At 55.8% G+C, this 235,094-nt stretch overlaps 13 protein-coding genes and 2 long non-coding RNA genes across 57 annotated transcripts; 9 read left to right on the top strand and 6 right to left on the bottom strand.

Annotated features, from left to right (window-relative positions):
* The first annotated feature begins 1,111 nt into the window (after positions 1-1,111).
* DPEP1 (dipeptidase 1) lies at positions 1,112-7,392 on the top strand. Its single transcript, XM_061172979.1, has 10 exons — positions 1,112-1,389; positions 4,936-5,068; positions 5,283-5,415; positions 5,566-5,716; positions 5,862-5,931; positions 6,250-6,426; positions 6,515-6,599; positions 6,673-6,748; positions 6,879-7,014; positions 7,092-7,392. Exons 1-10 carry the CDS (start codon positions 1,286-1,288, stop codon positions 7,257-7,259), a joined length of 1,233 nt encoding a protein of 410 aa, XP_061028962.1. The 5' UTR covers positions 1,112-1,285; the 3' UTR covers positions 7,260-7,392.
* Positions 7,393-11,214: 3,822 nt separating this feature from the next.
* CHMP1A (charged multivesicular body protein 1A) lies at positions 11,215-16,777 on the bottom strand. The gene is made up of 7 exons (XM_061173447.1): positions 16,628-16,777; positions 14,876-14,895; positions 13,098-13,175; positions 12,348-12,494; positions 11,967-12,095; positions 11,577-11,764; positions 11,215-11,328 (listed from the first exon to the last, which is right to left on the bottom strand). Exons 1-7 carry the CDS (start codon positions 16,632-16,634, stop codon positions 11,307-11,309), a joined length of 591 nt encoding a protein of 196 aa, XP_061029430.1. The 5' UTR covers positions 16,635-16,777; the 3' UTR covers positions 11,215-11,306.
* Positions 16,778-16,848: 71 nt separating this feature from the next.
* Positions 16,849-28,458, top strand: SPATA33 (spermatogenesis associated 33). Its single transcript, XM_061173683.1, is given in 4 exon segments — positions 16,849-16,968; positions 17,225-17,309; positions 17,311-17,393; positions 27,085-28,458. Coding segments are annotated over 4 exon segments (411 nt in total). The 5' UTR covers positions 16,849-16,931; the 3' UTR covers positions 27,291-28,458.
* An 832-nt stretch (positions 28,459-29,290) lies between these two features.
* Positions 29,291-38,113, top strand: CDK10 (cyclin dependent kinase 10). 6 transcript variants are annotated; one of them, XM_061173161.1, is made up of 14 exons: positions 29,322-29,413; positions 31,397-31,500; positions 31,630-31,702; positions 32,348-32,419; positions 33,859-33,961; positions 34,101-34,182; positions 34,283-34,350; positions 35,209-35,261; positions 35,430-35,499; positions 36,121-36,180; positions 36,568-36,691; positions 36,767-36,906; positions 37,145-37,197; positions 37,405-38,113. In XM_061173161.1, the coding sequence occupies exons 4-14, from the start codon at positions 32,401-32,403 to the stop codon at positions 37,509-37,511; spliced, it is 879 nt and encodes a 292-aa protein (XP_061029144.1). In that variant the 5' UTR covers positions 29,322-29,413; positions 31,397-31,500; positions 31,630-31,702; positions 32,348-32,400; the 3' UTR covers positions 37,512-38,113. The 6 variants fall into 6 exon arrangements, with proteins under 6 accessions (XP_061029141.1, XP_061029144.1, XP_061029146.1 ...); XM_061173162.1 differs by having other exon boundaries at positions 29,360-29,375; XM_061173160.1 differs by lacking the exon at positions 29,322-29,413 and adding an exon at positions 29,475-29,900.
* Positions 38,114-38,127: 14 nt separating this feature from the next.
* Positions 38,128-42,928, bottom strand: SPATA2L (spermatogenesis associated 2 like). The gene is made up of 3 exons (XM_061173157.1): positions 42,350-42,928; positions 41,822-42,125; positions 38,128-39,958 (listed from the first exon to the last, which is right to left on the bottom strand). The coding sequence occupies exons 2-3, from the start codon at positions 42,122-42,124 to the stop codon at positions 39,044-39,046; spliced, it is 1,218 nt and encodes a 405-aa protein (XP_061029140.1). The 5' UTR covers position 42,125; positions 42,350-42,928; the 3' UTR covers positions 38,128-39,043.
* LOC133078211 (uncharacterized) lies at positions 42,400-53,789 on the top strand. Its single transcript, XR_009697849.1, has 4 exons — positions 42,400-42,653; positions 44,374-44,604; positions 51,544-51,926; positions 53,164-53,789. It is a non-coding gene; the product is annotated as an uncharacterized LOC133078211 (long non-coding RNA).
* Positions 42,947-56,805, bottom strand: VPS9D1 (VPS9 domain containing 1). 5 transcript variants are annotated; one of them, XM_061173153.1, is made up of 18 exons: positions 56,617-56,805; positions 55,260-55,335; positions 53,782-53,874; positions 53,157-53,319; positions 51,720-51,831; positions 51,583-51,645; positions 51,151-51,203; positions 50,959-51,046; positions 50,762-50,847; positions 49,848-50,356; positions 48,639-48,768; positions 48,244-48,452; positions 47,894-47,978; positions 46,514-46,618; positions 45,115-46,227; positions 44,079-44,979; positions 43,510-43,659; positions 42,947-43,311 (listed from the first exon to the last, which is right to left on the bottom strand). In XM_061173153.1, exons 1-15 carry the CDS (start codon positions 56,713-56,715, stop codon positions 46,035-46,037), a joined length of 2,064 nt encoding a protein of 687 aa, XP_061029136.1. In that variant the 5' UTR covers positions 56,716-56,805; the 3' UTR covers positions 42,947-43,311; positions 43,510-43,659; positions 44,079-44,979; positions 45,115-46,034. The 5 variants fall into 5 exon arrangements, with proteins under 5 accessions (XP_061029136.1, XP_061029138.1, XP_061029135.1 ...); XM_061173155.1 differs by having other exon boundaries at positions 44,079-45,463; positions 45,709-46,227; XM_061173152.1 differs by having other exon boundaries at positions 44,079-46,227.
* A 713-nt stretch (positions 56,806-57,518) lies between these two features.
* Positions 57,519-74,939, top strand: ZNF276 (zinc finger protein 276). Of its 5 annotated transcripts, XR_009697854.1 has the most exons (13): positions 57,519-57,803; positions 62,291-62,594; positions 62,829-62,923; positions 63,016-63,462; positions 64,417-64,495; positions 65,680-65,763; positions 70,050-70,160; positions 70,241-70,316; positions 70,488-70,605; positions 70,767-70,823; positions 71,750-71,849; positions 71,918-73,093; positions 73,822-74,939. XR_009697854.1 is itself a non-coding variant. In XM_061173213.1 (12 exons), exons 1-12 carry the CDS (start codon positions 57,587-57,589, stop codon positions 72,156-72,158), a joined length of 1,881 nt encoding a protein of 626 aa, XP_061029196.1. In that variant the 5' UTR covers positions 57,519-57,586; the 3' UTR covers positions 72,159-74,939. The 5 variants fall into 5 exon arrangements, 4 of the variants coding, with proteins under 4 accessions (XP_061029196.1, XP_061029195.1, XP_061029198.1 ...); XM_061173213.1 differs by having other exon boundaries at positions 62,877-62,923; positions 71,918-74,939; XM_061173212.1 differs by having other exon boundaries at positions 71,918-74,939.
* Positions 71,027-124,162, bottom strand: FANCA (FA complementation group A). Of its 15 annotated transcripts, none has more exons than XM_061173203.1 (43): positions 123,984-124,119; positions 122,844-122,953; positions 122,391-122,484; positions 116,307-116,449; positions 116,121-116,216; positions 114,384-114,457; positions 109,157-109,269; positions 107,775-107,857; positions 107,391-107,424; positions 106,880-106,946; positions 105,389-105,501; positions 104,553-104,629; positions 104,143-104,284; positions 103,700-103,833; positions 102,340-102,450; positions 101,412-101,507; positions 101,259-101,318; positions 100,375-100,538; positions 99,550-99,750; positions 91,756-91,829; positions 90,332-90,445; positions 88,533-88,669; positions 88,126-88,196; positions 87,684-87,780; positions 87,152-87,339; positions 85,757-85,853; positions 84,666-84,842; positions 83,682-83,755; positions 82,195-82,323; positions 79,895-79,979; positions 78,468-78,631; positions 77,901-78,006; positions 76,981-77,037; positions 76,759-76,863; positions 75,980-76,092; positions 75,143-75,281; positions 74,164-74,226; positions 73,770-73,872; positions 73,305-73,380; positions 73,013-73,166; positions 72,784-72,876; positions 72,459-72,599; positions 71,027-72,322 (listed from the first exon to the last, which is right to left on the bottom strand). In XM_061173203.1, the coding sequence occupies exons 1-42, from the start codon at positions 124,117-124,119 to the stop codon at positions 72,492-72,494; spliced, it is 4,572 nt and encodes a 1,523-aa protein (XP_061029186.1). In that variant the 3' UTR covers positions 71,027-72,322; positions 72,459-72,491. The 15 variants fall into 15 exon arrangements, 14 of the variants coding, with proteins under 14 accessions (XP_061029186.1, XP_061029191.1, XP_061029185.1 ...); XM_061173208.1 differs by having other exon boundaries at positions 71,027-72,599; positions 99,550-99,599; positions 99,690-99,750; positions 100,375-100,463; XM_061173202.1 differs by having other exon boundaries at positions 71,027-72,599.
* Positions 124,163-136,884: 12,722 nt separating this feature from the next.
* On the top strand, positions 136,885-164,361 carry SPIRE2 (spire type actin nucleation factor 2). 9 transcript variants are annotated; one of them, XM_061174399.1, is made up of 16 exons: positions 136,886-137,298; positions 144,650-144,690; positions 149,034-149,393; positions 152,049-152,129; positions 152,216-152,380; positions 153,167-153,253; positions 153,427-153,529; positions 153,644-153,813; positions 154,590-154,767; positions 155,754-155,866; positions 156,594-156,815; positions 158,065-158,199; positions 158,291-158,358; positions 162,342-162,369; positions 162,978-163,124; positions 163,322-164,361. In XM_061174399.1, exons 1-16 carry the CDS (start codon positions 137,028-137,030, stop codon positions 163,595-163,597), a joined length of 2,445 nt encoding a protein of 814 aa, XP_061030382.1. In that variant the 5' UTR covers positions 136,886-137,027; the 3' UTR covers positions 163,598-164,361. The 9 variants fall into 9 exon arrangements, with proteins under 9 accessions (XP_061030379.1, XP_061030378.1, XP_061030385.1 ...); XM_061174398.1 differs by having other exon boundaries at positions 153,427-153,550; XM_061174403.1 differs by having other exon boundaries at positions 136,922-137,298; positions 153,427-153,550; positions 162,978-163,093.
* LOC133079100 (uncharacterized) lies at positions 156,567-166,709 on the bottom strand. 4 transcript variants are annotated; one of them, XR_009698043.1, is made up of 5 exons: positions 166,634-166,703; positions 165,410-165,485; positions 162,837-163,119; positions 162,233-162,356; positions 156,567-158,157 (listed from the first exon to the last, which is right to left on the bottom strand). It is a non-coding gene; the product is annotated as an uncharacterized LOC133079100 (long non-coding RNA). The 4 variants fall into 4 exon arrangements; XR_009698044.1 differs by lacking the exon at positions 166,634-166,703 and having other exon boundaries at positions 156,567-157,763; positions 157,870-158,157; positions 165,410-165,894; XR_009698045.1 differs by lacking the exon at positions 165,410-165,485 and having other exon boundaries at positions 166,634-166,709.
* Positions 166,710-166,838: 129 nt separating this feature from the next.
* TCF25 (transcription factor 25) lies at positions 166,839-190,659 on the top strand. Of its 3 annotated transcripts, none has more exons than XM_061174404.1 (18): positions 166,839-167,120; positions 176,136-176,300; positions 177,195-177,269; positions 177,706-177,824; positions 178,287-178,352; positions 181,574-181,656; positions 182,688-182,818; positions 182,929-183,028; positions 183,694-183,787; positions 184,978-185,070; positions 185,179-185,284; positions 186,272-186,431; positions 187,501-187,588; positions 188,118-188,276; positions 188,387-188,477; positions 188,965-189,044; positions 190,166-190,238; positions 190,361-190,659. In XM_061174404.1, the coding sequence occupies exons 1-18, from the start codon at positions 166,929-166,931 to the stop codon at positions 190,517-190,519; spliced, it is 2,034 nt and encodes a 677-aa protein (XP_061030387.1). In that variant the 5' UTR covers positions 166,839-166,928; the 3' UTR covers positions 190,520-190,659. The 3 variants fall into 3 exon arrangements, with proteins under 3 accessions (XP_061030387.1, XP_061030389.1, XP_061030388.1); XM_061174406.1 differs by having other exon boundaries at positions 166,846-167,120; positions 177,706-177,809; positions 188,965-189,083; XM_061174405.1 differs by having other exon boundaries at positions 166,846-167,120; positions 188,965-189,083.
* A 99-nt stretch (positions 190,660-190,758) lies between these two features.
* On the top strand, positions 190,759-206,570 carry LOC133079099 (tubulin beta-3 chain). The gene is made up of 7 exons (XM_061174407.1): positions 190,759-190,871; positions 191,143-195,238; positions 196,829-196,833; positions 198,236-198,363; positions 203,749-203,857; positions 204,396-204,506; positions 205,219-206,570. Exons 2-7 carry the CDS (start codon positions 194,289-194,291, stop codon positions 206,292-206,294), a joined length of 2,379 nt encoding a protein of 792 aa, XP_061030390.1. The 5' UTR covers positions 190,759-190,871; positions 191,143-194,288; the 3' UTR covers positions 206,295-206,570.
* Positions 206,571-212,410: 5,840 nt separating this feature from the next.
* Positions 212,411-229,255, top strand: DEF8 (differentially expressed in FDCP 8 homolog). Of its 3 annotated transcripts, XR_009697828.1 has the most exons (13): positions 212,411-212,487; positions 218,495-218,628; positions 219,267-219,364; positions 220,728-220,877; positions 221,819-221,960; positions 223,196-223,360; positions 223,947-224,074; positions 224,253-224,366; positions 225,219-225,299; positions 225,881-226,021; positions 226,124-226,233; positions 226,332-226,427; positions 227,336-227,380. XR_009697828.1 is itself a non-coding variant. In XM_061172850.1 (12 exons), the coding sequence occupies exons 2-12, from the start codon at positions 218,505-218,507 to the stop codon at positions 227,436-227,438; spliced, it is 1,305 nt and encodes a 434-aa protein (XP_061028833.1). In that variant the 5' UTR covers positions 212,411-212,487; positions 218,495-218,504; the 3' UTR covers positions 227,439-229,255. The 3 variants fall into 3 exon arrangements, 2 of the variants coding, with proteins under 2 accessions (XP_061028833.1, XP_061028832.1); XM_061172850.1 differs by lacking the exon at positions 226,332-226,427 and having other exon boundaries at positions 225,932-226,021; positions 227,336-229,255; XM_061172849.1 differs by lacking the exon at positions 226,332-226,427 and having other exon boundaries at positions 227,336-229,255.
* Positions 229,256-233,005: 3,750 nt separating this feature from the next.
* Positions 233,006-234,382, bottom strand: LOC133078872 (tigger transposable element-derived protein 1-like). The gene has a single exon (XM_061174031.1). It carries the CDS (start codon positions 234,380-234,382, stop codon positions 233,006-233,008), a length of 1,377 nt encoding a protein of 458 aa, XP_061030014.1.
* Positions 234,383-235,094: the final 712 nt, after the last annotated feature.

Below are 235,094 nucleotides of genomic sequence, written 5' to 3'. Positions count from 1 at the left end.
ACCCTTCAAGGGGGTCTTTTCTGCACAGAGTGGTGAAGAGGGTGGAATCCCAGGGCCTGGCACTGAGGATGCCCCGGTGGGGAGCAGGGGCAAGTCCTCGATGGGGCCTGGGGCCGGCGGCCTCGTCCCCGGGCATCTGGGTGGAGGACGCCCCGGAGCCTCTCCTCCTGGGGTGAGTGGTGGGTGGAGGGAGGGAAGGTAGACGGCCCCACCTCTGCTCAGTCTCCCCTGCAAGCTGCCGTTTCAACAGGAGGAAAACGGGGCTGGAGGCCCAGGCCCCGGGATGCACAGCTAATGACGGCAGAGCCAGGGTTGGGACGTGACCCCCTTCCCAGGCGGGAGAAAGGGCCTGGAGCTGGGCCCGTCCTGTCCTTGGGGCCGGGTCGGGGCTCAGGGAGGCCACCGGCCTGGGACCTGGGCTCCACAGGGCTGGTCTGCGTGAGAGTCCAACGCCATCCAGGGACAGAGGTGGCAGGGAGCCCAGCGAGGGGGTAGGGTCTCCATAGCTCAGCAGCCCTGAGGATCCAGGGTGGGCTGGGGTCACCCAGCTGCCCAGCAGAACCCTGGATGCTGGCCCAGCCCTGGCACCGGGATTCATGATTCACTGGGCCCAGCGCTGTCTGGGCATCCGGTTCTCAGAACCGTGCCCCCCACCCTCCAGCCCCTGCCTCCCCCAGGAGACCTGAGTGTGCGCCCCCCAGCAATAAGGAAATGCAAACGCTCCAGGCTTCCGACCCCAAGCCCCAGCATCCAACATGCTCGGTCAGAAGCCTGCAGCCGGAGCGTGGGTCACTGTGCAGACGCCCCCAGCACTGCGGTGGGGTGTGGTGGGAGTGCCCCTGCCCGGCTGTGCTCCACCTTCCAAGGAAAGTAACAAAAAACTACTTTACAGGCAAACAAAGGGGTACATTCAAGGACACAAAATTGAATCTTGTTTGCAGACCTCAGACACCCGGTCCTGGGGGCAGGACACAACAAACACTGGCGGCCCCTTTCCGTGCGCTAGCCCATCCTCTGCCCCACCTCTGGGCACCAGCCCCGCCCCTGGGCACCAGCCCCGCCCCTGGGGTTTTACTACACTTGGCCTGGCCCAGACAGCGACGCCCAGCCTCAGGGGCTAGGAACTCCCATCTATCCACCCTTGCGGGGAATGTGCTGATTACTGATAAACAGGGGAGGTCCTGGCAACAATCACCTGGCCCAAAGCCCTCTGTCTTCTGGCGCCCAGGACGGTCAGGACAGACGCACAGGAGCAGCAGGGGAGCGCGTCCCTGGGGAGCGTGGCATGTGGACCAGCTGGTGGTTCTGGCCCCTGGTGGCCGTCTGCACTGCAGACCAGTTCCGGGACACAGCGGTGAGGATCATGCAGGGCACGCCTGTCATTGACGGGTAAGCAGCCACCCATGTGACGGGTCCGGGGGTCCGGGCCGGGGGAGCTAGGGTCGAGGCTCACGTGCCCTTGACCTGAGACAGGAGCTGCCCTGTCTCCAATGGGACTCAGTTTCTCCAACTGCACTATGGCCTTTGCCCTTTGCTGGACTCAAGTTTTTTTGTGGGCTCTCTCAGGGCCCCAGAGACTTCAGTAAATGAGGGCCTGTGGGGAACGCGGCAGGAAGGAGGTGAATAGTGAGGCCCCCAAGGCCTCAGCAGCTCCCGGGACACCCCACAACCTGGACTCCTGGGGGCTGGATCCCAGCTCAGAGTGGGGCTGGGGCTGGGGGCCGTTGGGGCCTGGCCCAGGGTCCTGTGTCACAGGAAGTGCAGGTGAGTGTGGCGTCTGCTGTGGCCCTTGGGGGACCCTGTCGGCCCTCTTGACACTCCTTCCTGAGACCCTCTTGTCAAGCCCACCCCTCGCTCCATCCACCTGGGGTGACCCCATCAGGCCATGTGCCCTCGGCTTGACCTCACCGAGGCATCTCACGCTTCAGTGCCCCAGGCCAAGCTCCTGGGTGCCCACTCCCCCTGCCCCCCTTCCAGCCAAGACCCTGGTGACACCTTGTCACACTTTCCCTGATGTCACAGCCAACCTGGCCGCGCCTGTCCCCTTCACTTACCCTCCACCCCCACCCCTGTGCCTCTGACTGCCCCCTCCTGCCACTGGCCTGAGGTCAGGTCTCCTCTCCGCACGGCAGCCAGAGGAAGTCTTGGAGACACAAGTACCAGCCCCTGCCCTTCCAGCTCCGACTCCCACAGAGCTCAGAGCAGTAGCCGGAGTCCTCCCAGCGGCCCCCAGGGCCCCTTGACGCTGCAGGCAGGCCTGGCACTGCCCTTGCCGCCCTGCCCCCGCTCCCACCCCCGGCTCCTCGGGGCTCTCCCAGCCCTGGGAAGGACGCCACCTGTACACACACACTCCCGCCCCGCCTGCTGTTTCCCACCGGGTGCTGGGAAAGTTGGGGTACCCACTTGCCCAGGCTTTATGGGACAAAAGCTCTGCAAGAAAAGCAGAGAAAACGGGTGTCTCATCACATAAGACTGGCAGGGAAATGCAGGGCAGCCCTAGATAAGGAAGTGGCCATCAGGGGTCAGAGCGCACCCTTCCCTCCCTCCCTCCCTCCCTCAGTCCTCCCCTGGTCCCTCCCCTCCTCCTCCTTCCTGGACCTCCCATCCCCCTGCGTGCATCTGAGGGTCCTCACATGGCTGGGTCTCCTCACAGGGATAGGAAGTTTGCCGCAGAGGCTGCTGCCCTTTGCTCCCATCCCGGAGGCCCTGCTGTCTGGCAGGTCTGGGCTCAGGGACCAGGCATCCCAGGCCAGCAAGGGCAGGTAGAATATGCCAACAAAATGAATGTTCCTTCCTTCCGGAGGACTCAGGGCAGCTGGGCACAAGGAGAGGGGGTCCGAGTTTAGGTGCTGGGAGCTGTCCAGAGGTCCATGTGAGGGGTAAGATGGCTCAAAGAGCCCAGACGGCCAGGAGTACTCAGGAAGCTGGGATTTGAGGAGCTGGGATTATCCAAAGTCTTAGAAAGCCAAGACTAGGCTGACAGAATCTAAACCAGTTAGTATTAGCTACTCCTGTGGGTAAGAGAGACCCAAATAAGTAGCTTCAACAACAGAGAAGTCCAGACAGAGTCCTGGCACGGCATTCCATAATGGTGTGGCCACCATTCCCACAGTTACCTCATGGTTTAATATGGCTGCACCAGCTCCAGCCATCACATCTGTAAGCCATAGCTGGCCTAAGTGTGTGTTTGGCTGTCGTTTCTAGCACTTCCCAGCACTCGGAATCCTCCCCTCCCCTCTTTGGGTAGGATGGCAGGGTCCTCTATCAGAGCTGAGGATGCTACCCAGGCCACACAGATAAGGAGGGTAGATCCGTCAGGCTCCAGAACAGACTCCAGAATGTGGTATTGACCTTAGTGCCAATACCTACAAAGGGAGGACAGGCTGAGGCGAGGAGGGAAGAGCAAAGTGGAGGCAGCTGGAGCGTGGGGCTGGATTTCCTAGAGGAGCAAAGGAGTAAAGTCCTGCTCAGCGCTGCCTCGGAGACAGTGACCAGGGCCAGCCCCCCCCCCAACTCTGCATTGAGGCAGTGACCTCGCCTTGCTGGAGTTCATCCACCCCTCAGTCAGCAAAGGCGTCCTGACCACCAGCCCATGCCCAGCAGTCAAACCTCACAGCTGGGGCAGGAGCTCCCCAGGAGACCAGGGGCAACTTCCAGGATCTGGAGCCCTGTGTGGGGCCCAGGGAGCCCTCACTTCCCACCGGGAGCCATGGCCACCTTGCTGTGGAAGAGCCCACCCCAGCGGGCCGGACGACCTGGGCCGTCACGATGTTGACACTGTTAGTGACCCTCACAAGGCAGCCCCGTGTTACAGATGAAGAAACAGACACCGGGGAGGGAGCCAGGGCTGGGGGTGGGAACTAGGTGTGGGCGAGGGTCCTGGGGAGAGTGGGCATGGCTGCTGGGCTGGGGAGGAGGGGTGGATGGGAGGGCCCGCAGTGGGAACAAAGCCCCCTCCAGGCTGTCCTCACAGCCCCCTTGTCACCAGACTAGGGATCCGCTGGTTGGCTCCCTGGATGTCCCGTGCGTGTGTGCCCGTTGGCTGGTAAAAGCCAGATGCCGACTGGTGGGCCAGGGCTGGGCCTGAGACTCTGAAATTCTAACCAGCTCCCAGGGGCCGAGGCCCCTTCCGGCACCTGGAGCTTATGGCTCCCAGCGGTCTCTCCCCTGGGGGCTGCTCCTGGTCCCCCTGTGACAGTTCCTGGATCCAGGGAGGAATGTGCCCCATGGGTCCTGCCCTGGAAGACCCCCACCTGACAGCCCTCCTTGTCTATCCCCTCCTCTCCTCCACCCGCACCTCACCTCCTGCAATGCACTCACCGCCTACCGGCTCCTGGGAGAAATTCAGAGGGCCTGTCCTTTGGAAGCACAGAGGGATCTTCTTGGAAATGGTGCAGGACTGTCCCCAGGGACAGAGGCAGCAGAGGGCCTCTGGGGCCCCCAAATCCCGCACTGGTGCCCTGCTCCCGTGGCTGCCCCCCAGGGTAGGCCACGCCCCACACTTCCCCACCCTCTCCCTGCAGCAGAAGGATTTCATCTTTAATCTGTGAATCTCCCCCAGGCCTACACTCAGGAGCCCCATGTCAACCAGCCTTGTTCATGGAGATTGTTTCAACTCCAAACTCCCCTGACCTCCACGATTTTGAAGCCAAGCCGGCATCTGCCCTCCCTCTTCCCCAGTGAAAGGCTCCGGGAGGGAAGACCTGTCCACTTAGGGCTCAGCTCAGTGACCTGGCCTGGGGGTGTGGCCAGTTGAGAAGCTCACCTGTGCTCAGGTGTGTTCAGATAACAGCAATCACCCTGTGACCTTCCTAGTCCTCAGCCCACGAGAAGAGGAGCTGGAGAGGGGACAGCCTGCCCGGGAGGGAGCTCGGGGGGCCCGGGTCCAAGTGGCCATCCTGACCTGCCCCTGACCCCTCCTCCTGGCCCCTCCAGGCACAATGACCTGCCCTGGCAGCTGCTGAAACTGTTCAACAATCAGCTTCAGGACCCGAGGGCCAACCTGACCAGCCTGGCCCACACTCACACCAACATCCCCAAGCTGAAGGCTGGCTTTGTGGGTGCCCAGGTATGGTCCGGCCCGGAGCCTGAGGCACTGGAGCCCATCGCCTCCTCCCTTGCTGCCCTTTCCTGGTGGCGGCGTACCGCCCCGGGCTCTTAGAGGGGGCTCCGATAGCCACTCAGGCTGTGGGGAGGGCTTCCGTGGCCACAGGGAAGCCAGAGCCCGTGTGCCTGGGGCCCGGCTCCTCAGCTCCCAGCTCCTCCCCCCGTGACCCCCCCAGTTCTGGTCTGCGTACACGCCCTGCGACACCCAGAACAAGGATGCCGTGAAGAGGACGCTGGAGCAGATCGACGTCATCCACCGCATGTGCCAGTTGTACCCCGAGACCTTCCTGTGTGTCACCGACAGCACAGGTGGGTGCCAGCGCCCACCAGCCCTGGTCCTGAGCAGGGTCTCCTGCGCCGCTCTGCGGTTTGTTTCACGTGGAAGCCAGTCCCCACACCCGACACCCGGGCACACGTGTCGCCCGGTGCCCACCGCCCCTGGCCGGGCTCTCCTCGCAGGCATCCGGCAGGCCTTCCGGGAGGGAAAGGTGGCCAGTCTGGTCGGCGTGGAGGGCGGCCACTCCATCGACAGCAGCCTGGGCGTCCTGCGGGCGCTCTACCACCTGGGCATGCGGTACCTGACTCTCACCCACACCTGCAACACGCCCTGGTGAGCAGCCCCGGGGGGGCCGGCCGGGCGGGAGGGTTTCAGGGCAGGGACCGCCCCGGCACCTGTCTCTCCTCCTGCGGGTCCTGAGGTGGGTGGGCCCGGACAACCACGTTGCCTCTCGGGCGCCTGCTCTCTGCTCTCCCAGGGCCGACAACTGGTTGGTGGACACGGGAGAAGACAAGGCCCGCAGCCAAGGCCTGTCACTCTTTGGGCAGGTGAGTGGGGGGCGGGGCCTCGGTCACCCTCAGAGGACCCGGCGCGTCACCTGTTTCCTCGTCTGTGAGATGGGCCAGCAGGACGGGTCTTCCACTGGAACCCACAGGTCATTAGAGTGGCCTCCAGTCTTCCAGCCACTGAAGGGCTTGTTAACACCTGGCCAGTGCCCTTCCCCACACCTGGACTTCCCAGGCGGCCGCCAGAAACCCCAGAAGGTCGCGGGAACCCAAGTGTGCACGGCACAGCCTGCCTGGTCCCAGGGTGCTGGCTGAGACCCTCCAGGCTGTGTGGGTCCCCTGAGCCCCGTCCCCCCCCAGAGCGTCGTGAAGGAGATGAACCGACTGGGCGTCATCATCGACTTGGCCCACACGTCCACGGCCACCATGAGGGCCGTGCTGCAGCTGTCCAAGGCCCCCGTGGTCTTCAGCCACTCCTCGGCCTACAGCGTGTGCCAGCACCGGCGCAACGTGCCCGACGACGTGCTCCGGCTGGTGGTGAGAGGCTGGGCCGCGGCCGTCCGCTCCTGGGCTGGCCCTCGCGGCTGGCCGCCCCGCCCACAGTGCCACCCTCTCTCCCGAGCAGAAGCAGACGGGCAGCCTAGTGATGGTGAACTTCTACAATGACTACGTTTCCTGCAAAGCGGAGGCCAACTTGTCCCAAGTGGCAGGTGGGCGGGGGCGAGCGGCCGGGGCGCCGGGCCGGGGCCTCTCGCAGGGCCCTCACGTGCTGCCTCTCCGCAGACCACCTGGACCACATCAAGAAGGTGGCGGGGGCCGGAGCCGTGGGCTTGGGTGGGGACTACGACGGTGTGTCCAGGTGAGGCGAGACCCCCTCCACGTGCTGTGAGGGGCGGGGGGGGGGCGCCGAGGACTCCGGGGCTCGGGATGGGGGCCCCAGGCCCTGCCCCCTGGGATGCAGAGCCTGGCTCGCTCCACCCGCATCTCAGGCTCCCCTCGGGGCTTAAGGACGTGTCCAAGTATCCAGACCTGGCGGCGGAGCTGCTGAGGAGACAGTGGACCGAGGCAGAGGTCAAGGGCGCCCTGGCCAACAACCTGCTGAGGGTCTTCGAGGCGGTGGAGCAGGTGAGGGGCCCCGCACTCCCCGCGTCGCCGACCACCTCCTGCCCTCAGGCAGGCGGCCGACCTGTGTCTTTCCCCAGGCGAGCAGTCACACGCAGCCTCCCGGCGAGGAGCCCATCCCATTGGACCAACTGGAGGCCTCCTGCAGGACCAGCTACGGCTACTCAGGGGCCCCCAGCCTCCACCTCCAGCCGGGGGCCCTGCTGGCCTCCCTCGCGCTCCTCGTCCTCTGCCTGTGTCCCCTCTGACGCCCTGGCAGCTGGAACGGCAGCGACTCCCTGTGCGCTCAGACTGGCCTGTCCTGGGCAGGCACCTGCGCTCCCCTGGGCAGCGCAAAACACAGGCACGGAGGGACCCTCAATAAAGTCGCCGATCCTTCGAGTCTCGTGTCATCAGCACCCTGGCCCTGGAGGGGGCTCCTGGCTGGACACCAGACACAAGAGCGCCTGAGTCCTGAAGGTCAGGGCCAGAGAGCTCAGGGTCTGAGAGGCTTTGCGTGGACGTTGCTGGAGGGTCTTTAAAACAGTCCAGGCGCCAGCTGCCACCTCCCCACACACATCTGTACACAGGTGCGTGCACACACACAGCCACGCACACGTGTGCACACCTGCACCCCACATCCTCATACCGGTGCACACCCATGCACGCACATATACACACCCACACGCACTCACACACGTGTGTGCCCACGGCCCACCCCTGGGGCCAGCCTCTCTTGGCAAACAGGAAAGCAAGGACCGGAGCAGGGAGGACCCCAGCCCTGCAGGGTGTCCTCACATGCCATGAACAAGGCCCCTGCAGGGCAGGGCTTCACCCAAGGGGGGCTCGGTAGCGTTCCCCCTGCCACCGGTCATTCGGTGCATGTGTCTTGAGATGAATAACTTAGTGGGTGACAGACCCTGGACAAGACCCCCAACACATCCCTGCTGGCCTCTTTCCAGGCCAGAGTCCCTGAGGATGCCCCTCTGTGCCGTTACCCACCGGTGCCTGCCAGCCTGGGCCCTGGGAGCCAGCGAGGGCCTCTGGGCTGGGGCCCTGCCTCTCTCTCCCAGCAGGCACTCTCTCCAGAGAGACCTAAAGCCACTAGCAGGGACATTGTGGGTATTTGCTGATCACTTAGGATTAGTTTAACGTTAAAGGAGAAAAAAGCAAGTTGAGGGTTTCTGTCCTGAGTTGGCCGAATCCTGCCCAACACGCCAGCCTGCCACGGCTGGCTGATTTATTTGCCGGGGCTGTTGGCAGCTGGAGGGCCCCCTGGTGGGCTGCAGGTGGGCACGCCTAATTTTGCTAACTGGGAGGGATTTTCCCATAAGAAACGCTTTAATATTCGTCGGAAATAATCTTAACCACATTAGAATCACACCAGAGGCCACCCCTCAAGTGCCGTCCCCAGAATCTGGTTCTGGGGACCCTTCTCACCCCTCATTCACCCTGGGAGACACAGGCCTGCAGGCCTTTCCTGGGGGTCCTGGTGAGGGGCTCCAGGGAGGCAGGTGCCACACCCGGGCCCACCCAGCAGCGTGGAGTCTGCTCAGGAGCCCCTGGAGGGCTGTCTCCCCAGGCAGGGCCCACATCAGCGATTCTCCAACCAGGCAACAAGCAGCCCCAGGCCCTGTTCAAACCCAGACGTGCTCAGAGGGGACAAGGGGGGCCCAGAGCCACAGGTGGTCACTCTGGCAGGCGGGTTGGGCACAAGGGGCAGGGACCCCACTGTGGTTCTGATTCTACAACCCTGGCCACGGTTCACATGCACGAAAAACTGATCAAGACCAGCCAGGCTGCAAAGCACCGGCGTGAAACACAAGCCAAATAATCTAACAGACGCCAGCCACTTTGAAGAGGGCGTGGCTGAGAGCAGAGCCTTCTGACGACACATCGAGGGGCCCCGGCAAGGCCTGCGACAAACCCAGTCCTCTGGTGGGTAAGGGCGTCTCTCGGAGTGGGGTGGGGGGCAGCCAGCAGTGCCGAAACTAGAACTTTGCGCGGGGAGCAGGGGCTGAGAACCTGAAAACGGGGTTTTCACTGCCCAAGGAGTAACAAACCAGAGGGGGAGGCCTGACAAGTGCAAACTTGTGGTTCCCGTGCCCACGGGGTATGTGTGTGTGTATGTGTCTGTGTGTGTCTGGACGTAGTTTCTGGTGCACACAGTGGGGTGCCCGGACGTAGTTCCTGTGAGCACAGAGGGAGGCCCACAGACGTGCTTCGCGTGAGCGGTGGGTTGCGGGGAAGGTGCCCGGACGTAGTTTCTGGTGCACATAGGGCGGTGCACCAGCATGGTTCCGGCGCGCACAGAGGGGCGCACCGACGTGGTTTCCGGTGCGCACAGCAGGGTGACCAGACGCGGTTCCCGTGAGTACAGAGGGGCGCCCGGTGGTAGTTTCTGGGGGCACATAGGGGTGCGCACGGATGTAGTTTCTGGTGCACGCAGGAGGGCACAGGGACTTGGTTTCTGGTGCACACATAGGTTGCCCGGACGCGGTTTCTGGGGCACACGGGGTGGGGGGCGCCCGGACGCGGTTCCCGCGAGCACACCGGTGCAGACCCCCTGGCCTCGAGACCGTCCCGGTCACGTAGAGAAACGGGAGGGCCTGTGCCACATTCGGGGCTGGAGGGAACCACAGGGTAATAACGTGAGGGCGTTTCCTGATTTGGTCGGTTCTACGGTAACTAGAAGGTTGCCGTGAGGAAAGCTCCTACACAGGATACAGAAGTTGTGTACTTGGTGTGCAGCTGTTAACATAAGTTTAAAAGTATTTCAAGGTAAAATCGTAGAGGAACTGTGGATCTGATTCGGCCTCACCAAGCAGGGAATCCCACTCTTCACACCACCCCATCTGCCCTCCTTCAGGAACCCGTCAGCCTCCTACTGGCGGGCTGGACCGCAAGCCGGCTGTCCCGCTTAAGGCCCCCACCCCACCCCAGGCCATTAAAGCAAAGATGGAGACAGTTCTCAGGGATCAATCTCTTTATTCACAACAGCATTTCAGGAAAAGGCAAACTTCGCCTGCTGCCCTTTGATGCGGCGTGGCCTCTGCCCCCAGCAGGCGTCTCCGTGGAGCTCTGCACCCCCTGGGGACCTTCTCTGAACCCCCAGCACATGGGAGCCCCAAGGGATGATGGCCAGGGAGTAAGGCGAGGTCGGCATCACAGAAGAAACACCAGGTGGCTCTTGAACCCCATTCTCTCCGGCCTCACACCACAGTCCAGAGTGCCAGGCAGCCCACAGCACAACTTACTATACAGAACACCCAAGGGCTCCAAGTCCAGGAAGAATCAAACGCAGAGAGCCAGGGAAAGCTCTCCCACGTTTCTGTCCATGAGAGCCAGTGCTGTGAGGACGGACGGCCAGCCAGAGGCCTCTGGTCAGCACTGACGACCAGTGCTCTCCAGCTGACGCTGGGGCGGGGCTCATCCCAAAGGCTCCCGATCTACTTGCTCCTTCTCTTTTGGCAAAAAAAAAAAATCCCTGGAAGCTTCAGGAAAACGAAGTAAACTTCAGGAATTGGAGAAAACAGAAAAGTGCAGCCTGTCTGAAGCTCCCCTCAGGCCAGCCCAGCACGTCGTCAGAAGCACTGCCACTGCTGGCCCCACTGAGAGCGGCTCTCCCATTAGCCGCTCCAGCTTCAAGGTCAACAGCGTGAGCCCACAAGGCAGCAAGAGCCAGATGGGGGAGGCACCCCATCACTTATAGTGACAGGAGAAAAGCATCCCACCCAAGAGGGGGAGGCGCCTGCTCCTTGGCTGGGAGGGGCCTCAGCATAGACTCTGGCTTCCTAGAGGAGACCCCGCAGGGCAGTGAGGATGCAGACGCCCAGGGGGCCGCTGGACTGGGAGCTAGGCGCCTGACACTGGGGAGCCCGAGCGGGGCCCATCCCGCTGGCAGGACCAGGTTCTAAACGGAGTGGGGGGCCTCCAGGGGTGCCTAGCAACAGCCTGCAGCCCTGACCCCCACTGGCTGACCACTCCCAGCACATCTGCCATCACATGGAGTGCGAAAGCCCCCATATCCACGTGGCAGCCACCAGCCAGTCCCTGGGGGTTTCTCAGTGGTGGTGGATGGAGGGGAGCCTGCAGATCGCCCAGCTGGTGGCCCGGAGTCACAGGAATTACCCACAGAATTCAGAAGTTTGTGCCAACTCGCCCAGCCGGACACAGACCCACACCCGTGCTCAGAGAAGAGGCAGAGTCCCAGGCCTGGCAGGTGAGAGGGTGAGAGCAGTGGGGAGGGGGCAGAGGCGGCCTTCCCAGCCCTTCCCCTATGAGGCCGGGATGGGGCGTGCTGCCGCTGGGCTCCGCTAATTCCTCAGGGCGGCCAACCTGCAAACGACAACAGGATTCCCTGAGGCCCTGGCAGTGGCTCCACCCCGGCTTTCCAGGCCCTTTTCCAGGCCGTCCTAGTCCTGTTCCTCCCCTTCCAGGGGGAGCTATAGACGTGAGCAGGGTCTAAACAAGGCGCAGGGACTGAGCCGCTCCTGGGCCTGCAGGCCTCGAGGCCGGGGTTTCTGCATGCCTCCCGAGCTCCCGCCCAGCACGCTGCCCGCCCAGCACAGGTGCCCCTGGCCCACCTCCGAGACAGCTGGTCCTCCTGGCTGCGCACGGAGCTCTCGCCCACGGCAGAGGCGCCCTCGGGCAGCTGGCTGAGCTGGTCCAGGACCTCGAGGCCGTTCTCCTCGGCGATCTGCAGGATGAGGCTGTCCACCTGCTCCTGTGGTGTGGTCAGCGTGGTGGCCGAGCTCATGGAGTCCTCCATCACCTGGGGGTCGTGTGCCGGGCGGTCAGGGCTTCCTGGGGCACAGCTGCCTGCACGGGCACCCGCCCCCGGCCCCCGGCCCCCCTCTCCCCTGCTGGACCTCTGCGGGCCGGTCTGGCCTCCCCACGAGGAGCCGGGCTCCCGGGCGGGGAAGGGGGCGCAGGCCAGGCCGTCACCCGCACACCCGGGCCGCGGGCCGACGTACCGACGTGTGCACGTCCAGGCTCTGCACCTGCTGCTCGAATCTGTCCATCACCGCAGAGACCTTCTGCAGGTCCATGGTGCTGAGGGCCCGGTCCAGGGCTTTGGTCACCTGCGCCATGTTCTTGGTCACCTGGCAGAGGCGGGAGTGAGGAGGCAGGCGGGGCCCTCACGGCCCCCGCCCCCCCGCCCCCAGCATGGCACGTCCCCAGATGGTGCTGTCAACGGAAGGACGGACACTGGAGGGAGCCTTCGGGGTGCGTCTTCCGCTCTAGCACCGCCCTTACTGTAGGGAATCCCGGCCTGACCCCTTGCGCTGGGCCACCCCCTCGACTCTGCCAGCAGAAGCCGGCCCCGGGCACGTGGCCCCCGGCCCAGCACTCACCCCCTTCATGGTCACGGCCGTCTGCACCTTGGAGGCCACGGCATCCACGCGGGACGCCATGCGGAGCCAGTTCACGCCTTCGTTCTTCTTGCGAATGGCGTTCTCGGCGTACACCCGTGCACACTCCACGTTCTTCTGGTGAAGGGCCTGAAATGCAGGGGGAATGGCAGCTGCGGCCCGGCCCCGGCCAGTCCTGGGGTGCCGTCTGCTGCTGTGGGGCAGCCCCTTCTCAGCCTCTCCGCAGGGTTTCTCATCAGAAATGTCTCAGGAGTGAGGGTGTCCAGGGGCAGGGCCCCCGACCAGCCCTCAGAGAAAATCAGACAAGAAAGCCGGGCTCAGGAAAACATGGCCACCTTTCCAGGCCTCTCCACTCCCACTGACACACTCAGCTGCCCTCACACGACAGAGCTCCGCCTGGAAGAAGCAGAGCTTGAAAAACCAGCACAGGCGATGCTGATTCCAAAGGAATCACGACTATGGCGGTGACATGGCTTCAGACTGGGGAGTCGGCTGCGTTTCCTTTCTGCCCTGGGAGCCTCGGTCTGGGTGAGGAGTTATCCAAACCCAGCACCCCAGGAGCTACTCTAGCCGTTAGCCAGCTGTAGGAAAGCCCCCCCACGGAGAGCACGGCAACCCCAGGAGCCTCCAGCCCTGCCCCGCCCCACAGAGGGGTTTGGCCCCTGCCCAGGCCCGAGGAGCACAGGACCGACCGGAGGAAAGGCCCGGCCCGGCGGCAGCGCCCGCACTCACCTTCTTCACCTTGGCCTGCTCCGCCTTGGCGTCCTTCTCCGCCTTCTTGGCCAGCTTCTCCAGCTGCTTTGCCGTGAACTGACGGACAGGAGGCCGGGTCACCACCCCGGCCTACCCCCACCCCGCTCCCCGCCCTCCTGGGCTCTACGTTCGTGCCGAGGGTGGACGTCACTGATCCCTCACGACTGCTGCCTCTGCTGGACAGTCCGCTGCCCACTAGGACGTCAGTGCCCGTCCGCGCGCTTGTGCCCCTCAGCTGCTCCCTCCACACAGCCCAGCTCCCAGCGGCCTCAGCCCCTTCCTCCACCAGCCTGAAGCACGACGCACCGGCTCCCTGTTCCACTGATAGCAGCTGGGGGCACACTGAGAAACTGCCCACAGGCCTTGGCCAGCGTCACACAGATGCTGCCACCGTAAACCCCTCCCTCTTTGACCGCCTTGGTGTCCAGGCCTCAGGCTAACGTCTCCCCTGCTCCCGTGGTCCAGCCTCTGTGCAGATCAACACTTTCCTAACCTCAGGCTCACGGGCACAGGGCGCTCTCTGCAAAGTCATCCCCGATTCCCGGTCATCAGACTCAATTCTGAGGGGCCTTTAAATCAACGTCTGCAGCACCTGACTCTCTGACCATTTTTTCTTCCTGCACCGTCCCGTGCAGTAGCTACTAGACACATGTAGCTACTTAAACTTAAATTACCTAAAATTAAGTGAAAGTAAAAAATCAGTCCCGCAAGCCACATTCCCGGTGTCTGATGGGGCCGGTGTCAGGCATCGCCATGTCGGCTACCCTAGCCCGGCTCTGCGCCCAGAGCCCCACTCCTGCCCCACCCACACGGGGCCCCTCCTGTCAGGGGCTCTGTGGCCTGCTCTGCGTCCAGGCTTGCCCAGCCCCCGGCCCACTGCCCTCCACACACAGCCTGAAGTACACACCGGGCCACCATCTGCCACCTCTAAACAAAGTCCACCACTCTGGCCAGGTGCCCTGGGACCCGCTGGTCAGCTGCAGCAGGGACCACCTGGCATGACCTCGCACACCCCAGCCCTGGTCAGTGGCCCTCCACAGGCCTCAGCTGACCAGAAGCTGGCAGGGAGAAGGCTCAGATGACCCAAGGCAACAGCAGCCTTCCAGAGGCCAGTTTCCTAACTCTGGTCCTGTCAGCACTGTTCTCTCAGCCAACGTCACTCACCCACCTGGGAGGGTCCCCAGCCCTCGGGCCCCTCCCTCAGCCCTGGGTGCCCCCATGCACTTGGGACGTTTCGTTGTGGAAAAAAAGTTTCTTGTCTGTCCACCCCCACCAGCTACGTTCCTCAGGGAAAAGTCCAGATTTTCCTGACCTGGGAATCTGGCCTGGAGGCCCCACAGCAGAGCCAGTGCAGCTGCTACAGTCGGGGGCCGATGCACATCACTCCTCCTGTCCTTCAGAACCCACCGTGGATGGGCACCTAGGAGGGCCCCTACGGGAACTGGGGCAGGAGCCTGCCGACACCACCCCAGGCAGGACTGCTCAGCTGCCCAGAATGCCCTGCTGCACGTGCTTCTGAAGGACTTGAGGCAACCGTTTTAAACGCCTCGTGGAACATTAAGGGATGCACACACTCGCACTCTCATGAATGAGGCCAAATGACCTGCTTCCGCTCAGCCCGAGACAAGCTAGCAAGCCACCTCACTGACCCCTCAGTCATCAGTCTGGCTGAGCACTATCCTGAGTGTGACGCACACCATCTGTCCCCACTGACAACCACCAGGACAGGGCGGGGTGAAGGGCCATTCAGTACATACCTTCAGCTGGAACAGGGTATCTGCAAAGAGAGGAGATGATTTGAGGATTGTAATAAACGTGAGAAGCAACACTCCTAACCAGCTGGTGGGGCACTAAGACCCTCCTGGACGTGAAGAGCTGGCACAGAACTGGGGCCTTCAGGGAGGCCTACTCACACCAGCCCCGCCCCTCCTTAGCCTCCCTGACTCTCCAATTCAGGAAAACACCAGGATGGCACCAGCTGACCTTAAGGGTTAGCGTGCGGGGGAAGGTCATGGGTGCAGCATGTGGCCCATGGTGAAAACTCTAGATGGTTTGTAATCAGTGCAGCTTTACAAAGGACCCTTGGGAGTCCTCCCCAATTTAGTAAGGTTTAGTACTTGACAGTCTATTCTTTATGGATAAAAACAGCAGGGCGATGACTCTTACGCCATAAAAGAGCTGGCCCACAGAGACCACTCTCCATGGGAGCTGCCATTTCTGAGCCATCGAATCAGGCTCAGGTGCCCCCCTACCCTCAATGAGGAACTGGAGACCTGTGTGTGTTACTGGCTAAGTCCCTTGGTATCTGAACTTGCTACTCACTTACCCAAACTCAAGAGCTCGGTAGATTCAGCTTCATCTTAAAACTATCTCAGTGTATATCCCATTCCTAAATTTGGGGAATGATTTCTGAAAGGGTGTACCACACTAGCCCGGAATGAAGAAACGAAATCCTGCAACCAGAATCCAGAACCACAAAGGTATGTGAAGGCTCCCAGCTGAGAGCCCAGTGGAGCTCTGTGCAGCTCTCACCTGTCACTGCGGGCCCTGGTCAAGGCCAGAGCTGTCTGCATCTCTGGAGGAACAGGTGGCAGGCAGTGTGCTCACTGCAGGAAAAGCAAGGCTGGGCTGGGTGTGGCCCAGACTTGAGTGGGAAGGACAGACTCTGAAGGGCAAAACCTAACCCTGGAGAAAAGGGATACAGGCAAAACAGAATTCCCTGGGGAGCTGAAGCTGAGTGAGCTGTGAGGCAAAACCCAACGTGTGTGTGTGCGCATGGGGTGGGGTGTGCTGTTCATCTTCTCTCTGAGGCAATCTGCATAGGATTTCCTTCATGACAATAACATTGCACAGCCTCTCTATCACACTAGCACTTAAACATCCTGGCAAATGTAGGTATCTTCATTTTATCACTGATGCTTCCTGTTCTGGAGCAGAGCAGGGCAGAGGACCCTGAGGGGGTGCTGCAGGCAGTGGAGGACCAGGCCGCCTGGGGCCTGTGCCTGCACGGACTCCTCAACCTGTTTTCCCATCTCCACAATGGGCGCATACGGTTCCTATCTCAAGAGCTGTTGTGCCTGTACATAGTGAGGGCTTTTTGCCAGAGCTCTTCTTATTTCTCTTAGCGGTGTTCTGGGGGCAGTGGTGCAACCGTCTCCTTTTCGGGTGCCCTCTGACCCGGCATCCCAGGGCCCCAAAGGCCGATGTCCCTCACCAGTACCGCAGCTTGGCGGGGCAGGGGCAGACGGTCGTTGAGGAGGGCCGGGGAAGGGGGTCGGGGCTCAGGGAAGGGGATCGGAGTCCTGGGTCGAGGCCCCGGGGTCGAGGTCGGGGTCCTGGGTCCCGGGGTATGGTGTCGGGGATCGGGGTCCCGGGTGGAGGCCCCGGGATCCGGTACCGGGGATCGGGGCCCAGGGTCCGGGATCGAGGCCAGGGGCACCCCGCCTGAGCCCCGCCCACGGGAGAGGCGGTCCCGCCCCGCGCGGCCCCGGAGGGTGGCGGCCTCTCACCGTCCATGGCCGGTCCGGCAGCGGCAGCCCTGGCAGAGGCGGACTGACTGGATCTCCCGGCGGCGTCAACCGAACCGACCGGCGCGGGCTGGCGGGCTGGCGGGCTGGCGAGCGGGTACTGTCGGGTGGCCGCCGCTTCCGGCGGTTGGGAGCTCTCGCGAGAGGACGGGCTGGTCTCGCGGGCGGTGGCGTTGCCGTGGCGACCGCGCGGGCCAGGGAGGCGGTGGCCAGGCCTCTTGTGAGTCAGTGGGCTGGGCTCCCACCGAGGTGCAGGGGCCCCGGCTGCGTCGCGGGGAAGTCACCTATGGGACTTTCCAAAAGCAAACACAAACTCCGGAAAGGTAAAGGGCCGCCGCCCCACAGTATCCCCGGCGCGGCCCCGCCCCCACAAATCCTCCTGCGCCGGGTCCTCTCTGATGATCGTGCCTCGCGGACCTTTTCATCCGGGGAATATCCACGTGTAGGGAAATGGAGTGACCCAAGTCTTTCAAGCTATCTTATTTCATTCCGGACCAAAGCAGGCAATTGAAGAAGGATGGAATCCTTTGCCCTAGACTCAGTAAAATATAGGTCTAATTAATTACCCATATATTTCAGGTGAGGAGCCAAAGTCGGGGCGCACCTATTCAATCCCAAAGGCTACGGAAAGGCCGGTGGACAGGCCTTCACAAGAGTCCGAAGAAGCCTCCAGACACCAAGCCTGCAGAGAGCTTCCATGAGAAGAAAGGGGCAGCTAAGCGGCAGTGGCCTTCATCTGAAGTGGAAGGTAGGACACAGCCAGGAGGGGACAGAACCTGAGGTGCGTTTGGGGATGGGGCGGACAGGAGCCTGTGGTGGGATGCTAGTAGCAGGGCGCGTGCCCTAACGGTGGAGGGGATTTTAGGACCTTTAATATCAGAGTTCTAGTTGGAAGATATAATAAGTTTAGTAAAGGTTTAGGTGAGTTCCCAAGTGGTAGATGCGGAACACACAGTTGAGAGGGCTAAGCAGTGCGCAGATCCAAAGCAGGCCTGCTGTCCTCCTGAGGCCTGGACGCCTTTGGCCCCAGTGTCGTTCCTTCGGCATTCCACAGACTGGGACAGAGCCTGGGAAGCTGCTCCCCTGCGGAGCACGGTCCCGTGGGAGCCCTCTGCCTGGCCACAGAGATCACGGAGGGGATAGGATGTTGGTGAAACAGCTGGGCAGAGTTACTCACCATAACAGCCTTTGGGTGTGGGTCGGGGTTGAAGCCACAGAAGCAGCAGAATGTGAAGTCTTTCATCAGTTTTATCATGTGGGGCCCGGAAACGGAATTGTTAGGTAATTAAAGCAAGGGAGGAGCGATGGGGTTTGTGTCTCCAGAACGGAGGCCTCTCCCAGGCCCATTGCTGTAACTGGGTAGGAGCCAGTGAGGCTGCGGCAGCGGGAATTGCCGAGTGACAGGGTGTGAGGGCAAAGCAGGGAGCCATGCCCGTGGGCTCCGGTGACTGAGGACGCATGGCCGGTGGGTCGGACAAGGAAGGGCAGGATGCATGCCCGCCTGGCAGGGGAGAGGAGCTGGGCACAGACAGCTTCAGATCGAGGCCCCTGGGGGTCATCAAGGGCAGGAAACGTTTGAGATGAGGGCGCTTGCCTTGGGAGCAAGGCCTGGACTTCAAATCCCAATTTAGGAGCCCTTACTTGAGGGCTGAAGAGTGCAGGAAGGGCCAGAGTCCTAGGGGGGAGGTTTGGAAAACTGCTACCAGTCTGTCAGGAGGCTTTTGGCTGCCAGTCACAGAAAAGCCATCCAGACACGGCTTTAGTGCTGAGGGGCTCGGTATCCCCCAAATAAAGGAGAGGTCAGAGGTAGGGCCCTCGGCGTGGCAACATCAGGGTTGTGTGTTTACACTTTGCCATCCTCAGTGCCCACGGTCCGCAGAGGGCTGGACGGCTCTCGGTGTCACACACGTGGGACTGCGTCTAGTTTGTGAGAGGCGTTACTTCTTGCTTCGTATCAGCAAGGAGAATCTTCCCCCAGAAGCCTTGTGTGCCCGGTGTCTCCAGGATGGGCTGGACCTCTGCCAGCAAGGGAAGGTGTGGGCACGGGACTCCACCAACAGTGTCTGTCACACTCTCACTTCGGGGGTGGAGTAAGGATGGAGTTGCAAGAAAGCGAGTGAAGACTGCAGTCCCAAGGAACGTGCTGCCCTGCGTAGGACGCCTGAAAGCATGATGCGAGTGAGAGAAGCCAGATATAGATTCCTATTCTATTTACATGAAAAGTCCAGCAAAGGCAAATCCATATGGAGGGAAGCCTGGGCTAAGGGTGGGCACAGGGATCGGTCGCAAGAGGGCACAAGGGCCCTTTTGAGGGTGCTGGACGTAGTCTTAAAACTGAATCAATGGTTGCCCAACTTTGAAAGTTTACTGAATTCCATTTAATTGTATGCTTTAAACAGGTGAATTCTGTGGTATTTAAATTGTACTGAATAAAGCTGTTAAGAAAGGAGAACTAGTTGGCAGTGTTGAATGCTGCAGCGAGGTGGAGTAAACCCAGAGAAGACTGTCGAATGAGACCAGCAGCTGGTCTTGCTGGCCTTGCAGAGAGGGGCACTGGGAGTCGGAGTGAGGACAGGACCTGGTCTGCCAGGAGCGACACCTCGAGTAGGGCAAGAGCATCTTCTCTTCCACATTCTGGTTTTAAAGCTGAGGAATTCCCCTGTTAGATTTGGGAAAGTGAGAACTTTTGGAAGTCACGTTTCTTTAAGTCATCCTAATACCATAAAAGCCTCAAAGAAATAGAAAGCTCAACAAGTCAAAAATTCTGTGTATTATACAATTAAAAAAGTAGGTTTTACTACTGTTGGGTAGAAATCAGAAAATGATTGCTGGGCTGGGGCCGGGGCAGGCTAGCTGACTGGAACAGGGCCCGTGGGAGCTTTGTGGGGTGGAGGAAAGTTCTGCGTCTCATTTGGGTGATGACACGGGTGCGTACAGTTGTGGAAAACATGGAATACGCATGAGTCCTTGTCTCTTAGAGCCGCACCCGAAGTATTTTGAGGGCAAATGGACGCGCTGGGTGGGGATTTGCTGCCACGGGAAGGGGTGCACCTGTCTCTGCAGGTGCTACAGCCCCTCCCAGCCCACGGGTCCTGTGCTGTGACCTGGGGGTCTACGTCCCATCTCCAAATCTCTGCAGGCCTGACACTCTCCTGTAACCAGTGGAGTGGTGGAAGTGACTTGTGGGCTGGGTGGCCTGGCCGGGCTCACGGGGACGCTGGCTGTGCTGGGAGCCACCGTGCTGGGAAGTGCTCGGCCGCTAGGGAGGCCACAGGGGAGCCGCAGCCCGCGGCCCTGATCTCGCAGCCCGTCCAGCCCAGGTGCCGGACTTGTGACGAGCTTGTTGTGAGTCCAGCCCCAGGCTTGGAGTCTCCCCAGCCGAGCCACTGCACAGCACGCAGCAGCCTTGCGAGTGGACATCCACGTGTCCAGCCCAGCTGAGCCTTCAGACAGCATCTGACTGCAGCCCCTGGGAAACCACAGGTGGTAACTGCCGGTCGAAACTTTCCTGAATTCCTGAGCCATAAAACGGTAAGAAAATGGTTGTTTCAAGCTGCTAAGGTCTGGCGTGAGTCACTACTCAGCAGTAGTAGTAACCAGGACACAGGGTAAGAGCTGGAGTGGAGATCAGGTTTGGCTGGGGTTTATGAGGATTTGGGCAGCTGGGCGATGGGTTGTATTGTACTGTTCCCGCTGCTTCTGTCTGTGCTTCACATTTCACGTTACAGGATCCACAAACATACGTTGTACAGACCGAACACCACAAGCTGGCAGTCAGCCAATTCCAAAATGCCGCAGGTTCTTCTGAAAAAATAACTCTGATTTTTCTACAAATAAATGACTTGAAAAAAAGGTGGGGTCTTATAAGTCTGCTCAGGTGGCCATCACAAGTACCATGGGCTGGGGACTTCCCTGGCGGTCTCGTGGTTAAGACTCCACGCTTCCACTGCAGGGGGCGCGGGTTCCATCCCCGGTCAGGGAACTAGATCCCACGTGCCACGTGGTTCGGCCAAAAAAAAAAAAAAGAAAGAAAGAAAAAAAACCAAACAAATACCATGGGCTGGGGGCTTAAACAGCAGACTTTGTTTCTCATCATTCTGGAGGCTGGGGAGGCCCTCAATCTGGCTGTGTTCCTGCGAGGACCCCTCCCTGGCCCGTAGACAGCTGTCTGATTGCTGTGTCCTCACGTGGCCAGAGAAAGAGGGCTCTGGTCTCTTCCTCCTCCCAATCCCTTTCCGGGGGCTCCACCTTCATGGCCTCATCTAAACCTAATTAATTCCCAAAGGCCCCACTTCTAAATACCATCACACTGGGGATTAGGCCTTCAACATATGAATTTGGGGGATACAGACTTTCAGCCACAGCAGAGAGGACTGTTGGAAGGAGCCTTGAGAGTCCTATGGACACAAAGCGGTGCGTGGACCTGGGCTACATCATTCCTGAGATAATCCAATTGGGTATTAGGCGATAACAAAGGATCGATGATAATATCCTTAGATGTGACAGTGCTACTGTGGTTATGCTAAAAAATATCCTCATCTGATAGAAGTACTGCATTTTTGTTTGTTTTTTTTTTATACAGCAGGTTCTTATTAGTCATCAGTTTTATACACATCAGTGTATACATGTCAATACCAATCGCCCAATTCAGCACACCACCATCCCCACCCCACCGCAGTTTTCCCCCCTTGGTGTCCATACGTTTGTTCTCTACATCTGTGTCTCAACTTCTGCCCTGCAAACCGGTTCATCTGTACCATTTTTCTAGGTTCCACATACATGCGTTAATATACGATATTTGTTTTTCTCTTTCTGAAGAAGTACTGCATTCTTAACTGTCAAAAAGTATGCTGAAGAAAGCCAGTTTCAAAAGGTCATATGCTGTACGATTTTATTCATGTAACAGTCTCCAAATGACAAAACGATACAGATAAGAACAGACTAGGGACTGCCAGGGGTTAGGGATGGCGGGGGCCGGGGGTGTGACTGTCAAGTGTAGCACGAACGTGATCGTTGTGACGCTGGAGCAGCCCTGTGTCTGGATCGTGGTGGTGGTTACATGTGATCACGTGGCACAGCACACACACGGTGCCACACCGAGCCTTATTCTACTGCAGTCACCTAAGGTGCTGCCGCTGAGCGAGAATGGACGGAGGTACGGGCATCTCTCTGGACTACTTCTGCAACTTTCTGTGCATTTATAATATTAAAGTAAAATGTTTTAAAATACATCAGAAATTAATTAAAATAACATGATTCCCATATAAGAATAGCACGTCAATGAAATAGAAAACATGGACAAGAGTGTGTGTGTATGAACGTTATGTATGTTTATACATAATTAGAGTACAATAAAACTGGCACCAAAAGTAAGTGGGAAAAGGAAGGATTATATAATAAATTGTGCTAGAAAAACGGCTTAACGTTTTAAGAGAAAACGTAAGCTGGATTGTAACCTCCTGCTGTATGCTCTCATAAATTCCAGATGGTTTAAGAGTGGATATAAAAAGTGATTACATGTACATCAACTATACTTAAATTTTTTAAAAAGGTAGACTTACTATCAGCTGATACAGGTGACTCAAAGGGTAAAGGAAAAGAACGGCTAGAACCATCTTCCAGATGACAGTGTGTGGTCATCTAAAAAAAAAGTTCCTTGCTGGAAAAAAAAGGTGGCTGCAAAAAATAAGACGTAAATTTTATTCTGATTCCTCAAAGCAAAGATATTACAGAGCAATGTTGAAGGATTTGACTACATTAAAATGTAAAACATCTCCCTAAGCCCTCTATAAACAAATGTAAAACAAATGGTAAGCTCAAAAAGTATTTGCAACAAAAACGAGAGGCCAGAGAATAACACATGATAGATGGAGAGCCTGGACACACTGTTGGTGGAAGTCAGGCTCCTTCCTGAAGGCAGTGTGGTAGCGTGGAAGGCAGCATTCCAGAGCCCCATCACTGCCCTCTGAACAAGGCTGTAGGAGCCCCTGCCTTACATGGGGGCAGAGCCTGTGAGTAGGATGGGCTGGGCTCCTGGGATCAGGGTAGTAACCCGTTGGTTTTGACTTAATCAAAATGGAGCTTCTCCTGAGCAGGCCTGACCTCATCAGAGAAGCCGTTGAAAAAGGTGAAAGTGTCAGAGACATGGCTGTGAAGAAGTCAGCTCCCATGATGTGAGAGCCGCCAGCCAGCAAGGAAAGGGGCTTCGTCCTTGGCACACAAAGAAAGGAACTCTGCCTACAACCTGAGTGGCCGTGGAAGGTCCCCAGGTCCAGATGAGGATGCGGCCGGGCTGACAGCTGGATTGTAGCTTGGACTCCGGACACGTGGAGCCCGAGGTGATGTGTGCGCTGTTTTAAGTCGGCCACTAAAATGAGGTAACTTATTAGGCAGTAATTGAAAACTAGTACAGGTCCTGTGTATTAAGAACCCTAAAAGGATTCATGTTTCTTATTTTTACTTTTTATATTTATTTATTTATTTAATTTGTTTTTATTTTTTGCTGTGTCAGGTCTTAGTTGCGACACGTGGGATCTTCGTTGTGGCATGTGGCCTCTTTTGTTGCGGCACGCGGGCTTCTCTCTAGTTGTGGTGCACGGGCTCCAGGGCGCATGGGCTCTGTAGTTTGCGGCACACGGGCTTAGTTGCCGCGCGGCACGTGGGATCTTAGTTCCCCGACCAGGGATCAAACCTGCGTCCCCTGCGTTGGAAGGCGGATTCTTTTTTAAAAAAAATTTTTTTTTAATTTATTTATTTTATTTATTTAATTTTGGCTGTGTTGGGTCTTCGTTGCTGTGCACGGGCCGTCTCCAGTTGCGGCGAGCGGGGGCTACTCTTCGCCGAGGTGCGCAGGCCTCTCACTGTGGTGGCTTCTCATGTTGTGGAGCGCAGGCTCTAGTGGCGCTGGCTTCAGTAGTTGTGGCTCGTGGGCTTAGTAGTTGTGGCGCATGGGCTCAGCTGCTCTGCAGCATGTGGGATCTTCCCGGACCAGGGCTCGAACCCGTGTGCCCTGCACTGGCAGGCAGACCCCCAACCACTGCGCCACCAGGGAAGCCCAGAAGGCGGATTCTTTACCACTGGACCACCAGGGAAGTCCCAAAAGTTTCATGTTTCTAAATGAAGAAGCTTTAAACCTCTGAGGAAGATAAAAGGAGTCTTGTTTTGGATTAGAAAGTCTCAGTAACATAAAGTTGTTAATTCTCCCTTATTCTAGCAAATCAGTACGACCCCAAACAAAAGAGCACAGGTGGTTTTGGGAGCCAGACCAAATTATCCCAAAGGTCACCTAAGAGGATAAAAATGTAAGAATGGCAGGAAACATCTGGAAAAGCAGAGGGATTGAGTCCTCTGACATGGAAGCGTGTCGCACAGTGGTGAACACAGCACAGCATGCTCGCGTGGGGTCCCAGAGAAGTGCCATGTTGCAGACATGGGGGAAGGACGGATGTTCCCCGAGTGCTGGGGCAACTCAGTTGACAACTGAGAAAACAAACAGTTAAACATGGAAAATAAAACTATGAAAGTATGAAATGGAAATGAGTAAATGTTTTTATAAATTTGGAGCAGGGGATGCCTTTTCCAGTCTGACAAACTCTAAAAGCCATTAAAGAATAGATGGATGAATCTGTTGCAGAAAGCAACAAAGGAAGCTAAAAGGCAGGAGCTACTTGTAGTATAAATCACTAAAGGTGAATTTCCCAAATATAAAAAAGCTCACCAAAGAAAAAAAAAAAGTCAATGTAGAAAATGCAGAATGACATGCATTCACAGGAGGATACATGCCACGGGCCCATGAACGAGTGACAACGAGGTGAGATGCCCAGCCTCCCCATGGCGGGGGTGCCCAAAGCTCAGGGAAGCTGGCGGTGACCGGTGACCAGCGGGGGCGGAGTCAGCACTTCCACTGTCTCTGTAACCTGGGAAAAGGTTTAGAAAAGTGACAAGAAGCAGGAGAGTGTGGAGAAATGTTCTGCTGATAGCCTCCTAGAGGAAAGATAAATCTATATAATCTTTTGGCTGCACAGGGTCTTTTTTTAAATAAATGTATTTATTTTGTATATTTATTTTCGCTGTGTTGGGTCCTCGTTGCTGCATGCGGGCTTCCGTAGTTGTGGCACAGGGGCTCAGTAGTTGCGGCACGCGGGCTCTAGAGCACAGGCTCAGTAGTTGTGGCTCACGGGCTTAGTTGCTCTGCGGCATGTGGGATCTTCCCAGACCAGGACTCGAACCCGTGTCCCCTGCATTGGCAGGTGGATTCTCAACTACTGCGCCACCAGGGAAGTCCTGCACGGGGTCTTAGTTGAGGCACGTGGGATCTTTGTTGTAGCATGCGAACTCTTAGTTGCAGCATGTGGGATCTAGTTCCCTGACCAGGGATCAAACCCGGGCCCCCTGCATTGGGAGCGTGGAGTCTTAGCCACTGGACCACCAGGCAAGTCCCAAAATTGATATAATCATTACGGAAAACAGTTTGACAATATTTGCCAAAATTTTCCTAGTAACTTACCTGACAGATAAACCTCCACAAGTGTATAAATACATAAATGCAGGAATGTTCATTGCAGCATTGTTCAAAAAAAAAAAATTGGAAATAACCTAAATTATGTTCATCAAAGGGAGCTGGTTACGCACATGATGGGCCCCCGACAGTGAACTCCAGGCTGCCGTGGAGGAGGGGCCGCACCTGTGTGGATGTGGGGCTCAGCCGACTGCGTGGTCACTGCAACACTCAGCCTTGCACAGCGTGATGCCAGCTGCACACGTGCGTGTGCGTATGAAGTGTCCGCAAGGAGAAGCGTCATTCCATGTGCAGTCTCTAACCAACATGTATTATTTTTATTTTATTTTATTTTTAAATTATTTTTTTAATTTTATTTTTTTATACAGCAGGTTCTCATTAGTTATCTGTTTTATACATATTAGTGTCTACATGTCAGTCCCAGTCTCCTAATTCATCCCACCACCACCCCCCCATCACTTTCCCCCCTTTAACCAACATGTATTATTTTTAAATTAAATATTCATAACCTTTTAAGTAGTCTTAACATGTAAAAATGCTTGTGTAAATCAACATGAAAAAATGATCTCAATTTAAGTTAAATTCAAAAGGGACTTCTCTGGTGGCGCAGTGGTTAAGAATCCACCTGCCAATGCAGGAGACACGGGTTTGTGTCCTGGTCCGGGAAGATCCCACGCGCCGCAGAGCAACTAAGCCCGTGAGCCACAACTACTGAGCCTGTGCTCTAGAGCCCGCGTGCCACAACTGCTGAGCCCCTGTGCCACAACTACTGAAGCCTGCGCGCCTAGAGCCCGTGCTCCGCAACAAGAGAAGCCACCGCAATGAAAAGCCCATGCACCACAATGAAGAGTAGCCCCTGCTCACCACAACTAGAGAAAGCCCACGCGCAGCAACGAAGACCCAACACAGCAAAAAATAAATTAATTAATTAATTTAAAAAAATAAATCCAAAATACGATGAAATGCACATTTGGCTTAACGATAAAAATGAAAAGAAAGGATACTGTCAGTGCTCAGTGCAGGCCATGGGCCATCGGCAGCGGGTTAGAACGACTGAAGCCATGCTTGCAGCGCTGAAGGTCGAGGTGGCTCTGGACCCGACCGCCTGGGACCTGGCGTCTCCCTCTGCCACCAGCCCTGGGCAGATGACTGAACCAACCCTCTGTGCCTCAGTTCCTTCATCTGTAAAACGTAGTTCTTAAGAGGACCTACCTCAGAAACGTGCGGTTGTTATTCTAGGGCTCAGAGCAACGTCTAGCACAGGACGGGCACCTGTTCATCCCCCGTACAGCTGAGTTCCTGGGGCATTCAGTGTTCTAATTCTGTGCAGTACACGTGTGTGCACACGGGGACACACAGGCCTGAACGGACGGAGCAGGCCAGGAAGTGAGGCGGTGGAGGCAGCGAAGGGGCTTCTGCTTTTGTACTTTGTAACGTTTCACACGTCCCGTGCGTTCCTGGTAATCCTAACAAGTTTGAGAAAACGCTGTGGCGTCCATTTCTAGAGCGCCCTGCCTGATGCAGCTCTGTGCAGAGAGCTTCCACCAGGTTTAGAATCCTTTGCACGCTGTGTGTCTGAACCTTTACCTCTGGGGCAGACCCTGCTTTTCCCAGGTCTCGCTCCTGCGTTTGTCACCCGGGCTGCCCGGCAGCTCAGGCTTTCCACAGGGATGGTGCGGGTGCCTGTCCCGTTCCCCTCCTGGAAGGAGGCCTCCAGAGTCACCACTGCGTGGCTGCGTTGCCGGTTGGTGTAAGCTTTGGAATGTTCACTTATGGTTTTGACTGCTTTCAACCTCACCCATTTCTTTTCCTGAGCCACGAACCTAATTCCTTTGCTCTGGCCCTAACACAGACATTGTCTGTTTTACAGAAGAGTTTTTCCACAGACTTATGAAATACCTGGATGTTTTCTTCCTTCTAGAGAAACCTGATGTAAATTCAGAAAAGAAGAAATTTGCCATCCCCCAGATCGTCGTCACCACAGCCTCAAAAGAGACTCTGATCAGCTACGGTCCCACAGGAATGGAGGAGCAGAGGACCATTCGGGAAAGGGCTGAGCCGGGCCCGTTCTACCGACACAGGAACCCCAGTACGGTAGACGCCTATAATTCACAGACCAAAGAATAAACAGGCACCCCAGCAGCTGCAGTCACTCCCTGTGCTCCGAGTCTCAGAGGTGATGGCAAAGGGCTGCCCTATCCTGTGGAGAGCTGCAGGTGCCCCTTCAGTAAACAAGGCTCTCCCCAGCTTCTCCAAAGCCGCACCAGCTTGGCAGAGGGCAAGAGTGACTCTGGGGTAATTGGTCAAGAGATGACCCTGTTGGAGCTGTCTGGCTGTGCAGAGTGATGGACCGGTAGCAGGCAGCATCTCTTGCTGACTCTGGATGGGCATTAGAACCCTTCCCGTTCGCTTCTGAAGGAGCGTGGTGTAAGCACTCAGCAGTTACAGTGGAGGAGGTGTCCCCCACCCTTGAACAAAAGGTCGGACTCTGAGGACGAAACCTTAAGGTGTTAGGTCCCAGAACAGGGAAGTGCACAGTCACCTTGGAGGGTCCAAGGGCTCCTAGCTTGAGTATTAAGGATGCAAGGTATTATAGGATCCAGAAAAAGAATGCGGATGCAGGAGTGGTGGCAGCCATGGCACTTAGAACTGTGGAAGTAGCTTTGTCAGAGCTGCCCTGGGAGAAGGTGAGTTGAACTGACGACTTCCCCTCTTTCTGGCTGTGTTTGAGGGCTCCTGGTGGGGAGGGGCCGTTCAGGGGACCCCCAGCCTCAGCTGTCCATCCTCACCAGCAGCCCTTGGGTCAGAGTCCCCTCTCCTCCGGGGTGGCTGGAGAGAGTGCCCTGCCCACCCGAGCTCATACGTTTAGTCTGATGACAGTATACGTCAGCTTCCTTCGTTCCTGGAACGATCAGCAGGCCGTACACATGGTCTGTCTCTGTCTATTGATGAGGGTCATATTCTTTAGTAGTAAATAGTACAAGTGACTTCCAATCCATGAGTTTTGGTATAACCCAAGAAAAAAAAAATCTCATATTGACATTATTTACTAACATATTATCAACATCCTTATTTGTATTTATTTAGTATGTTTATTTATGCATCCTGACTGCCACGACTAAATATTTATACAGAAAAATCAAGCCCATACAAAGGTGAATTTGAACCCATTGGGTCAGCATGCCTCTCCTTCTCTATAAAGTTTCTAGTAGCTGTTGCATTTCTATTATTTGACCTAGAAATTGCCCTCCTCCTACCCCTGCCCTGAGCATCTCAAACAAATAATCCAAAAACTATACTTACCATGGCATTAATTCTAATCTCATTATTAGCCGTGAGCTTAGCTTATCAGAATTCTAAAAACCAGAATGAACTGAATGTGGTAATTAGGTTAAATTAAATCATTTTGACTCATGATTATTTAATTTCATAATTATCAAACGCCCTGAACTTACATTCGCATCATTTTAGCGTTTACAGTACAGTCCCCGTGACAGGAGAAGCTGCACCCCTCCTCCTACACGGGCCACTCACTGCCCTGCCTCGTTTTTCTCCTTAGCACGCCGTCTGCTTCACTTACCTTGTTTACCGCCTCCAGTTAGAATGTAAGGTCCGCCAGGACAGAGCCTGACAGGGCCGAGCACGTAGTGGGTGCTGAACACGGATGTGTTAGGTGACCCTTCGGTCCCACGGTCCCTCCGTCGCCGCGTCCTGTCAGTTCTTTCCACAGCTCTCGGACGCGCCCTCTGCTCTCGGTCCTCACCGGCCCTGCCCGAGCCTCCTCCCTCCCTGGCTCCAGGTCAGCCCTCCAGTGCTCCAAGGGAGAGCTCTACAGCACAACTCCCGCGGCCGCCACGGCCCCCGCAGCCACCCCCCAGCCCACTGCAGCGCCCCGGACTTCGGCCTCCTCCGCCGGCGGCCGTTACTCAGCGCCCCAGCGCGGTCACGTGCCCGCACTTTAAAGTAAAGCTAGAACCTTGCTAGTCCGAGTGCATCGTAGGAGTTGAGGTCCTCGTGGGCGGAGTGGGGTCTTCGGGAGGTTTCCTTGGTAACCGTTGTTGGGGAGGGGACGCCCCGGAAGTAGACCATGCGCTTGCTCCGAGGCACACCCGTCTGCGCCTGCGCACACGGGAAGTGGTGGTGGGGGGGGTGCTGAGCTCGGCATGGGGGAGCCGGAGCCGGAGCCGGAACAGATCCGTCTGAAGTGTATCCGTAAGGAAGGCTTCTTCACGGTGCCTCCAGAGCACAGGGTGCGACGAGGGGCTGCTCGGGGTAGTTGTGTCCTCGCCGGCGGCAGGGCGGAGCCGAAACGCACTGGGGCCCTCAGTGTCGCGCTAAAGCGCCAGGTTTCCGGCACGAGCGGGAACGACAGTCCCAGAGCTCCTCGCGACAGGCGCGGAAGCCAGCGGCGGCCGTCCGGGACTCCGGTCCCGGCCGGTGCGCAGACCCCGGGGCGTGTCACGCCTGCGCGAGGGAAGGGCCGGCTCTCTGGCCGCCGGCCGCCTCGGCCAGAGCGCGCTCTAGCGCGGGCGTTTCTTAGTTTTGCGCCGGGGACGGGCGCCTCGTGTCGGGAGACAGTAGCCATGGGAAGAGTTGGAGGCGTGTCTCCCACCGGGCAGTGGGTGCACCGGGCGCGGGGCCCCACCTGTGACCCAGCAGCTTCGTTTGTGCATTACTCCGTGCGGGGCCTCGGCGTGTGTAACTGTCACTTAGTCCTCTCGGGGACCCTTTGTAGAGGTGAGGAGGGTGAAGCTTAGGGGCGTTGGGTGGTTTCGCCAAGGTAGACGGCTCGTGCAGGGGTAGGTGTGAACCCTGGCGGCGGATTGTTTTAACCACTTGCTGGTGCTCTGAGAGGCCGCCTCAGCGTCCAGTAAGGATCCTAACAGACTGGCTGAGTGAGCGCAGGACCCCCCCTTGAGCCGTCCGCTGCCGTCGTTCATCACCGAGACTCGCAGCAGCTGCTCTCGGTGGGGAGTTAAGACATACCCGGACGAGGACAGTGCAGGATAGTAGGTGCTGCGAGACGAAGTGTCGGGATTTTTCAGAGAAAGAATGTTTTCAGCTGGGGGCCAGGAAGCAGTTTTGAAAAGCGATAGCATTTCTCCTGGGCGGGGAAGTGTGACTGCGTTTTGGACACGCAGAGATGAGGAGGGTTCTTGCCAGGCCTGGGGAGCAGCAGGGGCAAAGTCCCGCGAAATACAGAGTGTACGGGAAGCGCCAGGGGTGCAGCCGGGAGAGAGAGAGAGAGCACAGTTAGGTCGAGCCGAAACCGTGGAAGGGCTTCAGTACAGGCAGGTGACTCTGGCTTCGTTCCCCAGGATGGAGGGCAAGGTAAATAGAGGCAGGGAGTCCAGAGAAGGGCTGTTAGAACTTGGACCTTGCCGCACGTGCTTCTCCGACCCAAGGGGAGGTGCTCATTCAGTCTGCTACAGCTGAAGGTGTATTAGGGTACAGGCTCTCTGCTAGAACATGGAGACCCCAAAATACAGTGGCTTAAGTACAGGACTTTATTTCTGGCTCCCCTAACGTCTCACAGGTGGGCCAGGCACTCAGGTTGTCGCTTTGCTCCACCTGTGCCCCACCCAAATCCCAGCCTGCCTGGGCAGGAAGGAGTGAGCGGCAAGCAGCCTCCTTTGATCAGAAAGTTGCAATTGTCCCTTCTGCTCACATCCCATTGGCCAGGATTTAGTCACATGGTCACACCCAGCTGCAAGGGAGGCTGGGAACTATGGCCACCAGCTGGGTGGCTATGTGCCCCTGGGCAGTGTTTCATAACCCAAACGAGGAAAAAACATGTGGATGATTGAGACAGTTTTTGCCGCAGATGTGTTTCCACTGTGCTTGGTAGATGTTTCGTGAAGTTCTTCAAGCTTTTTCCACGTCCAGAGCTTGCTTGCTTCTTTCTTTATTTATTTATGGCCTCGCCCTGCAGCTTGTGGGATGTCAGTTCCCCCGGTCAGGGATTGAATCCAGGCCCTCGGCGCTGAGAGTGCGGAGTTCTAACCACTGGGCGGCCGGAGAAAACCCCAGAACGTAATGTAGAGTGGTGCTGCGCAGTGGACTTTCTGTGATGGTGGAAATGCTCTGTTTTCTGAATCGTCCAGGACGGTCACCACAAGCCGCATGGGGCCATCGAGCACTTCACATGGCTTGTGCAGCTGAAGAAATGGACTTTTAGTTTCATTTTAGTTAATTTTAACCAAATGTGGCTGGTGGTTCCTCTTTTTGGGCAGCACACATCGGGACCATGGAATTGAAAGGGAGTGGTTAGACCGTCTTTGATCTCACATTCAAAGTGGCCAGCAGCATCACCCCATTTTCTCACCTACAAACCCAGGTGTGTGGTCACCTTTCTGTTTGGTGAGCAGGACATGAGCTGGCTTTTTGGTACAAATTGAGTGTCCATATCCATCTCTGGTTCCATTAGCTGCCAGATCCCCTAACCGCCAGCACCTCTCTCTTTCAGCTGGGACGGTGCCGCAGCGTGAAGGAGTTTGAGAAGCTGAACTGCATTGGGGAAGGCACCTACGGCATTGTGTGTGAGTGGCCATGGTGGGAGGCCTGGGGGTCCAGGGACTGTCCCAGCAGCAGCTGTGGCAGGGCTGGAAGGAGGGGACAGGTGACCTCTAATCCCTGGTGTAGTTGCCGTAGATTTCACACCACTCCTGAATAAACGCAAGCATCAGATTGCTAACGTGCACGCGTGAGTAGAGGTAGCTCTTATAGCCGTAAAGCGTACGCCTCAGAGAGCAGCCAGAGCTGCATCCACAGCAGCTGGGACATTGGTGTGCGTCAGACTGCTGTGGGTTTGGAAGATGCACAATTTAGCACAGTGCTTTGGGGAGCCAACTTTGACAAAATAAGAATTCCTTTTTCAAGAAAAGCTACCTTATTTGCTGTTAGAACATAGTAACCACAGAGCACAAAGCAGTGATCTGCATACCAGCTCTAAGAAGGAAAACTTACAGGGAGCTTCTCACAACCAGGGGCCCTGTACCAGCTCAAGCCAGAGGATGCCCCAGGGAGCACATCTCGCAGGGTCGGGTTCTGCTTGCAAGGAGTGTGGACGGGCTGTCACAGGGTACCCAGCAGTCAAGGGGGAAGAGAAAGGGAGCCCCCGTGGGGCAGGAGGCCACACGGTGGGGTCGGGCTTGGATCCTATCCTGGAGGAGTTTCCATTCCAGATAGGGCCCGGGATACCCAAACGGATGAGATTGTCGCCCTGAAGAAAGTGCGGATGGACAAGGAGAAGGATGGTGAGCGCGGAGGGGCCGCGGACCGCTCTGAGCTCACGTGGGAGGGGGAGGAAGATGCGAGTTGCCTGAGGCCCCCCCCAGTCGCGCCTGCTTTCCCAAGGGTGTCTGCATGATGGTCAAAGGAGGCTGATCTCTGGGGGCTGCAGCCTGGCCCCTCCCACACACTCTAGGCCTCAGCCCCCCTGAGCCCTGTGCAGTTCATCCCCTTCACCCTCCCATTGGGTGACTCTGCCTCATCTTCTGTCTCAGCTCAGCGTCACCCCTCCACAGGGCTTTCCCACCCAAGACTGAGCCGGCAGCCCCTGTGTGCTCCATACCCCCCTGCCGACAGCCCCTTGGCTGCCTGTGCAGGCAGGGCTGTGCTGGGCTCACTGGGGGCCACCTGCCATGCATAGGGGTCAGTACAGAGTGCTGCTTGCATTTGATGAAGGAGGGAAGGGTTAAAGGTGCTGGTTAGGATGGCCTTGCTTCTCCCTGAGGTAGCAGGCAGAGCCCTGACAGCGGCGGGCATGGGGGTCCCTGAGAGCTGATGTGGACTGGGGTTGGGGGCTCACTGAGGTAGCTGGCTGTCAGGGGTCCCTGTCTGCAGGGCTGGGCATCACAGAGGCTGTCAGGGGTCCCTGTCTGCAGGGCTGGGCATCACAGAGGCTGTGAGGGGTCCCTGTCTGTCCGCAGGGGGGGTCACAGAGGCTGTCAGGGGTCCCTGTCTGCAGGGCTGGGCGTCACTGAGGCTGTCAGGGGGTCCTGACTGCAGGGGTGGGGCTCACTGAGGCCAGGCTGCGTTGCAGGGGTCCCTGTCTGCAGGGCTGGGCGTCACTGAGGCTGTCAGGGGGTCCTGACTGCAGGGGGGGGCTCGCTGAGGCTGGGCTGGGTTGCAGGGGTCCCTGTCTGCAGGGCTGGGCGTCACTGAGGCTGTCAGGGGGTCCTGACTGCAGGGGGGGGCTCGCTGAGGCCGGGCTGGGTTGCAGGGGTCCCTGTCTGCAGGGCTGGGCGTCACTGAGGCTGTCGGGGGTCCTGACTGCAGGGGTGGGGCTCGCTGAGGCCGGGCTGGGCTGCAGGGGGGGGGGGGCTCGCTGAGGCCGGGCTGGGCTGCAGGGGGGATGCTCACTGAGGCCGGGCTGGGCTGCAGGGGTGGGGCTCGCTGAGGCCGGGCTGGGCTGCAGAGGTGAGGCTCGCTGAGGCCGGGCTGGGCTGCAGGGGGGGGGGGCTCGCTGAGGCCGGGCTGGGCTGCAGGGGGGGGGCTCGCTGAGGCCGGGCTGGGCTGCAGGGGGGGGTGCTCACTGAGGCCGGGCTGGGCTGCAAGGGGGGGGCTCACTGAGGCCGGGCTGGGCTGCAGGGGGTGTGCTTACTGAGGCCGGGCTGGGCTGCAGGGGGGGGCGCTCACTGAGGCCAGGCTGGGTTGCAGAGGTGGGGCTCGCTGAGGCCAGGCTGGGTTGCAGGGGTCCCCATCAGCAGCCTTCGAGAGATCACGCTGCTCCTTCGCCTCCGCCATCCGAACATCGTGGAGCTGAAGGAGGTGGTGGTGGGGAACCACCTGGAGAGGTGAGTGGTCTGCTTGCTGCCCCCACATTGGGTCCTGCCCAGCCCCCTCCCTCTTGCCCTTCCTGCTGCCCCAGGAGGGTCCCTTGGCCCACTTGGGAGGAGGTGGGAGGTGGCCTGCTTTTCCCCCTCTTCTTTTCAGCATCTTCCTGGTGATGGGTTACTGTGAGCAGGACCTGGCCAGCCTTCTGGAGAACATGCCGACACCCTTCTCTGAGGCCCAGGTGTGAGGCTGGGGGCTCTGGTGGCGGGCTTCCCAAGTCCTTGTTCGGCACATTGTGGCAAACGCAGGCTGCTCTGACCCTGCGTCCTGGCCCTCTACAGGTCAAGTGCATCGTGCTGCAGGTGCTCCGGGGCCTCCAGTACTTGCACCGGAACTTCATCATCCACAGGTGGGCGGGGTCCACGGGCCTGGGTGGGGGCGGGGCCTCAGGAGACCTTTCTCCAGAGGAGTGCTGGCTTGTGACATGGGGGAAGTGTGACTGCCAGTACTGACCCAGTGCCAGTTGACGTTGCCCAGTATCCAGGAGAGCAGCAGGCGCAGCCTCGATGCAGTAGAGGTTCTGTAACTGCTCCGGGGGGATGGTCCAGGACCAGGTAATACCTGTTTTCTCCTCTGGGGGGCCGATGGTGTGAGCGAGTCAGGCTCTGAGAAGTGCTGCCGTGGAGAGAGCCTTACTGGAAGGCAGGCCAGGAAGGGCAGAGACTGGAGGGGCAGAGGGGAGGGTCTTGCAGGCCCGGGCAGGACCTTACAGGCAGCAGCTCCGTGTGCCCTCGGTGGCTCGCATGGCCTGGGTGGGGATCAGACACTGCGCTGGAAGTCAGACCTGGGCTCACGGCCTCCTCTGCCAGTTTCTCAGAAAATTACTGAGAGCTCTCTGGTGTTCCCAGCTGCCAAATCGCCTTGCACTGGCTGCCGTCCTCATTTTTAAGAAGTGCAGGGACTTCCGTGGCGGTCCAGTGGTTTAGACTTCGCCTTCCAACGCAGGGGGTGCGGGTTCGATCGCTGGTCGGGGAGCTAAGATCCCACACGCCTCGCGGCCAGAAAATCCAAAACATAAAACAGAAGCAATATTGTAACAAATTCAGTAAAGACTTTAAAAATGGTCCACATAAAAAAAATTAAAAAAAATAAAAGTGCAAACAGGAGGAGACGTATGGGGAAGTGTTCTAAGTATCACTGCGACGGTGACAGCCTCTTTACCCCATGCAGCTTCCTGGGAAGCACTGGTGTTCTCTTTCTGTCACAGGGATCTGAAGGTCTCCAACTTGCTCATGACGGATAAGGGCTGCGTGAAGACAGGTGGGTGCAGGTGCTGGCTCTGTGGTGGGGGCCTCCATGAGCGCCACCTCGACGGGGTGGCGGGCCGGTCCCGATAAGCACCCTGCACACGACAAGCTGGCTGCAAATGTGAGTGGGCAGCCTTCACTGGGTGACACTCTCCCTCCCGTCTGTCTGCCTCTGTCACAGCGGATTTCGGCCTGGCCCGGGCCTATGGCATCCCGGTGAAGCCAATGACCCCCAAGGTGGTCACCCTCTGGTGAGTCCCTGGGGACCATGGGAAGTGGGGGGGTCATGCTGAAGCTGCACAAGGACCTTGGAGGTTTTTAAGCTGTGGGGCTGCACACACTCGGAGGCTGGGTGTGGATGGCTCCTGAGGCAGAGCAGGGCTGTCACCGGGAAGGACCTGCGCCGTCCAGATGGGGCGCTGCTCTGCCCTGCGGCAGCCAGACCCCCAGCCTGGCTCTGAGCTGCTCGGAAGGGGCGGTGGCTTCACTGACGGGAGGACAGGAACAGTGTATGTCCTCTGTCGTTATTTCTCACTCGACATTTTGAAGAAGAACGGGGTTGTGGTTAAGGGCAGGATGCCTTCTGCCATGTGTCCCTCAGCCCCGACCTGTATAGAACGGGCCGGCACAGGACACTGCTGCACGTGGGAGCCGTCCAGTGACAGCAGCTGCCGCCTCGTGTGCTGTCGTGTGTGTCGGGTTTAATGCAAGGGACAGCCGAGCTGGGCTTCATGCTCCATCGTCCAGGCCGATTCTGGCTCTCAGGGAGGGTGGCGGCCGGTGGGTGGGCTGGTGCAGAGCCGCAGTGCCTCGCGGAGGCCGGGCTGGAGGAGAGGAACTGCCAGGCCCAAGGTGGGGTCTTCTGTTCGCAGGTACCGAGCCCCTGAACTGCTGCTGGGGACCACGACACAGACCACCAGCATCGACATGTGGTGAGGGGTGGATGCGCCCAGGGCCTTGGGAAGGGCAGGGTGGTCTTGTGGGAGCTGGCGGGGCAGGAGTGGGGCTGGGGTCTCGCCAGCCTCCCAGCTCCCAGGAAGGTGGGCCTACGCCTGGGGTCCCGAGAGGCAGTGTAAGACAGCTTCGGTGTTCACGGCCCCCGTCGCTGAGGACCCGCCCTCGTGGCCACTCAGAGAGGCCTGCTGGTGCCAGGTCACATGGCCCGGGGGGAGAACCCAGTGGTCACCTGCCCTTCCCGTCGTGACCTCCTCCCAGCTCTGCCCCCGTCCTCTGACCCCAGCACACGGGGGACGGGTCCCGGCGGAGTGGTGCTCTGCAGAGCCGGAGGAGCTGAGCTGAGGCCCCGTGCTCCTCTGCAGGGCCGTGGGCTGCATCCTGGCCGAGCTGCTGGCCCACAAGCCCCTTCTCCCCGGCACTTCCGAGATCCACCAGGTGGACCTGATCGTACAGCTGCTGGGGACGCCCAGTGAGAACATCTGGCCGGTGAGTGCCGGCCCTGCCCTCCCCTCTCCTGCCCCCTGCCGGCCACCAGCCTGCAGCTGCCACTCCCCCCCACAGGGCTTCTCCCAGCTGCCACTGGTCAGCCAGTACAGTCTGAGGAAGCAGCCCTACAACAACCTGAAGCACAAGTTCCCGTGGCTCTCGGAGGCCGGCCTGCGCCTGCTGAACCTTCTCTTCATGTACGACCCCAAGAAAAGGTGCTGACCGGGCCTGCGGGCGGGCAGGGGTGCCGTGACCGAGAGGGCCCCTCCCAGACGGGCCTGTGAGGCCCGGGCCTCTGCCCACCCAGGTCATGAAGCCCTTTCTGAGTCTCCTGTGGATTTCTGGGCACCCGGTCCCTATCTGCCACCCAGCTGTCTGCTGTGTGGGTCGGGTGTGAGGGAGATGGGCCTCGGCCAGGCCCGGGCCCCACGAACGGCAAGGCCTTCTCTCCAGGGCGACGGCCGGCGACTGCCTGGAGAGCTCCTACTTCAAGGAGAAGCCCCTGCGTGAGTCTCCCCCGCCCCCTGGCCGGCGCTTGGCTGGGGGCCCCTGTCCGGGGCCGGGGCCGGGGCCAGTGTTGGGCAGGTGGGTGGTGGGGCCCGGGCAGGCACGGGCTGCTCTTGCCGCAGGAACTGGGTGCAGGGTCAGGAGGGGAGCAGAGGGGGGTGTGGGGGGCCCTTCCCACCCGGCGCTGAGCAGCCCCCTCCCTGCAGCCTGCGAGCCGGAGCTCATGCCCACCTTCCCTCACCACCGCAACAAGCGTGCTGCCCCGGCCGCGTCCTCAGGCGCTGAGAGCCAGAGCCGGCGCTGCAAGCCCTGAGGGCGGGGGCCCCTGGGGCCCGGCCTGTCGCTCGGCCAGGACCGACCAGCTGCCCCAGCTGACTGCACCGCTTCCTGCACCTCCTCTGCCCACCGCTGCCCCAGAACGGCAGGGTGGGGACACGGGGGGATGCCAGTGGGTGCGCCCTGCAGGCCCAGACACCCTGAGGCTGGCCTGCCGGGCGCCACCTGGTGGCTCTGTCGTCTCGTGGCTCTGCCATCTGGTGGCTGGGCTGGGTCCACCTGTTGCCAAGCCCTCAGACACTCACTTCCCAGGAGGAAACTTGGCTGGGCCCATCTCAGGAGGTGTCTCTGGCTTGGGACAAGCCGACCCACATGGTCACTTTTGTCCCCACTTGATCCCCAGGGTCTGCCTGGGAAGGGAGAGGCTATGGTGACCCCCCGCTGGGGCTGCAGGACTCAGTGGGAAGGGGGGGTGGGGGGTGGGGTGCAGCCAGCTTGGTGGACTGGAGTGTGGGCAGCTCTGAGCCCACCAGAGGGACGGCCTTGGGTTGGGGGCTGTGCCCCGTCCCCACTCCCCACTGAGCCCCCTGGGGAGGGGCATGGTTGGGCCTCGGAGAGATAAACGCTTTCCTCACAGACGCAGCTGGATCCAGCGTCCTTTAATGTACTTTGAGGTTGTGATTCGTGTGACGGACAGGTGTGGGGAGGAGGGGCCACACACAAGACTGGCCCTGCCCCAGGCCCAGGTGGGCAGACCCACCCCCTCCAGCCCTGTGAGCGGGCTGGCGGCTGGCAGCTGGTGCATCTTTACCACTGGACCCAGGTGGGCTCTGGGGTGGGAGCCTTGGAGATCACCCATCCTGCCTTCCGGAGCCGGACAGCAGGAAGATGTAGCAGGGAAGCTGCTGGGGTACTGATTGCTCAGAAGCCCCCATGCTCCACCCGGAAGTGGGGTGACAGCCTCTCAGGCTCCGTGGCTCCCCATCTCCCGCCTGCTGTTCTCTGGAACTCGTGGGCACTCACTCTGGTTGGAGACTAGATCATTTCTCTTCTGTCCTTCGGTCCAGCTTCCCCACCCAGCTCTGACTGGAGCCCATGGGGCTGGTCTCAGGCTAGCACTCAGCTCATTCAGTACAGGTCTGTGACACCCATGGGGGGCCAGGTCCTCTTAGCCGGGTCAGCCATGCACGTGGCAGAGCCCCTAGAATGGTCTTAGCAAAGCTCGGGCTCATGAGGTCACCTGAGCCCCCAAGGACACTCCCCTGTGGAGCACCCTCTTGGGCACTTGCAGGGAGCAGGTCAGGAGCTGCGGCGCTGGGGCCAGTGGTGGGGCCGGGGAGGGGTGGGAGAGGAGGGGGAGGGTGCTCCCTGGGGGCGGGCCAGCAGCTTTCCCAGGAAGACTGGGCCCCCACCTCTCACGTAGCGGGGCTGAGACGCCATGACCCCCGACCCGCCGCTGTGCTCAGCACCCCTGGGGGGCAGGAGGGGCAGGGTGGCCAGTGGCCTGGGCCTGAGGAGGGATGAGGCCCAGAAAAGCACCGCGGAACATGTCTCCAGAAAGCCCTGGGCCTAGGGCCAGGCGGGCCTAGGGGCATCGTAGAGCAAGGCATCCACCTGGGCTCGCTGCAGCCACAGGCGCCGCTGGTGGTTTCCGTGCAGGGCGCGCAGCGGGTGGCCCGGGCGGCAGGTGGCCAGGGCGACACAGTGGGCAGTGTGCAGCTGGCGACACGTGTCACAGCAGAGGGCGGGGAGGGCGCCAGGGCCCAGGCAGCTGTGTGTCTGGTAGCCAGGGGGCTCGGGGACTCGGCGGGGGCTGGCCTGCTCAGGGGTTCCAGGGGCTTGGGGGGCGGCCATGTCTCCGGGCCGACTGAGCAGCTCTTGGCGCAGTGAGAGGAGGGAGAAGACCTCGGCCTCGGGCTCCTCCTCCGAGGCCGGGCTGCTGGCCTCAGCCTCCCAGGCCCCGCCCCCCACGCCCCACAGTCTGGCGCTCTGCTCCCAGAAGAGAGGCTGGCAGGCTAGCTCCGCGGGCGGTGAGTCGGGGCCTGGCGAGGGTGCCCCGTATAGGCTGGTCTCGTCTGAGCCCTCATCCTCCTGCAGGTCCCGGTACAGGTCCAGCCGGGCCTGGCACCGGGCCGGGGAGCCACGGGGGGGCACAGGTGGTGGCTCCTCTTCGCGGGCTAGTCGCTGCTGCAGCCAGGCCACGCAGGAGGCCACGTCCGCGCTGGCCCGCCGCGCCTGCAGCAGCTCCTCGGCCGGCAGCACGCTGGTGCCCAGCTGCGCCAGCACCTCGCCCAGGATCTCACACTCCAGCCGCAGGGCAAAGCAGCCCAGGGCCACCTGCACAAGCTGGCGGGCGGGGGGCGGGGCGGCCACCATGAGGCGGTGGTCGTCCCTGCGCACATAGCCCATCTTCTGGAAGCTCTGGATGAGGAGGTCCTCCGAGAGTGCGCCCTTCAGCACGTGCACGTAGCCCCCTGAGAAAGTCTGCAAGGGAGGGGGCCGGTCGGCGGTAGCCCACCGTCCCGCAGACCTGCCCCGCCCTCGGCTGCACTCCGGCCGTGGCCTGCTTTGGGGGCCACCATCCTCACCCCAGGGGGCGGCATGGCCCCAAGGCGGTCTGGGATGTGCTGACACTCCCTCCAGAGGAGCTGTTTAAAAACATACATGCTGGGAGTTCCCTGGTGGTCTAGTGGTTAGGATTCGGCGCTTTCACTGCTGGGGCCTGGGTTCAGTCCCCGGTCGGGGAACTGAGATCCCGCAAGCTGCGCGGCCAAAAACAAAAAACCCGTAGATGCTCAGGGCCACCCCCAGAGACTCTGATCTCACTGGCTGAGGTAGGCCCAGGCATCACAATTTTTTAATCTAACACATTTCACCTGGGTCATAGAACAAACTAAAGAGCCCCTACGTTGAGAAATCTTGCTGCCCTCTGGGTCCCCTCCACCTCCTCTCACCTGTGGGGGTTTGCTACTCTAGTTAGTTTCCTGTGTACCTGCTGAGTGGTCATGCAAACACATAAAGAATACAGGTGCTTATTTGCTCTGAGCAGGTAGCCTCCTGAACGCCTCATTCTGAACTCTGCTTTTCCAGTTTCCGAGAGCTTTCTCTATCGCGACAGAGGCCTAGCCATTCACTTCTCCAGCTGTGCAGCTTTCCACCACACGGATGGAACATCTGTAGTTTTTGGAGGCTCCAGGCTGCAAAGGAACTAGAACGGTTCCTAGGATGGTGATCACGTGTCTCTCACGTGTCTACAGTTCCTTGATTCTGGGACCCTGTGAGTGTCCCTCTGCTTACAGCTGATGACAGTACCTCCACAGATGGGGCACTGCTGTGTGTAAGATTGTTCTCAGGGCTGTGCCTTCACCCCTTACAATGGACCTTGAGCTGGACTGTTCTCATGTTTGCTTCATGCAGGAAGAAATGGATTCCAAAAGATTAGGTAACTTGCCCCAAGCCACAGAGCCGGCAGAAGCAGACCCCGTCCAGGTCTGCCCAGTGCTGAAGCCCGTGAGCATCTCAAGATCAGGCCTGTCTGTTCTGCTCTTGGCCCCCCATGGGGCTGCATCCTGCCCTCTGGTCTGAATGGATGAATGAAAGTCCTAGAACCTCAGACCAGCAGGTGTCCCAGTGGAGCAGTGGGCTCCAAGGCTCACCTCACTGAGAGAGGCTGCTGCTGCCATGGCAACCAGTGGAGGCAGCCGCCCACGTGCCCAGTGACATCATTACCTTCCCACTCTTCTGAATTAGCTCAGAGCACAAGGCAGCCTGCCCCCTCCTGCCAGCCTGCAGCTCACCTGGAGGGGCCTGGCCGGCCCTGGGCTCACCTCTACCCAGGCTGGAGGGTGAGCTAGGTTTTTGTTTAGCCCGGCTCCCCTAGGACATGCAGGGGCACCCCCAGCCCCTGCCTACTTCATAGGGGATAACCCATCTCATGTCCTCTTCCACAAATGGGATCAACCCACACCCTGGAGAGATTAGGGTGACCCTGGAATGTCCAGTCCTTCCCGTGTGCCTGTCCTAGGATTTCTATGGTAACTGGGGCCACAAGGCCACTTTGGGGAGGGCAGTGATGCAAGCTTTAAGAAGCAGGATCCCCCTCGGAAGGCAGGTATCCAAACAGGTGACCTCCACCCACCCCATGTTCTCAGCCTCGGAAGTACAAAGGGGAACCCCGGCCAAGAGATACTCCAACACGCCCAGGACCCCTCAGCACACTAAGCTCTCTGAAACCTATCAGCCTCTGAGGACATCTGAAATCCTTTATGCCCGACGGTAGCCACCGTCCCGATGGTAGCCAACCCCCAGTAGACTGGGCAGGGGCCCGAACTCGGCCCGGCGCCCTACCTTGATGGTGGTGAACTCTTTCCTCCAAGGCAACAGATACAGGTGCACGGCGGCCAACTCCAGCAGCTCGAAGGCGCGGGCTAGGCCACGCAACGCAGGGGCCAGGTCGGCGCGGCCCCACAGGCCATCGGTGAGTAGTGCCAGCGCGTCATCCTGCAGCGCCCCATGCAGGTCGAAGTCTTCCACCAGGATGTGCCAGAGCACGGCGCGCAGCGATGGGTCCCCGCACACGCCCGCGCGGCCGTGCCTAAGTTCGCGCTCCAGGCACAGACGGTAGTCCTCGGACAGCGAGCTGCTGCCCATGCTTGCGGGCGGGAATACGGTATATCAGGACCCAGAGGCCCCTCCCTGCCCGCTGCTCGCCTCCAGAGCCCCCGCCTGCATCCACAGGTCCCCCACCACCTGTGCGCCCCCGGTATCTACAGCACCCTCTTCCCTGGAGACGTGCGCCACCTGAGTCTCCCTTCCCGAGCAGAGACCCCCTTGCCCACCAGATCGTGCTGTGGGCCCGGAGGACGACAGCCCTACCTGTCTGTCACCAGCAGTCCCCGAGCGCCCGCTGCTCTGTTCGGGCCTCTCCAGCAGCAGCTCGCTTCCGCCGGGGCCGGCTCCGCCCTTCGGCCGTGACGTTAGGGGCGGGGTCTCTTCGGGCACCGCCCCCTCCGCCAACGCGGACAGGGCGGGGCCTGGTGAGGGCCCGGGAGCACAAACGCGACGCATCTCCACGGCCTGCGGAGCCGAGGACGGGGGGAACACCGCGGACGCTCCCACCAAGGAGGGCGCCGACCTCCCGAGCTGGACCCTCGGGAGCGCCAGGGTGCCAAGGAAGCAGGTACCGTGGCTCTTCGTGCGCCTTCCGGGAGCGGGGCCATCTCCGGGGGGCGGGGCTACCCAACAGAGGCGGGACCCTTCTCGTTGCCTGACGGGGATTGACCAGATACGGGAGGGAGGGAGGGGTCGAGCCGCCCTCTGGCGGAGCCAGCGCTCCAGGTAGAAGCCGGCCGGGCGTTTCAGCGTGATTTAAAACTGCAACCTCAGGGGACTTTCCTGGTGGTCCAGTCGTTTAAGACTCCGCGCTCCCACTGCTGGGGGCGCCGCACCCTCCCTCCTGCCCCCCCCCCAAAAAACAAATCAGCAACCCGGGCCTCTTTGAGGCGGCGTGAAGGCGCCTTTCTGCTTAGGTCAGAGTCGCTTCCAGGCACCGGATCCGATGTTCTGCTCTGTATCCAACCCTGCTTCTCCGCTCCTGTTCTGAGTGCTGTTTGCGTGGCCCCAGGTGTTCGCTGTTAACTGTTGTGTGCTACTCCAGGGAGCATGGCTCTGTCTCAGTGTGCCACTCGAACCTGGGCAGGTCTTTGCACCGTCCTCCCTTAGAGGAGTAGTCGCATAGACGACCCGTTGAATGGAAGTGACGTTGCGTGGCTTTCCAGGTTAAGTCATAAAACTGCCTTGTTGTCTTGAGACGCTCAATTTTGGGACCTAGCCACAGACTGGGAGGAAAGCAGCTGCATGAAGGGGCCGAATAATGAAGGCTGAATAATGTCCAAAATCCATGGAACCCGGGAATGTGAGCATATTTGGAAATAGGATCTTTGGAGATATAATCAGTTAAGATGAAGTCAGACTGGATTAGGGTGGACCCTAAACCCTGTCAGAATGATGTCTTTGTAAGGAGGAAGGTTACATACTTCGGGAGGAGGCATATGATGGATGCAGAGACTTGCAGCTACAGGCAGAGACTGCAGGAGCCCCCGGAGCTGGACGAGGCAGGAAAGGGTTCTGGTCTAGCACTCTGCTGGGCCACGGCCCTGTGGACGCCTTGACTTCAGACTTCAGGACTTTGAGAGTAAATTTTTGTTGTTTTAAGCTCCCCGGTGGCTAGTTACAGGAAATGAATGCAAGCCTCCCACGGCTGTTCCCACAACCCTGAGGCCCTCACTGATGGCAGATGTGTAGGCAAATCTCCAAATGACCCCAACCCCTTGACCTTGGGTCACCCCAACTTGGAAGGTAGCTGACCTAGCTGATGCTGCAGGTGGGGCAGAGACAAGATGTCCCCACTGAACCCTGCCGAGATGGGAGTTTCACAAGCAAAGCAAATGGCTGTCGCGTGTTTAAGCCAGTGAGTGGGCTGGTTTGTTACACAGCAGGGGGGTGGACGCCACACTGCCTCAGCAGCAGCTGCGTAGGGGTCCTCCTGTGACCCTGGGCTATAACCGGGAGGAGCAACTGGGTGGGAGGGTCAGTTAATACCTACCTCGGCCAGGACCGCAGCTCCCTGGACCACCGCCCAGCACGCTGCACACCGTGCGGCTGGGTCCAGTCTCCCAGGCAGCACCACTCTCATCATCCAGCTGTCTCATCTTCACCAGTTCAGTGCAAGGGAAGGTCTGTCTTGTGTTTTAATTTGCATTTCTTGATTTTTAAAATGACTTTAAACACCTCTTCTTACGCTGATGAGCTTTTTAAAGTTCTTCTTCTGAAGACAGCCTGTTCACAGCCTTTGCTATTTTCCTGACTGGGGCTCCTGCCTTTTTCTTGTTGATCTGCAGGATTTTCTGTGTGAAGAATCCATCACTCACCCGTCTTACGGAAGGCTGTAGGCTGGGAGAGGCTGAAGGACTGGCCCAGAGTCAGCAGCAGGAAGGCCGTCTGATCAGCGCCTCCAGAGAGCTCCCCAAAGCCAGCAGGAGCGCCCACGGTCAGGCTTCGCTCCATCGTCCACCTGCTCTATGAAAGGGGGCTTAAAATCCCATCCTTGAGACCACCAAGGCCTGGAGCAGGTGGGTCATCCTCCCCAGGCTTCATGACTGGCTGGGCCTCGTGTCCAGGGCTGGGGGGCTTCCTCTGGAGAGGGCAGGGACTCAGGGACTGAGAGCTTTGAGGGCAGGGCAGGGTGAGCAGGCGGGTGCCCGCCTGTCGTTCCTGGGGTGCTGGTGGGCAGGGGACCCCTGCCCACAAAGGCTCCCGAAAGAGGCAGCTGCCCCCGGAACTCGGGTTGGCCTGCCCTTGGGGTCACGTCCCCGGCCCCCTCTGGCCTCCGGAGTCAACCTGCTGGGCTCGAAGCGAGCTCTGCCACCGGGAGGTGTGGCCTGGAGAAGGCGTTTCCCCTTCCGTGCCTCACTTTCCTCACGAGGTTCCCACACAGCCTTGGGACACTGCGTGCACAGAACACACAGTCAGGTCCAGCTGAGCCTTCCCCAGGGACCCCCACGCTGCTCCCACACCACTTTCTGCCATGGTGGCAGGTGCTGCCCGAGGCTGGGGCCGGGCCACCTGCATGTGTTCCCCACCTGGAGAGCAACATGACTCCTGGGAACCCTTCGGGAGGAGTGGTCCGGGCTCAGGTCCTGCCCAGTGATGACCTCTGACCCTGCCAACCTGCTAGGCCCCCCAGAGTGTGTCCAGTGCTAGAAGGAGCAGCCCCACGGATTCCACTCCTGGGCAGAGGTCTGGGAGGCGGGCTGGGCTTGGCGATGTCCCCAGGGGCCTCTGGGACCATCTGGCTCTGGCTGGTTGGCTGGGAGTGGCTGTGCTGCCCAGGCCTCCGCCTGGCCAGTGGGATGGGGAGCAGGTGAGCCGCGCTGACGGAGACACCAGTGACCTCTTTATTTCCAGCTGGGTCAGTGGTTGCCCAGGGGCCTGTAACAGTCAGGGTGGGCAGGTGGTGGGGCTACAGGCAGGCGCCGACCCTTGGGTTCACACCGACCCCGAAGGGGCTGAGTGGGAGTGGGGATTCGCCAGGGGTCTCAGGATGTCCATGCCCATTGCCAAGGGTGGGAGTGTGGCTCAGAGCTCCCACACATGGGCAGGTGCCCTGGGGACACCTGGGTCTCCAGGACAGGGTGGTCACTGACCAATAAATAAACAGCACAGTCTAAACCCACCTGGGCCCCAGGCCTCTTGTGGGGTGACAGGCTCTCTTCTCGACTCAGACAAGAACCTGGCTCAGGGAGCTCCGCGTGTCACGGGGGATGGGAAGGGAGAGAAGCAGACCTGCCCTCGGTCAGGCCCACGGCCCCCCTGTCCTTGGGCTGGCGGGGCCTGCGGGGCATCAGCGGACTGAGCCGTCGGAGTGTGCAGGCCCCAGGGGAGCCCAGTTTCCCTGCACGGGGCCTCTCACAGGTGGGGACAGGAAAGAGAAGGGCCTGGTTCCTGGGAGCTGACTCGGGTCAGCCCCATCCTGTCAGGAGCAGAGGGGCCTCCTTGAGCCCTAGGGGCTGATGTCAGGCGGGGGCGAGAGCCCCACCTCGGCCAGCCCCCCGCCCCATGCAGGTGCCTCCGGGCCAGTCCTCGGCCAGCCCGTCCTCTGCTCCTTGCCCAGGGCCCGCCGGGGCAGCAGCTCCACGCAGCTCAGGGCGCTCTGCAGTGACGTCAGGCAGTAGCCCTCCTCTCCGATCAGGTACCTGCACGGAGGCGGCACAAGCACCTGTCACTGGAGGGATGCAAGGAGACCCCGACATTCTGGAAGGGGCACCTGCCCTTGCGGGGCAGAACCTGGATGCTGAGGTCCCATGGGCTGTCAGGGCGCTGGGCTGGGGGACGGCCCACTCCCCAGGCAGACGCTGCTCAGGGGATGGCCCCCTGGCTCCTCTGGGCGGCGTGCTGGGTGAGGGGCAGGGAGAGGGGCTGTGGGCCCCATGCATGGGTGGGAGCACGAGCTCAGCCCCCACGCTGGCCCGAGGCTCCCACCTCTCGTGGATGAACTCCTCCAGGGCTGCACACTCCGACACCAGCTGGGGGAGGCCACTCCTCAGCGCCACAAAGGACAGGATGGGCAGCAGGTCGTCGGCGCCACTGTTGGGGAGACGCAGAGCCGGCCAGGAGGCTCCAGGGACCGGGGGCGCTGCTCAATCCCCACAGCCCTGAAGCCTCCCAGCTTGGTCCCTGGAGCAGCCTTGGGCTTGCTGGATGCTGTCCCTGTGGCCCTCCTGCCCGCCGGCCTCATGGGGCTGGGGGTGGGCTCGGGTCAGCGTGACAAGAGACCACCTGGGAGCGCCGAGGCCATCCTGAACGGGACCCTGTGCCGCAGAGCCCAGGGCTGGACCAGGGAGGCCCCACAGTGAAGCTCTCCCGTGAGCTTGCCCGAGCCCGGGGACGGGATGACGGAGAGGACAGCCCATGTCCCAGGCAGCCTGGTCACTCCTGGGGTCAGGGTCACTCACGTGCCACTCCAGGTACCCCAGACCCTCCGCAAGAGGCACCTAAGTGAGCAAGGGAGGCCCTGGGGGACGCTCAAAACCCTGGCGAAGGGCCCACGGGCCAGTACTCTGAGCGAGGAGCACGGAGGCAGACTGGTTTGAACCTGATGACCAACCAGGGACTCCTGCCCCCACCTCCCTGGGTGCCACACACCTGCAGGGACACACAGCGCCCCCCCACTCCTCGGATGTCCTGAGGAGAGAGCTAGCGTGGGGTTGCAGCTGGGACTCGGAAACACTTTCAGTCCTGGGGCCCTTTCACCTGCTGCAACTTTTTCGGAGACCAGATGGTAAAATAGTGATGGTGGCCGGTGAGAGCCAGGTGGGTCCCCCGGCCTGACCCCGCAGCCCGCCCAGCCGGCTGCAAGGACAGGTGCTTTCAGGGTGACCCCGGTCTCTGGCACAGGGTGAGGGTTCGCCAGCCCCAGGTGGGCGCCAGGGCCAGGGAAGGAGGCTGCTGGCTACAGGCCGGTCCAGGTGAGATAAGGCAGGACCCAGGTGGGGAAGACCCCTGCCCACCTCAGGAGGCTGGGGCAGGGGCGGTGCAGGAACCCCAGGCTGGGGCTCAGCACAGGGGACGGGCTCTTCCCCAGGACAGGACCAGGGCGGCTTCCCCAAGTGTGCACCTGAGGGGGGCACACGCCACCGGGTTAGCAAGGGGCTGGACCGCGTCGTCAGCAGGGTTGGAGCCCGGGGTCTTTGGTGGAAATGGGCCGCACTCTCCTCAAGGAGAAGCAGGGCCAGGCGCCGGGCGGGAACCCGAGGTCCCAGTGCCGGGGCCTGGGTGGAAGGGTTCCCGCTCCCCTGGCCTCTGAAGGCAGCCCCTCCCGCGCCCAGTCCCCACCACAGGCTGCGGCCTCCTGGGACTCACATGGCGGCGATGCCCGGCTGGGGCGCAGCCTCGCGAGCCCGGTAGTAGTCCTCCGCGCAGGCACAGATGACCCGCAGGGCCCGCACTGCGTCGCAGAAGCCAGGCTTCGGGTGAGGGGGTGGGGATCGCGTCCCGGTACGGCCCCGGGCACTGCCCCACCCCCATCGCGTGCAGGGCTGGGCAGAGCCCGGACGATCACCACTCATGTCCCACGGGACACACCCCCACCGGACAGGAAAAGGGCCTGCCGCTGAGGGGTGAAGGCGCAGACTCCAGTCGCCCTCTGGGACGGGACTCTGTCTGATCTGACCCCCTTCTCCCTTTACTCCAACCAAACCGTCCCCCCTCACCAATGCACTCCAGCTTCTTCTGGGGGCAGCTCTCCAGGACCAGCAGCCCTAGCTCCTGGGCGGCGGCACAGTAGGGGTAGGCGCCGGCTGCCGTGGCCTCGGGGTCCCGGGGGAGGAGCTTGGTGGGGACGCCGACGGCCGCCGGGGGCGCGTTCCCGTACAGCTCCATGCTCCTGCTCAGGGCGGCCTCCCGCAGGCGGTGAACGCTCCTGGGGCAGAGAGGCCAGGCTCAGCGGCCCAGGGCCCCACCCGGGAGGGGACAGGGGCGGGGCTGGGGAAAGCTGGCCACGCCCCGAACCGTGGTAGGGTGGGCGTGGCACCGCCTGCACACGCGCAACACCTGAGGAGGCCTGGAAGGAAGGCGGCTCAGGGATGCACACGCGGCGGGGCCGTACCTGTACACGGCCAGCAGCAGGGGCCACAGCGGGGAGAAGAAGGGCTCCTCGATACAGGCCAGGCAGCGGTCTTTGGAGGCGGCCGTGTTCAGGCCTTCAAAAGCCAGGAGGGTCAGCGAGAGCAGCCTGTCTGCCGGGAGCAGAGCCGGTACAGCGGCACTGTGGGGACAGCTGGGACCTCCAGCCCCGCTGGCAGCCCCTGGAGGCCTCTCCCACCCGCAGCCAACCTGGGGTGCCCAGGAAGGGTCCCCACCTGCCTGCTCCTCCCCACCGCCCCAGAGCCAGCCTTGGGATGGGCAGAGCCACAGGTAGCTTCCTGGCTCAGCAGGAGGGGCTCTGCCTGGCCCTGCCTACCCCCACTTCAAACGCTGCGGCCCAGGTCGGTGCAGGGAGTCGGGGCCCTCATCCCTAGGGGTCACAGGGTCATATGCAGCTCCCCCAGGGGGCCAAGGAGACAAGCCTGGGAGGGAGGGCATAAGACAGCTTCTTTCTGAAAAGGGTCTGTACCCCAAACTGTGGCACCCAGAGGAACTTCAGAAGCATATCTGAAGACAAGAGATCTGAGGCCCAGGGAGATGAAGGAACCCGCCCCCCACCGGGGAGGAGGGGGTACTCACCCAGAGTCTCTCAGACAACACGGGCCCCTGACTGCTGGGCCTCTCTCGCTGGTTCTTAGGAAACCCTGACAGCCTTCCTCCTTGGAAGGGACGTGAAGTCCCCTGCCACCCTGGGCCCCTTACGGAACCCACACACTCTTCTCAAAATGGAAAAAGCTAAGAAGATGAGCCGCCACCAGGCCGCACACAGCTATAGCCCTGGGTTTGGAAGGGCAGGGGTCGGACCTAACGGGGCAGCTAGGACCACCTGGCAGCCAGAGGCTCTGACGGCAGACCCTCCCCCAAACACAAGACTGAAACGGACCTGGCTGTTCTCCCCGTGTGGCCCCGTGAGGAGACAGCCAGGGATGGAGGGAGACCCTGGCCACTGCCGGCCCCAGCAGCTCTCTGGGGCAGGGTGTGTGCCTCTCTGTTAAACTGGACGCGTGGCCCCAGGGGAGGGCTCTGCAGAGCAGGGCCGGCCTGGATGCCACCCAGAAGAAGGCTCCGCCGGACCGGGCCCATCCCTGGCCTGTGACAAGCATTCCAAGGGTGCGGGCTTCAGACAGAGCAGTTCCCCCACCGCCCACCCGGCCCGCGCCGCGGGCCTCACCGATGGCGTCGTGTATGTCCTGCACGGTGCCCTTCAGCTGCTCCAGCAACGGCTCCTTCCTTACCCCTGGGGGCTGGGGCTCAGGCCGCCCCCCAGGGCCCCGGCCCCTCCTCTCAGGAGTAGCCAAGAACTGTTCCAGGTCCCCGAAGGAGCTGTCCTTGCCCAGCAGGTCGGATGAAGTGTCCGCCAGGGGTGAGGGAGGCCCCGCGGGGCTGCCGTCTGCCCCTCTGTCCGGGTTGCCGGGGTGGGGTGGGGGGATGGGGGCGCTGGCGGAGGCGCCGTCTGTGGGCCTTGGGGCTGGGCTGGGCTCCGGGGGGGAGGGCATGCAGTAGAGGCTCTGAGAGGGCCGGAGCCGCCGGCTTCCAGGAGCCAGCAGCCCGTCGGCGTCGGGGGGCAGGGAACGGCAGCCCAGGGCCGAGGCGGCGCCCCTGCTCACGATGGGGTACAGCGCCCGGTACACCGCGCACTGGAGCTTCTTCAGGAGCTGCGAGATGGGGTGGTCGGGGACGCTGTGAGTGGGGGGAGAGGCAGCGTGTGAGGGCAGCCCCGTCGGGCTGGGGCTGCAATCCCCTCGCTGGGTGACCCGGGGGGCTGAGAAGGCCCGCCGGCCCTGCGAGGCCCTTACCCGACCCCCACCCAACGGCCACGTGGCCCCGCCGTGAGGGATTTCAGAGAAGGGACGCACGGATTATTCCTCGTGGCTGAATGTTGCAGGTAAGGCCTGTCCCACCCCTGTGAGAAGCCAAAAGGCTATCCGCGGACAGGCGGCCCCGGGGTCACAGGCGGGGGCCTCCGAGAGAGCCAGCGTGGCCTGCTGCCCGTGCGGTCACCCCAGACCGCCTCGCTCCTCTCTCCTTCTTAATCCTTTCCTCCGCCATCAGCCTGCAGCCGTGGGAGGGGCTGACGGCCGGTACCTGAGCAGGTGGGAGACCAGGCTGGTCACCAGGGACAGGTCGCCTGGGCTCCTCTTGAGCTTGGCCTTCCAGCGCTTTGGCCAGTCCTGCAGAACAGGAGACCTTGGGGGAGAGCCCGCGGGAAGCCCCTCTTCCCAAGCCAAGGCCACGCCCAGGGGCCCAGGCCTCCCTGCGGGCGCCCCGCCCCGCGCACTCACGTGGTCTTGCTCGTACTCGAGGATGGCGGCGTAGAGGGCCCGCTGCTGCCGGTCCTCGGGGGTCAGGGCAACCTGGCTGCAGAACCTCCTGGGAGAAAGGACAGGTCTGGGGGCCTCAGGGCTGGACAGGCGGGCGCAGGAGTCCCCATCTGGCCCCCCCCCGGAGTCCCGGGACCGAAGGCGGAGACGCACCTGTTGGCGGCCTCCTGGAGCCGCAGCCGGCGCTCCTCCATCTTCCTCTGCAGCTGGGGCGGCAGAGTCAAGGCCCTTCTGACGCGGCGTGCGCGAACCCCCCCGCGTCCCAGCGCCCTGCCGGACACGGGGCCCGTTGGGATGGGTGGGAGGAGGGGCTGGGCCAGAGGACAGGCCCGCTCAGGGAGGGAAGGCAAGTCCTAGTCGACCTGAGGGGTGGAGAGGAGTCTGTGGGTGCTGGGAGGGGCAGGGTGGCCTGTGTAAAGGCCGGGAGGCGAGAGGAAGCGGGGCTGGGCAGGAACCACCCCCTGAGGACACGTGTCTCCGAAACTGGAAGAACTCTGTTTCCACACCTGAACCGTGGCATCTTTACTTCCCTGCCCCCTCCCTCAGCTGAAGCCTCTGCACACCAAGGACGGACGGAAAGGATACTGTCTTCTCCCGGGCGTTAGCGATCACCAGGTTCTCCATCACCTGCCGCTGCAGGGACAGGGTCTAGGACGGGAAGGATGGAGTAAGGCCTGCTCCCCCCACCGCCCTCACTCCAGACCCTCCTGGGCTCCGCTCACCAGGGATGTCTTCTGCATGGCCTGGCTGGGGTCCAGACGGGCCATCCGGGCCTCATACGCAGCCTTCAGCTTCTGATTCTGCAGGGAGGCCTCCTCCAGGGGTGTCAGCTCCCTGGAATGGTGACAAGCTGCTGTCTAGGCTCCAGGAAGCCCAGGAACGCTCTGGTCACCTGAGGTCCCTTCCTGACCCTGCCCTGAGACCAGAAGGTGAGGAGGTGGTGATGGGGGCAGGCAGGAATGTAAAGGAGGGAGGAGGTCTGGGGTGGGCGCGAGACACCTGCCTCCCTGAAACATGGCCCTACTGCCTGGATTCCAGACCTTTATGCACACCAGTCACATGTGTTTCTTAACAGCATGAAACTCTTTGAAGGCACCATGTGAGCCAAACAGCGAGATTAGTTTGCAACCCATGAAAGCGGGGTGGGGGTGGGGGGGTGTCTCACAGCTACTCTGTAACAGCCACCAACAGCCCCCTCACCATCAAAACGTCTGGTCCCACGTCTTCCTGCTTTCATGGGTGGGAGGAGGTAAGTCATGGGGACACAAGACTATCCTGGGATGGAAGTCTGGTGCCTGGCCCTGCCCCAGAACTACACATGCAGAGACAGGGTGTAGCTGTGGCTCAAGGCCTGGCAGCAGCAGCAGCAGGAAGAGCCCATCCTCTTGCTTATCCTGCTGGGATTCTGGCATCTGTGTCTCAGTATCTTTCACCAGTTCTAGAAAATTGCTTTTATCTCTCCAAATAATGCTCCTCTCGCATTTTCTTTCTCATCTTTCTTTGGAATTCCAATAACCCGTTAGACCTTCTATGTCTTTGTGTGTGTGTGAGCCATTCAGGGTATTTTTTAATCTTTTATCCAACTCTCTAATTCTGTCTTCAGCTGTGTCTACTCTGCTCTTTTAAACTTGTCCCCTTCTTTTTGTGTGCATGTGTGTATGTTTACAGGAGAATATAATTTGTTGTCGTTGTTTCTGATTAGTGTTTAAAAATAATTTCAGTATTTTCAATTTTGTTTCTACTTGGTTCTTATTTGACCCCTATTATAAATTCTATTTGACCCCTATTGCAAGTCAGATTTTATAGCTTCTTGTTCCCTGCAGGTATTTTCAAACTTGCTTTTTATTTCTCTAAATACAGAAAGCGTGATTATATTATAATCTGTGTCCCATAACTCTATCTGAAGACTTTGCAAGTCTGTTTCTGCTACCTACCTCTCGTTTACAGTTTCTTGATTCTTTCTGTGCTTGGTTATCTTTGACTATGTACACTCATTTTATGAAAGTTGAAGGTGCTTTGCTCCAGAGACAATTCGCATTTGTTTCTGCCAGGCACCAGGTATTTCCATTCTGGGATCCCTTTTGACTAAATCCACCATGGTTAGCTCACTTTGCCTCCAAACCCAGGCTTAGCCCACCTTCTGTTCTGACCCATCTTACTTCTTAGAGCTTTGTGACTCTACAACCTGAAGCTTCTGGAAGATCTCAGGCGGCAGAAATGGAGAGAGCTTCCCTCCCTCATCTGAGTATACCCGGCGGTGTCGGCTGGTAGGAGAGGGGACGGGAGCAGCCACAGGCATGGCTGGCCTCAGGCATGTTTTCCCTGTAAGACATATGTAGCCAAGGGTCTGCACAAGGGCCTGACATTCCACAAAGGAGATACAGACTTGGGACTTCCCTGGTGGCTCAGTGGTTAAGAATCCGCCTGCCAATGCAGGGGACACGGGTTCGAGCCCTGGTCTGGGAAGATCCCACGTGCTGTGGAGCAACTAAACCCGTGTGCCACAACTACTGAGCCTGTGCTCTACAGCCCGCGAGCCACAACTACTGAGCCTGCGTGCCTAGAGTCTGTGCTCCGCAACAAAGAGAAGCCACTGCAATGAGAAGCCCGCGCACTGCAACAAAGAGTAGCCCCCGCTCACTGCAACTAGAGAAAGCCCGCGCACAGCAACGAAGACCCAACGCGGCCAAAAAATAAATTAATTAATTAATTTAAAAAAAAAAAAAGGAGATGCAGACTTGGGGGGGGGTGATGTCCTAAGAAAGCTTTCTGCCGGACACCCACCAAGTTTGGCAGCTGTTGACTGGGCCCTCTCCAGACACTGCTCAGCCAGCTTCAGCATCTTCGAGGTGTCAGGGGTCACAGTTTCCCCAGCTTCTGGGGAGCAAGCGACAAGAAGGGTGGTCACCATCACCTCTATCACTAATCAGATTCTTGCTGGGATAGAAACAAAGGTGAGCCCACTCCCTCCTCATCTCTGACCACCTGCTCTGGGTTTACCTCCTGGCCCTGTGTGTGGCTGTCCTGTCCTCTCACCTGGACCATCAGAGCCTTCTCTATAACTAACTGGGCCTTTTCTCCTCACTGATGGCTTCACTTTACTTACAGCTCCTCCTCCAGGTGGGCCCTGCAGTCAGCATGGCTGTTTCACAGAGACAGTTCCAAAACCCATCTCCCGCCCTCTGGCTGTGTCCAAGCTCACCCCTGGTGCAGCTGGAGGACTTCTGTTCTGCACTCCCTCTGGGAATCGCTCCTGTCAGCAAACTCATGGTGTAGGAGCTGCCACCTGACACTCTCCCCTGGACCCCAGCAGCCCCGGCTCCTGATCCACCCCTGCTCCCTTCACGGCCGGACCCTCACCACACCCTCGTTCAGCCACGTTACTCCCAGTGCAGTGGCCCTCACCCACTCAGTCCTGCCCTTCTCTCAGGTCTCTCCTCTAGGACGTCCCCTCGCGGCTGCTCCCACCGTGCCCTCCTCCCAGTGCCCGGGGCTCTGCTGAGCTCCCTGGCTCCCCAGGGTGGAGACTCCCACCTCTCCCTGACTGCTGTTGGGCTGCTGGACACCTCGAGCAGAATGTGCTCCTGACGGAGGCCTCAATTCTTCCCTCACGTCTGCTCCTGCCGCCTCCTGCACTGCCTCCTGTGCTCACTGGCCCTCCACCCCCAACTCCGGGCAGCTCACCGTCCCCTTGGAATGTCTGGTGAGGCCCATCTTTAGAGAACATGCCCCAAGCCCTTCACTCCTTCCACCTGAGGCAGTCCCACCACTGCTGTCCTCACTGTGGGAGCCTCCTGGAGGATCTGCTCCCATGCCGGCCTTTCCCCACAAAGCCTCCACGAGCTTCGCCTCGTGCCAGAACAACCCCAGGTCCATCCCAAGGACCTGCCGGCCCCAACTGCACCTTCCCCTCTCCAGCCTGCCTACCCTTCTTGTATCTGGCACCCACTCTCACCTCAGGGCCTTTGCAACGCCCTCTGCTGGGATGCTGCCCCCAGCCCTCCACCATCGTGCAGCTCACTCCTCCCTGGACTGGGGTTCAGTGTCCAGTCTTTGGTCATGTCCCAGCCCATCTCCATCCCCTCAGTCACAGCAGCCGTCCCTTCCTGCTCCCTGTCACGCTCATGCTTACTGAGTGCTCAGCTGCCCACCTTCTACTAATGGCCCGGCAGGTAAGACACAGGACACCCCCAGGCCTGGGGCCCTGGGACCCATCAAAGGCTAAGCTGTCCACAGTCTGCCCGGCTTGGGAGGAGCTGTACCTTTGGAGGTCTCCACTTCTTCTAGCAGCACCTGGGAGATGTAGTGGACACTCCTCAGGTATTCTGTATATGCCTCCTGTGCCCAGGGAAGAGAAATGGCAGCGGTCAGGCCAGTAGAGGCGCATAATTCCATCATGCCTGCTCGGTGCCCTTGTGGAAACACAGGAACAGTGGTGCCTGCTTATCTGTGAGATACACCTGCAGTGGCCGAGCGGGTTCACTGGTAACTGCTCTGCTGGGGCATGGAGAGTACCCCTCTTCTCTAGACTTGAAGCTGGCATCACGGCCTTTCTCTCCAGCACAGGAAGGAACGGAGGTTCTCTGTCAGTGGGCCAGGGTAAGGAGCCTTGGCAGGTGCTGCCATTCTCCACTCTATGCAACAAGTTCTCTTCCTGTGTAACTCAGGGGCCATTCACTCAGTGGCTTTAAAAAAAATATTTCCTGGGAGGTGAATCAGGGAGTGTGTTGTAAATCTCAGAATCACTTTCTGACTCGGATTCTGGGAAATCCTTTCCCGAACCCCAGAGTAAGTATTCCCTGGGCACGCAGCAGTCTGACACTAGAATGTCAGTATTTTCAAGAGGGTGACCCTACTGTCCTGTTCAGGGCTCCCTGACAGAGCTCAGGGCGTTTGGAACCATAGCATGGTGCTTTGCTTTTTGTTTGTTTTGCTGCATCCCAGTTCTCAAATTACCCACCTTTAAGTCTACACCTCAGATAAGGATAAAATGGGTTCCGGGAAGGATTTCTGACTTGTGGGGGCATTTGCTGCCCTAGGATCCCGACTTGGGGAAGGCAGCGGATGGAAGACTGGAATGCCTTTCGGAGGCACCCGCGGCCTCCTCCCCTCCTTGGGCGGCCCGGTGTGACTCAGCCGGCTTTTCCACGCGGTCGCCACCCTTAGGATTAACACTCGTTCTTGGAGACAAGCCACACCCCTCCCCCGCCGGCATTTCCTTCCAAACAAGCTCTGAAGGCGACTGGAAAGCCGCAGCTAACCTCTTATGGATACCGTCCCCTTCGGGAATCTGACTAAAGCTACAGGGCCCGCCCCCAAACTATACAAACACACGGGATTGTCTGCCAGATACACTTTGGAAGGCTGCTTCACGGACCCTCCTGAGTCCCCTTCACAAATGAAAACACCTCGGCTCATATTCCCGACTTGCTGCACAGACGGGAAAACTGAGGGCAGGAGCCGGCGGGAGCTGTCCAAGGTCACGGCCGAAGCCCGAGCCCGCGCCCCAGAGCCTTCGGAGAGGCCTGGAGGCGCCCACCCCGCAGCCCCGCCCTCGCCCACGCCCACCGGGCTGGCCGCGGGTCGGCGACCGCCCCCGCCTCGCCCCGCCCGCCTCACCCGGGGCCGGTTGCCGGTGTCCAGCTCGATGGCCCCGTTGGCCAGCTTCATGGCGCATTGAAGCGGTTTCACCGCGCCGTCCCCGACCGCAGCGGCCATGGCGCCGGCGGGGGAGGCGGTGGCGGCCGAGGGGCGGGGCGGTTGGCCCGGATACCGGAACGCGGCGTGCGCGGGCGCGGGTGCCGCCCGAGCCCCGGACCGCCGGAAAAGGCGGTACCGGCGTGGGGCCACTTCCGGCAGCCCCGCCCCCCGACGCGCGGCGCGCTCTGCTCCTGGAGCCGAAGGGGCGGAGGTGGGGGTGACGGAGCTCTCAAATAATCTCCTCCCGCAGTTGCCACGACAGTGTAACTGCAACTACTGATGCCATCACTCCTTGTCAGTGACAGGGCAACCGCGTACGCCCCGCCCCTTTCCCTCCTCATGCCGTGCTGCCCCGCCCTCCTCACTCCGCCCCTCCCCTCCTCAGACCGCTCCTTCCCTCATCGCCCCGCCCCTCTCGCTACGCTTCTCCCCTCCCCTCCTCCCTTTCCTCGCCACTCCCCTCCGGCTGTCAATCCGTCCAATCCCTGTTTCCTCACCCTCCTCGCCTCCATCACTCGCCCCGCCCCTCCCTCATCGCCCCGCCCTGCTTCCAGTGAGTCCAGCGGAGCTGAACGGCGGAGTCGAACTGAACGAGCGAGCACAGTCCAACCTAGCGGACGAGAGGCTCCGGGCGGAGCAACACCTAGCCCTGCCTCTTGGCCCGGCTAGCCGAGCAGGGCCGAGCGGGGCCGAGCGGGGCCGAGCGGGGCCGAGCGGGGCCGAGCGGGGCCGAGCGGGGCCGAGAGGGGCCGAGCGAGGAGGAACGGGGCGGAGCGCCGGGCCGAGCAGGGCCGGGCGGGGCCGGGCGGAGCCGAGCGGAGCCGAGCGGGGCCGAACGGAATCGGACGGGGCGGAGCGCCGGGGCCGAGCTCAAGCCGCCGCCACAGCGATGAAGCGGGACCGGCTCGGGCGCTTCCTGTCGCCCGGGGTGTCCGGGCAGCGCGGGAGCTCCGGTGGCGGCAGCTGTGGCCGTGGCCGGGCCCGGGGCCGCCCTTCCCGCAACGGTCACGACGTGGCCGAGGCGGCGGCTTTGGTGGCTGCGCGGCTGGGCTGGGGCCCGACGCGGGCCTGCGCGGACGCGGGCGAGGACGGCGCCGACGAGGCAGGTGGGTCCTGCCGTCCGGGCTCGAGGGGCGGCGGGCGGGGGCCCCCCGTGACCGCCGAGTGCCCCCGCGACCCCCCAGGCTCCCGGTGACTACCCAGCCCCCCGTGACCACCCGTCTCTCCGCGACCACCCGGCCCCCGGGGAGCACCGGCCCCCCGTGACTCCTCGGCCCCCCGCGACCACCCGCTCGCCCCCGCGCCCCGCGACAGCCCGGCCCAGGGTGCCTTGGCTCCTCAGAAAGCGGACTAGGCCTCCCCGCCTGGAGGGGGTGAGGCGGTCTCCGCGGCGGACGCCGCAGCTGCGCTGGGTGATATTTCGCAAGACAGCTGTCCTTTCGGCGCCCACTCTGAGCTCACTGAGTAATTAGTGCTCAAGTCCTGCCGTCTGTCGGGCAGGCCTGAGTTTCAGTCGTGGTTTTGCCCTGTGTTCTTCGGATAATGGCTTAATCTGGCATGGGCCTCAGCTTCCTCTTCGTTAAAACAGAACTAAGAGGGTTAAGTGTAGGAGTGCCGGGGCCCCCTCCTGGCAGGCGGTATGGGCGTTAATATGCACTTTGCCTTCGTGTAATGCTTTTGCCCCCTCGAGAAGGACTTCACGCTTCTCTCATGTAGTCCTCCCCCGAGGCAGAGAGGGAGGTGGCATCGTCTACACTTGCAGACAGGAGACCCCCAGAGAAGCAGAGCATGGGCGCGGCTTTTTCAGTTCTGGTCGCAGGAGGGTGATGTGAAGAGGAATGAAGTTTACAGCTTAGTTTATGAAGTTCCATAGCTGTGGAGGCATTTATTTATTTACTCAAACTTTCTTTTTTATTATTATTTTTTGGGGGGGGAATTTTTTGAGGTATAATTGGCACATAACATGATATTGGTTTCAGGTGTACTAGGTAACGTCCATCACCACTTGTAGTCAGAAGTTGTTTTCCCTTCTAAGTTCTCTAAGATGAGAACTTTTAGGATCTACTTTTAAGATCTCAGCAATTTTCAAATATACAATGTAGTATTATACTGAAGTATCTGTAGTTATCATACTGTATAGCACATTGCCAGGACTTATAACTGGAAGTTGGTACCTTCTGACCACTTCATGCATTTCACTCACCACCCAACTCCCCTTCTCTGGCAACCACTAATATGTTTTCTGTAACTATTAGTTCAGGATTTTTCTTTTTTTAGATTCCACATATTAGTAAGATCATATGGTATTCATCTTTCTCCATCTGACTTACTTCACTTAGTGTAATGCCATTAAGGTCCATCCATGTTGTTGGAAATGGCAGAATTTTCTCACTTTTTCGTGGCTGAGTAAATATTCCATTGTGTATATGTACCACAGTTTCTTTAAACATTCACCCATTAGTGGACACTTTGGTTGTTCCCATACCTTGGCTATTATAAATAATGCTGCAGTGAGTATAGGGGTGCATATATCTTTTCAAGTTAGTGTTTTCATTTCCTTAGGATAAACACCCGGCAGTGGAATTGCTGGACCATGTAGTAGTTCTGTTTTTAATTTTTTGAGGAACCTCTATACTGTTTCCAAAGTGGCTGCACCAATTTACATTCCCATCAACAGTGCGCAAGGGTTCCCTTTTCTCCACACCCTCTCCAACACTTGTTATTACTTGACATTTTGGTGATGGCCATTCTGACAGGTGGGAGTGATATCTCATTGTGGTTTTAATTTGCATTTCCCTGATGATTAGTGATGTTGAGCACCTTTCCACGCACCTGTTGGTTATCTGTATGCCTTCTTTGGAAAGAGGTCTCTTCAGATCCTTTGCTCATTTTTAAAATCAGATTATTTGTGCTTTTATTATAGTGTTGTATGAGTTCTTTACATATTTTGATTATTAACCCCTTATCAGATACATGATTGGCAAACTTTTTTTCCTATTCAGTAGGTTGCCTTTTCATTTTGTTGATGGTTTCCTTTGCTGTGCAGAAACTTTTTAGTTTGACGTAGTCCCATTTGTTTATTTTTGCTTTTGTTGCCTTTGCTTTTGGGGTCAATCCAAAAAATCATCTCCAAGACCCATGTCGAGGAGCTTACCTTTATGTTTTCTTCTATGAAGGAGTTTTATGCTTTCAGGTCTTTCAAATCTGTAATATATTTGAGTTTATTTTGAGTGTGGTATAAGGTGGTGGTCTAGTTTCTTTCTTTTGCATATGGCTGTCCAGTTTTCCCAACACCATTTTTGTTTTGAATTTTATTTTTTTATACAGCAGGTTATTAGTTATCCATTGTATACATATTAGTGTATATATGTCAATCCCAATCTCCCAATCCCAACACCATTTATTGAAGAGACTGTCCTTTCCCCATTGTATTTCTTGGCTCATTTGTTGTAAACTAATTGGCTCTATATGCATGAATTTATTTCTGGGCTCTCTATTCTGTTTTATTAGCTTACATGTCTATTTTTATGTTAACACTGTACTGTTTTGATTACTGTAGCTTTGTAGTATAGTTTGAAATCATGCCTCTGTGATCATGCCTCCATATAGTTTGAAATGATGCCTCCAGCTTTGTTCTTGTTTCTCAGGATTGCTTTGGCTATTCATGGTTTTTTTTTGGTTCCATATAAATTTTAAGATTGTTGTATTTTTGTGAAAAGTACCAGTGGGATTTTGATAGGGGTTGCTTTAAATTTGTAGATGGCTTTGGGGAGTGTAAACATTTTAGCAATATTAATTCTTCCAACTCACGAGTATGGACTATCTTTCTATTTATTTGTGTTTTCAGTTTCTTTCTTCAGTGTCTTATAGTTGTCAGTGTACAGGTCTTTCACCTCGTTGGTTAAATTTATTCCTAATGATTTTATTCTTTTTGACACAATTATAAATCTGGTTGTTTTAATTTTTAGTAGTTTGTTAGTATTTAGAAGTCAGCCAATTTTTGTATATTGATTTTGTATTCTACAACTTCACTGACTTTGTTTGTTCTAACAGTTTTTTTGGTGGAGTCTTACAGAGTTTTCTATATATAATATCATGTGCAAATAGAGGTTGTTTTACTTCTTTCTTTATGACTTGGGTGGTTTTTATTTTTCTTGCCTAATTGCTTTGGCCAGGACTTCCAGTACTATGTTGAATAAAAATGGTGAGAGTGGGCATCCTTGCTTTGTTCCTGGTCTTAGAGGAAAGCTTTTAGCTCTTCACCATTGAGTATGATGTTATTTCTGGGCTTGTCATATATGGTTTTTATTATGTTGTGGTACACTTTCTGTCTGTACACAATTTATTGAGGTTTTTATCGTGAATGGACGTTGAATTTTGTGAAACGTTTTTCTGCATTTATTGATATGATTGTATGATTTTTATTTTTTATTTTGTTAATGTGTGTCACATGGATTGATTTGGGGAGGTTGAGCCAGCCTTGCATCCCTGGAATAAATCCCAACTGATCATTGTGCATGATCTTTTATTTACTTATTTATTTATTTATTTATTTTATTTATATATTTTTTTGTTGCATTGGGCCTTGGTTGTGGCACACGGGATCTTTCGTTGCGGCGCACGGACTTCTCTCTAGTTGTGGCACGCAGGCTCCAGAGTGCATGGACTCTGTAGTTGTGGCGCGTGGGCTTCAGAGCGTGTGGGCTCTGTAGTTGTGGCGCCGGGCTCAGTAGTTGTGGTGCGTGGGCTTAGTTGCCCTGTGGCATGTGGGATCTTAGTTCCCCAACCAGGGATCGAACCCGTGTGCCCTGCATTGGAAGGCGGATTCTTTTTCTTTGGAAGGCGGATTCTTAACCACTGGACCAGCAGGGAAGTCTCCATGATCTTTTAAATTAATTGTTGAATTCAGTTTGCTATTATTTTGTTGAAGATTTTTACATCTACATTCATTAGGAATATTGGCCTGTAATTTTCTTTTCTTGTTGTGTCCTTGTCTGGTTTTAGTATCAGAGTAATACTGGCCTTGTTGGGCTTCCCTGGTAGCACAGTGGTTAAGAATCTGCCTGCCAATGCAGGGGACATGGGTTCGAGCCCTGGTCCGGGAAGATCCCACAAGCTGCGGAGCAACTCAGCCCGTGTGCCACAACTACTGAGCCTGTGCTCTAGAGCCTGCAAGCCACAACTACTAAGGCCACGTGCCACAATTTCCGAAGCCCGTGTGCCTAGAGCCCACGCACCGCAACGAAGAGCAGCCCCGGCTCGCTGCAACTAGAGAAAGCCCGTGCACAGCAACGAAGACCCAACGGAGCCAAAAAAAACCCAAAAAAACTGGCCTTGTTTTGGAGGCATTTAGAATTCTTTGAAAGGTTTTCTAGCCCAGAAGGCCCTCCACTGGCCATTCTCCCCAAAGGCTGTGTATTCGCCTGGGAGACCGGAGCCAGAGGCCTGCCTTTGGCCCAGACCTGCGCCTGTGTTTAAGGGGCATGTCTGGGTAGGCCCTGCTCCAGGAGCTGGGAGGCTGGCAGAGTGTGGGCCTCACCTCCCCTGGGAGCTGTCTTGCATGCCTGACTTCATGTTTCCTGTGCTTGCCCAGGAACGGCCCGGGCCCTGGCCATGGGGCACTGTCGCCTCTGTCACGGGAAGTTCTCCTCCCGGAGTCTCCGCAGCATCTCTGGCAGGGCGCCTGGGGAGAGCTCAGAAAGGCCGCCCCCTGGGGACCGTGTTTTTGTCCGGGACTTCCAGCGCCTCCTGGGGGTGGCCGTCCACCAGGACCCGGCTCTGTCCCAGTTTGTCTGCAAGAACTGCCACGCCCAGTTCTACCAGTGCCACGGCCTCCTCACGTCTTTCCTGCAGAGGGTCAACGTCCCCCCCACGGGCCGCCGGAAGCCTTGCGCAAAGTAGGCGCCCTCTCTTGTTCGCTGGGGGCGTGCAGGAGACCCCGCGAGCGGGGCCGCGTGGGCACAGGGCGGCCCGGGTGGGAGCCTCCGCACGGGGAGCCCATCGTGCCGGGTGAGGCAGACGCTCGTGAGCACCAGCGCGACGGGTGTGTGGGCAGGGGGGCCCGGCGGGCGTGGGCAGGGGGGCCCGGCGGGCGGCCTTGGAGGAGAGGGCTCAGACTGCCCGCGGAGCAGCCGCCGGGCCCACTCCTGCTCTCAGTGGGCGGCACTGCTCCTTTGCAGGGTCGGTGTGCAGCCTCGGACAGGGGCGGAGGAGGGAGCGTGTGTGGGTGAGTGCACCCCCGGGGTGGGGCGTGGGGTGGGCGGGGTGGGAGGTGCGCGTGCTGACCGGCCACAGCCTGGCGTCTCTGCCTCTCCTCAGTGGACCTGATCGCTTCGAGCCCCCAGGGCCTGCGCGGCTTGGTGGGGTGGGTGCACGGACACGCGGCCGGCTGCGGGGCCCTGCCCAGCCTCCAGAGGACCCTGTCCTCCGAGTACTGTGGCATCGTCCGGGCCGTGTGGGGCTGTGACCGAGGGCACGACTACACCATGGACGCCGACTCCAGCTGCGGGGCCCTCTTGCTGGACGGCGCCTTGGGCGTCAGGCGGACGTGGGACAAGGATTTGGCCCTGGGGCTCCCCCGGCATCGGGGGTCCAGCCCCAGCGGAGCTGCCCCTCAGAGCTCCCAGGGCAGAGCGACTGCGGCCGGGGCCGAGACCGAGACGCTGCCCAGCACGGACACAGCCCGGCCTCCTTCAGATGGCGACCCGGTGGGGCCTGGGCCGGGCCCCCCGCCTCAGCCAAGCCTCCCCCAAAGCGGGGCCCCAGGTAGGAGGCACCTCTGGGCTGTCTGACCAGGATTTCTAGTCCTGGGCCAGGCAGAGCCCTCGACAGGAAGTGTGTGTTGGGGCGGTGGCTGCGGTGTCGTGCGCGGAGGGGCCGGGGTGATGCCGGGGGCCGCCTCAGCGCCGCCTCACGGCCGTCTGACAGCAGGGAGGGGCCAAGGACCCTGTTCCAGCGCTTTCTGTGAAGGCACCCTCGTCTGCCCTCCAGGCTTCCTCTAAGCCTGCGTGGGCCCAGGGCACGGAGGGTGGAAGAGGATGGGGGCCTCGTGGGGCACGACGGCGGTTGGTGTCTGAGGCTGTTCTGAGCCAGCTGCAGGTCACTCCCTGGGCCTCAGCCAGCGCCCAGTGGGACCAGTGTGGACAGGCTGCTCTGGGCGGCCCCTTGTTTGGGGCCCGATCCCACGGCACTGTGGGTTGGGCGCCGCTGTTTGCAGACGTCGTGTTAGGAGGGCCAGGCTGGCTTCCGGCCCGCGTCTCTCGGCCTCCGTGTGGGCGCCTGTTGCCGTGTGGGCACCAGGCTGCCCCGTGTGCTGACCCTCCGCCACCGGACGGTTCAGGGTGAGGGCGACGCTGACGCTGGAGGGGAGAGACTTGTGCTGCACGCTTCTTACAACTGCTGGGGTTTCTGAACTGTGTGCCTGCAGTACTCGGCTAACTGATTTTTTTAAATGTCCCAAAACATCCACAAAGTACAAGTCATCCCATCCCAAAGCGGCTGGAGCCGAACCCCTGGGGAGGGGCTGGGCTTGCTGGTGTTGCTACTGTTGGCTGGACATGGGGGTGGCCCGGCGCTGGGGCCACCCCCATGTGGGGGATGGGTCGGGAGGTGAGTGACTTGGAGGCAGGGGGACCCCAGGCTCCCCGTCATCCTCAGGGGGAGCGCCACCTGGCCGTCTGGGGGTGACGGGTGACTGGAGTCTTGTTCTTTGTTTCTCAGGGCAGTTGGGTGAGAAGCAGGTTCCATCTCCAACCTCGGATGATCGGGTAAAAGACGAGTTCAGTGACCTTTCTGAGGGGTGAGAGAAGAGTGGGTTTACATAGCCTAAAATTCCTCCTTGGAAACCAAACGCCGCCATCCCAGGGGCCGGCAGCCTGGGTCTCGGCCGGCCTCCCCCCTTTCTCTGTTGGGAGGAGGGGAGCGGCGGGGGGTGCTTCTAGGCTTCCGTTCCTGATTGGGGGCTCCTGGGTCCCTGGGGCACCTCAGACCTGGTGGAGCTGCAGGGGGCCTGCCCAGGGTGGTGTGGGAGTTACTCTGCTCGGATGGGCCTCTGGCGGGTCCTTTGCTGCTGCCGCTTGTCTCGCCCTCCAAGGCCTGAGTTTTGAGCCAACCCCAGGCATGACTAGAACAGAAGCCAGCCTCTGGCCCTCTATCATGATGTGTTGGTGACATGGGGGTGGAGGCTCCCTACAGGAGGACAAACCTTCCTGGAAGGGGCACCTGTTTGCTCCTGGGGCCACCCCCGGGCTCCAAGACCAAACCCCTCGGGATGGAGACCGCACACCAGCCAGCCTTCCCACCCTGCCCTGCGAGCTCTGGCTGGACTGCAGATGCACTTTTGTCCAAACAAGTAGAAGGACAGCGTGATTTTGGTGCCAGTGACGGATGACCCAGGTGCTGGAGGAACCCCAACGTGTGTGCCACAAACTCCCCCGGGGTCAGGAGGCCGTGGCTGTTCCGTAGCCACCAGCCAGTCTTGGGCCTTTCTCCGTGGGGAGTGTGGCAGCTGGGCTCTGTCCGCTGCCCAGCAGAGCCTGTGTAGTGACTCACACTTCAGGGTAAAGGTTACAGACATACAGGTGTTTTTTTGGCCTTTGAGATGACTGACAGCTGACCTCTCATCTGGGCAGGTGCTCACAGTTACGGGGGTGAGGTGACATTCTAAAAGCCCACTTCCTGAGAAGCCCACCTCTTGTGAGGGTCTTCACACCCTGCCTCGGGCCCCGGTAGAGAGGCTCTTTGGGAGTTCGGGGTCCTGGTGTCATGATGAGAAGTGTGGCTTACAGGGGATCGTCAGCTTGTGACCCTGGCTGGCGTGCCCTTTCTGTTAGGAGATGGGATTGGAGACTTGGGAATTTTAGGCCTTTTGAGGAGAACTACGACGGGCAGTGTGGGGATCCACATGGTGTCTTTAGACAGGAAGGTTCACTGGTTCCGTCACCGGCCCCGGAGCTTTGCTAAAGGTTCTCTCTTCTTTCCTAGAGACTTCCTGAGTGAAGACGAAAATGACAAGAAGCAGAATACCCAGTCCTCAGACGAGTCCTTTGAGCCCTACCCGGAAAAGAAGTAAGGGGGACAGTGGTGCTGTAAGCTCGCGGGCTGTGGGAGGTGTCCCGTGGGTGACCTGGAGACGTGCGTGTGCCCGGGGGGGCGGCGGGGACTGGACGGAAGCTCGCCGCCCCCGTCTGCCTTGCTCAGCACCTGCTTTCTGCTTCTCTGATGGCCTGACCTCCCTGGCTCAGCACAGTGTGGCTTCTGGGTGGCCCGGGAGGACCTGCCCAGTTCAGCGCAGGGACCTGGCCTGGCATCACCCGGGGGGACAGCAGCCAGCTGTGCGAGGAGCCCTGTGGATGTGACCCCGCCACCCACTTGCGTCTGCTGTCGGCCCCACTTTCCCGGCTCATCATCTGCTCTCGGGTCCGCCTCTGGCACTGATTCCCGCGCCACTTCCTCGTTGAGGCAGCCTGCCCCCTGCAGGGCTTTGTGTTCTCTCTGCATTAGAACACTGGGTTGTGGCAGAGAAGGCCGATTTTCACTTGTGTGCCCAGGAACACCCCAAACACCTCCAGTTAGTAGATGCCCAGCCTGGGCCTCTGACATGGAACAAAATCACAGGAGCACCACACCATCAGCCAGGAAAGCACAAAACAAAACAGAGAAGCAAGCATGACTTCCTTTTCTCCTTTAAGTTCCCACATGGGCTGTGGGTAGAGAGACAGGAGAGGAGGTGGCTCAGGAGATCCCAGTCAGGGTGCGGGGCTGGCTGAGTCACGAGCCCTCGAGCAGGCCTGAGTGGACAGATGCTGCCTGGGGCCAAGAGGGGGCGTCAGGCGGGCTAGGTTGGGGAGACCACATCTGCTTCCACGGCGCTGCCCGGGGCTGTGGCAGGAGCCCCCACTCCCCACCCTGAACTCCATGAACCCACCTCTTATGTCCTGCTGCCCAGCAGGCCTGGGGCCACTGGTGTGGGGACGGGGACACCTGCGGTGTCCCTGGGTTTCCAGGAGGCCCCTGGGAGGGCACACAGACACATGCTGTAAGACAGGACACACAAGGTATGTGTTCAGAGGCCTGTGGGAGGTGGGACTGGGCGGCAGTGGGCTGGCGGAAGCTCTGGGCTCAGCCCTGATGGCCACTTGGTGCCTCAGGTGCCATGATGTGAGTGCCAGCTGACGTCCTAGGATGGGGCCTCTGAGCAGCCGTGGTCCATGTGACCTTGCAGCAGACGTGCCTGTCGGGGTCCGCAGCCGGGCGGCAGGGGCCAGGGCTCCAGCAGGGAGCGGGAGAGAAGGAGCCTGAGCGGCGATGGGAAGGAAGGGCACCGGCAGCCCCGAGCTGGGCGCTGTGAGCACGGTCCTCCTGCGTCTGCAGGGACCTCAACACCTCGTCCTTCAAGGACTCACCTGAGACACCCGTGGGCTCTCTGAAGCTTCCTGCTCTCAAGAAACGCGTAATCCTGTGCAAGCACTGGCTACGGTTCAGCTCTGACTGGGTGTCCAAGCCACACAGCAGAGGAGGAGGGTGGAGGCCAGTACCGTGGCCAGGCCGGAGGAGCAGTTATTAGACAAAAGGAGAAGCAGCCTGTACAGTTGTCGAGAAGGTTCTTGTTAATACACTGTTTAAAGAGGACAGCTGTTTGTTTTTAACTGTGGTAAAATATACGTAAGAAACTTTACTGTTTCACCAGTTTTTAAAGCGTACAACTCAGTAGCATTTAAGTGCTTTCACGATGTTGTGCAACTATCACCACTATTTCCAAACTTTTACTGTCCCAAACAGAAACTCTGTCCCCATGAAGCAACGACCTCCCCTCTCCTCCCCACAGGCCTTGGCAACTCCTAATCTAGGTATCCATTCTGGGGACTTCATACAAGTGCAATAACATGTTATGTGTCCTTTTGCTATGGGCTTCTTCCACTTAGAATAATGTTTTTGAAATTCATCCATGTTGTGATGTGTCAGTTTGATTCCTTTCTATGACTTGAGTAATATTCTATTGTAAAGGGACTTCCCTGGCAGTCTCGTGGTTAAGACTCCACTCTTCCACTGCAGTGGGCATGGGTTTGATCCCTGGCCAGGGAACTAAGATCCCGCATGCGGCACGGTGTGGCCAAAAAAAAAAAAATTCTATCGTATGGATGGACCACGTTTTGTTGATCCATTCATCTGTCAATTTTGGTTGTTTATACTTTTTTGGCTATTGTGAATCATGGTATAAAGGCTGTTGTAACAAGTATCTGTTTGAGACCCTGTTTTCAATTCTTTGGGTCATATGGTACTTCTTTAACTTTTTGGGGAACTGCCACAGTTTTCTACAGCAGCTGCACATTCTACATTTCCTACTAACAGTGTACAGGGGTTCCGATTTCTACACATCCTCACCAATATTTGTTATTTTCTGGGTGTGTGTGTTTTAATAGTCATCCTAATGGGTGTGAAGTGGTATCTCATTGTCATTTTGGTTGGCATTTCCCTAGTGATGAGTGATGTAGAGCATCTTTTCACGTGCTTGTATCTTCTTTGGAGAAATGTCTATTCAAGTCCTTTGCACACTTTTTAATTGTTTGCTTTTTTGCCATTGAGTTGTATATTTTCTTCCTTTTTTCACTCTCTTCATAGTGCCCTTTGGTGCACAAAAAATTATTTTGAAGTCCAATTTACCTGTTTTTACTTTTGTTGGCTGCGCTTTTGGTGTCATATTTAAGAGAAACCATTCCCAAATCTAAGGTCATAGAAGATTTACCCCTAAGAATTTTAGTTTTAGATCTTTGATCCATTTGAGTTAATTTCTGCGTAGGGTGTGGGGTAGGGATCCAGCTCCATTCTTTTGTATGTGGATATTCGGTTGTCCCAGCACCTTTTGTTGAAAAGACTGTCCTTTCCCCAGTGAGTGGTCTTGGCACCTTTGTCAAATCAGTTGATTGTACTTACAAGGGTTTATTTCTGGTCTCTCAGTTATTCAGTTGGTCTGTATGTCTGTCTTTTTGCCAGTACCACACAGTTTTGATTATTGTAGCTTTGTAGTAAATTTTGGAATCAGGAAGTTTGAACTCTCCAGCTTTGTTGTCTTTCAAAATTGTGTGGTTATTCAGTGTATCTTGAAATTCTATGTGAAAATTTGGGGATTTTTTTGTTTTTTTGGTAAAAAAACACCATTGGGATTTTGATAGGGATTGAACGTATAGATTGCTTTGGGGGATTACTGCCATCTTTACAATCCATGGGTATGAGATATCTACTTATTTAGGTCTTTAACTTCTTTCAGCAGCATTTTGCAGTTTTCAGTGTACAAGTCTTTCACCTTGGTTAAGTTTATTCCTAAGTGTCTTACTCCTTTTGATGCTATTAAAAATGAATTGTTTTCTTAATTTCCTTTTTGGACTGTTCATTGTTAGTGTATAGAGATAGAACTGGTTTTTGTGTGTTGATTTTCTACCCCGCAATGTTGCTGAATTTATTTTTCTGTGTGGGTTCTTTAGGGTTTTCTACATATAAGATCATGACATCGTGAAGAGGTAATTCTCTTTCCTTTCTAATTTAGATGCCTTTTCTTTTTCCCCCCCCCCCCCAATTGCTGTGGCTAGGACTTCCAGTGTTCTGTTGAAAAGTGGTGAAAATGAGCATCTTTGTCTTGTTCCTGATCTCAGAGGAAAAGCTTTCAGTCTTTGACCACCGAGCATGGTGTCAGCTGTGGGCTTGTCGCTATGGCCCTAGAAGTTTCCTTCTATTCCTGACAGATTTCCTTAAACTCCTGGATCTAGAAAGAGAAGTGTGCATGTATCTTTAAGTCTTTGAAGGACACCACAGTGGGGGAAGTTGCTGTCTGGCCTGGTCCTCTGGGGCCTGCGAGACTGGCTGAAATGCACGACCCCACACGTGTGGAGGACAAGGTTCTCACTGCCCAGGGGCTGCGGAGTGGGGGACGGCAGTGGGCGCAGAGCTCTCTCCTGGTTGCCGTGAGTCTCCCAGCAGGTTCCAGAAGAGTGGATCCTGACCTTTTTTCTAGCTTAACGATTGTTTTGTTGAGGGACTGACCCACGAGTCTCCCCTGCCCCACCATTTTCCATGCTGTCTCTAAAATTATGGTGTTGACGTTTCAGACAGGGAGTGAAAGCTGTCATGAAGGCCCACTGCTGTGTCCCGAGGGGGCAGTGCAGGGCCTCCACCTCCCCTAAGAGCTGTTCTAGCTTTGGTGGCCAAGGGTCAATTTGAGGGCCAGCCAGTCAGCACGGGGACTGAAGCAGGTTAGCCCTGGAGGCCCGAGGAGACCCACCTCCTGTTTGAAGAAAAACGAGCAGCACATATGCAAACAATCAGAAACATCACCGACTGGTGTCCTCTTTTTCCCCCAGGGTCTCTGGTAAGAAGAGTGAAAGCAAAGAAGCCAAGAAGTCAGAAGAACCAAAAATTCGAAAGAAACCTGGGCCCAAGCCGGGCTGGAAGGGCAAGCCGCGCTGTGAGAGGTGAGGGGCCGGGGCAGTGCAGCCCGTCGGGGCCGTGCAGCCCGTCGGGGCCGCGGCTCCACGTGTGCTCTGCGTTGCAGGGAGGAGCTGCCCACCATCTACAAGTGTCCTCACCAGGGCTGCACGGCCGTGTACCGTGGGGCTGACGGCATGAAGGTGAGGGCCCCGGCCCGTGGGGAAGTGGGGGAGGCCGGACAGGCCCGCAGTGCTGGGATCTGTTCCTCTGGGGAGAGGAGGGTGCTGAGCAGGGCCTGTGGGAGGAGGCGCGTGCTGTGACCAGGGGTGTCGGCCAGGCCGAGGCACTCAGGTCCCCGGCCCCTGCTGTAGAAGCACGTCAAGGAGCACCACGAGGAGGTGCGGGAGAGGCCCTGCCCGCACCCCGGCTGCAACAAGGTGTTCATGATCGACCGCTACCTGCAGCGCCACGTCAAGCTCATCCACACAGGTGCGTCCCCCCACCCACCCCCACGGACAGGGCTGCCTCCTGGGAAACTGGCGCCAAAGAATCCTGGCACCTCTCTGTGGGTTTGTCGTGTTTTTTTAAATCATTACTAAGAAAATGACGTGTGCGTTTTGGATTATAAAAGTGACCCGCATCCATTGTAGAAACTGGGGGAGGAAGCACAGTGAAGACAGTGCCCTGGTCATCACCGCCACCAGCACGTGAGGCCCACCGCCCCCTTCTCTCTCTGAACACGCGTTCATACCTAGGACTCGTTCGTGCCTGGTGCACGTCGTCGCTGCTTCTGCGCAGAAGGCAGCTCTCCCAAACCACACCCCCTTCTAGATAGATTTGTTACATCTGTGTCTATCCCTAAGAGAGAGTTTTTTCTTGTTTTGAACTTTGTAAAAATGATTTACTTCACTCAGATTTGACCATTTAATTGTTGGCGCGCATTTACTTGTTGGTTCCACAGCGAAACAGTTTTCCTGTGTTTTTTGCTCCAAGTGTTCTTGTCTGTGTCTCCTAACAAACACAGTCATTCTCTTGGGTTGGGTCAAGCTGTTCTCAGTCTGGATGCCAGTGGTCGTGACCACAAGCAGTTTTTGTTTTTGACACAGAAGAGGCCAGATCGGGTGCTGTCGGGACGGTTGCCCCCTGGTGAGGGAGGAGCCTGCCTGGGAGGCTGGTTCAGGTGCTGGTAGATGAGCAGTGGGACGTGCAGTGACGCGGGGCGGGAAGCGCGTGGCAGCTGCCCCACTGGCACGGCCCGCAGTGGAACCACTGGTGTGGGGCGTGACGGTTCAAGTTCTGTTCAAGAGCGTTAAGATTGCCTTTGCAGTGGGTACCCTGCAGTGGGCCCAGTGTGGCGGTGGGTCTTAGAGTAGCAGCAGCTGTGATCAGTCGTTATCTATGAAACCTTACTGATTTGGCTTCCTCTAAAAATTTGTGCTCAAGGAAATTGGCCTAAAGGGCAAGAAAACAGGCTCCAGGTGAAATGTACACAGTAGTTGGAGAGGAAGCCGCAGCCAGGTGACAATTTCAGGCAACACGGAGGGCTCTGTATCAGAGCTGTGTCACCTGTAAGGCACTCGGGCACTGAGGGGAGGGTGTCAGGGCCTGTGGTCACTGCCTCTCTGGTCCCCAGAGGTGCGGAACTATATCTGTGACGAGTGTGGGCAGACCTTCAAGCAGCGGAAGCACCTCCTGGTTCACCAGATGCGCCACTCAGGAGCCAAGCCCCTGCAGTAAGTGTGGGGGGGCGGGGGGTTTCTCCCACCAGCGGTGCCCTGGCTCACCTGCCCCCGGCCCCCAGGTGCGAAGTCTGCGGGTTCCAGTGCCGGCAGCGGGCATCCCTGAAGTACCACATGACCAAGCACAAGGCCGAGACGGAGCTGGACTTCGCCTGCGACCAGTGCGGCCGGCGGTTCGAAAAGGCTCACAACCTCAACGTGCACATGTCCATGGTGCACCCCCTGACGCAGACCCCGGACAAGGCCCCGGAGCCCCCGCCTGGGCCCGTGGCGGGGCAGGCCGTGAAGGCTGAGCCCACCTGAGGGCACGCCCGCCCCTGAGCTCAGCGGGCAGTGACGGGGGTTCAGGCCTGACGGCACAGCTCTGCACCCCGACGAGCCCCCGCCCCGCATGCTGGGTGGCAGGGGCTCAGCACACAGCGCACGGGGCCTTGTGGCTTCTGCTCCGGGACCGGCAGTTTCTTCTCCTGTAAACAGAGTGACTTGGGGCCAGAGGCAGACTTCAAAGAATTGATTCCTCTTCCCCGCTGATGCAGTCGAGGTTTGTAACCCACTTTTCAGGGCAACGAGAGCTCCACGTTACGCTTGTAATAAATTATTTACCGAGGAGCTGGGCCGTGCCCTGTGCAGGTCCTGTCAGAAGAGACGGAGCTCCTGGCAGAGATCAGGGTCCAGCACGGCCTGCTGCCTGCGGAGGAGGGCGGCACGCACTTCCGGGTCACAGTCCGCACTCGCGCCCAGCAGCTGCAAGAAAGCCCGTGTGCTGGGCCCGTGCTGCCCAGTGGCCCCCAAACACACACCCAGGGCCCGGCGAGAGGCCAAGTGCTGGACGCCGCGTGCCCGTTTTCCCGAAGGTGTTCAGCACCCTCACAGTGAACAGTGATGGGGACTTAAAGACAAGACAGCAAGGTGAGCATGTGGGCGTTACCTCTGCCACATCTGAGAAGCTCCTTTTTGGGCACCGAGGTATCGACTGCAGCAGAAAAAGACGAGCGTTTGTTATCAGGCTTACGGGGTCGCCCTGGAGAGAAGACAGGCAGAGCCGCGGTCAGGGCGCCCACAGCTGCGCGCTGCGCCAGGAGGGGCTGCCCAGGCTGCAGGCCCCCAAGAGCTGGCCGCCCGGGTCCGTCTGGAGACAGGCCTGGCCCTGCACCTGCCTGGGCCTGGAGCTCCCCACCGTGGGCCGGAGTCCAGACTGCACCAGTCTCCCCAGCCACGAAGAGGCCCACGAGCTTCAGGTACATGTTAACAGCAACGTGCAGGAAGGCATCTTCCTGGAGGAGGGCGTCCTTGTCAAAGTAGGACAGGAGGCTGAAAGCAGAGACGGACGTCAGGTGACCCGGACCTCACAGACCTCACTGAGGCCGGTGCAGGCAGCAGAGGAGCAGCCTTTCCCATCTCGAGGGAGCCCTGCCGCCCCGCCCCTGACCAGCAGGCCCCGGGGGTTACCTGTAGAAGGCGACCGGCAGCAGCCTGACCTGGTGGTCGGGGGCCAGGCGGAGGAGGGTGCGCCCCAGGCCGGCATCTGCAACACAGAGGGGCTCCGTCAGCGCGGGTGCCTCCCTGCAGGGTCAGGGTCTTCACGGGCGTCGTGTGCCTGGTGACGCAGGGGTGATGTCCTCATGCTGCAGAGTAGAGCTTGGGGGCCGGGGTCCCTGGGATCCTCGATACTCCACTAAATTATTTTGCTTAAATGAGTCTATATACTTATCAAAAACAGAAACTTGCAAAAATGAGTTTTCAAAGTGAGCCCCAAGGAGAGGCTCATGTTTAACCATCTGAAAGTCGCTTCTGAAGAGAAGGACTAAAGAACGAGGCCGCAGTCTGACCCTGCCGCCCCCTGTGCTCCCGGCAGAGGGCTGGGAACCAGGACAGACACAGGCAGGCCGGCTGGCCGGTCTCCGGATTTCTCACCCGCTTCCGTCAACTGAAAGAGCGGCAGCCAGGAAATCCTCTTCCTCTGCAGACACCCCAGGACCTCGGCACAGACGTCCAGAGCCTTCAGGGAGCCAACGGCCTGTTACCCACAGAAGAAGAGGGAGAAGGACCCTAAGGTGACAAGTGCGCAAGGAAGAGGTGTCCACCTGGGGCCTTTGGACATAAGACACCAAGAGGCAGGCCAACGGCCTGGGGTTTTCTCTCCTGAGAAAGCCTTCGACACAAAGGTCCCAGGTGCCCCCCCCCCCCCGCCACAAGACCCTAACTCAGGAGGTCTCGGGGGAGATGGGGACCCATGGTTTCAAGTGCCCTGGGGGGGTCGTGCCAGCTGCTCGCTGCCCTGCCTACAGCGGCAGAGGGTCTGACCTACCTGCGGGGTCAGATGTGAAGAGAGCAGGCCCATCAAGGAAAAAAAAAACAGGAAAACCAACAGCTGCAAATAAAAACAGGTCCACTCACAACATGAAACTACCTGTGCTCTGTTCCCTTAAAGTAATTCTAAACGAGGAAAGAACACATTCCTCGTTAATTGAACATTTACAGGCCTAAGTTATAAATCTCTCTTAAGTGGATCTCCAGAGAAAGAAAATTTTCCGGTCACTCTTACAGAGAGAATTTAATGGGTTATAAACTATTACTGCTTGGGGACCTGTCTCTGCTGATCCCCCAGGCCAGAGTGTGTGGAGGTGACAGTGGCCTGGAGGCTCTGGGGCCACTAAAATCCTTCCAGCAAAAACAACCTGAAAACTCTTAAAAATAGACTCTCCCTGGTAGTTTCTTACTTTAAATTATAATCACTAAAAACTCACAGCTCAGCAACTGTTCTCAGGCAGGTGTGTACGGCCTGAGCTACTGGGGGACCCTGGCTTTCATAGAACCAGGGGTTCAGCTGGAGGAGACACAGGGGAGCACGCCACAGCTCTGGGTAGGGGGCCCCGGGGGGTCCCACAGCTCCCAGTGGGGCCACCAGCCTGCCATCCGAGCAGCCCTCTGTCCACCCTTGGTCTCCGCCAGCAGCTAACTGGGGTGCGGGTGCCTCGAGGCTATGAAACGGAAGGTCCCGCTGGACAGCTGACAGCCAGCCCTAACCCCCCACCCCGGGGTTGTGTTGATAAACAGGCCAAATAAAAGCACTTGAGAATGAAATGTAAAGTAAAGTACCCTTTTTATCAGCAAACCTGAGAATCCAAGTCTTACTAAACCTACAAACCCAGTAAGTTTTTGCTTCCAAATAAAGTTACAAGCACCCCAAACTCTTGTCTGTCCTTGAAAAGCACAGTGTGGTCAGAACCCTGAGAACCAGTGAGGCTGCTGGAAAAGGACACGCAGGGAAAGGATCTCATTCTTACCTCCTCTCCTTGGCCGTCCAGCTGCCCCAGCTCCTGTCGGATGCTCTCCTTCCCGGCCCGTCGAATCACGAAGTGCAGGGCAGCCGCGCAGAGCCAGGCTGGGCCGGGTGTGGAGGGTGCCGCAAGGGGGGAGAGGACGCTGCCACAGACGGAGGTGTGTGTCACCACAAGAGCCCCCAGCCCGTCACAGCCAGAACCCAAAGCGCACCCCCCCCCCCCCGGCCCCACAACCGGTCTCCACAGGCTGGCCCTTGGCTGTCAACATGCCCCTCTGCCCCGGACCCAGGAAGTGGTATGCCTAGCGGGGGCGCCTGGTCCCGGCAGCCTCAGCTTTGCGAGGAGTCCTCCCCCCCGAGTCTGCACCCGCCTCCCACTCAGCCCCTGCCCCGACTGCAGTGTGAAGTTCATGGTTCTCCAGCAGGTTAAAACTGGGCCAAAAGTTAAAAATGGAATATAATGCAGTGATTTAAGAAAGTTCTCTGCTCTTGCAGAATTAGACTCAGTGGGCAGACTTGCTTTTCTCGTTTTCTGAGATGTCGAGCATCCCTGACCCTCGCGGGGGGACACAGGTGCCTCGGATAAAAATGGGTCACAAAGGAAGATGCAGGGAGGCTGGATGGGGCCAGCAATCCCTGCTGTGACCTCCGAGGACAGCACCCACTCGGATGTGAGAGGAGACGGGCAGGTGGACCCCGGACGCCAGTCTGACGGGAACGTGTCTGCTTGGCTCTGCTTCCCCCTTCCACACGTGGGCCTCACAGAGCCTCCCCAGGGCCCCCTCCAGCTCCCGAGACACCATGCACGTAACCCAGAGTGGGTCCCGCTGCCCGCACTCACCTCGCGGCAAAGTGCTGGGCCTCCTGCAGCCTCCGCAGCTCTGCAGGCAGCGGGCTCTGGGAGCATCTCCTCCACCGGTGGTGAAGCTCGGGCTCCAGGTGCGGCCACCACAGCTCACGGGAGAGAACGGGCACCGACAGGTCAGTTCCCCCCCTCACCAAGAAGATCGGGAAGCCTCGGGTGACACTGGCGATCTGCACGGGCAATGTCTCTGCCCGCAGGCCGACACCCCCAGAGCCCGTCTCCCGCTCATCAAGTGCTTCATAACCGCAAGGACAGCGTCTCATTTAAGGCCCAAAGCAGCTCCGTGAGGCACGCTCATCCTCATCCGCGGAGGACGCGGGATGTGGACAGAGGAGGGCCTGGTCCTTGGACGCCCCTGCTGAGCTGCAGAGCCGTGAGCCAGAGGCCACTGCCGCCCAGGGAGCTCAGCAGGGAACGCGCAGCGTCCTCCCTCCTGACAAAACCGAGAAGGGGTGAGAAAGCCCGCATGGGAGCCCCACCCACGGATCGTCATGAGAAGGCCGGGCCAGCAGGGGCTGGGGCGGCAGCCGGGCCAGCGGCACAGCAGTCCCCGCTCAGCTCCAGTCAACACAGAGCAAGGAGTAGGAGTGTGAACGGCTCTGGGCACAGACTCCTGAGGAGCCCCACCGCAACTCCTGTGGTCTGTCCCCACTGCTCCTGGTGCACCTTCCCCTGAATCACGCTGCCAGGAAGCCCTAGGCGGACCCCCGGCTGCACCAGGTCCAGGAACACCCCTGAGAAGACGGGGAGCCTACCAGAGCAGAGGTCAGAAGCAAGGGGCACTGGGTCTGGCAGGCAGTCAGGGTCAGGTCGGCTGCCAGGGAGGGGTCTCTGCTTCGTGAACAGGCGTTGAGGAGCCCCTGCGGGAGGAGACACGCCCGCACGTGGACCCAGGCCCCAGGAGCTGCCACGCACGCAAGGGCCCAGCCCTGGGGTCTGAGCAGCGACGCTGGAGGGGCAGAGGGAAAGGAAATTACCCTGAAGAAGTGGGCCGTGATGTCGTGGGTCAGGGCGCCGTCGTGGGAGAAGTTTCTCTGCAAAACGATAGAGGCCAGTGAGGAAGGCACGTGCAGGACAGGGCGGGCAGCTGCTGGAGGCTCCACCACGTAAGGACACATGGGAGGATGGCACCGCCATGGCCCACGGAGGGCTGGCTCCGTGCGGCTTCGCGTCCACCCCCATGCCCGCCAGCTGTGGCGCAAACCCCATGGGCCCAGGCGGGCGGGCCAGGTGCTGTCCCCGTGTCCTCACCTGGCTGCTTTCACAGGCCGTTCTCAAGGCTCGAAGGGAAACAGCCTTTAGAACGAACTTAAAGAAAATCTCATCTCATTTCTGCTGCTTCCCCAGTTACCTTTTAAAGTTCCACACAAACGAACAGAACCTCAGGTCAAGCTCTAGTCACGTGTGCATTTTTAAAAAGCGGGAACCCATCTGCAGTGGGCAGGGGAGCACTTATGCACGGCACCTCCCTGACCCTGACCGCATGCAGGTCACAGGGATGTCACCCTTCGGAGACCCTGACGAGAGCCAGGGCACCATCTGGCTTCCGTGCCCCCAAAAGAAACCGACGGAGGGGAGGCGAGGCGGGCAGGATGGTCTGCACATGCGGGGCCCAAGGTGATCACCCTGGGGAAGGTTCCGTGAAGGAGTCGTGCTCCGGAGGACAGGGCTGCCCGGTCTCTAGCCTCGCAGGCCAGTGCCGAGCCAGATGAAGGGCTCACCCGCGGCTCTGAGTGCCATGTCCTACCCTCAGAGACCAGGCGTGGGCAGGCAGGACACGCACTGAGGCCGTTGGCTCCACGTGACCACGGATGCACTGGTGAGTTTTCCAGAGCCAGCCTGAGGTGCCCACATGGCCCCTCGACCCCATACCCCAGCTCACTTGCCCTGCGCCTACCAGCTCCGAGTTGACCAAGTGGAAGAAGTCATTGCAGTCGGGGGCGGCCAACTGCTCCAAGCGGGGGCTGCCGACAAGCACGGAGGGGGGCAGGCCGAGGAGGATGCTGGGAGGAGGGAGGCATGGACGGTGACCCCGAGAGCTACGCTCAGAGCGCAGCCAACCCTCCCAGCCCGCTCGGAACTGGCCCTGGTCTGCGGCCTGTTGCCCTGCTGGGCCCAAGGACACTCACTTTGTGTCCCCAAACTAGCTGTGAAGTTACACGATGACCAAGGGCGGGGAGCAGTGCGTTAAACAACCAGTTCACGAGACCGGGAAAGACATCACAGCTCAGCCGCGATGCAGTGAGGACCCTGAGCGCACATTCCACACGAGGTCTTTGAACTGAGGGGTTCCTGAAGCCCAGGAGGAGAACTTTCACCCCCAGTTGCTTTCACACCTCTAGACCCTGCTCTCCAGGGGACCCAGGGAAGATGCCGTCCCAGGCTGGGGCGGGGGCCAGAGACAAGTGACTAGTGGGAAGAGAACCCAAAGTGAAGACAGACCCTGGGGCACGAGCCATGTTACCGTTTGCACATGAGCAGCTCCCGCTGTCGCTGCAGGCGGCTGGCCACGTCCCACCCTCGAGCCAGGGCCTGGAGGCGTCTGCAGAAAACTCCAAAGAGGAAGTGGCCCCGGGGAGCAGCATGGCCGAGGGGCGCTGGGCCCTGCTCCAGGTCAGCAGCCATCTCCTGGAGGAGAGCACGGCCAGAGGCAGAAATCCTGGGGCCTCTCACTCCCAGCAGGCCCCTGAGGTGGGGCCAGCAGAGTGAGTGCAACTAGCCTTTTCACTTGGAAATGACTGAACAACTGCAGGATTTTGCAAAAATGAAGAAAGAACAGTGCAAAGAATACCCTTCCCCACACTCTCCATGGCTAACACTTTACCCGTTTATCACCTGCTCCCCTGTGCAGGTGGGTGTGTGTGCACAGCCTGAGGGTGAATCACACAAGTGAGGTGCACACACAGCCTGCAGGCACACGTGTGTTGTCTCACCCCCAAGATGCAGAGCACCCGTCTCATCATCGCCCCGTCATGTGTGACCCCAACCCCACGTCTCCCGCTGTGTCTGCCCTCACAGGTCACTTTCTTCTGCATTCAGTTATGACGGACGTGGAGGACAAAGGTCAAGATGAGGGCTAGGGGGACTGGGGTCCTTTTTTTGTGGGATGTTTTACTCATTTTTAAGTAAATTTTCCCAGTGCTCCAGACCACATCCTCCATGATTTCTCTTTCATTCCCCACATGTTCTAAAGTCAGGCACTTTTTTAGAGTGACAGCGGGAACACCGAATCCTATAATACAGAATTGCACGTACACTTCCAAAGTTACAGACCCCCAGTGCACTCAGTGGACGAGGATACAGGATGGGGCCTTGCTCTGCACTCTTGACCCCAGAGCTCACTCTCAAGAGATCGGGGGAGAGCAGGATGCTGACAGAAACGCACCTTTCATTTCAACATGAGAAACACGGTTTCTGCACTCTCCTAAAAGTGCTCCTGCCTTGGTGCCAAGTGACCCGGGAAACAGGAGCGTCTCCCAGCCTCCGATATCTGCAGACTCTTGATCCTCAGGCAAGTGGAGGGTTATTTATATCAATTCTCAGAGCCTGACCTCCCAATGCAGCACCAAGAGTTAAAAAGCAGAAAACAGGAGCAGCAACCATGTTACTACCAAAGTCAGTATTTTTACTTCCTGTTTTCAAATTTTAAACGTCCTAAAGCCTGGAGATGCTTCCCATATTACAGCTTTCGTTTCCATGTTCCTGTGATGTTCACAGTGAGGTGAGTTCACAGAGCACGTGGTCTCTTGGTCTAAGCCACTGTGTATGTGACTCAAGCTTTCATTCTGGTCAGGTTCCTTAGGACTCACTGTGGATATTCATAATAAATATCTTAATAGCACGTGGCTTAAACACAGTGGACACACTTGAGTTTTACATCTTCTAACTCACCTGCAATCTGGAAAAAATATCCCGATTTCCTGTGCAGCCACCAACAACCAAATCAGAATTCTCTGAGTGATCATAACTCCTTGAACTGAAATGAAAACACAGTGAAAGCCTCCTAAGTGTCTCCTAACTGTGCTGGGCTGCCTGCTTCTCTTCCTGCCTCCAGAGTGGCCTGTGGTCACAGGGGCCAGGAGGTACCCAGAGACTGCAGGACACTCACGGTGTCCCAACAACAGCAAAAAGCCAGCAACCAACTCAAGCAACACATCAAAACAATTACATGCCACGACCAAGTGGGATTTATCCCAAGAATGCAAGGTTGGCTCAACATGCAAGAATCAATTAATGCAATAAACATATAAGTAGAACAAAAAACCAAAAACCAAAAACCACACAGATAAAGCATAAAATTAAATGCTACACCCTTTCATGATTTAAAAAAAAAAAACAAAAAACTCAACAAACTAGGAGCAAAAGGGACCTTCTTCAACCTGGCAAAGGGCATCTATGAAAAACCCACAGTTCACACCGTACTTAATGATGAAAGACTGAAAACTGTCCTCCTAAGATCAAGACCAGGACAAACTGTCCGCTCATACCACTTCCAGTCAACACTGCCCTGTAAAGTTCTGGCCAGGACAATTCAGCAAATAAATAAATCAGTACATATAAGGCATCCAGATTGGAAAAGAAAAAGTTAAACCATCTCTACTGGCAGATGTCAAGACCTTATATATAGAAAATCCTAAAGAATTCACAATAAAAAACCATCAGAGCAAATAAGTGAAATTAAAGCAATGAGCCTATGGTGCTAAAAAGAATAAAATACTTAAGAATAAATTTAATCAGGGAGATGCAAGAGTTGTGTGCTAAAAACTATAAAACATTGTTGAAAATATTAAAGATGACCTAAATAAATGGAAAGCCACCCCATGTTCATGGATAGGAAGATGGCAATGCTACCCAAACTGATCTACAGATACAGTGCAGTCATTATCAGAATCTCATCCCATTTTGCAGAAAGTGATTAAGTTGATCCTAAAATTCAGGTGGAACTGCAAGGGACCCAGAATAGCCAAAAACAATCCTGCAAAAGGACAAAATTGGAGGATTCATGTTTTCCAATTTTTAAAATTTATTTATTTTTGGCCGTGTCACGTGGCTCGTTGGAACTTGTTACCCGACCAGGGATTGAACCCAGGCCCTTAGCAGTGAAAGCGCAGAGTCCTAACCACTGGACCGCCAAGAAATCCCCACATTTTCCAATTCTAAAACTTACTACAAAGCTATAGTAATCAAAATGGTGTGGTCTTGGCACAAGGATAGACGTATAGATAAGTAGAATAGAATCAGGAGTCCAGAAGTGAACTCTCACATGTATGGCTAATGGACTTTCCACAGGAGTACCAAGACCATTCAACAGGGAAAGGACAGTCTCTTCAACAAAAGGGGACAACTGGATATCCACATACAGAAGAATGGGGCCAGATCCCTACCTCACACCATATAAAAAATTAACACAGAATGGATCAAAGGCCTAAAAATGAGAGCTAAATCTAAAAATAGATGAATAAGGCTTCTTCAAAATTTAAAACTTTTGTGCATCAAAGTACCCCTTCTAGGGAGTGAACCGATGACTCACGGAATGGAAGAAAATATCTGCAACTCGTATATCTGATAAGGACCGAGTATCTAAAATATATAAAGAACTCTTATGACTCAATAAGCAAATAACCCAATTTTAAGTAGGCAAATGATCTGATTAGACATTTGTCCAAAAAAGATACATAAATGGTCAACCAGCACATGAAAAGATGCTCAACATCATAAGTCATCGGGGAAAAGCAAATCAAAACCATGAGATAACACGACGTACCACCTCAACACAGCAACCACGAGGACGATGAGAAAAACAGGCCACGTCAGAAGGCCACACCTGGCACAGCCCATATGGTACCAGGAACACCTGCCTTTCATGGCAGGCAGTTCATGCCAGTGCTTCCTGCACTGTGGGCGACAACACTGGCGCCCACAACTTGCCTGAGATTTTATTCTCGTCACATTTGCTAATAACCCTGATACCAGGAGACAAAGCAAAAAGACCAAGTCACTGCCACTGGCAAATCTATGCACAGAGAGAAAGCTGATTCCGGAAGCTTGCCTTTATCTCGAAAACCCAAACTTGCGATCAGGATACGTTCAACTGTGCTCTGTATAACACAAACTGGACTGAGAGAAATAAAAACGTTCTTAGAGCTACCAAAATCAAAAGACAGACCCTTCTGGGCACAAACGTTCCTAACCTTTGGCAGAAGTCCATGAGCACGTCGACAAGCGTGGCGCAGGCGACTTCCAGGTCTCCGTCGCAGCCCCCGGTGGCAGAGGGCGCGGGGAGGAAGTGCTGGTGGATGGCCCACTGGTGGAAGTCCCGCCTGCAATGCAAACGCCAGGGTCTGTGCTGAGGGAGGCACGGGCCAGGGTCCGCTTCAGCCAGGGGTGAGGGGGACTGCAGGTCCACAGCTGCTGAGCTGGGGGTGGAGGGGGTGCCTGCACTGTCCCAGGTCCACCAGCAAAGCATCCAGATATGGACCAGGCTCCGTGGTGCTGAAGCTGCAGCACAGACAGCCACCAACACTGCAGTCTGTTCCTGCAGGAATAACAGGACCCAAGCAGGACCTCCCCACGTGACCATGAGAGGCAGGAAGCGAGCCGCCAAAGCCTGTTTGGAACTGCAGTCAGGAGAGAAGGAAGGAGGCCCTGAACAGGACCCCACACCATCAACACACAGTGACCTGAGAGTGAGTTAAGAAGGGGTCCTATGGATCCGCAGCCCAGAAAACTAGTTCCTTCTTTCCCTCCTGGCAAGGAAGGAAGCCCGGGCTTCTGAGCACGTGAAGGAAGCGCACAGGAGGCAGGCCGCGCACAAACCTGAAAGGTGGAAGCGCCCACCGAGCTGGGAAAGGAAGCGGGTCGTCCCTCCCATCGCCCATCGCTGTCCTTCCTTATTCTACTTGTTCCGTCAGAATCTGACACCACGACACGGCACCCCCGTGTTCAGGGACGTCTCTGACCACTCCAAGTACGGTGGCTTGAGGACAGCCACCTCTGGCTCCTGGGCCCCCTGACCCACGGCCCCTCAGCACCCGCTCGAGGCCAGGATAGCACACCTGACGTCTCGGCGGTCTCAGTCACCAGCCCTGGGACTCACATGGGGCTCAGATTCTGATTCGCTCACCCCTGGTGCCGTGCCTCAAAGCCAGCACTCGGCAAGGTGCTGCCCACCCTCCCCTCTGCTTCCCTGGTTGGCCGACACCAGCTGAGACCCTCCAGGGCTTCCCCACTGTGGCCCTCACCAGGCGCAGCCTCCTCTGCTCCTTGCCCGCTGGCACCAGCTCCCAAAGCCCCGTCTGGTGTCTTCAGCGCCCTCTAATCCGCCTTATTTATCTCCCTGCCCGCCCCCAGGCTCACACAGGGTCCGGTTCTGCACAGTTCCTCGGCAGAACGGCTTAGGGGCATTGGGGCAGAAGTGCAAGTGGGAAGCCCTGTATGTGCCTCGGGTGCCCCATCTGTCTTGTTCACGCTGCATCCCCAGCTTCTAGAACATTCTAGAAGTGTCTGGCAAACTGTAGGTCAATAAGTGTTTCTCGAATAAAAGAATGAATAAAATTGTACTCATACACTGTTATGTTAAACTGAACATTAAATTGAGGATATAATGACAAAACTTAGACTTAAGACAGCGTAGAAAACTGTATTAACGTTTTAAAGGGTAGATCCTTTAAACACTTACCTTTCTGTATCTGAAAGAGAATCAACTTCAGGCTGAATTTCTAGTTCCAGCTGTAACCAGTCTCTGTAAGTCAACTGAGAGAAGAGAACCAAGTGACCACCACAGCAAGGACAGAGCACAGAAGCCACAGGTTGGGGCTGTGACGCTGCCCTCTCATTATAGCTGGAGGTCTCCTGTGTGTCTGTCAGACATATCGTCCTACGCCATCTCCCAGGGTTAGACTGGGAGGCTGGCACCAAGCCCAGATGAAGAATCAGTCATTTAACTCTGAACGTGAAGATAACCAAAACTGTTCAAACTGGTCTGTAAACTCAGTCCTCCACACTGCTGCCTGGTCCTGGACAGCCCGCGGCATCTGCACAACAATCACTGTCTAGCTCACCGAGTTGTGCAAATAACCACAAGATAAACTTGACGTGAGAACGTGCTTCCAACAGTCACAGCTCCACACGTCAACACAGACTAACCTCAGAACCTCACACTGTGTTTAACAACGTGTCCCAGGGACATGCATGCAGCACACGCAGTGTGTGTAAACGCCGGAGCCGTGTGGCGCCAGCAGGGCCGTGTGTGTGGATAGTGATCGAGGCACGGCTGCTCCTGCCTCACGGCTCCTGGTGTCAGACAGATGGTCAGACCTACTCTTGTATGACTGATAATTAACAATAAAAGAGTTGAAAAAAATATACAATAAAACGACACAACTTTTTCTCTGAAGACCAAAACAAGCCAGCAAACATCCAAGAAATAAATGAGAAGTTACAAAGAGGTGGCAGAAACAGTCACATGGGCACGTTGTCTGAGCGGCCAAGCTCCCAGTGACTGTGCTTGGAGACGCCCGGCCCCAGCTCGCAGCCTGACAGGCGTGTTTAAAATATGACGATCCCAGGAGTGATTTCCGTCGGGTCAGGCCCACCCATGTCCTGCGCCCACAGAGCCCAGAGCGTGGAGGAGCGAAGCAGGGGAGGGGCCGGCGGGACCTACGCGGAGCCCCTCCCGCTGCAGCAGCTCCCGCGAGGTCCTCTGCTTCCACAGGCAGAGGGCGGCTCGCCGCCAGTCCGCGGAGGGCAGGCACAGGGGCCTCCAGGGGGAGCTGGCCGGGTCCTCCCAAGAGGGCGGGTCTCGGGCCTCGGAGAACCATCTGAACACGATGAACTGGAACTGAAAAAAGACACGGGCGTGTGTGCTGTGAGACTGAGGAGACACGCAGGGGCCTGGCTGCGCTCGGCTGGCAGCGAGGAGCCCCTGGTCTCAGTGGGCAGCCAGCCCTGACCACACATCTCTGAGCTGCCGCGTCCTGCAGCCGTGCACGGCCGTCCCCCGCATTCTCACTAAGTAGTGTGCTCACTGGCTACGGGCGATGCTCCCTCGGTGATGCACTGAGCCGCACATCTTTGCCTTAGGAGGTCGGACCCCCGCCCTCATGCTGACAGAGCCACAGGCTGCTTGAGGGGACCTCGGGGAGCTTGCGACACAGGGCAAGGACTTCCTCTTCCGGGCCACTCCTCCAGATCTCCATCCCACACTTTAAAATGTTGGCACCTGGGACCGGGAGCACAGGGGCACCTGGACCCCAGGCTGCTGCTGACGCGGTGGAGCTCCCAGCAGCGCCCAGGAGTCCGACGCGGAGCCTGGAACTAAGAACCAGGCTCGAACCTCATGGGAGATGTTCCCTAAAGCTCTGCAGGTGCAGCAACACTGGTTCCCGCTGTGACGGCACCGCCGCCTTTGACACTGAGGATTCTAACACAGTTTCCCAGGCTGTCTTCAGAGGAAGTGCAGGGTGCTTCTTTAAATGCTGACACACTTTCTATGAACGTCAATCTTTTAATTTGCCTACTTCATAAATAAGGAGGGACATCTGTAGTTGTCACCTTCCAGCCCCTCCTCTTAACTCAGATGGAAGGAAAAGGCAGCGTTCAACCCAAGCAGACGGCAAGTGGCGCCAGGAGACAGTCTGCTACGAACGAGGCCGGTGCCGAGCGCCGAGATGGAGGCCACGCAAGCTTCAGGCCAGAAACCCGTACAAAACTGGAGGTTACAGGAGAGCAGAAAAAGGAACCCAGAAGACTCACCTTTTTTATAAGGCCTGGAGACAAACAGCTGTACAAGATGTCACGTGACTGGGAAGAAAACTTGCACAAAGAATAAGAAATTGCCGCTGTACAAAATCTGAAAATAGAAAACAGAAATTATAACACAGAAATGGGATCCATGCAAAGTAACAGGTGGAAGAAGAGCGTGAACTGCGCAAAGTGAACTGAGAGCCTCGCAGCCCGACGGCCGCTCAGTGCTCAGCCTCAGGCCCAGCCTGGCCGGCTCCTCCGAGCCCTCGGGAAAGAGCCCCCCAGTCACGCCGTCTGGCCTGAGCTCTTTCCACGTTGACGAGAGACTCAGAAAACACATGAACACGCAGGCTCTGCACGTAAGGGCTTGCTTTCCCAGCATGTCAAAAGCCACGGTCAGAACAAAGGGAATGAAGTGAGCAGGTGCGAGGTGGGCGTTCCCTGTGTGATTGCGTAAGGCTCTCGTTCACCTGCGTGATGGCAAATTATTCACTGTTCCTGCCTAAAAGAACCTCAGAGCCAGAGTGAAGCACGTCCTGTTTCCAACTCAGCCTCTGCCCGCCCATGGTGGGCTGTGCCGTGTGGGAGGGAGAGGCTGCCGAGAACAGAGGTGACCATGAGGCCCAGAGAGTCAGGACTGTGGCGAGGAAGGGGCCCGACTCCCAGTGGGGACTTGTCAGTGGTGCTGCTGTGGATGGCGCGGACAGCTGGCGGGCACTGGTCCCAGGCCGCGTTCCTGTGCTCAGCTCTCCCTGTCTCTCCTAATGCCAGCTCAGTCCGTGAGCCGCGACCCTGGTCCCAGCCAACATCTCCCACCAGAGCCTCCGGCTTCTGTCCTGACCTCAGCAGCCACAGTAAGCCCTTCGGACCCGAGTCACACGTGGACTCCCCAGGGCTCTGCCCATGGGATGGCCACTCTCACCCAACCCCCACCCATCTCTCACACCCGCTGACCCCAGGCTACGGGCTCCCTGCGACTCACCGGGTCCCGGGAGGGGGCCTAGCACGCAGTGTGCAATGAGCGGATGAGCACGTAACTGGACGATGGGTCTCAAAACCCTCTGGATGGGACAGCTGTGTGTGTAGAAATGTCCCCCAGAGAAAGCTGCTCACCACAGGGAGACCCCGGAACCTAACCTGAGGGGCAGGTCCAACCAGCCGCTGGCCACCTGACCTGGAGAAGGGCACCTGCAGCCCATTGTGGGCATCTTGAAAAGCAGGTAGCAAAGTAGGGTGATCTCACTTTTATAACCAAAGATACCAACACACACATAAATACACCCAAGATAAGGTTCTGGAAGGGTACAGACCAACATGGTAAAGAGTGGTCATCTGTACAGCATGTGTGTCTGTGCTAATTTTATCTGATGAACATGTGTTACTTTTGACAAGAGGGACACTCACTTCAGACACAGGGCCGAGGACTCCTGGGTCCTACAGGGCAGGAGGATGTCGAAGAGCTCGGGGACGGGCAGGCCCCTGGCAGGGGTGGGAGGGCGCACATGCACCTCCGGGAGGGCAGACCTGGACTCGCCGAGGTGGACGGCCAGGGCAGCCAACCCCACCACATGTGAGGCACTCAGGCTCGGGCCCTAAAATAGGAAAGAAGAGTGGTTCAGGGACTTCCCTGGTGGTCTAATGGCTAAAGACTCCGCGCTCCCAATGCAGGGGGCCAGGGTTCGATCCCTGGTCAGGGAATGAGATCCCACATGCCGCAAGAGCCCACATGCCGCAACTAAAGATCCCGCGTGCCGCAACTAAAGATCCCGCATGCCGCAACTAAGAGCCCACATGCCGCAATGAAGACCGGGCACAGCCACGTGCATACATACGTACATACCTAGATAAGTACAGAAATATTTAAAAAGAAAAGAGGTTCAGCGTTGAGGGGACAGGAGGGGGCCCGCCTCCTGGCTGGAGGAGGTGGCAGCCCTACCTGGTGACGGAGCAGTTGGCAGAGCCTGCTAAGCAGAGCCGGCAGGAGCCTGCGTCTGCACAGGGTCCTCACGAAGTGGGCGGCCCAGGGGCCCTGCCTGTGGGGACAGCCACAGAGAACAGTGGCAGCGGCTAGGTCTGGCCCTGCACTGCCCGCCTGGAGCCTGGTGGACGAGCAGTCAGGCACCAGAGACCGAAGAAAGAACCCGGCTGTTCCCCAAACAGGAGGGTCTCCTGTTGCGACGCTGACTGTCGCCACGTCCCTGCTGGATAAGTCAGCCCCCACCCCACCCAGGCCCTTCCCCAGTGCAGTGCGAAGTCGGGGGGCAGGACCGGGGCCCAAGGCTCAGAGCTGGACCAGGAACGACGGCCACTCTCATCACGAGCACCCAGGCTGCCCCAGGACAGCTCCAAACCACCCGGTGAGACCGCCCAGCCTCTACCTGTCCGGTGGGGCGACGCTGGAGGCCGCCATGAGGTTCTGACAGAAAGACGTCAGCAGGAGGTCCACGACCTGAGAGAGGAGAGGTCTCAGGGCCGCAAACGCACGTCACAGCGTTTCCACCCTGGACGCACAGGGCCACAGTGGAGCTGACGAGACTGGAAAACGGGCCTCCATCCGGAGAAGAGGCTGCAACGCCTCGGCACAGGAATCCCCAAACCCTGGGAGGGGCCCCCAGGGGTCATCACGGAGCTTCTCAGCAGAGAGCAGGGTCAGCAAACCTGCCCACAAAGGGCCACGAGCAGCCTCTGCCACAACTTCCTCCCAAACACAGAGTCTGTACGCAAACGGCAGCACCGGCCCGAAACCCTCGACTCACATGTGGTCTCCCTGGCGCCCCACACTCACCCTCTGCTCCCACGGCTGCAGCTCGGGGGCCCGGACGCTGAGCTGAACCGGGGCCCCCTCGACGTCACTGTCATCCTCGCTGAGGCCCAGGGCGGAGCGGAGCTGTTCAGAGATCACTGCCATCTGAGCCGACAACGCTGCAAGGCAGGGACCGGCGCCATGAGCAGAGGCGCCACCCACCACCTCAGGGGCCACACTCTCAACTGACCCTGGGGCCGCTCTCGTCCCCACCCGGCCAGCAGTGGAACCACTTCTCTGCGGTGCAGGTGGCCAGGCTTCTCCGAGGGGCTGGCATAGCTCTTCACGTCACCAAGGCCCCAGTGTCTATACCCCGCGCCCCTCACCCGCCAGCCACCTCTGCACACACTGACGCCCGCTGCGGCCGCCCGGCCCGGCCTCAGCGGCTCTGCCAGCACAGGGACTCGCAGGCCTGGCTGGCTGACCATCTTGCGGCAACGCTGGGGCCCCACATGGGCCTCGACCTCCCCAAGAACCACGTGCTGCAGGAGCAGAGTTCGGAAGGGCCACGCTGGCCACAAGGGGACATCCTGGGCCCTCAGGACGACCACGGCGGAGGCAGAGCTAACAGTGCAGAGTTGGGGCTGCCGACCCTCCACCACAGGTGAAAATCTGTGCGTAACTTCTGACCCCAAGCTTAACTCCTCACAGCCTTCCGTGCATTTTGCATGTCATGTGAATCTACGTATATTTTATGCATTCACGACATACCTAATTTTCTCAATATTTCTAGGCAATGTGGTTTATCTGAAACTTTTGAAATTGTCATTTATTTTCAAAAATTTTCCAGTATATTTACTGAAAATAATCTGCACATACTGAGTAGACCCACACAGTTAAAAACTGTGTTGCGGACTTCCCTGGTGGCGCAGTGGTTAAGAATCCGCCTGCCAATGCAGGGGACACGGGTTCGAGCCCTGGTCCGGGAAGATCCCACATGCCACGGAGCAACTAAGCCCCTGAGCGCCACAACTACTGAGCCTGAACTCTAGAGCCCGCGAGTCACAACTACTGAAGCCCACGTGCCTAGAGCCCATGCTCCGCAACAAGCGAAGTCACCGCAATGAGAAGCCCGTGCACCGCAACGAAGAGTAGTCCCCGCTCGCCGCAACTAGAGAAAAGCCCACGCGCAGCAATGAAGACCCAACGCAGCCAAAAATAAATAAATTAAAAAAAAACAACAAACTGTGTTGTTCAAGGGTCAACTGTATTTCCTCCGTGAGACTCTCATAGGATTTAAATGAATTCATGATAAATAAAAATCTAGTGAAGTTACTAGGTAAAAAGATGCCTCATGTATTTTAGTTTCTGCATTTAGCATAGCAAAAATCTAAAAACACTGGAACCTGTGGACCACTGTGGCCACGGAGCGCTTTGAACTGCTCGTGCTTGTCCTCCAGAACCCCTCATAGGAAACAGTCCCAGAAGCAGAGGCTCAGTGCTGAAGAGCACAGCCACCCAGGAGTAAAGGAAGGAGAGAAGCCCCACAGCCAGCAACGCAGCTTTCCTCCTCTATGTCTCCTGTCCCACCGGGATGTCAAGTAGCAGAATATCCGTATTCTACCCAGACTTTGGGACAGCCTGAGTGTCAGAAAGGAGGCATGCTCCACACCCACCAGGCCGTGGTCGGGTTCACTACCAGATGCTGAACTGCAGGGAAAATGCACTGACCACTGCCACTATGGGCAACAGAGCAGCCACAAGCTCTGAGCACGTCAGGACTGGCCCGTGCACCCACGGACACACACTGCGGACGGCCCGACCCACAGCCCCGTCCTCACCGTCATGCTGGGTGGGATCTGTCACTGAGGCCCTGAGCTCTCGCAGGGCAGTTGTGAGCAGGCCCAGCGGCTCCTCCGCACAGCTGGGCTCCACCTCCCTTCGCGAGGCTGCATCTGAGAGACAGGAGGTAATTTTAACAATTAAACAGGTTAGATCAGATAGGGAGCACACAGAACTGACGCTGTCCCTGGCTTCTCCCTGCAGAGGGCACACAGAGGACTGGGGCCCCATGAGGAGGGAAGTGAAACGCTCTCCCCTGACGGCGGATGTTAATGTCCTATCAAAGTTAAAACATTCATAAGGAAGTTTAAGAAAAACCATGGTTCTATACACCCTATCGCCACAAGTGTAAAAAGCAGGTATGTAATGAATAAAGACCAAATGCATGTGGAGGGAGGCTGGGCGGGGAGAGCAGAATTATGGACAGATGATGGTTTAGTCCCTGTTTCTCAAACTTTTACGTAACATTGTGATATTGTTTTTTGCAACAGGATGTTAAGATCAGTATATTAGAGGGGATTACCAGTCCTCAACGTACATTTAATAGGTTTACTAAAAAATATTAGCCCTGTGAGATACAGCATTAGAAAACATTCTAGAAGCCCCCAAAAGCAGGACCATGGGGTTAGGAAAGGAGGGCAAGGCCTCACTCAACGGTGGACACAGCCCTATGGCCCCCTTGGCATCCTGTCTGCAAGATGTTTCAATACTGGTCCAAACAGGTGTGGGTCTCCCTGGCTGTCAGAAACCGTGGAAGATTGCGCAAGGAGGGTTCTGGCAGACAGAATTAGAGAACAGAGCTGCAGTCGCTCAAGCAGCCTAACTGGCCCTGCAGGCGCCAGAGGGATTGACCAGCAAACAGCTGCACCATTTCAACACCGACAGACCAGGCCCTGTCCTGATGGCGCCTCGTTCCTGGGGGGATGGGGTGCGGACAGCCTACCCAGCTGCTCCAAGCACTGATGCACGCTTTCACACACTGGCCCAGGTCTACATCACTGTCCCCTAGAAGCAGAAAGATCCCCAACCGTCCAAACGGCCAAAGAGCCATGGCAGAGCCCCTACTAGGACACGGTGCAGAACAAACACCACAGGCCTCGGGCCTGGCTGGTCACCTGACTTTAAAGCTCGAATTCAGACGGGCAAACAGAAACCACATCACAACCTCAGCGGGGCACACAAAGATGAGAAATGGTCAAGTGGATTTTGTACTGCACGCATGTTCAAGGAATGACGTCACAGGCAGCCCTCCTGGTGTCACAGCTGTCCCAGGGCTGGTGCTGGGCAGTCTCTGAAGCCACAGCTGTGACCAGACCCAGCATGACAGAACCAGACCAGACGGACCAAGGTGCCACTGACACGTCTCGTGATCAGGGAAGTGGAGATGGGCACGTCTGGGGACCAAGCGACCCACTGACCTTACCTTCTGGCTTCTCTCTGACAGTGGAGCAGGCTTGGCGGTAGGTGGAGTATAAGGAGGGGGGAATTTTCTCCGCTCTGGATCAGAAGAAAACATTAAAACAGTCAACTAGGACTCAGATTAATTCTCAAGCTTACAATCCCAAAGACTATCATAAAACAGAAATATGCAACAGAGTAAATCTAAATAAATTATACAACACCCCACAGCATGACCCTGTGTTTAGGAAAAACATTGTCCATATGGACTTAAACGGTCCTGACTACTTCATACGTCCTATATAAACATCTACCAACAGTGGGTTTTGTTGTGTAGTGAGATTATAAATGATTTTCACTTCTCTCATTCAAGTTTTGGTAATTCCCAAATTTTAAAGGTGAACTTATATTACTTTCAATGAAAAATGCTAACTAAGGAAAACATCCAATTAATGTCATTAAAAATACAAGTCCTGTGATGAGGACACGGGGCATCTGCAGGGCACGGACACGGCTGACAAGTTCTCATGGCACAGCAGCAAGTACAAGAGCCACAGAGCATCGCCCCCCCCCAACAGTGCTGCAAACCGTGACAACGAGATTCAAGCAGAAGAACAGAGACACAGCTGTGCTCCAGAGTGAGAATCCACACCAGCACTGGAGGGAGGCAGGGAACCTGGCTGGAGACTAGGAACTGAGGGCACGACCCACTGCCCTGGGGACTGGAAAGTCTTCAGTTTAAAAAACAGAAACCAAAAAAAAGGAAAGAAAAAACAGAAACCAATGCAAATAAAAAGAAAGAACAAATTCAAGGAAACGGAGAAATTCACAGAAAAGAAACTGTCAGTCATCACTTTCATTAATATCTTCAGAGAGGTAAGACAAAACACTGCAGCTGTGAAACAAGAATGGAGTGCTGGGGGCTTCCCTGGTGGCGCACTGGTTAAGAATCTGCCTGCCAATGCAGCAGACATGGGTTCGAGCCCTGGTCTGGGAAGATCCCACGTGCCGCGGAGCAACTAAGCCCGTGCACCACAACTACGGAGTCTGCACTCTAGAGCCCACGAGCCACAACTACTGAGCCCAAGTGCCATAACTACTGCAGCCCGCACGCCTAGAGCCCATGCTCTGCAACAAGAGAAGCCACCACAGTGAGAAGCCCGCACATGGCAACGAAGAGTAGCCCCGGCTCATCACTAGAGAAAGCCCGTGCGCAACAACAAAGACCCAACACAGCCTAAATAAATAAATTAAATTAAATTAAAATTAAAAAAAAGAATGGACTGCTGTACAAAGGAATAGCTGATGGCAGAAACGAAACACTCAGTAAAAGGACTTGCAGATAAACTTGAAGAAATCTCTCAGAAAGGAGAGGAAAAAACAAAACAAAACAGATATGCAAAATAGGACAAAAGAGAAAAAAATCAGAATACAGGAGATCTAATATCTAAAAAATGGCAGTTCTAAGAAGAAAAAGGACATAAAGAGGAAACCTGCAATGAAATAAACCAAGCTGAAATAATCAGTGTCTGGGATTTGCTTCAAAATAATCCAGAATGGTGGGTGGGTAAGTGAGTTTGAAGGCTATAGATGAAACAAGATTGCCCATTTATTGATAACAAATCTGGGTGATAGATTCTATTCTGCTTTTCTGTCTTAAATTTTTCATTAAAAAAAGGTTTTAAATATCCAAGAAAATTCCTTAGTACTGAAGGATATGAATTTCCAGAGTAAAAGGCCCACCATGCATGTGCCCAGCCCAAAAATAAAATTAGACCCACAATGAAATACACTGCTATAAAATTTCAGAACACAGGGAACAAAGAAAAGGCACTACAGGCCTCCAGAAAGAAAAACACAGATTCCCATGCAAAGAGTCAGAAACTGTAAGTTTCTAACATCTCAGTAGCAACACTGGAAGCTAGAAGTCAATGGAGTGACTCTTAAAAATTTGAGGGAAAATAATTTCCAACTTAGATTTCTATACCCAAACTACCTATCAAATATGAGGGCTAAATAAGGTGTTGAAAAATCTACCTCACACCCATCCTTTTGTAAGAAGCTTCAATAGGATGTTTTCCACCAAGACAAAGGAGTAAACCAAGAAAGAGGATGATCTCGGGCACAGAAAGGAGAAGCCAGCACAAGCCAGAGCAAAGGACGTCAGTCCCCAGGTGATGCTGAAGGAAGATACAAGGGTGACAGCAGTCTTAGAGGCATAAAAAGCTAGTGGGTCAGAGTGAAGCAGGTCAGAAGGCTCTAGAAGAGATTTCCCTAAGATATAACTGTTGGGAAACTTGATGATTCTGAACAAGAGAACATTTAGACAACTGGCAGAGTTTCCAGTGAATCATGATATGTACAAGGAAAACTAAGATAAAACAAAGATAATTATGAACTCCAGAGAAAACAGAAAGTAATGATTCCTAATGATCAACTCTGAATAGTGTTTAGATAGCCTTAAAAAACAGTTTTTTAAAACTAACACAGGAAGGGCAGCTATGTGTATTGGTAAAGGAAAGAAAACTAAAACAAAAAGTAAATACCAAAATAATGTTATTTGGAGATTTGGGGCGAAATATCAAAAAATCAGTTGAGTTGGAAATGCTTGCTTCCAGAAAGAAAGTGAAGTGGCAGGGATGGGTGGGGAGTGGCTATTTCTCTCTCTCTTTTTTTAAAAAAAAAATTATTTATTTTATTTTCTTATTTTTGGCTGCGTTGGGTCTTCGTTGCTGCGCATGGGCTTTCTCTAGTTGTGGCGAGCGGGGGCTACTCTTCGTTGTGGTGCGCAGGCTTCTCGTTGCAGTGGCTTCTCTTGTTGGAAGCACGGGCTCTAGGTGCGCAGGCTCAGTAGTTGTGGCACACGGGCTCAGTAGTTGTGGCTCACGCGCCCTAGAGCGCAGGCTCACTAGCTGTGGCGCACGGGCTTAGTTGCTCCGCGGCATGTGGGATCGTCCCAGACCAGGGCTCGAACCCGTGTCTCCTGCTTTGCCAGGCGGATTCTTAACCACTGCGCCACCAGGGAAGCCCCTGGCTATTTCTCTTAATAAACTTCATAGAAGTATCTGACTCTTTAACTTTTTAAAAAAAATTTTATTCAAGTATAGTTGAATTACAATGTTGTGTTAATTTCTGCTGTACAGCAAAGTGACCCAGTAATACATATATATATATTCTTTTCCAATATGGTTTATCACAGGATACTGAATATAGTTCCCTGTGCTATAAGTGGGACCTTGTTGTTTATCAATTCCATATATAATGGTTGGATCTGCTAATCCCTAACTCCCACTCCATCCCTCCCCCTCCACCCCCCCCAACTCCCCAGCAACAAGTCTGTTCTCTATGCCTGTGAGTCTGTCTCTGTTTCATTTGTGTCATATTTTAGATTCCACACATAAGTGATATCATATGGTATTTGTCTTTCTCTGTCTGACTTACTTCGCTTAGTATGATTATCTCCAGGTCCATCCATGTTGCTGAGAGGACTCTTTAATCTATATCCATATTTAACTCTGACAAAACTCTTTTTTAAAGACTAGAAATAAATATGTCAAAAAATTAGGGACTTCCCTGGTGGCACAGTGGTTGGGAATCCACCTACCAATGCACAGGACATGTGATCCCACATGCCGTGGATCAACTAAGCCCGTGAGCCACAACTACTGAGCCCATGTACCAAAACTACTGAAGCCCGAGCGCCTAGAGCCCAAGCTCTGCAACAAGAGAAGCCACTGCAATAAGAAGCCCACGCACTGCAACGAAGAGTAGCCCCCGCTCTCCACAACTACAGATAGCCTGCGTGCAGCAACAAAGACCCAACGCAGCCAATAAAAAAAAAATTAAGAAGCTATACCATGCAAATACCAAAAAAAAAAAAAAAAAGCTGGTTTTAATAGCAGACAAAATAGAAATTAAGGTAAAAAGCCTAACAGAGACATTACATAATAACAAAGGGAAAAACATCCAGCAAGAGAAGCCTGTATTTTAACAATTACGAACTTTCTTGCAACAAGACAAATCTGACAGAATTATAAGGAGAAACTGACAAAATCACAACCACCTCCACAATAAACTGATAAACCAAAGACACAGAAAACTATTCAGGATACAGAAAACTTGAGAATAAGCACAATTTAACAGACAGACCCTACAGTCCAAAACTGAAGGACATGTGTTGTTTTCAAGGATGCACGGAATGTCTGCAAATTCCAAGCAAATTCTGAAAGGAAGTCTTGACAAGTAGAAAAAACTCCATACAAAGTGAATCATATTCTTTGCGAAAAATGCAATTAAATTGGAATTCAACAATAAAAACTCATGGGCAAATACCTAAATGTTTAAAAATTTTAAAAATTTACTTAAAACTAACTTACAAATTATGAGAAAATCATAGCACAATGGTTGAGTATTTAGAACTGACCGACAGTGTAAGAACTACACATTGAAACTTTTGGAAGGCAGCTAAAGTGATATCTGGAGGTAAAATTTATTAAAATATGCCTGTTTTAAAACACAAGAAAAGTTATAAAACAATAGACCACCACTTTAAGAAATTATAAAAAGAACAACATAGTAAACCCAAAGAAAACAAAAGGTAAATAATAAAGTTAAAATCTAAAAACAAATAGAAGATTTTTTTAAAAGCAGCAGGGAGGGGCTTCCCTGGTGGCGCAGTGGTTGAGAATCCGCCTGCTAATGCAGGGGACACAGGTTCGAACCCTGGTCTGGGAGGATCCCACATGCCGCGGAGCAACTAGGCCCGTGAGCCACAACTACTGAGCCTGCACTCTAGAGCCCGAGAGCCACAACTACTGAGCCTGTATGCCACAACTACTGAAGCCCGCGCACCTAGAGCCCACGCTCCACAACAAGAGAAGCCACCGCAATGAGAAGCCTGCGCACCACAACGAAGAGTAGCCCCGGCTCGCCACAACCAGAGAAAAACCCATGTGCAGCAACGAAGACCCAACGCAGCCAAAAATAAATAAATTTATTTAAAAAAAAAAAAAAAACCTCTTAAAAAAAAAAAAAAAAACCCAGCAGAGAAGGGGTTTCTCTGGTGGTGCAGTGGTTAAGAATCCGCCTGCCAATGCAGGGGACATGGGTTCGAGCCCTGGTCCGGGAAGATCCCACATGCCGCAGAGCAGCTAAACCCATGCACCACAACTACTGAGCCTGAACTCTAGAGCCCGCAAGCCACAACTACGGAGCCCACGTGCCACAACTACTGCAGCCCGCGTGCCTAGAGCCCGTGCTCCGCAGCAGGAGAGGCCACCTCAATGAGAAGCCCCCACTCGCCACAACTAGAGAAAAGCCCATGCGCAGCAGCAAAGACCCAATGCAGCCAAAAATAAAAATAAATAAAATAAATAAATTTATTTAAAAAAACCAAAACAGCAGGAAGGACACAATATAAAAAACTGGTTATGTGATAAAATTAATAAAACAGACAAGTCTTTAAGTAATGAATGAGTCATAAAAAAAGGCAAAATTAACACTAGCATGAAAAAAATTTTAAGAAGGGATGAAAAGTACAGATGTGATTTAAAATTTTTTAAATCACAATAGAATATCATGAAAAATGATACATCAATAGATTTTCAAACTGAGATGAAATGGACGATTTTCTAGAAATATATATAAAAGCTAACTCGAGAATAAAAAACCTGACTAAACCGATAACCATTCAAGAAACTGAGTCAGCAGCCAAAAGTCTTGCCTCCACAAAGACACCAGGAACAGATGATTTTGCAGCCAGATTTTACCAAACCTTAAGGGACACATGATCCCTGTGTGACACAAACTATTTCAGGGGACAGGAAAGAGGGAAGGCTGCCCGGTTTGTTCTATGAGGAACCAAATACCTTAATGGCAAAGCAGCCAAGGTGAGTCTAACAGAATGAGACACAGATGCAAGAATCCTAAATAAAGTATCAGTAAACCAAATTCAGCAGTTTATAAAACAAAAAACTGTTACCAATTAGGGGGTATTCCAGGAACGCAAAGACAGTGGAAAAACCTATCAATGTAATTATCACATAGCCGATGACAGGAGAACAGCACAATCATCTCAAGGGATGCCAAAAAAAAGCATGAATTCCTGCTAAAAGTCCTTAGCGAATTCACAGAGGGAACTCTTTTAGTATGGTAAGGAGTATATATATATATATATATATATATATATATATATATATATATATATATATATATATATATATATAAAACGACAGCGAATAGAATTAATGGTAAAACTCTAGAAGCAGTCCTATTTCAGCCAGGAACAAGACACGAGGCCAGCTTTCACTTCTACGATTGCTCATTATACTAAAATCCTACCCAACACAGTGACAAACACTGAGAGGCATAATAATCTGACAGGAGGAGGCAAACTTGATCTTGTGGATGGCGTGACTGCATAGAAAATCTCACCACCCACTGGGAGTAAGTTCAACAGTTAATGGAAACAAGGGCACCTACACCTCAGCAACAGCCAATGAAGAAGACAGAAAAGAACATGCAGTTCACAACAAAAGCCAGGTACCGAGTAGCAAGGCTGACAAAAACTTACAAGAGTTTTATAAAGAAAAACCACAAAACACTAGTAAAAGACTTGAAAAAACAAAGACGTACCATGTTCCTGGAAGGAAAAACTCAGTACCATAATAAAGCCAAATATCCTCAAATTAATCTATAAAATCAATGAAATTGCACTCAAAATTTTAAAGTTTTCATGGAGATATAGCCAAGGATGTTCACTGAAGCACTGTTAACAAAGCATAGAAGTGGAAGTAACCTAAGGGTCCAACTCCAGGGTGGTAAGTTAATCTATTTATTCCGTAGGCATGTGGCCTGCACCCTGGGGTGTGCGACGTGGCAGTTTGCAGACACAACAGAATTCCACACAGCATTAAACAAACCAGAGCACACGACCAACGGGGGCAGTGAAAATGCAAGTCACAGAACAACACACACTGCTATCAAATCCACTTTGAAAACACACAAGACCACACTGTGTGGTGTGTTTGCGTGTGGACATAATTTACAGTTATAAACATATAAAACAAAAGGATAAAAAACAGAGGAAAACTTTATGCACCAACTTCAGGATAATGATTTTCTTGGAAGAAAAGGGGAGGGGATCAGAGACCTGGGGTAAGATGTATCTGGACTACTTCAAGAAAAAAAAAGAAAGATAGCAAAAATATTAATGCGAATGGGGCATAGGGGTGTTTTTTTACTGGTCTCTTTACTTTTGGAATATCTTATGCCAAAAATAAATAAAAGTAAGGATCCCAGAGAATGGCCTAATCATAAGATGAAAAAGCTTATTTTTACTTTCTAGGCCCTTTATCTTTTCAATCTTCTCACAGCACCCATCACTTCACATAAGACACTGGAAAACAGGGTTTATAGTTTTCTGTTTCTGCCACCTCTCTGCTCCTGGAGGTCCTCAGTGTGAGCCGGGGGACGGGACCCCCGTTCTACACGTGGTCTCCACTCTCCCCAAATCATCACAGTGGGAGGCTTTCACCTCTCCCTTTTCCTTCTTTCCTTAAATTCTCCTCCTTTCCCAATGATTATGTAGCAAAAACACTATTTTCTTTAATTCCCAGACTAATCATCCTAAAAGATCATTGAAAAATGTTAAGTTGTGATATTCAGAATCAAAGAAATTTTCTTTTTAACATTTTAACCGACTAATTTTGAGCCAACTTTTTATAAGCAAAGCATACATGTGACAAAACACATTTCTCTACAGAAGAGCCACAGCTCCTTGCGCTGTTAGCCCCCAGATGAGCCGCGCTGCCATGCGTACCTCCTCAGGGACTCTATGAGAACGGCCCGGGAATCAGGGACCCTCGGGAGCTGAGAGGGAAGACAGGACTTGGGTGAGACGCCGACAGGGACCCCGCTCTCTGCCGACCCGGCCCCACGTTCACGGCGACGTGTACTGACCACTCGCGGTGTGAGCAGGGCGGGGAGAAAGTGGGACAGGTAGTAGGACCTCCGGAATATGCTGCAACAGAAAAGGCCAGGCTCAGGGGTGCCCCACCTCGACCAGAGGACCCTCAGTGAGGGCAGTGACCGTCCACGTCCAGGGCCGTCCCTGCAGGCCAGAGCGTGGGCCACGTGCTGTCACGTTTCGAGGCTATGACATTATATCACGTTTTCAAGTCTTCTTTCCCACTGTTTTGGGACACTTCACACAAAGGGAACTCTGTGCTGGTGACCACCTGCACCCAGAGAGTCTGGAGGATTCCAGACGCATGACCCTGGAACCTGGGTTCATCCGCGGCCACGAGGTCGACCGTGGGAGCTGGAAGCTGTGCGCGTTTCTCAGAGGCAAAGCCTTAAGAAAGCTACCCCACAGCTACCCCGTACTGGTAGCAACCAGAATTCAACGTGTTTTGGCGTCACACCAAATTCAACAAAATTTCGCTATTCAACTCCCTGTGCTGGCTTCACACGGTCACCGTTGAAGCATGAACAAGAAAAGTCATCGTGGCCAAAGGGAGGGCCTGTTCTGGTCCCTCTGAACAGTCTGTGCTGTGGGGCACCTCGGCTTTCCGCAAGGGAGCTCATGTCACAGCAGGGGCTCGGCAGCACCTGCCCACCAGCCCTTCAGGCAGCGTAACCCCACCTGGCCTCCAGGACGGCGGCGGGAATCTTCCCCGTGTGTTCAAACACCATGATGGCCTTCTCAACATCCTGGGACGTTTGGCGGTGGGGCTGGCTCCAAGCGGGGAGGACGGAAAAGAACAGAAGATTTAAAAGAAAAGGCAGGAGCAGAGCAGGGCCATGGTTCTGTGGTCGGGCGATAGGCATGACAGAGTAAGCGGACATGCAGACAAACTCCCTGATACCAGCAAAACCACAAGGAGGGATCAACTGCTGCCCTGGCCCCAGAGAGCTCAGCACCTCCGGGAAGCCACAGCCACCCCGAGGCTCCATGTGTCTGTGCCCTCCACCCCGCTTCCTGCTGCCCTTCTGGGAGAGACAAGGATCCCCATGCAAGATTTTCAGGTGGGAAGGTGCCAAGACCTAATTTTTGAGATTTAAAAAAGTTATGAAATGGCAACTTGTGAACAGCAATAAATCTTAAATAGAAAACTATGTTAAATATTTTAAAGTATTCGCCTAACAGTCCAACAGGAAGGGCTCTCCAGAGACTCGCAACTTTGAAGTAAAAGTGTCTTAGGAAAGCGCACACACACCCCATACGGCCCTCCGACATTTGGTCTACATAAATATAGTTCACACTTTTTTCTGTAATCCCTAGAAAAACATGACACCGCCCTTCCCCAACTGTTTTACAGACCACTTTGTCCGTGAAACCACGGGAAGGGGGACCTACTGGAAGCAGCATCCCTGTAAAAGGTGACCCTTGCTGCTGCTCTGAACAGTGTGGATGCGACAGGACAAGCACTGGAGCACAGCTCACCCCGGCTGCCGCACACGCACTGGGGCCCAGACAGAAAAGGCTCAGACACGCAGAGACGCTCAGCGACGAGCCCGGGACATTACCTCGGTGACGTCCCCAGCTGAAGACAAATCCTCATAGAGCCCCATGTTTTCTATAGAAACCTGCAAAGACACGGGCGCATGTGAGGACCCAGACAGGCACTGGCCTCCGCGGAGAGAGAGGAGGAGCAGGCAGCAGGGGAGGCTGGGACTCGCCTTGAGGTCGGCCAGGCGCGTCCTGGCCAGCGCCACGTAGTCGGTGAGGAGGGCGCGGTACTTGCTGGGAACCAGCGGCGGGTGGAGGACGTGCACCTGCGGGCAGAGGGCGGAGCAGGTCCATCAGCCGTCCTGACTTCCTGGGGGAGACACTCGTACTGACGGCAACAAAGTTGAAGAATTAGCCAAAGACCCCAGGGCGGTCTGGAGGTGGGGCAGACGGAGTCCTGGGTGAGGGTCTCCGCACGGGGCCGGGAGGGGCGGCAGGTGCCCTGCCCCAGAGCCGGCCCCGCCCCCACACACGCAGCCCTCCTCCCCTCGGAGGGGGGCGTCAGGGCCCCAGGGGCAGCAGGGACTGAGATGCATGGGGAGACCAGACTCCAGGCTGCGTGAGTTACATCACGTGTATTCTTTGAAATGAAATACGCATTTCTTAATTAAAAAAAGGTGAGATTCCTTTTCCAAGTGCCCTACCCCTCGAAGCGAATGCTGGTTATGTCATCTGATTACAAAAGAAAGCTCATTGCAAGGCACTTTCTAATCATGAGACTAATGTACATAGTGATAAAGAACGCAAACTGGAGCGTGAAGTCTTCCACTCCCAGAAGGAACGTCCACAGCCACTGGGGGCATATTCTTCCAGATCCTTCTCCTTCAATATAAAAATATATCATTTTTAAAAACCAAACATGGGACCCAGGACACTCGCTGGCCTCAGTGTCCGTGGTATGGGGACCCCTTTCTATGCAGGCACCAGGCCCCCTTTGCTCACTCACCAGCTCCTAGGACCACACGCGGCTGGTTTCTGGGCATTTACTGCAAGAAACATGCCTCCCCAGGAGTGCACCGACACCCCAGGGTGGCGTTTGCATTCTGTGACTGTCACTTGCGGGGCTGCCCTGAGCCGAACGTGCCGCCGGCCTCTCACCTGCAGGTACCGGGGGGCCTCGAAGGGCACGAGGTCAGACAGGAACTTGAAGAGGAAGACCAGCGCCTTCTTGCTGCAGCTGTGGTAGCCCCTTGCGCTCCCGAAGGCGGCCTGTGGGGAGGATGGGCATGAGGCGGGGGTGACAGGAGGACCTGCCGTGGGGTGGCCATGGCTACATCCCGGCCTCAAAAACAGCAGAAAAAGGGAAGCAAAGCCACTTCAGTTCATTTGTCTTTAGGTTGACATGGCTGTGGCCTAGCTAAACAGATGGACTGAAAAATATATTTAAAAAATTAAAAATATATTGCTGTAGAAAATGGTAAATATGGTGCCTTTCTATGAACGTTAGAGACAGGATTTGTTAACCACCCTGCGAGAGTCCCTTCCTCACAGGTGAATTCATTCCACTCCAGCCCCAAGCCCGTCTGAGTGGACGAGATCCCTGCAGGGGTGGGGCCTCGGGCAAAGTGCCCAGGCCACGGCAGGAGAGTGGACTCTTATAGAACCCAGGGCGCCCAGGGGTGCCTGGGGGTGCCCAGGGCAGGCACGTTCTGAAGAGGTGTCGGCCCTGAATATGTCCCGATGAGCCTGCAGAGACCAGCACTCGCCTCACGCCAGCCACAAGAGGCCCACCTGCCACACCACGAGGCCCACGGAAGCTCCTCCTCCAAAGCACACCCTGTGGTTCTTCGGAACAACTGTGCTGTCAGACAGACGACAGGCACAAAGTCCTGAGAACGAGCACACGAGGCCGACACCACTGGCCCTACTGCCGGAGCACTGAGTGCACTCTGGTAAGCCCCTCGGGGCCAGGACTGTGGACGCAGTCACTGAGTCCACGTGCCTCCAGCAGGAGCCCCTGGCCCGCTGTGTGGAGCTGGGGTAAGCGCGGGGCCGGGAGGGAGCTTCATTCCGCAGAAGAAAGAACCACACCCACCATCTCTACGGCACACCAGGCACAGAGCCGGGTGGATGCAGAGAGAGGCGGGCTCTCCAAAGAGGCCACAGCTACACCACCCAAAGCTTCTGCAAAGAACAGGGCTCGTAAACCCAAACCCACACACGCCCAACCTTCAAAGCTGATGTCCCAAAGATGCCCCCCAGGCCCAGCAGCCTAGGAAGAGCGGCAAACACGCGCAGGTGGCGGGAAACAGGGAAGAGAGGAGGGCGCTCCCCCACAGACGTGAAACCAATCACAGCGCAGCACACTGTGCAAAAAAAGGCAGCTGTGTTCGCTTTCACCCTTTCCTGCTGGATTTCACTCATTTTCTCGTGAGAGACGGCAGGAGGCCCAATGAGGCAGATGGGAAGCTGAGCAGTCTCGGCAGAGCTGACCCCAGCAGGAGCACAGGCGGCTCACCTGGAACCAGGCGGCATAGGACGGGAAGGCAGCTGGGCCCTCCAGCGCAGCCTGCCGTGCAACCAGGAACGCCAAGACCATGCTGTCCAGGTCACAGCTCTCGAACGCATGAGCCAGCAAACGCGACACCCAACCTAGGTGAGGACAGTGGCACGGCTGTGGATGGGGACTGGGGCGGGGGTGGGGGGCAGGCAGGACAGTCTGCTCACCCAACACCGACCCCCAGGCCCTGGGTGGCGGCCCGCATGCAGCCTGGCAGCGGGTACACGGGCAGGCCGACAGCAGAGGGCGGTCCAGAGGGCACTGGCTGGGCAGGTGGGAAGGGCTTCCATCCTCACTGAGCCAGACACAGCGATTCGGCCCGCAGGCTCGCCCCAGCGCCGGTCCACGGATCACACGCGCACACACGCACGGCACACAGCGGGGCTCCCAACCCCGCGCACCGTTAACCAGCTGCTGTGCGTCTGGCAAGCAGATCACCAGTGTGGACACGCAGGACAGCACGTGTTGCCAGTTCACCTCCCGTGTCTCCAGAACTTCTTGTAAGCAGCCCACCAGCTCCTCTGGGCTCAGGATCACGAAGAGCTGCAACCAAAGTGTCAGAGCTGGACCCTCGCCTCCCTCCCCCTCTGCATCGGACACAACCTAGACTCGAGACACCTGCCCCTCCTGACCCCCACGGCCAGCAGTGGCTGGAGGGAGTTCTCATTTGAGGACAAGGTGCTTTGCCCAAGTGACAAGTTCAGTCTCTGGACCCGGACGGCGGTCCAGCCACGGACGGCCGTGGCTGTGGCATCTCCTGGGACCCACAGAGCCCGTGCAGCAGGTCTTGGACCCCACCCTGTGCACTTACCCTACGGTACAGGCCACTGAGCAGAGGCGGGGTCCTTGCAAAGCTCCACTCTCTCTGCATCTGAACAGCGTCGGAAACTTCATTCAGGAGGAAACACACAAAACGTCACATCAGTAATCATCAAGAAGTTCAATATCAATAAAGTACTTTGTTTTAATTTGCACTTTTCCAAATGTTATGTGAACTTCACCATTTCCCCATTTTCCAGCCATTTTTTTATGTCATGAAATGTCTGTATCTTTGGTAATCCTTGATCATATCTGCTATAAATATCCTCCAACCCCTCAATTACACTTTAATTTTGCTGCTTTTAAACTTTCACTATGAATAAGCAGTCAGTGAGGACGTGTTGAAAGGACACGGTTGGAAAGCATGCATCAGCCAGGCCAGGCCCTCCGGAGGGGCAACAGCCTCTGTCGGGAGCTTCCGTGGGCCCCTGGATGCAGCACCACAGAGAAGGCGCCATCAGGAGCCTCACAGACCGCCCAGCCCTCACGGGACAGTGCGTCAGGCAGAAGATGACTCGGGTGTTAGACACCTTTCAGAAAGCCATGCACCAACACAGAAAATGCTGACGTGAGCCGCAGAAACAGAAACTTGGAATTCACAGTATGAGCACTGTTTTAAAAACCTATCTAGAAAAGACAGGAAGGGCTTCATATTAAAGATATTCTACTTTGGCAATGGGTGACGCTTCTTTAATTCTAAATTTTCTTTACGGGAAAGTGTTGCTTTCAAATGAGAAGATGTTTAATGACAAACGGACTGTCCTCCCAGCGTTAACATCCGTGGCCCGAGCTTCTGTCAAGGGAGGCACCCAGGGCACCAGGACCCACCTTTCAGCACAGGCTTGTAGGTGAGGATCTGGGTCAGAGTGTGACAGAAGAACCTCTTTGGAGACTCGGTTGAAATTATACTTCGATACATGTGTCCACTGAACACACTGAACCTGCAGATGCAGCAGAGGATCTCAGGGGAGGGGACCCCTGCAGGTTGCCGCCACTCAACAGTGTCAGCACCTGACAGCGGCACCTCACGCACGAGAAGCGGCTCACTGGCAAAGCAGCCAGGGACCTGCAGGCCCCCGACTCCAGACCCCCAGCTCAGGCTCACAGGCTGGCCCTGCCCACGCTTCCCCAGCCAGGCCTGCAGCCAGGCTGCCATGCCGCAGACGGAAATGGAATCCAGGGGAGCGTCGCTTCAACAGGACAGAATCAAAGGCAATGGAGTCGCTGTCACATGGAGAAGCAAGAAGGTCAGAGTGAGGTCACAGAGGGCTGGGCCTCGCAGGAGGTGACGGAGGTCACGGTGACCACAGCCAGTGGCTGGACCCAGGCCCAGCACACGTCGCAAAGCCTCGGTCTCCCCATCTGTGAAATGGGAACCAGAGGTGGCAGGGCCATGGTTCGCATTGAGCACCTGATCCTGCCCCGGCACATGGAGGCTCTCAACCGCACCTGGAGCCAAGGACGTCCTTCTCCCGACAGGAGAAGCAAGAAAAGGAGAGAGAGCAGGATGTCACTGACAGGTCAGGAGGGACAGAGGGAGACCGGGACCGACAGCAGGGTGTCATGATCAGCCCCACCCGATCCCTCAGGGGAGAGAATCCAGGGCCCTAGCAGCCATGTGAACTGCCCATGTCACACGTGCAGTGAGGAGGCTCCAGGCAGGACGGCCACCCAGACTGGGAGGGGATGTCTGATTTTACTCTAAGTGTTGGCAACTAATTAAAAAACGTGAGAAGTCGTGATCTGACTCTCGGGACAAGTCTGAGCACGGACTCAGCACATCGTGAAAATGCATAAAACATAGAACAGAGCAGTGTTTTATATGCTGATTAGTAAAGTACTCACACAGCAGGTTTGAGGACTACTAAAGTAATCGTGGAGAAGAGGTAATCAGGAGCAAAATAATTGAAAAATGGAAAGAGTAACAAAGCCCGGAAATGCTGGGAAATCTCCTGGGTTCCCAGGAGAGAGCCAAGGCCCAGGTGGCCTCACCCCATGTTACTCTGAAGCAAACCTGACACCCCAACGTTTGGTCCCCAAGTACCTGGATGCATGCACCTCCACAGAACCAAGGAGAGCAAGTGGAGGGTCCTGCGGGGGCAGGCATGACGGGCAAGGTCTCCCTGGCTGGGACCCCAAGGACCCCCTCCCCTCAGACCCGGAGGTGGCATGGGTCCCACAGGAAGGGCCTCATCTTCAGAGGACTTCTAGTGCTTTCCAGCTCCTGATGTCACCACAATGGCAAAGGATCACTGGGCCTTCGGGGGCGACCAGCATACCTGGGACCGCTCAGCCGGCAGGCCCACCTCCAGAACTTACCAGCAGCTCACTGCCTTGTGTGCTGCGGACCCCTCCTGTATCCCGGCCGCCAGAGCTTCGAGCGCGGCTGAGGCAGAAAAGAGACAGACACAGATCATCACCGTCCATCATAAACAGCCCCGACCAAGTGCTTCTGGGCAAGTCAGGTAACGGACACCTTGCCATCACAGGCCTCCTAGGCCCCCGAACCCCCCCGACGCACAAGCCCTGCAAGATCCCAAGTGTCTCAGTGGTACCAGACTTAAGCCTTGAAAATCAAGCACAATATGTAGGCAAGAAAATGCTTCCCTAATGAACCATTCAACTGGTCACCACTGCTGCTCTGGAGATCAAATGTGAAGCCACCAAAACTGACAGCAGGAGAAAAACAAGTAAGTTGGTGAGTTTAGACCCAATCACAACCGTGAAAGAGGCCTGCCAGGAGCAGCACTGAGCTGGAAAGGCGGCGAACCGCAGGAATCCCTAACCAGCAAGGGAGACCATTTACAACGTGGGCCACAGAGCCACTCACAAGCCAGCATCCTCTCGAGAACAGCAACGGCCACCTGTGGGGACAGAACACTGCAGTTACACAGGGGCACAAGCGAGCCAGCTGTCACTCCAAAGTAAAACAAGACTCGACTTTACAAAGAGCTCGTCTCCAGATTCCCCCTCAGGCACAGCCCAGGATCTGGGCCGTGGGGAGGGCTGTACCCTCGTGGGCCGTGGGGAGGGCTGTACCCTCGAGAGCCGTGGGGGAGAGACCACCGCCCAGGCCCGTGCCCGTGCCCTCACATCTGCACTCAGGGGCGCCCTGTGGTGACAGCAAAGCGGACTTCCCCGTATAGAGCTGACAACTACAGTGTGGGCCCCTCGTGCTGCAGCCGCTGCCCCACGAGGCCTGGTGTCCTCCCACCTGGGACATCCACTCCGGCTCCACGGTTCCTCTCACATCCACGTTCTTCTGGAATCCCCTCAAAACAAGCATTTGCACAAAATCTGAAAGCCACAAAACCAAAGCATTTACATATACTGTGGTCTCTGAACAGCCGTGAATCACACAGACCACCAGCTTCAGAGGGGCCGGCAGGGTGAGGACCTGCACGGAGCTGGGGGAACACCGGCTCCTGGCCCCAGGGAGCCCACCGACCACACCACCAAACCCAGCCAAGCAGAGCCTCTTCCCCGAGCCACACTCCATGCGAAAAGGAAACACAATCCATCAAGTTTATAGGAAGGATTTTCTCACTGAAAACAAAAAAGTATCTTCTAAGGGTTTTACGTGGCCTTCCTCTCAGCCAATCTCCTACACCAATCATACACGGACGGTTCTAGGGCCCGGAAGCGTTACATTGTGGGGAATGAGGCAGGAAATGGACTCATACCTTCTGAAAAGGTTACGACCAATGGGACTGAAATTAAAAAGATTTTGTCAAATTTCAATTTAAACTTAATCTGGGACCAGATTACAGGATTCAGGAATTGGAAATAATTCACATCACCAAGAAAGTTTTAGGAAAAAGGAATGCACATTTTGCAAAGGAAAACAGTCCACAAGCCAACTAACTGTAGGGAACCCCTCCCATCGAGGTTTCCGTTTACTTGTGGACTGCATTCCTTCGGCATGACCGGTGACAGCGGGCCTGCTGACTCAGAGAGAAAGGGAAGGTGCCAGAAGAACAGGGTGTGGCGCTGCCCAGGCGTCCACAGCAGGGCAGCCCTGCTCACCCAGAGTCCCCACATTCAGATAAGGATTCCTGCCCAAGCTCCCACTTTGCTTCTCCCGGGCACCTTGTAAAACCACTGCCTAGAATTGAGCCGTGGAAAGCCAGTGGCCACCGTACAAGCACTGGTGCCTTCTGCTGTGCTCTCTCCTGCTCGCTTGTGACCTGGACGGAGGACGGCCCATCCCCAGCTCCCTGGGATCTGTAAATAACCAATCTGTGACCCTACGTCCTTTGCACATTGTCTAGGAACTGCGTCTTCAGTCAAATCAGCCCTGGACTCTCGCTTCCCTAAAGTGGGAGCTGGGATGCCGGGGGAGCCACCTGCCTCTGCTCGCAGGTCACAAGGTACACATCCTTAACACACCAGCTCCGGCCCAACCCATCGGGTCAACAGGCTGACATTTCCACACAACTCAAGTTCAATGCAAACCCACAACGACAGGTACAGACTGCAATGACTTCCTGTTGGAGTGTGTGGGCCGCTCTGCTTCCCATAGATCATCACAGCAGAAAGCATTCCCACTGGTCTAAAGCAATTGTACCCAAGAACCCACCTCTGCCGTGAACTTACCAGAAAGCATAGCCCTGGCGACGTCGGCGTGCTGACAGGGTGCCTCTGTCTGCTCACACAGCAGGCGCAGGTCCCTGGAGAGCCAGGCCACCACGGCCTGAGAGTCGGCATGGCTGGGGGCACAAGCACACAGCTCACCTGACCCCATTATTCCACTTTCTTTCACACTCACTCCACTGACAGAAAGCTGGCGACTACCTCAGCCTTCCCATCCCAAGTCACAACGCGGCCAGCAGATGTACAAGGGGCATCAGGAATGGCTGCCACTGATGTTAAAAATCATCACTTTTTAAAAACAGTTTATTTATTTGGAGTAGCTTACTATTCTTGGGAGAAAAAAGAAATTTCAGTAATAATAAATAGTGAGAGTAGCGATAATGGGCTCTAGACGTCAGCAATGCAGCAGCCCTGCAGGATAGTCCTTGTCTGGGTGCAGAGCAGCGGGGTGGGGGAGCCCTCACCTGCCTCCCCTGTCAGATTTGTATTTCCCTGGAGAATAAGGATGATGAGCATCTTTTCACATGCTTGGCTATTTGTAAATCTTCTTTAGAGAAACGTCTACTGAAATCCTTCGTCCATTTTTTAATTGGATTATTTTTCTTCTTGTTGAAGTTTAAGAACTCTTTTATTCTAGATACTAGGTTCTTATCAGATATATGATTTGCAAACAATTTGTATGCATTGTCTTTTCATTGTTTTGATAGGGCCGACACACTAAAGTTTTAAAACTTGATGAGGCCTAAATGACCTATTTTTTCTTTTGTTGCATGAGTTTTCGGTGTCATATCCAAGAAACCCCTGCCTGATCCAAGGTCATGTAGACTTACCCTCAGATCTTCTTCTAGGAGGTTTATGGTTTTAGCCCTTAGGTTTAGGTTTCTGATGCACTGAGTTAGTTGCCATCTGTAGTGTGAGGTAGGGTCCAACACCATTCTTTTGCATGTAGATGTCCAGTGGTCCCAGCACCACTGCTGAAAAGACCGTTTTTCCCCATTAAATGGTCTTAGCACCGTTGTCAAAAATCAACTGACCATAAATGTATGAGTTTACATCTGGATCCTCAATCCTACTGTTTATCTATATGTCAATCGTTATGCCAGGACCGCACTGTCTTGTTAATTACAGTCTTGTAGTAAGCTCTAAAAACCGGATGTGGGGACTTCCCTGGCAGTCCAGTGGTTAGGATTCCACGCGTCCACTGCAGGGGGCACGGGTTCGATCCCTGGTCGGGGAACTAAGATCCTGCATGCCGCATGGCATGGCCAAAAATAATTAATTAATTAATTAAAATAAAAACAGGATGTGTGAATCTTCCAATTTTTTTCCTTCTTTCTGAATAATTTTTGGCTATTCAGGGTCCCTTGCATTTCCATATCAATATTAGGACAAGTTTGTCAATGTCTATAAAAAAAGCCGGCTGAGATTTTGAAGGATCCTGATTGAGTTCATAGATCACATTGGGGAGCAGTGCCATCTTGACAATATTAAGTCTTCTAATCCACAGATATGGAACGTCTATTTATTTAGGTCTTAATTTCTTTCAATGATGCTTTATATAGGGCTTCCCTGGTGGCGCAGTGGTTAAGAATCCACCTGCCAATGCAGGGGACACGGGTTTGGGCCCTGGTCTGGGAAGATCCCACATGCCGTGGAGCAACTAAGCCCGTGCGCCACAACTACTGAGCCTGCGCTCTAGAGCCCACAAGCAACAACTGCTGAGCCTGTGCGCCACAACTACTGAAGCCCGTGCGCCTAGAGACTGTGCTCCGCAACAAGAGAAGCCACCACAATGAGAAGCTCACGCACCGCAACAAAAAGCAGACCCCACTCACCGCAACTAGAGAAAGCCCGTGTGCAGCAACGAAGACCCAACGCAGCCAAAAATAAAGAAATAAATAAATTTATTTTTAAAAAAATGATGCTTTATAGTTTTCAGTGCACAAGTCTTGTTCTTCTTTAACTTTATTCCTAATTTACTCTTTTTGATGTGTTATTAGATGAAATTATTTCTTAATTTCACCTTCAGGTTGTGCATTGTTATCATATAAAAATACAAGTGATTTTTGTGTATTGGTCTTGCATCCTGCAACCACACGGAACTCATTTATGGCTCCAGAACTTTTTTATGCTGTGGATTTCTCAGGATTTTCTGTATGGAAGATCATGTCATCTGCAGAGAGTTTTACTTCTTCCACTCCAACCTGGATGCCTTTTTCTTTCCCCCTTGCCTAATTCCCTGGCTAGAAACTCCAGTCATGTTGGAACAGAAGTGTTAAGAACATTCCTGATCATACGAGAGCCTTCAGTCTCATGACGTTGATGTGAGCTGTGGGTTTTTCACAGATGACCTTTATCAGGTTGAAAAGTTCCCTCTACTCCCAGCTTGCTGAGTTTTTATCATGAAATAGCATCAGATTTTGTCAATTGCTTTCTGCTTCTATTAAGACTGTCCTTTTATTAAATATGTTAATTAATTTTCAGATGTTAAACCAACCTTGCATTTTGGGGATACATCTCCCTTATTATGGTGTTTAGACCTTTCATATGTTGCCGGATCCAGTTTGCAAATATTTTGTTGAGAATTTTTGCATCTCTATTCATTAGAGACATTGGTCTGTAGTTTTGTTTTGTGACGTCTCTGTCCAGCTTTGATATCAGGGTATTACTGGCCTTGTGGAGTAAGGTGGGAAGTGTTCCAGCCTTCTTTATTTTCTGGAAGAATTTATGAAAGGATAGCACATTTCCTCTTTAAGTGCTTGGCAGAGTTCACAAGAGAAGCCAGGCCCTGAGATTTTCCTTGTGGGAAGCCTTTATATTATTAGTAACTCAGTTTCCTTTCTTGTTACAGATCTATTCAGTTCTTTTCTTTTCAAGCTGGTGCAGTCTTTTGCATTTTTCTGGAAATTCATCCATTTTATCTGTTTTCTAATTTATTGGCAAAAAACTGTTCACAAGGACTTCCCTGGTGGTGCAGTGGTTAAGAATCCGCCTGCCAATGCAGGGGACACAGGTTCAAGCCCTGGTCCGGGAAGATCCCACATGCCACAGAGAAACTAGGCCCGCGTGCCTAGAGCCTGTGCTCCGCAAGAGACGCCACCGCAACAAGAAGCCTGTGCACCACAACGAAGAGTAGCCCCCACTCGCCGCAACTAGAGAAAGCCTGCGCGCAGCAACCAAGACCCAATGCAGCCAATAATTAATTAATTTTAAAAAAATTGTTCACAGTATTACCTTAAAATGCTTTTAATTTCTGTACAGTCAGCAGTGATAACCTTTCTTTCATTTTGATTTTAACCATTTGTCTTTTTTTCATGCTAAGTCTAGCTAAAGGTTTATCAATTTTGCTAACCTTTTCAAAGCCCTTTTCTTTTTTTCATTGATTTTCTCTATTATCTTTCCTATCTCATTGATTTCTGCTCTAATTGTTATTATTTCCTTCCTTCTGCTTGCTCTGGGTTCGGTTTGCTTTTCTCTCTCTAGTTTCTTATGGTCAAAGTTTAAGTCACTGATTTGAGGTCATTCTTTTTTCTCATGTAGGTTTTTGCAGCTATAAATTTCCCTCTAAGCACTACTTTAGCAGCATCTCATAAATTTTCATGTGTTGTTCTCCTTTTCATTTGTCTTGAGGTATTTTCTAATTTCCCTTGTGATTTTTTTGGCTGACCCATTGATTATTTAAAAGTGTACTGCTGGGTTTCCCTGGTGGCGCAGTGATTAAGAATCCGCCTGCCAATGCAGGGGACACGGGTTCGAGCCCTGGTCTGGGAAGATCCCACATGCCGCGGAGCAACTAAGCCTGTGCGCCACAACTACTGAGCCTGCGCTCTAGAGCCCACAAGCCACAACTACTGAGCCCAAGTGCCATAACTACTGCAGCCTGCACGCCTAGAGCCCATGCTCTGCAACAAGAGAAGCCACCACAATGAGAAGCACGCACACCGCAACGAAGAGTAGCCCCCGCTCATTGCAACTAAAGAAAGGCCTCACACAGCAACGAAGACCCAACGTAGCCAAAGATAAAAATAAATAAATAAATTTATTAAAAAAAAAAAAAGTCTACTGCTTGATTCCCAATATTGTGGATTTCCCAAATTTTCTTCTGTTGATTCTATTCAGTTCCTTTGTGGCTTGAGAACATGCTTTGTATGGTTTCAACGCTTTTAAACTTATTCCAACTTGGTTTATGGCCTGAACCGTGTGACCTATCCTGGAGCTGGGCACCAATGGGTGGGACGGTCTGCGGGCGTCAGGTACATCAGCTGCGAGTGCGGCTCTCTCTCGTCTCCGGGTCGTTGCTGGTCTGAGCAGGTGATCCACCCGTTACTGAAAGTGGGGGACTGAAGGCTCCAAAGATCATAGTTGAAAGTCCATCTCTCCCTTCAACTGTCAGGTTTTGCTTCATGTATCTGGTGCCCTGACATCAGGCGTGTATGCCAGGAGATACGGCTTTCACGTAGTCAAACTGATCAATCTTTCATGACTTCTGGATGTGACCCACGTGTCATGCCACCACTGGTTTCAATACAGCATTTTCAACTGTGCTTGACAGTCCCCCAAACTAGACATTCTCTATTTTCCCTGACCAGAGAATAAACACGTAAACCTCCAGCCTTCTGTCGACCAGGGGAGGAGTGACTGCCTGGCTGCCTACAGCAGAGAAGACAATCCACCTACAGCTCCAAATGCTTCTCACGTGTGTTCTCAGTCAGCTCATTCTAAGCCCCCCTCCCCTTCACTCCCTCACCCAGAGGCACCGGGCGCCATCGCACCGCCAGCTCACTTGCTAAGTCATTCACCACCAGCCCCTCCGCCTCCTGCTTCTCCTCCCCTAGACTCTCCCAACCTTATAGGGTTATTCCTTTTATAAAACCCCCTTTCTGACTCTTGGTGGGATTTCAGGAGGTAAGAGTTGCACACATTCTATCAACCATATTTACCTGAATGTCTCTCTTTTAGTTTTTAAAAATATTTTATCGCATTGTACATCTTATACAAAGAAAACATTACCAAATCTGTGCATGATGAAGACTTCAATTATAACAAATGTTCTCTTTAAATAATAAAGCAACTGCTTCTCTGGGTGATTTTTGGCTTTACATATAAATAAATCATACTAGATTAGAAAAAAATAAATCATGTAATATTAATTAAATTTCATGTTACATAAAATTTTAATTTTTAATTTAAATGTTCAATTTACTTTAATGGTAAATAATCACTGGTATACCTTTCCAGCAGCTCTTGGAGGCTTACAATGTTTTGAACATGAAGGTGCCACACAGCTTCAAGCAGCAAAGAATTCTGCAGAAAATCACAGAAACTATGAGTCCTTCACGCACACATTATCCTACAAGACGTTCAGCCTGTGTGCTTAACCATGTACTCTCCTGAAAACCAAGCCTCCCAACACTCACATCACCACCTTCACCACCCCCCCGCCACTGCCACCATCATTCCCAGGTTCAGGCTCAGGCTTGCTCTCTGCCCAGCCTCTAGCTTAGTCCACTTCCAGGTCTTTCTCCACTATGGCCAACACAAGATTCCAAAATGTAACTGGCCAGGCCAATCTCTCCTCTTCTTTAAAACCCTTCCGTGGCTCCTCCCAGCTTTCAGGACAAAGTTCAGACTCTCGTCTGTCCTCCCAGGGAGGCCCTCCAGGCTATAGCACTGATGCGCCCACCTCCTCGAACAAGGAGCCCCAGTCGGACTCGGCCCCAACGCCCACAGTGCCCTCCTCTTCACCCAGGAACTCATGCCTCACACCCCACGCAACTTCCTTCCAGGAAGCCCTTCCTAACCACCCAATCAGCCATGGCCGCCCACTCTTCTCTGCTACCTGCAAACACTGGGACCATCCCAATCCACGTGCATTTAGCTAGTTACCAACGGGCGCAGGGGCCATACCAACGCCTGACAATCAACTGAGCTCTACACTGTATGCTGGATAAAAGGGGGGAAAAAACCATGAATGCACCATCATCTTGGTTTTTTTCTTTCCTTCTTCTATATACTTAACTGATCTCATTTAGTACCTAAGCAATAACTTTCAACTGTTCAAAAATCAGTAAATCAACTACACTCCAACATAAAATTAAAATTAAAGGGACTTCCCTGGTGGCAAAGTGGTTAAGAATCTACCTGCTAATGCAGGGGACACGGGTTGAATCCCTGGTCTGGGAAGATCTCACATGCCTTGGAGCAACTGAGCCCGTGCGCCACAGCTACTGAGCCTGCGCTCTAGATCCCGCGAGCTACAACTACTGAGCCCACGCGCCGCAACTACTGAAGCCTGCGCGCCTAGAGCCCGGTGCTCCGCAACAAGAGAAGCCACCGCAATAAGAAGCCCGTGCACCACAACGAAGAGTAGCCCCCACTCGCCGCAACTAGAGAAAGCCCACGCACAGCAACGTAGACCCAACGCAGCCAAAAATAAATACATAAAATAAATAAATTTATAAAATTTAAAAAAAAATCTATAGGCCTACTGAATTCAAAATGTTTTAAAACCCAACAGATAAGGGACTTCCCTGGCAGTCCAGCAGTTAAGACTCCACTTGCTCCCAATGCCGGGGGCCCGGGTTCAATCCCTGATAGGGGAACTAAGATCCCAAAAGCCACGCAGCACGGCCAAAAAAAAAAGAAGGATTTTAAATCACTTTAAATCACATTTTTCTAGTTTACTATGCTACCCTGGGAAATTGTTCATCATAATATACCTAAGAAAACAAAACACGATGTTTCTGTGCATAGTCTATTCTAATAAATATTACTAATGATGGGTGAATATTGACAAATATGGTGATTGACAGTCCTTCTTTCCCATCCACAGAGGCACCCCAGTCTCTGTAATTAATGCGATGCTTGCTGGAATTCCTAACAAAACATGGGGATTTTACTGGCTCCACCAAAATCAACAGGACACTGCTTGAAAACCCTAGAGTCAGAGTTACAATCTCAACTTTACCTGTACTTTCCATAATTCTTGACAGAAGGAAAGACGGGAAAACATGCTTTGTGCTAATAAATTCTGAGCGATCTCAAACAACGAAGACAGTTTCTTCTGAAAAGAGAGATTAAATCTTTTCTAAGAAACGGTATTAAATGTCCAATTTTCCCAAACAGCTGAACAGCAACTCGTGCGGCGTCTTACCCTCTGGTCCGGCATCATCAGCACCTTGGGAGGGGGACCTGCATCTGCTTCACACACCTGCACGAGGCCAGAGGCCACCACCTGGCTGGACAGGACGGCCGCTGGAACACCCAGCCGCGCAGCTTGGTCCCGCAAAGCAGAGCCTTAAAGATGAGACAAAACACAGACACATACAACAAAATGTACAACTGAAGCAGATTGGTTAAATGCCTTCTCCGAAGCTCTAGCACCACAGAAAATTGCCTTTTGAAGGGGAGAAGAGATCTGGGGGGAAACACGAGGTATGAAAGTAAGACGACTTCAGTCTAATTGAAGAAGCTCACGAGAATCAGGGCAGCACCCATGGTTGCATATGCAGCCCATGGTTGCATATACACATCTGTGCGTTTTGTATGACAAAAACAAGGGAGCTTGGCAGATACATTCTGACCAAGAACTTTAGCAACTCTTTCCAAAGGAGCACAATCAATTGAGAACTTTTAACAAATTTCAGTTTTTTATAGTTACCACTCCCACAACCGTACGTTGATGTTTGACTGGACATGGGGTCTGGCTTCCTGATGCCAGCCACACACATGGTGGGCATCGCATGCCACAGATGTGCCCGGTCCCTGGGCTGCCAGGTGGAAGCTGGGCCCACAGGCAGCCACCCGCCTCCTGAGGATCAGCCCCTGGTCTGCACTCAATAAAAGGAGAAATGCTGGGCAGCCTGGAAATAGATGATGCCAACAAGAAAATTGTTTTCTAGTTTATTTGACTTCCAAAACTAATTTAAAAAAACCAGGAAACTGTATCACATGCCCATTACCTTCAAGGCTTGAAACACAGACAACTACAGAAGTGAAAACATGTGCAATAGTTGTAAAGGTTCCAAGTGACAGTACTAGATACTATCCACCACTGTGGTCAAGAAATAACTCATGGGGCTTCCCTGGTGGCAGAGTGGTTGAGAATCTGCCTGCTAATGCAGGGGACACGGGTTCGAGCCCTGGTCTGGGAAGATCCTACATGCCGCGGAGCAACTAGGCCCGTGAGCCACAACTACTGAGCCTGCGCGTCTGGAGCCTGTGCTCCGCAACAGAAGAGGCCACGATAGTGAGAGGCCTGCGCACCGCGATGGTGAGTGGCCCCCGCTCGCCGCAACTGGAGAAAGCCCTCGCACAGAAACGAAGACCCAACACAGCCAAAAATAAATAAATAAATAAATAAATAATTTTTTAAAAAATCTTAAAAAAAAAAGAAATAACTCATGGTAGAAATGTAGAAAATGCTCATTTCTAGCCATTTATTTCCAATTTGTGTCTATGGGAAAGTTTATCCCTGTTTTTATTTACAAGGCTTTTATTTTTATACAAATATGAATACGTGTGGTAGCCACTACCTTCAGCAGGAAAAACAACTGAAAAATTCATGAGTTGAGAGTCTACTTATATTTCTGTGGTCAAGGTGAAGAGCTTCTTATCTAAGTTCTCATGCTCTGATCCAAAAGTCCACACAAGGAAGCGTGTGGCTGAGCTGGTTCCCTGCACCCCGCACAGTCTGCGAAATCCAAGTACAATTCCGGCCGAGAGAAGCGGCACCGTGACCTTGAGGGATCAGCTGCCAACGCAAGCCTGGGGTGCAAGGTTATCAGAGTAGAAATTTAAAACGAATTAGTGGATTAGTTAATACAGTCGTCCCTCAGTATTCCAGAGGGATTGGTTCCAGGGCCGCCCGTGGATACCAATATCCGCAGCTGCTCAAGTTCCTTACACAAGATGGCGTACTGTTTGTATATAACCTACACACATCCTCCAGGACACTTTAAATCATCTCTAGATTACTTATAATACCTAAAGCAATGTAAATGCTGTGTAAATAGTTGCTGGCACACAGCAGATTCAAGTTTTGCTTTTTGGAACTTTGTGGAATTCTTTTCCCCCCTGAATATTTCCATCCAAGGTTGGTTTAATCCACAGATGTGGGACCCATGGATACAGAGGGCCGACTGCATCTTTCTGAAATGACAGTCATTACATAATAAAAATGTGAAAGACCAGAAAATAACTTATTTTTGTTATTCCCACAGAACTCTCCCTGTCTCGTATTCTCAAAGTGGGGCGGGGGACCTAGAAACATACAAGCAGACCTCGATTTATCGCACTTTGTAGAGACTGCCTTTTTTTACAAACTGAAGGCCTGTGGTGACCCTGCACCCAGCAAGTCTATCAGCACCATTTTTCCAACAGCACTTGCTCACTTGGAGTCTCTGTGTCACATTTTGGTAATTCTCACGATATCTCAAGCTTTTTCGTTATTATCACATTTGTCATGGTATTTGTGATGCGTGATCCCCGATGTTACCACTGTAACTGTTTCGGGGCATCACAAACTACACCCATAGATGATGGTGAACTTAACCCACAAACATCCCGTGTGTGCTGACTGCTCCACCTCCCGGCCGCTCCCGTCTCTCTCCGTCTCCTCGGGCCTCCCTCTTCCCTGAGACACAATACTGAAATTAGGCCAATTAATAACCCTACAGTGGCCTCTAAGTGTTCCAGTGAAAAGAAGAGTTGCACATCTCTCACTTTAAATCAAAAGCTAGAAATGACTTAGCGAGGAAGGCACATCGAAAGCTGAGACAGACCTAAAGCCTCTTGCACCAAACAGTTAGCCAAGCTGCGAAGCCGAAGGAAAAGTTCTTGAAGGAAATTAAAAGTGCTACTTCAGTGAACACATGAATGATAAGGAAGCCTAACAGGCTTATTGCTGATATGGAAAAAGTGTGAGTGGTCTGGACAGAAGATCACACCAGCCAAAACATTCCCTTCAGCCAAAGCCTGATCCAAGGCCAGGCCCTAACTCTCTTCAATTCTATGAGGGATGAGAGAGGGGAGGAAGCCACAAAAGCAAAGTCTGAAGCCAGCAGGAGTTGGTTCATGAGGTTGAAGGACAGAAGCCGTCTCCACAGCACGCAAGTGCCAGGTGAAGCAGCGGGTGCTGACGGAGAAGCTGCAGCAGGTTCTCCAGAGGCTCTAGCTCAGATCACCCATGAAGGTGACTACACTGAACCACAGACTTTCAATGCAGAGGAAACAGCCTTCTACTGGAAGAAGATGCCATCCAGGACTTTCATAGCCAGAGAGGAGAAGTCAATGTCTGGCTTCAAAGAAGAGGTTGACTCTCTTGTTAGGGGCTAATGCAGCTGGTGACTAAGTTGAAGCCAATTCTCATTTACCATCTGAAAATCCTTGGGCCCTTAAGAATTATGGTAAATCAACTCTGCCTGTGCTCTAAAAAAATGGAAAAACAAACCTGTATGATAGTACATCTGTTGACAACATCGTTGACTATTTTAAGCGCACCGTTGAGACCTACTTCTCAGGAAAAAAAGATTCCTTTCAACTGCTCGTTGACAATGCACCTGGTCACCCGAGAGCTCTGTTGGAGATGGACAATGAGATTCATGCTGTTTTCATGGCTGCTGACCCAACACCCACCCCGCAGCCCATGGATCAAGGAAGAATTTCAACTTTCTACTCTTATCATCTAAATAATACACTTCGTAAGGCTATAGCTGCCGTAGATGGTGACTGCTCTGGTGAATCTGGGCAAAGTGAATTGATGGCCTTCTGGAAAGGATTCACCATTCTAGATGCCATTAAGAACATTTGTGATTCATGGGAAGGATGTATCAAAATCAAAATGTTGACATTAACAGGAATTGGGAAGAAGTTGATTCCAGCCATCATGGATGACTTTGAGAGGTTCAAAAATTCAGTGAAGGAAGTAACTACAGATGTGGAGGACATAGTAAGAGAACTAGAATTAAAAGTGGAGCCTGAACACCATTTACAATAACCTAAGCAACGTTAAGTGTCCATCGACAGGTGAATGGGTAAAGAAGATGTGGTACATATACTCAATGGAATATGACTCAGTCATAAAAAAGAATGAAATAATGCCATTTGCAGCAACATGGATGCACCTAAAGATTATCAAAGTAAGTGAAGTAAGTCAGACAAATGTGGTATGATATCACTTACATGTGGAATCTAAAAAACTGATACAAATGAACCTATTTACAAAACAGAAACGGACTCACAGACATAGAAAACTTACGGTTACCAAAGGGGAAAGGGGCGCAGGGTGGGACAAATTAGGAGTTTGGGATTAAAATACACACACTACTATATATAAAACAGATAAACAGGGACTTCTGGCAGTCCGGTGGTTAAGATTTCGCCTTCCAATGCAGGGGATGCGGGTTCAATCACCGGTTGGGGAGCTAAGATCCCACATGCCTTGGGGACAAAAAACCAAAACATAATACAGAAAAAATATTGTAACAAATTCAAGAAAGACTTTAAAAATGATCCACATCAGGGACTTTCCTGGTGGCACAATGGTTAAGAATCCACCTGCCAATGCAGGGGACATGGGTTCGAGCCCTGGTCCGGGAAGATCCCACATGCCGCGGAGCAGCTAAGCCCGTGCACCACAACTACTGAGCCTGCGCTGTAGAGCCTGTGAGCCACAACTACTGAGCCCGCGTGCCACAACTACTGAAGCCCATGTGCCTAGAGCCTGTGCTCCGCAACAAGAGAAGCCACCACAATGAGAAGCCCGCACACGGCAACGAAGAGTAGCCCCCGCTCACCGCAACTAGAGAAAGCCCACGCGCAGCAACGAAGACCCAATGCAGCCAAAAATAAATACATAAAAATAAATTTAATTAAAAAAAAATGGTCCACATCAAAAAATCTTAAACAAAAACCAAAAAAACACAGATAAACAAGGACCTACTGTATAGCACAGGGAACTGTATTGGATGTCTTGTAATACCCTATAATGAAAAAGAATCTGAAAAAGTGTATCTAGAGAGAGAGAGAGAGAGAGAGAGAGCGAGCTATCTATATATGTATAACTGAATCACTTTGTTATACACCTGAAACATTAAGTCAACTATACTTCAATGTAAAAAATTACAGAAATTGAAAAAAAAAAAGTAGAACCTGAAGATGTGACTGAATTGCTGCAACCTCATGATAAAATTTGAAGGATGAGGAGTTGCGTCTTGTGTCTGAGCAAAGGATGTGGTTTCTTGAGATTGAACATACTCCCTGTGAAGATGCCAGGAAGACTGTTGAAATGACAACAAAGGATTTAGACTATTACATAAGCTTAGTTGACAAAGCAGAAGCAGGGTTTGAAAAGACTGACTCCAGTTTTGAAAGTTCTACGGTGGGTAAAATGCTATCAGCCGGCATTGCAGGCTACAGAGAGAGGATCTGTGAAAGGAAGATACAGCAGACTTCATTGCTGTCTTGTTTTAAGAAATGGCCGCAGCCCCCCAGCCTTCAGCAACCTCCACTCTGATCAGTCAGCAGCCATCAACACTGAGGGAAGACCCTCCACCAGCAAAAAGATTAAGACTCTCTGAAGGCTTAGATGATGGTTAACATTTTTAGCCATAAAGTAGCTTTTTGAATTTTAATAATAAAGCATTTTTTAATAAAGGTATGTACATTTTTTTTAGACATAATGCTGTTGTACACTTAGTAGACTACGGTATTTATTGTGTGAACATAAAGTTTATATGCATCAGGAAACCGAAACATTCGTGGGACTCGCTTTCCTGCAATATCCGCTTTCTAGCAGCGGTCTGAACCCAAACCACAGTCTCCCCAGGTCAGCCTGTATCTCTGGCTGCCTGCTGCACTTCCCTGCCCAGCAGAGCCTGTTCTCACCACTTCCAGAAACGAGGGGCACGTTTCCGTCCCGTTTTTCCAAGGGTAACTTTGGTTCTTACTGCTTGTGAGTCCCATGCTGAGTCACTGTTTTTAAACAAGAGCCTCATAACAAGCCTCAAGCAAGTCACAAAAACTTGTGGCTGGTGACCACACATATAAGCAGAAAACCATTACCTGGGGGAATTTACACATCTGCTTGTTATAAGCAAATCAAAGTCACTTTACATACAGCAGAAACTAACAAAACATTGTAAAGCAACTATACTGCAATAAAAATTTTTTTAAAAAGTCACTTTACATAAAGCTCTTCCATAACTCAATCTGTTAAGAAAATGAAGCTCTAACTTACCTATCAATGAACTGGAAAGGTCAGTGTGGGCCCCAGGACCATCACAATCAATCAACCGGCGGAGACACAGCGGTTCACGGGGAGGACCGTCTACCTGGAAACCAAACACCAAGCACTCCGTTTTAGAATTCAAGCCACGTCCTGAAAACAACCAAAGTGTACACAGTGCTTGCCTACTGCGCTATTCCCAAATATTCTCAGGTAAAAAAGCATTTTAAAAGGTGAAACTTACGGAAGCCTTTGAGAACTACCAGATTCCTCTCTGGACTGTTTTACCTCCAAGTAGATACATGCTCCCGGTTACTTTTCTCACCTGGACAGCAAACTTAATGGGTGCTTCTCCCAGATACTCATGAGGCTTGCCAGGTGTCCCTTCATGAAGATGACGCTTGGCTGGGCTCACAAACCCCAAACCCAAATGTGCTCGCAAAGGCGAAACCAACTGCCACTCACCTCAAGCACCAGGTCGCCCAGGTTTAGGTGGCTCCTCAAGAGGCGCACAGCCGACCCCCTGACCTTCTGCTCACCTTCAGGACCCAGTTGCTGCCTCTTGACCCTTCCCGCTAGGGGAGAAAATCAGTTTCAAAAAATTACAGCACTCTTCAAAAACTCAGGCAAGGAGACACCGTGACACCCTGTACCCCTGGAGGTGACGCACCCGGGAATGTCGCTTCCATGGGATTCCTGCCAAAACCACACAAGCTTAATCTAATCCTGAGACACATCAGACACATCCAACTGAGTGCCACTCCTCCAAACACCCAGGTCGGGAAGACCCAGGAACTGCCACCCTCTGGAGGAGACCGAGGAGACGGGAGTAACTGCCACGCGGGAGACTGGTCAGAAAAAGGACATTATGGGGAAAACTGGTGAAATCTGAGTAAAGTGTAGTTTAGCTGGCAGGATGGTACCAACGCTAGTTTCTTGGGATTGATCCTTTCAAAGAGGTTACGCGACTCTGGGGCTGAGCTGAGCTGAACAGTCACTGTCATCCAGGCTACTAGGGGCGGGGGGGCGGTGAATCTTAACTCCCTACCTTCTGGAACCACCCCTCTTGGCCACTCGTTGGACAGAGTGGACAGAGGGCTGCCAGGAGGGGACAGCTCGGGGTGGGCGTGGGGGAGGAGGAGGGCGGGGGTGTTGAGGCGGGACGGGCGAGGGTCGGGGATGAGGGGGGACGGGCCGGGAGTCGGGGATGAAGTGGGGACGGGCCGGGGTGAGGCGGGGACAGGCCGGGAGTCGGGGGTGAGGGGGGACGGGCGGGGGTCGGGGTGAAGGGGGGACGGGCCGGGGGTCGGGGTGAGGCGGGAACGGGTCGGCGTGAGGCGGGGACAGGCTGGGAGTCGGGCGTGAGGGGGGGACGGGCCGGGGGTCGGGTGAGGCGGGGACGGGCCGGGGTGAGGCGGGGACGGGTCGGCGTGAGGCGGGAACGGGTCGGCGTGAGGCGGGAACGGGTCGGCGTGAGGCGGGGACAGGCCGGGCGTCGGGGGTGAGTGGGGGACGGGCCGCGGTCGGGGCTCAGTGCGGGGGGGACGGCCACGGGCCGAAGGAAGCTGGCGGGGGAAGGGGTCTTGGAGCCCCGCGCCCACCTACCCAGCAGCTCGACCCAGGCCCTCCTGCGGCCCCCGTGCCCCGGATCCGAGGTAGCGCCCCGCGCCCGGGAGGCCGACATGTTGCGAACGAACCACGGGCGACGTCTCTCGGCTTCTGGCCCGCGTTGCCTTCCCATTGGCCGCGGACAGGCGCGCGCGCCCATTGGCTGCCAGCTGCCCGGCCACACCCTGCAGGGGCGGAGCCTCGGTAGCCAGCTTGGTGGCAGCGCGCGGCGGCCATCTTGGTAGTGGCGGGAGCGCGGGATGACGGACACCTGGGCCAGGTAGGTATCACTGACGTTGGAGGTTTGCGGCGCTGATTCAAACGGCATCACGGGCGAGAAAACTGTGCCATCCCTTGTGCATTATTCCTGTCGAGATGACCCAGAGCTGGGCATGAAGAAACAATCCGACAAACCCAAATCCAGGGAGACGCTAAAACCGCGCTGCCAGTTGGGAACCGTGTAGGACGAGTCTGCGCCCTCGTCTCCCGCGGAGCCCGGGGCGGCGGTGTGACTGCGGAGCTGAGGCTTGCTCTGCCTTGACTTCAATTAAGTGTAAACGAGAGGCCGCCTGGTGGACAGCGCAGCTCACCCCGGCCGAGCACGCCCAGGGGTCGCACCCACAGGGTACACACCCACAGGGGTCACACACATGAAGTCCATTTCCAGCCCCTCTCCCCTCTCTGGAGGATGGGGGGGAAGGAGGGCTGAAAATCCCAGGCTTGTAACCATGGCTTGGCCTTTCTGGCCTTCAGCCTCTGTGCCGGAGCCAACCAGGAGCCCACCCAGTGTCCACTTGTTAGAGAAAAAGATGCTCCTAGTATTCTTCCCACTTAGGAATTTACAGGGGTTTCAGGAGTTCTGTGCCACGATAGGCACAGAGACCGACATGCATTTCTGTTATCTCACAAACACTGTGCAGCCCCGTGTCTCAGTGTCCAGGTTTTCACACAACGTGGTCCCATCGGCCGTGAAGACCTTGCGGGTGCAGGATACCCTCAAAGAGCACTCACTGCCACCTCCTGAACTGCTTCCAAGTGGCTGGAAACTCCCAAGTTTTCAAGTTTGCGTGCATGCCATGACCACCCGGCATAACTGCTGCTGCCCAACCCAGATTGGGGGCTGCTAAACTTGGGTAAACAAGGGTCCACTGGAGGTGGGCCCTGCTAGACAGCACGTGGCCCTTGGGGATTGCAAAAAGCGGCCACGAGTCCTCCCCCCATCTCCGTCCCTTCCGTTTGGGCTGGTAATGACACAGGAGTGACGTGACACAAACAGGAGTTTGAAAAGAGCTGGTGCTGAGAGCCAGGTACCTCCAAGGAACACACCTGAGCCAGCCTGCTGAGGACCACCCACGTGGAGGAGAGGTGGCCGCCCAGCCAGCAGTCCCATGCCCTGGCCAGCAGCCTGCCTGCTGCCAGAACCTGGAAATTAGGCCATCACAGGCCGTCCAGCTGCTGACTACCCACCAGTGAGGTAAACAAGGGGGAGAGGCTAGCTGAGACCAGAACTGCCAGAGACACACACGACTGCACACTAAGCAAACAGCTTAGGAGGGGAGGGGAGCACCCACATGGCCTTGTAAGCACCGTGAAGACCTCGGCCTCCACGCCAAGTGAGCAGGGCCCTGGCGGGTGCACGTCATGAGTTATGCAGCTGGTTGAAAAGAGACTGTAGGGAGGCAAAGGCAGGGCACAGAGGCCAGGGAGATGGACTCAGGCCATTATTCGGCAATGGACAGGGGGCTTGACCAGCGTGGTGGTCATGAGATGGAGAGAAGTGATGAGATCGGTTCCTACTTCGAAAGTTGATCTGCCAGGTGAGGAAGAAGTGCAGAGTTTTCTAACCCGAGCCATTGGGAGGGTGGAGATACACATACATCATACAAACATATATCATATACACATACACATACATCATATACACACATACACATCATACACCATACACACATCATACATCATACATACACATGCATCATACACACATGCATCATATACACATACATCATACACATGCATCATACACACATACACATACATCATATACACATCATACATACATCATATACATATACACGTACATCATATACACGTACATCATATACAGATACACATACATCATGCACACATCGTTCACACATACATTGTACACGCATCATACACATCATATGCATACATACACTGTACACACACATCATATACATACATGCATATATCATATACACATGCATACATCATATATACACGTGCATCATATACATACACACATGCCTCACCTGAGAGGTGGAGACACTGGGAGGACGGTTTGAGAGACAATAACAGGAGGGGCTCAGAGTTCAAATGTGAGTGTGTCAGATTCAAGATGCCAGACCCCTGAATGGGGCTGCCAGGGGAAGTAGGTCGTAGAAGCTTCAACACACACGTACATACGTACACCTGCACGTGCATACACACACCCCAGGCACACCAGAGCTACCCCTCACTGCCCATCACCACAGTCCTCATCCTTCTGCTTCAAAGAACGTTGAAAAGCAGCTATTTGAAGCACATCGAACATGCCATTGTCATGACCTGCGTGTCTCCTGTGCTGGGTGAGACCTTCTATCAGAAATGGGCCATAGCTCAGTGTTTCCAAAACATCACTCGTGCGTGTGCCTTCCCAACGTCCACTGATAATCAGAATTATTTAGGGACTATTTTCCGTTAAATTTAATCACTTCTTAAAAACCAAAATCTAATTTAAAAGGAAACTGTATGTGCCAATATAAATGGAAATCCATTATTCTCCTGTATCATAAACTAAATATGAAACAACTTAAAGAAATTTGTTTAAAATTTGCCTTTGTTTCACCTGAAATCACCTCCCGAATTTAACTTGCATCTAGGATGTGGAAAGCTGCAAAGACCATCGCTGAGGCTGGATTGGGACAACAGAAAACACCACTCCCATCACCACCAAGCTAACAAGTGCTGAGTGACAGCAACAGCAGCCACCACTCCGGGTGAGGCCAAAGTGTGCAGAGACAAGGAAGGCTGTAAGCGGAGAGTGGGCAGCTGCACTGAGAAAATCCCTCAGCAACCCATCCCCACCATAAGCACAGGGCAGTGCTGGAGGAGTCTTGTGTGGAAGGTGGCCACAGCACACTGAAACGCAAATCCAGCTCAACTTCAGACCAAACTGACTCACCCCCACCACCCCACTAATGACCAAGCAGAGAAGGAGGCATGAACACTACCTCAGACTCTCCTGGCTCACACACAATGTTGGGCATGCAATCAAAAATTACGAGACAGACAAAAGAAGCAAGAGAAAAAAAATCAACCCATCCCTAAAAGGCAAGGTAGGTAACAGAACCAAACCCAGATGTGGCCCAGATGTTGGAACAGTCACACAGGGAATTTTAAGTAACTATGATTCATATGCTAAAGTCTCTGGTGGAAAAGGTGGGAAACGTGCATGAAGGAATGAGGACATTCAGCAGACACGTGAAAAGTATGAAAGAGAAAAACATGGTCACAGAGATAAAGAGTGCCTTCAATGGCTCATCAGTGGGCTCAACGCAGGTGAGGAGAAATAAAAATTACTCTAACTGGAAAACAAAGAGGAACTTAAGGAAAAAAAAAAAGCATCTAAGAGCTGTGGGATAGTACCAAATGGTATAACATACATGTCACAGGACTCCCGAAAAAAGAAGAAAGAGAAAACAATGCAGAAAAAATATTTGAGAGATAATGGCCAAGAATGTTCCAAAAATAATGAGACAGCAAACACCAGATCTACGAAGTTCAGAAGACACAAAATAGGATAAACATGGGATGAAACACACACACACACACACGCACACACACACCCCATATTCAAACTGCTGAAACCAAAGAAATAGAGAGTCATGAAGGCAACTAGAAAACAAAGGTGCTTTAAATGCAGAAAAACAAAGATAAGAATTACAGCAGATTCCTCTTTATAAACTATGCAAACAGAAGACAACAAAGTGACATATTTAAAGGGTTGGGGGGAAAAATCAACCCACATTTCTATACCTAGCAAAGACATCTTTTTAAAAATAAAAGCAAAATAAAGACTTTTTCAGACGTGAAAAAGTTTATCACCAGACCTGCACTACAATAAATATTCAAGAAAGCTCTCCAGTCAGAAGGAATGTATCAGACAGACACTTGGATCTACACACAAAAAAATGAATAAATTGAAGGTAAATATAAATCACTCTAAAAGGTAATTGTCTGTTTAAAGCAGAAACAGTAGCGCTGTATTGCAGGTTTATTGCATATGTAAAAATGAAATGTATGCCAGTGCTAGCCCAGAGGACTGGACACAAGAACTGGAAGTGAACAGCTGTAAAGATCATGGAACATATCAATTGTGGCAGTGGTTATATGACTGTGTTTGTCAAAAATCATTAACGTGTACATTAAAATGGGTGGATTTTACTGTCTGTATGTTATACTTCAATTAAAAATTTAACTCTCAAGGGGGATCACTGAAGGTGGCAGAGCAGGAAGACCCTGAGCTCACCTCGTCCCAAAGGCACTCCAAAATTACAGCTATTTACAGAGCAGCTATTGATGAAAAAGACTGAACCACTAGAAAAGATCTTCCACGACTAAGACATAAAGAAGGAACCTCAACGAGATGGGTAGTCAGGGGGGGTCGTGGGTTAGCCAAGACCCATATCCCCAGGTGGGCAACGCACAAATGGGAGGATAATTACAACTGCAGAGGTTCTCCCTAAGGAGCGAGGGAGCCCCACATCGGGCTCCCCAGTCCAAGGGTCTATACCGGGAAGACAAGACCCCAGAGCATTTGGCTTTAAAGGCCAGCAGGGCTTATTTTGGGAGAGCCAGAGGGCAGTGGGAAAGAGAAGCTCCACTCTTAAAGAGCTCACGCAAAACCTCACACGCTCCAGGACCCAGGGCAGAAGCTGTAATTTGAAAGGAGCCTGGGTCAGACCCACTGGCTGATCTTGGAGAGTCTGCCGCAGAGGCAGGAGGCACCTACAGCTCACCCAGGAGACACAGACGCTGGCTGCGGTCACTGTGGGAGCTCATTCTACCATGTAGACTCTGGTGCTGGCAGATGCCATTGTGGAATCCTCCTCTAGCTTATTAGCCTCAGGACCCAGCCCCACCTGGGCCCACCAGCCTGTAGGAACCAGTACTGGCCAAGCAGCTATCTAGGCAGGGACATGGCTCCATCCACCAGCAGACAGGCTACCTTATGACCCCGAGCCCACAGCCGCCCCTGGACACATCCCTGCCCACCAGAAAGCCCAGGACCTGGCCCCGCATACCAGTGCGCAAGCACTAGACCTTGGACCCCAAAGCCCTGCAGCCAGAGAGCCTGGGACCCAGCTCCACCCACCAGTGGGCGGGCACCAGCCCCAGAGTCCCCTGGGCCCAGGCCCCGCCCACCAGTGAGCCTGCTCTAGACTCTGGACCAGCCTCACCCATCAGCAGGCAGACAGCTGCCCAGGACAACTACAGCCCCACAGCCGGCCTTGGTAGGATCAAGCCCAGCTCTGAGACACCTTAGGCCCCTCAACTAGCCACCCAGGGATCCAGCCCCACTCTCCAGCAGGCACAAGCTTCGGGACATCCCCGGACCCCGCAGCTAGCTGTGTCAGGAACTGGCCCCTTCTATCAGCAGCCCAACACCGCCTCTGGGACCCCTGGGCCCTGCAGCCAGACCCCAGAGCCTGGCTCTGTCCACCAGTGGGCCTGCACTAGCCCCAGGACCTGGCTGCACCCATCAGTGGGTGAAGCCCTGGGATCTCCTGGACCCTGACCCTGCCCACCAGTGAGCCAGCACTAGACCCAGGTTCCGCACCCAGCCACCTCATGACCCAGCCCCGGCAAACACTCACTGGTGAGATTTCCAAACACGGTCTTTATGCGAATTGATAGTTCTTTTCTAGTAAGCTATTCCATGCGGGTAGTTTGTGTTTGACAATTTGTAACACTGATCAGGCAAGAGCAGGGATATGTTTACGTCACAGAACAAGGTGATTTTAGGCTGTGTTCTCAGTGTGTCCAGACCAGCAGTAGCCCCAGCATCACCCAGGTTTTGTTAGACACGCAAATTCTCGGGCCACACCTCAGACCAAATGAGACAGAAAATAATCTGGGAAGGGTTCCAGACACCTAGGTCTTAACAAGCCTTCCTGTGGATTCTGATGCATGCTAAAGTGTCAGAGCCATTGCTCTAGGAATATAGAATAATTGTGATGATCTGCAAACCTCAAGTGCAATGGTTAACATAAAATAAATTTTACCCGAATGGTCAGGGTCATCACTAAAAATGTGCTGTTGCTTTGTGAATGAGGAAAGGTCAGGTTTATTTCATTCACTGCTATACCCCTATCAATTAGAACACCGTCCAGCATTTAGAAATGCATTGATAAATACTAGTTGAGTTAAATAATTTTTTAAAAGAATCTGTTGTTCAACTTCACTCCAATAAGAGAAATGCAAATTAAGCCATTTTTCACCCATCAAAGATTCAAAAGTTTGATCATACTCTGCGTCAGGGGAGCTTAGGAAAATAAAGACCCTCAAACATTACTAGTGGGAGTGTTTATTGTACAGCCTCTGTGAAGGGCAGTTTGATAATATTTATTAAAATTACAGATTTGTATATCCTTTGCCCCAGCAAGTCCATTTCTTAGAATTTATACTGCACAAGTATCAGCTGTGCTCTTACACTGTCCAAGATACTTGGGGCAGCAGTGATTAAGCCAACAAAATCTATGCCCTCACGAAGCACTGCGTACAAAGTTATCCATTCAAGACTGGAAAAAACCTACCCCCCACCCCCCCAGCAGGGATATGCAGCTGTACAGAGAACGCAGAAGCTCTTCACATGCTGATACGAACCATTCCCCACCACCCACCCCCACTGATGAGTAAATAAGCAGAGCACAGGACAGGGTGTATGATGTGCTGACCTCAGTGTATAAAGGGGACATGTGTGTTTGAAACAGGCATATGACAGTTCTAGAAGGATAAACAAAAGACCAGATACAGTGACTGCCCCTGGGGCCAGTGTCTGGTGGAAGATTTTGCAGTTTATACCTTTTTGTACTTTTGAACATCAATCCATGTCAAATTAGCCAACAACAATTTACACAGTTATTTCTACAATCTTACCAAGTTCAGGCCCCAGCAAGCCTTTGAGGCTCACCCCACCATCCAAGATCACATGTCAGCTCTGAGGTAAAGCTTGCTTCACTCCAGTCTGTGCAGCGGAAGACATGGTACAACAGAGAAGTTCATACAGCAGCTAGTGTGTGAGTGTACATTTGGAAAGCGTTTGATTCATATTTAACTTCCCTGCATTACCTGTTCAAAACACTGTTGACCTAAAACAATGAAACGGCCAGTTATTTTACCAGCAAAATGGGTTTACTCAGGAATAGCAAAAAATTGCAATTCAGGACATGCAATCTATGGCGAACCCCAGGCAAGCCCAGAGGACAAAGGAGAGGAACTTCTTTTATAGAGGAGAGAAAGGCGTTTGGGGAGGGGATGTTGTAAACAAAGGGTCCATTGGAGGAAACTGGGACTTGGAAGTGTAGTGGCTTTTCATTGGCTGAGCTAGGGTGGTCTCTCATTGGCTGGGCTGTTGCGGGCAGGGAGAAATTCTTCCTTCCCCTGATGGGTAGGAAAGTAGTAAGCTTCTTCCTGTTGGGTCTGCAGTTGAGGTGGGGTCGTAGGGCGTGAGTGTTCCCCCTTCTGGCCTCCCGACTCCATTTTAAATGAGGCTTCTGTTAATTTTCACAACATAAATAAAACTGCAAATGACCGCCAATGTCATCAATGGGGAGTAAACAGTGTTCTGGAGTATTTTCTCGGCTCCTGATCAGGAATGCAGGGTAAGCGTGTAAGTGCTCCTCGTCCGTCCCCTCCCTCACAGGACAGCCCTGTCTGCCTCCCCTCCTCTTCCCATCATCTTGTGGGATCTCCTCTCATCACCTGGGCTTAGCTCTGGGTCCCCGCCTCTTCTCCTGTCTCCACCTCTTCCTAATACCAGCCTAGAAATCCTGCAGCCGTGCCAGTCCCAGAGCCCTTTCCCCAGAGCTGTACTGGGCTCCCTTTTAGAGATCAAGCACAGCCTGGCCCTATCGGGCATCCCTGGGGATTCGTGGGCTTTATCATTATCCCAAAATAATCCTAAAGCACAAAACCACAGCCTCTCGAGTTTCAGCTTTTCCTCCCGGACCCCTGAGCCCTGCCTCGCTGCAAGGATCGTGACAAAGACGGCATTCAGGGGCCTCTGAGTCGTGGACACAAGGGCCTGGTTGCTCGTAGCGTTCAGTGTGCACAGGTCTCTTGGGAGAAGCCGACCTGTTTTTCAAGCTGAAGTGGAATTCAGTGCAGGCTGAGAGCCTCTGCCTTCCCCTCACAGCAGGTGAGGTGGTTCTACCTGTGTCTGGGGGGAGTCGAAGGGCCTTTCATCTCAAATTGTCTTTGATGTTTAACCCAATTGCTCATATGCCTGACTCACTCTGACCTTTGTCTCAAAACCCTCAGCGCGGGGCTTCCCCGGTGGGGTGCAGTGGTTGAGAATCTGCCTGCCAATGCAGGGTACACGGGTTCGAGCCCTGGTCTGGGAGGATCCCACATGCCGCGGAGCAACTAGGCCCGTGAGCCACAGTTGCTGAGCCTGAGCGTCTGGAGCCTGTGCTCCGCAACAAGAGAGGCCGCGATGAAGAGTGGCCCCCGCTTGCTGCAACTGGAGAAAGCCCTCGCACAGAAACGAAGACCCAACACAGCCATAAATAAATAAATAAATAAATAAATTTTAAAAAAAACCCTCAGCGCGCTCTCGGTGTGCTACCTTGGACCCTGGAGCCCTACACCCTCCCCTCCTGGAATCAGGTAACTGTATTCCACAGGGCACCTGGGCTTGCAGTCCTAAATTATCATTTTGGCTTCCAGGGGCCAAAAATTAGGATCCTTTAGTTTCTGTGTCTGCAAAGATGCTCAGAGGTATAATTCCTGGAGATCTGAATCTCTGGCCAATGGCAGTCATGAGCCAACCACCCCTCTGATTGCACTGCCCTGGCATGGACATGATCTGTAATTCCCTCAAAGCATCAAACACAGAGCATGGGAAAAAACAGACATAACCAGTGGGGTTATGTAGCCACCTGTAGCCTTTCCCCAACTGCAGAGACTGTGTTTCCTTGTGGCTGTTTCCCCTTGAGAGACTGGTGGATCCTTGGGGGGACCTGGTCAGGTTTTTCACTGGTCTTTCCCAGGCATAAGACATCAACGCCCAGTGCTCAGCAAATACGTGCGAATGAACAGCCTACACTGTAAGATGAATATTTGGGGAGTGTGTTTGCTAATGTGATAACTTAGTGATTCTCCAACTCCAAGCACTGGTGGATTAGTCACATCACTAAATGTTTCAGTTGTGTTTCCAAGCACAGCCTCCCTTCCCCGGGCCTTCCTTGTGCACTGGAAATGAAGGATAAAGGACATGGCTTCAGGAGTGGGCTACTGACGATCCCGTCGTGTAGAAATGACCTGGATCCAACGCTTTCCAGGTTGGGTTCATGACTGACCATCAACTTCTATCATGTTTCTCTGTTGAGACTCTGAACAGCTGGAAATACAGTTTCATTGCTAAAATCCAAGGGGCAACTTCAAGTTATGGAAGAACTAACATCTCTTTGACGCTGATGTTCTGTGTTGCATACTTGGTGGACAAAGAGCTCCATATATTAACCCGAGAGCCACTTTCTACTAGGATAAACCCCATGCCTACTTTTTTTTTTTTTGTGGCCCCACCCGCAGCATGCAGGATCTTAGTTCCCTGACCAGGGATTGAACCCATGCCCCCTGCATTGGGAGTGCAGAGTCTTAACCACTGGACAGCCAGGGAAGTCCCCCCGTTCCCATTTTAACCAGGCATCGTCTGCTCTCCCTCAGTGTGTGGAGCCCAGACAGCTGTCAGTTTACCCACACCACTTCCTTATGGCAGAGCCCTCAGTCTGATTTAAAATATTGACTAGGCTTTTTAAAGTATGGCTGTGCTTGGTACTCCACCCCAGGAAGGAAGTGATTACCTTGACTCTGACTTGTGACCAATGGGTGGAACTTGTCACTATACCCAGAGCTTCTAGCAACCAGATCAGAGCCTGCTGCATCTGGCCACTCGAGTCATGGGCCCCTTTGATCAGTTTTGGTTTGGTGAATTCACTTCCTTTCCCTTTATTGACTTAGATGCCACTCTCGGGCTCCCAGTCTAAGAGCTTGAAACCCCTCTCACTGCCACCACCACCTGCAGGCTGCTTCTTCTCACCTTATGTCCATTTCTAGATCTCATCTGGGGCTTTTTTGGGAGATGTATGAATAAATGAGCTGGCAGGGAAAAACGATATGGTTTCTAGGAGCATCTAGAGAGCTGACTGATGCTCCTGCTTCATTATTTGCTTGTGGCTAGAGGGACAAACCTTCAGATACCAAGAGATATGGAAGTAGGACCTACCTAACTTAAAATTTTTTTTTAGTAAAACCCCAGTGTTCTAAATCTTGCTGGCTGAAGTGCACAGGGATCCCTGAAAACACAATTAATGCCAGAGCAGAAAGGGTATCATACGTTACACAGGTGACCTCAGGGCCCCTGCATCAGGCAGGTGCGAGTCATCACTATGCCATCTACAAATTGGCACTTGCCATCTACCTCTCCGAGGATTAAATCATGAGGTGCTTCCGCTCCTGAACTTCAACACCCCCTGAAAGGAGTTCGGGGTGGAGATCAGGAAAGAGGCCCTCTGGGCACTGGGAAAAACTGGCAGAGCAGTCCTTCAGATAGCCAGATATTTTCAGAAGAAGATTTTATGAGCCCAATTCTTGCATCTCCTCGTATCTAGAAAAGCACTAAAATCATTAACGGTGACATCTGCTCCTCGTGACCAGCAGCAAGTCTCTGCAAAAATGGGCTTGACTGCACGTACCCCCGTTCACCAAAATCATGTATATACTGACCTCTCCCCCTACCCCTTTGGACCAGTTTCTCAGAGCTGTCTGAAATGCCGTCTCTTGGGCTATAGTCCTCATTTTGCCCCAAATAAAACTTAACTCACAACTCTCAGGTTGTGCATCTTTTTTAATCGAGAACTAGGTCCTTACCAAGGCCCATGGTCATCAAATGAGATCCTAAAACCATCTGGTCAGCAAGGGAAACCTGAGGCCCTTTGAAGAACAAGGAAGGTACTTCTTGCTACAACCCAACCAGCTTCCAATTAGAGTAATTACCACCTTGTGCTCTGGGGCCAGGGTGCCCCTCCTGAGATGCTCCCACCACCAGGAGTCGGAGGGGTAGCTCGGCCTACGGTAGGAGCAGTGACCCTAACTTCGGTGAGCTGGTAATGTTTCAAGTGGAAGTCTTTATCCCCATGGAATCTGAAAGCAAAAAGCTCCCCTTGCGTGGGCCCATCAGGAACCACCAGGTGGGGGAGGACAGCTCTGAGGATCGCACATCCCTGGCACTGTGTGTTGTGAGTCAGGGTCTTTCCTAACCACCGTGTGGGAAATCCCCACTGTGGGTTTCTTGCTGTCGGTGATCTAAGACAGACCCGGAGATTCTCCCTTCCCTCTACTGGCAACCATGGATGGGGGTTTAGAGTGGGTAAAGATTAGGCGGGAAGATTGACCTGAGTCCCAGGTGCCTGCAGTTCACTCTGGAGACTGCAAGCCCCAGGCTCCAACTTTCCATCTACAAAGTGGCAGCGCTGCTGCGATTTTTGGCTGCATAAATGCCGAGAGCCAGGAAAGCCCTGAAAGTGTCTGGCTGCTGAACACCAAAACTTTTGATACAATTCATCTTTACCAAACTCCTTTTTGTTGGAAGATTAAAATTCCAGATGGGGTTATCTGACAGTAAGGAATTCCCAGGGAACTTTCAAGTTCAAAGTTCCACCTCAGACCTGAAAATATCGCCAGCATGTAGAAATTTCCAGGAATCTGCACGACATCTGCTCCCCAGGGGGTCCAGGATTGGACCCTTGCCTTCTTGCCTCTTATTTCCCAGGGCCGTTTGGCCGTGTTATTCTGACCTGGTACAACCAGGGCTGAACAGGCCTCGGCTGAGCCTGTGAGCCAGTGCCGCCTCCCACGCACGGAGAGAGGCCAGCCGGGGACGAAGCGCTGCTCCATCGCCGGTGCTCTGCGCCTCTGCCCATGTTCCACGGAGACACCGGGGCTCTTAACGCTGCCGCGTGTCCCCGCTGGAAAGGGACGCTTATTAAGTGCTTCCTACTCGGGTCTTTCTGCCTCTCATCACCCTGAGTGGTGACTCCTGAGGTCACTCTGCCAGCCGGCTCTGCGGCACCGCTGCTCCTCCTGCAGTCACGGGCCTCCCGGCTCTGCCGCAGCCCAGGGTCCAACGTGCCGGGCCCCACTATTACCGCGGTGGGTCTTGGGCTGGATGCTGGCCTGGCACGAGTGTGCGAGCCCGCCGTGGGTTCGCGGGCAGGGCGAGGAGAACCGCGTCTCAGTACGCGCCTCCCTCCGAGCGTCCCTCTGCGGGTCCCGGCTCTTCACAACCCCCCGCACCCTGTCCCTTCCACATTCCTCACCGCGCCCCCTCCCCCGGACCCTCCCCCCAGCAACCGGATCCCGGCTTCTCCACCCCCTCCTCTGGCCCAGCTCCGCGCCCCCTCCCACCTGCCTCACCCCCTCCACGGGCCTCCCCCCGCCCCTCCCTCCCTCCCCTCCCCCTCCCCTCCCCCTCCCCTCCCCCTCCCCTCCCCCTCCCCTCCCCCTCCTCCCCTCCCCCTCCTCCCCTCCCCCTCCTCCTCCTCCCCTCCCCCTCGCCCTCCTCCTCCCCTTCCCTCCCCCTCCTCCTCCTCTCCCAGGCCTCACCTGCGGCCGCTTGCGCTGGGCGGGGCCCGACAATGACAAAGCAGCGGCCGGCGGCGCGGGATCCGCCCCCCGCGCTTCGCGGGCGCGTCGGCCCTGGCGCGGCTGTTATGGAAACGGGCTGGGCGCGCAGGCGGCGATGATGGGGCGGCCATGGCCCAGGCCGGCAGCTCCAGCGGCGACGCGGCCGCGGGCGAGCGGGCCGGGGGCGCTGGGCGGCCAGAGCCGTGGGAGCTGTCCCTGGAGGAGGTGCTGAAGGCGTACGAGCAGCCCATCAACGAGGAGCAGGCGTGGGCCGTGTGCTTCCAGTGCTGCCGCGGGCTGCGGGGCGCGCCGGGCGGCCGGCGGCGCATCCGGGACACAGCGGACATCCTCCTGCGCAGGGACGGCTCGGTCAGCGCGCAGCGGGAGCCCGGCGCGGCTGGTGAGGCCGGGGGCGGGGGCGCGGCGGGGCGGGGGGCGGTGTCCGCCCGGCGGGAGGGGCTGAGACCCTCCCTCCCTCTGCTGGACCTGGACCCGGACCCGGCGCCCCCCTTCCGGCGCCTTCCCTCTCTGGATCCGCCGACCTCTCCCATTTCCGCGCCCTCCCTCTGCCGCACTGGGGGCCCCTCCTCCGCCTTCTCTCTCTACGAGACTGGAAGGCCCTCCTCCCTCCGCTCCCCTTTCTGGATTGGGAGCCCCCAGCAACTCTCCGCTGGGACGCGGACCTCCGCCCCTTGCCCCTGCTTTTCCTCTCTCGCTCTGCTAGACATGAAAGTCACTCTCTCGACCTGGGACCCTCATCCCCCCTCCCTTTCCTGGATTCCCCCCCACCTGAAACCCATCTTAACATCAGGGCCAGCTGCTGGCTGGAGAGGAGGGGGCTTTGGCTCCTTGCCTGAGGCCCCTCAGCAGGGAGACTGGACTCTGCCCCTCCTACCGCGATTCTCCCCACCTGGGCTGCTTCCTTTCCCTCTGGGGGTCTGCAGCCCTCAGACCTTCCCACCCAGTGACTGGTGGTGTGGACCCTTGTTGGAGCGGTAGGCGCACAGGCGCTTAGGCACGAAAGGAGACACGTGTTTTCCTCGGGCTCGTTTTCCGTGGGTGTGAGGATTTAACAGAGAATGTGTAAAATTCGTCGTGGGAACCAACAATGAAGCCCTTGAAAGATACTTGAAGTCTATGGAGAATGATAAGTTTAAGTGATTTGTAGCCTCTTTAAGAAAAAAGTTTTCTTCCTGGAGAAGCAGAGTGCTGGGACGGAGCATATGATGATATTACCCCCAAAAGTGATACCCCTGGGGAAGCACACAGGCCAGCTGTGTGTGCTGGAGGGGGTGGGTTTGCAGAAATCCATGGGCGGACTCATGGAGGGCTGGGAAGGACCAGGGCAAAGCTAGCCAGAAGCGACAGCTCCTTTGGTAACAGGGAGGGGTCTGCTGAACCTCTCCCACCCCCTAGGACCGTCACTGTTTCTCCACAAGCTTCTTCTCATCTCTGAACCCTGCTCCCACCTCCCTTAACACCTCAGCTGTGTGACACTTGAGAGTTGCTCTATTTTGCACAAAAACACTTATTTGACAGCAGAAAATAATAAGAGCTGGACTCAAACAGTACTGTTCCCATTTTACAGTCGGGTAAGCTGAGGCTCAGGCTTACCCATAGTCACACAGGAAGCGGCAGGATTTGGATTCAGCCCTGATGCTCTCAATGTCTGTGTCCACTGTCTTCAAAGGCTGGGCTGAGAGCACGATACAGGATGGCCTCTCCTCATCGGTGGGGCCCTGGAGTCTGCATATTCACCAAGAGTTTTTCTCTTAAAGCTGTATGTCCTCCTTAAAAGACCTTCCCTGTGCCCCTCTTCATCCCTGAAGACAAGCAGTGTAACCCAGGGGGTGGCTTCTGGCACCGCAGAGCAGTACAGGACTATAACGGGCCTGCCTGGTCTCACCCTCTGACTTTAAAGATGGGGAAGCTGAGGCACAGAGTGGTAAGTGGTTCGCCATCAGTCAGATGCAGAGCTGAGGGGTCCCTGCATCTCTGACTGTGGGGTCAGTACTCTCCACAGTGGACAAGGGCCATCCTCGGGTGCAGCGGTCATCTGGTTCTGTCCACCTCTCCAGCCCCGGGGATGTGTCAGCCCCTTCTTCCTGGTCCCTGCAGACCCAGCGGCACTTGTGCTGCCTTCATACTCACAGGTCGACTGGAAATCCAAGGCTGTGCTTTAAAGCTCACGTGTGGCCACTCTCCACTGACCTGTATGGGGACGTCCCAGCCCACGACACAGAGAAGCCCAATTTCATTTTCCCTTAGACATGATCTTTGGTGTCTGTCCATAAACACGTCTTGTAAAGGTGGATGAGGTTTGTGACTTGCTGCCTCTTTAAAGATTAAGAAAAATAGATTACCCTGAACTTTCTCTTCTGTCCCTGTTGAGCTTTTGTGAATCAGCTGAAACTTTAGACCAGCTGTCTCCCTAAGGTAGCTAACCCAGCGTTTCTCTGGGACTTGAGTGATTACTGGATTCACTGAAAGATGCGTGTTTATCTCGTGCTGTAATCGCAGTTGAGAAGAAGGTTCCCATCCTCCCTCAGGAAGTTCTGGTAAATGTAGGCATTAAGTCAACGTTTAAAATAACTTTAGAGAAATCAACAACCAGAGTCTTCCCTGGCGATCCAGAGGTTGAGACTCTGTGCTTCCACTGCAGGGGGAGCAGGTTTGACCTCTGGTCAGGGAGCTAAGATCCCACATGCCGCGTGGCCAAAAAGAAGAAAAAAGAAAAGAAATCAACAACCAAACTAAACCTGACTTGCTGGGGGCGGGGGGTGTGGAGGAGTACTATTACTTTAGCATACGAGTGGGAATACTTCCCACTTCCAGCTAAGCAGGGGACGCTTACTCGAGTAAACTTCCTAGTCGGCAAGTCTGAAGACTTCTTCATAACTGCTCGGAAGCCCCCTTTTTCAAGTGGGAAAATGGAAAAACGTGTTAACAGTGAAGTTATTTTTAAGAGGCCATTATTAAAACCTCCCGATGGGCGAGGGTGTTTTGTTTTGTTTTTAAATCGAGGCAAGAAAGTCCATCAGGCATCTCTTCAGTGCGTGTGCTGACCGTTCTCTGAGGCAAAGCCCATTCATGCAGCGTGGCCAGTGGTCAGTGGTCCTGGGACACTTTCAGTGGCATTTGTCCGCCTGATGCCTCCAGGGCAGGCCCGCCAGGACACTGCCTGCTCCAAAGCAGCGCTCGGCTGTCACCTTGCCTGAGACCTCCCACCCTCCCAGCCGACATTTGCGGGGAAACATACTTTTCTCCAGGCACCAGGCTCTCCCCCATGAAAATCCCCTTGGGCAGGTGGAGGGTGGGTGCGGGGTGTTCATGGGGCTCCTTTCACCTCCAACCTTCTCCATTCTGCTTACGCTAATTTACACACTGCCCTGCTTTTCTGGGTTTTTTTCTTGTCAGTTTTGGTGCTAGAATTTTTCACAGGCCCCTCTCTTCACGCTTGGGTGCTCATGTGACCTGTCCGCCAGGTCACACCTGCCCCTGCACCCCTCCTCCCACTCCGTCCTTTTCTACCTGTAGTTCTGAGGCCACTGGCCCTTCCAGGCCCCCCCCCCCCCACCAAGCACTGGGCCCTGTCTCCAGGGTCAAGCTTCCCCCTTGCAGCCCACCGCTGCCTAGAGGCAAGGCCTTCCCACTTCACCTCGTTTGCAGCCCTGAGTTCCAAACACAGAGGCCGTTTAGTTTGTCCTGTGTTGGACCTTGGCATCCCTGTGTCATGAGCTTCATGGGGCCCAGTTCTCTATCTATCTCTTTACCTCCAGCCCAGTAGGTGGAGAAATAGCAGTGCTGGGGCCCCCACTCCTCCTGCATAAACTGGGCTGAGAGTGGCACGTGCCCAGGGAGTGGGGAGGACTCATGAGGGAACATCAGTACGGAGCCCACATCACCCTGGGCCCAGGGACCTGTGCACACAGACACACAGACACACAGACACATGTGCTGCTCTTGCCGCCCCTGCTGCTGCTGTTTCTGTGCTGCTGTCACTGTGTGTGTATGTGGGGCCGTCTCTGCTCACTGGAGATGTCCCTTCCCACGTCTCCTGGCCCAGCATGTCCCTTCCCAGGAGCTGAAGTTGGACCCCTGGTGTTCCAGGCAACCCTGCATGTCCTGTGGGCTCTGGGCCCTCAAGGTGGACTTGCTGGGCCTCACTGAGAGATCACCTCCTGAGTGACCAGGGACTGTCTCTGTAGCTTGCCTATATCTTTTTAAAAATTTTTATTTATTTATTTTTGGCTGTGTTGGCTCTTAGTTGCTGCACGCGGGCTTTCTCTAGTTGCGGCGAGCGGGGGCTACTCTTCATTGCGGTGCGTGGGCTTCTCATTGCAGTAGCTCCTCTTGTTGCGGAGCATGGGCTGTAGGCGCGCAGGCTTCAGTAGTTGTGGCTCGTGGGCTCTAGAGCGCAGGCTCAGTAGTTGTGGCGCACAGGCTTAGCTGCTCCGCGGCATGTGGGATCTTCCCGGACCAGGGCTCAAACCCATGTCCCCTGCATTGGCAGGCGGGTTCTTAACCACGGCGCCACCAGGGAAGTCCCACCTGTGTCTTTCTAAATGGTTCTCCACACAGATGGACGTACAGGTGAGGGCTGAGTGTCCAGGAGTGAGAGGAGAGTAGAGGCTGGCTGGAAAGATGAAATCCTGCTTCTGAGGAGAGCATACTTCCCTGAATCTCCTCCTGGCAGCCAGAGTATTTCTGGTTGAAACATTTTCTTTCAACCAGATCCTTCCCGTATGGCTTTTGTCTCCTGCTTCTTGACCCCCCACCAAAGCTGCCATGCACCCTTGCTGTCATGCAGGGGTCCTCCCGGGCCCTTTGCTCCTGTGAGGGTCACACAGTCAAGACATGGTGCGGGGATGCAGCGGCTCCACCTTGCCATCCTGGGAGACGGGGAGCGAGGGAAGCACTGCTGTGAGCCCATCGTACAGACGAGAAAACCGAGGTTCAGGAAGCAAAGCAGCGATGCAGTCACCCTCGGGGAGAGGTGGGGACAGGGCTGGCGAGTAGACTCAGCCTTCGCTTGCGCCCACCGCTGCCTGACTTTGGGAAGTTACTTAGGCCTCTGGGTGCCTCAGTTTCATTCTCTGTGCAGTGGGGGTTTGATAGCAACTGCCCCAGGGGCCGTGTGGATGTTTGGGGAGCCTTGGGACATACCTGGCCCAGGATGCACTGGCTTGTGGGCTGACCTGATCCCGGTCCCATGTGCACCTCCCCAGACACAGCTGGGGAAGCAGCTCCCGCAGGTTCATGTGATGGGCCCAGAGCAGGACTGCAGAAGTCAGGGGCCTGGGCGCTGCTCCACTGCACAGTTCTTGATGGGAAACATCCTCCGCTGCAGAGAACACCAAGCACCCCCTTCAGAAAATGGGGGCGAGGGCTGAAGGCACCGCATGGGGCAGGCGGGCGTGCGTGCGTGCGTGCGTGCGTGCGTGCGTGCGCGGGAAGGGTGTGACTGTGTGAGCTGGTGTGCTTGTAGATAGCACTGAGATTTAGTCTCACCTCTGAGCAAGGATTACCTCACAGGAAGGCAGTCCCTCGACAAGCTGTGTTCCCTGTTGGGACACCTGTGAGATGCCTGTGCCTGGGGTCACATGACAAATGACCCCACGGTAAGCTCAGCCCACCCGGCCCTTTGCCAGTTCTGCCCCGTGCTTCTAGGAGAGGCTTCAGGTCTTTGGGGTCCCTGGGGGACCCGTGTGCCCTGGAGACTTGGCTCATGGGGGATGCAGCCCAGCCTCTCTGCCACTGCAGGGCCCCACTCCTGCTACCCAGGTGTTCACGCAGAAGGGGTCCTCGGTCCCTGGGACGGCATCAACGGTTCAGTGCCAGGGCCACGCTGTGGGGGCCGAGGTATCTGTGTGGCTCCCACAAAGGGAGCACCGGGCACTGGTTGCTCTGGTCCCAGGACGTGGCCGTCTAAGCAGACACGCCAGTGAGTGGCAGATGCTAGGGTTTCGCTGTGATCCTGTTAGACTCCTGGGAGGGAGTTTGGCCTCCGGGTACGGCCCAGTCAAGGAGGAGGTGGCCTGGAGTTGGCACCCCGGTAACTGGGCAGATGAGCCTGAGCTGAGCCCAGGGCGCCTGAGCACAGGGCGCCCACCACTGTGTCAGCCCCGCCTGCAAGCCCCAGCTCCACCATTTGTTAGCTGTGTGGTCTTGGTCAGTCTCTGTATCTCTCTGAGCTTCAGTTTCCTCCCCTGTAAAGAGGGAGCCGTGGCGCCAGCCTCCACAAGGAGTCTGTGCCAGCTGAAGCCACGGTAAGTCATGTGTTAGCTCTGCAGCAAAGCGCTGGGCACGGAACCACCGCGGGGCCCCCGAGTCCTTGCGACTTAAAATACAACTGGGTTGGTGAACACTCACCTTCCAGACCGTGCTGGGTTGTGATGGGCGCTGAGGGCTGGCTGCCCCCTGCCCCCTTGAAATCAGGGAAACTCGGGGCCCTGGCACCTCCGGGAAGCACCTTTGTCAAGTGTGATCCCTTGCACCTTCCATGGCCCCCATTCACAGCTACAGGCTTTTACTGACCATCCAACACCTGTATACGGCCAGCTGCTCACTGGGAGTTAATGCTCACTGTTGCATTAACTCCACTGATGCTGGGGGTGCAGTGTCTTCCATTATTTAATGGATCAGCCCGACACAAACGCGCTTTATCTTTGGCAACCTTCCTGTCTCTTGATGGCATTTTGAAAATATTTGCAGAGTTAGCAAGTTCACTTAGCAGAGAATTGCACGGTTTGTGTTTTTTATCCACCTCAATTTAAGGCAGCTAAACTTCATACCCTAACACAGTTCTGCGTGCCTTATTCAAGGCAGGTGGTGGAAGGAGGTGTGTTTTCTGTGTCTCGTCCAGCCTGGCCTCTTGGGAGGCCTGGGGGTGGCTCAGGGAGTGACTGGAGCATAGATTCTGGGGTCCCCCAGCCTGGCCACACCCGGCACCGCCACTTACTAGCTGTGACACCTTGGGGCAAACGAGCTCACTCCCTTGGGCCTCTGTTTCCTCATCTGTGAAATGGGTACGGGAACCATCTACCTCCTGGGCTGTACACCGGTTACACGACTGAGTACTTGTAAACATGCCAACTCAGTGCCATGTTTAATAATAAACATAATAAAATACCTAGAGCCCAATTCAGCACCTGGGTTTCGTCCCGGGGACTCTGAATCTCTGGCAGAGACAGTCTGGGGAGAAATCCCCAAATCCAGAGGTGGTGGCCAGATGCCAGCTGACCCAGCGCAGCTGTTGGGAACTCTGGAGCAAGGCCTGCCCTTTCCACTGCGTCTGGGTTTCTTATCTAGCTCTGATTTGGGGGTGTGCGGCTTCTGACCGTGAGGGCTTTCCCTGGGCCTGGCTGACCCGAGCTGGCCCCTGGCTACTTCCTCTCTCCCCTTTCACTTGTGCCCCCAGCCTTGCTTCCCAAGGGGGCGGGATGGACCCCGTGGCCCTGTTGGCTGCTCCCCTCTGAGTGGTCGCTGTACGGGGCGAGCAGGGGCTGTCTTTGCCAGCCGACCCTCCGCCCCTGGGGCAGGGCTGCACGGCTCGCCTGGTGTCCAGCCCGGAGCTGGGCCTTGTCGGTGTCCGTCCAGTGACTGATGGCTCAGCTTTCTGGTTTCCGATGGAGACCTTGGGCGATGCGCTGTGTGCTCCGGGGGGGCAGTGGGGGGCAGGGGCCGGCCCCGTGTGTCAGGTCCCGGGGCCGCTGAAGCTGGTCCTGACTGCCTCTTCTCTCCCCTTGCAGAGTCCACAGTGATGGTGTCACCGGCCAGCTCGGAAGCCCAGGTACTTTACAAACAAACTTTACACGTTAAAAGTTAGGTGTCTTGTATATCGCACATAAAGTTATACAGCTGTTCCCGTGAGGCAGGACGCAGATCAATGCTCATTAGCTTAGTGGAAGGGCTTGATCGGGAGATTGAGCCCAGAGGGCAGGCGGTGATGGGGGAGCCCGCCAGGGTGGTGTGGACTCGGTGGGCCTGAAGTTCAGGGGAAGTGATGTGCCCACCTCCCTCTCCCCTGCGACCCCCGTGCTCCTGGAGGGGCCTCCCACTGACCCGAGGGAGGAGGGGGCAAAGGTGATGTGGTCTCCGGGGCTCCCTGGTCACAGAGTGTTGGACAGGAATTGGGTCTGGGGGACAAACAGGAAAAGCAGCCCACAACCAATGTCCTGGAGCGTCCACCCAACCCCCCACCCAACCCAGACGCAAACCTCACCGGCAGGACCTCCTGTGTTTCCCGTCCCATCCGCCCGCCCCCAGGTAACTGAATTTGATGTTTATCATTCTCCTGCCTTACAAAAAACAGTTTTGTGCAAATACATATTTATATATTAAACACAGTGTTAGAGCAAGGGTGTGGGCACAGGCCAAAAGAGGCTGTATGGTTTGCTGTGTAGAATTTAGAAACAATAATAAAACCATCCCCAAGTTTTCTGACTTTTTCTCATCGCCACATGCTGGCAATTCTTAATAATGTCAGTGATAAGATACCCCCTCTGGCTGGGGTGGATGCCCTGCTGTTTACACAACATGGATTTCCCATAGGATTGCTGTGAACTCTGTGCTATACAGTTTTCTGGAATTTGAGGGGGAAAAACCCAGCCACGTGTTTTCAAGAACCGATTTCACTGCTCGGCCTGGTTCCCGCTGCCGGGGCTGCCCTGCTACCCGCAGGCCCCGAGTAGACTTGTGTTCACGACCTCCCGCTCCGAAGGAGGCCTCTTGTTATCAGTTTTGAAAATATTTACAAGGAACTTTGTATGTAGGGGTCCAGTCTGCACTGTTCTGCCTGGAGCCTCATAAATCAACCTGAGAGCCCCGCCCGAGGAAGTGGGGCACGGCAGTCTCCTGTGCTGTTTGCCTAGAGTCTCACACTGGCCCTTCAGTTACTCGGGCCGGTCCCTGGGGCTGGCCCACTGGGCCTGCGGGTGCCTGGTTCCCACGCTGCCCGGGCAGGCGGGGCCCAGGGTTCTGAGACTCTTGGCCGGCTGCCCAGATTCTTCCTTATGGGGAAGCCGGTGGTCTTTGCCTTTGGGAAGCTTTTAAGGAGCAGCTATCAGATAAGAGGCTGCGGTGGAGTTAACCCTTTCCCTGATGTGATGCCCGCATGGGCCTGCGACCAGGAGAACTGGGGGAGGCTGGGCGGGCGGCAGGCTGTGCTGCGCTGGAGCAGGGGAGCTTTGCTGCCTGCCCCACCCCATGGGGCACAGTGGCCTCCTTCAGAGAGATGGGGTCAGGGCCACCCCTGTGGTCGGCAGGGGCTGTGAGGCACCCCCGGGGGGGCGGGAGTGGAGTTCACTCCCCCCACCATCTCCTTCCTGGCCCCCACCTCTGGGCCAAGAAAGGACCGCTGGAAATTTGTGTAAAGTGAGGCCCTCGCCCAGCCAGTGGTCCTGAGGGGCATCCAGGCGCTTTCTGGAGATCCCACTGCCACAGGGACTCCACCAGCCACGGCCTGGCCCTTCGGTCACCTGTCAGATGTGACCGGCCTTCGGCCTTCCGGCCTCTGACTCATGGTTCTAGGGTGCGACTTGGAGCCAGGTCTGACCCTTGCCTCCTGAGGCAGAGATAAGACACCTCCAGGCTGGGAGCGTTGTTGACTTTTGCTGGAACTTTTCTCCCACTGGGGCCTTGCTCCTCCCACGCGTCCGGTGTCCCGAGCCAGGCTGACGCCCCTACGCCCCCTCCAGGCTCAGGGTGTCTTCTGAGGCGTTTCTGCAGGACAGGGAAGGCCTGTTCTTGTGCCCTGTCCCCTGCACAGCACTGACACTCGCACCTGTCCTTCAGCTCTGCTCCAGCCCACTCCCCTGGGGCCCAGGGGGGTGGGATCACAGGAAAGGAGAGGAGAGGCCAGAAGGGCCCGGGAGGCCAGGTGGCCTGGTGCCTGGTGAGGGTGCAGCTCTGTCCGTGGCACGAGGTCAGGGCAGAGGCTGCAGGCCAACCCGACCCCCAGGCCAGCGCGGCCATTCTGTGCCATTCTGTGTCTCTGCCCCACCTGTGAAACGAGAGGTTACCTCAAGGCTTGTGGCAAGGTTAAGTGGCAAAGAGCTGTTGTCATTTTGGTGTGTGTGTATCTTTTGCATCGTTGTCCTCAAGGGAAACCACAAAAGCAGTTTCAAACACAAAAACAAAGTGCCGTGCACACTGGATGCAGCTTCCTTATTCTTTTTTTTTTTTTTTTTTAAGGATTTATTTATTTATTTTTGGCTGCGTTGGGTCTTCGTTGCTGCGCGCGGGCTTTCTCTGGTTGCTGCGAGTGGGGGCTACTCTTCACTGCAGTGCACGTGCTTCTCATTGCGGTGGCTTCTCTTGTTGTGGAGCACGGGCTCTAGGCGCACGGACTTCAGTAGTTGTGGCACGCGGGCTCAGTAGTTGTGGCTTGCGGGCTTAGTTGCTCCGTGGCATGTGGGATCTTCCCGGACCAGGGCTCGAACCCCTGTCCCCTGCGTTGGCAGGCGGATTCTTAACCACTGCGCCACCAGGGAAGTCCAGCTTCCTTATTCTTATTTCTTATGCTCAGCTGCGCCACTGGCTGGCATGGAACTGCTTTCCCCTCGGTGCCTCCCTGTCAAGCAGACCCGTGTCCCAGGGCCACTGTGTGAGCAGGGACTGTCGGGTGCACACGGCACTGGGACAGATGACCATCTTCCACAGAACCTGGATTCCTAGATGTTAATGGTAGTCTGTGCAAACAGGGTTCCCTGCCAAGTAAAATTGAAAGCAGAGTGAAGAGGTCTCTCTACCGCAGGACTCAGATTTCTAATGTGCTAATCCACTTTTTAAAAAACTTATTATGGTACTTCCCTGGTGGCCCAGTGGTTAAGAATCTGCCTGCCAATGCAGGGGACACAGGTTCGTGCCCTGGTCTGGGAAGATCCCACATGCCGCAGAGCAGCTAAGCTCGTGCACCACAACTACTCAGCCTGAGCTCTAGAGCCCGCGAGCCACAACTACTGAGTCCACGTGCCACAACTACTGAAGCCCGCGTGCCTAGAGCCCATGCTCCGCAACAAGAGACGCCGCCGCAGTGGGAAGCCCGCGCACCGTGACTAAGAGCAGCCCCCGCTCGCTGCAACTAGAGAAAGCCTGCACGCAGCAACGAAGACCCAATGCAGCCAAAAATAAATAAATTAATTTAAAAAAAAACTTATTATGGAGAAACAATTTCAAGCATATACAAAGCCAGCAGAATAGCATGGTGGGCCCCACAGCTAAGGACACACCTGTTCCCTGCGGGCCCCGCCCCTTCCCTCCGCACCTGCCCCCTGGTGACCCCACCCTGCTCCCCGTACTCAGGTACAATTATTTTTTAGGTTTTTCTTTTTCAGCTTAAATTTACATACATTGAAATTTACATGCAACTTAAAATACTTAAGGGAGGGGATCTCGCTTTTTGTGAGTTCCAGTGTCAAACTTTATCGAATAAGCTAGTCTCTCTGATTTAAAATATGCTGTTACAGCATATGAAAAGCTAACGTTTCATTAGGTTGCCTCTGTGTCTTTTTTTAACAAAGTTGTTGGGGTAAGCTTTCATTTGGTGAGTTCTGACCAATGTGTATACCACGTAAGCAACACTGCACTCAGGAATACAGACCTTTTCCAACGTCCCCGAAGTTCCTGTGCTCCTCCAACCTCCACCCCCCATGCCGGCTGGGAGCCACGGGCCGGCCCTTGGTGACTGTAGATTCGATTTGTCTTGCTTAGAGCTCCGTGTATGCGGAGCCCAGCAGCCTGGAGTTCTGGCTCCGGGCTGTGCACGGGGGTCAGGGCTCCACACGGCTGCCCAGCTCACGACTTGTGAGGATACACGTTTTTCCTCTCTTGGTTCAGTTCCCCCGAGAGGAGCTGCAGTCCCGCGGTAAAAGCGTGTTGGATTACAAGAACTTGCCACACAGTTTTCCACAGTGGCTGTGCTGCTCGGGGAGCACGCTGTTCCCCGTCTGGGTGACCCTGGGCGCATCCCCAGGGAGGACAGCTGCTGTTCCATTTCACCATTAGAAGCCGCGCGATGGTGACCTTCTCCTGCGGCGTCTGGGACTCAGGCCCGCCGCCGGCCCCCTCCCGGCACCCCTCCCGTGCGTGTGTGCCCTCCCTGCCTGTCTGTGACCGCGGGCCCCTGTCCCGCAGGTGGTTCAGTCGCTGGGCTTCGCCATCTACCGCGCGCTGGACTGGGGGCTGGCAGAGCACGAGGAGCGCGAGCTCAGCCCGCAGCTGGAGCGGCTTATCGACCTCATGGCCAACAGCGACTGCGACGACGATGGCGGTGGCGGGGCAGCCGACGAGGGCTACGGGGCCCCCGAGGAGGAGGAGGAGGCCGAGGGTGGGCCCCGCGTCGTGCGCACCTTCACGCAGGCCATGCGCCTGTGCGCTGCGCGCCTGACCGAGCCCCGGGGCGCTCAGACCCACTATCAGGCCGTGTGCCGCGCACTCTTCGTGGAGACGCTGGAGCTGCGCGCCTTCCTCGCCAGGGTCCGGGAGGCCAAGGAGGTGAGTGGAGACTGTGGGGGGGGGACCAAGGACTTGGGGGCGTCTGGGAGGGGCTGAGGGTGCGGCAGGCGGAGCACGTGGGGGCGGGTGGAGCAAGGGGTGGGGCCGTGAAGGCGCCTCCACCCGCAGAGGTGGGGCCAGGTGGGCGGGGCCAGGTGGTCCGTCCCCGTCCCTGCCTCCTTCCCTGTGTCCCGCTGTCGGTCCACAGGGCACGGAAATCATCCGCTCGCAGCTCACTCTGTGTGGGACTGCCCTGAAGGCTTTTCAGGTTTTAGCTTAACCCGCACACCTCCTGCTTACCCGGTTTTGCACAGGAGGGAACTGAGGCTCAGAAACTTACATAAGTGGCACCTTTACCCTGTGCCCTCACTTCTGTTGCCTCTAACTTAGTTATTAACTTCCCTGATCCCCATGTTTACATCTGCAAAAGGGGCTGTGCCTCCTGCCTCCGGCTCACCTGCCCAGGTGATGGTTCCTTCTGAAAATAGGGTGTAGAGGGCGGCCCAGTACCCATGCAGAGGTGCCAGTGTGCTGGAGCTTTGGGGAGGTGGGCAGTTCAGTGAGAGGACACTCGCCCAGGTGTTTTCCCCGCTGGTGACAGTCTGCTGTTCCCCTCCACCTCCCTCCGTGGTTATCACCCTTTTCCCAGATGAGCAGTTGGGAAACCTCTGAGGGGCTGTGTGCTTGCCCCACGCCACAGCTAGTGCAGAGCAGAGGGGGCCTGACCCGGCTCCCAGCTGGCCTCCCGGGGCTGCTCTGCTTCTTCGTGGTCTCAAAGTCACAGGAGGTGACAGTCTCCGCCCCAGCTCTCCCAGCCTCTCCCTTGGTGGGAACTGAGGTGTTTCCTTGAAACGGGGGTCACAGCCCACAGGGACCCCTGCCTTCCACCAGCATTTCACAGATGAGAAAAAACAGAGATTTTGGAGAGGTCAGGAGGTATTTTTGGAATTAACTGATGCTGGTCCCTGATTCCACCCTGGCCCTTTATGGGCATGTGTCTCTCGTTTCCTCTGACCAGGAAGCGTTCCTGCACAGCTTCCCTGGCCCTGAGCTTGAGCAGGCTCTCAGGGTTGTTTTGATCGATGGGCCTGGAACCCAGCGCAGGACAATTCAGATGCTGCTTGAGTCACTTGGCCCTCATCTGCAGCCCAATCCTCGCCCAAGGGGGGAGGTCCCTCTGCACAGCCTGTGCCTCCGAAGCCCCATCCCCCTTCTTCCCTCCTCACGCTTCCCCGGCATGTCAGAGATGTCCTTGCAGTGCTCTCATTGTGGATGGTCCTAATGCTTTTCTGTCACCTGTCCTGTTGCTGAGGTCAATTCCTTACCCAGGCAATAAAAGCTCTTTGTTTTAGGAGCAAACAGCTCTAGACTTCAAGCAGCTGACCCAAGAGAAGTCCAGGAAATTGGAGGAGGTGGTGAGAGGGAGGCTGTTGGTGGGGCGCAGCTGGGCTGGCATTTGGGGCAGAAACAGCCTACTCAGGGGGCAGGTAGAGATACTCCAGGAAGGACAGGAGACCCACCTTCATGCCCTTTGCGGAGACCGCCAGGTCACACGCAGGTCTCTTTTTAGAATCACACACCTTGTGCTTCTCAGAGACTTGGCGGAGTTTTCTAGAGCGTCCCAAAGCAGTTTGGCAAGTGGCTTGGGGTGAAAGCCAGGGTAACCGGTTCTGTCTGATTTGGGGGATGGGGTGGGCGAGGCTGTGCGCCAAAGGCAGCTGCTTTTCCAGGGTGGAAGATGGGTGAGAGCAGAGCCCCAGCTGCTGCCAAGATCCAGGGCAACGAACCTAGCAGCTTCTTCCCAAATTCTCAGCATAGAACAGCTACCTAACAATCCCCAGCATCCTTCTTGGGCCCTCACCATGATGGCAGCATTTTTCCCAGTTCGTGAAATACATCCCTGTGACTGTTTGCCTGGACCTGCTGAGTAACTCACCCTCTCAGCCGTCCACCCACCCATCCAACTACCCATTTATTGATTCATTTATTCATTCAACCAATGTTTAAGACCTAGCATGTGTCACACAGTGCTAGGAGCCAGAAACACTAAGATAAGAAAATAAAAGCGAAAACAGAAAACGTGGTTCTGGCCTCATGGAGCCAACCATTCAGACAACAATCAAAGCAGCAGATAAACGTACAACTGCAGGTGGGATCGTGTGCAGAGAAGCGGCCGAGGGTGTCCCATGAGGGTGGGTGTGCGTGGGGCCCAGGGGCCCTGTGAGCTGAGGTCTGAAGCCCTTCCCGGATGAGGGAGTGGCCTCCATGCCTGCGTCTGCTGTCTGTGGAAGACGCGGTACCTGGGGGTGGGCGGGTGGGGTGTGGATCAGTGAGGGAAGGGGACAGATTCTACTGCAGCCAGGAGGTACTGTGTGGGTGCTATGTGGAGGCTGTGCTTTCTCCCCTGCCCTTGCCTGGGAGATGCGGCCACAGATAGCCAGTGGGACACAAGTGTTCCCATGTGGCTCCAAGGCTGATGGCTTGGTTCCCCCAGGTATCTTTCTGAGCCCCAAAGCCTTGTCCAAAATGCCCACTTGTCCCTTTTTTAGCTGGTGGACTTGTAGCCCATGTGGTACACAAGCGTCCCCAGGGGGACAGACCAGCAGGGCCCACATCCCCACGGCTGCTGTTCTCCCATTTCTCCTGGACTTACAGATGCTGCAGAAGCTTCGGGAGGATGAGCCGCAGTCAGAGAAGCCCCTGATGGAGCTCGACAGCCTGGGGCGCACGGACTGGGTAAGACGTGGCCCCCGCTGGCCCGGGGCACAGCCCGGGAGCCCTGCCCGGGGCTAAGGGCCGTTTTCATCTTCTTGGGGGCCCAGGCCCGACTCTGGGTGCAGCTCATGCGGGAGCTCCGCCACGGGGTGAAGCTGAGGAAGGTGCAGGAGCAGGAGTTCAGCTCCCTGCCCACAGAGTTCCAGCTCACCCCCTTCGAGATGCTGATGCAGGACATCCGCGCCAGGAACTACAAGCTGCGCAAGGTCATGGTGAGCCTCTCGAGGTCATGGTGGGCCTCTCGAGGTCATAGTGGGCCCCTCAAGGTCATGGTGGGCCACTCGAGGTCATAGTGGGCCACTCGAGGTCATAGTGGGCCCCTCAAGGTCATGGTGGGCCACTCGAGGTCATAGTGGGCCACTCGAGGTCATAGTGGGCCCCTCAAGGTCATGGTGGGCCACTCGAGGTCATAGTGGGCCCCTCGAGGTCATGGTGAGCCTCTCAAGGTCATGGTGCGCCACTCGAGGTCATAGTGGGCCCCTCAAGGTCATGGTGGGCCTCTCTAGGTCATGGTAAGCCGTGTTGAAGGGGGTCCACGTTCAGCCCCCTCTGCTCGCTGGAGCCCCTGCTTGGTGTGCTGGCCACTGAACTGGGGCAGACGTGGCCCGGAGTCACATGGCTCACGGTCCTTTCAGGGACACAGTGTGACAAGGGCAGGGAGAAGGGGACCAGGGGCAGGAGCTGAGGCTGCTGGATTGTCCCATTTAACGCTCACATAGCCCTCGCTGTGTGCCAGCATCGCTGAGAATCTTAAACGTGCGAGTTAATTTCATTGTTATGACAACCCTGTGAGGTGGTGCCACTGACCCCCATTTCCACATGAAGGATCTGAGATGCAGGGAAAGCTCGTGGTCAGGCCTTGAAGGCCACGGCCACACGGCCACTGAGAGGGAGGCTGGAGTGAGGCCCAGGCGCTGCCCATGGCTGCATGAGCCTCTCTCAAGGCCACAGCCCTGGCAGATGGGCCCTTAGCCTTGCTGCCCTCACCCCACACACAGGTCAACGGGGACATCCCTCCCAGGGTGAAGAAGGATGCCCATGAACTTATCCTGGACTTCATCCGCTCCCGGCCTCCGCTGAAGCAGGTACCGGCTCCCTTGGGGCGTTTGGAAGGTTGGTTCTGGGGCGCTCACTGCCCCAGGAGCACGCAGGGCCTCCACGTCTGCCCCTGTGATGTCGCGGGCTCCAGATTCCTCATGCAGGGTTCCCCCCCAGCTTGGGAGTCGGCCCCCACCTGGCGCTGCCACACCCCCTGCAGGTCTCAGAGAGAAGGCTTCGCCCTTTACCCCAGAAACAGAGAACGCTGCACGAGAAGATCCTGGAGGAGATCAAGCAGGAACGCAGGCTGCGCCCCGTGGAGGGCAGGCACTGGGATGGGCGGGGTGAGCACGGGACACCCCCTCCCCTGCCCCTTGCCTCCCCTCCACCCCCCAACCCGTCCTGTCCTGTCCTGCCTCACCTGCTGCCTGCCCCAGGGTTCGGCTCTCTGCCTTGCATCCTCAACGCCTGCTCTGGGGACGTCAAGTCCAGCTCCTGCATCAATCTGTCCGTCACGGATGCCGGGAGCAGTGCCCAGCGCCCGCGGCCCCGGGTCCTGCTCAAGGCGCCCACGCTGGCTGAGATGGAGGAGATGAACATATCTGAGGTCAGAGCCCATGGGTTCCTGAAGAGAGACTGAGGAGGAGGGGAGGAGGAGGGGAGGAGGGGAGGAGGGGGGGAGGGGAGGGGGAGGAGGGGGAGGAGGGGGAGGGGGAGGAGGGGAGGGGGAGGGGGAGGGGAAGAGGAGGAGGGGAGGGGGAAGAGGAGGGAGGGGAGGAAGGGGAGGGGGAGGGGAGGTGGGGATGGGAGGGGAGGTGGGGATGGGGGGGAGGTGGAGGAGGGAGGGGGCAAGGACACAGCCAGCGTCCGGCGTCCAGCTCTGTGGGGCATGCCCTGCTGTGAAGCTGGTGTCCTGCTGTGGGGCTGGGTCTGCCCTGCAGACAAGCATGGCCGGGCTCAGGGACCCTTTCCCATCTTGGTGGCTCAGAAGGGTCACTGGGACGGTGGCCTTGAGCCACTGTGGCCTCTGCACAAAAAGGTCTAAAGCAGAGCGCTCCGTCCTCCTGGGGCTGGGAAGCTGGGCAGCCCCCCTCGGAGGTGAAAAGCCAGCATGTCCCAGCGGGGCTCTGCATCCTGGCTGCTGCCCTCTGAGCCCGGAGACCAGGATGGTGGCTATGTCCACGGGCCCCACCTGCCCCAGACCTGCCCTCCCAGGACTTTCCAGGGGCCGCAGACCAGGGTCTGGTTTTCGAGGCACCCGCCTCCCCCTGGCCTGGGCAGTGTGTAGCGGAGGCCCCTGTGCCCGACACCTCAGCCCAAGGGCAGGCAGGAGGCGCTGGCGGGCAGAGAGGTCAGGGCGGTGCCGGGCTGGTGTGTTCGCAGGAGGAAGAGTCGCCGTGTGCGGAGGTGACACTGAGGCGAGACCGCTCTTTCTCGGAGCACGACCTGGCCCAGCTCCGGAGTGAGGTGACCTCTGGCCTGCAGCCCCCTGGAGGCCTGGAGCTGGCTCGGCCGCGTGCGGGCAGCGTGCAGTCCTGGACACCCAGCGCCCAGGAGCCGGGTGGGTGCTGCCCTCCCTTCCCTGGACACCCTCCTGCGGGCGCCCTTTGCCCCTGCCCGGTCCCAGCGGCTTCAGAGGGTACAGGGAGCTCGCACCTGCAGGAAGGGTATTTATCACCCAGGCAGCCATCCTCCACCTTTTAAAACTTTATTAAATTAGTAATCCATATTCATTGTAAACCTTTAAAAAAAAGTTCCCATGATTCTATTATCTGGGGATAATTGCTGTTGACATATTGGTGTATAGAAAGAAAGCTGGATGGATGGACGATTGATAGATCCTCCTAGTCTTTCTGTCAATGGAGACGTGCCCACAGAGTAGCACACACCACTCTGGAGCCTGACCAGTGCCCTGGGCTTTGTCACGAGCCCTGCCCTTTCCCCGTCGGTCAGCGCGCAGGACGGTACGGTTCTGCTGGCCATGCAGGGTTAGTTGGTCCCCTCCGTGGTGAAGGCTGGGCCCCACCAAGTGCCCCGGGTCACAGGGTTGCCACCCCGCCCAGTGCCTCCCACCAGATGTGGCCAGGCCCCCTTCTCTCCCCTCAAGGTCACCTTGAGCCCCCGTGTTGCTTTCTGGCCCCTCTCGGGATGGTCTCATTTAGTGGCTATGACTCCTGGTGTGAAGAGGTCCAGGCCAGGGATTCTGTACCTCACTGTCCCCCCGTGGTGGAGGTGGACCCCCTCTTCCCCCTCTTCCCCCTCCGACCCTCTCTGCCCCTCTGGGTCTCCAGGCAAAGTGTGGTGAGGGGGGCTGACCAAGGCTGCCACGGCCCCATCATGGGGCTCAGACATGGGCCCCTCTGGCCTGCCGCACTGCACAGGCCCTCGCTGTGGGTGATGTGTCCTCTACTAGACCCCTCACCCCCAGGAAACCACCCCACCATCATCTCCTGCTGCCTGGAGGGCCATCTCCCCGCTCCCTGGGCACAGCTGTCCGACGCCAGAACTCCTGCAGGTTGTCCTGACAGCCCCCGGCTCTTCTACCAGGTTCTGTCAGCGTCCAGTCCCGGCCTGACCCCAGCTCCCCGCCACGCAGTGACCTGGGCTCAGTTGACAGGCCTGGGGCCTCCGAGGCCCCAGACGTCAATCACCGGTGGCTGGTGAGTGAGGGAGGCGCTGTCGTCCAGGGTGGCTGTGATGGGGTGGTGCGCCTGCTGGGCTCAGGAGTGGGGAGGGCTCCCCTCAGTGGCGTGCGGGGTCCGCGCTCCAGCCACCCCATCTGGGCAGGTTGGTCTTTGCTGCCACCCCCTGGACCTTCTGGGCACCGCGGCCCCCCGGGCCGGAGAAGGGCCTTGCTAAGGGGACAGCCCAGTTCCATCTCTGGGGGGTCAGGACAGGCGAGAAGCCCAGCGCCCTGTGCCTGGAAGGCAGCGTGGTGACACCGGAGAGCACTTTCTCAGGTCTCGACTCTGTGCTGTTCCCTCACTGTGCCTGAGTTTCATTGGCTGTGAATTTGTCTGACTTTTCATTGTGAGGAGCTAACAGTTGCTGTTGTTTTGAGGTCCCCACTTGGACCTGAACCTTGGTGCATGATTTTATCAAATGGGATGAGAGCAGTGAAGTGCCTGGGGGGCCACAGGGCACCTTGCTGGCGTGTGGAGGAACGTCCAGGGTGTGGTTGTCATAATCGCTTCCTTGAAGTTTTACCAAGAGCCTCAAGTGAGAACAGATGTTCAAAGGCTTTGAAAAGTTAAGGTCGTGTTACTGTTAATACTCCCCACCTGAAGGGCATGCTTTCCCCTCTGAGTCCTGTATTAGGTGTCTGTTGCTGCGTAAAAAATCACCCCCAAACTTAGCAGCTACAACAACACATTTATTATCTCACAGTTTCTGTGGGTCCAGAACCCAGAAGTGGCTCGGCCCGGTGGCCCTGGCTCGGACTCGAGTGAGGCTGCAGCTGGAGTGTCGGCAGGGCTCCCGTCTCACCTGAAGGCTCCACCCGCCTCCAAGGAGGCTCCTCCCCCGGCTGTGGGCAGGAGGCCTCAGCTCCTCCCGTGTGGCCTCTCCCCGGGGCTGCCTGAGTGCCCTCACAACATGGCTCCCCCCGGGGTGAGCGATCCGAGAGCCAGGAAGAAGCCAGTGTCTTTATGACCCAGTCTCGGAGGGGACACACTGTCACTTCTAACTCATCCGTTCAGTACAAATGAGTCACTGAGCCCTACTCAGGGGGCCACTTCTTGACAGCAGGGATGTCAAGGATTCGGGGGATGTGTTTGAATAGCAAGTCCCATACGTGTTTCTCTTCCGAGCAGCTTGGCTCTCAAACCCGAGAACTTGAGTGGCCTTGCCTCTGCCCTGAGTATGTGCTCAGCCCAATCTGCCCAGCACCCAGCTTGAGATCTCTCGGCAATGTGTGCAGTTAGTGTAACTTCTGTAAGGTTTAGAGGGGAATTGTTCAAATATAAACAGCACCACCAGGCTACTAGAAACAGAAATCAGAAGCCAGAAGACCTGGACGCTTCTGGTCAGAGAAGAACACGGGGTCCCAGACTCACCCGATGCCACACAGTAGCAGCTGACCAACAAGCCTAAATAGGACAATCCTGAAAGTCTGACCCATAAACACTGTCCAACTCCCACCAGCCTCTGGTGCCTCCCATGCCGCCTCATCTTGGTAGCTAACGTTTCAGTTCCGGGCGCCAGGCACTGCGTCCTCTCAGTGGAGCTGAAATGCCCCGCTTTATAGAAGAGGAACTGACGATTTGAGAGATGGAGTTCTGTGCTAAGAACACAGGACTGTTCCCCTGGGGGCTAGGACAGGGTGTACTCGCCATGGTGGCCCAAAGGGCCGGGCGGTTATGACGAGGTGGATAGGTGCAACCACCTGACTGGCAGACCCGGAGTCGCAGTGGATGGTTGGTGCTGGGAGGGAGGTGGGGGCGGGGGAGGGTTCCAGGAGGTGGGGCAGTGGGCCTGGGGACTCTGGCTGGCTTTGACTGGCCTGGTGTTGGCAGGTGGGGAGCAAGGCTGGAGGCAGATGCTTCAGGTCTGGGAGCACTGCGAACGAAGGTGGGACGGGCTGAAGGGTTACATGTGCAACGAGGCCATCGACGGGCCGGGGGCTGGCCGGTGGGGTGGGCGGGGCCGGTCAGAGAACCCTTACCTGTAGCCGTGCACAGAGAAGTCCTAGGGAGCAGTACGGCTCCCTGGCGTGGCCGAGCTGAGGAGCGGGCCATTTTATGGAGCTGCTGGGCTTGGTGGACCAAGGCCAGGGAGGTGCCAGGGTCCTCAGGGAAGAGGGGAACTTATGGAGACACCCTGAGAGCCTGAGACCGGCCCCTCGGGCCTCCTGCCACAGGAGTTCAGCCACCCCGTGGAAAGCCTGGCTCTGACGGTGGAGGAGGTGATGGACGTGCGCCGTGTGCTGGTGAAGGCCGAGATGGAGAAGTTCCTGCAGAATAAGGAGCTCTTCAGCAGTCTGAAGAAGGGGAAGGTGAGGAGCCCAGGGTTGGGGCAGGTGAGGGCAGGACTGGGCCTGGCGAGTTCTGGACAAAACTGGGCTCTAACCAGGCCTTTCCGTACAGATTTGCTGCTGCTGCCGGACCAAGTTCCCACTGTTCTCCTGGCCACCCACCTGTCTCTTTTGCAAGAGGTGAGTGAGCCTTTTGAATGCACCTTGGCTGTGAATTAACATGGGAAGGAGGGGTAAGAAGCCTCTAGGCTTCTGTCCAGTAGAGCTTCCTGCGATTCTGAGGATGATCTGTCAGGCACTGTGAATCGTGCAAGGAAGGGACAGAATTTTTAATTTAATCGTAACAGCTGAGCAGCCCCCACTTTCAGCCAAGGTGGGGTAACAGGAAGCAGGACAGGCATCTTCCACATGAAACAGCCAAAAAGAAAAAAAAAAAAAAACCTCAAAGACATGAAACACTGGTTCTCAAGACATCAGGTATCAAGCAACCAACGGGAAGCAGACAGGGTGAGCTGTATCCTAGGACTGCCTCAACTCTGGACTCGGAGCCTGTTCAGCTCCTGGAGTGGAGGAGCTAAAGCTGAGAACCAGGGGACACGGGCATCTAGAGTTCTCCCCTTTGGAGAGAGTCGTCCAGGAAGCAGGTCTCAAGAGACCTGCAGAAGGTCCCCCTTGAGTGTTCAGAGTTCTGATCAGCACATACATGCAAGGAAATTACTGAGGGTTTGGAAGGAATCATCTTGAAGCACAGATTGGCAAGCTCCAGCCCATGGGCCAAATCTGGCCCACTGCCTATTTTATAAATAAAGTTTTATTGGAACACAGCCACACCCATCTGTTTATTATTCATTTAGCCACACCTAAAATGTTGACTATCTGAGCTTTTACAGAAAAAGTTGACTGACCCTGTCCTAAGGTTTTAAAGGAACAGTACCAGGAATAGTGTCTATTCCCACCAGCCACGGTGGAAAGTTGTGATTCATGGCCGCTGAGTGGAATACACAGGAAGGTCTTGCCTCACTAGCAGGAATAAGTGCCCCTAGGCTGAGCACTGCTCCAGAACTAACAAATCACAAAAGCAAGACCAGAAAGGACCAAACTATTCCCAAGTATCTTAACTGCTTCCCAGAGCAAAGCTCAAGAATAGGAATAAAGAAATATCCAGCACCCAGCAAGATAAAACGCCTGGCATCCAATCAAATATTATCAGGCATGTCAAGAAGCAGGAAAACATGACCCATGATGAGAAAAATCAATCAAATCACCCAGAACTGACACAGATTTTAGGATTAGCAGATAAGGACATTAAAAGGTTTTTTGTTTTTTTGTTTTTGTTTTTGTTTTTTTGGCCACACCGCACAGCATGTGGGATCTGAGTTCCCCAACCAGAGATTGAACCCACGCCCCCTGCAGTGGAAGTGTGGAGTCTTAACCACTGGACCACCAGGGAAGTCCCGTGGACATTAAAAGTTTTGAACTGCATTTCATATGCTGCCAAAGTTAAAGACATGGAAAAGGTAAAGAAGAGACAAATCGAACCTCTAGGCATGAAAACTGGAATGTTTGGGATGAAAATTACACTGGATGATTTATAGCAGCTTAGACATTCAGAGGAATGTGCAGAAGAAAAGATTAGTTAACTTGAAGACGTAGCAATAGAAACTATCCAAAACAAAATTATCCAAAACAAAAACACTGAGAGAAAAAAGAATTTAAAAATAAAAAAGGTGTTGGCAAGCTGTGGGATAACGTTAAGAAGCCTAATATAGGTGTAATTAAAGTCCCCAAAGATGTGGGGGCAGAAAAAGTATTTGAAGAAATAACAGCTAAAAAGGTTTTCCGAATTTGATGAAAAATATAAACCTACAAGAAACTCAGTGAACCCCAAGCACAAGAAATATGAATAAAATCACACCAAGACATAATAATTAAATTGATCAAAACCGGTGATAAAGAGAAATTCCTAAAGTCAGTCAGCAAATAAAGACATGTTATGTACAGAGAAAGAGAAAGATGACTGCAGATTTCTCATCAAAACATTGCAGGCAAGATGTCAGTGGAACATCTTTAAGGTACTGAAAGAAGGAAAAAAAAACGGTCAGTCTAGAATTCTGTACCCAGCAAGAGGCAAAAGTAAAGACATTTCCAGAAATACAGAAGCCAAAAAAATTCTTCACCAGAAGACTCACACTGGAACAAATGTTAAACGAGGTCTGCCACGTAGATGGAAAATGACACCAGATGGAGATCTGAATGTACACAAAGGAATAAGAGCACTAGGAACAGCAACTCCTAACATATAAGATTATCTTCATACACCTCTTTAAAAGGTAAACCAATACCCAGAACCCAACAAGGTAAAATTCAGTGTCCATCATCCAATCAAAGATTACCAGGCATGCAAAATAATAATAAAAATGTATTTTGGGGGTTATCACATATCTGTAACTAAAAAATATAACAATAGCATTAAGACCAGAGGTGGAGGATTGTAAGTATGCTGTTACAAGTTTTTATATGAGATGGTAAAATATTACTTGAAGGAAGACTGTGGTAAGTTAAAGACTATCCTATGAGCCCAAAAGCAACCACTGGAATGGCTTGTATGTCAACAAAGAAGATAAAATGGAATCATTAAAAAATACTCAATACAGAAAGCATAAACAGGAAAAGGGAACAAAGAACAAATAGGACAAAAAGAAAACAAATCACAAGATGATAGACTTAAACCCAATTATATCAACAATTACATTAAACATAAATGGTGTAAACAATCCAATTAAAAGGCAGAGTTTCCCAGATTGAATAAAGAAAGCGAGACAATCTGCTGTCTACAAGACATGTAATTTATTTTTTATTTTATTTTATTTTTTGGCTATGCTGCATGGCTTGCAGGATCTTAGTTCCCCGACCGGGGATCAAACCCAAGCCCCCTGCAAACCCAAGCATGGAGTCCTAACCACTGGACCGCCATGGAATTCCCAAGACATGTACATTAAATAAAAGACACAAACTGGTTGGAGGGATATGGGTGGAGAAAGATACACCACACCAACAGTAGTCTAAAGAAAGCTTGAGTCGATATATTAATACGATACAAAGTAGACTATGGAGTAAAGAATATTATCAGAGTTAAAGGAGTTCATTTCATAATGATAAAAGGAGGAAATAATCCTGAACATTTTCCACACCTAGCAAGAGATTCAATATACATGGAACAAAACATTGACAGGCTGCAAGGAAAAATAGCTAAATCCATGGTTACAGTTAGAGATATGAAACCCTAAGGGTATAGGAGATTTGAATGACACTATCACCAACTTGATCTAAGTGACATTTAGAGAAACTAGACCGAATAGTGGGATGTATGTTCTTATCAAGTGCACACGGAACGTTCACCAAAATTGACTATTCTGGGTCAAAAAACAAGTCTCAAAAATGCGGAAGGATTCATATCATACAAAGTATGTTCCCTGACCACAGTAAAATAAAATCAAACTAATACAGAGGTTCGTTGACGGCAAATTAATTATGGGACATCCATGCAAGAGTGCATGGTCGCTTGTTTTAAAAAATGAATTTGGACAATTTGTACTGATGTGGAGAAGAGCCCTGGTGTATCTTTATAGGATAGTACACATGATACCCCATTTCATTTATTGTACTTTTATTTTAAATGTATGTTTTTGTTAATTTATGCTTAGATACGGAGAATGGAAACTGCTGATAGTAGGGATCATCTCTAGGATGGGCTTTACAGGAGAGGACTCCTGTGTAAATTAAAATTCTCTCTAGTGTTTGAATTTTTACAACAAGAAGGCATTTACTTTTGAAATCATGTATGGGAAATAAAAACTGTTAATCACTGCTTAAAGCTGGGCATCTCACTTGAGGGCGTCTGGCTCTGACAGTGCTTGTGGCGAGGGGTCAGGTACCCTCCACTCCAGACCAGATGCTCCCCAGAAAGAGCGAGGAGGGGCAGAAGTATTCTGGGTGTAGAGCTGAGTAAGAAGAAAAGCAAGATTTGGGAGTAAAATGAAAGTAAAGCACTCACGTGGCCAGGGGTCAAGCAGGAGGCAGTGACAGCCTGGCCTCGCCTGTGTGCTGGGCGGGTGCTGGACCCCTCACAGCGGACACTGCTAACCCTCTTCTTTTCTCTCCAGAGCTGTCTGCAGTTCCTGCAACATAAAGGTGAGGACCACCTGGGGTCAGAGCGAGGGCTCGCATCTCAGGTGTCCTGCGGCCTGACTGGGCCTGTCCGGGGGTGGGCAGAGGCTCTGCTGTCTCCTGTCGGATGATCCCCGCTCACTACTCACCACTTCAGCTTCCTCCAGAGCAATCCACTCCTACACTTCCCAAGACTGCAGTTTTTAAAGACCCTTGTAAATGGTCCCTTTTTTAAAAAATTAAATATTCTGTGTTAGTAGGCCAGTGCCAGGAGACCCATCTCGTTCTCTAAAAGTCCTCCTTCTGACACCCCAAATTCCTCGAGTGTTTTTGGAAAGCCTCATTTTATAGCAGCTTGGGGTGTCTGCGTACACGCAGGTGTGCACAGAGGTAAAGGATAACATTTGGAAGGATGTCACCCCTTTACACCTCGTCCCAGAAACAATCGTCTGTTTGAGGGATTTTTACCACCGCTCTTTTCAAACCCTTACTTTTTGTGCTGCCACTTGGCCGTAGAGAGACCACCTCGTCAATGTTAAGTGCTGATGACGTACAGGCCGCAACGCTCCGTCTTGTGGGTTGGCGGCTGTTCGGGGGGACCAGGGTGCCTGGAGTGTCTCTCTGTGTTGCAGATGAAGATGCCATCTAAGAAGTTTGCACACATCCCCGTGTACACGCTGGGCTTCGAGAGTCCTCAGAGGGTGTCAACCGCCAAAGTCACGCTGGCACAGAGAAGAGACGCCTTCCAGTGCGTGCCTGCCCTTGGTGACGTCCCTGTGGTGGGCAGGCATTACAGTCACCTGGAAGCTGGGAGGGGGCCTGTGTGCTGGGGTGGGGTGGGGCTGAGAGGTCAGAGCCCAGGACCCAAATTCCGCCCAAGGAAGAGCTGCTGCGGGATGGACTTTGCTCTGCCTGCTGTGGGCGCGGGGGGATGTGGAGACTCGGGAGGACCCCTGACGGCCCCGTCCTGCCCCAGACCTCTGCAGGGGCCCCACTGGCGGAGCGTGGAGGAGGAGTTCCCGCACATCTACACCCACGGCTGCGTCCTGAAGGACGTCTGCAGCGACTGCACCGGCTTCGTGGCGGACGTGGTGCGCTCCAGCCGCAGGAGTGTGGACGCCCTCAACACCACGCCCCGCCGCGCCCGCCAGACCCAGTCCCTCTACGTCTCGAACACCTGGACACTCGACCTCAAGTGATGGCCGTGGCCCCCTGGCCGCCCGGTCAGAGGCTTTTCGAGGAGCCCGGGTGACCATGCTTCTGGGGAAGAGCCAGGCTAGTCCTGGACCAGGCGGAGAAGCCCCCGTCCTGGGGCACGGCGGCCCCCGGCCCTCGTGATGTGCATGTACATATATACATATACAGATACGTTTATATAATATATACACACAGCATATATATTTATATTCATGCTTCCTGGCCCCAGAGTTCATTCGGGGTCAGGCTCACTCCAGGACCCTCCCTGGGGGAGGCTGTTTCCTCTCAGGATTCCTTGAGCAGAGCAGGGGCAGGGGGGGCAGATGGGAACAGGTCTTCTCACTCAGACGCGGAAGGGGCACGTGGGCATACAGCAGAGGGCCCCAGCAGTGGGGCTCTGGGGAAGAAGGTCCTGCCCGCACGTTTTCTTTTCCGGCAGCTTCCCCTCCCTGGGTGGACGTCCAGGCCGGGACAGGGGTCCTTGGTCCCCAGGGGGCCTGGAGCACCCCCCTCACACCTGTGCTCTCCTAGCAGGGCCGTGGGCTGCGGAGGCACCTGGGAAGCCTCTCAGTGGGCTAGGATTCCCCCGTTAGGCATCCCAGCCCTCCACGTGGAAGGTCTAAGGCCAAGCTCACTCCCGGCCCCCACCTGGCATCCGTACCCCGGCCATCCGCCACGCAGCCAGTGTCACTGGCCTCACACACTCAGAGGTGCGGGGATGGTGCTGGCCCGGGGGCCCTGGCGATGCTGGCGGTCCCGGTACGGGAAGGAGCTCTGTAAATTGTACACAAGGCCACTCCTGGCCGAATAAAGGTGGTCTCACAGTCTCCTGGCCGGGGTGCGCACTGAGAGCTGTCCAGTTGCAGGGGTGGGCCTGTGCTCCAAGGGCGGACACTGGGCTCTGAGGGGCCACCTGCCCTCTGGTGCCGTCATGACACGAGCGTGCTCAGGCCCACTCCATGAGCTGGCCATCTTGGTCCTACAGCCGACAGGGCTGTGTGTGTGACAGCCGCACAGCCTGCTGCCTGTCACCTCCCGGCCTGGGAACCCTTTGGCCTCATCCGCCAGATCTCTACTCCTGTTCTCCAGGCAAAGGGTTCCCTCAGGGCCGGCAGGTTTGGGGGGAACCTGTGGGTGAGCACCTGGGTGCTCTGCCTGCCCACAAGGAAGGGGGCTTCTGTTGTCACCCCCATCTTACAGATGAGGAAACTGAGGCTCAAAGAGGTGAGGGAATTTGGCCACAGGTGCACAGCTTGCCCAGGATCTTCAGCCAGGCCTATCGGATGCCAGGCTCTAAGGCCTGGCACACAGATATGGGCCTGGAGGAGGCCCCAAGGGACAGAACTTGTAACAGACGGGCCTACGGGTGAGATGCTTTCTTCAGCTAGGGTCCAGGACCCTCAATGACAATTACAGCAGCCAGGGGAAACAGCCCATTCCCAGCACTTGTTCTGAGCACTTCATGGGCAGGCAGTATTGTTATCCCCATTTTAAAATGAGAAAACTGGCACATAGAGGATAAAGAATTGCCCCCGGTCACACAACCAGCAAGGAGAAAGCACTTCCAAGGGCAGATAATCCTGCAGGTGTGGAAACAGGGCAGGTGACATGAGCAGGGCCATGCTCCCAATAGGGGGAGACCCAGGTTCTTATCCTCACAGGAACACCTTGAAATGAAAGCCCATCGGAAAACAGAATAAACCCCATCCTGGGACAGCTGGGCTAAGCCAGGAAGGCCCACACGGCTCCAGGGTGAGGTCAGGAGGGAGGGTCCTGCTGTCCTGGCTGCTGGGGCTCACCTCCCGCTGACCCCAGGCGCAGAAAGCTGTAGTGCTGGCCCAGGGAACCCAGCCCTGCCTCCGCTCACCTAATTTAGATCCTGACAGATGGAGGTCGCTCGCTCTAGAACTGTTCACAACCAAGCTTCTCGCTGAGGACCAGGCCTTCGGGAGCACAGAGAGAGGCTCATGTTCAGAGTTGCCTGTTCAAGGAAGGCACCCCTCACAGCCCCCTGGCTGCCGACTTAACAGACGGCAAGGCAGGAAGCAGCTCCTGGTGACACTCCCCTCGTTTCCACCCACAGGTGAGGCGATAAGCCTGCATAAGCTGGTCACACCTTGGAACAGCAGTGACACAGAATCTATTTAACAACTAGCCTGATCCCTGAACAATCAGAATTTTTAGGAGGATGGTGCCCTGGAGGTCCTGTATGTGCTGAGCGTGACTCTTAGTGGCTGGATTGGGGGGGTGGGGGGGTGTGAGGCAGCAGCCACGTGCCAGCCAGCGTGAAGCAGTTCAAGATCCCATGACCAGTATGGCTGCCAGGCCAGCGGCGCGAGCACTGGCACACACACCTGCTTCCCTTCTGGGGCTGTGCCAGCAGCCTTCCTCATCTCAGCTCTGGAACCACAGACACGAAGGCAGACCCACATTCTACCTGGGCCAGTTCCTTACTCTCTGAGTCCCAGTTTCTTTACCTATAAAGGGGAGGACGTCTACCTTCCAGGGCCAGGTAAGAACTCAGGACAGGGCTTGGCGCCACAGTGAGGGTCGTCCGCGACCCTCCTCCGTCAGGGTGGGAGTGCCCCTTCCCCACACCAGACCATCCTGCCCTAGCGTTTGGACCTCTGCAGTGCAGGGGTTCTCAATCTGCCTGTACACTCTAATCCCCTGAAGATCTTTTTAAAAATGTCAATGCCAGAACCCACATTGGAATTTCTAGGGATGAGTCCTCGACCTTCACTGTAAAAATCCCCCCAGGAGATGATGACACACGGTAAGGGTGGCGAGCCTCCACCTTAGACCACGGATTCCCACACCTAGATGTACAGGAAAATCACCTGGGACGCACTAATGACGACAAAAAGCAAACGCCCAGGGCGTACCCTAAGGGTCGGTTTCAGCCTGCCCTGGGAGGGGGGTCCAGATGCGCAGCTTTGGGAAGCTCCTCGGCTTGGACGCGCCTACTTTTAATGAGGACAGAACTGCCTCGCCGGCAGCCCTGGAGGCGGCCTGCAGCGACTGGGCGCACCCCCCCCGCGACCCGCCCCCAGCTGCCGCCTGGCCCCGCCCCCGCCCCGCCGGCCCGCACTTGCTACTGGAGGCTCGGACCCCCGCGCCGTCCAAACGTCTCTCGCTGCCGCGCCTCCAGGAGACCCAGAGACACCCGCCCGCGGAAGCGCCCAAATCGCGCGAGAACTCGCCCGGAAGTGCCTGCGCCTTCTTTGATGCCACCGCAGACAGAGAGGAAGTTCCGGAAGGCCGCAGCGCGCAGACGCGACACGCCAGACTCGCGCCACCGCGCCTTAAGTGCGCAGGCGCGCCGTCCGCTCTCTTTTCCGCTCTTCCTTCTGCCCGTCTCTAGACGTCAGCGGCTGTTGGGTCCTATGTCGCGCCGGGCCCTCCGGAGGCTGAGGGGGGAACAGCGCGGCCAGGAGCCCCTCGGGCCCGGCGCCCTGCAGTTTGTCCTCCACGATGATGATGATGTGGAAGAAGACGGCCCAAAGCGGGGGCCAGGTGGCCGGCGCCCCCGGGGCTCAGGGGAGGAGGGCGTCCGAGTCAACAACCGGTTCGAGCTGGTGAGGCGTGGGGCTGCCTGGGGTGGGGGCCCGGGGTGGGGGCGGCATGCGAGGAGGGTCCGTGACGTCACGGGGCGGGGCTACGGCGGTCTGGGCTGCAGTGGGGGCGGGGCGAAAGGAGTGGGCGGTGGCCTGAGGCCGGGGGCGGGGCTACGTTGGCTTTGGGCTGCGGTGAGGGGCGGGGCCATAGTCCGGGGGCGGGGTAAGTGGGGTCCTGGCTGCAGCGGGTGGGCGGGGCCTGTCGTCGGTGGGCGGGGCCGCAGCGCAGTGGACGAGGCTTCGCTCCCAGGGTCTGGGGGCGCCAACCCTGATTTCAGGGTTAAGTGTCTCCCTCGCGGTGCCGTCGCAGGGCCTTCGCAAACGATCTCGGTTGGTCCTCACAACCCAGGACTCGGTGTCTCGCTCTGCCCATCGCTGCGTCCCCATAGCAGGAGTCTGGCACAGAGAAATAACGCCACCCCTCCACCCCCGCCCCCCCCCCCCCCGTCTCTGTAGCGCTGGCCTCAGTCTGTAATTTTGCACGTGCTCGTTCTCGCTCCCTTGACCGCCCTGTGTGGCAGGTACCGTGTCTGCTTGCTCACCGTGTGTCCCTAGCACCGTGCGCCCGGCGCACACTAGGGCGCGACCGCGGTTGCCGAGTGATTGGAGGAGTACCAGTAGGTGTGAAGATCGTGGAGACACCAGCTGCCCAGCTGTCGTCTGTTTTAGTTTGGCAACCGCTCCCAACTTCACAGGAAGTTGGCAGGTTAGGGGCCCATCCTAAGACTGGGGAGTGTGGGCTGCCAGTCTGGGAGTTTGGTTTAGAGATTGTCCGTGTTCCTCCAATGTAAGAGGCAGCCTCACCCTGTAGTTTCTGCTGGAGGCGGGACCAAGTCCGTCTTCAAATTCTCCAGACTCTCCCGCCACCTCTTCTGAGCCTCCCCGCTCCCTTGTTTCTTGCCATTAGAGCAGTACAAGTAAGTTTCACGGGCCCCCACCCAGCTTCCACGGTTCTCCACACATGGCCGGTTTTTCCCCAGTGCTCCCATCACATCATTTATCCCTAGGTTTTCCAGTCATTTTTTGACTTCTCTCAAAACCCTCGAGGCTTCTTTCCATCCCACTTGTTAACAGGCTGAAATGGGTTTGTGCTGAAGTCGGCTGTTTTCCCTGACCGTCTGTCAAGTGTACTTTCTCCTTTTTCTGACATCCTCCAGGTTTAGTCTTCTTTTTTTTTTTCAGTCTTAAACAACAGTAACTCATTTGGAAAACGTTCACACGTTCCAGGCCCTGCTGCGATGTCGTGTGTCTTACGGTCTGGGAAGGTCATGTTGTCCCCATTGTACAAATGAGGTAGTAAGTGACACCCACAGTGAAATCCAGGCTCTGGACTCTTTTTTTTTTTTTTTTTTTAATTATTTATGTATTTATTTTTGGCTGCGTTGGGTCTTTGTTGCTGTGCGCGGACCTTCTCTAGTTGCAGCAAGCGGGGGCTACTCTTCATTGCAGTGCATGGGCTTCTCATCGTGGTGGCTTCTCTTGTTGCGGAGCACGGGCTCTAGGCGCGCGGGCTTCAGTAGTTGTGGCACACAGGCTCAGTAGTTGTGGTGCACGGGCTTAGTTGCTCTGTGGCATGTGGGATCTTACCGGACCAGGGCTCGAACCTGTGTCCCCTGCATTGGCAGGCGGGTTCTTAACCACTGCGCCACTGAGGAAGTCCCTAAAATTGTACTCTTAACCATGCCCTGGTGTTTGTCTCTGAAGCAAAATTAGCGTTCCTTCTGAAGAAGAAAGGAGGGTAGATGGACAGTGGGCCGGGGTGTGGGGATAGATGAAAAAAAAGAAAAGGCAGGTGCTTCTGTGTGTGAATGGAGGGAAAAGGTGCTTCTGTGGACTCCCTGCGGTATCAGTCAGGTCAGAGGGACCCAGCAGCTGCCCCTGCTGAGTGCTGTGCTGTGCGTGTCCTCTTCGGCTCTCCGGCAGGACCCTGATGTTGCACAGACCTCCGCCGTAGTCTCTGGATTCACACGCCATCTTTACATCATCTCCTTTAGGTGTCTCGCAGACATCTCAGGCTCAGTGTGTCCAGACTTTAACTGCCCTCTCTGCCTCCTCCAGCCTCCCCTGTCTGTTGAGGGCAGCTCCACTCTTCCTGTTGCCAAGGCCAGCAGCCTGGAATACACCCCTGACCTTTTTCTCTCACACACCGCATGCAAACCCTGGTGAAGTCCTGGGCGGCTGCAGGTGTAGGACCTGCGGTGTGGCTGTCGCCTCTGCCTGGATACTTCTGACCCGGTCCCGCTCATCCTCTTGGCCTCTGCAGCCTGTCTGGGTGCAGCAGCCACAAGGATCCTGTTAGGCCCACATCTGCTCTCAGCCCTCCTTTCTCACAGCCCCCTAGGGCCCGGATCGCCCGCCTCATCTCTCCCTGATCTCGCCCGCTCTGCTCCAGCCACAGGCCTGGAACACAGGTCTCCCCGCCGTCCCCTCTACCGGGAACACCCCATATTCCTGTGTCGCTTCCCCCGCTCAGGCTTCGCTCAGATGTCGCCTTCTGAGTCTTGCTTACCCTTCCCACCGATTGAAAGTTACAGCCCCTCCCCCCCCCACCCCCCCCGTTCTTCTGATCTTTCCCCTTTTTCCCTGGAAGTTATCACAGAACAAACCCTACAAGTTACCCACGTGTTCTTTTTATCTAATGCTGCTTGGCCCCCACTGCCAGAGAGTATCAGCTGTGTGAGAACAGAGACTTTGTTGTTCCCTTGCGCGTCCCCACCCCCGGAACAGTGTCTGTTCTCTTAGGTGTGCGGAGAGGTCGCGGCATGAGTCAGTGTTCCCTCTGAGGACAGAGTGTGAGCGTCTGCACACGGGCTTTGCATCCCGGCTCCGCCTCTTCTTACCTGTGAGAACTTGGACAGGGTTCCTAACATATGCGTCGGCTCCCCTGTTTCCTGGGGATGATGTTACTTACCTCATGGGGTTGTCACAAAGAGTCAGTGAACTAATGTGTACAGCCCTTAGCCCATGCCGGGCGTGCAGTACTCAGCAAATGTTGATATTAAATCATGTTGACAGCCAAGAACTTCAGTAGAAACGTGTGGCCCTAAGTGGTTTAGAGACGTTTCTAGGGGCTGGTTCCCCCCTCTCCCCCTGGGGAGTGGGAAGACACCCTTCTGTGACTTAATGGCTGGGACTGTCCTCTTTGCTGGCTCTTGGGTGAGTTTCCTCGGCCTTAGATTAGAAATCGTCTTTCCTACCTCATTCAGAGTGGTTTTTGAAAATCGGTTTTATTGAAATATAATTTATATGTAATAAATGCACCTGTTTTAAGGGTATAGTTTGAGTTTTGCAGCATAACGTACTGTGCAACTGTTAAAAATGGTGTTGTAAAATAGAATTTATTAGTGTTTTGGGGTCAGGGACCACTTTGACAATCTGATAAAAAAACCACATAAGCTTTTAAAAACTATCAGGATTTATTCTATATCATTGAAAAGTTTTAGCGAGGAAGATTATTCTTTTCTGAAGAATTACGTGTGTGTGTGTCTCTCTGTTTTCATGTACAATATAGTGGCCAGTCTCTGAAATAAATCTAGATGGGAAGAAATCTAAATTGTGTAATTAAATAAAAGGAAACTTGTTCCAAAGTAAGCGTCATTGATGAGGTTGCTCTTGTTTGACTGGAATAAGAACTGGACGTTGTTCGGTGACCGTCGACTCGCGGACATCTCGCGGACATGGGTCATCTTCATGTTTGATGCCCAGTTCTGCTGGCAGCAGGAGCCAGACCCTGGATTCACATTCACAAACGCATTTGGTAACAGGTGGTATTGGAACCCCTGTAGATTTTTTCACTGCTCAAGGGCACATTTGGTCGTGGATTACAATAATTTTCTAAGATTCTTCAGGTTAGCGTCATGTCACATCACTTCTTTTGTCCTCAAGTCTGTGAGAAAACCTTTAGCAGAGGTGGCCTCATCCATGCCAGTTTCTACCTACTGAAAGATGGTAGAAAGATGAGGCTTTGTCATCCCTGACTGCATGCCGGAGAAGAACTTCCTCAGTAATGTAAAGTTTTAATGTTTTCCCTCTTTTAATAGGAAAAATAACTTTTTTTTCCCAGTAGCACTCTTAGGGGCCCTAAAACGAAAGACGTTTTTTGTTTTGTTTTGTCTTTTTCGGCTGCACCATGCGACTTGTGGGATCTTAGTTCCCCAACCAGGGATCAAACCCGGGCCCCAGCAGTGAAAGTGCCGAGTCCTAACCACTGGACCGCCAGGGAAGTCCCCGAAAGGCTTATTTTTATAGAGCCAAAAACAATCTCTCAGTAAACCAAGCAGTGGATGAATGGAAACAAAAGTAAGATTTCAACTTCTAGCCATGGCAGAATAACTGGTACTAGAGCAGCCTTCTTGCCCTGAATAACTATAAAACTAGCAAAACGTATGAGCCAACTGTTTTCAGACATTAGACAACAAGCGTTGCAGGTCTGAGGTCCCCGAGCCCCCTGTGCCGGCTTTCTGACTGGAGACACTCTCCAGAGACGAGCACAGGGAGGCTGTCCCAGATCGTGGTGCTCATGCTGAGCCAGGGGACAGATCAGATTTGGGGTCTGTAGAAGTGGCTGGAGTGAAGGGGGAGGGTGCTGGAGAGGAGGAGTTCCAGAAGCCTGCTCGGAGTCTTGGGCTCGATACTAAGCTGTGTTGGGCATAGAACAGCCAATGGGGGAAGGGCAACACGAGACACTCACCACCACTCGAGCTCCCAGGGTTGGGAAAACATTCAGCTCTGACCGACCAGAACACAGAGGCCTAACCGAGAAGCCTGGTGACCAGTGGAGGCTTCAGAAAGGCCCTTCCATAGCAGTAGGGCTAACGTCACCCTCCAGTGAAGAGTACTCTATGCCTGTCTTAAGATAGCTTAAAAATAAAGTTTGGAGGTATTGTGCTAATCTGCAAGTAAATTAACTGCCTGCCTGAACAAATGTCAACACTTTATTAAGTAAAAGGACAAAATCTAGTCACTCAGCAGTGTAGCATCATGACAGCTAGCACACACTAAAAAATTACCAGACACATGAAGAAGCAGGAAAATGTGATTCATAACCAGGAGACAAAGCATTCAGTAGAAACAAACCCGGTAAAATCATACGCAGACCTAAAACAAGATATAAATATATTCAAGGATTTAAAGGAAAGCATGAATGTAATGAGGGAAAATATAGGGAATCTCACTAGGGAAGTATAAACTATAAAAGAGCAAATTCCAGATGTGAAAAATGTATATTATCTGAAATGCATAACTAGCTTGATGGTCTGAATTGCAGATTAGATACTTGAGAAGAAAAGATGAGAGATCTTGAAGTTAACGCAAAGACACTATCCAGACTGTCCAGAAAGGGGAAAAATAGCCTCAGTCCTTTGTAGGACAATATCAAGGAGTCTAATGTCTGTAATTGTGGGAGCGGAACAGAGGCAGGAAGTTGGGCAGAAAAAATAATTGATGAAATAGTGGCAGAAAAAGTCCCAAATTTGACACAAAAGAAAACCCCATAGATCCAAGAAGTTCAACAAACCCTAAGCAGGATATGATTTAGCAGCAGTTTGAATCATAACTGCTGTAAACCCATGGTGAAGAAAAGTCGTAAACGAAGCTGGAGGTTAGAGACACATTATCTACAGGGAAGCAATCACTGACTTACCATTAGATCAGAGCAGGCCTGCAGACAGTGGGTCACCATCTCTAAAGTGCCGAAAGAGAAGTGGACCTGGCATAGTATATCCAGTGAAATGCTTCTCAAAAATGAATGTGAAATAAAGATGTTTTCATAAACCCAAAAGCTGAGAAAATTCATTGTCAAAAGGCCTACACTAAAAGAAATGTTAAAGGAAACTTCATTTTGAAGGTAAATAATACCAGATGGGAATGTGGATGTATGTGAAGGAGTGCTGGAAATGGTGAATATTGGGGTAAATGCATAATCTTTTCTAGTTTTAAAATTTCTTTTTAAGATAATTTGCTGTGTAAAGCAAAAGTAATAGTGTATTGTTGGGTTTATAACATGTGAAAGTAAAATATGTGGCCAGACTAGTAGTGGGAGGAAGAGCAGAGTGGGCTGGGCCGTTGGGTGGTCTCGTGTTTTCTGTGACGTGATAGAATATCTCATGAAGGATGCTCTCGGCAAACCCCGGAGCAGCCACTAAAAGTATAAGGCAGACACAGTGTGCTGCTGGCATAAATGCAGATACACAGGCGAGCACAGCAGAATCAAAACTTCAGAAGTGAATTCACACACAGTCCACTGGTTTTTTCCAGAGCAAGTCAGTATCCCTGTAAGACATGGTGTTAGAATAAATGGCTGGTGGTGTGGGGAGAGATGAACTTCAGCCATACCCGCTCCTCCACACGCACAGTCACAGCTCCACACGCTAAAACTATCACACTTTTAATAGAAGTCGTAGGAGGATAGCTTTGATGTTCCTGGACTGGGTCTAGGAAGCGCTAACTAAGTATAAGAAAGGGTTGTTACGATGGACTTCATCAAAATTTAAAACTTTTCTGCTCATCAAAAGATGTAGTTAGGAAAATGAATAGGCCTGCCGCAAACCGAGAAGGAGCTCACAAGAGCCATGACAGAGGCCTCGCCCCAGAGGGTGTGGCCCCTCAGTAACACGTCAGCCCAATTTTAGTGAACAGACACTTCCCAAAGGAGTGGGGAAGTACTCAACACTGTTAGGCTAAAGGTAAATGTGAATTAAAATTGTAATACGATACCCCTGTGCACCCACCAGAATGGCCAAAATGAGAGCATGTGGGGCTGGCAGCCTTGAGGCGGGGGATGAAATTGTCCGACAGCTGGAAACAGGCCTGGCAATTCAGCATAAACCTGACGCCTCACACCCCAACAACCACTTCTGGACACTTACCCAGAAGACTTCACAAATGTTCACAGCAGCTTAATCCACAGTAGCCCCAAACAGGAAACAGAAGACTCCCAATGGATAAACTAATGTGGTATATCCATGCAAAGGAATACTAGTCGCCAGGAACCAGGAGCTAACTACTAATACAAGAACAGGACAAACCTCAGAAGCCGTACACTCCAGAAGACACTGGCCGAGCGGGCACGGCGTCCTGGGACAGGCAAAGTCACAGTGGTGAAAACCCTAGGGTTCGCCAGCATCGGCAGGAGGGTTAGCTGGGGGTGGAACGAGGCCTGTATTTCTGGGGTAACAGGAGGGTTTTGTCTCCTGATAAGAGTATAGGTTACACAGCTCTGCCAAAACTTGTCCTGTACATTCATTTCAAGAGATGTAAATTGTACCCAGGTTTTTTCTTTTTTTTTTTTAAAGAAAAAGCTTCCTACCCCCCAGCAGAGATCCAGCCCCTCCCCCATCCTCACTGAAGTGTTCATGGTGCCTTGTCCTGGGGATTCCAGAGAGCACACAGGCAGCAGACAAGACCCTCTGGAAATAGGGACCCGTTTGGGACCTCGAAACTGATGACCATGGCAGCTCCTGGATGGCAGGTCAGATTGACGTCAGGATGCTGGACAGAGGTCTCGGGCCGGCGCCGGCCAGCGTGGGTAGCAGTGAATCGTGCTCCTTCACAGAGCTCTTTCCAAAGCTCCTCAGAGTCCTGTGTGCAAGAGTCAGAGTTTTTCTTTCTGTTGAAGTTGACCTTGGCATGGAGCTTCTTATAAACTGGAATTTCTGGAAACACCTCAAGCTTCCACAGGGGGCTCAAAAATGAGAATTTTTTTTTTAAGAATGTGAGCATGACTTAATAAAAGTAAAGCAGTCCCGGGCTTCCCTGGGAGGCGTCACCAGTGCTGAATGCTGGACAAAGCGTGGGGCTGTTCCTCCGGGACCCCTGCTGTGGAGAGGAACCGTCCGCGGGGCCCTCACTGCAGTTCCTCCCTTCGCACCGAGGTCCACGGCGGGGCCTGGCCTCACGGTGCTGTCCCCGCCGCGGTGTGCGTGGTACTGTCGTTACGGAAAGAGATCTGTGAATTTGCTAGACAGGCAGGCATCACACAGCCCTGAGCTTCATCCTTGCCGCGTGGGAACCTCCGCTGGTGAAGATGCGAAACCAGGGAGCACAGACGCGCATGCGTCCCTTCCCTTGAGACTTCCGTCAGAGCCCCGGGCCCCGCGGGGACAGGCAGTGGCCAGTCGCTCTGAACTTCGCCCCAGTTTTGTTTTGAAATCATCTCAGGGTTCTGGGGGTTAGAGTGGATTTTATTTTTATTTTTTTAGCTTTATATTTTTCGGATGTTCTGAATCTTTTATGTAGGTTTTTACATTTATTTTTGGACCTCGGTGAACCAGGTTGCGTCCCTCTGATGTGGCTCGTGAAGCGTGGTGTTGGTGCTGCGTGTCGCCTCTTTTGTTTGCTGATTCATTTACTAGCAGAAGGGCCAGAACTTGTCCCGTGACTTGTCCCTGCCCCGTCTCCTCCAGAGCGAGGGTGTGAGTCTCCTGGGGCCTTCCTTTCAGCATCGTGTTCCTGAGGTCTGCGTGTGCACACGAGTGTGGTTCATCCCTGTTCACCGCTGTCTAAGGCTCCCCTGACGGATGCGTTACCATTCTTACTACTGAGTGTCTCCTGGGCCTTGTCTTCCCCCAGGCGCTGGTCCTGTCTGCTGGTGTAGAACAGCTGGCCGGAGTCCAGGTGGGGGGAGGGAACAGTGAGGCATTAGCGTGTGTGTTTACTCTGGGGTGGTGCTCGGTAGGGGAAGAAGTTGTCCCGTGTAGGATTCCTCATCACGTCACCCCTGAGGACAGATCCCATAGCCACACAGCGCCCCAGCGTTCTCTGGGACCATGACTGAAGTGGCCCTGGCCCCGCGCTGCTGAGAGGGGAGCGCCGTGGCCGCTGGGCTAGCGGACATCTGTGGTCCTCCCTCTACAACCTCAGCGACCCGGAAGGTGCCCGCCCACCTCTCCCCGCAACACGTGTGCATCTCAGAGTCACCTTTTAATTTGTGGCTGGGACGCACCCGTAACGCCCTTGCTCCCCCATCTGTGTTTCCAGATAAACATCGAGGACCTCGAGGAGGCGCCCGGGGTGAACGGGGACACGACCGACTGTCTGCTCATCCATGCTGCAGCATCGGGGAACAAAAGGAGGGCCCAGAGCGGACGCGCAGAGCCCGAGAAGGACGGCGACGTGGCGGACGCGGCGGTGCCCCCAGAGCAGGTGCAGCTCCCCCTACACGCCCCGCTGGCATTCTCTGAGGGCCATTTTGTGAATTGCCCGGCTGCCCCCAGACTTCCTTGGGAGCCCTGATCAGATTGGCTTGGAGTCCTCAAGACTGGTGGCGGCTGGCGAGGGGCCACAGTCTGGGTCCCCTAGACACGTCTCCCTGGCACGAGGCCTGCCCCCTCTGTTTTGGGAGAGTGCCCTTCTGCCCAGGTGGGGTGTGTTCTTTGTGACTGTGTGTCTGCAGCTCGGGCTGGGTGGACCGGGGCCCTTGGTGGATGCACTTGAAGAGACACGTAGGCCAGCTTAGGGTTGGTTGGGTGTGGCAGCTGAGCAGCACGGTGAGGAAGGGGGTCCCTATAGGAGGTCCCTCGTCACTCACCCAGCAAGTGCTCACTGCGAGCCAGTCTGTGCCCTCCAGGGACCTCTGGTGCAGCTGGGCACTCGACTGGTCTTGGGGTGCCGGGGGGCTTCCTTGAGGACCTTCACACCGATGGAAGGTGGTGGCCGGGGAAAGGCACGAGAGGTCTTGAGGTGGGGGACTGCAGGCGTGGCGGCCTGCGGTGCGGAGTCCTGGGCTCCAGGCTGGCTGAGTGTGGCAGGGAGTGGTTGACATGGTGACGGGTGAGAGCAGAGGGCAGGTGGGCGGAGGGTCCAGACCCCGTGAGTGGCCAGGGAGACCTCAGAAAGGTGGGGGCTAGACCAGAGTCAGGGAGACCAGTGGGAGGTGTCAGTTGCTGGAGAGAAGTGGGTGCGTTCATAGGACATTCAGAAGGTGGACGGCCGGGCGATGGGCCTGCTGCTCTGTCCCCCTGCAGCTGGCTGCTCTAGTTCTCGGATTTAAGATGTCATTGTCTCTTTCCATTGACCGAAATGAGCTTCTTTTGTCAGTCTAATACAAGTGGCAAACTCCGCAAGAAGAAAAGGAAACAGAAAAATAAGAAAAACGCTGCAGAAGAAAGCTCGGTATGTGTGGCTGGTGGATTTCCTCTCTGTTCTTTTCTGAATGTTTCTTGAGGTGGTGTTGAAAACATTTCGTTTTTTCGTGATATTTTATTTGACTAATTTAGAGGTCAGGGGAAATTACCAAATTTGTTCACTTCGATCCTTGAGGGTTAGAGCCCCCCTCTCCGTGCTTTCCATTTTCTAGCAAACATCCGAAATGGTGCTCTTCCGATGGCAGAGTCCCTTCCTGGTCTGTGATTCTGACTGTTCCTCTTACGAAGCATCTCTCCTTTTTCCTAAATGTACGTGCAGTACAGGGTGTTCAGATTGTACCGTCTTCCAGGAGGGAAACGCAATATAATACCTGTTCTTTGTAAGAGTAAATCTTGCTATTGATGGTTACTTATAAAGTCAGCAAGTCAGTGTGGTGGTGAACATGTCATTTGGGGACTTGCAGGAGAACGGGCTGGAGGACATCGACCGCATCCTGGAGAGGATTGAGGATGTCAGCGGCTGCAGCCGCCCAGGCCCGCCCCCACTGAGTGCCAAGAAGCACGTCCTGTACGTGGAGCACAGGTGTGGCCTCGCCGAGTGAGGAGAGCTCGTCTGTGGGGACAGCGGGGAGGGGACGGGGCAGCCCTGACCTCCCAGGACCTTTCTCTAGCTCTGCGTGTCTGGGAACGTTCTTTCTTGAGCTGCATTAAAGCTGCCGTTCGGGGGTGAATTATCCATCCCCTGTTCCTGTAGGTGCTTAATGAAGCCCTGTCCCAACCGCAGACTGTTGCCAGCATTAAAAATCAGCCACCTTCCTTCCTAAGGCAGTGAAGACCCCTCGATCTCGTGCCCGGGCTCACGCTGCTCTGACTCGGCCTGGCGAGTGGTGGCCAGTCTCGGCCACGGGCCGTGTGGTTGCAGAGAAATCAGGCCTGCTGGAGAGCCGTTCTCCCTGCTGGGTCCTTATGTGACTTTCTAACATTCTCAGGATCGTTGTTAACGCACTCAATTTCATTTTTCTCTGTAAAATTTTCAATTCTCTAGACACTTGAATCCAGACACGGAACTGAAAAGGTATTTTGGTGCCCGAGCCGTCCTGGGGGAGCAGAGGTAAGACCAACACTGCTGTGTGCTCAGCTGAGGGAAGGGAAGGGGGGGGTTTACAGCCACAGAGAAAAAGGAAGCCCATGGGACCCGAAGGGGAGTCGAGGAGAAGTCGCGTGGCCTTGTCTGTGGGTGTTGGGCTCCATCACTCACTGCCTGCTCTCCCCCACGGGTCCTAGTTTTACAAAGATTCTGAAGTTTGAGCTTCTGGCCTTGAAATCTTAGCCAGATTCATTTTTGCTTTTCGGTCGAGAGCAATACCGATGTGGGGTTTGGGTTCTGAGATAAGTTTGACCTTCGTGAACGTGAGTTCTGGTGGCTGGTGCCATGCAGTCAGCGCCGCGGGAGCGCCCAGAGCGTGGGGATCCCGGACTTCCTGTGGGAAGGGGGCTCTTCTGCCTGGGCCGCTCCCTCGCAGGGTGCAGCCCCGACTGTGGGAGCTTTCCCTCGGCAGAGGCTTATAAATGCTGCTTATAAAAAAGAGCTGCTTATTCAAGCAGTTCCGAGCCGTCACCCTTGCCCCCCACAGATAACCCTTCAAGGCTGTTTGCTGCACATCCTGGGCCCCGTGCACATGTCTTGCTTCCTGAGGCTGTAGGGTTCTGCTATCTCTCACGTGCCTGGTTTGCACGGCTGGGTCCTGAGCACCATTTACCCTGCGCTACCGCGCCAGCAGCATGGGGGGAGCAGGCGCCCAGGGCACAGGTGTCGGGGTGCATTTGGCTGCAGCGCCTGCTGGCACTTGGCGTGGGGATGCCCAGGAGGGGTGTCACCCGCTGCCCCCCGAGAGTTGAACCCCTACGCCCCCCGTCTGTGTGCTGCTTCCTCCTCGGATCCATGGCAGGTGTAGGAGGCTTTAAAGTCTGTCATGATGTGAAGACGAAAAGTAGTCTCCATGTGTTTGTTTTTTTGGTCTTTTTTTAATTGGGGTATAGTTGTTTTACAATGTTGTGTAGTCTCCATGTTTTTTTTGTTTTGTTTATTTATTTATTTATTTATGGCTGTGTTGGGTCTTCGTTTCTGTGCGAGGGCTTTCTCTAGTTGCGGCGAGCGGGGGCCACTCTTCATCGCGGTGCGCGGACCTCTCATTATCGCGGCCTCTCTTGTTGCGGAGCACAGGCTCCAGACACGCAGGCTCAGTAATTGTGGCTCACGGGCCTAGTTGCTCTGCAGCACGTGGGATCTTCCCAGACCAGGGCTCGAACGCGTGTCCCCTGCATTGGCAGGCAGATTCTCAACCACTGTGCCACCAGGGAAGCCCAGTCTCCATGTTTTTGACTTTGCTTTTTTGTTTTGTTTTGGCCGTGCCGCGTGGCATGAGGGATCTTGGTTCCCCAGCCAGGGGTTGAACCTGTGCCCCCTGCAGTGGAAGTGCAGTGTCTTAACCACTGGACCGCCAGGGAAGTCCCTGACTTTTATTTGTTTGATTATGAGTGAGGTTGAGGATTTTTTTCATGTCATTCGCTCACACTTTCCTTGTATTTCTCATTGCATTTGCTTTATAATTTGCTTTTATTTTTGGTGTTAAGTTATTCAGGACATAAGGGTCTCTGACTTTGTCTTCTTTTTTGGAATATTAATGAAAAACATTTTAACTCAAAATGTTCCCCTTTTTTACCTGGATTGCCCTGGGCTGGACCTTCCACCCCAACCCGCCCTCGCTTCCTTTGCGTCTGCCTGGTCTGTCTGTACATGTTCTCCTGGTCTTATTTCTGTGCAAATTATACTTACTACTAGCAGTTAGTTAATCGTAACTGCATTTATTGTTTTTCACAGTGTTACTGTAGTTGTTATTTATTACGTTTCCTTCTGTAAACAATGAAGTCCTGTGCGTGGGCTCCCGTGCGCAGCCGTGGTCCCTCCTCGTCCCCTCGCCCCACTCGTGTCCGGTCCCCTCGGGGTCTCCAGGTGCCGTGTGCGCTGCTCTCTCCCGGGTCCTCCCGTCTGGGCCTCCTCTGCTGCTGGTGTCTGCTCCCCCGTTGGCGCCCCACCTCCCAGTGGCAGCCTCTTCTGCATGGACAGCTCACTGCAGGGCTGGACCATCCCTGGGATTCCATAGACGGGACAGTTCTGAGCATCCAGTGAATTCTCCTTTTTCTCACAATTACCAATTACCCAGAATCATCCCACATTTTAGTTTCCTTCAGATTTTGACCACGGTTTTCTTGAAGAGTTGTTTTTTCTCCTGCAGTTTCTTACTTTTATTTCATCCCATTCCTAACACAATCCAGATTTTTACTCAATTTTTTTTTTTTTAATTATTTTTATTTATTCATTTATTTTTGTCTGTGTTGGGTCTTCGTTTCTGTACAAGGGCTTTCTCCAGTTGCGGCAAGCGGGGGCCACTCTTCATCGCGGTGCGCGGGCCTCTCACTATCGCGGCCTCTCTTGTTGTTTGTTGCGGAGCACAAGCTCCAGACGCGCAGGCTCAGTAGTTGTGGCTCACGGGCCTAGTTGCTCCGTGGCATGTGGGATCTTCCCAGACCAGGGCTCGAACCCATGTCCCCTGCATTGGCAGGCAGATTCTCAACCACTGCGCCACCAGGGAAGCCCCTCAATTTTTTTCTTAATGAAATAGTTCATATTATCAAAAATGTATCCAGTGATATACATGGGTCCACTTGGCCACTACTCAGCTCAAGAAATAAAGCATCAGTGATAGAGCAGAAAGCCCTCGGTGTGACCACGGCTGTGGGGAGGGGCGAGCGCCTGCAGCAGAGACCCCCGGCTGAGAGAGCCGCGGCACTGGGCCTGGGGGAGGGAGCTGGGCCGGCCCCGCCGCCCACTCGGGCTCCTGTGTCTGGCTGGCTTTCTTCCAGAAGTGTGTGGGTGTTTGCTGCCGATGCCCCGTCTCTGTTGCTTGGCGGGGCGGGGTCTCCCGAGAGGGCAGATGAGAAGGGCCCTCTGCCCTGCGCAGCCGCGTCGTCCAGGGGAAGGCAGCTCATCTGTGTCCGTGGGTCACTGCCGGCTCGCTCTCGCCTTGTCGTCTTCACGTTAGGTTCTCACCTTCTGTTTCTTTTCTACCTTTCGTAACGTTTTGCTGCACTACGGGTTTCCTGTTTTTCCTCCCTCTTCCGTGGTGGTTTGGTTGCTCGGATCGCAGTCTGCCGTCTCGTCCAGCAGGGTGACGGCCATTGTCAAGGCGGTTTGTGTTCTGTCCTTGTCCTGCCCTTGCCCGCAAAGGTCCGGCAGCGGAGGTAAAGCCGTACCCTGTCTGTTCTCCGCAGGCCGCGGCAGAGACAGCGCGTGTACCCCAAGTGTACGTGGCTGACCACCCCTAAGAGCGCCTGGCCCCGGTACACCAAACCAGGTGAGGGCACGGGGCCGCAGGGCCACGCCTCTGCATGTGCAGAGCCGGCGTGCGTGTGTGCGGCTGAGGGCCCTGGGAGGGGCTGGGGGGAGCCCCCTGTCTGGGCACAGACCCCCACCCGCCGTGTGTTTTCTTAACCGTGTGCTAATCAGTGTTTCTCCACCTTCTTCCTTTGTGCTGTGGATCCTACGCCATAGGAAGCAGTCAAGTTCACTTTATATTTTGTTGCAAACTGGAGAGTAATTTAATAATTAATAATTTAAAGAAAATTAACGTTAATTTAATAATTTAAATTAGTAATTTAATTTAGTAATTTAGAGAAAAACAGCAGCAGTGCAGAAAGGTTTGGGTGCAGGGTAATAATGCCCTGCCGGGGGGGGCTTGGCTGTGTGGCATCAAGGATCATGGGGCCCTGGGGCCTGGGATGCCCTGCGAGACCCCCTGTGCTCAGTGAGGACACGGGAAGCCATGGTCCTAGTGGGCATCTCGTCCCCCTTTTCCTTCACTCCCATGTTCCCAGCAGCGGCCCCTGAACACAGGCAGAGAGAGGGGCTCGTTGCCACGGGGTCCTGTAGGGCTGCCCTCGACGGGGCCGTTAGGAGGGTGTCGCCAGGGGCGTCCCGGGACCCTGACTAGTCTCCTGAAGGTAACGAAGGGAAATGAAGTTGTCAGGCTCACGAGAAGACCCTGGACCCCGTGCACCCAGAGTCAGCGCAAGGAGCAGAGAGAGGGCGTCGTGGCTTAGCAGTCCCTGTCGCCTCGGAGGCCTGGCAGTGGCCCCTGCGCCATGTCCCACGCCCGCCTGGATCACGGCTCTAAGCAGACAGTGTCTGGGGCTGACCAGACGGGGTGGGGGAGGCGGGCTGTGCGTGTCCCCTCCCTGTTGTCCTGGGATGTCGGTGCTCCGTCCACGCTCCTGGGGGGAGGAACGTCTTCACAGGAAAGGTGTAGAGGCGGGTGTCGCTGGTGTGGCCCGAGCTGCGGGCAGTCAGCCCTGGGCATCCTGACGCAGGCACCCCCTACCCCCCCAGGTCTGTCGATGCGGCTGCTAGAGTCTAGGAAAGGCCGCTCCGCCTTCGCCTTTGAGCACAGCGAGGAGTACCAGCAGACGCAGCACAAGTTCCTGGCCGCCGTGGAGTCCATGGAGCCCAACAACATCGTGGTGCGCAGGCGCCCTGGTGGGGTCTTGGAGGCGCGGGGCGCGCCGAGGTGCCGGAGGTGGGCCCGGGGCCTTCCTGGGCCTCGTCCCATCGGCTTCCTCCTGCCTCGTAGGTCCTGCTGCAGACCAGCCCCTATCACGTGGACTCGCTCCTGCAGCTCAGCGATGCCTGCCGCTTCCAGGAGGACCAGGAGATGGCGCGGGACCTCGTGGGTAAGGCCTGGCGGGCAGCCCCACCTCAGTGGTTGGGGACATGGTGGGTTTGCCAGGACGTTCTTTAAAGTAGGAGCTTTATTGAGATAAAATTCATGTACCGTGAAATTCACCCCTTTAAAGCACACAGCTTCTTGGCTTTTAGTAGATGCAGACTTGTACAGCCTCATCCCTGTTGATTCTGGGTCACTTCCACCATGTGTGAAAGAAACCCGCCTCCCCTAGCCCCTGGCAACCGCCGGTCTGCCCTCTGTCTCCGGACTTCCCTGTAAATGGAATCACGACACGCGTCTCCATCTGGCTTCTGTCATTTACCGTGATGTCCTCAGTGTTCACCTGTGTGGGCCGTGTGTCAGGACGTCATTCCTTTTGTGATGATGGATGGTCCACATTTCGTGGCCTGTTTCCACCCTCGGCTCCTGGGAGTCAGCCCCTGGGGGTGCGTGGGCGTCATGAGAGGCGTGTGGTTCCTCCGGCCGGAGCGGGCGTGGCCAGGTCACACCTCTGTGGTTGACGTGATCCCCATGGGCAGGTCCTCGCCCGTCACTTTCCAACTTCTAGTCTCGTGGCCACCTCCCTTCTGGAGCTTTGGTCAGGAGCCACAGAGGACGGGTTTGCAGCCGCCGCGCAGAGGCTGACACCCGCCCCGTGTCTGTTGCCTGCAGAGCGGGCGCTGTACAGCATGGAGTGTGCCTTCCACCCCTTGTTCAGCCTCACCAGCGGGACCTGCCGGCTGGACTACCGCAGGCCCGAGAACAGGTGAGCCGGCCAAGCAGGCGTTCACAGGCGCACACCATCTTCCCTCGCGAGTGTCGTAGGCGTCACAGGTGACGTGGGTGCTAGGGTGGGCGCATTGGGGACAGGTGCCACGGGACTGTCCACGAGGGCTCCCACTGGGGTCCCGGGGCTTCGCGCTGTGTTTAAAGCTTGAACGCAGGAGGGCTGGACCTGAGGGCGGACGGACCAGGCTGGCCTGGGCTTTAAACTTGTCCACGTTAGGAGGGAGCCTCCCCGGCCGCCTCACCGCGATGGGACCGCTAGTCGTCTTTCCTTGCGTGTTTGGACTCGGTCCGCAGCCCACGTGTTTGGCGTCCTCGGGAACGCCTTGCGGGCAGCAGCTCGAACGCAGCCCCATCGTGTTCCTGTCACACGCGCCCGTGGGACCCTCTTCCTGCAGACGCTCCTCCCCCGAAGCCCCCGCTCTCAGCAGCGCAGGCCTGAGTGGACACCGCGGCCTCCCTGCTGACCTCAGCCTCTGGCCTCTCACCCTCCGCCTGCTCTTCAGGGCCCTGCAGGCGTGGGCACACTCTCCGCTCTGGGCGCCCTCCCCCCCCCCCACCGCGTTGTCTCCGGCCGTCCTGGGTCGCGTCCCTTGTAGGATGTGTTCCCCAGCCTGGGGGCTGTCGTGGGCCCCAGGGCACAGTGACCCCCACTGCACAGATTGTCTGCAGTGTGTGTGGGGTCTGAATTTTCTCTCTTGCTTCTAGTTGTGTGAGTTTTGTCTCTCCAATGAAATTCTTAGTTCTTTGCGATGCTATAAAATACTAACGTTCCCAGGCATTAACAGGGCAGGGAGCTGTTGATCAAAACAACAGCCCACCAGGCAGCTGTTGAGATTTGAGAATAAATCTAGATGGTAATTACAGTAGCAGATTTTAACTCTCCTCCCTTAAATGATAGTTTTTTAAAAAAATGCCCAAGAAGATGCACATCTCCACTAACAAACAGGTTTGGTTTTCTGTCCGTGCACACACACGTGACCGCAAACAACAAGCAGAGTCACCTTCTCTGCAGACCGGACCCTGGCGAACGTTCGCGCTGATTAGGCCACACGGGAAATGCCAGCGAAGCCTGTGGGCAGAGGGTGGACGCAGTGCCGGACGAGGCGCCAGGCGACGTGCTCTGCTGCCTGCCGTGCTCTCATTCACGAGGCACTGTCTTGGGTCTAGGAGCTTCTACCTGGCCCTCTACAAGCAGATGAGCTTCCTGGAGAAGCGGGGCTGCCCACGCACGGCGCTGGAGTACTGCAAGCTCATCCTCAGGTAGGGCTGCCGCCCGCTCCCCTCCCCGCCGGGGCCGCGGCCCGCGGACGTCCGCGCCGGCCCACCGTGGGTTTTGTCTCCCTCTGCTTGCCGTGCTGCCTCCGGAAGCCTGGAGCCGGACGAGGACCCCCTGTGCATGCTGCTGCTACTCGACCACCTGGCCTTAAGGGCGCGGAGCTACGAGTACTTGATCCGCCTCTTCCAGGAGTGGGAGGTGGGTGCGAGCACACGCCAGGCCGGGCAGGGACGCCGGGGGAGGGTCCGGGGCTTCAGGCGGGGCTGGGACGCCAGGGGAGGGTCCCGGGCAGACCCCAGGGGGCCTGCCTCGCCGCCTGCTTACACGTGAGCGCAAGCGTGCAGAGGGAGCCATGAGGTGGGGGAGGCCACTGTGGCTCGACCCCTGGACGCGTTGGTGCACGTGGGGTCTGAGACGGGCAGGAGGCAGGCCGTCAGCTGTCTCATTAATAACCTGCATTTCGTATCCTACTGGTGCTGTTTTAGATACACTGGGTTATAGATAATGGAGTAACATAAATTTCATCTGTTTTCTTTTTAATTTGGTTGCTGTAAGATGTAGGCTGGCGCTGTGCTCCTGTTGGGTGGCACCGTCTCGGGGATACCTCTAGCCGGGAGCGGGCGGGGGCAAGGAGGTGACAGCCTTTTACTTATTCTGTGCTTGAATTTCTTCACTGCACACGTTGGTGTATAGTTGAAAGACAGCTACGTAAAGTATTTTGAACTCTGGATCATGTGGCCTGCTTGGGCGAGGATTCCCCAGCGTGGGGTCTAGTTCACACAGGTTCCTGGAGTTCACAGAAATGCAGCTGCTGGGCGCCGCCCACGGTGGGGCTGCACCAGGACGTCTGGGGGAGGGGGGGAGGTTACAGAAGTCTCCAGAGACCGTGCTGTCACGTGACACACAGGCGTGGGGAGGGAGGCGAGAGCCGGCCGGGTCAGCAGACGTGGAGGTGGGGCGGCCCCACCCCCCAGAGGACCCCGGCCCCTGCCTGACGCCAAGCCGTGGGAAGGTGGGCGTCCACTCTTCCCACCCACCCTGCCTGGGTCTGTCCACGCACCCCCAGGTCCTTTTATTTGCCTTTTCTACATGGAGAAGGGGGACAGCTCGCCCAGGGACATCCAGGCGCCCGTGCGCTCTGCCTCTCTTGTCTGCACCACCTTGAAATGCCCAAACTCCTTGTAGGCTCATCGGAACCTGTCCCAGCTCCCCAATTTTGCCTTCTCTGTGCCGCTGGCGTATTTCCTGCTGAGTCAGCAGGCAGACCTCCCCGACCAGGAGCTGAGCTCTGCGAGGGAGAAGGCCTCTCTCCTGATCCAGCAGGCGCTTTTCATGTTCCCTGGAGGTGGGTGTGTCCCCGCAGTCCCCGCGGGCACGGATGGGTCCCAGCGCTTGCCCCAAGCTCACGGGAAGATGCATTTTCCAGCGGGGCCTTCAGGCGCCGGGGCTGCAGTTTGAAAGCTAACTTTGCTCTCAGAGCACCTGGAGGTTTTAGGGTGTCCTTAGATATTAACAGTTCAAGCAAAACTGATCACCTGAAGTAGACGCATTTTCTCTGGCGGGGGGCTGGGTGTGAGAGAAAACGGGGCCAGGAGGGGCCGAGTCAGCAACCTGGGCGTCTGTCCTCGTCCTCAAGTCCCGGTTCTCATTGGGGTGAGGGGCTCAGAGTTAGGGTCGTCCTGGGTCCTCTCGGATGACCTGCTGGTTTCCATGGGCCCTAAAGTTGTGGGCGTGTGGACGGGAAAAGGGCCCACGGCGCCTCTCCTGGGCGACATTCTCAAAGGGTCTGTGACCTAAGAGAGGAGCCCACTGCCCTCTCAGGCCCTGGTGGGGCTGGGGTCCAGTACCGCGTGCAGCTCCGCAGGGGCTGGGCCGTGCAGCTCGGGCCCTCGCGCTCCCTCCCTGGCGGTGAGCCTCCCTGTGGGCGGCCGAGGCGGGGGACGCCTAGTCGCTCGGGGCTCCTGGCAGACAGCGTCCTCAGCCAGCCCCTCCTGCTCATCTCAGATGGGCTCCATCCACACGGGCTGCCTGGCCGGGTCTGAGCCGTGCTGGCCCTTCCCGATGAGGCCCCTGACGGGAGGTTAAGGCCCTGCACGGGGGGCTTTGGCCGCCAGCAGGGCCTGCTCACCAACCCAGAGTCTACCTCCTTCATCGGGAAGCTCCCGTCAGGTGCGTGGCTGTAGTGGAGCCCGTCCCTGGGAGAACTTTGGGGCAGGGGTTCGCTATGATGAGAGCATCCAGCACATGTGCTCAGGGCTCCTGCGTGAGTCCCCTCGGGTGCAGATGGGGCCGCAGGGCAGCGGGACGGACAGCCCTGTGTGGCGGCAGGGGCCCCTGGGCTGGTGTGGGGAGAGCGGCCTCCCCTGCCTCTCAGCCCTGGCCTTGCGGGCGTGACGGCCCTGCTCCCCCCGCAGTGCTCATGCCTCTGCTCGAGTACTGCAGCGTGCGCCCCGACGCCGCTGTGGCCGCGCACCGCTTCTTCGGACCCGACGCCGAGATAAGGTACAGACTGGTGGGCGCCCTGGGCAGGGGGCGGGCCTGGGTGGCGGGACTGTCCTCCCTGCAGGGGCTCTGGGGCCCTGGCCACGTGGGCATCAGCCTGGCCTGTTGGACACAGCGGGGGCCCTGGGGCTGTAACGTCCTTGCAGCCGTGCGTGTGGTTCAGACGCCTGTGTTGGCACCTGCTGCCTTTTAAAATTTCTCGTAAGACGTGAAGGAAAACGTGGGACTTGGGAGCCAGCCACCTCAAGCCCGGTCACAAAACTGGGGCGGGCTCTCCGGTGTCTGTGCGCACAGGTGTTTGCGTTCTCCTTGTATTTAGATTCTGATTGAGGAACTTGTTCTTAGTAAGGACGCTGCACAGAAGCAAGTGCCTGTGTGCCCTGCCCCGGGGTCCCTGTCCCTTGTCGGCAGCCCCCTCTGGGCAGCCTCTTTCCCCTCCAGGTCTCCAGCACGCCCTGGATGCCCACAGGCAGCGGCGGGCATGTGGAGCCTGGGCCCGTGGGGGTCTCACAGGCCCCACTGCCCACAGCCAGCCCCCCGCCCTGAGCCAGCTGGTAAGCCTGTACCTCGGGAGGTCCCACTTCCTCTGGAAGGAGCCGGCCACCATGAGCTGGCTGGAGGAGAATGTGCACGAGGTTCTGCAGGCGGTGGACGCCGGGGACCCTGCCGTGGAGGCGTGTGAGAGCAGGTGAGCCCGGGGCCGGGGTGTGGGCAGTGCTCTCAGGACCAGGCCCGTCTCGCGGGCGGCGCAGGGCCGCGGCCACCTCCACCACTGCCCCTCGTCTCCCTGGGCCCTAGGCGCAAGGTGCTGTACCAGCGCGCACCCAGAAACATCCACCGCCACGTGGTCCTGTCGGAGATCAAGGAAGCCGTTGCCGCCCTACCTCCGGTAAGGGAGCGGGCTGGACTCGGGCTTCTTCCTGCCAGCAGCTCTGCCCCCGGCTCGGGGTCACGGGCAGAGGCCCCTCCCCTCACAGACACTCGCGTTCTGAGAGGCAGAGCCGCGCCTGCAGCTTTCCGTGACCTTATGGGGCTCAGAGCGGTGACCTGGTGGCTCGGAGCCCCGAGGCCAGTAGCCGGCAGCCTGGGAGTGAGGCCCTGACATGTTGCAGGGAGGTCACAGCGTGTGTGAGGGGAGGTCCTGTGGTTCCCACGCCCGCGCCGGTCCCTGGGCTCATCCCAGGCCTCTGAGCGGGCCGGATGAGCGTCCTGGTGGAGGAAGGGCCGTTCTGCCCCCTCGCCCAGGTTTTCAGTACGGGGAGCACAGCCTCGCAAGCAAGGGCCACTCCGTCAGACTCTTCCCACTCCCAGCAGAAAGGCCTGGTGCAGAGTAGAATCAGCTGAAAGTCGCCCCTCTGCTCTGTGCCTTTCTGAAGGATGTGAGCACGCAGTCTGTGCTGGGCTATGACCCTTTGCCTCCCTTGGACACCATCTACTCCTACGTCAGACCGGAGAGGTACTTGCTGCTCTGCTCCTTTGCCCACACGGCTCCGAGGTCAGTGCTGGGGCTCGGGGGGTCTTGCTGCCTCAGACTCAAGCCCTCAGAGAATACGGTGATCTGGGGTCACGGATCAGCTGTTGCAGGCCGTGTGTTTTCACTTATTTGTCCATCTAAGGCCGTTTCTCTGTCAGGTTCTGGAGCAAGTGGTGGAGATAGGGTAGGAAGCAGTTGTAGAATCCGGGAATAAATGTAAAATCAGAACTGCAGTAAGAACCTGCGAGGAAACAGCGGGTGAGCCTGACATGTGAAAGGCTGCTGGCTTCCAGCAGGAGCCTCAGCCTGTGCGGAGGCCCCGCCAGGGACGAGTGTCTGGCAGGGTCAGGCTGGGACGCAGAAGGCCCCGAGGTCCAGCCAGGAGAGCAGGGGCGGGCACCGCGGTGCCCGAGTCTGCAGGCTGCCTTCAGAATTGGCTCATACAAACGCTTTTTTTCCCCCTTTCCTTCCGGTCTTTAAAGCTTTACTTTAAGTAATTGCTTTACTTCATGTAGAGCCCGTGGTCACAGAGTCACCGACCTGGGAGAGTCACAGACAGACTTTCTCGTTTCCAGGCTTCAGGCGGACATACTTTGTAGAATGAAGTCCTTTTTGTTCTCTGCTGAATTATAAAAGTTGAGTGCCCATTCATAAGGAAATATAGTCTCCAGTTAAATTCTCAGCAGGTTAAGATGGAAATTATTAATGATCAGTGTCCGTGGCTTCAACACCAAGCTGACGTGCTGGGCGTGGCCACACTGAGGATGGCTGGGTGCTGTGCTGGCTCCAGGCGCCCGGGAAGTCCAGGAGGGCCCCCCGCCGTGACGCATGCCCTAGAATCTTCTCTCCACCCCTCAATTCTGAGCAAAGGACACTTTGAAACACAGCTTTTCTCAAGAGCGAGTGGCGCTTGGCTGCAGCGGCCCCACTCTCCGCTCCACTCAACTGGCCACGTTCCGAAGGCCAGCCCCACGCTGGACCCCCTCCCCCTCGGGCCTGAGCCATCCCCCTGCCGCCCCCGCCCCCCTCTCTCCCCAGCCGCCGTGGGGGCTGCCCTCGTGGCCCCGCCAGGGCCTTTCTGACCGTCCTGACTCCCCTTCCAGGCTCAGCCCTGTCAGCCACGGAAACACCATCGCCCTCTTCTTCCGCTCCTTGTTGCCGAACTACACCGTGGAGGTACGTGGAGCCCAGCACGTGGGGGCCGCCAGCCTCTGAGACCGGGTGTCGGGTCCCGGGGCGGGGGGCTGGGCGGGGGCACGACCCGGCAGGCGCGGCTCAGACGAGTCTCATTGCCGCAGGGGGAGCGGCCGGAGGACGGAGGGGCCGGGGGTCCACACCTTGACCAGGGCTTGAACAGGCTGATGCTGGCCCTGCGGGACATGATGGCCAACTTCCACTTCCATGACCTGGAGGTGCCGCGCGAGGACCACCCCGAGGGCGACGGGGAGTGGGACTGAGGCACGGGCGGGGCCCCAGCGCTGTGCAGTCACGTTCCTGATTCTGTGCTGGTCGGATCGGCCAGGTCCCCGACCTAGAAGTGCTGCCGTGTTGTCCGCCTGCCTCTGCTGTTCTATAAACGTGAACGGGTTGCGCTCTGCCCGGCGTGAGCTCTTCTTTCCCGGCGCTGCGGTCGGCGCCCCCAGATCCGCACACCCCCCCAAGGCTCCCCAAGAGTGTGGCCCGCGGCCACTCACGGCCGAGCCCCAACCCCGGGCAGGACCTCCCCGCCGCTGCCCTGCCGGCCTGGGGCATCGCAGAGCCAGAATCCATGCTCGCTTCAGGGAGCGCCGTCGGTGGGGAGGCCGAGAGGTGTGTTTTGGAAAGGACGCTCGTCTTGGCAGCTCTGGGGGGTGTACGTGGCAGAGACTGGGGGGCACTTGGTCCAGGGGTGAACGGACCGCGGGCTGGGGAGGGTGAAGGGGTGGGACCTGGTGCTCTTGAGTGACAGCTCAGAACCACACGGGCTGCCTGTGACTAAGGATCCTGTTTGGTTCTGGAAGGATCCGGGCCACCAAGGTTGTGAGCCCCACGTGCTACCCTGTACACTGGGCACCCTCGCAGCCCTGACCTCTACCCACAGAGGCTGCCCGTGTGCTCCAGGGTGCGATTGGGGCCCCAGGCCGGTCAGTGTGGCAGGAAGTGTGACCCAGCCATCTCCTGTCAGCATGCACCCAAGTCCTGGTCCGTCGGCCCATCTTCCAGGAAGTCTGTGGCATCCTGATCGTGATGTGGGCTCACCTACTGCAGAGGCCTGTGAGGTCATCCTTCCAGCTGTTCCCAAGTCGGGGGCGCCTCTGTGCCTTGAACGCCCGTGGCAAGGACAGGGCCCTGCAGACGTGGTTACCCCTCCCACCATCCACAGCCAGCTCAGAGACCGAGCCTGCCCTAGAACCACATGGTCCCCACCAGGGTGGCCTGTGATGAACTTCAGCAAGTAAGACAGTCTGCTGGGGGTCTTCTGGGAAGGGGTTTGATCTCTGAAAATAACAGGCAAGCAAGGAGAGCTTGGCACCCTACCTCTTCCAACCTTAAATACATTTAGGTGAGGATGTGATGTGTGGAGCTACAGCAGCCATCTTGCAACCAGGAATCAAACTTTAAAATGAAGAGCCAGTGTCCTGGGGATAGTGAAGCAGAGGCTGGGCCCAGGAAGTGATGAAACTGCTCACCACCCCCAGGCCTGCTGCCCACCCAGTGCTCAGTCATGCTGCTCCGTCTAATGGGGGTGAGAAGACAGCCAGGGCCCTCACATCTAGACACCTGCTGTAAAGGCTCAGCTGACCACTCAGTCCTTGCGCTGCTCATGGATTGCTGATGGGTTGTGCTCTTTCCCATCAGGTCACACCCCACCTCAGGTCTTCAGCATGGGCACCAAAGGGTGGGCACAAAAGCCCCTCCTTTCCCCGAGTTAAAGGAAACAAGACAACCCTGGAACCCAGACCCTGTGACCCAGCTCTGGGCCAGGTCTTCCTGAGATCTCTCCTTGGTGAGGGGAGGGGGCAGGGGGGCTGGCTGCACTCCCCGTGGCTGCCGTCGGGGGACCCCCGTAAAGGCAGGCCTCCCCGGCGTGGCTGTGGCTAGACAGGGCTGCCCCTTGGCTCTGCAGGCAGCAGCTCGTCAGGCTCCAGCTCCCATGAGCTCCCTCACATGCTGAGCCTTTGTCTGCTGCGGGCCTGCTGCGGGCCTGACCCTGTTCTGGTGCTGGCGACCCAGCACTGAGACAGTTCCTGCCCTCACAGCCTCATGAGTGGTCGGCACATGGTCTCATGTGGTATGTCCTCTGAGGGGGTGGCCGTCCCCCCCACCGCCTGTCTCTGGCCAGTCCTCACTTGCTTGCTTTCGGGGGCACTAGAGGTCAAGCGGGTAGGACTGGCCGCAGGGTTAGCTGTGGTTTCACGTGGACGTTTCCCAGGCCTGTGACCAATCGCAGCTCAGCTGTACCTGCTGTCCCCCTCCCTCGGGGTGAGAACCAGACAGGGAGTCTCGAGGCCTCCCCAGGAAGAGGGCTGTGGTCTCATGGCAAAGGCCGCCCAGTTCTCCTGGCCTTTGAAGTCTCAGGCTGGGGGCGCTGGGTCTGGGGAGGCACGGCAATCTCAAAGGCCTCATTTATGGAGCCGTGATGACACGTAAGCTAGAGGCAGGACACTGCTCGCCCGGCGGCCAGGGAGTCCTGGGACTCACGTGGCAGAGACACCGGGGTTCAGGGCAGCGGTGCCAGCACCGCCCCCACCGTGGCTCTGCCTCGTGGTCCTGCCCTGGGACCCTTTGTTCCCTTTGGGGTTCTCCACCAGGAGGTGGGGCGCCCTGGTTCCTGCGGAGCCCAGGCAAGGCCCTTCCTTCCACCCTCTTCTATGTGGCGGGTGGGGGCTCGTGCATGGCCAGAAACAGGCAAACAGGTCCACCAGGGTGTAAAACGGTTTGGCGGAATCTACCAGAGCTGAAGGTGTGCCTCTGACCATGCGGTGCCACCACTGTGTGTCACCCAGCAGCAGTGTCTGTGACGGATGGGGGCCACCCAAACGCCCATGCGGCCTGCGTGTTAACGACCGCTGCGTGCGGCTGCGAGGGTGTCTCAGTGCTGAGTGAGGAAGGGTCCAGAGTCCACACATATCTGGTTCCAAAACAGGCAAAGTTAACCGATGGTCGGGGCCGGGAGGACACCCCGGAGGGTCTGGTGCAGTCAGTGTTTGATTGACTGATTGGGTGCTGCTTTCCCGGCTGTATTTGGATGAGGTGTGCACCAACCTGCATGTTTATGATTCGTGTACTCTCATGTACGACGCGCTTCAATAAATAGCACCAACGGAGGCAAAGGGGGAAAGGGCTGTGTGAGTCGTCAAGGGCAGGGAAGGGAGCTGACGCTGGTGAGCAGGTGCGCCCTCCCCCGTCTGGTGGGGGGCACAGGACGGACCCAAACGGGAACATCACAGCCCAGCGCCTTCAAAGCACCAGACCCTCGGCCCGCCTGACTTCCCCCACCCGTGAGGGGCCGGCCCCGCGGTCCACGCCCACCCCACCCTCAGAGGAGGCTTTGTCGTTGGCACCGGGCCCTCTTTAGTGATCGAGTGCTGGCTCGGTTGGGGGTCCTTGGGGCAGGGCCGCCTTCAGTCAGCGTTTAACGTGGGGCAGGCGGGGTGCGTGTGTGTGTGTGTGTGTGTGTGTGTGTGTAAGTCTCAGAGGCAGGTCTGGAGCGGGACTCCCGTGCCCGCGACACCTGGAGGGGAGGTGGAGGTGGGCTGAGCACGGGCGCGGCTGGCCAGACTGCCTGCAGTGGTCTGAGCGCCAAGCAGCCGGGACAGGCCCGGGTGCCAGCTGCGCCATCTAGCGGCAGCCCTCACGCTGCAGCCCCGGCTCACGCCCGGCACGGTGCCGCCCTCAGGAGGAGGGGCTCTGCGGATGACTTTAAAGATGCTGAGGAAGGCAGGAGGTCTCGTAGGACCGGAGGTAGCAAGAGGCCTAGAAATGTCCAGATCTGGGCGACCGCGCCTCCAGGGAAGAGGGGAGGTGCACTGAGGACCAGGAGAGAGACACTGAGCCCACAGGGCCGGCAACTGGGAGCTTGGGGTCCTGGCTGGGAAGTGACGGCTCTGGTGGAGAGGCCCGGGGCTGCGCCTGTGCCGACATTTGTCCAGCCCCGGAGGACGGAGTGTGAGGGGCCTCCCGGTGGAGCCATGAGTTGAGCGGGACCCTGAGAGCAAGGACCCCTTCCTGCTCCCTGGCAGGACGATGCCAGTGCTCGGCCCCCAGAGGCAGCTGCTGGGTCCCCTCAACTCCACGTCCCCAGCCACCCCTCGCCTCGGGCTGGCCACCAACCAGACGGGGCCCCAGTGCCTGGAGGTGTCCGTTCCCGAAGGGCTGTTCCTCAGCTTGGGGCTGGTAAGTCTCGTGGAGAACGTGCTGGTGGTGGCCGCCATCATCAAGAACCGCAACCTGCACTCGCCCATGTACTACTTCATCTGCTGCCTGGCCGTGTCCGACCTGCTTGTGAGCGTCAGCAATGTGCTGGAGACGGCCGTCATGCTGCTGCTGGAGGCCGGCGCCCTGGCCCCTCAGGCTGCCGTGGTGCAGCAGCTGGACGACGTCATTGATGTGCTCATCTGCAGCTCCATGGTGTCCAGCCTCTGCTTCCTGGGCGCCATCGCCGTGGACCGCTACATCTCCATCTTCTACGCCCTGCGGTACCACAGCCTCGTGACGCTGCCCAGGGCGTGGCGGGCCATCGTGGCCATCTGGGTGGCCAGCATCCTCGCCAGCACCCTCTTCATCGCCTACTACCACCACACGGCAGTCCTGCTCTGTCTCGTAAGTTTCTTCGTAGCCATGCTGGTGCTTATGGCGGTGCTGTACGTCCACATGCTGGCCCGGGCATGCCAGCACGCCCGGGGCATTGCCCGGCTCCACAAGAGGCAGCACTCCACCCAGCAGGGCTTCGGCCTCAAGGGCGCGGCCACCCTCACCATCCTGCTGGGCACCTTCTTCCTCTTCTGGGGCCCCTTCTTCCTCCACCTCTCGCTCATTGTCCTCTGCCCTCAACACCCCACCTGTGGCTGCGTCTTCAAGAACTTCAACCTCTTCCTCACCCTCATCATCTGCAACGCCATCGTGGACCCTCTCATCTACGCCTTCCGCAGCCAGGAGCTCCGGAAGACGCTCCAAGAGGTGCTGCAGGGCTCCTGGTGAGCTGCTGGGCAGAGGGAGGGGGTGCTGTCGTGCGGCCCATGCCCTGGGTGGCCGGGGCAGTCCCTTGGCAGAGAGGATGGGCTAGGCCATCTCTGAAGGTGTGGACACACAGACCCTCTGGGGCCCGAGAGAGGAATGGCACGAAGCTCCAGGAGGAGCTGTCGGGGATGGAGGAGGCTGGGGAGACGGCGGGGCACTGCCCACGTCTCTAGAGTCCCCCCTCATCCAGAGACTCGCCGCACCCACTCTGGGGACTGCCTCCCCGCCACCCCGCCCGCTGGGATGTGCAGCGTGGCGGCAAAAGCTGTCGGCAGTGCTGCTCCAAGGACTTCGTGACCAGCAAGGAGGAAGGCGTGGAGCAAGGTGGGAGGGCGGGGCTTCTCTCTTCTAAGGCTCAGTGGTGACCGGAGAGCCAGGGCTCAGCCCATCTGTCAACACCGCACGCCCCCGGCAGACAGTGCCGGCCAACACCTGCTCTGGGTGAAGCAGGGGCCATCGGCCTGAATCGGGGACCAGTACCCAGGCTCCTGGGGCCAGGAAGCAGTCTAGTAATAAATTCTATGTTTGGTGCAGCCTCCTTGCCATCTGTCTTGCCTCCTTCCAGAAGCTGCTTGAAGCTTGAGGTGGAGGAGCGGGGGCGGGGCTGAAGAGGGGAAGGAAGGAAGGAAGTCCCAGGAACTGGCCAGAAACCGTGGCTGGCCTGCCCAGGTGAGGAAACCACAGCCCCACCTGGGGGAGAGCGTGGAGAACCTGACCACACCCACTCGATCCTGTGTCTTTGCTTTCTCTCTGGGGTGCAAACCCCAGCCCAGAGCAACTGGCGTAAGGGCAGCAGCTGCCCTGCCCCCAGTCACCACCATGGTGACAAGACCCCAACACTGTCCAGGCGCCCTCAACTGCAGCAGAAGCAGGACCACAGTGACCCTTGTGTGACCCTGGCCAGAACGTGGCCCTCTCTCGGCCCAGTCCCGCAGCCCCTCGTCCGTATCCCTGCCTCGTCCAGCGGCAGGGTGGCCCGGAGGCTGGGGTCTGCTCTCTTCCAAGTACTGCCCTTCTGGGAGGAGGGTCAGGGCTCCACCAGCCCTGGGGAGTGTGAGGCAAGGCCGCCCAGAAGGGGGTGAGGCTGTCCAGGGGCTGCAGGGGTGTCCAAGCCCCAGGGGAGTGGGCCTCTGGGGTGGACCGTGCTGCCTGATGCTGGGAGCCCTTGGGCTCTCCCTCTGCTGCAACCCTGGGCTGAGTTCCCACCCGGTTCTTCCACAGACACAGCATACATTCGACCCCCTTCCTGGTACAGGCTCAGTGGAGGAACAGTGATGGTACCAGCCAAATCCAAGGCAGGTCTAGTAATGCCTGCAGCCCCTGCCGCCCCCTGGCCAGCCACCCGAGCCCTGTCCCGGCCAGTTCCTACCCGCCCACCACTGGCAGCTCCAGCCCTGACTGCTGACCTCGGAGCTGGGAGCCGGTTCCCAGCAGGGCCGGCTTTTGCTGGGAGACAGGATGATGAGTCAGCCTCGAGCCGGGCACCAGAGCCCTCTGGGGATGGAGGGGGAGCTGGCCTGGCCCGATGCCATCCTGCAGGGCGGCAGGGCGGGTGATGGGTCCTGGTCAACAGGATGCAAAGCTTCTTCCTTTGCTCAACAGGGAGGCGCAGCCAGCTCCAGGGAAGAGCCAAACGCTCACCAGGACCCCCTGAACGGGGACAGGGAGGGGCCCCAGGCGGCTGGAAGCCAACCACAGAAAGCCACATCATGGACGTGTTGTGAGGGAGGGCGTCTCTCGAGAACAAAAGGCCCATTTCTAGACTTGCCAAACTGGGGAAGCTGCAAGAGGAGAAAGAGAGGGGCGCGCACACAGCCACACCACACAAGCAGTGTGAGTGCACAGACAGGAACAGGTCCGCACGCTGCGGCTGAGACCCTTCCTGAGGATTTTGTTACTGAAACATCAGGAGGACTTTATGATAGGCGGTTTCACTATAACCTCTGACCCCAGCAGACCGCTAGGCCAGTGGGTCGTCCAGCCTCTGAACTGCGTGCCCACTTCACCGCCTCCCTTCTCTCCCTTATGAGCACACCATCTCCCTACATAGCTCCCCCAGCCCACCGAATTTCCTTGGCCTCACTTGGACCAAGACTCCAGGGGTACAGGTGACATCAGGGAGAGTGAGTCAGACAGAAACCACTGCCCCACCCCCCTGTCAGTTCTGTGCCTGGCTTGTTTGTGTCCTTATGACAATTCCTGACACCGACGTTCACTGAGCAGCAGCTACATGCCAGGTGCTGTGCCTGGCAGGGGTACAAAGCAGCCCCACCTGCTAGGTCCATTTGGAATCTCATGGCAGCCCCCTGGGGAAGAAGGGGCAGGTGGCATCCCCCAGTGCAGAGAAGAACAGTAAAACTCAGAGCTGCCATAGCAACCCACCGCCACCCTCCTGCACTCACAGCCCTTCTGACTCAGACGTTTGGGAGCCCTGCCCCATGATTTCTTTCTTCTGTTGAGAAGTCGGTGCCTGCTGCAGCCTTTTCCTGGCTACCCCACCATTAAGGGACCCGGCAAAGCTCAGAGTACCTGGTCTGCCCCTTCGCGACACAAGACAGGGAGCTGGAAGGCGTCCATGTTGGCCTTTCGGGGTGGGAGATGGGGTTGGTCCCTACACAGGTGTGGACAAGAAAGACCCTCCTCGCAAAGCCCAGGGGTGAGGCTGCCGCTGGGGTGGGATAGAGACGGCAGCCGGGGCGGGGACCGAGGGCCAAGGGGGCTTCTATTGTCCTCCCTGGAGCTCGCCAGCCCCTCCTTTCGGGTGCGCGGTCCCCAGACCCCTGGGGCGGCGGGAGGAGGCGCTGCAGCGCGCGGTGGAGCGGGGATGCGCGGTGCTGATGCTGCAGCCCTGCCGCATTCTGCGGCGGCGTCCCCGGATTGGCCGCGCGCGATGACGCCAGGCCGGGCGCGGCGGGCGGGGCCCAGCCTATAAGAGCGGGCGGCGGGGGCGGCAGATCCTCCGCAGCCAGCCCCGGCCCCAGCGCGTCCGCCTGCGTCCCGCAGCCGCCCGCCACACGCACCGAGCATGAGGGAGATCGTGCACATCCAGGCCGGCCAGTGCGGCAACCAGATCGGGGCCAAGGTGAGGCCGCGCGCCGCGCCCCTGCGCCGGGCCCCGCACCCGGCGCGCATCCCGGGTGCCCCCCGCCTACCCCTCGAGCCGGTCCCCGGGGGGAGGGAAGCAGGGAGGCGGTGCGCGCAGAGCCGCACCCCGAGCCTCACTCGCCACTGCGAAGCCTAGAAGAAAAGGATGGGCTGGCCCTCGCTGCGGGCTGCCGGGACGCCGGGTCGTCCCCTCTGCCATTCCCACCCACGCCTTTCCTCTGCCCCTACCGGGCTTACCTCGGGCCTGCGGGAGCACAGCGCAGGTCAGCCTGTACGCTCCATCCACCCGCCGCTGCAGGTGCGGGGTGGAGGTGGGGGGCGCTGGCTGGGCGTGGCCCTCTTCTCTGGGGTCACAATGCAGCCACGGGCGAGATGGGTGGGGTGGGCAGGTTTGGGTGGGGCTCCCCCCAAAGCCGTAATGATCCCCACCCCTGGCACGCCAGTAACTTGGTACCCTCCAAGCGTCCAGAGCCGCCCGCATGCCCCCGCCTAGCTTTGACCACCCTCAGCTTCCTGGCCCCACCCTTTTCCTTTGTTGGGGGAGGAATTGGGCCCGGACTCGGGATGACCTTGGTCGAGGACTGGACTCTCCCTCAGCGTAGCCCCTGCCTGGGCAACCCGTCGCCCCTCGCCACAGGGTTGGATCAAACCCACGTAGGGACCGCGAGTCTCGGGGTCGGACGTGGGAACAAAGCAGGGGTGGGCGGGTGGGGTCGAGAGCTACTTCACCACTAGGCCCCTCCCCTCCATTGTTAGCCCACCTCACAGATGTTGGAACTGAGGCGGGAAGGGGATGGCATCATCCCCAGCCGAACCCAGGAGGCAGGTGTCCCATCCCTAAGTCCAGGGTAGCTGTCCCTTGCCCAAGGTCACACAGCAAGTGGAGACAGAGCCTCTCCACCCTCCGGCTCTCAGTCTCTGCAGATGCCCAGCGCAGGGCTCAGGCTGGGTGGGTGCGGCCTGCTGCCCCCTGTGCTCTCCTCAGAACAATATGGGGGGGGGGCGGGGTGCTTTGTCAGCACCAAGGCCAGGGACCCAGCGAGGGATGGTGTCGAGCTGGTTCCCCAAGGAGGCAGTGGGAGGAGACAGGTCCTGGAGGGGAAGGGGCCAGGAAAGGCTTCCTCTGGAGGCTGTTGCCATGGAAACCGGGCAAGAACAAAAAGCTAATTACAACAGGGCTGGGGCAGCCACGTGGCTGACATGTAAATTGCAACTTGGGCTCTAGGGTGGAGGCGCCTCACATGGGGGGGAGGGCGTAGTGGGGAGACACCCTAATCACCGAGGAGACAGCTGTGCCTGCCAGAGGAAGGGGCTGGGGGAGGGGAGGCCTGAGGGACCAAGGCCTCAAATTAAATCAGGGCTCTGGGGGCTGTCACTGACAGCTGCCCTGGACGGGCAGAAGGGGCCATGGGCTCGTTAATGTGGTCACAGGGGCCAGGCCTGCCCTGAGCATCTGCTCCTCCGATAGTCAGGGGTCACTGAAGGGAAGCAGGGCAGCCTGAGTCTCACCATGAGCCTGGGGGAGTGGTGATCCTGTCACGGGGCTTCCTTCTATGGCTGGACCGGCACTGATCAGGCAAGGGCAGGTTCATGCCCAGCTTCAGCCCCATGGGTGGGGGGCAAGGCAGAGGCAGCGGCCCGAGTGCTGGACAGTGGCCTCTGCAGAGATTTTTCCTGCTTCAAGTGCAGTGGCCCTTGGGTTTGCTCATTACTTTTTATTCATTTTGGCTTAATTTCCTTAACTCTTGTTTGTTTTTAAAACTAATATCTGATCCTTTTTAACAATGCAAAAGAGAGAGTGGTGGATTTGGGGGGGGAGGGGGATCGTTTCTTCCTTTTCAACCGCTGCCCTTTGCAGTGACCAATGGAAGCAGTCTAGTGGTTTCCTTCCGGCCTCCCTGCCCTGGAAAATCTCCAGAAGCAAACTGGACGCGCTCACAGCGTGTGTGGTGATTTGCCTGCCCCGGCGCCCAGCACCTGCCCTGTGGACAGGCAGGCGTTCCTTGGCCATTTTTGTTTCCAGCTTCCGTACTGGTTGTGGCCTCCTAGTGGAGGGAGAGCAAACTTTTTTCGCCCATCACCAGCAGTAGCTGACTGGGGTGGGCAAGAGAGGCTGCTTCCCCTGCTTGGGGGCGGGCCGCCCACTTGGGGGAGGGCCTGGCTGCGGGTGGGGATGGGAGTGGAAGTTATGGAGGGACGTCAGGGCGATCGGGGCCAAGAGAGAGCACGGCTCTCCTGAGAGGTGACATGACAGCATTTATGACTCGTGACAGTGACCACTACGTGTTGGGCGCTGCACCTCTCGAGGCTGCGGTGGGACTGGGTGTCGCCCTTCCCCCAAGGATAAAAAAACGCCTGGGAGGGACAGGGCAGGAGTTTGAATCTAGGCCTGTGTGGACACATCAGGATGGGCAGGGAACCCCCAGCTCCCACAGTGGGGCGAAGAGTCTGGGGACCCCACCCTCCTCCCCTAGGGGGGCAGGGCCGTCCTGGAGCCTTTGTCTGCGCCCAGCCTCTCGGCCGCTGGGCGGGGCCTCGGAAGGGCGGGCCCTGGCCCTAACAGCCAATGGGAAGAGGAATTTCTGGTTTCCGCACCACCCCCCGCCCCTCCCAGTTGGGTCCAGTCGGTGCTCGCTGTGCACGGGCCGGGGAGGGGCATGGGGTCCTAGAGGGGCTTAACGGCCCCCAGTCGGCCAGCCCTCCCTCCCGGGAGCCACTGCACCCCTCTTGCCTTGGGCTCCTGCGCGCGCCCCGCCACCTCCCCCGCCCAGGAGCGTAGGCGCCGCAAAGGTCAGCACCACGGACAGCGCCGCGGCGCACGCCCCCAGCTCGAGACAAAACCGTGGGGTCTGAAATAGGAGCCCTGGCCTGGACCCTGGGGTCCACGCGCCATCTGGCAGTTTTCTCATCTGTAGTGATGATCATAATTATTCTTTAATTTATAAAATAGTATTTTGTTATTTATTAAATGTTATATGATCTGTATATATAATATATTCTACTAAGTTTTTATTATTTTAAATTACAATTCGTATTTGTTTTAACTACAAAAGCTATTATTAACATATTCTCCTTCTAAAAAGTTGAAACGTTGCAGATAAGGCTAACGTGCCCATGTGAGCGCCTCACCCCTCTCGGTCCCTCTCTTCAGGCAGCACAAGTTATTTTCCACCACTCTAGTCCATCTTCTGGGCATATGCACCTATGTATAAAAAATATAGCATCTGCTGCGAGATTTTTGCTTTTACTCTGTATATCATTGCAATGTGCCTTTTCCCCTAAGGGTGTGCCTTGGAGATCTGCTCATACAAGTGATGATCTTTTATTGCAACACAATATTCCAAAGTATATTGATTTTATTTATTTATCAGTGAATATGACTTTACAAATTTAAATAACATCTAAGGCCTTTTAATTTGGTGAGGGCAACATTTGCTGACTGCTTTTATGTGTCAGGCCTTGAGTTGACCACTTGAAGTGGGTATCATATTATGTCCACTTTACAGATGAGAAAATGGAGGTCCTGAGAGGTGGAGTCACTGGCACACACTGGCCAGTGCTGGAGTCTGCACTCACTCTGGTCTGCTGCCTCCTGGAAGCCTATGCATTCCATAGCGGGGTCCAGAGAACTTTCCATAGATGTGTTGGTGGCTCGGTGGCTGAGTCACTCTCTCCCCCTCCCACACTTGCCATCTCAAGCTCATCCCTTCTCTACAGGAGCTGTGGGTGTCTCTGAAGCCAGAGGTCTGGGGTGTTCCAGGGCTGTGGGGACCAAGGCCCCCGGCTCACACTCTCCTGAGGAGGGCATGGGGAACCAAGCAGTGGGAGGAAGCTCTGATCAGGCCCTGAATGCCTCAGTGACACCTCTAATTACAGCGTTAATACACACTTAATGCAGAAAAAAGGAAGAAAACTTATCAATGACAAAAACACACAAAGGAGGAAGAAGTCCAGCCCCCACCCTTGCTGAGAGCTGACCTCTGATAACAGTCTCTCTGGGTGAAATGCCAAGATTCTTCTGTGCATTTTATAATAATGACTGTTCATACTTTTCAGGTTTTAAGATTTTTTTAATTTTTAACTAATCTTTTTTTTTTTTTTTTGGAGAAGTTAACATGCACATGACAAAAATTCCCAAAGAACCAAATGGTGTGCAGTGTCAAAGCCTCTCCCCCAACCCAGGACCACTCTCAGGCATGGCTGCCGGGAGCAGATTTTTGAATGTCTGTCAGAGACATCTATATATAGATACGCACGTGAAAACTGATTTCTAACTGCTTTTCTCACTGAGCAGTCTTTTCCCCAGCACATGACCCATATGTAGAGGCCCTTTGCTTCTTGGGGCCTTCACACCCATTCTTCTGAGTCACCCCAACCCTGAGGGGCAAACGGGAGGGGCACTGGTCAGTCACACGGTGTGTGACCACGATCTCCGGCCTGCATGGGCAGCTGTGCTCTGAGACAGCCTGGAAGTGCCCCTGGGGCTAGCACAGAGCACTGTGCAGCCTTCCCTTCACGCAGGGCGGGTGTCTTTGCGTGCTAATAATCCCACACGGCACTCACCATTCACAGGCTCTGTGCAGAGTAACTTGCTTTATTCTCACAACAACCTGGCTTCATCATCAGGCCCACTGAACGGGTGAGGCCACTGAGGCGCAGAGGATCTTCAGGACCTGCCCAAGGTCACGCAGCTGGGAAGGGGTGGTCCTGCCCTGCCCCAGTCCTGAGAGAAGTGCGGTAGGTTCCTGCCCAGGGCGAGCAGGGCAGGAGGCCAGGGGCAGAGTGAGCCCTTGAAGCTGGGGCTGTGCCGTCTCAGCTTGGCCAGGCTGGGTAACCCCAGGCAAGTGAGTCCCCACTCAGGCCCCTGTGGTTCCTGTTGGCTGAGGCTGCTGACGGGCTGGACGCTGCCAGGCCCTGTCACTGGACATCTTTGCCTCGACACTGAGGGGCACGCATATCCTGGACCCTGTCTCCAGCACTTATCTTCTCTGTGCTTCAGCTTTCTCATCTGAAAGGAGGGAATTAAAAAAGAAACACCCCAAGAGGGTGTTTATTACTCATGGAGACGCGGACTGCCCAAGGCCCCTGGTCACCAAGTGCAGAGCTGGGTCTGGGGGCCCGGGTCTGTGTCAGTTGAGCCCTGAACCACCCTGAAGGCTCTGGTCTCCATGGACATGCATATTTATTATGACAATATTCTTACAGATGACAGAGCTAGGGGCTCTTTTGCAAAGTCACTCAAAGGCCTAGTGCAGGCTTTGGGACCAAGCCCCTAATTTTGTACCAGGGCTTCAAGGCTACGGGAGGGAAGGGGCCTGGTGGGGGTCACGACCACCTACTGACCCCTCCGTTCCCCCTGCAGTTCTGGGAGGTCATCAGCGACGAGCACGGGATAGACCCCAGTGGCAATTATGTAGGGGATTCGGACCTGCAGCTGGAGCGCATCAGCGTCTACTACAACGAGGCCTCTTGTGAGCCCCCATCCTGGACCGAGGGGTGGGGTGGGGGGGCCTTGACTGCTGGGGCCCAGCATCGCTGCCCTCCTTTCGGTTGGCTGGCAGGTGCAACCAGAGACTCACAGAATAAAGACAAGGGATCCTAATAACCCTAGCGAGAGTCAAATGTGTTTAATGGCCATGAGACACACGCACAGTCCGGTGGAATGGCCAGGGCTGGGCAGGGTCCCAAAGGCCCCTTCAGGAGGCCCATGGGAGGGTCCAGAGCAGGGGTTACCTGGAGAGGTCGGGCAGGGGCTACTCAGCAACTGGTGCGAAATGATGTCTTTAGTGAACTGGCAAAATATTAACCTGCCCACGTAGACATGGGATTTGGTCCTGGCTGTCCGGATGTCAACCATGACTCCCTTTTCACACATGGCTCCTGCCTCTCTGACCCCAGATTCTGAGCTCTTAGGGTGAGAGCACGAGGCTGGCAGTCCGGGGCAGGACTTAGGGGGCAGGAGGGGCGCCTAGCTTCTGTGACCCACGTAACCCACCCCTCTGCCCTCAGCTCACAAGTATGTGCCTCGGGCCATCCTGGTGGACCTGGAGCCTGGAACCATGGACAGCGTCCGGTCTGGGGCCTTCGGGCACCTCTTCAGGCCTGACAACTTCATCTTCGGTAAGTTTCCCCTGCCCCAGCCTCTCCTGGTGGACCCCACTGCCGGCAAACCCAGATCAACAGAAACAAGGGCAGAGTCACCCCTGCCTGTGACCCTGCAGAGCAGATCTGATCTCCCCAATTTGCAGCTTGGGACAGAGTCCCAGAGAAAGGGTTCTGTGCAAGGAACAGACACCACTTGTGATTTCAAGCAGAACGATGTGTGAAACAGAGGCTTGAGCTCACAGGATCCTTAGAGAGATGGGGGGCGGGGGTGGGGGCGGGGGGCAGAAGCAGAGCCTCCAGAGGACACCAGCTTACGAGCACGCAACGTTGCTGTGGTCAGGTCAGCTGTCCTCACACCTGTGACTCCGGCGGCAGGGCCCTGGGTGCTCACACAGTGACAGGAGGAAGGCCACACCCCGCTTCCACCCCCCAGCGCTCAGCACCCCAACCGATGGGCATGACCCTCCTCCCGACCCCGGACTGCAAGGGATTCTGGGGGTTGCAGTTTACCCTTCCAGCACAGCCGGCCAGAGGGTGGGTGGGCTGGAGGGGAGGGCTGATCGACTCCCCACACGATGTGGCTGATGCTAAGAGCCAGGGAGGGGGTGAGGAGGTGCGGGCAATCCCACTTCATGGAGGGTAAACAGGCACAGGGCTGCGTCCGCGGTTGCCCTCAGGCAAGCACTGGAGGTCTGACCCCGTCCGTGTCCCCCTGCCCCCGTCCCAGGTCAGAGTGGGGCCGGCAACAACTGGGCCAAGGGCCACTACACGGAGGGTGCCGAGCTGGTGGACTCGGTCCTGGACGTAGTGCGGAAGGAGTGTGAGAATTGCGACTGCCTGCAGGGCTTCCAGCTGACCCACTCGCTGGGGGGCGGCACGGGCTCGGGCATGGGCACGCTGCTCATCAGCAAGGTCCGCGAGGAGTACCCCGACCGCATCATGAACACCTTCAGCGTGGTGCCCTCGCCCAAGGTGTCGGACACGGTGGTGGAGCCCTACAACGCCACGCTGTCCATCCACCAGCTGGTGGAGAACACGGACGAGACCTACTGCATCGACAACGAGGCGCTGTACGACATCTGCTTCCGCACCCTCAAGCTGGCCACGCCCACCTACGGGGACCTCAACCATCTGGTGTCGGCCACCATGAGCGGTGTCACCACCTCCCTGCGCTTCCCCGGCCAGCTCAACGCCGACCTGCGCAAGCTGGCCGTGAACATGGTGCCCTTCCCGCGCCTGCACTTCTTCATGCCCGGCTTCGCCCCGCTCACCGCCCGCGGCAGCCAGCAGTACCGGGCGCTGACGGTGCCCGAGCTCACCCAGCAGATGTTTGATGCCAAGAACATGATGGCGGCCTGCGACCCCCGCCATGGGCGCTACCTGACCGTGGCCACCGTCTTCCGGGGGCGCATGTCCATGAAGGAGGTGGATGAGCAGATGCTGGCCATCCAGAGCAAGAACAGCAGCTACTTCGTGGAGTGGATCCCCAACAACGTGAAGGTGGCCGTGTGCGACATCCCGCCCCGCGGGCTCAAGATGTCCTCCACCTTCATCGGCAACAGCACGGCCATCCAGGAGCTGTTCAAGCGCATCTCGGAGCAGTTCACGGCCATGTTCCGCCGCAAGGCCTTCCTGCACTGGTACACGGGCGAGGGCATGGACGAGATGGAGTTCACCGAGGCCGAGAGCAACATGAACGACCTGGTGTCCGAGTACCAGCAGTACCAGGACGCCACGGCCGAGGAGGAGGGGGAGATATATGAAGATGAGGAGGAGGAGTCCGAGGCCCAGGGCCCCAAGTGAAGCAGCCGAAGGGGTGGGACGCGGCCGCGGCCAGGACCGAGAGGTCTGTCCCCTGAGCCATGTAGCCACTGACACACCCCTGCCCTTTCCCCCACCAGGCCCGGTCATGTCACCCTAGGGCTCCCAAGTGTGTGTCCTTTAATATTTACAGCATCCCCGCCCTGTGTGAGTCTTCTCAGCTGTCTTCCGCCATAGGTCAAATCCATTTTGTGTGGCCCGTTTGTCTCTCTGCTTTACTATCAGCTCCAGGCCTGATGTTTTATGGTTTGTTTTGTTTTTTTTACTGGTTTGTGTTTATATTTTGGGGGGATACTTAATAAATTTATTGCTGTCAGATACCCGTGCCTGGTGCTGGAGATTTCTTCTTATTCTGGAAAGTTGGGGCCAGAGGGGTGAGGAGGGGCAGACAGGGAGGCCCGGCGGCGGGGGCAGGACAGAGCGTCATTGTCTCCCAGTGGGGGCTGAGACGGGCCTGTGCTTGGAACCTGCAGCTGTCCCAAGGTGCAGCCCCTGGCAGGGGAGCTCCTGGCGGTGGCGCTGGAGAAGGTGGCCATGGCTGCAGGAAGCCCAGGCGTGCTCTCAGGCGACCCGGGACAAGCCCCAGTCCCCTCCAGGGTGACTTGTGCCGCAGAGTTTTCCTCTGGCTTATCCGGGTGCTAGACGTTAGAGGCAGGCAGCCGAGACCCAAAGGGGAGTGAGGAAGGGGGGACCTTGAGGACTCCCCCGGAAAATGTGGTGTGCTGGAGGGCTGGGGCTTGAGCCCTGGGGAAGGGCGGGTCGGGTCAGCGAGTTGTGGGCACGGCACCCGGCGCAGCCGGGCTGGGAGCGAAGTTCTGGCCCACGCGCCCCCTGGCGGTCGTTTCCTGTGGCCTCAGGGCGCCCAGGGTCCCGCTGGAAGGGGAAACCTGGCCGCCCCCTCCTCATATAGGGAGAGAAGTGGAATCCCAGAGGCGCTGCCTGCCCGGGGCCCAGGTGAGCCCGTGCAGAGCTGGATGGGCCCAGACGCTCTGCCCTCGGCCTCCCCACACCCCACCCCTCGAAGCCAGGGTCTCATCAAGCCCAGCTCCCCCTGGGACACCCCTGCACCCCACCCTTCTGTGTGGATACCCGGGCAGAGAGAGGCCGAAGGGGCTGATCTGGACCAGGGAATGGAAGCCCCGAGAGGGCCAGCATCCAGGGCTCTGGCAGGAGCGGATGCTTCCAGGCGCCTGCTCCGGGCCAGGCCAGCTCCAAGCCCATCGCGCGGCTGACCCTGAAGAGCTTGCTCGCCCACCTCACACGCAAGGCGGCCAGGCTACAGTGAGTGTGACTGTTGTGTGTGGGTGTCTGAGCCCCGCGCTGGGCCCTCCTCTCTGGGTGGTGAGGGCCCCGACTCCACGTCCACGGCAGCTTCACAGGGCTGCGGCCTGCATGCGCTGCGGGGGAGGGGTGTCCACAGCTCAGGTTCTCAAGGGACTCAGGGACCCCCAAAGACTTGAGTCCCCCGCCAGGTGCTGACAAAGGTGCTCCCGGTAGCCAGGTGCTCAGGCCGGGTGCCCCGGCCCACGCTCTTCCCGGGCTCTCTCCTGAGGGGTGGAAACCTGTGCCTTGTTTAACCTTTACAGTGAGGCCACCAGGTTTCCAGGCAAGAAACGAGGCTCAGAGAAGTGAGTGTCTGCCCGTTGGCAGGTGGCACAGCCGGGGGTCCGGCCCAGGCCGTGTGTCTCTCCACTTTGCTTAGAGCGGCCACAGATCCGCTTCCCTCCTGAGCACCTGCGCCTGTGAGAACTTCGTCCTGGCTCGGGTCACTTAGATGAAGCTGGCCTCCTTGGGCCACCCTGCCTTCTCCGCCTAGACTGCAACCCCGCTCTAGCACTCACAGTGGCCTAGCACGCCTCTGTTGCTCCCCGGGGTTCCTCTCCTGCGGGAGGGGCTTGGCGCCTCCTTCCTCCAGCCCTCCCTCCTCTCCTGCTGGGTTCCTCGCCCCCGTCCCTTGAGCCTCCGGCTCCCTTTCTTATGAGGAGCCATTTAGTTCTCTCCCGTTTTCCTCAGTCCTAGCCTCACTCCTTACCCTACATCGCAGACATTGTGGAGCAGAGACAAACCAGCCCTGGGCTCTGCGTGAATTCCTGACCCACAGCGTCCCTGAGCGAGCTGAATGGCTGTGCTTTATGTCACTGCATTTCAGAGTGGTTCGCTGTGCACCTGAAAACAGGAACACACACGGAAAGTGGCTGGAACGGCATGTGGCCCATAACAAAAGCCCTAAGGGTTAGCTCTTACACGCCTGTTATTATTGGTGAGGCGAGATTATTTGCAGGGATGCTTGGACAGGAGCGGGCAGGAGAAGCCCGCTCAGGGGCTACTCAGTCTCACCTGAACCTCCCAGAAGGGCTCTGATTGGCCCAGTGCCATCCAGTATTGACACCACTATTGGATGGCCTTTGGGGCCACCTACCTCATTGGCTGTTTTGCCTTCAGGTCCGTCTGTCCCTTTCAGCCTGGGTGATGGGCCAGGGGCATCCAGACCTGGGCACACTCTTGGCCCTGGCCCTGTGCCCTCAGCCTGGCATGCAGGGCTGCTCAGGGGCCGGGAGATGGCCTCACCCCCAGGGACAGGGCTGCCAAAGCAAATACAGGATGCCCAGTTACATTGGAATTTCAGATGAAGAACAAATAACATTCCACTTGGGGACATGTTTATACTAAGCAATTATTCCTCAGTTACAAAATCTGGTAATCTGAGACTGGGGTCCCCGCAGCCCCACAGCTGGGCCTGTTCTGGGGGCAGGCAGCCCTGAGCTCTTCATCCACTAGGTCACATGTCCCGGCAAACTTGTGAGGCAGATGCTTCAGAGGAAGAGGCCGAGGCCTGGAGACAGGCAAAGGTGCCCAAGACCCCAGCCTCCAGGGGCAGGGACACAATTTGAACGGAGGATGCTGGAGCCGAGTCATCATGGTTCCCACCACCCCTGGGGGACAACGACAGCTTGAGAAGGGGGGCAGTGAGTGTGGAATGGGGATGACCGTCAACTCTGCCCCTCTCCATGTGGCAGGGCACTTCCCCTCTCTAGGGCACCTTCCCCAGCTGCAAAGAACACGTCCGCTCATATTTTAGGAGTTGGAACTCCATATAGATCCAATTGAAAGAAAAAACTTAGGCTCTTAAAATTCTTTGAAAACAACTTGCTTAGATAATAATAAATGAGTGGGTACACATACGAGTGCAATAAAGCTCAGCATGTCGAGGCCACCAGATGCAGGGGCTGCTGCCAGCACAAGGGTGGGGTGTGGCGTGTGCCGTCCTCCCCAAGAGAGGATGGGCCAGGGCACCAGGGGTTTGGAGGAAGGATGGAGCCAAGCAAAACTGAAGGGAATCAAGTCACCGTGGGCTGGGTATGACAACATCCACCTCAGACCAGGACTTCGAAGCTGACTAGGGTCCCATTTCCTGGGGAACTACAGAGTTCAAGTATTAATAGACGTGGGACATTGGTGTGGATGCTTCCGTATGTTTTTCTGTCTTCTTCTCTGAGGGTTTTAGAGGAGGACTGTATTCTCATCCAGCAGGAACCATTTATAAGGTCAGCTGAGAGTCTCCCCGGGATTCCTCCACTTTCCAGCGCCTGTCATACACCTAACATTCCTTCCAGCAGCCCTGGGGAATACACGGCATGACTGTCAGAGGAACACTAGAGAACAAAGACGAACATGGTTGTGCTAACACTGGAATCGAGCCCGCATGTCCCAGATCAGTGGCTGCCTGGGGATAGAGGTGGGGACAGGGAGGGGGGATGGCAAGGGGGCAGGAGGAAGCCTTTGAGGAGGAGGATGGATAGGGTTACCATCTTAATGATCGTCATAGTTTCTCAGGTGTATGCAATTGTCAAAACCGATCAGACGGCGCACTTGAACAGGAAGCTTGCCGTGCGTCAATCACACCTCCATAAAGCCGTTACGAAAAAAGAAACTTCCAACAGCTGTCACCTCACCGCAAATCAAAGGCAGTGTGTTTACAGACACCCGCAGCCCCTCGCCTCTCCCCTTCCCCTCCTCGCCCTTCGTCGTTCACCAGACTCCGGCCGCAGGAGCCTGCTCTCTGTTCCGCTGGCACACAGCCGCTTCTGGCGCCTGGGGGCCTTCGCAGGTGCAGCTCCTGAGCGCTCTTTCCCAGCTGTCCTGCGGTTCTCTCCTTCTTACCCTCTGGGTCTGGAGCACGATATCCTCCTCCCAGACCTGGTTTGCCACCTTGTCATCCTGTTTATTTTCTTACTGTGCTTCACATCTCTTACTGATTTGCACCTTTGCTTATTGTCTGTCTGGCTCCTTGAGGTCTGGGGCCGTGTCTGTCTTCTCCCTGCTCTGTCACAGGGGGAGTGGGCCCCTTGCCAGGTGGAACATTCTTCCTCTGAGGGCCAGTCTCACTCAGGACTGGCCCTTCCTCAGTCTCTGTAAGTAAGCACCTACGTGTCTAGGTACCGTTCTAGGCCCCAGAGAGTGAAGAAAGCAAACAAAACCCTTGCCTACAGCCTTTATTTAGTGTCTGGTGCGGGGAGGGGGGTGGGGACAGACAAAAATCAAGTGAAAATGTACAAGACAGGACATCAGACAGTGACACGAGTTATGGAGAGACACCCAGCAGGGGCCCCTGGAGAGCAGTAATTATACTGGTTCCCACAGACACAGACTTCTCCAACTCCCGCCCCCATCTCCACTGAGCAGCCCCTAGTCTCACTGTGCCTCAGTTTCCTCCTCTGTGAAATGGGGTAGAATTGCAGTGCTTCCCTCCCTCACCAGTTGTGAACATGGGTGGAAGGAAGCACGACCATCTGCTGCTTGCACAGTGATTCCCTCTTCCTTTTTTCTCCCTCAACCACTGGGGTTTCAAAGAAAATTAGGGGACTTCCCTGGTGGCGCAGTGGTTAAGAATCCACCTGCCAATGCAGGGGACACGGATTCGAGCCCTGGTCCGGGAGGATCCCACATGCCGCGGAGCAACTAAGCCCGTGCGCCACAACTACTGAGCCTGCGCTCTAGAGCCCGCGAGCCACAACTACTGAGCCCATGTGCCACAACTACTGGAGCCCGCACGCCTAGAGCCCATGCTCCACAACAAGAGAAGCCACCGCAATGAGAAGCCCGCGCACCGCAACGAAGAGTAGCCCCCGCTCGCCGCAACTAGAGAAAAGACCGCGCGCAGCAACGAAGACCCAACGCAGCCAAAAATAAATAAATTTAAAAAAAAAAGAAAATTAAATACCAACGTTTAAAAGAGTGTTTGGTTTCGACTTAAACCAGGACTTTTGTGATTATGGAAAATCTAGGCAATGCCGTCCCCTGCCTATACCATTGTCGATGGAAAATCAATCAGTCGATCTAAGGAAGAAATGGAAAATTTTATTCGAGCCAAATTTGAGGATTACAACCCAGGAACACCATCTCAGTAAAGCTCCAAGGACTGTTCTGCCATTAGAAGTCAAGTCACAGTTATACAGGTTTTTTGAGACAGAGGGCTGGACGTCAAATGACATATTATTGACAGTTTAAACAATCTAGATCTAAGCTCATCCTGGCCCCTTACAAGATCAGGAAGGAACCTTATCTTTTTCTAAAACTAGATTTTAAAATATTTATTTATTTATTTTGGCTGTGCCGGGTCTTTGTTGTGGTATGCGGACTCTTAGTTGAGGCATGTGGGATCTAGTTCCCTGACCAGGGATGGAACGGGAGCCCCTTGCATTGGGAGCGCAGAGTCTTACCCACTGGTCTACCACGGAAATCCCGGAACCCTATCTTTTAAGCAGCTGTCCTGGATGCCAGGAGAATGTCGCTCTTTGTGGCTGAGCAGGCATTTCTGCCGATGGGGAGGTTTGATCGATGCATAAATGCAGATACAGCTGCACAGCGGGGAGAGAGGAGGCCAAGGGGCAGAGAAAATTTTTATGTTTAAAATTTTCTTGTCTTGCCATAAAACATGAATTTTTTTTTCACACCAGCTTGAAGAGCTGGGATGAAGTGTCACCCATTTCCTGGAGCGGGAGGTGGAGGCCTCCGGGCCGGGGGCGGGACGCGCAGACGCCGCCTGTGCTGTGAGCCTCCGGGCCGCAGGAGGCAGCAGCGGGCGGGGCGGATACAATGTATCGAGGGCGGCGGTGGATACGATGTAACGAGGCCGGCGGGGCGCACACAATGTAGCGAGGGCTGCGGCGGTCAGGTGAGCGGCGGAGCGGGCGCGGGCGGGGGTCTGGGTGGAGGAGACGGGGACGCTCGGGCCGCCGCGCCCCGGAGCTCGCAGAGCCCCCTCTCCCGACGCGGACGCCGGGGCGCAGGGCGCCAGGGACCCGCCCGAGGCCCCGGCCCGGGCGCAGAGCAGGATTCAGACCCGCGGGTCCTCACCGGAGGGCAGAGGGGTTTGGAGACTCAGCCGCCCCCACCCACTCGAGCAGGGTTCAGCGGGGAAGGCCGCCCCTCCCCCCCGGCAGATGACACTGTCACTGCTTCCAGCTGCCGACACTCGCTGTCTGCAGGATCCGTGAGGCCCGAGGGGTCGCCGTGGCTGTGCCGCCCTGCGCTGGGGCTGCACCACTCGGAGCCTCAGTTTCCTCATCTATGAAACGGGCGGGCGTGGTGGAAGAGACCTGCCCCTGTGCGGAGCCAGTTAGCGAGGGTCCCCAGAGTGTATGTTGCTGTTGTTGTTGTGGGTGAAGGTGGCGGAGGCCCGTTTGGGGGCGGCGTCTCCCGGACGCGGGGGCGGCTGCTGCTAAGCTTCAGCCGCAAACGGGCCTTCAAGGGACAGTAAATGCCCCTGCGGGGTCCTGGCGGGCCTCCTTCCAGGTGTGAGCAGTTAGGATGCACCTTCGGCCCTGCCCCCTCCGGGGAGAAGTCCAGGGGCCTCTGGTGGAAGCCGGGGTGATAGCAGGACCTCTTGGTGGCCGTGCCTCCCGGAGAACAGGAGAGGCTGGTTGGGGCACATCTGAGCTTCAGCCCCTGTTCCTCGGGGCCCTGAGAGGTCTTGGGCTTTGTTCTGAGCTTTCCTTTGATTGCAAAGCCGTGGGGTCCGCAGCCCCCGTGAGAGGAGGTCTCTGGAGGAGGGTAGACAGTGGAGTAGCGGGTTTCCTGCATGCCTCTCAGTGCCCACCTTCCTGCGTGCTCCTCTCTGAGGCCAAGCCTGAATTCCGGGTGCAGAGCTCTCTGGGGGGTGAACCTGGTGGGGTGGTGAGGGTTGCTGTCGCTTTCCTCAAAGTCAGCTGCCGCGCACTACATCTGCCAGGCCCCTGTGTTGGGACATCATCTGTCTGCCCTCGGCAGCTCCCCTCCCACACCCCCAAATATGATTCTCCAACTTGGCCGGAGAGAAACTGGGGCTGAGAGAAGTCAGGTGACCCCACTCATTCACTCACCTGCAGCCTCTCTGCCAGGCCTGAGACTGGCACTGCCCATAAAGGGGTTAATGAGAGATGCTTTTTCCAGGAGAGCCTGTAGCCCAAGGAGGGCTGCTGGGAAGAGTGGAGGTGTTCCTGCCTTTGAGCTCCTCCGGCCATATTTTATTTTATTTATTTATTTTTCTAGGTAGGGCCTGAGAACCTGTGCTTTTTATTTATTTATTTATTTAAATTGAAGTATAGTTGATTTACAGCGTTCTGTTAGTTTCTGGTGTACAGCAAAGTGATTCAGTTAAATATGTAGATATAGATAGATATATTCTTCTTCATATTCTTGCCCATTATGGTTTATTACAGGATGTGGAATATAGTTCCCTGTGCTATACAGTAGGACCTTGTTGTTTATCCATCCTATATATAATAGTTTGCATCTGCTGACCCCAAACGCCGGATCCAACCCCCCACCCCCTCCCCCTTGGCAACCACAAGTCTGTTCTCTATGTCTGTGAGTCTGTTTCTGTTTCATAGATAAGTTCATTTGTGTCATATTTTAGAGTCCACATATAAGCGATATCATATGGTATTTGTCTTTCTCTTTCTGACTTATTTCACTGAGTATGATAATCTCTAGGTCCATCCATGTTGCTACAAATGGCATTATTTCATTCCTTTTTTTTTTTTTGAGATTTAAAAGTGACTTATTTCCGGTTCTTACTGATTTCATTTCTCACATACACTCTTTAAGAAATAAAGGACAAAGTAGGAAATTAAAGTACATTACTAAAGACACAGCAGTGTTTACAACACACACCGATGTCATCACATCCTCTTGTTAAGTGCTGTATGTTTCCCATGCTCAGGCCTCACCGGACAAGTTCTGTTTGAGTCTAAAAAAGTAAAATATCACCCTGTGGTCCAATAGATGGGTGAAAAAAAAAATACTTTGGCAATTCCCTGGGGACAGGCCAGGGTTATATACTGGTTGAGCCACAGCATCCAGGCTGCACAGGTAAAGAGAGAAAAGGTGGGGTTGGGTGGGATGCCAGAAACCAGAGAGGTGAGGTGAAGGGATTACAGGAAATACCTCCTGAGGGAGGGAGTCTCCACTTTCAGACTCTTTTTTTTTTTTAATTGGAGTAAAATTGCTTTACAATGTTGTGCTAGTTTCTGCTGTACAATGACGTGAATCAGCTGTATGTATACCTACATCCCCTCGCTCTCGGACCTCCCTTCCACCTCCCCCCGCATCCCACCTATCTAGGTCGTCACAGAGCACCGAGCTGAGCTCCCTGTGCTATACTGCAGGTTCCCACTAGCTAGCTATTCTACACACGGTAGTGTATGTATGTCAAACCTAATCTCCCAATTCATCCTACCATTCCCTTCCCCTCCCCGTGTCCGCACATCCATTCTGTATGTCTGCATCTCTATTCCTGCCCTACAAATAGGTTCATCTGTACCATTTTTCTAGATTCCACATATATGCGTTAATATACGATATTTGTTTTTCTCTTTCTGGCTTACTTCGCTCTGTATGACAGACTCTAGGTCCATCCACGTCTCTATAAATGACCCAATTTCATTCCTTTTTATGGCTGAGTAATATTCCATTATATATATGTACCACATCTTTATCCATTTGTCTGTCAGTGGACATTTAGGTTGTTTCCGTGTGTTGGCTACCGTGCATAGTGCTGCTGTGAACATGGGGGTGCCTGTGTCTTTTTGAATTATGGTTTCCTCCAGATATATGCCCAGGAGTGGGATTGCAGGATCATATGGCAACTCTATTTCTAGTTTTCTGAGGAACCTCCATACTGTTCACCATAGTGCCTCTGGCCATCTTTTAAAACGCTGGGAGGTTTCTGGGGAGAGACCCCTGGGGGTGGCTCCTGACCCTCCAGTCTCTTGGGGTTGGGCTGATCATCAAGTGATGTCAGGGACAGTTTGCTCTGCAGCGACTGTGGGTTACAGGCTTTACTGCCACGCACAAGTGCTTAATCCTCACCGCCCCCACCCCGCCCCAGGAGGCAGGCATGCTCCCTTATTTATGGGCAAGAAAGTGCTCATCACTGGGAGAGGCAGCATTAAATCAAGCCTGGCTTATTCTTAATAGTAACAGTGATAATGATAAGTTGCAGCTGGTGTTTATTTCTGGCCAAGGTAGTCAGAACTTTGTATTGACTAATTTAATCTTTAACCCTACACAGTGGGTACTATTATTATCCCCACTTGAAACATGAGAACTCAAAAGCACAGAAAGCTTTAGGCATTTGCCCAAGGTCACACAGCTGGAGCTGACAGAGCTGGGATTTGAATAGGGCCAGTTTGTCTGCTGACCACAAGGCTGTTAGGGTGATCAGTCAGGATCTGTTTTGGCTGCAAGAGACAGAACTCGTCCTCCCAGTAACAGTAGTTTAAACAGAAGTTTATTTCTGTCTCACCTGAATGAAGCCTGGGGGTGAGCAGCTCAGGGCTTCCTCACCACTCCGGAAGAAGGGGTTAGTGAATATGGATCTCACTTGTTAGTGACAACTGGATCTCCCCTGCGCTCTGGGGGCTTCCTAGGGCACTGTGGCCCTTGCCATCTGGGGCGGTGCTGGGCATCAGGGCCTGACCACCCTGTGTGAGCTGCCCAGAGACATCAGTTCATAAGGGAGACCGTGACTTGGGCCCATGGCATCTGTGTCCTGCCCTGTTTTGACCTAGGGGCAGCTAGTCAATGGGTGCCAGGTTCTACCAGGCTGGAACTTCCAACCCACATCCCACCACAGAGACCAGAGAGGCAGGCGAGGTCCCAGGGGGTGTGTGAGAGTCCCTGCCCAGGTGCAGGGCAGCACTGGGTGGGGTGGGGTGGCCCTGGGCCATCCACGCTGGCTCAGTTCTCCTTTCATGGGCTGGAGGGCAGATAGGAGTCATAGGATTGCCTTGTATAATAACAAATTATTTCAGACGGTAACCAGGTATAAGGAAAGCATAACCAACATCCATGCCCTTACTACAAAGCTTTAACAAACATCTGTCCAACTTCTGTGAACTCATTTGGCCCTGAAGCAGAGAGAGGCTAAGAGATGTGGACCCGCTAGTTAAGTGGGGGGGACCTGGGAGGCAAACCCCACCAAAGTCCCTTCCTCTGTCTCAGGAGCATCAGCCCCGTGTGTTTGCGGTTTGCTGAGCTCTGGGCAGGGGAAAGCAGTGCCAGGCTGTGAACCAGACACTTACTGCCTGTTTCCTTGGGTCCTGAGGTGTGGGGCTGGGCATGGGCTCTGGCCACATGGGGCATCGGTGCAGCGCCAGCCTGGCCCACACGGTGACTACACAGCGTTCGTGGGCCCTCCCCATGCGGTACCGGGAGGTGGGCCCTGCCCAAGGCCACACTGCAGGTGGCAGAGCAGGCCTGAGCCCTGGTGTCAGCACTGACCCTTCTGCTGGGTGGGGGGGATGGGGAGGGAGGGTTCTGGATGCTCTGACTGGAAAGGAGCACCTTGGGTCCAGGGCCAGAGGGAGGCACTGAGTCCCGGCAGGTGTGATCCTCGGGTCCAGGGCCAGAGGGAGGCACTGAGTCCCGGCAGGTGTGATCCTCGGGTCCAGGGCCAGAGGGAGGCACTGAGTCCCGGCAGGTGTGATCCTCGGGTCCAGGGCCAGAGGGAGGAACTGAGTCCCGGCAGGTGTGATCCTCGGGTCCAGGGCCAGAGGGAGGCACTGAGTCCCGGCAGGTGTGGTCCTTGGGTCCAGGGCCAGAGGGAGGCACTGAGTCCCGGCAGGTGTGATCCTTGGGTCCAGGGCCAGAGGGAGGAACTGGGTCCTGGCAGGTGTGACCCTTGGGTCCAGGGCCAGAGGGAGGAACTGGGTCCCGGCAGGTGTGATCCTTGGGTCCAGGGCCAGAGGGAGGCACTGAGTCCCGGCATGTGTGATCCTCGGGTCCAGGGCCAGAGAGAGGAACTGAGTCCCGGCAGGTGTGATCCTTGGGTCCAGGGCCAGAAGGGAGGAACTGGGTCCCGGCAGGTGTGATCCTCGGGTCCAGGGCCAGAGAGAGGAACTGAGTCCCGGCAGGTGTGATCCTCGGGTCCAGGGCCAGAAGGGAGGAACGGAGTCCCGGCAGGTGTGACCCTTGGGTCCAGGACCAGAGGGAGGAACTGGGTCCCGGCAGGTGTGATCCTTGGGTCCAGGGCCAGAAGGGAGAAGCTGAGCCCCGGCAGGTGTGGTCCTCGGGTCCAGGGCCAGAAGGGAGGAACTGAGTCCCGGCAGGTGTGGTCCTTGGGTCCAGGGCCAGAGGGAGGAACTGAGTCCCGGCAGGTGTGACCCTTGGGTCCAGGGCCAGAGGGAGGAACTGAGTCCCGGCAGGTGTGACCCTTGAGTCCAGGGCCAGAAGGGAGGAACGGAGTCCCGGCAGGTGTGACCCTTGGGTCCAGGGCCAGAGGGAGGCACTGAGTCCCGGCAGGTGTGATCCTGGGAGCAGCACAGCCTTGGCCCCTCGGTGGGCAGGGAGGGCACGGCTCTACCAGGGCAAGCGAGGCAGGTGGGATCAACGGGGCCCGTGCTGGAGGTCTGACTGGGCACGCCCTCCTGGCCCTGCCTGCCCCATCATCGGCTTGGACATCACTGGTGTTTCTGAGGGGGCTCCAGCAGTGGGCGCCGGGGTGAGGGGGCTGAGCTAGTTTGGGGAGGGTCTGAAGGGGGAGGCCGTGGTGTGGGGATGTTCAGCCCAGACCCTCCTGGGGAAGGATGAGGGGCCAGGCCTCCCCTCTGAAGCCCCAGGCACTCAGAAAGGCGAGGGGACCGCGGCAAGCCCGGGAGCTGGACGCCCACCTCTGCCCCGCCCGGCCCGCCCGCCTGCAGGTGGGGTGCTATGGAACATGACGAGAAGCTCGCCCGGTTCCGGCAGGTCCACCTCAATCCTTTCAACAAGCAGCTCGGGCCCTGGCAGCATGAGCAGGGGGCTGGCAAGGAGGCCCTGGAGGTCGCTTCTGAAGGTGGGTGCTGGGGGCTGCTGTGCGGGTGGTCTGACCCCATCACACCGGCCCCCCCATCTACAGGGTTCCTCCCGTGGACACGCAGGGGCCCCCCTCTTCTCTGCAGCACAGCCTGCTTTCCCCCTGTTGCATCCCCTGGGGAATGAACACTCCCCTGGGCAGGGATGTGTGCCTGTCTTGTCACTGCTGTGTCCCAGGGCCCAGCACACACCGGGTGCTCACTTGGAGAATGCGTGGGGCGTGAACTCAGCGCCAAGATCTGGAGGGTGAGAGGTCAGCAGGATGTGAGCCCCGAGACTGCGGATGGAGCCAATGGGGTGCCGGGGGCCCCGGGGGCGTGTGTGCAGAGGTGGCCGGTGTCCACACGGGGTTTCACGTGTTCTGGTGTGTAGCGCTCCAGCGGCCTTTCTCGAGCCCGTAGATGTACACACGAGGCGTGGGCCTTAGAAATCGGCATGTTTCTGTAATATTTACTGTTTTTGCACGGCACTCTCCTGTCTGCACAAGGATACGGGTTCCTTTGCAAATGCAAACAGGGCCGATGCCAGGGCAGGGCCCTGCTTCCCTCGCCTCCCGTGGGCTCCACAGCTTCCTCCTGGGGGTGGCAGGCTGACTCGTCTCTCTGCCGCCCTCCCCAGAGGCCCTGCCCGAGCTGCCCCCGGGAGAGCCAGAGTTTCGCTGTCCTGAGCGCGTGATGGATCTAGGCCTGTCTGAGGACCACTTCGCCCGCCCTGTGGTAAGGTTCAGGGTCTGCGGGTGGGGAGGGGGACAAGGTGAGCCCCCAAAGCACGAGGAGCCGGCCATGTCCATCTCAGCAGGGGCTCCTGGGCCTGGAATCTGAGGCCCATGTGACACCTGGCTCCCACCCCCAAAACGTGTTTGCGGGCCTGTGGGGACGGGCTGGACCTGGGATTGGGAGCCTGGGCCGCTGTTCTCCTGAGCGCTGTTCCCTCCCCTCCGCACCTGGATCCTGTGAAGCAGATGTGAGAGTTAATTCCATCTGGGGTCCCAGGGAATGCTATAGTCACGCTGTAGGGTGAGGGAGAGGGCGGGAGAGGGGAAGCCCCCTGCCCACACCTGCTGCCCGCTCAGCTAGGCAGGGCCACTCTTGTCTGTGCTATATTTTGTTCCATGGAAACCTTGCTGTTTCTTGTTTTGTTTGTTTGTTTGTTTTTTAATAAAAGGGCTCTAATAATTTTTTTTTTAAGTTTGAAAGTCTTCCCGTTTTATGCAAACTATCTCCAAAACTTTTGAGAGAAACGTTATAGTAACATTCAAATATGATTTTTAAAAAATTCACCTGGAGACCCCAGTTCTCTTCTGCTATTCATTTTTGTTGTTCACGTGGCCTTTAAGCTTTACGCTTTGCTGGTACAGATACCTATTTCATTTATGTGTTTTGCACCTTTATTATAACATTTCTGAGCCCCTCCTATGGGCCACACGCTGGTTTCCAAGAGAGGTGGCACCTCCTCTTTGCCTGGAGGCTCAGTGTACTGGGGGGAGGAGCATGGCTTCTGAGGGCAGTGACACTCCTTTCCTGGGGCAAGGTCAGCCCCAGCTCTGAGACCTGGCCTGTCTCCCTGCCCCTGAGTCTAGGGGCTTTGCTGGGCCCTGCCCCCGGTCCACCTGTGAGGTGCTGGGGCCAGGGGCGGGTGGGTGCCCGGGGTGTCTCTGAGCTTGGTGACCGAACCAGAGGCCACTTCCTCTCCTTGTTGACAGACGAGTGTCATTTCCCTGCTTTCATCCAAGAGGAAGTTCTGTAGAAGTAAGCGAAATAGCATAGCCAGAAAAGCAATTGGATTTCTAAAAGAGGGAAGTTGTGTTTTGAAAAACATCCTGAATTAGGTCTCCAGAGGCCCATGGGTGGACGGGTCCAGAGAGGGGGCAGGTGGTGTGGGGTGGCTCCTGCCTCTGCTGCCCAGCTTCCCGGGTCTTGAGCAAGTCCTCGGCCACCTGGGCCACCTGGGCGAGCAGGGCCAGGGAGGTCTTCTCTGGGCGCAACTGCCTATGAGGCTGGGCCTGGCCAAAAAGGAGAGCACGCAGGGGGCATGTGTCATTGTCCCCAAACCCGCCACCTCCCACCTCCACCCGAGCAGGGCCTGTTCCTGGCCTCTGACATCCAGCAGCTGCGGCAGGCCATCCAGGAGTGCAAACAGGTGATCCTGGAGCTGCCGGAGCACTCGGAGAAGCAGAAGGACGCCGTGGTGAGGCTCATCCACCTCCGGCTGAAGCTCCAGGAGCTGAAGGTGGGTGCCGGCCGCCCCCCACCAGGCAGCTGGAGCTGGGCTGGGGCGCGCACGTCCGGAGGCCGGGCCGCCTCTGGGGCCGAGGGGCTGAGGTTCCACCCTCCACACCTGACTGGCTGAAGCTACCCAGGCAGGCGGGAGGGAGAGATGGGCCCTCACCACAGGCGCAGCCTGTTTCTCTGCTAGTGTGATGTGATCGCAGTCTCCTGGGTCATGTGTCCACCCACTGGGGCAAGTGGGTGAGTTAATCCCACCTTGAACCACATGACCCAGAGCAGGGGGTGCTTTGCCGAAGGTGACAACAGAAGGGCTCGTGGATCCTGGAAGCCAAACACCACAGGGGTCCATCATGTAGTCCTTGAGTCTGTGCCCTGTTTGGCTGGGGCCCCACCGCATCCCTGTGCTGGTTCCTGAGTCCCTGGGAATATAGAAAGTGGAATGTTCATTAGAATATAGGTAAGGCTATGGCACGAGCTAAGACACCCCAAAATACAGTGGCTGAAAGGAATTGGTTGTGTAGTTTTACTCGTGTGGAAATGTTGTAGGTGGCCCAGGGCCCATCTGGCAGCTCTTGGTGTCGAAGACCCCAGGTCCTCCTTTTCTGGTGCTCTGCCACTCCCTGGCAAGTCCACGACAGCCCCCCACTGCCTCTGGGTCTGCACCCAACCGGCAAAAGCAATGTGGGAAGGGCAGCGAAGGCCCTTTCACTCCTGCTCACGTGCCCCCGGGGCAGCACCTAGGTACCAAGGTAGTCTGTAATCTGGGTGGTCCCGGCCTGACCAATCACTGTGTTTTATTGTAAGGGAAGGGCTGCGGCACTGGGGTAAATTTCACAACCTCTGCTACACGTGGTACCTGGGAGACGTCGTCAAGGGGTTCGTGTGACGGGAAAAGAGCTGCCGCCTGGCTCACCTGTGACCCCTCCCTGGCCCCCTCCCCAGGACCCCAATGAGGATGAGCCCAACATCCGAGTCCTTCTTGAGCACCGCTTCTACAAGGAGAAGAGCAAGAGTGTGAAGCAAACCTGTGACAAGTGTCACACTGTCATCTGGGGGCTCATTCAGACCTGGTACACCTGCACAGGTGGGCTGAGACCAAGCTGCTCCTTCTGGCCTGGCACTCCAGGCCCCAAGGGAGGGGGAGTTCTCTGCTGTGTTTTCGGTATTTACTGAGCCCTGCGGTGTGGGGGTGTGGGGGTGGGGGGGATGGGAGGTACAGCAAGGGATGAAAGACCCAGATACCTGCCTTCACCAGGCTCACATCCACTACCACGTGTGGCTATGCAAATTTCAATTAATTAAAGTAAATAGCTAGTTCCTCAGTTGTACCATGCACATTCCAAGTACGCAATAGCCACATGAGGCTGGTGGTCACCCGTTGGACAGTGCAGACAGGACGTTTCCATCACTGCAGAAAATTCCATTGGAGGTGCTGTTCTGGATGAAAAATCAAATAAGTAAATGAAATGGTATGTTAGACATACAGTGAAAAAGAATAAGGAAAGGGACTGGCCTGTGTTGGGGAGGGGGATGGGTGCTACGTTAGGGTGAAATGAAAAGGCGTCATGTGACATTTAATAAAAAACTTGGAGGTTGGGGGCAAACCAGGAGTATATCTAGGAAGGAACATTTCCGCAGGGGAGCTGTCTGTGCAAAGGCCCTGTGGTCTGTGTGTGTCCACTGTCTTCGAGGAGGAGCAGAGAGCAGTGTGGCTGGAGCACTGTGTCTGGGAGGGGGCATGGCAGAGGTGGGCTCAGAGGTGGCTAGAGACTTTTGCGTAAGCGCACTGGGGCTACAGGTGAGTGCAGGACGTACTTAGGTTTTAACTCTGGCTGCTGAGCTGAGCGTGGCCTGAAGGAGGGAAAGAGATGGCCTGTGACCAGGGTGGGGCGTTCGCATGAGAAGGGGCCAAGTGCAGCCCTAGCGGAAGGACCGGGATGACGTCTCAGTAGGTGGAAAGATGGAGGCACGGAAACCTGAGCTGGGAAGACTGGGGCGGGACTGGTCAGGAAGAGCTGGATCCCACTTAGACAGCTTGGGTTTGAGCCCTTTAGGCACCCAGATGGGAATGGCAGGTAGGTCCCTGGCCCTTTGAGTATGGAGTTGGGGGGGAAAGGTCTGCACGTACCTTCAGGGCAAGACTTGGGTGGGGACTGAAGGGACCTCTGACATTTGAGAACCTGCAGTGGTGCCTGGAGAGGCTCTTGGGTTGGTCTGGGAATCGGAGTAGAGGCCCCTGGGGGTCCCAGCAGCTGAAGGTCAGCCTGGGCCGCAGGGTGCCCACCCTTCTAAGAGGCACGTTGTCGGGCCCCCAACCAGGGTGTTATTACCGCTGTCACAGCAAGTGTTTGAACCTCATCTCCAAGCCCTGCGTGCGGTCCAAAGTCAGCCACCAGGCCGAGTATGAGCTGAACATCTGCCCCGAGGCAGGGCTGGACAGCCAGGACTACCGCTGTGCTGAGTGCCGGGCACCCATCTCTCTGCGTGAGTGCCGCGGGGTGAGCAGGGCACAGGGCCGAGGGGAGCGGCCTGGGCCAGGAGCCCTGCCAGGGCCAGGAGCCCTGTCAACAGCTGTATGAGAAGCTTGGGTGCGTGCAGTGGCTAAGGGTAGCGTGACTCCGGTGGAGCGAGTCCTGCTCCTTTCCTGGGGAAGCGACAAGGGGCTGCTACGGGTGCCTTTTCACTTCCCACCCGGGCAGAGTGAGGTTGCAACGTGGGTCCCCTAGGAGTCCCTGCAGGGCTGGGCTGCCCTCAGCCTCCCATGTGTGGCCCCATTGTCACAGAAAACCCCCCTCGATGGGGAAATCCCGCAACAGTCACTCACAGGCTGTGTATCAGGCCTTCTTCCTAGAAATATACTGCCTCTGGCAGTCGCCTGGCGGGAGTCCTACTATTGTCCCATTTTACTGGTGAGAAACAGGGAAGCAGGGTGGCCTAGAAGACGATGAGTCGGGTGTGGAGGGTGGAACCCTTGGCCCCGCCGCTGGTTCTCGTCCTGTGTGCCGTGGGCGCAGCTGGGGGAGGGACCTCGCAGGTCTCCCAGACTTTGTAACGCTCTCCCTCTCCACAGGGGGTGTGCCCAGCGAGGCCCGGCAGTGCGACTACACCGGCCAGTACTACTGCAGCCACTGCCACTGGAACGACCTGGCTGTCATCCCAGCGCGTGTGGTGCACAACTGGGACTTCGAGCCGCGCAAGGTGGGCGGGGAGCGCAGCGAGGTGGAGCGAGGGGCACGGCCCTGGGGTACAGCCCTCGCCGGCTGGGGATTGGGTGGGGGAGGGGGCGTGGCCTGGGGGGAGAGGCGGGGCTCAGGCCTGCGCGCGGTGGGGGCTTGGGGGCGGGGCGCCGGAGGTGCCGCCTTCCCGCCCCCGGCAGGTGTCCCGCGGCAGCATGCGCTACCTGGCGCTGATGGTGTCGAGGCCCGTGCTCCGGCTCCGGGAGATCAACCCTCTGCTGTTCAACTACGTGGAGGAGCTGGTGGAGATCCGGGTGAGGCTGGGGAGGGGGCGGGCGTGGGGCGACTCTGCTGCCCCCGGGGTGTGGTGGAGCAGAGAGATGCCGCCTGCTTGGCTGGGCCCCGCCCCTGTCCTTTACGTTGAAGTCGCTAAAGCAACTGTCCAGCCACAATATGAAATACAACGCAAGGATCAGAGGCAATTTGAAATTTTCTAGTAGCCACATTAGAAAAATAAGAAGCAGGTGAAGTTCATTTCAGTGATGTAGTTTATCTAACACAACCTATCGGTGTACATTATGGAGGTACACTGCACTGTTTCTCTTTCTTGCACTAGTTTGCGTCCCAGTGTGTATTCTCCAGTTAACCACGTCTGTGTGCTCAGGTGCTGGACGCGGCTGGGGGCCACTCTCTTTGCCACTCAGCAGGAGGCCGGGGTGGGGCACGGGCGGGTGAGGGTGCCTCAGGCTGGTGCTGAGAGGGGTGGGGCTTGAACGGGAGCGGGCTGAGGCACAGCAGGCTGAGCTGCCGAGATCCCGGGCTGAGGAGGGGTTTGACTGGTCAGTCTCCATCGATGGAGGCAAGCTCAGATGCGCCCGAGGTGTGTGTGCACGTGTGGAGCTGGGCTCGGGGGAGAGACTGCGGACCAAGGAACCTCAGGATCCTGCCTGGCCGGGACGCTGTGGCTTGAACTTGAGCTTGGCTGGAGCGCTCAGATCTGGGGCTGTGCTGGGGGACGGGAAGGTACCTCCATTCCCTACTGACCCAGAGGGTAAGGTGACATAACTTCCTACACAGCCAGAGCAGGGCCAGCCCCGCCCCCACAGATACACCAGGTATAGCCCCTGCCCCCGCCAGGGATGCCCACCTGCCCCTCTTGTCCACAGAAGCTGCGCCAGGATATCTTGCTCATGAAGCCGTATTTCATCACCTGCAGGGAGGCCATGGCAGCACGCCTGCTCCTGCAGGTCAGCCCACCTGCCCCGGGGGGTGGGGGGAAGGGGATCTGTCGGGGAGGGTGGGTGGGAAACAGACCAGGGCCGTGAGGGGATGACTTGATACCTTGTGTGTGTTGTGCTGTTAGCAGAAGGTCTCCACACTGTCCCCGGGAACACTAGGTCTGCCGTAAGCAAACAGGCATTGTACCCACAAAAACGTTCTCTGATTCCATCCACTTGAGAAGCGCTGAGAGGAGCGGGTCTTATCCTGCAGCCTTCATGGGAGTCTCCATGGAGTGGACCAGGCACAGGCCAGCCCAGGAAGGGTTGACCACAAAACACTTTTCAAGGCTCACCTGTTTATTTGTTCTACAAATACTCACTGGGTGCCTGCTGCAGGCAGACAGTGTCTGGGTCCTGGGGGGCAGGGAGCAGAGCGGTGCCCTTCGGGTTGGGCAGACAAGAAAAGCAGGAAGCAGCGCGTGTCGGGGGGTGGCGAGGTGTGTGGACAAGATAAAGTGGGGAAGGGGGCCCAGCTGCTGGCGAGCCGGGGTGTGGGCAGTGCGAGGGCCCTGGCCCGCCACCAGGGGTCACGGTGGCTGGGCCCGCAGCTCCAGGACCGGCAGCACTTTGTGGAGAACGACGAGATGTACTCCGTGCAGGACCTGCTGGACGCACACACGGGCCGCCTGGGCTGCTCGCTGGCGGAGACCCACACGCTGTTTGCCAAGCACATCAAGCTGGACTGCGAGGTGGGCCCCCCCGCGGGCCAGGTGGGGAGGGCGGGAGGGGGGCTCTGGCGGACGTGCCCCCCACCCTGAGAGCGGGCACTGACCATCCCGCCTCGCCGCCAGCGGTGCCAGGCCAAGGGCTTTGTGTGTGAGCTCTGCAGAGAGGGTGACGTGCTCTTCCCCTTCGACAGCCACACGTCAGTGTGCGCCGACTGCTCCGCCGTCTTCCACAGGTCGGTGCTCGAGACCCTGACCCCCGACCCCCTCCGATAGACGCGGGGAGAGGGAGGGAGGGAGACACTGGGGCTTGATCTTTGCCGCCTGGTTTCAGATCCCTTTGCCTTGATCCTGAGATGTGGACTTAGACCCTGATGGTGAGACTCAGCTGAAGTTCCGCTGGGAAGAAGCCCCCGTGGGCTGGAGAGGGGTGCGCAGCCCAGACCCCGCGGGTGCGCGCGTATCCGGCTGGCTTCCCTCCTCCACCGGGACTGAGGTTTAGCTGAGGCCAGAGCTTCCTAAACTTCTTAGCTCTTGTGATTTTTTTTCAAACATTCCCTAGGCCACAAGAAATACCTAACATTTTTGTTTATTAAGTACTTAGGTTCAAACAACTTAAGCATTTATGTCCTAAAGTCTTGCGGGTGTTTGGAAGAATGATACACATAAATCGGAAGAAAGATATTTGAATTCGTTAAGCACAGTTACCAATAGGCGTGCGCCTGCTGGGCCCACACAGCTTCAGCTTCTCACACTGGGCTCAGATGGGACCCCGCCACCCCTGTTTCAGTCCACACTGGTTTTTCCTGGCACTTGGTGTTCCTCAGAGCCACCGCCGACCTCACAGGTCTGCAGAGCTGGGATTGCGGTTGCAGTGACTATAGCAGAAGCTGTTGTTAAAACCGTGAGCTCCCTCGAGCTAGCAGTTTGCATGGTGTCTGTCCTGTCAAATACTGCTACGCCCCCTTCAAACATTTAAACTGCCATGGGGACCGTGTGCACCTCCACAGAGCCCTGAGTGGAGGCTCTGCACGGCGGTGGGGACAGGCCGGGGGTCACTGAGCTCTGAGCAGAACCCTCCCCGTCAGAGGGTGACAGGCAATAGGTGTGGAGCCGTTAGGAGGTGCCCGCACAGACGGACGGGACAGCAGGCCTGGCAGGCACGCCTGGGTGCAGCCCTCTGCACTGACCCTTTGGGAGAAACTCCGCTTCAGTTTCCGCGTCCGTCCGGGGGGATACTGGGACCTGACTTAAGGAGCTTGTGAAGACTCGGTGGTAGAAGTCTACATGCAGAGAGCCGTGCCCCTTCCCGGGCTGACCCTGTCTCCCTGCCCCCAGGGACTGCTACTACGACAATTCCACCACGTGCCCTAGGTGTGCCCGCCTCACCTTGCGGAAGCAGTCACTCTTCCAGGAGCCTGGTCCAGACGTGGATGCCTAGAGCAATGGAACCCCTCGTGGGCCTGTCTGGGGCCCGCCCTGCCGGTCGTTGCCGAAGTCAAGATGTTTCTTGGGCTCTGAAGACCCTAAGCTACAGCCCCTGGACCTCTCCCCAGCACCTCGGGGATGATGGTAAGCGCTGGGGGATGACTGGCCTCGTGGGGCACCACAAGGACCATCATCCCCTAGCGCTTACCGGGACTTGGGGCAGCCACGCCTGGCTGTTTTCTGGCTGCTGTGTGGGCCAGGATGTGCACCCCCTCCCCGAACTGCAGAGCTTTAAGGGGAGGGGAGTGGGGGAGGGATTCTTCTCATCTCCCTTTGGCCAAGAGCCCCCCACACCCTTGGGACCAAGGCTGCTGGGCCTGGGCCACCCTGGAAATCCTGGAGGGCTTCCGGGGAGTGGCCAACAAGACTGAGGCGGCCAGCTGCACACACTCAGCCTTGGCCTGAGTTTTATCTGCGGTGGATGCTTTGGGTTCTACGTGGAGGCTCCCTCCCCCGGCCCCTTGTCTCTCTGGGGACCTCTGGTTGTCCCTGGCTGGGGCTGTTCATCACTATCTCCCAAGGGCCCTGCCCCTGCCTCCCCCCAGGGTTCTCTCTCTGGGTCCTCCTCTGGCGGGTCAGTCCAAGGGTTACTGGCTTTTTCTACACAGCATGGAAGGAAGGGGCCATCTAGCTGTCACCCCCGGGGGGACCGGCCGCCGCTCCTGCCTTGGCCCAGCCCAGCTTACCCTGGTGCTCCAAGCTGTGGGGCTGGGGGTCCCGCCCAAAGAGGCTGCCCTGCTTCCGGGTGTGGAGCAGGGACTGTGCCCCGGGGGAGGCCAGGGTTAGGTGAGAGGGCTGGTGACAGTAGGCGCGGGACCCAGTGTGCCGAGGAGCTGCGTGCTGCCACCACGGTGCCTGCCTGCAGAGGCCTTGGAGACCCCGACCGGGGGCCTTCCGTTTGGGGGCCTGTGGTCAGGCACCAGAAATCTTTGCTCCAGCAGAGGGAGCCGGGATGCAGGACTGACCCCCAGCTGTCCAGTGGGGGAGCTGCGTTTGCGGGGACCCTCGGGAGACCCTGCCGTCCAGGGGAAGGCCCGTGGGAAGAGGACGTCTCAGGACACGGCTGTGCAGTTCTTCCTGCCCTCCTCCCCGCCCTGGACTGTGCCCGACTATTGACGCACAGGCGGTGGGCGGTGGGCAGGGGATACAGCCACCTGGGCGTCCATCACCTTTGACTGGGAAGCCCGAGCAGAGGCTCGGCCAGCAGAAAGGCCAGCTTCGCTAGCTGGTGGGCCGACGCGGGCGGTGGGTAAAGACAGCGCCACCCCCTCCTCACCCCTCTGCACCCCAGGGAAGCCCTGTCCGGTGGCTTTAGGCGATCCCCTCCATCTGTGCTGAGCACAGTGGGAGGCTGGCCCCCATCGGGACCCCTTTCTTCTCGGGGTTGAGCGGGGGTTAAAGGCTAAATGCCCTCCTGCTACACCCCAGATCTGCACACGTCTCACCGCAGCGTCTCGTTTCTGTCATAGGGATGTTGGCCATCCCCGAATCACATCATTCCAGTTACAATGACTGTGTCCACAGGAAACGTTAGTAGACTGCCATTTGTTGGACAAAGTTGGCTTTTTTTTTTTTAAACTACCCCCGTTACCTCTGCCCCATCTCCCCCTTCTGGATGACAAATTCTTTAAACAGAATCATGCGTGGGTCTTTCTGAGTCCACCTCATGGTAGCAAGAACCCACCAAGGAACCAGTTAGCATGGGCAGGCCCTCCCAGGAGAGCTGTGTAATGGGCTGCAGCCCCTGTCTCACTAAATCTGTGTTCTCCAGACCGTGGTGTGTGTGCTGAACTGGGGACAGGGCAGGGTTTGCTTGACATACGAATCAAACACAGGTTTAGTCACAGCCCACAGCCCTCCCCATCCAACGGGGTCGACTGTAATCTGGGCATCGTGCCTAGGCCTCAGTGTGCTGACCCCTCTAAGAGGCACTAAAACACATCCCTGGTGGGGCTGTTTGGGTGCCAGGAAGCACCGGGCACAGCCTGGCACACGGAGAATGCTCAGTGAGTAGAAGATCCGTCTTCTCTGCATAACCCTCCCGGTGGAAAGACTGTCTCGTTAACGCACCCTAAGTAGTGCACGTCCCAGGTCTAGCTCCTGGGAGCCTCTCGCGTCTTCCCGAGCTGGACCCACTGACAGGGCCCTTGGACTTCAGGAGAACCCTACACCCCCTCCCAAATTACATTCAAAGCTCTGTGTATGTACATTTCTCTAGAGAGATGAGCCCTGGTTTTGACCAGGATCTCAAAGAAAACATCAGGAATGTGCTTGAGAAGGTGACTTTATCCAGCTGCATCCAGACAGGCTGGTAGACAGCAGCCCTATGGCCGAGGAGACCTGAGAGCTCGATGGGGGCACAGGCAGAGGGTGGGGGAAAGGCGTGTGAGGGGGTCCGTGGGCCTGGTGCTGGCACCCCCAGCTTCAAACAGCTAAGGCTGCACGTGGGCATCAGAGGACGCAGCCTCCACCCACCCCCTTCAGGTATGAAAGAGTACTTTCTTTTAACCTTTTAATTTTGACAAATTTAGGTTTACAGAAGTGTTGCAGAAACACTCCCAGGTACCCATCTCCTGGATTCCATAAATGTTAACATCTTGCCCCATTTGCTTCATCCTTTCTCCACACTCTTGTGGACCATCTGGCAGTTAAGTTGCCCCTTTGCCTCTAAGTAACTCGTGTGTTACTCCCAAACAAGGACGTTGCCTTACACGGCTGCAGTGCGGTCATAACATCAGGAGTTGACATTGATTTGGGACCATAAAACCTATAACAAACCGTATTCACGTTTTGCCATTCAGTTGCCATGTCGTTTTACCCTTTAATCTGGAAGGGTTCATGACACTGACATTGAAAACCACAGGCTAGGGACGTCCCTGGTGGCGCAGTGGTTAAGAGTCTGCCTGCCAATGCAGGGGACATGGGTTTAAGCCCTGGTCCGGGAAGCTCCCACATGCCACGGAGCAACGAAGCCCGTCTGCCACAACTACTGAGCCTGTGCTCTAGAGCCCGTGAGCCACAAGTACTGAGCCTGCGAGCCACAACTGCTGCTACTGTGGCAGCACAACAACTGAAGCCTGTGTGCCTAGAGCCCCTGCTCTGCAACAAGAGAAGCCACCGCAACGAGAAGCCCGCGCACCGCAAGGAAGAGGAGCCCCCGCTCGCCACTAGAAAAAGCCCGCGTGCAGCGACGAAGACCCAACGCAGCCAAATAAATTAATTTAAAAAAAAAAAGAAAAGCACAGGCTAATTATTCTGAAGACTTTCCTTCAGTGTGGGTTTTTCTGATTGGATTTGGGCTTTGCACTTTTGGTGGGATTTTCACAGAAGTGATGCTGTGTCTGTAGTGTGTCTGCTGTGTCTGTAGTGTGTCATCTGTCCTACTCCTGGAGATGCTTTGGTCCCCCTGTCTCCTGTGTCCTTTTGACACGTTCCTGGCATTCTTTAGGCACTTGCTTCCTTTCCAGCATAGCAAGGTGTTCCAGGCTTATTCTGTAATTTCCCCAGTCCCAGCCCTGGAACCAGTCATGTTTCTGAGGAGCCCCAGAACCTTCTGGTGGAGCATGGCACTCAGGAAACAAGATGTGGTCGTTGGTTACGCTCATGGCTGGGGTAGGAAATAGTACCCCATGTCCATTTCCTTATTGGTCTATAAACATATTAAAAACCATGAGTTTACACTGATACTTCCAATTTCAAAACAACACAAGAGTCATTCTTTCCCTTTTTCATATTTGCAATTCCCTTGCTTGACAGCGAGAAACCCGGCTCCATTATCCATAATATACTTATTTGCTCAATCCTAGAGTACACACAAAGCACCTTCGGCATTGCTCACCTATGCTGGTGAAAAACAAGGCTACTAACAAGCGTTTAATATTTGTTTAGATTCTTTTTTGTCTCTAGTCTGAGGGCACATAGTCAAAATAAGGTGTTTAAAATTTACTTGGGTGTTTCTCCCCCTTCGTTGTGGATATGCAATTCATGCGCAATACGGTTCCGTTCATATACTCCACTGTTTTATTTCCCTACCCTTGTTTACTTTTGTTTGTGCAATATATTAACATGGTTCCCCAACCAGAACTTCCCAAAAGGTACAAAAGTTACATCTCCCCCCCCACCCCCATAACCAATCTCTTCAGTCTCCGATTTCTCCTTCCTGTGTTTCTTTTCGTACAAGATACGTGTGTATTTTATTTCCTCTTCTTTCTTCCACAAAAGGTAGCACACTCTACTCTTGCATGTTGCTTTTTTTCAATTAATAATATATCCTGGAAACCACTCCGCATCAGCTGAGTTCTTCCTTATTCTACTATTATGGTAGCTATCATCATTTACAACTGTCTTACATTCCACCGTGTGAAAGCGCCATTTTATGTTTGACTATTTCACTTGAGACTCTTCAGGCTGTTCCGTAGCTTTTGCAGTTACAAACAAGGCTGCAACAAATAATCCGTGCACATATATTTTCTTTTGTTGTCAGTGTATCTTTAGAGTATAATCCTAAAAGTGGGATTGCTAAATCAAAAGAAATGTATTTTTTATTAGTGTTCAATGCCCCTCGGTAAGGGATGTGCAAACCTGCACTCTCAGCGGCAGCGAATGAGGGTGCCAGTAGTGCCACAGCCACACCAAGAGGATGTGCAGTCACACGTTTTGATTATTGCCCATCTGAATGATGAGAAATGGTATCTGTGTAGCTTTCATTTGCATTTCTCTTGAGTGAGGTCAAGCTTATGTTTCAAGATCCAATTTACTTATTTATGAATTCTATCTTTTGCCCACTTTTCTATTGGATTTTTGGTATTCTCAATCTTTAACAGTCCTTCACATATCAGGGATATTAGCCCATTATCTGTGAGAAATTTTCTTCCAGTGTGTCATTTGCCTTTGACCTCGTTTGTAGTGTTTTATCCTCATAGAAAAGTTTCGTTTTGTTACCTTTTCATACGGTTAAACTGATTAATCTTAAATCTCCTCTGGATTTTGAGTCCTAGAAAATCTTCCCCGACACCCATGTCAAAGACATTCATCCATGTGTTTTGTAGTACTTGTATGGTTTCAATTTTTACATTTAGATCCCTCATCGGTTTGTTTATTCTTGTGTATGCTGTGAGTTATGAATTAACTATCTTTTGCCAAATTTTAACCAGCTGTCCTGCACTATTTAAAAAAAAAAAAAGCCTACCTGTATCTATTTCTGGACTTTCTATTGTATTCTACAGGTCTGAATTACCTCCCTGATTCAATCACAGAGGTTTTATAGTGTGCTTTAATGTCTACCAGGGCTAGTCTCCTCGTAGTTTGTTTTAAATAACTTTTCCTGGATCTTCTTTCATTCAATCTTCTTAAAGCACATATTTAAGTAAAATTTTAATGCCAAAATTGATGCTCTTAAGTGTCAAAATGAAAATACCAGAACAGAGTTTCCAGGGATGTTAAACACCTGAAAGCAGAGGCTTGGCTGGGCCTCACCCAGGAGGTCACCCTGTTGCGTCTGGTCACGCACCCTGAGGTCGCCTAGGAGAGCTGCTTTGAGCGCCGCTCCTTCTCACTGTACAGGTCCCTGTAGCAGCTTATTGCATCGTTGATCGCTCTCGAAACTTTCAGGTTCCACGCATCATCAGGGCTGTTACTGGTAAGGACCTGCAAGCCGGCCTCGAAATGCGAGAAGGCTGCTGACAGCTCCCGTGTGGTTAGTTGGCGCAGGGCAGGTGCAGCCTCTTCACCCGCCTCCTCCTCCTCTCCTGCCGGTTCCTGCTCCAGCCGCACCAGCTCCTCATTTGAGAGACCCTCCTCGTGGGACAGCAGCAGCTGGTCCACGTCAGCTTCTCCCACCTCTCCGAGCGCCACACTCTTGGCAAGGGTCACAATATTTTGTTGAAGCTGGGCAATGTTGTCTGTTTGGGAAACACTCTGGAACTGAACACACTCGGGCCATATCTTCTTCCACACACCGTTCATTGTTGCTGGCCTGAGCTCCTCCCAAGCTATTGCAATGTTGTCCACAGCATCCATGATGCTGTACTTTCTCCAAAACTCCCTGATCTCAGCTGTATCGTCCCCATCTGTTGCTTCTAGGATGTGCTCAAAAGTCCTTCTCAGGTAATGAGCTTTGAAGGTAGAGGCCACACCTTGACCCATGGGCTGGATCGAGTCAGCTGTATTGTCATGAAGATATTCCACTCTTACATTATCAGACAGATCGCTCAAATTTACTGGGTGGCATGGTGCGTTGTCTAAGATGAGCAGTGCTTTGTTGGTGAGATTATTTTGGGCACAGTATTTTTCAATGGCAGGGCAAAAAAAGTATGTGAACCACTCGTGAAAGATGCTCCTGGTTGCCCAGGCCTTTTTATTTGAGCGCCAAATCACAGGCAAATTGGGCTTGGAGTACCCCTCCAGAGCCTTGGGGTTTTCTGAGTGGTACACCAATAAGGGCTTCAACTTAAAGTCCCCAGCTGCATTGCCGCCAAGAAGCAGCATCAAGCGATCTTTGGATGATTTAAACCCGGGCTCAGCTTTCTCTTCTACCGAAATAAACGTTCTTTCAGGCATTCTTTTCCAATAAAGCCCTGTCTCATCTACATTAAAAACTTGCTGGGGGGTGTACTCACCTTCTTGGATGATGCTTTTCAGGATTTCTGGATATACATCCTCCTTGCCAGGAGCCGTGCTGTTCATCTTGAAGTGGGGCAAACAGTGGCGTTCCTTGAATCTCACAAACCACCCTTTACTTGCACTAAACTTTGCTGTTTGAGAGCTTTCCCCTTGTTCACGCTGTAAGTCATCAAACAAACTCTTAGCCTTCTCCTGAATAACGGTGACGCTCAGGGGCACGTTTCGCTGGCTGTGGTCTTCAAGCCACACACGCAACAACCGCTCCATGGTCTCCATGACTGCACTTCGGTGGCGAGTCAACCGGGAGGCTCTCAACGGAGTAGCTATTTGTGAACTCGCTTTGATTTTTTCTTTGTTATCTCGGATTGTCGCCACTGTAGAGACAGCAAGGCCTAAGGCCTTTGCGACCTGGCTGAGCTTTTCACCCACTTCAAACCGTCTTAACACTTCTAATTTCACGTCGAGGGTAATTGCTTTCCGTTCCCTTTTGGCACTCGGGATGGCCGTCGCATTTCGGGGCCTTTTCCCAGGCATCTTTGCCTCCGGAATGTACTAAAAGAACAGCAGTTCCAGGTGCGAGAAAGCCTGTGGTTATTCTATGCCCCCTTGCAGAACCTGGGGAAGAGAAAGTGGGGCTTCGAGGAGGCGCAGGCTGCCGTCCCTGGGGACGTGGAAGGGTCAGCACAGGCCGGCCCACGACACTGTCCAGGGCGGCCAGCGTGGGCCTCCGGCGTCGATCAGAGCGTCCACATCCCTGGACAGCACGCGTGGGTTTCCGTGATGCAGAAACAACTCCGTAAGCGGCAGTAGGCTGCACAGCACCCGCAGCCCCAGTGCTGCGCTTCCTGCCGGAACCGGTTCCCAGCGCGGCGCCGGGACCACCAGAGAGCCCGCGGGCTGGGCCTGGCGGGGCGGCGTTCGCTCTTGTGAGCCGCTTCCCATGGAGGACCCCGGAAATACCTGTCCTTGGAGACGCCGGATTTAAAAT

This window comes from Eubalaena glacialis, chromosome 18, assembly GCF_028564815.1.
Source record: "Eubalaena glacialis isolate mEubGla1 chromosome 18, mEubGla1.1.hap2.+ XY, whole genome shotgun sequence".
Classification (NCBI taxonomy): Eukaryota; Metazoa; Chordata; class Mammalia; order Artiodactyla; family Balaenidae; genus Eubalaena; species Eubalaena glacialis.
The sequence above is the reverse complement of the archived record's forward strand: the minus strand, read 5'-3'. Positions and strand labels throughout refer to the sequence as shown.

What these genes read in the sequence shown, in the direction of transcription:
- DPEP1 (XM_061172979.1), top strand. Translation starts at nt 1,286, where the DNA reads ATGTGGACCAGCTGGTGGTTCTGGCCCCTGGTGGCCGTCTGCACTGCA. An exon ending in GGCACGCCTGTCATTGACGG is followed by an intron (nt 1,390 to 4,935) that starts GTAAGCAGCCAC and finishes TGGCCCCTCCAG; the next exon opens with GCACAATGACCTGCCCTGGC. An exon ending in GTGTGTCACCGACAGCACAG is followed by an intron (nt 5,416 to 5,565) that starts GTGGGTGCCAGC and finishes CTCTCCTCGCAG; the next exon opens with GCATCCGGCAGGCCTTCCGG.
- CHMP1A (XM_061173447.1), bottom strand. An exon ending in ATACCCTGTTCCAGCTGAAG is followed by an intron (nt 13,176 to 14,875) that starts GTATGTACTGAA and finishes CCTGTCCGTCAG; the next exon opens with TTCACGGCAAAGCAGCTGGA. An exon ending in AGCAGGCCAAGGTGAAGAAG is followed by an intron (nt 12,495 to 13,097) that starts GTGAGTGCGGGC and finishes CCTGCATTTCAG; the next exon opens with GCCCTTCACCAGAAGAACGT.
- CDK10 (XM_061173158.1), top strand. Translation starts at nt 29,327, where the DNA reads ATGGGGGAGCCGGAGCCGGAGCCGGAACAGATCCGTCTGAAGTGTATC. An exon ending in CCAGTGAGAACATCTGGCCG is followed by an intron (nt 36,692 to 36,766) that starts GTGAGTGCCGGC and finishes TCCCCCCCACAG; the next exon opens with GGCTTCTCCCAGCTGCCACT. An exon ending in CTTCAAGGAGAAGCCCCTGC is followed by an intron (nt 37,198 to 37,404) that starts GTGAGTCTCCCC and finishes CCCTCCCTGCAG; the next exon opens with CCTGCGAGCCGGAGCTCATG.
- SPATA2L (XM_061173157.1), bottom strand. Translation starts at nt 42,124, where the DNA reads ATGGGCAGCAGCTCGCTGTCCGAGGACTACCGTCTGTGCCTGGAGCGC. An exon ending in AAGAGTTCACCACCATCAAG is followed by an intron (nt 39,959 to 41,821) that starts GTAGGGCGCCGG and finishes CCTCCCTTGCAG; the next exon opens with ACTTTCTCAGGGGGCTACGT.
- VPS9D1 (XM_061173152.1), bottom strand. Translation starts at nt 56,715, where the DNA reads ATGGCCGCTGCGGTCGGGGACGGCGCGGTGAAACCGCTTCAATGCGCC. An exon ending in CTGCTGCTGGCCGTGTACAG is followed by an intron (nt 48,453 to 48,638) that starts GTACGGCCCCGC and finishes TCTCTGCCCCAG; the next exon opens with GAGCGTTCACCGCCTGCGGG. An exon ending in GAAGAAGCTGGAGTGCATTG is followed by an intron (nt 47,979 to 48,243) that starts GTGAGGGGGGAC and finishes TCTGCGACGCAG; the next exon opens with TGCGGGCCCTGCGGGTCATC.
- ZNF276 (XM_061173212.1), top strand. Translation starts at nt 57,587, where the DNA reads ATGAAGCGGGACCGGCTCGGGCGCTTCCTGTCGCCCGGGGTGTCCGGG. An exon ending in CGTCAAGCTCATCCACACAG is followed by an intron (nt 70,606 to 70,766) that starts GTGCGTCCCCCC and finishes CATCCATTGTAG; the next exon opens with AAACTGGGGGAGGAAGCACA. An exon ending in GTCATCACCGCCACCAGCAC is followed by an intron (nt 70,824 to 71,749) that starts GTGAGGCCCACC and finishes TCTGGTCCCCAG; the next exon opens with AGGTGCGGAACTATATCTGT.
- FANCA (XM_061173198.1), bottom strand. Translation starts at nt 124,119, where the DNA reads ATGGGAAGGCAACGCGGGCCAGAAGCCGAGAGACGTCGCCCGTGGTTC. An exon ending in TGCAGCGGGAGGGGCTCCGC is followed by an intron (nt 83,756 to 84,665) that starts GTAGGTCCCGCC and finishes CTCTTCTCTCAG; the next exon opens with TTGACTTACAGAGACTGGTT. An exon ending in ACTTGGTCAACTCGGAGCTG is followed by an intron (nt 77,038 to 77,900) that starts GTAGGCGCAGGG and finishes ATCGTTTTGCAG; the next exon opens with AGAAACTTCTCCCACGACGG.
- SPIRE2 (XM_061174395.1), top strand. Translation starts at nt 137,028, where the DNA reads ATGGCCCAGGCCGGCAGCTCCAGCGGCGACGCGGCCGCGGGCGAGCGG. An exon ending in GCCTGGGGCGCACGGACTGG is followed by an intron (nt 152,130 to 152,215) that starts GTAAGACGTGGC and finishes TTGGGGGCCCAG; the next exon opens with GCCCGACTCTGGGTGCAGCT. An exon ending in ACAACATGGCTCCCCCCGGG is followed by an intron (nt 156,816 to 158,064) that starts GTGAGCGATCCG and finishes CTCCTGCCACAG; the next exon opens with GAGTTCAGCCACCCCGTGGA.
- TCF25 (XM_061174405.1), top strand. Translation starts at nt 166,929, where the DNA reads ATGTCGCGCCGGGCCCTCCGGAGGCTGAGGGGGGAACAGCGCGGCCAG. An exon ending in TACTGCAAGCTCATCCTCAG is followed by an intron (nt 185,071 to 185,178) that starts GTAGGGCTGCCG and finishes TGCCTCCGGAAG; the next exon opens with CCTGGAGCCGGACGAGGACC. An exon ending in GTGGAGGCGTGTGAGAGCAG is followed by an intron (nt 188,277 to 188,386) that starts GTGAGCCCGGGG and finishes CCTGGGCCCTAG; the next exon opens with GCGCAAGGTGCTGTACCAGC.
- LOC133079099 (XM_061174407.1), top strand. Translation starts at nt 194,289, where the DNA reads ATGCCAGTGCTCGGCCCCCAGAGGCAGCTGCTGGGTCCCCTCAACTCC. An exon ending in CTACTACAACGAGGCCTCTT is followed by an intron (nt 203,858 to 204,395) that starts GTGAGCCCCCAT and finishes CTCTGCCCTCAG; the next exon opens with CTCACAAGTATGTGCCTCGG. An exon ending in GCCTGACAACTTCATCTTCG is followed by an intron (nt 204,507 to 205,218) that starts GTAAGTTTCCCC and finishes CCCCCGTCCCAG; the next exon opens with GTCAGAGTGGGGCCGGCAAC.
- DEF8 (XM_061172849.1), top strand. Translation starts at nt 218,505, where the DNA reads ATGGAACATGACGAGAAGCTCGCCCGGTTCCGGCAGGTCCACCTCAAT. An exon ending in CCTGGAGGTCGCTTCTGAAG is followed by an intron (nt 218,629 to 219,266) that starts GTGGGTGCTGGG and finishes CGCCCTCCCCAG; the next exon opens with AGGCCCTGCCCGAGCTGCCC. An exon ending in CCGGGCACCCATCTCTCTGC is followed by an intron (nt 223,361 to 223,946) that starts GTGAGTGCCGCG and finishes CCCTCTCCACAG; the next exon opens with GGGGTGTGCCCAGCGAGGCC.
- LOC133078872 (XM_061174031.1), bottom strand. Translation starts at nt 234,382, where the DNA reads ATGGAGACCATGGAGCGGTTGTTGCGTGTGTGGCTTGAAGACCACAGC.